The 288,358-nt window shown below is 42.4% G+C and overlaps 6 protein-coding genes and 1 non-coding gene across 21 annotated transcripts in view; 5 read left to right on the top strand and 2 right to left on the bottom strand.

The window, feature by feature from the left end:
• Positions 1–14,365: 14,365 nt before the first annotated feature.
• Positions 14,366–99,177, top strand: UBN2 (ubinuclein 2). 4 transcript variants are annotated; one of them, XR_011074727.1, is made up of 18 exons: positions 14,366–15,068; positions 20,718–20,813; positions 40,037–40,138; positions 45,065–45,202; positions 45,903–46,006; positions 48,041–48,530; positions 53,276–53,346; positions 56,941–57,070; positions 59,722–59,840; positions 60,348–60,461; positions 61,043–61,186; positions 61,917–61,967; positions 63,962–64,004; positions 67,889–69,439; positions 75,629–75,860; positions 76,293–76,382; positions 79,359–79,535; positions 99,135–99,177. XR_011074727.1 is itself a non-coding variant. In XM_068549544.1 (17 exons), the coding sequence occupies exons 1-17, from the start codon at positions 14,589–14,591 to the stop codon at positions 79,406–79,408; spliced, it is 4,005 nt and encodes a 1,334-aa protein (XP_068405645.1). In that variant the 5' UTR covers positions 14,366–14,588; the 3' UTR covers positions 79,409–84,096. The 4 variants fall into 4 exon arrangements, 3 of the variants coding, with proteins under 3 accessions (XP_068405645.1, XP_068405646.1, XP_068405647.1); XM_068549544.1 differs by lacking the exon at positions 99,135–99,177 and having other exon boundaries at positions 79,359–84,096; XM_068549545.1 differs by lacking the exon at positions 99,135–99,177 and having other exon boundaries at positions 20,721–20,813; positions 79,359–84,096.
• A 6,952-nt stretch (positions 99,178–106,129) lies between these two features.
• TRNAR-CCU (transfer RNA arginine (anticodon CCU)) lies at positions 106,130–106,202 on the top strand. Its single transcript has one exon. It is a non-coding gene; the product is annotated as a tRNA-Arg (tRNA).
• A 609-nt stretch (positions 106,203–106,811) lies between these two features.
• Positions 106,812–110,270, top strand: FMC1 (formation of mitochondrial complex V assembly factor 1 homolog). The gene is made up of 2 exons (XM_068549558.1): positions 106,812–106,979; positions 109,976–110,270. Exons 1-2 carry the CDS (start codon positions 106,842–106,844, stop codon positions 110,177–110,179), a joined length of 342 nt encoding a protein of 113 aa, XP_068405659.1. The 5' UTR covers positions 106,812–106,841; the 3' UTR covers positions 110,180–110,270.
• An 8,503-nt stretch (positions 110,271–118,773) lies between these two features.
• On the top strand, positions 118,774–175,427 carry LUC7L2 (LUC7 like 2, pre-mRNA splicing factor). Of its 10 annotated transcripts, none has more exons than XM_068549547.1 (13): positions 118,774–119,226; positions 121,109–121,200; positions 122,158–122,241; positions 132,088–132,158; positions 133,737–133,831; positions 151,091–151,189; positions 154,269–154,379; positions 158,176–158,319; positions 162,445–162,621; positions 164,037–164,128; positions 166,360–166,389; positions 170,221–170,412; positions 174,129–175,427. In XM_068549547.1, the coding sequence occupies exons 3-13, from the start codon at positions 122,204–122,206 to the stop codon at positions 174,304–174,306; spliced, it is 1,227 nt and encodes a 408-aa protein (XP_068405648.1). In that variant the 5' UTR covers positions 118,774–119,226; positions 121,109–121,200; positions 122,158–122,203; the 3' UTR covers positions 174,307–175,427. The 10 variants fall into 10 exon arrangements, with proteins under 10 accessions (XP_068405648.1, XP_068405649.1, XP_068405655.1 ...); XM_068549551.1 differs by lacking the exons at positions 118,774–119,226; positions 121,109–121,200 and adding exons at positions 122,348–122,434; positions 124,978–125,078 and having other exon boundaries at positions 122,182–122,241; XM_068549548.1 differs by lacking the exon at positions 121,109–121,200.
• Positions 175,428–191,924: 16,497 nt separating this feature from the next.
• KLRG2 (killer cell lectin like receptor G2) lies at positions 191,925–207,852 on the bottom strand. The gene is made up of 5 exons (XM_068550120.1): positions 207,019–207,852; positions 200,860–200,961; positions 199,977–200,122; positions 192,579–192,682; positions 191,925–192,105 (listed from the first exon to the last, which is right to left on the bottom strand). The coding sequence occupies exons 1-5, from the start codon at positions 207,797–207,799 to the stop codon at positions 191,985–191,987; spliced, it is 1,254 nt and encodes a 417-aa protein (XP_068406221.1). The 5' UTR covers positions 207,800–207,852; the 3' UTR covers positions 191,925–191,984.
• Positions 207,853–234,501: 26,649 nt separating this feature from the next.
• On the top strand, positions 234,502–252,592 carry CLEC2L (C-type lectin domain family 2 member L). 2 transcript variants are annotated; one of them, XM_068550121.1, is made up of 6 exons: positions 234,502–234,691; positions 243,984–244,058; positions 246,377–246,543; positions 247,415–247,515; positions 249,106–249,218; positions 252,138–252,592. In XM_068550121.1, the coding sequence occupies exons 1-5, from the start codon at positions 234,502–234,504 to the stop codon at positions 249,215–249,217; spliced, it is 645 nt and encodes a 214-aa protein (XP_068406222.1). In that variant the 3' UTR covers position 249,218; positions 252,138–252,592. The 2 variants fall into 2 exon arrangements, with proteins under 2 accessions (XP_068406222.1, XP_068406223.1); XM_068550122.1 differs by lacking the exon at positions 252,138–252,592 and adding an exon at positions 250,174–250,213.
• Positions 252,593–273,486: 20,894 nt separating this feature from the next.
• The window catches only part of HIPK2 (homeodomain interacting protein kinase 2), a 188,041-nt gene continuing 173,169 nt past the window's right edge, over positions 273,487–288,358 (bottom strand). For both annotated transcript variants that reach the window (XM_068549561.1, XM_068549559.1), the window contains exons 13-15: positions 280,305–280,549; positions 275,037–275,170; positions 273,487–273,948 (exon numbers count right to left, since the gene is read on the bottom strand). In XM_068549561.1, the coding sequence (XP_068405662.1) occupies positions 273,487–273,948; positions 275,037–275,170; positions 280,305–280,549 (841 nt within the window). The remainder of the gene's footprint in view (positions 273,949–275,036; positions 275,171–280,304; positions 280,550–288,358) is intronic.

The following is a 288,358-nucleotide window of genomic DNA, read 5'->3' on the forward strand; positions in this document are numbered from 1 at the left end:
GAAAAAAGATTAACAGATTGGATCACAAAGCAAAACATAACTCTGTGGTGTTTACACATAAATGCTGACAATAAAAAGATGGGCAATAGTACAATTAGGCAAATGCAAATAAAAAGAGAGCAGGTGGGACTTCCCTGGTGGCACAGTGGCTAAGAATCCGCCTGCCAGGACAGGAATAAAGACCCAGACGTAGAGAATGGACTTGAGGACACGGGGAGGGGGAAGGGTAAGCTGGGACGAAGTGAGAGAGTGGCATGGACTTATATATACTACCAAATGTAAAATAGATAGCTAGTGGGAAGCAGCCGCATAGCACAGGGAGATCAGCTCGGTGCTTTGTGTCCACCTAGAGGGGTGGGATGGGGAGGGTGGGAGGGAGACTCAGGAGGGAGACTCAAGAGGGAGGAGATACGGGGATGTATGTATATGTATAGCTGATTCTCTTTGTTAGAAAGCAGAAACTAACACACCATTGTAAAGCAATTATACTCCAATAAAGATGTTAAAAAAAAAAAAAAAGAAGAAACATCTGCCTGCCAATGCAGGGGACACGGGTTTGAGCCCTGGTCCGTGAAGATCCCACATGCCGCGGAGCAACTAAGCCCGTGCGCCACAACTACTGAGCCCACGTGCCACAGCGTGTGACAACTACTGAAGTCCGCGTGCCTAGAGCCCGTGCTCCGTGACAAAAGAAGCCACCACAGTGAGAACCCCATGCACCACAAGGAAGAGTAGCCCCCACCAGCTGCAACTAGAGAAAGCTGGCAGACAGCAACGAAGACCCAATGCAGCCAAAAATAAACAAACAAACAAACAAATGAATAAGTAGAGCAGGTGTCACAATCAAATAGGGTTGAATTCAGGTCAAAATCATTAAGCAAGTGAAAGAAACACACTTTGAACGATAAAGGGTCCATTTCTTAATGAAGATGTAACAGTTATGAAGAGACAACAAAGAAAATGGCATCAATAATCAAACAACAAAGTCACAGGATAGCAGTAAATCAGTGATTTCACCACAAAGCAACATCCATATTCCTTTTTTTTTTAATTAATTTATTTATTTTATTTATTTATTTATTTAAATTATATATTTATTTATTTATTTATTTATGGCCGCATTGGGTCTTCGTTGCTGCACGAGGGCTTTCTCTAGTTGCGGCGAGTGGGGGCTACTCTTCATTGTGGTGCGCGGGCTTCTCACTGCCGTGGCTTCTCTTGTTGTGGAGCATGGTCTCTAGGTGCGCGGGCTTCAGTAGTTGTGGCACGTGGGCTTCAGTAGTTGTGGCTTGCGGGCTCTAGAGTGCAGGCTCAGTAGATGTGGCGCACGGGCTTAGTTGCTCCGCGGCTTGTGGGATCTTCCCGGACCAGGGCTCGAACCCGCGTCCCCTGCGTTGGCAGGCGGATTCTTAACCACTGCGCCACCAGGGAAGTCCCAACATCCATATTTCTGCTCTGCCATCTCAGCTAGTGGACATCTGGTGGATTGCCTGGTGGACCCCTTACCCTTTCTTGCAGCAGCATCCTGCCCTCTGCACCCAACCCCATCCACCTCATCACAAGTTCCTGGTAGCCATACATTCATCACAATTGTTTGATCTGGGGGTGAGCACCTGACCCAGATAGGTCAATCAGAGAAACTTTTCTATGATTTTGGAATTGGGTGTAAAAGTTTCTTGTCTTAGTCTGAGCTGGTCTCTCCAACAAAAATGTTTAAAAATTTTTGGGAAAGGATAGCAAGGCCATATTTTTAATCATGTAACTTGGGGAGCAAAGAAAGCTAGTCCACAGAGAGAGGGGAGCAGAATGAAACAGATTTGAGGGAGAAGCAGAAATGAGACAGAGAGAATATTGCCGGGAGTCTGTGTAGCTTTTCTAGTCCCTAATTCTGGTTCTAACTTCTTGGGGCCCGATTGCATTCCTTTCCCTGGGATAGGAATGCAGGAAATACTCCTGCATCTGCTTTACAAACTTCTCTGAGTATCCAACTAGCTTATGTTGATTTCTTTTAAGATACTTGAAACCCAGAGTTCTAGTATTATTCAATTCTAATCCCACTGCCCTTCTCTCAGCCCTGCTGGGGCATGGCAGTTCATTCCATCCTGCCAGGCCGCCATACTCCATCTCTAACTCTATGGTCATGCCTTCCCTTGTTCTCTTTATCTGTATCCTCAGCATCCTTAAGAAGTAAGTCCCTCTTTCCTCCATAAAGTTTTCTTAACTATTCCAAACCTCTTTGATTTCACCCTCTTCTGTCCCAAATGTCCATGTAATATTTGTATATTAGGAGAAGAGTTGAAAAATGTTTGCCCAGCTATGCCAAATATCACTCAAAGCTTTTTCCATCTCAAACATCTGACTTTCACACAGAATCTTTTAGTCTTCTAGCTTCTGCTGTGTGAAATTCCCATAGCCTTGCCCCATGGTTACAATCTCATGGAACTGTTCAAGACTAAACGATTAGTATTTCATTACTTACAGGACAATTTGCAACAAAACAGTTTCTGCTCAAGGGAACTATTCAACATGAATTCCATGACATTTCCCTTGAAATTGGAAAACAGAAAATTATACTTATAAGAATAAAAGCTGAATAGTATATAGAATGTCCATTAATAACATCACTGTATGAACAAATTGTGGTATATTTGTAAGTGGAATACTACACAGCAAGGAAAAAGAATAAACTACTGATAATATGCAACCACATGGATGAATTTCAAAACCATTATGTTGATTAAATGTATAGAAATATTGAATCACTATGTTGAGTATCAGGAACTAACATAATGTTGTAGGTCAATTATACTTCAAAAACAAACAAACTCAAAAAAAGATCAGATTTTTGTACCAGAGGTGGGGGGGTGGGCAGGGGGAATTGGTTGAAGGCAGTCAAAATGTACGAATTTCCAGTTATAAGATAAATAAGTACTAGGAATGTAATGTACAACATGATAAATAATTTAATTAACACTGCTGTTTGTTATATATGAAAGTTAAGAGTGTAAATCCTAAGAATTCTCATCACAAGGAAAAATTTTTTTCTTTCTTTAATTTTGAATCTATATGAAATGACGGATGTTCACTAAACTTATATAATCATTTCACGATGTACATCAAATCATTATGCTGAACACAAACTTATACAGTGCTGTATGTCAATTACATCTCAATAAAACTGGAAGAAAAAAATAAGACTTCTGGAGATAGACGTTGGTGATGCTGATTGCAAAACAATGTGAATATACTTAATGCTGCTAATCTGTACACATTAAAATGGTTAAGATGGTAAATTTCATGCTATGTGTATTTCACCATGAATAAAAATGTTAACCTTTTTTTTTTTTTTTTTTGGCTGTGCCACATGGCTTACAGGATCTTAGTTCCCTGACCAGGGATTGAACCCTGGTCCTTGGCAGTGGAAGCCCAGAGTTCTAACCACTGGACCGCCAGAGAATTCCCACTAAAAATAATGTTTTAAAAAATAAACCCATTAGGGCTTCCCTGGTGGTGCAGTGGTTGAGAATCTGCCTGCCAATGCAGGGGACACGGGTTCGAGCCCTGGTCTGGGAAGATCCCACATGCCGCGGAGCGACTAAGCCCGTGAGCCACAATTGCTGAGCCTGCGCGTCTGGAGCCTGTGCTCCGCAACGGGAGAGGCCACGATAGTGAGAGGCCCGCGCACCGCGATGAAGAGTGGCCCCCACTTGCCGCAACTAGAGAAAGCCCTCACACAGAAACGAAGACCCAACACAGCCATAAATAAATAAATAAATAAATAAACACACACATGGGACTTCCCTGGCAGTCCAGTGGTTAAGACTCTGCACTTCAAATGCAAGGGGCGTAGGTTCAATCCCCCATGGGGGACTAAGATCCCACGTGCTGTGCGATGCAGCCAAAAAAGGAAACACACACACACACACAAAACAAACAAGAAAACCCCATTATGTTGATTGAAAGAAGCCAGACGTAATAGTACATAATGAGTACATACCATAACAGTCTGTGTATGTAAGTTTCAAGAACAGGCAAAACTAATCTATGGTGAAAGCAGTCAGAATGGGGGTAACTTCTGTGAGAGTTCTGAGTGGAAAGGGACATGAAAGAACTTTCTGGGGTTAAAGAAATCTTACGTATCTTGAAGTAGGTAGTGGTTAAAGGGTAGCATACAAGAAGAAAAATTCATTGTCGTATGCATTTTCCTTTATGTTAAGAATTCCTTAATTTGTATAAAAAATAAATAAAATAAAATTCAAAAATTCAAAAGAAAAAAATCATGCCCATAGAAAAAAAAAAAGAATTCCTTAATTTAAAAATTAAAAAAGAAGGCTTCCCTGGTGGTGCAGTGGTTGAGAATCCGCCTGCCAATGCAGGGGACACGGGTTCGAGCCCTGGTCTGGGAAGATCCCACATGCCGCGGGGCAACTGGGCCCGTGAGCCCCAACTACTGAGCCTGTGCGTCTGGAGCCTGTGCTCCGCAACAAGAGAGGCTGCGACAGTGAGAGGCCCGCGCACCACGATGAAGAGTGGCCCCCACTTGCCACAACTGGAGAAAGCCCTCGCACAGAAACGAAGACCCAACACAGCCAAAAATAAATAAATTAATTAATTTAAAAAAAATTTAAAAAGATGCCAATGTTCAGCTACCAGAGTTGGCTTCAGCTCAAAACAAGCACACCTCGACTGTCTCCAGCTGATAGTTAAACCTCTTCTGTTTCAAGCCACACCGTGTCCCTCCACAGATCACTTTTCAGTTGCATGTATCTACATCCAGATATTTTATGTATATATAAATAATAGTGGGGAGGGATTGTTAATCGGCCCTGGCGCTATTTTTCTCATTTCTTCAGACGGTGACTTTTTGCCAGAAGCCAAACGTATTTCAATATATCAGTCTTTCCTTTCTTACGTTCTTGGTAAGATTATACTAACAAAACGTATTTCCCTTTGTACAACTATGCTATATTTAAAAAAAAAATCTACCTATGGATTTTCATAAAACAAACATATGCTGTGCTTTTTTGTCACTTCAGAATAAAGTTTTCTAAAGGGAAAAAAATAATACATTATTTCCCCCCTTTAGCACAATGTTTTCTCTTTTTGCATAAATAGTAGTATACTAAATATTGTTCTGCATGTTGTCTTTTTCACTTAAGTATAGATCTTAGTGATGAAACTTTTTTTGAAGATTGCATAGAATTCCAATGAATACATCGACTTATCATAAGAGAAATGTACACTAAAATCATTTAAATAAATATATCCGTTTGGCAAAGATCAAAAAAGCTAATAGGGACTTCCCTGGTGGTCCAGTGGTTAAGACTACCTGCTCCCAATGCAAGGGGCCTGGGTTTGCTCCCTGGTCAGGGAACTAGATCCCGCACGCGGCAGCGAAGATTCCCACATGCTGCAACTAAGACCTGGCGCAGCCAAATAAATAAATAAATATTTTTAAAAGGCTGATAACGTAATATATTTTCAAGTATATTAGGAAATAGAAACCCTCATGCATTGGTGGTAGAATATAAATTGATACATTCTATGGAGGGTAATTTATCAAATTAGAAATGCACATATTTCTTCATTCAGCAATTGAGTCAGGTTAAGCATATTTCATTCACTTGAGAGCCCTTTGTATTTCCTTCCCTGTGAACTATCTGTTCATGTCGTTCCCCATTTTTCTATTAGGTTATTATTGTTGTTTCCCTTGATCTTTATAGATTAGGGAAATTCACCCTTTGTGAAAGGTGTTGCAATTTTATTCCAGTTTGTCATTTGCCTTTTGACAGTTGCTGTTTTTCTTTCATGAAATTTATCTTATTTTATTTTATTATTTTTTAAAATTGTATTTATTTATTTATTGGCTGTGTTGGGTCTTTGTTGCTGTGCGCGGGCTTTCTCTAGCTGCGGCAAGTGCGGCCTATTTTTCGTTGCGGTGCGCAGACTTCTCTTTGCAGTGGCTTTTCTTGTTGCAGAGCACGGGCTCTAGGCTCTCGGGCTTCAGTAGTTGTGGCACTTGGGCTCAGTAGTTGTGGCTCACTGGCTCTAGAGCACAGGCTCAGTAGTTGTGGTGCAGGGGCTTAGTTGCTCCGTGGCATGTGGGATCTTCCCGGACCAGGGCTCGAACCCGTGTCCCCTACATTTGCAGGTGGATTCTTAACCACTGCACCACCAGGGAAGCCCCATGAAATTTATTTTAAATAGATGCAATTATCAATCATACTTGGAAAGGCCTTTCGTAGTGTGAGTTTTTTAAAAAATCTCAGCTGATTTCTTCTAAAGTTTTTATGATTTCATTTTTTTTAAGTGAAGAAACTACAATTATTTTTATTGAAAAATCTGAAAGTGAAATATTATATTTATTTCATTATTTTTTAAACATCTTTATGGAGTATAATTGCTTTACAATGGTGTGTTAGTTTCTGCTGTATAACAAAGTGAATCAGCTATATGTAAACATATATCACCATATCCCTTCCCTCTTGCTTCTCCCTCCCACCCTCCCCATCCCACCCCTCTAGGTGGTCGCAAAGCACTGAGCTGATCTCCCTGTGCTATGCGGCTGCTTCCCACTAGCTATCTATTTTACATTTGGTAGTGTATATATGTCAGTGCTACTCTCTCACTTCGTCCCAGCTGACCCTTCCCCTTCCCCGTGTCCTCAAGTCCATTTTCTATGTCTGTATCTTTATTCCTGTCCTGCCCCTAGGTTCATCAGAACCTTTTTTTTTTTTTAGATTCCATATATATGTGTTAGCATACGGTATTTGGTTTTCTCTTTCTGACTTACTTCACTCTGTATGACAGACTCTAGGTCCATCCACCTCACTACAAATAGTTCAATTTCGTTTCTTATTATGGCTGAGTAATATTCCCTTGTATATATGTGCCACATCTTCTTTATCCATTCATCTGTCAATGAACACTGAGGTTGCGTCCATGTCCTGGCTATTGTAAATAGAGCTGCAATGAACATTGTGGTACATGTCTCTTCTTCAATTATGGTTTTCTCAGGGTATATGCCCAGTAGTAGGATTGCTGGGTCATATGGTAGTTCTATTTTTAGTTTTTTAAGGAACCTCCATACTGTTCTCCATAGTGGCTGTATCCATTTACATTCCCACCAACAGTGCAAGAGGGTTCCCTTTTCTCCACACCCTCTCCAGCATTTATTGTTTGTAGATTTCTTGTTGATGGCCATTCTGACTGGTGTGAGGTGATACCTCATTGTAGTTTTGATTTGCATTTCTCTAGTGATTAGTGATGTTGAGCATCCTTTCATGTGTTTGTTGGCAATCTGTATATCTTCTTTAGACAAATGTCTATTTAGGTCTTCTGCCCATTTTTGGATTGGGTTGTTTGTTTTTTTGATATTGAGCTTCATGAGCTGCTTGTAAATTTTGGAGATTAATCCTTTGTCATTTGCTTCATTTGCAAATATTTTCTTCCATTCTGAGGGTTGTCTTTTCATCTTGTTTATGGTTTCCTTTGTTGTGCAAAAGCTTTTAAGTTTCATTAGGTCCCATTTGTTTATTTTTGTTTTATTTCCATTCCTCTAGGAGGTGGGTCAAAAAGGATCTTGCTGTGATTTACGTCATAGAGTGTTCTGCCTATGTTTTCCTCTAAGAGTTTGATAGTGTCTGGCCTTACACTTAGGTCTTTAATCCATTTTGAGTTTTTTGTTGTATACAGTGTTAGGGAGTGTTCTAATTTCATTCTTTTACATGTAGCTGTCCAGTTTTCCCAGCACCACTTATTGAAGAGGTTGTCTTTTCTCCATTATATATTCTTGCCTCTTTTATCAAAGATAAGATGACCATATGTGTGTGGGTTTATCTCTGGGCTTTCTATCCTGTTCCACTGATTTTTATTTCTGTTTTTGTGCCAGTACCATACTGTCTTGATTAATGTAGCTTTGTAGTATAGTCTGAAGTTAGCGAGCCTGATTCCTCCAGCTCCGTTTTTCTTTCTCAAGATTCCTTTGGCTATTTGTGGTCTTTTGTGTTTCCATACAAATTATGAAATTTTTTGTTCTAGTTCTATGAAAAATGCCATTGGTAATTTCATAGGGATTGCATTGAATCTGTAGATTGTTTTGGGTAGTATAGTAATTTTCACAATGTTTATTCTTCAATCCAAGAACATGGTATATCTCTCGATCTGTTTGTGTCATCTTTAATTTCTTTCATCAGTGTCTTATAGTTTTCTGCATACAGGACTTTTGTCTCCTTAGGTAAGTTTATTCCTAGGTATTTTATTCTTTTTGTTGCAATGGTAAATGGGAGGGTTTCCTTAATTTCTCTTTCAGATTTTTCATCATTAGTGTATAGGAAAGCAAGAGATTTCTGTGCATTAATTTTGTATCCTGATACTTAACCGGATTCATTGATTAGCTCTAGTAGTTTTCTGGTAGCATCTTTAGGATTCTCTGTGTATAGGATCATGTCATCGGCAAACAGTGACAGTTTTACTTCTTCTTTTCCAATTTGGATTCCTTTTATTTCTTTTTCTTCTCTGATTGCTGTGGCTAAAACTTCCAAAACTATGTTGAATAATAGCGGTGAGAGTGGGCAACCTGTCTTGTACCTGATCTTAGAGGAAATGGTTTCAGTTTTTCACCATTGAGAACGATGTTGGCTGTGAGTTTGTCATATATGGCCTTTATTATTTTGAGGTAGGTTCCCTATATGCCTCCTTTCTGGAGAGTTTTTAAATCATAAATAGGTGTTGAATTTTGTCAAAAGCTTTTTCTGCATCTATTGAGATTATCATATGGTTTTTCTCCTTCAATTTGTTAATATGGTGTATCACATTGATTGACTTGCATAAATTGGAAAATCCTTGCATTCCCAGGATAAACCCCACTTGATCATGGTGTATGACCCTTTTAATGTGCTGTTGGATTCTGTTTGCTAGTATTTTGTTCAGGATTTTTGCATCTATGTTCTTCAGTGATGTTGGCCTGTAGTTTTCTTTCTTTGTGACATCTTTGTCTGGTTTTGGTATCAGGGTGACGGTGGCCTCATAGAATGAGTTTGGAAGTGTTCCTCCCTCTGCTATATTTTGGAAGAGTTTGAGAAGGATAGGTGTTAGCTCTTCTCTAAATGTTTGATAGAATTCTCCTGTGAAGCCATCTGGTCCTGGGCTTTTGTTTGTTGGAAGATTTTTAATCACAGTGTTTGTGATTGATCTGCTTATATTTTCTATTTCTTACTGGTTCATTCTCAGAACGTTGCGCTTTTCTAAGAATTTGTCCATTTCTTTCAGGTTATCCATTTTATTGGCATATAGTTGCTTGTAGTAATCTCTCATGATCCTTTGTATTTCTGCAGTGTCAGTTGTTACTTCTCCTTTTTCATTTCTAATTCTATTGATTTGAGGCTTCTCCCTTTTTTTCTTGATGAGTCTGGTTAATGGTTTATCAATTTTGTTTATGATCTCAAAGAACCAGCTTTTAGTTTTCTTGATCTTTGCTATTATTTCCTTCATTTCTTTTTCATTTATTTCTGATTTGATCTTTATGATTTCTTTCTCTCTGCTAACTTTGGTTTTTTTCTGTTCTTCTATCTCTGATTGCTTTAGGTGTAAGGTTGGGTTATTTGAGATTTTTCTTGTTTCTTGAGGTAGGATTGTATTGCTATAAACTTCCCTCTTAGAACTGCTTTTGCTGCATCCCATAGGTTTGGGGTCATTGTGTTTTCATTGTCATTTGTTCCTAGGTATTTTTGATTTCCTCTTTGATTTCTTCAGTAATCTCTTGGTTATTTAGTAGCATATTGTTTACCCTCCATGTGTTTGTATTTTTTACAGTTTTTTTTTCCTGTAATTGATATCTAGTCTCATAGTGCTGTGGTCAGAAAAGATACTTGATACAATTTCAATTTTCTTAAATTTACCAAGGCTTGATTTGTGACCCAAGATATGATCTATCCTGGAGAATGTTCCACGAGCACTTGAGAAGAAAATGTATTCTGTTGTTTTTGGATTAAATGTCTTATAAATATCAATTAAGTCCATCTTGTTTAATGTGTCATTTAAAGCTTGTGTTTCCTTATATATTTTCATTTTGGATGATCATTGGTGAAAGTGGGGTGTTAAAGTCCCCTACTATGATTGTGTTACTGTCGATTTCCCCTTTTATGGCTGTTAGCATTTGCCTTATGTATTGACGTGCTCCTAGGTTGGGTGCATAAATATTTACAATTGTTATATCTTCATCTTGGACTGATCCCTTGATTATTATGTAGTGTCCTTCTTTGTCTCTTGTAATAGTCTTTATTTTAAAGTCTATTTTGTCTGATATGAGAATTGCTACTCCTGCTTTCTTTTGATTTCCATTTGCATGGAATATCTTTTTCCATCCCCTCACTTTCAGTCTGTATGTGTCCCTAGGTCTGAAGTGGGTCTCTTGTAGACAGCATATATATGGGTCTTGTTTCTGTATCCATTCAGCCAGTCTATGTCTTTTGATTGGAGCATTTAATTCATTTACTTTTAAGGTAATTATCGACATGTATGTTCCTTTTTCTTCTATTGTGTTTGTTGTCTAGAGAAGTTCCTTTAGCATTTGTTGTAAAGCTGGTTTGGTGGTGCTGAATTGTCTTAACTTGTGCTTGTCTGTAAAGGTTTTAATTTCTCCATTGAATCTTGAGTGAGATCCTTGCTGGGTAGAGTAATCTTGGTTGTAGGTTTTTCCCTTTCATCACTTTAAATATGTCCTGCCACTCCCTTCTGGCTTGTAGAGTTTCTGCTGAAAGATCAGCTGTTAACCTTATGGAGATCCCCTTGTATGTTATTTGTTGCTTTTCCCTTGCTGCTTTTAATATTTTTTCTTTGTATTTAATTTTTGATAGTTTGATTAATATGTGTCTTGGCATGTTTCTCCTTGGATTTATCCTGTATGGGGCTCTCTGTGCTTCCTGGACTTGATTGACCATTTCCTTTCCCATGTTAGGGAAGGGAAGTTTTCAACTATAATCTCTTCAAATATTTTCTCAGTCCCTTTCTTTTTCTCTTCTTCTTCTGGGACCCCTAACTTCGAATGTTGGTGTGTTTAATGTTGTCCCAGAGGTCTCTGAGACTGTCCTCAATTCTTTTCATGCTTTTTTCTTTATTCTGCTCTGCAGTAGTTACTTCCACTATTTTATCTTCCAGGTCACTTATCCATGCTTCTGCCTCAGTTATTCTGCTATTGATCCCTTCTAGAGAATTTTTAATTTCAGTTATTGTGTTTTTCATCATTGTTTGTTTGCACTTTAATTCTTCTGTGTCCTCGTTAAACGTTTCTTGTATTTTCTCCATTCTATTTCCAAGATTTTGGATCATCTTTTCTATCATTACTCTGAATTCTTTTTCAGGTAGACTGCCTATTTCCTCTTCATTTATTTGGTCTGGTGGGTTTTTACTTTGCTCCTTCATCTGCTGCATATTTCTCTGTCTTCTCATTTTGTTTAACTTACTGTATTTGGGGTCTCTTTTTCGCAGGCTGCAGGTTCACAGTTCCCATTGTTTTTGGTGTCTGCCCCCAGTGCGTGAGGCTGGTTCATTGGCTTGTGTAGGCTTCCTGGTGGACGGGAGTGGTGCCTGTGTTCTGGTGGGTGGGGCTGGATCTTGTCTTTCTGGTGGGCAGGGCTGCGTCCGGTGGTGTGTTTTGGGGTGTCTGTGAACTTAGTATGATTTTAGGCATTCTCTCTGCTAATGGGTGGGGTTGTGTTCCTGTCTTGCTAGTTGATTGGCATGGGGCATCCAGCACTGGAGATTGCTGGCCGTTGGGTGGAGCTGGGTCTTTGCATTGAGATGGAGGTCTCTGGGAGAGCTCTCGCCGATTGACATTACGTGGGGCCGGGAGGTCTCTGGTGATCCAAAGTCCTGAACTTGGCTCTGCCACCTCAGAGGCTCAGGCCTGACACCCGGCCAGAGGACCAAGACCCTGTTAGCCACACAGCAGTGAATGTGGCAGTCTCCATTATGAAGTCAGATTATGAGGGTCTACAATAGCCATTCAGCGAGAACAGGCTGACTTGGTAGCAATTTGTCTACGAGGTTGTCTCCAGCAGCCGGTGGCTAAAAGAGTGGGTCTCCGCATGTGCTGCCAGAATGTTAAACGTTTGTATAGCAGTCTTCACTGGGTTCAGTCATGGATTCGGTACAGATCATCTCAAGAACACCTTACTCTCGCACGGCTGTGTGCTTGAAACAGCTCCTAAGCCTGAGGGTCTACAAGCTGCAGGAAGACGAGACCACCCGGGGCAGCCTGCAACCCATGATTCTTGCCACGAACCCTGCTGCTGCCGTCGTGGAATCCAGCTTCCCCCTCTGCTGCTGGAAGAAGGCAGGAAAGGCTGCCCCAAGACGGCGGACACGTTGGCGCCATGCCTGATTTCACTTATTACATTTAAAACTTTGATTCATTAGATATTTATCCTTCTGTAAGGTGTGAAATACAATTTTATTCTTGTCTCAGATTTGTCTCCTACATCTTTCCCCATCTTGCTCACTGTGCTCCAGCCACTCTGACCTTTTGGCCAATTCACCAAGTTCACTCCCTACACAGTCTTTTTGCAGTTGCTTTTCTTTCTTTGTGATATTCTGCCTTTGGATCTTCCCAAGACATTCTAGTCTTAAACGTGTCTTCCTCAGAGAGGAATAACATAAAAAGTACTACCATGACATTGAACTGTCTTGAAATCTACCTATTTATGTTAATTCTTTTTGTCTCTGCTATTGTCAGTTAAGTTTTTCCTATTGTTTAACTCCACAAGGCAGCCATTTTAAGCTTATTGCTAAATTCATTTTGGGGAAGATGGGAGACAGGGATTTGGGGACAATCCTGAGGCTCTGCCTCTAGGATAGAACATTAATGGAAAGGCATTAAAGGATCAGATTGATTTGCCCTTTTTCTATAAGTACACTTCTCCATAGGTGCAAGATTACCACACCCTGGATTGAACATTAATCTTCAACATGAGATTTGAGAGTTTGTAAAATTATCAAAATTGCTATGAAGATGTTTTAGATACTAACTATTCATAAAAAGGTATGAGTAGCTTGATCTCACAGGATATTTTATATATAACAGAAACAGAATGACTGATCTTACAGCATTACAGTTAGCACGAATATCTTACACATTTTAGGTAATCTAATATTTTAGACAAAGATATTCTGACTTTGCATTGAACAAGAATTGACTTTGACTTCTTCCCAGCCTCTTCGAAGGCCCTCACTACTCCAAAAAAGTATTTAGGATTTTCGTATGAGCAATTCAGAACTGGGAGGGAACATCATACCGTCGATTCCAACACCATCTTTATACAAATAGGGAAAGTAATAGGAGGGCAAAAAACCGGAACCTATTCAGAATTTATCTATGACATCACACTGACTCAAAGAGTCATCAGTAGGTGTTAACATTGTTAATCCGGTTAATGGAATTAACAGAAGGTGTGGAAGGCGAGCCCTTCGATTTGTTTTCCATTAAATGGATTAAAACGGATGGTAATCCTCATTCTTTTAAAGGTGAATTTCAATTAATTACAGGTGTGACTATTAGGCGTTCCATATTAAGGCTCCTCTCCTACCCGAAATGGGTCATTTAGCATTCTACTTTCAAGAGAGTACGTCCCATAAAATACCAACAAACTCTGTTGAGAAGGGTCTTTTTTAAAAAATTAATTTAAACAGTTTAGACTTTATGAACGAGCCCATGTTCATTTGCGTGTTCAATTTCCCAACTGCAAAACGTCACTGAGCATTTTAGACCGTGCCACACAATCCCCCCTGAAGCCGGGCGAGAAAAACAGGAGTCGGTTTAGGAAAGGGAGGCCTGTGGGATTCAACGTCGCGCTTTGCGCAGGGAAGCCGCAGGGCGAGTTCGGCTGGAGTTAGCCATTTCCTTTCTTCCCCCGATACTTCGGGCTGCGGGGGTGCTGGCCCGGCATACACGGAGGCTGGTCCCTGCGTCCCTCTACCCTTTCCCCGCATCCGCCTTGACTAAGCAGCTGACAACCCCAACTCTCTGAAAGCGAGAGCGGGAAGCGACCGGCGCCATAGCCAGATCCGTCCCAGGCACATCTCGACGCTCGCCTTTGGGCGAGCCCCAAACGCGCCTCTGGTTTCCAGGTGCGAATAGGAAGCTTCTCCGGAAACCCCAGACCCCTCCCCTTTAGGAAGGGAGCAGACGGCGTCTCTGTTTCCAAGGAACCCGGTCTTGCCATGACGTCACTTCCGCTGACCTGTCTGGACTCCAGGCTGTTGGGAGGAAAAGAGGAAAACTGAGCCACAGCCACGACGGTGGATGTGAGCGTCTCCTGTCTGCGCATGCGCCCGCTCAGCGGCCTGCTTCTATTTATGTGGGGGATCCAACATGGCGGCTGCGGCGACCCTGGCGATGGCGGTGGAGCCCATCAGAACATAGTGGCGGGGAAGGGGGCACAGTCCGCACTCACGGTGGCGTCGGCGGCGACGGCTGAGGGTGGTGGAGGGAAGAATAGCGACGGAGAGCAAAAAGAAGGGCAGGCAGGCAAACAACTCGGCGTAGAACCGAGCGCCGGCTCGAGCGAAGGCAGAGGGCCAGAACAGTGGGGATGGCGGAGCCACGCAGAGTAGCGTTTATTAGCCTGTCACCGGTGAGGCGGCGCGAGGCCGAGTTCCCGGGGGCCGAACGCGAGCCCGACTACCCTCGCGAGCCCCCCCGACTGGAGCCGCAGCCGTACCGCGAGCCGGCCCGGGCGGAGCAGTCGGCCCCGCGGGAGGTTGCCCCCCGGTCGGACGCGCAGCCCCCGCCGCGGGAGAAGCCGCTCCCCCAGCGCGAGGTCAGCCGCGCCGAGCCGCCCATGTCGCTGCAGCGCGAGCCCCCTAGGCCCGAGCCGCCGCCGCCGCCGCCGCCGCCGCTCCCGCAGTTGCACTTGCAGCCGCCTCCGCCGCGGGAGTCGGCTTCCCGGGCCGAGCCGCAGCAGAGGCCGCCGAAGGAGACAGTGCGCCTGGAGCTGGTGCTCAAGGATCCCACCGACGAGAGCTGCGTGGAGTTCAGCTACCCGGAGCTGTTGCTGTGCGGAGAACAACGGGTACAGAAGATCCCTCCCTCATCCCCCAGACCCCGGGAGCCTCAGGACCCGTCCGCCTGCCCCAGTGGTTTGCACCTTCCGAAGCCCACCTTGCGTATCTCGGGTCGCCCCTGAGGGTGGCTGGAGGGGGCAGGGGCCGAGCGGGTGGACGGGCGGTTGGTGCTGCTTTCCTCTGGTCCCCAGGGTTGGCCGAGGCTCCCACCCGGCTCCGCCAACCCGCCCCCCCCCCACCCCATCGTACGCCCGCTCCAAACGCTGTTCCAAGCTGGCTTCCCTTTGCACCTTTCGAAACCTCAGGTTTCCTCTCGGCTTCCCACAAAAAAATCTGGGGGCCCTGCACGTTGCGTTGTTGGGTTTTGCTTGCGGAGCTCCAGTTGGGGGACACGCCCCCCAGTCTGAAGCAGAGAGATTGTGTAACCCCTCCAGTATCATCCTTACCTTCAATCGCTGTTGTGCTGGGCGCTGAGATGTGCTTCTGAGCGTGGGGTATTTGTCTTAATTGAAAGGGGATTTAAAAGTAATCTAAACATTTTCAGAGTAAGGATTCCACTTTAGGAATGGAGGTTACGTGGGTTAGTTATGTGGTTCCTTATTTTTCTCTCTCTTGTTGATATTGGTAAACCTTTTTAGCTTTGTTTTCTCTAGTGTTCATACAATAATTGAATGGGAGGGTGTCTCGTTGTATTTGGTGCCTACCATCATATCCTTATTTGAGTACATATCATTAGTTTATTGGTCCTACTTGGAGGATATTGCACTTGGCCATTGTAATTTTTGGAGAGTGATGAAAAAAAACTTAGATTTGAATTTCTAAAAACTTTATTTAAAATATATAGGTATGCCTTTGGTGGAACTGGTGAACAATGGAGATAGGAGAGAGGTTCGTTGGTAACTAATGTTTATTGTTGTTGGTTGGTGATGTTCAGAAGTAAACTAGAAAGGGAAATGGTAGAGTAACGATAATAAGAGAACAGTTTCCTCTGTTGTTTAGAGACTGTGCTCTTTATTAGGTTTTGCTTTAGCGCAGGTCTAATGGACTCCAGAAGTCACTTGTTTTATTTTCATCCTCAGTTATCTTTATAGTTGAAATGAATAACTTAGTTTAAAAATATCATACTAAACAACGTCACTAGATTTTGTTTATTGTAAGGCCAACTAATGTTTTGATCATTATTTACAAATACTGCTGTGTGGTCAAACCAAAATGAATTGTTAAGGATAGAGATCATTTTGGTCATTTCCACATAACATTTTGTGCTTTAGATTCACTTTAGTGCCCCTGTCGTTTATAAAATGATGCCATTTTTTTCCCCCAAAGATTTTTGCGAATACTGGATTGGAGCATTTTTCAAAAAAATTGTACTATGTTTGCTCTTCTAATCTATGTAGACTTGCAGTTTTACTTCCTAATCTACTTCATAAGTTACAGGTGATTATATTTGGGAAAAATACATAATAATGGCTAACATTTACTGATTTCTTACAGTGTGCTAGACACAGTTCTAAGTGTGGTACATGGCTTGTGGAATTTAGTCCAGCAGAGCTCCATCAGACAGACACATTTATCCACATTTTGCAAATAAGGAGGCTGGTGTACAAAGTGCTCATATGTAATCTTATTAATACTTTTTTCCATGCTAGTACCAATTCTTAGTAAAACAGAATTCTTACAGTTAACTCATATAGTTTAAATTTAGAAAGTCCTGCCGGAATGAACTGAAATGAGAGTTATAGTAGATATACAAAGACCTCTGTTATGACCCTCTATGCTGTAATATTGATGCTATGATAAACTAATAATAGATATGTATCTTTTAATTATAAGTATAAAGTTAATTTTGATACCCTATCGTATTAACTTGATAACATCAGAATTAATAGTTTCATGTAATAAGAGAAAGTTGAATAATTCAGTTTAATTTTTCTGTTTACACTATCAGTTTGGGGTATTTTAGTCCAGATTTCTTGTACATTCAGCCATATATCATTTGTCATATTCCACTGAACCAAAAAATCCATTGCTTATACAGTGTACCTTTGCAACAAAGATTTGCCAGATTTTCCTATGATTACTCCCAGTGCACATATTTATTACATAAGAAAGTGTAGAAAACACCTTTCTAAATGAAGTTGTCACATTTCCATGAAAGGAAATCCTAGGAAGAGAAACCATCAAAAAGCAAAATGTAAGCAATAGAATTGATCTGCAAAGTGGTGATTCCCAAATTTGGTTTTTCTTCCCCTCAGGAGGAGTCCAGTTTATTTTTAGTGATGTTGTAATATTTTCAAAATAGTTTTAAGTTATTGTAATTGAACGACATACTACGTAGCAGGGTAAGAGTAGAAAAGGGAGGAAAAGAGATCTTGTAAAATTAAAAGAAGAAAAGTTTCTAAAATTTTGAAATAGCCATCTATCACCCAATAAGATTTTACTTGATAGGTGTAAGTATAAAAAAATCGGTTACATGTGACTACCATCTGTACTAGGGTGAATTTAAATCATCCCCCTTCGTAAATACGAAATGAACAGTAAAACCCCAATTAACCGAATGCAGTCAGAAATTTTTCTAAACTTACTTCTTATTAATACGGAAAAACACGATTAAATGAGCGTGTGTTGGCAAAATATGGAAAACAAAACCTCGTCTAGGTTGTCAGGACACAGGTTAGCTAAACCCTTAACCTTGTTATCTGTAGAGTATTGATCCTTGATTGAGGCTAAGACATTGCAGTCATCTCTATCCTGAAAGATTAATTTGTTCACCATTTCTGGCTAAGGGGAATTGATACACAAGAAATTCTTTTTTAACTCTTAGTAAACCAGAAAATCACTTAACCAGAAAACATCTTCCTATAAACATGATTAATTGAACATTTAGTATAAAAAGAAAAATAAATGATTATAGTGTTAATGTGATTATACTGTTACCAGAGAATTCTATGATATTCCATTGCTTGTCATACTGCATATTTCGGATAACGTATATGAAAGCTCTCCTGAAAATGATGTTAATGAGTTAACGTCAAGAGACAGAATCATTGGGTCAGTTTTGCCTGTGGGTGGTTGGTAATTTTGGTATTTACTAATTGTCAGATCTTTTCACCTGAAAAACGTAAAGCTTACTTGATTGTGGGTAGGCGTTATTTCTTAACTGTGAAAGAAAGGTGACTCAGTTTTCTTAAGTTTATTTTTATAGACTAGCAAGGGTAAATAGATTTATTTTTGCTGCCTATATAAAGTCTACATAAGATAGTTCAGAATGGTGTATAAGGTGATTCTTATTAAAAATATATATTCGTGTGTTTATATTTGCACATATAAAATGGGTCAGACCAGTAGTAAGACCTAGTATTTGGACTTCATAGTGACATGAAGGAAACTGTTTATAATGGCAAGCAAGTTATGGTGGTTGTTTACTCTCCTTAACTTTAGTCTCAAGTTAAGGCTATGCCCTGAATATGCCTAGTACTTCTTATTTCATCACCAGTCTATTTCTGCTAGTTTGTTTCCTTTCAGGTCATATTTATATTTTCCATTGGTAACTCCTATTGGGATAAAGGATTCTATAAATATATTACTTATTATAATAGATAATTTAAAAAATTGATTCAAAAATTCCTTTAAGCTTTAAGATGTATCCTTTAATTCTAATGTCCTAGGTATGATGAATTGTTTTGTATTCATTATGTCCATATTTTTCTGTCATATTTTTAGATTAATCATGTCTCAGCCTTAATAGCCAGGATCATGTATCTCAGTTTCAAACTGTGCAAATCTTCATCCCTTCTGCATTTTTTCTTGCCCTTCAGGGCAAATCTGTATCTAATATTTCAGCTGTAATATATTTTCATTTTAAATTACTGCTTGAATATGCTACATCAGTAATAGCATCTAGCCTTTTTTTTTAATGAACTTCTTAGTTGTTCATAATTAGATAAAAATAGCATTTTTATCCACATGTAGCTCCTTGTTTTGGGTTTTTTGTATATTGAAATATATATATGTGTGTGTGTATATATATATATATCTATGAAATGTGTCTGTGAAAATAGTAAAGGATGTGATGTATCTTTTTGTTTGTTTTGGTCAATAGATGGTAAATGTGGGATCCTAGCTCTGTGTGTGTGGGGGGGGGTATTTTTTTTTTTTTTTTTATAAATGTATTTATTTTATTTATTTATTTTTGACTGCGTTGGGTCTTCGTTGCAGTGCGCGGTCTTTCTCTAGTTGCGGCGAGCATGGGCTACTCCTCATTGCGGTGCGTGGGCTTCTCATTGCGGTGGCTTCTCTTGTGGAGCAGGGCTCTAGGTGCACGGGCTTCAGTAGTTGTGGCATGCAGGCTCAGTAGTTGTGGCTCGCGGGCTCTAGAGCACAGGCTCAGGAGTTGTGGCACATGGACTTAGTTGCTCCGCGGCATGTGGGATCTTCCCAGACCAGGGCTTGAACCCGTGTCCCCTGCATTGGCAGGTGGATTCTTAACCACTTTGCCACCAGGGGAGCCCTTGTGTGTGTGTTTTAAACCATGCATTATAGTAGATTTTCACTCTCCTTGCTAGAAAGAAGCTGTGATAATATAATCTGTTTGTAGCTATTGAACTTTTGTGCTTTGTTTACAAGTTGTATGTATTTTCTGAATGGATATTCATTGACAGGATGTAGGTGATACAGAGGTTGTCAATGCTAGGCCTCAGCAAAAAGCTGTAGCAGCTACAGATACTCCAGTGCTAACTCAGGGCAGATGATTAAATGTTGATTGTAATAACCTAGATTCCAATAACCTTTTAGAAGCATTGTCTGACCAAAGTGGTTAATCTTTGTTGAGAAGATCTCAAACTAGAGTTATAGGTGGGATTTTCATGTTTACCTAATTTTCTTGGGTTTCTTTGGCCTTTTTATTTTGGATGGGGTAACCATAGATCATTTTGTGGGTGAAGACAGTTTGAAATGTTGAGTTCTTAACCACCAAAAAACTTTAGAATGTGTAAGAGTTCATTAAAACTGCAAATATTTTTGCTATAAACCAACATTTCATTCTAGTTCCTTTGTTTTTACTTTTGAATTTTTTGTTTTCTAATTTTAAAAAATTTTAATTTTTTAAATGACGTGTAATTGATTTACAGTGTTATATTAGTTTCCTTTTTAGTGACTTTTTTATTTAAAAAATTTTTTTTAATTTATTTATTTATTTTTGGCTGTATTGGGTCTTTGTTGCTGCGCGCGGTCTTTCTCTACTTGCGGCGAGCGGGGACTGCTCTTTGTTGCGGTGCGCGGGCTTCTCATTGCAGTGGCTTCTCTTGTTGCAGAGCACGGGATCTAGGCACGGGGGCTTCAGTAGCTGTGGCACGCAGGCTCAGTAGTTGTGGTTCACGGGCTCTAGAGCACAGGTTCAGTAGTTGTGGCTCACGGGCTTAGTTGCTCCGCAGCACGTGGAATCTTCCCGGACCAGGGCTCGAACCCATGTCGCCTGCATTGGCAGGTGGATTCTTAACTACTCTGCCACCAGGGAAGTCCCTTTTTAGTTACTTTTTTATGCTTCTAACTTATTTGTTAATATTTGGAAAAATTGACTCATTTTTAAAATTTAGATATATTCAACTCTGGTTGAAGTAATATTAATACTTCTATTTCTTTTACCATTCACTTTGAAGCAGAAGAAGCCCGTTTACACGGAAGACCCATTCAATGATGACCATCAAGAGAGGCAAGAAGTGGAAATGTTGGCTAAGAAGTTTGAAATGAAATATGTGAGTATAATAAACTTTTCACGTAGGTAATTTTATCCTGTTGGCCTATTTTTTTTTTTCTGTGACGGGTTGGGAAGGCTGATAGCATCCATTGCTCACATTATCTTGTTCTAACAGATTGAACTGCAATAAATTGTTAGATGGTCCTATAAAGATTCTGATAGGTTTGTGATGGCTGTAATAGTAGCTGTCATTTATTGTACTCCTTCTAGAGTTCAGGCAGTTTGCTTAACATCATTATCTCCAATCCTTATAACAACACTCCAAGGTAAGTAATATGGACCACATTTTACAGATGAAGAAACAGGCTCTGAGCTTAAGGTTGAATAACTGATCCAAGGTCACACAATGGCAAGAATGAGGCTGCATATCCAGGTCTGTCTAGCTCTAATCCTTTGCTCTTTCCACTGCCATTGAGAACACTATTTTAATTCCTTTGGTGTAGTAGTTCTCAAGCCTTTCTGCCTCTTAAGAGTTTAAGAGAATGCATGTGTGTACTTCTAGGCCACTGGGTTTAGGATCAATCAGAAGCAGCATGAAATTTCTTTATAAGTATCTTGTCTACCTTAAAATTCATGTGCATTTTATATTCTTTGCCACAGTAGATTGGTATTTGTTTTAATATAAAAATAAATTTGAATTACCTGATTGTAAAGTTGCTTAATGTTATTCTCAATTTTTCTAGTATAATTGACTTTGTTGGAAGATCCCCCCATCCCCTCCCCATTTTTATCTTATGGCTTTAACTACCCTTTGTCTCTTTGCTAAAACATGACCCAGGAGAAGCAAGACCTTACCCTTTGTGGTTCCCTTGTGAGCATTGAAAAGTATCTCACAGAGATAAGATATCAGCTCACACTAGCTCTGTCATTCATGTTATCTTCAAAATGCAGCTACAGTCTTGGTGGACACTTGTTGGCTCTTTGCGGTAATGAAGAAACAGTTTGGGGATGGAGAAAATACATGAGAATATTTTGAAACGTGGGTCAGGTTCTAGGCCATACTTTGCCAGCTACTAGTTGTGTCCATTGGTGAGGTTATTTAACCTCTTTGGGCCGTAGTTTTCTTATCTGTAAATTGAGATGTTCAGGTTTTTCACAGCCCCTTCTGGCTCTGTATTCTGTGGCTGTATAATATCTTTAGGGGTGGACTAATAGGTGTTTCCATGGAAGGAATAGCCAAAGTTGTTACATTTGTAGTGTTAATTATCATACAGTGTTCTCAGATTATAAATCCTGAAATAACTGTCTATACTTTTTATACAGATTAATACATTGGTTAAATTTAATGTTTTAACCAGGTAGTACATTTACATGGTTCAAATTCAAAAATGAAAAAAAATATAGAGTGAAAAATCTTCCTTTTATTCTACTGTCCACCCACCTAATTTCACTTCCTAGTGGCAAGTAATATTCTTGGGTGTCCTTCCAGAGATATTTTATGTGTATCTCTCTATATACATTATTCCTCCCCCTACCCCACACCCCTTTTTACTCATGTTACAGAATGCATTACATGGTTCTGCTCTTTGCTTTTTTCATTTACTATATCTTGGAGATTTTTTTCATATCAGGGCAAAGAGAGCTTTCTCTCTCTCATTTTTAAGGCTACATGGTATTTCATGGTATGGACATATCACCGTTTATTTAACTAGTCCCCACATAATTTCAGTTGTTTCCAAAAATTTACCCTTCTAATAGTGCTGCAGTAAATTACTTAGTAGCATGCCATTTCACACATTTTCAAGTTTATCTTCAGAACAAATTCCTAGAAGGGGAATTTTTAGGTCAAAAGATTTATGCATTTATAGTTTTGGTATATACAGTATTATCAAATTACCAGTTTCGTCTCCCTCCAACACTATATTAGAGTGCCTTTTTTCCCCATGGGTTATAACACCAAGGATTAGATTGCCCTTTGCAAGTGGAAAATTCCTAGCATATCCTGTAAGTAATGTACCTCACAGTTAGCATTGAATCTTATTGGGAAGATTTTGGATAATTCTTGGCATAGAAAAACCAGTGTTCTGAAGAAGTTGGTTGATGTGTAAAATTGTTTAAAATAACTGGGATATATCCAAGCACTGTCATTGTGCAGGGATAAAATGTTACTCTTGTTATAATCCAAATTAATGGGCTGTATTTCTTCTCTAGATTTTTATTTTGGCTACTGACTCTCTTATTTCCATTCTAAGTAGAGATTTAAAATGTCCTACCTCATGAAGGCTTTATGTGCATAAACCTAAAAGCATGCCATGAATATTATATCTGTGAATGTTAAATATGCATATTATAACAAATTATTTGGAACGTTTTAAGAAAATCATCAGGCTAAAAGTGACCTGGGAGAAGATATCTTGCCAGCTCTAGGCTCTAGGCTTCACAAAAGATCACTCTTAAACAACAAAGATTTTTATTGGTGTTCAGGCATATCATATGCAGACGTCTATATGTATACTTATACATATATGTTGTATATTTATTTATACAAACACTATATATATATTTATATTTTAAGTGAAAGAAAATCTTTTAGATATTTGCAAAATATTAACCCACTAAAGTTAGATTTCTTTTTTTGCAGATGACAAAAAGATGACTTAGTTCATTGAGGTTTATAAAACACAGATAAAACTTGTATCCCTAGCTACCTTTTCTTCTTACTTTTTTTCCCTTCATAATATAACTTAGATGTCCTTGTCATTATTTCTGAAAATCACTTAAGGTTACTTCTAGCCCTTTGTTTCTTGGAACGAGAGATGGAATTATTTGTTAAATTTTGTATATAAATAATAAAATATTTGAGCATTTTTGTTGGACATACAAAGAGACATGGATTTGCTGCCCTCTGGAGAAACTTTCAAAATCATTGGGAAGACAAAACATACATATGACACACAAATTCAGGGCCAAGCAGTGGCCTATGGAAATGAATGACTCTCCTTTGGGGACCTGAAAGTGAGTAGGAGTCCCATTCTTGAAATTGGAAGGAATTTTGGAGACTTGAATGGATACTTTCAACCTCCTTTCTACCCTTTGTAGGCTAGCAATAGATGAGACGCGGCAGCAGCAATATATTGTAGTGGAAGGAGCCCGGGATTATGAGTTAATGCAGCTAGATTCTGATCCTCTGCCATAACTAGCTAGGTGACCTTAGTGAAGGCTCTTGGCTTTTTTATGCTTTAGTATGTGTGAGGGGAAAATAAGGTCTGCTTAGTCAACTTTATAGCACAAGGGTTTTGTCAAAATAAGATGAAAAATAGATTATTAGTGTTTGAAATATTTAAAGTGCTATCTAAATGTGAAATGCTGTTCAGTCACTTAAACATATCATTCTTTTTTTTCTTTTCTGAAAAATAATTTATTTAAGGAAGTAGCAAGTAACTGATTAATTTTGCAAAAGAATTGACATTAAAACACCTAATATTTTTCTCTCCCTTCCAGGCAGCCAGATATATGTGTGTGTGTGTGTGTGTGTGTGTGTGTGTGTGTGTATATATTTTTTTTTTTTTGGCTGCGTTGGATCTTCGTTGCTGCGCATGGGCTTTCTCTAGTTGTGGTGAGCGGGGGCCAGTCTTCATTGCGGTGCAGGGGCTTCTCGTTGCCGTGGTTTCTCTTGTTGCGGAGCGGGGGCTCTAGGCGTGTGGGCTTCAGTAGTTGTGGCTCATGGGCTCTAGAGCGCAGGCTCAGTAGTTGCGGCTCACGGGCTTTGTTGCTCTGCGGCACATGGGATCTTCCTGGACCAGGACTCGAACCCGTGTCCCCTGCATTGGCAGGCAGATTCTTAACCACTGCGCCACCAGCGAAGGCCAGGCAGATATATTAACCTGGCCTCTTGATTACCCCGAGGGCTAGACCAATGCAGTGAATTACTTCATTGCATAAAACAGAAATTAAAACATATCATTCTTGTGGAGAATTGCTCTTATTCTGTACCTGTCATAAATTCTTTTTACGTAAACATCTATGTGGTTTTAACCTCTTTTAATTGATGACCCCACTGATTTTGATCTTTTAGTTCAGGCATTCTATTCCAAGTGGCCTTTATTTTTCGTCCTCCAGTCACTTTTTACATATTCTTCTTAACTATTGTTGTCTTCTTAAAGACTACAACAGATTATTTGGAGCCCTTTAAGAAAATCATCAGCCGGGGCTTCCCTGGTGGCGCAGTGGTTAGGAATCCACCTGCCAATGCAGTGGACACGGGTTCGAGCCCTGGTCTGGGAAGATCCCACATGCTGTGGAGCAACTAAGCCCGCATGCCACAACTACTGAAGCCCACGCGCCTAGAGCCTGTGCTCCACAACAAGAGAAGCCACTGCAATGAGAAGCCTGTGCACCACAATGAAGAGTAGCCCCTGCTCGCTGCAACTAGAGGAAGCCTGTGCGCAGCAGTGAAGACCCAACGCAGCCAAAAAAAAAAAAAAAAATCATCAGCCAGAAGTCACCTGGGAGAAGATACCTTGTCCAATCCTAGGCTCTCACAAAAGATCACTGTTAAGCAACAAATGAAGATATTTCCTGACCTACTGTTTACCGTCCTTTAGTTACTTTAGTGCCTGAAATTCAGGAGTAGCAAATTCAGATGTCCCCAGTTTCCCCTGATTAATCAGTGAAGCAAGCCAGATGGACAATAAAGGTGGGGGATTGTTCCAAACAGGGGACAGCACGTGCTCTGTCTAAAGGGGACATTGCTACTCAGTTCCAGCCTTGTTACTTCGTAGGAATTTGGGCCTAGGGTTGCCAGATCTTTCCATTTCTCAAAAGAAGGCTGAAATCTGGATTTTACTCTGTTATCTCTTACTTTTTTTTTTTAAATAAATTTATTTATTTATTTTTGGCTGCATTGGGTCTTTGTTGCTGCGTGCAGGCTTTCTCTAGTTGCGGAGCATGGGCTGTAGGCGCACGGGCTTCAGTAGTTGTGGCACATGGGCTCTAGAGCACAGGCTCAGTAGTTGTGGCGCACGGACTTAGTTGCTCTGTGGCATGTGGGATCTTCCCAGACCAGGGCTCGAACCCGTGTCCCCTGCATTGGCAGGTGGATTCTTAACCACTGCACCACCAGGGAAATCTGATTATCTCTTACTTTTAAATGTGGGCTTCTAACTAAAACACCTACTGGGCCAAACAAAATATCCAACTATGGGTCAGATTCAGCTCTCAGGCTTTTGTTTGAGACCTTTGTGTACTTGCTTCACTATTTTTTTCCTAATATATTTAACTCATCAGTTCATCTACTTTTACATTCTGCCCTTTCTCTTCTGCGAGCAGAGTGGTTGGTGGTACATGTGGGAGCGTGTACCATTTCCATTGTGGAGGAGCACGCATTTGTACGAAGTTTCAGAGAATGGAGCAAGTTACACTCAATTGGGGGTTTCCAGATATGGAGAAAAATGGGATGCAACTTGATCTCAGAAAATTGACAAATGTAATAACAGGTCCAATGACCAAGGAGGTGGAAAGTATAAAATAAATCTTATATGTGTAGTTTTCAAAAAAAAAAAATAGGATGCACTGAGATGTGGCTGCGTCCAAGAGCGATGTTAGTGATAAATTCTGTGTTTTGCTGGAAGGCCTGAGAGGCAAGTTTACGGGCTTTTTGTGGTCTTTAGTATATCTAGCTGTTGCTTGTGCTGGAGAGGAGTTGAGTGAGGGGGAGCAAGCGGCCACCTGAGGGAGAAGGGAAGGCTACTTGTGGAGTATAGGATGTGCCTTATCCTGCAGCAGTTGCTTGTGGAAGAAAGATTGAGACAGCTTTGGTGATAGCAGAAATTATGGGGAGTATAGAACCCTGTATTGAATGGTTGGTTTGTGCTTTTTCCCCCATTCTGTCCTATTTTTATTGTCTATGTCATATTTCCTGTTATGTTACTCTTCAGGTAATGTGACACTGTGTATTCAGCATCAATTGCTAAATGTTCTTTTGGGAACAGAGCAGTGTAAGTATTCAGCACTTACTTTTACCTAGAGTATATTAAATTGGTTGTTGTACATAAATCTTAATAAATAGCTAAGTCCGAGTTTTGACATTTGACATTTGTCTTGTTGGTTACTGTAGGAAGGAAGCAGGATACAGTTTAAAGAGGCCCCCGTGACTTTCCTCATTCCCAGTTTTAAGGCTCCAAATGTGGAGACTAAATATCCTACTTTCCAGTTCAGTTTTTAGATGGTTTCTAGGTTGTGTATGTTTTTCCGAGGCCATGTATACTGTAGATCAGGAAATGAGGTTTGGTTTGATGGGTGTAGACTTGTTCTCTAAGCCTTCTAGGGCATAGGATAACCTATGGTGGTTGGCAGATTTCTTTTAGTGATTTTTCACACTGTTACCCCAGCCATCTTGAAAGATCATGCTATCCTAGAATTGGATATAAATTCAGTAATCTAAATGAAAGTGCTTAACACAATACCTGATACATCGCAGTTAATACTGTTTGAATCTGAATGACTCTCTAAACAGGAAGACATGTATTTCTGCCAGGCATTTATTAGCATTTTTAAAATCACATTATGACTTTAAAATCTGCTTACTATACCACATAGACTTTGAATACCACCTTTGATAGTACCACCTTTGATGCTTAATTCTTTGTGATTTTGGACTCTCAGAGCCCTAAATAGCTTCATATTTATTTTAAAAGGGAGGATAGGAACTTCCCTGGTGGCGCAGTGGTTAAGAATGCAGGCGACACGGGTTTCATCCCTGGTCCGGGAAGATCCCACATGCTGTGGAGCAGCTAAGCCCGTGCGCCACAACTACTGAACCTCTGCTCAAGAGCCTGTGAGCCACAACTACTGAGCCCGCATGCCGCAATTACTGAAGCCCGTGTGCCTAGAGCCCGTGCTCTGCAACAAGAGAAGCCACCGCAATGAGAAGTCCACACACCACAACGAAGAGTAGTCCCCGCTCGCCGCAACTAGAGAAAGCCCGCGTGCAGCATCGAAGACCCAACACAGCCAAAAAACTAATAGTAGTAAATAAATAAAAGGGAGGATAAGGGTAGATTTGATGGTTTAAAAGTCATTTTGAGCAGTTTTACAAATAAGGCATTTGATGAAATAGAGTTAACACTGTTTTTAATCAAAAACAGTGTATTTATAAAAAGTCTTGATTTTCTTTTGGTATGGCTTTTAAAACTGATTTTGTCCAGTTATGTTTTAAAGGATGGCAATATCTTGGAATAACTGTATAATTTCCAATGAAATTGGCTTCTTCACGATATATACTACTCAACTGAGTGGAAAGGAAAAATATTTTTATACTTAAAATAATTATGAATTGTTTGAAAAGTGTCCTCAAATATGAGACTGATATAAGTGGATGTTAGAAAGCATTTATGTACCCTATCTGGGAATTTTAAGAATTCTATCTGTTATTCATATTATTAGATGATCATCCACACTTGCTGAGGCAGTAGAGCTTCCTTGGGAACTTCCTGGGCTGGTTTTCCTCACTTTGTTTGAGCATTATGTTAGGTCTGGTCTCTAAGGATCAACTTGGTAGGGCTTTGGGTAAAGCAGTTTGGGCCAACTCGTTAATACCACCACAAAATAAATTCTACTTACAAAGCACAAATACCAGTGTATTTAGGTTCTGTTGACCAGTAATAGTGTAGTACAACAAATACAATAAAAATGTGAAATAGTAACCTTTCAAAGCAGTCTGAGGGGTGTGATTTTTTAAAGGGCAAGGGAGACTTCTCCACTCAAATAATTGTTTCTTTAGTGCAGTTATCAATTGTAATTGCTTGCCATGACATGCCCTTTTATAAGTCCTTGGCCTCTTTGAGCTAAATAAATTCTCTTCATCTTCCTTCAATCCCTTAGGAACAGTTGAGAATCAGCAGTTTTAGGGTATTTGGGAGGAAGGTTCTGTATCCATAAGTGGTGATTATAGAAATCTGTGTATAGTGTTTCTGTGCTGTTAAGTCAGCTCTTGACTGTCTTTCCACTGACTTAAATCTCTACCCTTTTCTATTGGTAGGTTAAGAAAATTAGTAAAGGTAGAAGATAAGGTTGGGACAGGGCTGGAACAAATAGGAAGCTTTGTGACCAGCAGATATTTTCTTCTCATTTATCAGACGAGAGTCTTAGCAGTATCGTGATTCTTCTGTCTTCCATAGGTGATCAGTGAAAGCTGGTTATTAGTTAGGTTTCTTATTACCTGAAGGCAATAGGGGGTCCTATACTAAGAACACTTGTTGTTTTCCATTTTAGTGTTACAGTATAATCGGACTTCATTGGCTTGAAACACTGATTATCAGGTTAAGCAGGTACTAATGACTCAGTAAGCTAGTTTTTTTCTGAGTCATAGTGTGTGAACTAGTGCCCTAGGGGAGTAGATTTAAAGGGGTTTCTTCATCTTAGATGTAGCAAAATTCAAGGGCTTTTTTGTTTTGTTTTGTTTTTTTAAGAAGGGAGTCATTATTTTTTAAAGTATTTGTTTATTTATTTATTTATGGCTGTGTTGGGTCTTCGTTTCTGTGCGAGGGCTTTCTCTAGTTGCGGCAAGCGGGGGCCACTCTTCATCGCGGTGCGCGGGCCTCTCACTATCGCAGCCTCTCTTGTTGCGGAGCACAGGCTCCAGATGCGCAGGCTCAGTAATTGTGGCTCACGGGCCCAGCTGCTCCGCGGCACGTGGGATCTTCCCAGACCAGGGCTTGAACCCGTGTCCCCTGCATTGGCAGGCAGATTCTCAACCACTGCGCCACCAGGGAAGCCCAAGGGTTTTTTAAATTTGGAAAATAAAATTTGTATTTTTATAAGATGCATTTATTGTGTAAACTGTAACATCAGCAACTGCAGGAGGCCAGAGAATTTATCAAGTCAGACTTCGATGATACTGCAGAGTGTATTTTTGCCACAGATGCTGAAAAAGACAGCAGCTCAACATAGGCCCAGTAGGGGAGACACGATAGTATAGTCCTTTGCCAATCTCTTGAGTTCCTTTAGGTGAATTTTAATATTTGTGGATTTAAAAAAAAAAAGGAGTTACCTGATTGCCTAGTGGTTAGGATTCCTGGCTTTCACTGCTGTGGTCCCGGGTTCAGTCCCTGCTTGGGGAACTGAGATCCTGCAAGCCGCATGGTGCGACCAAAAAAAAAAAAATTTTTTTTTTTTCGTGGATTAACTGGTTTGTGCCTTTTTGGCAACTGTCAAAAGTTTGGCTCCACTTTATATCATTTGCGTATCACTGGATTTCAGCATAATTGGGGGACTAGAGAATTGTAATCTGGAGAATAGAAAAAGGAAGGTAAGGCAGAAGGCAGGCCGGGGACTTGGAGTTTTTCCAGTAAGGCCAGAAGGTGAAGAAAAGTAAACCGAGGCCAGAAAAACTACTCTGTTGGCCTCTGTGATGCAGGAGGGAACTGGGATGTGCCAACAGTAATGCTTTGGCGGAAAGCCAGTATTTGGTAGAGCAAAGACAATGTAACCCTGGCTAGTGGAGAGGGATTTCAGAAAGAACCACCATGGGCATGGGTGTGTCGCATATAGTGTATCCAAAACTCTTTCCCTGCAGTGGGCCTGGGAAGCAGAACCGTGTAAGGAGTCAAACAGTAAATGATATTGAACATTTGATGGTCCAGACCTAAGAAAATAAAATTCCTTGAATGGGTAATACATGCGCTTAATAAAAATTTGAAAGATACAAAAGATAATATAATGAAAAGTAAATCTACCTCCTACCCCTGACTCCCAGCTAATCAGCTCCCTTCTCAGAAATAATCACTGAGTTTCTTGCCCAAGAGATCTATGTATATGTAAGCATTTACATATTTCAAAGATTTTTTTCACTATAAAAGAATATATAAATACAGATAAACAAAGAGAGGAAAATAAAAATCACCTAATCATCTCTAAGCCCACTTCCAGGCATAACCACTGTTAATAGTTTGATGTGTACCCTTTTAGGGCTTTTAAAAATGCATATGAGCTTATGTATGTCCTCTCTTGCACTTTTTTAATCACTTGAGTATTACATGAACACATTCCAGTTATTAAAAACAAATTCAAATATACATGTTAAGCCAAAGTCTTCCTTCACCACTGCCTCCAGTTTTATCCCTTCCACACTGGTAATGGTCATGGTTATCTACGTGTTACAATTCTTTGAGCATTATATATATAATATATAGCTATAGATGTATATTGTTGTGTTTTTCTTAAATGAGATCCTACTATTTGTATGATAGTTGAAAAAGCAGTATCTTGTTATTTTAATGTTGCCTCCATGATTACCAGTTAGGTTGAACACTTTCAGATGCTTAGTGAACATCAATATTACCTTTTCTGTGAATAGACTGAACTATACATAACATTTGGTAAACTGCTTTTGCTGCCTTCTATATTATTAAATATTCTTCTACCACACTGTTTTAAAATGGCTGTTAATATTGCATAGATTTGTCATAGTATATATAATTTATACCTTTATCATTGTTAGGATGCTTTAATTGCTATGATGCTTGGGAAAGCGCATACTTCTAAGATCCTATTTTGAGAGCCATTTTAGTCAGATTAATACTGTTATAGTTAAGTAAAAGCATTAGCCATTTTGGTTACTGTCATTGAGAAGAGTCACATTTACTTATTTAACCATTTTATTGCATATATTAGATATGGACTCAGAACTATTAATAACTGCTATCTTTTCCTGTGGTAACTACTGGTAGCCTTGACTAGACTTAAATGTTCCTAAATCTGTCTACTTACGCGTAAGTTATTTGGACTTCTGCATATGTCTTGGTTAGGCCCATTAAAACAGAACCTATTTGTTTTTCTAGTTTTCCCTAGGTAAATCTTTTTTAGGCAGCTAGTTGTGCCTAGACAAAAAATACGTTAGGAGAGCAGAAAAAGATCATTGTGATTTTGAGTAGAAAACATCTAGGAGAAAAGGTTTGAAACTTGGGCTGAGGGACTTTTTTGGTGGCGCAGTGGTTAAGAATCCGCCTGCCAATGCAGGGGACACGTGTTCGAGCCCTGGTCTGCGAAGATCCCATAAGCCATGGAGCAGCTAAGCCCGTGCGCCACAACTACTGAGCCTGCGCTCTAGAGCCCATGAGCCACAACTACTGAGCCCGTGTGCCACAACTACTGAAGCCTACCCACCTAGAACCCGTGCTCCCCAACAAGAGAAGCCACTGCAATGAGAAGCCCGCGCACCGCATCAAAGAGCAGCCCCTGCACGCCGCAACTAGAGAAAGCCCGTGCGCAGCAACGAAGACCCAACGCAGCCATAAATAAATAAATAAATAAATAAATAAATAAAATTTATTTATTTATTTCAAAAAAAAAAACCCCCAAAAACTTGGGCTGAGCAGTAAAGGGTGGGAGAATTCAGGGAGGAATAAGAGGTTATTCCCAATACGGGGGAAGCATGAGGAAAGATAAGCAAGTGTGTTTGGGAGGAGAGTGGATCTATAATCTAAATGGATTGAAGTGTTCAAGTCAGAAAATCCGAAGAAAAAAGTTGGAAAGGTGGTTTGAGCCAACATGTAGAAGGCATTTAACTACTGCCTTATTAAGGGTTTTGGATATATTTTGTAATAGGTAGGATGCTTCTGAAGCATTTTGAGCAAGGGAATCAGAGAAATATTAGATGATGTTAGGCAGGATGAATTGAGAATCAATATGAGGAAGGAGAAGCTAATTAAGGCATTCATTACATTTAAGTTGAAAACAATGGCCAGGATTATAAGCAACAGCAGTTAGAATAGAGAGGAAGCTGTCGATGTGAATAATCATATGAACAAAGGTTTGTGGGGAGAGAGAGTTGAAGTAGAATTAATAAGCGTTTTTAAAAAATCATCATTATTGAAGTATAAATAAATACAGTTCATTCAAGTATACAATTTGGTGTAGTTTGGTAAATATACATAGTCCTGTACCCACTACCACAATTATGATATAGAAAAATTTCATCACCCCAGAAAGTTCCCTTTTATCTCTCTACAGATAATCCTCTCCCCTCCAGCCCGGGCTCCTGGCAACCTCTGATCTACTTCCTGTTTCTGTAGATTTTTGGTTTTTGTTTTTTCTTTTTCTAGAGTTTCCTGTAAATGGAATCTTACAGTCTTTTGTACATGGCTTCTTTCAGTGATTACAATGCTTTTGAAGTGCATCCCTGTTTTGCATGTTATCAGTGGTTCCTTCCTTTTTATTGCTGCATAGCGTATGGATGTACCACAGTCTGTGTATCCACTTACTGGGTGATGGGCACTGGGTGGTTTCCAGTTTGTGGGTGGTAAGAGTAAAGCTGCTCTAACATTGGAACACAAGTGTGTGTGTGAACATATGTCTTCACTTCTCTTGAGGAAATATTAAGAGAGGGATTGTTAAGTCATATGATAAGTGCCAAATTGTTTTCCAAAGTGGGTGTATCATTTTGCACCAGCATGTAGGAGAGTTTGAATTGTTCCACATCCTTGTTAATACTTGCTGTCATCAACCTTTGTAATTTTAGTTAATACTGAAGTTTTAAGGCAGAAAAATAGAGTTAATAAAATGGAAATGTCAAGTGGGGGAAGCTAATTTGGAGATGATTGACAGCAGGAACACTGGTTTGAGTTTTGGTATTGAGTTTTATGTGTCTCCAAGGGGAAAAATGACCCCAGAAGTTCTATCACTTCTCCTACAGAACTTTTAATAGAATGATACTTTGGAGTCAGATGCTCATGAGTTTGAAAATTGGCTCTGTTACTTTCTCTCTGAGCTTAGACAAGTTATTTGTTTTTTCCAAGGTGTAGTTTTTCCCGTTTGTTAAATGGGAGATAATACATGGCTGTACTTCGAATAGGTGCTAATGCGAAGTTAGCGCTCAGGGGATGGTGGCTATCGTCATCATTATCATGACTGGTACTTAAATATGTGTTTTATGCCCCCAGTAACTTGTGACTTTCTTGCAAATCTGCATTTTTTTCTTTCCTAACTCATCTCCCCAACTGTGTTCATTCCCCACCACAATGGCCAGAGTGATTTTGTTAAAGCACTAATCTTACCAGGCTACTTCCCGGTTCCAATACTTTCTGTGGCTTCCACAAGTGATTACTTCCGCTCATCCTTGTCTGGGCATAAATATCTCAGGAAAGCATTGATTAGGTCTTCTGTTAAAAAATCCAGTACCACCTATAATTCCCTTTTTACCATTTATTACTACTATAATTATTTAATCTTTCTCTTCTCCACAATACTATCAATATAAAATCCATGAAGGCTGGCACTTGGTAGATGCTCAGTTAATTTGTTGAGCAGATTATCTTCTTTTAACTTCCTTTAGGGCAAAGACTTCATATTTAAATCTAAGTTCCTTCTGACATCTAACACAGCGTTCCCCAACCTTTCTGGCACCAGGGACTGCTGTTTTTCCACGGACACACGGGGGTGGGGTTGGTTCAGCTGTTAACATGAGCGATGGTGAGCAGCAGATGAAATTTCACTTGCTCACCCACTGCTCACCTCGTTCTGTGTGGCCCAGTTCCTAACAGGCCGCGGCCCGTTACTGGTCCGTGGCCTGGAGGTTGGGGACCCCTGATCTAACATATTGCTTTCTTTTTTTTTTAAATTAATTTTTATTGGAGTATAGTTGATTTACAGTGTTGTGTTAGTTTCTGCTGTACAGCAAAGCGAATCAGTTATACATATATTCACTCTTTTAATAAATTTATTTATTTATTTATTTTTGGCTGCGTTGGGTCTTTGTTGTCACTCTTTTAGATTCTGTTCCCATATAGGTCATTACAGACTATTGAGTAGAGTTCCCTGTATTATACAGTAGGTTCTTATTAGTTATCTATTTTATACATAATAGTTTGTATATGTCAATCCCAGTCTCCCAATTTATCCCTCCCCTCAACTTTTCCCCCTTGATAACCGTAAGTTTGTTTCTGCATCTGTGACTCTATTTCTGTTCTGTAAATAGGTTCATTTGTACCATTTTTTTAGATTCCAAATATAAGTGATATCATATGATATTTGTCTTTCTCTGTCTAACTTACTTCACTCAGCATGACACTCTCTAGGTACACCCATGTCACTGCAAATGGCATTATTTTGTTCTTTTTTATGGCTGAGTAATATTCCACTGTATATATGTACCACATCTTCTTTATCCATTCCTCTGTTAGTGGACATTTAGGTTGCTTCCATGTCCTGGCTATTGTAAATAGTGCTGCAGTGAACATTGGGGTGCATGTATCTTTTCAGATTATGGTTTTCTCCAGATATATGCCCAGGAGTGGGATTGCTGGATCATATTGTAGCTCTATTTTTAGTTTTTTAAGGAACCTCCATACTGTTCTCCATAGTGGCTCTACCAATTTACATTCCCACCAACAGTGTAGGAGGGTTCCCTTTTCTCCACACCCTCTCCAGCATTTATTGTTTGTAGATTTTTTGATGATGGCCATTCTGACTGGTGTGAAGTGATGCCTCATTGTAGTTTTGATTTGCATTTCTCTGATAATTAGTGATGTTGAGCATCTTTTCATGTGCCTCTTGGCCATCTGTATGTCTTCTTTGGAGAAATATTTAGATCTTCTGCCAATTTTTTGATTGGGTTGTTTGTTTTTTTTGATATTGAGCTGCATGAGCTGTTTGTATATTTTGGAGATTAATCCTTTGTCAGTTGCTTCATTTGCAAATATTTTCTCCCATTCTGAGGGTGTCGTTTCATCTTGTTTATGGTTTCCTTTGCTGTGCAAAAGCTTTTAAGTTTAGTTAGGTCCCATTTGTTTATTTTTGTTTTTATTTTCATTAGGAGGTGGATCAAAAAGTTTTTGCTGAGATTTATGTCAGAGAGTGTTCTGCCTGTGTTTTCCTCTGAGAGTTTTATAGTATCCAGTCTTACATTTGGGTCTTTAATCCATTTTGAGTTTATTTTTGTGTGTTGTGTTAGAAAATGTTCTAATTTCATTCTTTTGCATGTAGCTGTCCAGTTTTCCCAGTACCACTTATTGAAAAGACTGTCTTTTCTCCATTGTGTATTCTTGCCTCCTTTGTCATAGATTAGGTGACCATAGGTGCATGGGTTTATCTCTGGACTTCCTGTCCTGTTCCATTGATCTTTATTTATGTTTTTGTGTCAGTACCATCCTGTTTTTATGACTGCAGCTTTGTAGTACAGCCTGAAGTCAAGGAGCCTGATTCCTCCAGCTCCGTTTTTCTCAAGATTGCTTTGGCTATTTGGGGTCTTTTGTGCTTCCATACAAATTGTAAAATTTTTTGTTCTAATTTGATAAGGATTGTGTTGAATCTGTAGATTACACATATTGCTTTATACAGCATACATTTTTTTTTTTTAATTTATTTGGCTGGGTGTTAGTTGTGGCATGCAGGATCTTTTAGTTGCAGCATGTGGGCTCTTAGTTGTGGCATGCAGGATCTAGTTCCCTGACCAGGGATCAAACCCAGGCCCCCTGCATTGGGAGCATGGAGACTTAACCACCAGACCGCCATGGAAGTCCCTATAGCATACATTTTTAACAGTTACTTTTGAATCTAAGTAGTAGTTCAAAATAAGATATGTAACTTAGTAGGATTATTGAGTCAAATATGATGAAGAGTTTTAAAACTAATTTTAGTATATTTCCATTTTGGCATTAATACTTCATAGAAATTTTGGAAAACATAGTAGAGACAAAAGAAGAAAATGTAAGTGTATGGCAGAATTTCTTGGCAGATGCTTTCAGATCGCTTTCCAAGAGTTTTATTGGTATACTCTTATCAGCAGTGTTTGAGCAGTCCTGTTTCTTCTCCATCTTGCCAGAATTTTAAAAGTTTATAATTTGATAGATGAAATTGGTGTCTTACTTTAATTCCATTTATTTATTAATTGCTCTCCATTGAGCTGTAATGTTGCCTCTTTCATATTAAATTCATTCTTGTATTCCTGTCATATCTATTTTAACTCCTATAACTTTACATATATTTAATATGTGACAGGGTAGTCCTCCTCATTAGTTTTTGTCTGTGGATTTTTATATTATTAGAACTCTCTCTCTCCTTTTTGGGCGAAACATTCCCTCGTGTGTTTAACTGCTTGTGTGTTACTTTTTCTTGGTAGAATAACTTCTAACGTAGAAATATCTTTTTCCTTTCCTTACTTCTTACTCTCACTGTAATTCTGTAACCTAGTGTAAGAGTTCCAGCTTGCAGACCTAGCATATGGAAAAAATAAGGACACTTTATTTATGTGTTGCATTTAAGCATATACGTACGTTTTGTGTGTGTGTGCGTGCATGTGTGTATGTGTGTGTAGGTATGTTTAAGTTGCCAGTTGGTGTCTCTTGAGAAGAATTGTTCTTATTCTGAGATTATGCCTTCAGTGGTCTTGTTTAGCAAAATAAAAGGGTTGCCACCCTGCGTTGGTCTCCAAAATTGTTTTCGGAACTTGTAAAATCTAAAAACATGAGAGCCGTTACTTATCTCACACCGGAATGACCCTCTTGGTGGTGATGGTATAGTAAAAGTTTTTTCATTGAAAAACATACACTGGACTCATAGTTATGGGGATTAGGTTTTTTAACATCAGTATGCAATACAAATATAGCATTTAGTCAGAATTACCTTTACAAATTAGTTAGAAAGTAAATGGTACCATGTTGGAGACTTTTCTCAGTAAGTCCATCATATTTGTTTTTGTCACGTGAACACTGGAAAAGATCATTGGTTTTTGTTTTTTTTGGTTTTTTTTAATTAATTTTTATTTTATTTATTTATTTTTATTTTTTGCTTGTGTTGGGTCTTCGTTTCTGTGCGAGGGCCCTCTCCAGTTGCGGCGAGCGGGGTCCACTCTTCATCGTGGTGCGCGGGCCTCCCACCATTGCGGCCTCCCTTGTTGCGGAGCACGGGCTCCAGACGCGCAGGCTCAGTAGCTGTGGCTCACGGGCCCAGTTGCTCCGCGGCATGTGGGATCTTCCCAGACCAGGGCTCGAACCCGTGTCCCCTGCATTAGCAGGCAGACTCTCAACCACTGCGCCACCAGGGAAGCCCAAAGATCATTTCTTTACGTGGAAATAAGATGAAACAATTTGCTTTCATTTAAGAGCCATGTTGCACAAAACTCAGCCATCTTTCACCAATTAGAACCAGTGACACTTTGCATTGAGAGACATGCACTATGGGAATTGAAACCAAAGGAAAGTCATGTCTTGCAGATTTCACCAGTTTTTGCATGCGTTCATTTTTTATTTTCTTGTATGTCTATGTGTATAAATAAATCTAGGACATTAAAAAAATAATTTTAAGAATAGTTTGGATTTACAGAAAATTTGCAAAGAAAATACAAAGAGTTTCCGTATAGTTCTCATCCACTTTCCCCTGTAACATCTCATATTTGTAGAGTAGATTTGTTACAACTAACAAACCAACATTGGTACATTACTGTTAATTAACGCTGTGTTTTATTCAAATTTTACTATTTTTCCCCTAATGTCCTTTTTTAGTCCCCGGATCCCAACCAGGATACCAGATGACATTTAGTTATTATGTCTCCTTAGGCTTATCTAGACTATGCCAGTTTTTCAGATTTTTGTTTTTGATAATCTTGACAGCTTTGAGGAATACTGGTCAGTTATTTGTAGAATGTCCCTCAGTTTAGTTTGGTGTTTTTCTTGTGGTTTAGTTTGTCATGATGTTTATCTTGTGGTTAACCTCCAACTGAGGTTATAGGCTTTTGAGAGGAAGACCACAAAGGTAAAGTGCCATTTGTGTCTCATCATGTCAAGGGTAATGCTGTCAACATGACGTATCACTGTTGATGTCGACCTTGATCACCTGGCTGAGTAATGTTAGGTTTTTCACTGTAAAGTTACTTTGTCTCCTCCTTGTCATACTGTACTCTTTGGGAGTAAGTCCCTAGGTACAACTTACATTCAAGGTGTGAGGGAACTTAAATTCAACCTCCTGAGGGGAATTAATCTACAGAAATCATTTAGAAATTCTTCTAACAGGTTTTTTGTTGTTGTTCTTAGTTTTATTTATTTATTTATTTTTAACATCTTTATTGGAGTATAATTGCTTTACAACATTATGTTAGTTTATGCTGTATAACAAAGTGAATCAGCTATACGTATACATATATCCCCATATCACCACCTCCCTCTTGCGTCTCCCTCCCACCCTCCCTATCCCACCCCTCTAGGTGGAAAGCACCGAGCTGATCTCCCTGTGCTGTGCGGCTGCTTCCCACTAGCTATCTATTTTGCACTTGGTAGTGTATATATGCCCATGCCACTCTCTCACTTCATCCCAGCTTACCCTTCCCCCTCCCCGTGTCCTCAAGTCCGTTCTCTAGGTCTGTGTCTTTATTCCTGTCCTACCCCTAGGTTCTTCAGAACCATTTTTTTTTTTTTTTTAGATTCCATATATAAGTGTTAGCATATGGTGTTTGTTTTTCTCTTTCTGACTTACTTCACTCTGTATGACAGGCTCTAGGTCCATCCACCTCACTACAAATAGTTCAATTTCATTTCTTTTTATGGCTGAGTAATATTCCGTTGTATATATGTGCCACATCTTCTTTATCCATTCCTCTGTCGATGGACACTTAGGTTGCTTCCATGTCCTGGCTATTGTAAATAGAGCTGCAATGAACATTGTGGTACATGACTCTTGTTGAATTATGGTTTTCTCAGGGTATATGCCCAGTAGTGGGATTGCTGGGTCATATGGTAGTTCTATTTTTAGTTTTTTAAGGAACCTCCATACTGTTCTCCATAGTGGCTGTATCAGTTTACATTCCCACCAACAGTGCAAGAGGGTTCCCTTTTCTCCACACCCTCTCCAGCATTTATTGTTTGTAGATTTTTTGATGATGGCCATTCTGACTGGTGTGAGGTGATACCTCATTGTAGTTTTGATTTGCATTTCTCTAACGATTAGTGATGTTGAGCATCCTTTCATGTGTTTGTTGGCAATCTGTATATCTTCTTTGGAGAAATGTCTATTTAGGTCTTCTGCCCATTTTTGGATTGGGTTGTTTGTTTTTTTGATATTGAGCTGCATGAGCTGTTTGAATATTTTGGAGATTGATCCTTTGTCAGTTGCTTCATTTGCAAATATTTTCTCCCATTCTGAAGATTGTCTTTTCGTCTTGTTTACGGTTTCCTTTGCTGTGCCAAAGCTTTTAAGTTTCATTAGGTCCGATTTGTTTATTTTCTAACAGGTGTTTTTTAATTTTATGGAAACAGCATGAGTACTGAATCAGTCTAACATATCTGTTCTTCACAGGGTGGGAAGCCCCGTAAACACCGGAAGGATCGGCTACAAGATTTAATCGATATAGGCTTTGGCTATGATGAGACAGATCCATTTATTGATAATTCAGAGGCTGTGAGTAATGTATCTTTAATATAGCAGCAATTCTTTACTTGGATAGTAGAATTCAAGGAAAAAGTAAATGTTTCAGCAAGTGTTTTTACTAACTAATCCCCTTTCAATATACATCTAAATTGTTTCCAGTTTTATGCGCTTACAAATAGTTGAGCATCTGTATACATTTCTCTTTTTGTACTTGAGTATGTATGAAGATAATTATAGAGTACAAATATATGTGTAGGATAAATTTCTAGCAGTGGGATTTATTGATCAAAGGTTATTTACATCTTGAATTTTTATTGATATTCCCAAACTTGAGCAGGTATATTTTGAGATGACTTCCAGATAAGAACTACGTGATCTTGAAGACTGGAGCTATTGGGTTGAAGTTAATCTGGCAGATGTCTTTAAAATGTACTTAATATTTTTATTGCTGCCAAACCTTACTACAGTGGCGATAATTGAATGCCAGGCCTTACCACTGTCTGTTTTGATCAAGCCCTACAGCTTTTGCACTGGAATCTTCTTTCTCTTATAAAAGGAAGAGGAATTCAGGAGAGCATTTCAGGACTACAGCAGTCCATTGATCACACAGCAAATAAATAAAGGCATGTCTTGTTAGGTGGGTCGGTAAGGTACATGTTCTTACATTCTTCTCAGTGTATAATCCCTGGATTATATCCTCTGCAGTGTTCAGTGATTACTTAGGGTATACAGAAAGTGACACTAAGGTCGCTGTTATACTACCCACAAATTAGTGCCTCTTTTTCCTGTTACTGCAGTGCTTGGTTGTGTAGATGATGACAAGGCATACAGGGGTAGGAGAGTGACAGGCAGGACTTCCAGCGTGAGGCGTATGGGACACCCTGTCACACTCCTGTGTTATTTTGGTGTCCTGAGATAAACTGGTTTACAAGCCTAGTCTATAGAAATAAAACGTTGACAGTGCCTTTGGAGTAGAGAGGATTTCCTGTTACCAAAAATGTTGTCAGCCTTTTTGTAGGTTAGGGCATGGAATGTTTTCAACAGTCTTGACCTTGATTTGGCATTCAAGTCAAAAGTCCTAGATTCTAGACCTCACTTGGTTTCTAATTCACTGTGGACCAGGAGCAAGTCTTTTATTTTAGCGTCACCCAGTTTTCTCTGTTATGACTGGCTTGCCCAGCAGAATTTGTACTCTGAGACTCAAGATAATGACATGCTGAAAAGCATAATGCAAGTATAAAGCATTGGTACTGGTGTTAACATTATATGTAAAGTAGGTTTTTGAATTCTAAGTAACCCAAGAGGGAACTCAGCCATATATAAATGGACATTCCATGTACTCAGGCTTACATAAATAGAATTTTTAAAAAATTAATAAACTTGGGACTTCCTGGTGATCCAGTGGTTAAGACTCTGGGCTCCCAATGCAGGGTGCCTGTATTCAGTCCCTGGTCAGGGAACTAGGGATCCCGCATGCCAAACTAAAAAAAGAAAAGATCCCACATGCCGCAACTAAGACCCTGCGCAGCCAAATAAATAAATAAATAAATATTTTTAAAAAATTAGTAAACTTAATTTTTTTAGAGCAGTTTTAGGTTCACAGCGAAATTGAATGGAAGGTGCAGAAATTTCCCATATACTCCCTGCCCTCACAGCACAGCTTCCATTATCAGCGTTCCCCCACCAGAGTGGTATACTAGTTACAGTCGAAGAACCTACATTGACACATCATCACCCAAAGTCCGTAGTTTACCTTAGGATTTACTCTGGTGTTGTGCATTCTATGGGTTTTAACAAATGTGTAATGACATGTACCCACCATTATACTGTCACACAGGATAGTTTCACAGCCCTAAAAAATATGTGCTCTGCCTATTCATCCCTCCCTAACACCTGCAGCCACTAATCTTTTTATTGTTTCCATAGTTTTGCCTTTTCCAGAATGTCATATAGTTGGAATCATATAGTATGTAGCCTTTCATAAATAGCATTTTTAATATTTTCCTTTGTAGCATTCCAAATATTTGAATAAAGTGTTTTTCAAACAGATTTTTATAACCCATAATTGGACCTGTGTATCAGTTTAGAGACTGTGGCCAGCATTTTTAAAGAGAATAAAATAGAATAGAATAGGAGCTGTTAACAGTAAACCACTGGTACATTATGTGATTTTTATTACGTTTGTGTGTTTGTACCATGCACTGGCTTTTGATGTGTAGTATATTTTCCACTTGGGTTGTGGTGAAGAAAATTTGAAAGCCACTGCTCTAATAAATAAGGATAAATTTTATAGGTATAAGTTGTATAAGTTATACAATTACTGACATTTATAGGACAAGTTAGTTCCCTGTTTTATACGAGGAAATTGAACTAAAGCACAGGTTGTTTATTGACTTGCAAAATAATTTTGTATCATTGTCCTTAATAGATTATTTGGTTCTCATTATAATTCAATAATTCAGACATAAAACACTTACGAGCCAACCAAATGATTCTCTGTTTTTTTAAATGATTGTATTGCCAGTTGGCCTTTTTTTTTTTTTTTTTTTTTTTTTGCTGTGCCACGCGCCTTGTGGGATCTTAGTTCCCTGACCAGGGATTGAACCTGGGCCCTCAGCAGTGAAAGCGCGGAGTCCTAACCACTGGACCTCCAGGGAATTCCCACCAGTAGGCTTTCACTGTTCATATATTATTCGATAGAGAGTGATAATAATCTGGTTCTAATTAACTTTCAGAATTGTATACTACTCACTACTATAATATCTGAAAATAAATGCTTTTGAAGATTATTTTTAGTCTAACACTTACGCTGCCAAATTTTTAAAAGACCAAAAGAAAATGTTTTTGTTATTGAGAAATAATAATAATACCAGACATGAGTAATGCTTTTATTTAGGTTATCTCTTTTAAATTTCACTAGAACTTTGTGAAGTAAGTAATATTGTTCCTGTTTTACAACCCTGAAGTATTGATGTTAAGTGATTTACTCTGGGTCACAATAGCTAGTTGTTGGCAAAGGATCTAGTAAATCTGATTCTCAAGTTCAGTGATCCATTGCCTCTTAATACATTGTACTTAAAAGGCTAAGTGATACAGAGGTAGAAATATAATGTACATGTGAAATTTATGTAAGGTTATAAACCAATATTACCTCAATAAAAGCAAACAAACAAAAAAAAACAATATTTCCTGTACCTTACCAAAAAAATGCTTGGCACATTTATAATTCACAGTGCAGTGGAGGCTGTGTATTAATCCTTGCTCTGTCACTTACTGGTTGTGTCACTTTAGTGTGGTTGCCAGATTTAGCAAATAAAACTACAGTCCACCCAGTTAAATTTGAAAAAAAAAAAAAAAAAAAAAAGGCTAAATCAAATATGCATAAAGAGTTTGTTCTCCTGAAAAGTGTCCTGATAGGGAAAGCTCAGCAGAATACTGCAGAAGAAGACAGACATTGAACACATCCACATTGCCTGGGAACCTGGTGTTGAGTGTGTTTTCCACATGAGATGCTGCTTGGTACAGTGGATGGGCTGGGAAGCAGTCAGTGACTCTGCCATAAACTAATAAAAGTACTCTGGCAAGGTTCTTAACCTCTTGAATTTGGTTTTCACTTATAAAATGGGAATATTTACTTTCCTTGCCTCAAAAGGGTATCAGGAGGCCATCAAGTGAAATAATTTATATGAAGAAGCATTGAAAATTATAAAGCAGTATACAAGTATATGTAAGCAGAAAGTACAGGTGTATTTATCTTATCAAAATTACACATTTTCAAAATAATGACTACAGAGCCTTTTCACTTTTAATCCTTTACTCCTCACATCGCTCATTTACTCGCAGATAGTACGGGGCCCTTTCTGAAGGTCTTGCCTGTAGGTCTTTGTACAGTAGTAGCCCCTCAAGTGGAGCAACAAGAAAGCAGTTCATTCCTTTTTTCTTTTTCTTTTTCTAACTTCATTCCTTTTTGATTCAATATGATTAAATGTACATTCTTTCTTTTTCCATTTTCCACATATTTTAGAATGATACAGGTTAAAATCACAACTTTTGTACTTAGCCTTAATATTTTTAGAGTAACTAACATGTTCTGTATATTTTTTGCCTATGGCAAAGAATTTTCCTTACAAATATGACTTTCTTAAAGACTAATTATGTAATATGAAGAAAACCCTTAAGTAGAGTTCTGGGGAACCCAGGTAGCAGGTATCTTGCTTTTGTTAGATAAGTAGTTCCTTTTTTTCTCTTCTGCCATGAACATCTTCGTTTAGTTAAGACTGGCCTTCCATTTAATGATTGCTTTTCTTCATCAGGTGAGATAATGATAAACCTTAAAATCCAGGCTTAGAGGACATTCAGACTGATTTAGACAATTTGAGTCTCTTTTTCGAAGCAAAGTGCCTGGCTCATTATGGGCCCTCGGTGTATGCTTACCGAACAGGGCAGTTCTTTTTCTACTTCTCTTTAAAACATATATATATGCTATTTTTCTTTTATATGTTTAAAAAATATTCCCTACTTAAAAGCTTAGAGCTAAGGCCGAAGAAATAACCTTTTATTTTTTATAATCTCTTTATGAATAAAATTATATACCAATATGGTAAGAAATGAAGTTCATTTGTTGCCTGGACATTCAGTCATTTGTTTTAACTTGTTTCAGTTTCTCATCAGAATCATTTGTCATTAAGAATAGCAGTGATCCTTAAATTTTTCTCAGCAGATGATATATTTAGAATCTGCTTCAGTATTCCAGAAGTTCATTTCTTAAATATTGAATGATCAGAGCTCATTTCTGTTCCAGATAGTAACTTTCTCTTTATTTATTCACAAACATCCTCATTGCAGTTAGTTTTGCAGTTAAGGTTTAAGGAAGGTTCTGACATGGTGATTGAATTTCTTTGACATATTTATAGAATTAAAAATAAGATATATCTGAAGCCTTTTTTTTAAATCTAGTATGACGAATTAGTTCCTGCTTCTCTAACAACAAAATATGGAGGCTTTTATATCAACACTGGCACTCTCCAGTTTCGCCAAGCTTCAGATACTGAAGAAGAAGATATTACAGACAACCAAAAGCACAAGCCACCCAAAGTGAGTTTATCCAACATTGCAACAGTAATGAGAGCATTCAATTAAAAGGATATATTTTTTGATTTTTACTTGTACTTTACAGCTGTGAATATAAGGAAAAGTAAAATGCTAACCATTGTTTAATGAATTTATAGTTAATTACATGCTTAAAAGTAAAATTATATAGATATGGGGAAATTTATTTTTATATCATAAAATTCTATTATAATTCTAATATAATTCTAATATAATTCTAATACTTTCTTTTAAAACTTCTCTCTCCATATCTAGTCTGATAATCTGTTTCTGGATAAGGTTGAGGTTCTAGGATACGTTAAGACTTGATATGGAAATGACTGTTAATAGCTGTTACTCTTCCTAAGCTGTAAAGCAAATTTTATAGAATATATATATATTGTATTTGGGAAATGAATAGAATGTCCTTAGATAAGCGTTCCTTGAAGTGTGAGCCAAAGACATATTTGTACCAGAATCACCAAAATGTTTGTTAAAAATGCAGATTAAAAGGCTCTACCAAACCTTTAACTGAACCAAAACCAAGGGTGGAAGTTCTCATGGACCCAGGGAATCTGCATTTTTAACAAGCAATTCTAATGCACTGTGAAATTTGAGAAAAACCACTTGCCCTGGTGCTGGATTGATAACATCAGAGAGTAAAGCAGTAATACTTAGGTAAGTTATGCATTTAATCATTTTGTAGATTCCCAAAATGAAAGAAGATGATATTGAGATGAAGAAGCGGAAGCGGAAAGAGGAAGGGGAAAAGGAGAAGAAGCCAAGGAAAAAAGTACCGAAACAACTGGGGTATGTGAAATTAGACATAATGAGGGAACTAGTGTTGTAGCATGACAGACTCTCCTTTTAGAAAGATATATTTAGCATTAATTACTTCAGCTTAGCTGGGTCTAATTTAATACAGTATTTATAAATGTCAGTGACCTATTAACTTATATTTTAATAATATTGTATTTATTAATAAGTAGAAGTCATCTTAGAGATTAAGGTGTTTTAGATCACATTTACAAATTTGTTAAGTATTTTGCTCATTACAACATTTTATCAACAAGAACCAGTTTGAAAAGATGGTACAAACATTGAACACGTTATTTTAATTTTTTTGTACTAAAACTGAGCTTAGATGCCTGGGGATTGACAATTGGCGGTAGTCTTTGTATAAGCGATTTATGGTCGTTTTAATATTTTTTAAAAGTCATTGATTTTATTTAGCTATTCTTAACGCATGTGACTTCAGATAATGATATGGCCTCTAAAAAACCAAGTAGAATTTCTCAAAAGCCTTATTAAGTCATAAGAGGGAATTCCCTGGCGGTCCAGTGGTTAGGACTCAACACGTTCGCTGCCGGGGTCTGGGTGAAATTCCTGATCCCTGGTGGAGAACCAAGATCCCGCAAGCCGCGAGGCACAACCACGAAAAAAAAGAAAGAAAGAAAAGAAAAAAAAAGAGTTTTTTTTTTAAGAATAAATGTTTGTACCTTGCAGTCATAAAGCTACCATTTGTCTCTACTTCTCTATAGCTTTTTTTGTAGAGTCAAGGGACAAAAACTTGTGAGAGGCTGGATTTTCCTTCCCTCCTTAGCAGAGAAGGTACATCTGAATTTGGGGCTGTCAGTATCCCCAGAGTTGATGTAGGGAGGTATTTATCCCCTCCTAAACATGAGATTATAGTGATCCCTGAGTCATTAAGAAATTATTAAGAAAAAGAAATATTACTACTGGTTGTTTTAAATGTTCATTATTTACAAGTAAGCTTTTTATGAACAAAAACTGTAAGTAATGCCTTTTATTGAATTTATCATTTTCTCAAATTTGTAACTGATTTCATTCAGCAAATATTTACTAAGTGCTTACTGTGTACCAGACACTGTCTGGGTTTTGGATATATAACAGTAAATGAAACACTGGCCTACCTGTAAGGCACTAATAATCTTGTAGGTTCTGTAGTGCACGTGGAAGCATATAAGCCATAAAATTTAGAAAAGATTTTTTAGAGAAGGTGATAGCTAAACTGAGACCACCCTTTCCTCTTAGTCCCTACAGGGAGAAAGTTGTCATTGAAAATTACGCGGATCTATCCGAAAGCCTCAGAAGGCTGTTCCTAGAATGGAAAGTGAAAAATGATCAGAAGGTAGTAGCAGATAAAATAGGGTCTGGATAGAAGACATGGTGATGAATGAAGGCTCACAGATTGACACAGACATTTTGCATTTCTTTGGCAGTTTGTAGCACAAACCACCTGGGGTACCAGTTTGAAGGTGTACTATGTAGGTTTCTCTGGTTGTAATCAACTCTGTTTTCAGCAAAAGTGCATTTCTTTACTTCGTTAATTCTTTAGGTGCCTACTTTATAGATGTGCTAAAGAATGAACATTCCAAAAAGAGTAGTAAGTTTAACTTCGTATACTTTCATTTTCTTTTATTTTTTTTATTTTGGCCACGCCGAGGGGCTTGCTGGATCTTAGATGCACGACCAGGGATTGAACCTGCATCCTTGGCAGTGAAAGTAAGGAGTCCTAACCAATGGACCTCCAGGGAATTCCCTAACTTCGTATACTTAATAAACCAGAGCTCTATTCAGTTTTGTTTATTTCTGTTGACGTTATTGCCTTCATTTTCTTCACTCTAATGGCCATTCACCTATCTGCCTTTCATAAGTGACAATCCAGATGATGATGAAGATGCCATTGTAAAAGTGTAATTTAGTAACAAATTTGCTTCCTCACCTATCAAATGATTATTTTAATTCTGTGCCTGCTTATTTACTTGGGGTTTTAACCTTTAAAATCATACATAGCCTAACTGATCACTTTTTTCTTGACAGAGTTGTGGCTCTAAATTCACACAAATCTGAAAAAAAGAAGAAACGTTATAAAGATTCTCTTTCTCTAGCTGCCATGATAAGAAAATTTCAAAAAGAGAAGGATGCATTAAGGAAGGAGTCTAACCCTAAAGTCCCAGTGAACTTCTCAACCTCCTCTCTGAATAAAACCCCCTCTGCTGCTGTGGCATTGGGAAATGATGTCTCGGACTTAAATCTGAATAGTGCTGATCCGGACCTCCCCATTTTTGTTAGCACAAATGAACATGAACTATTTCAGGAAGCTGAAAATGCCCTAGAGATGCTAGATGATTTCGACTTTGACAGATTACTGGATGCTGCTTCTAATGGTAGCCCCCTCTCTGAGTCAGGAGGAGAGAATGGAAACACCACCCAGCCAACCTATGCCTCTCAAGTTATGCCCAAGGTGGTACCTACACTCCCAGAGGGTCTGCCTGTCCTTCTTGAAAAACGTATCGAAGACCTCCGCGTAGTAAGTGTGATCATTTTCTTGTGTTGTGTTTGCTGCACAAACATAACAATAATTACTTTCAGGCAAAAATAATAACCTATAATCCTAACTACTTATAAGTAACTTTATTTTCTATACTTCCTTTTAAGCATTGGCTCTATGCATAGCCTTTTTCTTTTAAATATAGTTATAACATGGATAACAGTTGGTTGTTGTATTATCTCACTTTATAAATATTTTTCTGCATAGGTTTCATAAATACATACATAGTCATGTAAAGAAAATAGAAGAAAGGTAGGAACAAATAGTAACAATGCAGAAGTGTACTTGAACTTGGTCCCAACTATGTTAACAACTAGTTATTCTACAATCGATTTTACCAGCTAGTCCTTACCAGCTAATCAGCAGCTTTAGTAAGCAAACATTGTGTTCTCACTAGACAAACTTTTAAGAGTTGAGCTTTTAGCATTTCACAGAAGATTCCTCTCCCGATTGACTTGGGTACGTAATCTTTATTTAACTAGCTGCAAATCCAGGTATGTCAGTACACTTCTCCCTTTAATCTCAGGGAAATATAATTTTGACTTAAAATGTTTCAAACCTTGCTTAAAATGCCGTTTTTTTATTACTTTAGCATGTTTGTTTGAACCCATGCCATGTTTTAGTCCTCTTTTTTTTTTTTTTTTTTTTTTTTTTCCCTGATAACAGAAGCCATACGCTCAATATAAATTTTTTTTTTTTGGCTGTACTGGGTCTTCATTGTGGCTCTCGGGCTTCTCTAGTTGCGGTGCGGGCTTAGTGGCCCCGAGGCATGTGGGATCTTGGTTCCCTGACCAGGGATCGAACCCTTATCCCCTGCATCCCCTGCCCTGCAAGAAGGCAGATTCTTAACCACTGGACCACCAGGGAACTCCCTAAATCGTATTTTATACTTAGGGAAAGATACCCCATAATCAGACATTCCCCACCCCCAGCAGGGATAACCACTATTAAACTACTTATTTTTCTGGATTTTAATCCATGCATTTGCAAATATGTTGTTATTAAAAATAATTGTTAGTCGAAGTATAATGTATGGACTATTCTACAACTTGTTTCTTTCTTCTAAGGTTATAGTAACCATTTAAATCACATTTTAAATTTATTCTCTATGTTGTATTTATTTCTCTTAACTCTTTCTGAATTTTAAATATCTGATTAGGGAAGCGAGAGATTTATCTAATTTTTCCAACAACTGACTCATGGATTCTGTTTATCAGTTCTATTCTTTTTTCTGTTTTTGTTCTTTAGCATTTCTTCTGAGGTTGTGGCTTATTAAATTCTCTTACATTTTTACTTATTTTAAGGTACTTTATTTATTAGTTCAGGACTTAGAGAGTTGTGCTCAAGTATCTCATTGCCAGTGTTTCGTAGGTTATAACTTGTATTTACCATAGTTTTTGCTTTGTTTCTTTTCTTTTTACTTTTTTTGGTAAGATTTTCACTGTCATTTACTTCTAACTATCTTTTATTTTACTCATGAGCTATTTTTATTTTATTTATTTAATTTTTTTTGGCTGCATTGGGTCTTCGTTGCTGCGCGTGGGCTTTCTCTAGTTGCGGCGAGCAGGGTCTACTCTTTATTGCAGTGTGTGGGCTTCTCGTTGCAATGGCTTCTCTTTGTTGCGGAGCGCGGGCTCTAGGCACACGGGCTTCAGTAGTTGTGGCACGCAGGTTTCAGTAGTTGTGGCGCACGGGCCTAGTTGCTCCGCGGCATGTGGGATCTTCCCGGACCAGGGCTTGAACCCGTGTCCCCTGCATTGGCAGGTGGATTCTTAACCACTGCGCCACCAGGGAAGTCCTCTGCTTTGTTTATTTCTATGCTTTATTGTTTGTTGGCCCATAAAATTCTTGATGGCTAGATCACTGTTGTGATATTTATCATTTGAAGGCGACCCTTTCTGTGCTATTAATGCTTTTCACCTCGAATTCAGTTTTGTCTGATTTTACTGTAGACTCCTTTTTCTTTATTTTTGCATGGTATAGCTTTTCCCATCATTTACCTTCATTTTAGCTCTTTTTTTTTTTTGAATTCTTTTATTTTTTGACTTATTTTAGCTCTTTCTCTTATAGACAGCATGTAAATGGAAATTTGTTTATCGACCTCATCTGAGAATTTTTTAAGATTTTCTCTTTAAAATTTTATCTTACCTACTGCTGTTATAATGATAATGATATAATTCATCTTTATTCTGTCATTTTCTTTTATATTCTGTTTTATTGTTCCCTCCCCCTCCTTTGTTTTTCATTCTTTTGTTATTTTCTGTGCTTATTTTTTGAAAAGTATACAATCATTTTATTAATCAAATAGGTTTTTTATTTACTGTTCTTAACCACTTTATGTATGAAGTGTAGGTATTATTTCCTTTTTATGGTTAACAAACTTAAGTGGAGGTAGGTTAAATAGCTTGGTCAGTCCACACAACTAGTAACTGGTGGAGCCCGAATTTAAACACAGGGGTTCACCTGACTTCAATAGTACATGCTTTTTGCTGTCCCATGTTGCCCCTAAAATCTTTAGTTTCTTTTATGTTTTAAATAAAAAGTGCTAGGGATGTAATCCAGGTTTTTCAATATATAATTAATAATAACAGCTATTATTTATTTAGCAAAAACCTATACCTTGTATTGAGTGCAGTGCTCCTGGGACCCGCAGCTTCACAAGACATCATTTATTGTTCAGGAGACAGTGCCCTGACTGGGCTTAGAATACTGTATATACTGTGTAGTCTAATCCTCCAACAATTCTGTGAGGTACGTAGTATTCTTCCATTTAATAGATGTGGAAACTAAGGTTCAGAAAGGTTAAAGGAATTTCCCAAGGCCACATAATTTTTAAATGGGTGAGGCTTGATGCAAAGTCAGGATTTAAAGGCAGGACCATCATGCTTTATAACTTGCCCTCCGTCCACTGTGTTGTATGCCATTCATTTTCACTTAATAAACAGAACTGATTAGTAATGAGTGTGTTTCAATCTTGTAAGGTGCTGTTATATCTCATATACTAAAAACTCTTTCTGTAGTAGCCATGCTAGGATTAGAACAGCTACTTCCTAACCTCTTAGTAGGAAATTATCAATAAGAAGATTCATTTCACTTATTAGTATCCGTGAATTCTCTGTATTTTTTTCTTTGAAATAGGAGATGGTATTTTTTTTCTTCAGGAGATGAGAATTCATTGTTGCGTAAAATGCTCGTATCTGTCTGATAAGGACTTTCTTCTTGTTGCTCTTTTCTCACTTTGTAACATATCTTCCACTATTCAGCCTCTTGACTTCTTTTGATTCTCTTTCTTGAAGTTTAGTTTCCATTCTGGCTTTCTTCCTATATTTCTTCTCCCTACACATACCCAGTCTTCATCCTTTCTAAGAAGCACTGAGGCACATCTCAGAAATTGTCCTCTTCTATTTACAGAATGTGATGTTGTCAAACAGTGTAAAATTATCAGTCTGCCGACTGACAGAGTCAGCATGTGGCTTGCTCAGATTATTGGATCAGGCCTCTCGATGTTTTACATCTTGGGCATCTCAAGATATACTATCTTTTGTGATTTCCCCAGTAAATTTTGCTTATGGTACAGTGTCTTGGTTTGCATACTCTTTGTTTCTGGTAAACTGGTTAAGGTGACGAACACAGTGATGAAAATATTCTTATCCTCATTGAATTAATTGTTGCTTATCCCTTGATAATGACTGTGGCTAATTTTTTCATTGTTAGTAATTAGGTAGAACCCAGACTGGCTGCAGTAAGCTGAGTATCTTTGTACAGGGTGACAGTGTTGTACAGTTGAAGTCAGAAAGCTTCTGGTCTGAGTCCTGGATTCACCACTTACTAACAGTGTGATTTGGGGGCATATCATGTAACTTCTGTAAGATTTAGGTTCCTTGTTTGTAAAATGGGAGCTATAATACCAATGTCACTGGCTGTTGTGAAGATTAAACGTGGTAATGAGTATAATATATAGAATATCAGACACATTGTTGGACAGTATTGTCTTGTAGAAAATGAGACATCTGCTTTCTGTTATCTTGGAGATCACAGCAAGAATTGATAAACCTTACAGATACTCAAAATACACAAGACACCCATAGCACTAAAAAGTCTTATATGTGTAACTTTTTTAAAAAAATAAATTTATTTAGTTTATTTATTTTTGGCTGCGTTGGGTCTTCGTTGCTGCATGCGGGATTTCTCCAGTGCTGCAAGCGGGGGCTACTCTTCGTTGCAGTGCGCAGGCTTCTTATTGTGGTGACTTCTCTTTTGCGGAGCATGGGCTCTAGGCGCGTGGGCTTCAGTAGTTGTGGCACATGGGCTCAGTAGTTGTGGCTCACGGGCTCTAGAGCGCAGGCTCGGTAGTTGTTGGCGCACGGGCTTAGTTGCTCCATGGACCAGGGATCTTCCCGGACCAGGGCTCAAACCCATGTCCCCTGCGTTGGCAGGCGGATTCTTAACCACTGCGCCATCAGGGAAGCCCCTGTGTCACTTTTTAAATTTAGGAAAATTCAGAAAAATGAAATACAGACATAACAGGAAAGAATGTTATGTATGCTAAATTTTGTTTCAGCACTGTTTAATTGCCTGCTCATGCCAGGTAATAAGCTGGGATACAAAGTGAAGTTAATCATAGCCCCACCCTCAAGGAGCTTATTCTAAGTAAATAGATATGGAAGCATATAATGTGTAATGTGTTTATTGAGAGTTATATTGACAATCTTGTGTTTCTCTAGGCTGCCAAACTTTTTGACGAAGAAGGAAGGAAAAAATTCTTTACACAGGATATGAATAATATTCTTCTGGAGTAAGTAATTTTCTTCTTTGATTAAGAAACCTTGAAAATTATTTAAACCTTAAGAAGTCATTAAAAAATATAGTAGGCCTTTGAGGTACAGATGCTGAGTGGTTGGCTAGTCTCATGCATTAGCTCTTCCCTTTTGGCCTCACAGCATGTGTGATTAACATTTCTTTCTTAGCAAAACGATGCTTCTACATACATTGGTTCTCCAGGACCCCTTATGATAATCAAATCTTCCAATGTTATAACTGCCAGAGCAAGTGACTGCTGTATGGGTTGAATATTATCCTAGATTTAAATGCATTCTTTGTCACGTTATGTGAAAATATCTTTCTGGGACAGTTCTGATTGTTTGTATTAAATTTGGTGTACTTTCCTTCTACTTTGATTCAGACGTGGGGAAAATAATTCCATTAGTATCCAGTGAGGTTTATTATAATTCATACAGACATTTACAGGCAAATGGAAAGTGTGGTTTAATGAAGAATCATTTTTGTGGGGTGGGACGGAGGCAGTGTGGAGAAGACAGATGTTAAATTGGAAAGGAAAGGGTGAAAGCTGGTTTATGATATCAATTGTATTTAAATTAGTGATAATTTTCACCCTTAGCTAGAGTTTAACATTAATGAAGTTGCACGTTCTAAGACTGTGGTCAAATAAGCTGTACTTATAAACCTGTTGGCTTATAAATTTTGACCATGGTTCCAGAAATTGAGTATATAATTGGCTACACGCAGAAATGGGCAAAAAGGAAGTGGTCCTGGGAAAAGCAGCAAATTCCTCTGTGATGAAAATAATGTAGGCCTACTTTTGGTGGTTCAGTAGCATCGTATACAAAGAAACAAGGCAGTGTTTCCAATACTACGATTCCTGTCTTTTAAATATATAATGGAGATAGTTTCTCATGAGATATAAAGGATGGATTAGCTTATTGGTTTTGATAATAACTATTTTAATTAATGCAATCTCTCATTCTCCTGAAGTACTTAAAAAATCATTTTGGTCCCCATGGACTCATAAAACACATAACCTAGTATGCTAGTAGCATGGAGACAGAGGAATTTCTTGTTCCTATTCTTTATTTTAGCCAGGGGTTTTCAGATTGATTCTGTCTGCCTGCAGGTGCTTCCTGTCTGTTCCACCTCCTTTTACCTAGCTCCCTTTTAAACCTTAGATTCAATAAACAGTGTAACCATTACTCATCAGAGCTGTCCCAGATTCCAAAATCTGGGATCTGACTAGCTCCTTTTTTTTTTCACCTAAGAGCCCTAAGTTTTCTAGATCAGGTCTTTTTCCTGTGACTGAGACAGTCCTTTTTTATTTTACTCTTCTGTAAGGGGACAACTCTTTCTCTCCTGAGAGAATCAAAAAATCATCCTTGGGATATAACATCTCAAAGAAGCATCTCTGTTAATTCCTGCCATGTCTGTCTTAAAATGAATCTTCTAGTTTTCTTGGAGCCCATCTGCTTTTTATTTCACTGAGAGTGTGCCTCTAATTCTACAAGCCCTAGTGTTCAGAGTTGAATTTTTTCCCTTTTAGTGACTTTCTTATGCCCCCTTGTCTTCTTTTTCCACTTTCCTGAATAGACATCCCTTATTTTTCTGGACTGAGTTGATTGTCTAAGGGCATATGAGACATGATTATTTGGGGTAGTAATTCCCATGAATTTATTCAGGTATATTTTATTGTCCCCATATACTACAACATTTGAATTCTTAGTGGGAAAAAAAATATTAAAGTATATGTGTGAGGGATGTGTACTTAAACTGCTCTCAGACATGAATTTGTATATATTTGGGATAGACCAATACAGTCAGTAACCTCTATGGTTAATACATTTCTCTAATTTTTACCTAATATTATGGGCTTAGGAGCAGGGAGTCAGCACTTCCTGTTTCTGAGTTAACCCCTGTTTGGAAACTACTAATTTTTATAAGTAGGTCATTGAGCCAGTCTCTTCTTACTTGGAATCTCTTACTACTTGGAGTTTCTATTTTATTTTCAGCTTTAACTAAGCTTTTATAATGGGGCAAGCCTAGAATGCCTCCTACCCAGAGTCTCGACTTTTAATAAAGATCTAACCACAATATTTAACCAAGTGTTTGTACACAGAACTCATGACCATAGTGATTGCCTTTCATATGAACCTCTGATTTGACCCTCTGGCTCTAATAGGGCTTAAACTTCTTTTTATTTATTCTTTTGTTGTATTTGGCTTCTCTAATACCAAGAATTTTCAACTGTCAATTCTAAGGAGTATAGTTTTCCACATTTCATTGTTTCTGAAATTGCAGTGTATATTTTAAGTGTTGGATACATTTGATCTGGCGGGTTTCTTTCCTTCCCCAAAAGCTGTTAATTGAATCTTTGGATGCACCTTATATTTGTGAAAATATTTACATCTGTTTGCACCTTCTTCTATAGTAAAACATGATGATTTGGCCATAGTTTGTTGCCAAGGGCCACAGTTTGGTCTTGACCTTCAAATTAACATCTGTTCTCATCTTTCTACAGTAGCAACTGCCAGATATACTGTCTTCCATCTGGAAGAAACCTCAATTGTTTATCAGTAGGCTTGTCCTGCTGAGAATATGGTGGCTATTACAAACTCTTCCTTTTTTTTTTTGAAGTAACTGTTTGGTTAAATACCCTTTTAGCAGGAACTGGAGAACTGGAATAAATTGAACAAACTATTAAATATCTAGTTCAGTGGAGGCACAATAAGGAAAACAAAAGAAGGATAAAACAGTCTGTGTGTGTAGCCAGGAGGGCTTTACCTCTTCTGAATCTGTAATTTTTTCCAACACCTTTAAGGAAAAAATACTCTAAGAATTCATTGAAACTGTGACTCTAGTATAGCAGTTGCAGGGTGGTGAGGGGAAGTATGATGTCTCTTTGAGGAAGTGAGCTTTTGGTTAATGATGGAGTTCCTGTGCTTTACCCAAAAATGTAGACTTTGCCCCTGTCATCAAAAAATTATTTGGGCGGGGTGGGGAATAAATTAGGAGTTTAGGTTTTTTGGGGTTTTTTTTTGGCTGCATCGTGCAGCTTGCGGGATCTTAGTTCCCCGACCAAGGATCGAACCCATGCCGCCTGCAGTGGAAGCGTGGAGTCCTAACCACTGGACCACCAGGGAATTCCCAGGAGTTTAGGATACACACTACTATATATAAAATAGATAAACAACAAGGACCTACTGTATAGCACAGGGGACTATATTAAATATCTCATAATAACCTATAATGGAAAAGAATCTGAAAAAGTATTTATATATATATAACTGAATCACTTTCCTGTATATGTGAAACTAACACAGTATTGTAAATTAAGTATACCTCAATAAAAAAAAAAAGAAGAAAGCAAAAAAAATTATTTGCCATCTTGTTTGGGGTTGTAAATTCTACTCTTAAACTAGATTCATTGAAATTTTTTATAGCATTACAATTTATGGGGTTTTTTTTTTTTTCCTTGAAAAATACTGTCTAGGAAATCATGGAAAGGTAAAAGGAGAAAAGAATCACTGCCTCTGCCTCCTTGCTTGTTTGTTACTACCTAAAAGAAATTCTGTACTACTTATTTGTTGTTGTTTTTGGTCAGCATTGAGTTACAGCTGCAGGAACTAGGCCCTGTCATTCGTAGCGGTGTCTACTCCCACCTTGAAGCTTTTGTGCCATGCAATAAAGAAACACTGGTAAAACGTCTAAAGAAGTTACATCTCAATGTCCAGGTAAGAGGAGGGACAATAATACCTGCATCTGGGGTTTTATAACCTGAAAGGAGACTGATTTCTGTTTGCTACTTTTGCATACTAATTGCTTTATAGTTGTATTGTACACATTTAGTAACCATAGGATGTTCTTTAGTAACCATAGCATGTTGGATCCCCCGGGAAAAAATTGCTTTTCATCAGTTGAGAGGTTTAGATGAGACATAATGTTTTCGAATGCTTCTTGGACTAGGTAAATTAACCTCAGTTCCACAACTGACACAACTTTGCCCTCAACAAATAATCTGACATACGTATAATTCAATTTTCTTATTCCTGAAATGGACCTATACAGATACGCTCACACTGACATGAAGACCAATGGAAAGAATCACAGGGTTGCACGTAAACTTAAGATTGCTTAAAGATTATCTAGTGTAAGCATCCATGTTTTGCTAGATTCTTCTCGACTACAATGCCTCTAAGTAATTGTGCAAGTTTGCATGCTTCCAGTGATCAGAAACTTATTTCATTACAGTATCAGGAAGTTCTTGCATATGTTGAGCCAAATCCAAGTGCTTTCCATCCCATTGGTCCTAATTCTCCTTTTGCGTTTATTCACAAATTATGTCCCCTTCTTTACTTCATATAAAATGGGCTTCAGTACCTTCACTGTCCTGATTACTCTTCGTTTAATGATTTGTTTGACTATGTATTTTTAAAATATTTACAACTTGCAAGTTATAGAAAAAAATAACTTGGATGCAGTTTAAGATAAAAAAAAGAACACTTCTTTTCTATGAATAAAGGTATTTCCTGGAATTAAGGGTAAGAATGCAACCAGGAAGGAATGGGAACTGATAATCTGAATTAACTCTGTTTCTCTTTACCTCTCTCACCTTATCTCACTTTTATCCTTTTATGTGCATCTGCAGATAAGTTTTCTTTATTTCCAAGGTTTTATATTACAGAAAAGCTACACACAGAGATTGACTGCAGATTTTTCATCCCAATCCATATTCTTGGGGTGAAAACTCTGGTTGTATTATTTTGAGTCAGTCTGAACTTTTCTGGTCGGGGGGTTGGAGTCACAAAGCACAGCATGGTGCAAATAGGGGACTGAGTGCGGTGCTCTGGATCTCCGCAGTGGCTGTGATCTGACAGGCATAGAATTCTTTGTTATAGGCGCTATACTTCTATTAATAAAATAGTCCTTTTGAATTGAGAAACTGTAGTTCTTTCTCAATTCAAAGCAGGTTAATGAACAAATGAAATTTATTTGAGGTCTCAGATTTTGTGCCTATGCCTGGACATTGACTATGGAATGTTGGCTATGGAAGAAAGACATTTATCTAACCCTTGCTTTTCTTTATATGGTATAATCATGTACCTTTGTATCCCTAAACATTATATTGTTTGGTTTGACATGTTTTTGAGCTTCATTTAAATGGAGTAATAGTGTCTGTTTTCTTATGCAGCTTGCTTTTTTACAGTCACCATTATGCATCTCAGATTTATCTGTCTTTACATGTAGGGGAACTCCATTTTTACTGCTGTGTGTACAGTGTTCCGTTGTATGAATATATCTCAGTTATTCATTTTACTGTTGATGTATATTTGGATTGTTCCCAGGCAGATAGTCTCAGCTATGTAATTCTTAAGATGAGATCACCCAGAAACCATGATACTGGATCTTCCATTTTTTAAAATGGGATTTTATAGCAGACACTGTCATATGTGCAATAATATTTATTAATTGGTATGCATGAAATAAGTAAAATGCTTGTTAGTAATATTTGTATTTTGTTTTTATTAATAAAATTAATGTTATTAATAAAATAAAATGTTTTAATTTGTAAAACATACCTGCCATAAAATGATAATTGCATTCCTAAAAATCTTCTCCTTACCAAAAATCACATTTTAAACACAGTTGTGTCAGTAAGAAAAGCGAAGTCTAATATTTCTGCACCTATGACAGTAATAAGAGTATGTTCTAAATAGCTACATATATATTTTGTTACTTGCAAGATGAAATTAATAAATTGATTGATTAAAGCTGTCAGATACAAACCTACTTTTCTTTTTGCCCTGAACCGACATGAATAAGAGTCTCCCATTTTCCTCTTTCACTTTGGCCTTGACCTTGCATTTTTGCTTACAACTTAAGTCACAATTACTAACAATAAACAAGAAAACAGGATGCCAACACTCTGTTGGTAGTCACCAAACCAAATTGTGCAGTCCAGTCCTCCAAAGCAGTATCTCTTCTTGTGGTACTAGTTCCCCATCATAATGGGGATTAACTGGTAGTAGTCTGCACGATGTAGATTTTGTTCTCTATTTAATCATTTTATTACAGTTAAAGTGTCCATATAATTTACTGGAGTATTTTTAAGAGTGTAATTGAGCACTATTAATAATTATGCTGAGGCAACAGGCAAAAACTGGGACTCTGCTTGGCCGTCTGGGAAGTAGGGTTATCCTAATTTTATTTACAGTGTGCATTATGAAAAGTCAGCATTTTAGAAGAAATGTCCGTATTTGAATATGCTAACATTTGAAATGTGTGATCAATATCTAAAACCCAAATTTCATCTTTTGAGGATCTGCTTGCAAAATAAGTTTTGTAAATATGTTTGAAAAAACTTTCAGTGTTTTTTTTCCCTCAGGATGATCGTTTAAGAGAACCTCTGCAAAAACTGAAACTGGCTGTTAGCAATGTCATGCCTGAACAGCTATTTAAATACCAGGAGGACTGCCAGGCTCGTAATCAAGCTAAGTGTGCCAAGTACGTACCTCTTCTATTTGGACTGGCTTTTGCATTTGAGAAATACTTGTAGCTGTTAGGGATTGGTCTCAAGTGGACTTCATCACCCAGTAGAAATCCACATAAACCACTGAAGTGGTATAATTGAATATATTTTCTAAATGGCAAGTGACTTACCACTCAGCTGCTTTGGTGTGGAAGGCAAAAGGTCTTTTGATTTAGTGTATGGATGTGATCAAAGCTAGAGCTGACACTGGTCAGACATTTCACATGTTGACCTACTGGACTGGTTGAAGTTGGATACAAAAGATAAGTGTTCATGCCTTTATATTAGAGTCTGAAGACCTTATTTACCAGAGCGCTTTATAATGCACTTCAAACTCAGAGTATTATGTGGAAAGGCAGACTCCTCATTTACCCTGGCTTTTGAGTTAACATTCAATTAAGCAATTCAACAAGTATCTAAGGAACATATTATAGGCAGTGTTGGGTTGAAACTTTGCTTCATAAAATGGTTTTCACTTTTAGGTTTCAAACAGATGAAGAACGAGAAAAAAATGGATCTGAGGAAGATGATGATGAGAAACCAGGGAAACGTGTCATAGGACCAAGGAAGAAATTCCACTGGGATGACACCATTAGGTAAGATTTAACCAAAACCTTCACTTTTAACCAAATAGATGATGCAGAAGTCAGGTTTCTCATAAAAAGAATCGATAGTAAATGGAAAACTAGATAGAAGCAACCAGAAGTTAGTGTGTAGGAAAAATTAATCAAGAGAAGATTAATTTGGTTCTAATATCCTTAGAGTTCTATCACTTCTATTTACATATAGTACTTTTTATAAGCTAATCTTATTATTGAGTAAGTCATACTGGTTTCAGAGGTGAAGTACTAAATATATTTATATAACCAGTCATCTTTCTTACCAGTATTTCTGTACTCCAAGTGGAGGGTTTAGTTGTAGGACTATCCCTTTTAATCTTTGGTGCCTGGATTAAAGGTATCAAAGGAAATTATCTCATATTGGGAATTTGGCTATAGTACACTGAATGATATATGTTAGAAATTATTTATCTTCATGTCATCTTCTGAATTCTTCAGATAATATTCTTTATTATTGCTGTCAGATTTGTGTGCTTTTAAAAAATCTGTTTCAAGCTTAATTTTCTACAATTTTGCAGTCAGATTTATATATAAATATATATTTTTAATCTGTTTAGAACTTTGTTATGTAACCTTGTTGAGATCAAATTGGGATGCTATGAGTTAGAGCCAAATAAAAGCCAGTCTGCTGAGGATTATCTTAAATCCTTTATGGAGACAGAGGTGAAACCATTGTGGCCTAAGGGCTGGATGCAGGCAAGGTAAGAAATATGACATCCTAGATTTTATTTTACTTTTTTATTGCTGTTATTAAAGACATATATACACACGTATGGCATTCATTTTCCTAAGAACCTAGTGTGTTTAACATTCTTTACAGTCATCTCAGATGATGTCTGCTTTGAAAGCTTCACTCACTTAAAAAACAAAACAATTAGTCACATGGACATAGAGATACACATAAAGGTGATTTTTTTTTTTTTTTACCGACCACTTTTTCTTTTTTGCACGTGAATTTCCTAATAAGAGAAAAGGGGAGGGGGGAAGAAGGTTTTGAACTTTGGAAGGGGAACTTTGTATGGGTATCATGAAGATCAGTAACTGAGTACAAGATTTAGAGTGTAGAAAAAGAGGCACAGCCTTAGTGCTATTGAAAATAGTCAATGTAGAGTGGTATCTCTAAAACTAAGTGTAGCCCAGTTTAAAGAGTTAAGTAAAGAATGTTAAAATTAATAGACTTGGCTGTCTCAACCTGTCATCCTAAAGTATTCATCTTAAATCAACAGAAATCTGTTAAAAGATTTAAATAAAGAGGTAATATAACATTTCCCATAAAATAGGTTATTGAATTTACTGTACCATTATAAGTCTTTACTTGGTAAAAAAAAAGCAAGTAGTAGCCTATTGAATATTAAACGATTAAAATAACAAAGTGATTATCATGTTATTATCTGCTGCAGAAAAATAATTGTGTCCTTTTAATTTTTCCAGAATGCTTTTTAAGGAAAGTCGGAGTGTACATAATCATCTTACTTCTGCTCCGTGAGTAAATGCAGACTCCAGATTTCTTCAATTATATTTATTCACATTATGATATTTAGTAAACAAAAATATCATTTATTAAATGCTAGGTAAAATAGAACTTAAACATACATTTATACAATCTCTGTCTTACCACTGCTTTTTTGTTTTTAAAAATCGTTTAAACTGTTGACTCTGTAGACCTCAGGACACATTTATCTATTAAAGAACTTCTCAGGCTAGTCTCTAAAAACTTGAATCCATAATGTAACATATTGGCCTGAGATCTGGTAGTGAGAAGCCATGTAAACAGGAAGGCTCTGGTGGTTTCCTTTGTTCCTGGACCATCTGCCCTCCAGTTGTTTTGTATACTTTTTCTTTCCCTCTTAATGACCATCTACAAAGGTAATCTGTTAGCCTCATGCTTTCCAAGACAGTTCTGTGTATATCCTACCTAGCCTTGCCTTGCAGTGTTTTATTCCACAAAATTAACATGCTCTTCATGTCCTTCCCTCTGTCTAAAACTGAATCTTTCATTAGTGATGTATTGATAATTACTAAAGAAGGGTCTCTAGTGAAAAGGCAAGTTTTTTCTGTGGTTACATTTTTCGGTGAATACTGGTTAATTTGACAAGAATTTTATTTTCACTTACAACTTAAGGCTACTTCTCTATTGCGTAGAAGTGTAGTATTAAGGGTTAATAAAATATAAAATTAGCAAGTCACTGAGAATTTACTGAGCACTGTAGTTCAGTATTCCACTAAGAGATCTGGTTAACATCTGGGTAATGTGACAAAATTCCCCCTCTCCTTGTATACAGTTATAGTAGGTGGAATTTTTTACAGCTTTTAGGAAGGACACTTTGTTAGTATACCATCAGAGATGTATTGAGTTGGTATGGTTTTCAGATCTTGCTAGTTTTATTGTTTTGGGTATAAATTTGGAGTAGTTTGGTTTCATACATTATAGGTTTACTTTGTTGCAGGTGGTTTAGATATCCCAGGGTGGGGGGTATGTATATTTTTTATGCCTTTATATGTATTTGTGTCAATAATATTTCAGGCCTTTAATTTCCCTATAGTTCTAAAATCACGTTACAATTCAAGTATAAATAAATAATTCATTCCTTTAATTCTAAAGCAAGTGTTTACATAGATCCTTTACCTCAGTTTTTATTTTTTTCTTTTTTAGTAGCCTCATTATTATGGCTAACTTTGTGTTTCGTTTTATATCAGAAAGTAGGAATCTGTGTGATAATACGGGCCTGAAAGTCATGAATATTACTGTTGCCTTAACGAAGTTGTAGATTGGCAGTAAAATTTTAATCAAGATACTTGTTAATTTAATTGATGGCATTTTAACTTAGTGAAGTCGAAATATTCAGACATGTGAGGTATTTTAGCTTTTCAACCCTTTTTTAATCTTCAAACATTTTCCACACTGGTTCCCAAAGTTTCCAAGGATCCATGGTATTTTTTATTGCCTTTTTTCTGTCATTTTGAAATTTTTTATCTAAATTATTATGTTAAAAATAATTTTCTTTAAAAACTTGAGGATTTTTTGTTTTGTTTTTTAAACAGTATCTCATTTACAACCTCTTAGCATGGTTTAATTTGAGCTTAAAGTTCCTTGAAGCTCTTATTCTATAAATAATTACAAATTCTTACCAATTCTTTGAAATAAGCCTCCTTAGGCAGCTTTGTTAGCCTGTTTTGAATTATTTTAATTTTTTTTTTTTGAGTATTTACATTTAATTTTTTAAAAAACTTTATCATCACATTTCACATTTTACTAATGGTTTGGCCTTTATTCTAGTGAATTGAAACTGGGGAACATGTTGCTGTATAGTCACATATAAACTGAGCACTTATATAGCTTATATACAGTTCCTTCAGAGAACTTCCCAAATGGGAGAAATTACTTACCCATATAATTACAAGATTATGTGTTACAATTTCCTAATGAATGACTTAACTGCTCCTGAAATGGCGTCCTTTTTAATCTTTTCTCTTAGGGCGAAGAAAAAGGTGATTCCTGCACCTAAACCCAAAGTGAAGGTAAGTGTTGAACCAAATCTTTAATTAGTGATAATTGGTGACTGTTGAAATACATTCTTAGGATGAAAAGGTTATATGGCATTTCACATATATTTTAGGTACCATACTCTTAAGATGGGTGTTTTCAAACATTGTAAAAATCCTAGAACCATTGTATTTGGGAGAAGAGATGACTTTGTGGCAGTGGGAAATTTATATACATTAGTTAAATTGTAAGGCTTATTACTACTTAGAAATGTTGGATAAAATATGACAAATATCTCTCAGAAGCATCGCTGAGATTGCAAATATAAATATATAAGAGAAATTCCTAAGGCTCAAAACAAAGAAGAAGCTGCCAGAGTGTTAATCTGTCACTGAAACTTTAGTTGCCCTTAGGTGCATTTGCTGATTTCCATCACCTTCTCAGAGCACAGCAGATAAGATTTGCTTAGACTTAAATAGGTTGGGAATTGGAATGAAACTCTCCATAAACCTGGGACTCTCAAAGGATAACATTTTTAGTAAAAGAAAGAACTAGAAAAGAAATCCATTCACCAGTGGAAAGACTAAGAAATTTGTGTATCTTGGCCTGGGTTCTGGATTAGGGGAAGAAAGTCCTCCCTGAAATTTTTCTCTGGATTAGGAGTTTAATTTACACAACCTGCAAGATCTGGGAAAACCTCAGGCTAAGAAAATAACTTAAGGTTGGTAGATTAGTATTAACCCAGGGCAATGGCAAATCACATTCACTCTTTAATAATGTACCTTCATCCCAGGCCTCAAAGGCTTATCACATATATACTGTGTCAAACATGAGTTTACAATCTGAAAATACAGAATACGTGAGGAAGTAAGTTACTATGAGTGAATCAGCAGAAACAGCCAACAGAATTAGATCCCTAAGAAGGGCAAGGAATGGATTTATTAGATTTAGAACATAAAGTAACTTAAGCTTTTTAATATTTAAAAAAGTAGAAGGGGGAACAAAAAATATCCAATCAAAGTAGACAAAGCAGAGTTGAACCAAGTATAACCTCTAGAAGTGAAAACTATAATCATTTGAAATTAAAATTGTAATGAAAGCCCATAACTTGTAGGTTTTAGACTTTTCCCATAGCCTTCATCTCTTTGAATAGAGTTTCTTTGCTTGTGAGGTTAGGGCCAGAAGGTCAATATTTGCTACTCCATGGTCTTCTTAATTTATTGTATTAGAGGCTCTTTGAATACAGATTAAATAGTCTTCTTTTTCTTAGTTAACCTGCTTTGTCTTCTAATCCAAATAATATGGAGCCAGTATTTCATTAAATCTATTGAGTTCATGCTTTGTTTTGACATTTGACTTTATTTTTAAACTCCTAATACCCACCATAAAGCGTTGGTTAAATTTTGATACATATATTTAAACATATGATTAATTTACCAGAATTCTAATAATGGGTGTGCTGGGATGGTACAGGGGAATTATCTGTTTTGTTCCTTTCTTTGTGATTAAATTACCCTTTCCTTTTCCCCAAATGGAAAAACTGTATTGCGGATATGGCTTTTTCCTGCCCTGCTGACCCTTAAATACCTATTTCAGTTATAAAGGTAATATAAGGAAATGCTTACAGGAGAAAATGCAAACAATACAGAAAAGTAAGAAGGAGGAAAGTAAAAGTATCCAGAAATTTCTGCTCACACAGAAGAAAAAGCTACTAACTTTCTGGTACACATCTGCCCTCCCTTCTTCTGGCTCTCTGTCCCTGCCTCCCCTCCTTCTTTCCTTCCACCCATTCATCCATTCATCCATCCATCTATCCATCTATCCATCTGTCCATCCAGTCATTCATTTATCCCGATTGAATTAACATTTTATATAAATGGAATAACCTGCTTTTTCGGCTCAAATATATATCCTGAACAATTTACCAATATAAATCTACACAGTACTCTCTTGGCTGGATTTAATGTTATTTTTGTAAAGAAAAAAATATTAATTAAAGAAAAATTAAAGAAAGTTACTTAAAATGGCAATCTTATACTGGTAACACTCCCAATATTACTTTGACACACTCCCCCACTCTCAGTTTCTGTACTTTTTATAGTAATGCAGTTTTCACTAATTATGTAATTGGATGGCATGTCAGTGCAATCATGTCTCATCTGCATTGCCTGTTCATCTTAGCAGACAATTTTGACCTTAATGTAGTTACGCTACAGACTTCTAAAAGGTATTGAGGTTTTCAATCACGGCTTTTTAGAATAGAAGTTTAGAGAAATTGCTAAGAAAGAGTATAGTGGCATTCTTAACAGAAATAAGAATTTATTATTCTTATTTACTGTAATACCTTAGAAAGTAGATGGTAAAGACCCTTTCTCTCCATGCTTTCTCCACTGTAGTTAGAATAAGTGCTGTCATGGCGTAAATTAATGTATAATATAAGGGTTTGGGTTTATTTGGATTTGTCTGTTTTTAAGAAACTAATTGAAGAAACTTTGAAAAGATTTTTATGTAGTTTTATTTCTTCTTAATCTTAAATATAAAATGAGTCATGTACTTTATATTTTTCTTAAGAGAAAGATACTTTTTAAATTCTTTTGCTCTTTGAGTATTTTAAACTGTGCCCTAATTCTCGTATCTCTTCCTTGAATTTTAAGAAAGTTAATTTTTTTTGAAAAAACAGAAAATATTCTCTCTTAGGTATTCCAAGTTTTAATTCCTAATACTCTTGCTTTCTTAGCATAGTGCCTTGCTCATAGTGAATATATGTGGAATAAATTACAAATGACTTCTACCATAATGAATAGAAAAGGTAATTTAAGTGTGCTTGAATTGAATCTTCTGCCAGTTTGATGTACCAGTTTCTCTATGTACTGCCTATGGGTAGCTGTAGGACAGGCATACAAAGAGGCCGAAATGCAAGGAAGCAGAGAGTGAGGGCCAGTATCGTAGTAAACCATACTATACGAGATGGGTAGAATCTTTTTTTTATATAATTAATTAATTTTTATTATTTATTTTTTTAATTTTTGGCTGCGTTGGGTCTTTTATGCTGTGCGCGGGCTTTCTCTAGTTGCGGCGAGCGGGGGCTACTCTTTGTTGCGGTGTGCGGGCTTCTCACTGCGGTGGCTTCTCTTGTTGCGGAGCATGGGCTCTAGGCGTGCGGGCTTCAGTAGCTGTGGCACACGGGCTCAGTAGTTGTGGCTCGTGGGCTCTAGAGCGCAGGCTCAGGAGTTGTGGCTCACGGACTTAGTTGCTCCCTGGCATGTGGGATCCTTCCAGACCAGGGCTCAAATGCATGTCCCGTGCATTGGCAGGCGGATTCCTAACCACTGCGTCACCAGGGAAGTCCCTGGGTAGAATCTTAAGATAAAGGCAGAGGGACTTCCCTGGCGGTCCAGCAGTTAAGACTCTGCACTTCCACTGCAGGGGGCTCGGGATCAATCCCTGGTTGGGGAACTAAGATCCTGCATGCTGCACGGTGCGGCCAAAAGGTTAAAAAAATACAAATAAAAAAGATAAAGGCAGAAGTTCTCCTAGGTATAAGGAGGATAAAAAGAGAATAGTCTCTGAACAAATGGATTCGGAATAGTATCTGAAGATCTGATAGAGGTGGGTGAGGGGAGAGGAGGTTTCATTAGTAATAGACCTAGTATATGAATGTTCCTTTGGCTTGGTTTTAAGCCTTCTTAGAATGGCTTACTAAGATGTGGCAGCTGTGTGCAATACATCAGATACTTTGGCTTTTGAGGACAGTTCAGTTAGGAGCTCTACCCTCTGGAAAATTATTTTGGTTTTTACAGTCTCTAAAGATTTCTAGTAGAATTTTAGTTATGAGAATTCCTTTGTCCTTTAAAATCTAATACTTTGTAAATTTTGACTAATCGTTTTTGTTTTTCCAACATAATGCTGTTTATGCTAGGAGTGTAGTCCAAAAAAGGACCAGAAAACTCCTGCATCCTTGGTGGCTTCAGTTGGTGGCCCTTCAACGAGCTCGAGCACGTCTGCTGTGGCCTCCACCAGTTCTAGCTCTACACCAGCCCAGGAGACGATCTGCCTTGATGACTCACTAGATGAAGAACTTTCTTTTCATCCACCTGCACTGGATCTTGTTTCTGAAGCTTTAGCTGTTATCAACAACGGGAACAAGGGCCTTCCAGCTGGCTCAAGGATAAGTATGCCAACTGCAAAACCTCGTCCAGGACTGAGAGAGGAAAAATTAGCAAGTATCATGAGTAAACTGCCACTGGCTACTCCCAAAAAACTAGATTCTACTCAGACCGCACATTCATCAAGTCTTATTGCTGGCCACACAGGGCCAGTACCAAAGAAACCCCAGGATTTAGCTCATACTGGCATCTCTTCAGGCCTTATTGCTGGTTCTTCAATTCAGAACCCTAAAGTTTCCTTAGAACCTTTGCCAGCCAGGCTACTTCAACAAGGACTACAGAGGTCAAGCCAGATTCATGCTGCTTCCTCTTCACAGACCCATGTCTCCTCTTCTTCCCAAGCCCAAGTTGCTGCCTCCTCTCACGCTCTGGGAACATCAGAGGCCCAAGATGCTTCTTCGTTAACACAAGTAACAAAGGTGCACCAGCATTCAGCTGTCCAACAGAACTATGTGTCTCCATTACAAGCAACTATTAGTAAATCACAGACCAATCCAGTGGTGAAATTAAGTAATAATCCCCAACTTTCCTGTTCATCCCCACTTATTAAGTCTTCAGATAAGCCACTTATGTACCGCCTTCCCTTATCTGCTCCCCCACCTGGAAATGGTTCTCAAGGGTCCCACTCCCTGGTTTCTAGGACAGTACCTAGCACCACTACCTCCAGTAACTATTTAGCCAAGGCGATGGTGTCACAAATCCCCACGCAGGGTTTCAAATCTCCCTTCTCAATGGCTGCATCCCCAAAACTTGCCGCATCTCCGAAACCTGCCACGTCTCCTAAACCCTTGCCCTCACCTAAGCCTTCTGCCTCACCCAAGCCCTCTCAGTCAGCTAAGCCTTCAGTATCAACTAAACTTATTTCTAAATCCAACCCAACTCCCAAACCTACTGTATCCCCAAGTCCTTCCAGTCCGAATGCACTAGTGGCCCAGAGTAGCCACTCTAGCGGTAACAACCCAGTCCATAAACAGCCCAGTGGAATAAACATCAGCAGACAGTCTCCCACCTTGAATTTATTGCCCTCTAATCGCACTTCAGGCCTTCCATCTACAAAAAATCTTCAGGCCCCTCCAAAGCTAACAAACTCATCATCCACTGGAACTGTCGGCAAGAATAGCTTGAGTGGAATTGCAATGAATGTACCGGCCAGCAGAGGTAGCAACCTTAACTCAAGCGGAGCTAGTAGGACTAGTCTATCTGGGGGAACAGGAAGTGGAACACAGGGTGCTACCAAACCGTTGTCTACTCCACATAGACCATCCTCTGCCTCAGGGTCGTCAGTGGTAACAGCCAGTGTGCAGGTATGTATGTTAGATACATTCACGTGATAAAGTGTAAGATGGTGTAATTTCTCTTGTGAGTCAATTTAATGACTTTATTATAATATCATCAGTTGTTTATGATGACTTGTAACTTATGGATGTTGACATCACAGTGATGGAGACACCTGGGAATGAAATTTTTGTTGGGATGTGGATTTTTTTTTATTACATGCTTACTTTCAGAATTTTTAAAAAACACAACTAAAATGCATATTTAAAACTGTACCTTATCAAAGTCCAGAACAAAATAGTCACTTATGATTTTAACATACCTTCACATGTCTCTTCTTTTCCCCATCCTAGTCCCCTTTCTCCTGCCAACTTTCATAATTTTTTATTTAATAAAATTTATACATTCATATTATTTTTTTCCTCTAACCATTTGTCTTTTCGAATAAAATTTTTATTTTGCACAAATTTTGCAGTTATTCATGTATAATTCTCTGTCAAGTTAGTGTCAGTAATCCGTTTATACCACACTTTCCCCATTTGTGAGATTTTAATTTAAATTTATCTCTCATTTAGCAGGAGTACCTAATTCAAGGAATCTTTTCAAGAAGGCTAATGTGAAAGCTGTTTTACTTTAGCTCTTGCATACCTGATAATTTCTGTGCTGCCACACTTGAGTTGATAAAGACTTCTTGGGTCACTAACTTGTCTCACTCCAAGTTTTGTAAATACTGCTCCACTGACCCTTACTTACTAATTAAGGTTATAAAAAAGTATGAGGCAATTCTGACTTTTTGTTCCCTTATAAGTAATGTGTTTTCTCTGCTTAAATGCTAATCACATTTTCTCTTGTTTCTTGAAAATCAAGTGTTCCCAGATAATGGCTATGTTTATCTAGTTTTCATTAATTGTGTACCTAGAAAAATGGTAACATCTTTCAATCTCAGACCTGCCCATTTTTTCAGCTCAAGAATATTTTATTCTGTTATGGGTCTGATTATGTTTTCTGATCCATTCACCTAGGTTTTTTGAGAACTCTTTATCACTCATATATTCCACCTCTCTGCCTTTCATATCATCTTCTCTGTTATTGTTTTCATCTATCTGCCACTTCTTTGTATTCTGAGGCTTTCTCAAATTTGTCCTTCACTTTACTGATTAGGTTTCTTTAACTTTTTTTTCCCTTCCCCTGAAACATAATCCATGTTCGCAGTAGGTAAAATTCAGAAAAGAAGAAAATAAAAGCCACCCATCGTCCCACCAGTGTTGATATTTTCCTGATAACTTTTTTAGACTCTTCAAGAAAGTGGATTTTACATAATATTCTGTTTCATAAGCTTTAAAAAAATATAACATTTTATGATGTTATTTCTTAGATTCTCAGTTATTCTTTGAAAATATGACTTTTATTGATTTCTGAAATTCTGTCGTCTAAGAAAGTGCTCTAACTTTATACTGCCTCTTATTTATGTGGAATAGGAACATCTAATGAAATACGTTTCCCCTTGGTGTTTGTAGAGGTTCTCTGCTATTCGGTACAAGCTAAGTGTTGGTATTCAATATACACTTAAAACCCAAATCATCACTCTGCCTTTACTAAAGTAGGCTCAGGAATGAATGAATTCTAGAATTCTAATATAGAACAAAATTCAATTAACTGATACTTCATTAACTGAAATCTGGGATAAATAGATGTTTTATCTGTATGATTTTGCTTTTATCAGAAATAAGAAAAAAAAAACCGATTAGGGATTGTATGTTAAAATTTCGGTTTTAACTAAGGTCTAGGAGTTAGTCCACATTCCTGTTTTATTATCTTTATTAAAATGTTGACTGTTTTTGAGATCAGTCTTTAATTTGATCACAGGAGTATGTGAGAGGAGTATAACTGAAATGGCAGTTCCGTGCCCCAGATCCTCCTCCTAGTGTCAGCTACTTTTAACTCTCTTAGCTGTTTCTCTTGTGTTTTTTAAAAATTGTTTTTTAAAAAATAAGAATGAATGGAAGACTATTTATTTTAGTATTATCTTTCAGCTTCTCATTGTGATAAATAAGGCTTTTAGCTCACTTACACCTTTCCCATTATCTTCAAAGACTAAAATTACAACTTTTGGTTAAATCTGTGACTATGTAAAATATTGTCTCTATTGAGCTAAGTGTCATTAACTGTGGTTTCAATTATAAATTTTGGACTTTTTTCCTGTAGTTAAAAATTGCTTTTTTTCCACTTGCTTTGTTTTCTTTGAATTTAAAGTTAAATCTCCCTCTATCTTTTGTCATCTCCAGAATCTATCAGTTCTTTTTTTTTTTTTTTTTCCTGGAAACCTTCCTATATTTGATCATTTTTCCCTGAAGAACAACTTGGTTTGTTGTTTACCAATTGGTTTGTTGGCAAGGAAACTACGTGGCAAAATTTGTGTTTCTAAAATATAACTACTTCCTCCCTGGTTTTCTTCCTCTCCGAAATGGCTTTATGATTTGGAGACCTTGGTGTTCCTGCCTTCATGTCGGATCCTTTTTGTCTTTCTTATGGGTTTGACTGAGGAAAAGATCAGTAATTGAATAAGGTTATTTCTAACTTTTGGTCAACCTAAGGTTCTTTTTTTTTAACATAGCATCTCACTGAAGTCTTATCAGCTACCTTGTGGCCTCTAGATCCTATCCTTCTAGCTGGCCAACACTAAAAACAGATTTCCTATCTATGCCTATAAACTATTCCACTCCTTTCTGAAAGACATCTTTAGCTGTTTGCAGATGTGAAAATGACAGGTCCTGAGGTTAACAAAAGTTAAAGTCTTTCTGGGTTCACATTATTTATTATCTCTACCTGCTTTTTATTAACTTTCCACTCAAGGCTTTCCTGTTCTTTCTTGCCCTTCAGCTTATTGATTTTCTGTGAATCCTGTCTTTGCCACTCTATAATTCCCAAAATAATTCACTAAGCAAATGTTTACTAAGTGTTTAATGTGTGCCAGGCACTCTTCTAGGTGCTGGGGAAATGGGGTGAATCAAGATTCCTCCTCTCATGGGGCGTATATTCTAGGTAGGAAGATAAGCAAAACACAAGTATTTAAAAGTACTTTAAGCGCTATAAAAATAAAATAAAACAGAGTAATATGATAAAGTGTGATTGCTACTAACATGGATAAGGGAGATGGAGAAGGCCTCTTTGACGAGGCAACATTAGAGCTGAGAATTGAATGAGCAGGAGCCAGCCGTTTGGAGAGAAGAGCGAACAGCCCAGGCAAGAGGGGGATGGTAGATGTGAAGATACTGAGATAGGAAAGAGCCTGACGACGTGCAGGCCTGCATGGCTAGACAGTAGGGAAGGATGGGGAGGTGAGGAGATCAAAGATCAACTCCGAACCATGTGATGGAGGACCCTGTGGGCTACAGTAAGGGCTTGGGCTTTTACTTCTGTTCAGCGGGAAGCTGTTGGAGGGGAGTGGTATGGTCTGATTTATGTTTCAAAAGATCACTTTGGGTGTTGTAGAGAATGGGGGGCAGATGTACTCACCAAAATGGAAAAACGTCGTTAAAAGAAGAATGTAATGCCCACCACAGGAAGAGCAAGGTGCCCGTTCATATTTTCCCCTAGGAATGAAATGTGGAGGTCATGGAAAATGTTGTTTATTATTGGGCATTATCCCGAACTATTTGCCTACTTCATGTTGACAGCTTCTCCGGTGTGCTTCCGAATGATATCAACAGTGGGATATCCCACTTTTGAAAGAGCTCCACCTTCTACGAGAGAAAAACTTATAAATGCCCATATAACATTTAGATAATCTGGTGTTTCACTTTAGCTTTATAAACAAAAGTGGTTATGGAAGGTTTTTAAAAGTACAGAATGTTAGATGGTTATGGCATGGTGCCATTTTTTATTGCTAATACATGTTACTTAATTGTGGAAGTTGCCCTAATTTGCATTTTCTGTCAGTTTTAATGCTTCCATTAGCCTCCTCCTCCAGAAAAGCATAGAAGAGTTCTCCTCATTAGCAGTGTTTCATGTTCCTCACTAAGGGGGCTCCACTTGGGGCACATGGCCTTGGAGTGTGTTCCCCATATTATCCTGAGACTAAAATAGAATTACGATTAAAAAGAAGAAAGAACCCTTGTTAATGCTTAAATTGATGCTGGATCCTTTTTTTGCTTCAGAAGCATTGTTGTTTCTAACTTAGTAATTCTTCCCTAAATCACCCATTTTGTATATCATGGTGGGCACAGTAGAGGGGAAAGACTGGCAAGTAAGAAAAGTAGTCAAGTCCAAGCGTAAAGTGATAAAGATTTGTACTTAAGTGTGGGAGGAAGTTGCGATTAAAAAAAAAAAAAAAAGATATCATGTTGACTGCGAGCTCATCTTGTTCTTCATTTCATGATGCTTAAAAACTAAGGTTTCAAGCCAGAGTGGTGGGAAAGAATGAAACTACTGATCCTAGCGTTTAACATATACGAGAAGGAAGTGATTGTAGCAGATGATGAGTTCAATTCTGGACATGCCAAGTTGGCGAGTGTTAGATATCCAAGCGGAATTCTTCACTAAACCGTTAGCCAAACAGGATTGAAACTGAGATGAGAGGTCAGAACTATAGGTATAAATCTGAGAGATAAATAAAGGAGATAAGGGAAGGCTATTGGAGAACTAGTGGAAAAACCAGAATAGAAAGCTTTTGGAGGATGTTCTTCATATTTTTTGTTCAGCAATGGTGTGGACCATTAAGTGTATAAATATATGATGTAATGTGGCATTCTTGCATGGGAAAATCACCTACCTTGTTCTCATACATTAACTAAGAAATAAAATGGTTAGCCCTTAATTAATAATATTTACTGGTAGAAATAATCAACATACAAAGTAAAACTGACCATAGCTAATGCTTATTATTGATTAACAAATATTCAGAGAATTCAGTTTTCTTGACCAAATTTAGAAATGTAAAGTTTTTTACCGCAGAAATTTTGAGTTGATAAAGTAGGCTACAAAATTGCAGAAACTATAGTAGATAACGTCTGATACTGAGAAATTTTGATTATCTTTTTTGATAAGTACACATAAAAAAAGTCAAAATGGGAAAAAATTATTTAATTGCTTTATAGAAAAGTGTTCAAAGAATTAAATTAGCTTAATAGAGTATATCTAAGTAATTTGTCAATGAAAGCTCATCAGTGCTAGCATATTTCTAAACATAAACATGGCATCAAAGCCCAGGTCGGGGAGTGTCAAAACACTCTCTAGTTTACCTTTTGCCTTAGGAGTCTAAGTTCAAAAAAGTAGTGGAATTGGAAACCTCTTTCAGGGGTTAAGGAGAGCCTAGATAATGTGGAAAAAGGAGGCTGTCATTCAGCAAGTTTGATAATAAAAGGAAGCTACATAAGTCAGGTTTTTGCTAGGGGTTGGGGGAGAGCCAGGAATAACAGCGTGGTTGTAAAACCATGTAAGAGGACTCTGTATTTGCGAAGGCAGAGGGAATACGGAAAAGGTGCAGTGCTTGACATTTGTCGCAGAAAGTTCTGCGTGGGTGGGATTCATGGCATAGGTCAGGTGTTCAGCTTCTGAGGAAGAGGCAGGTAAGGCTAATGATGAGGAGGACACAGGATGGCTGTTACGATGAAAGTACAGGGTATCAAGTTGGGGGATCTGAGAGGGTAACAGTCTAGAATAGCAGCTGCAGGGGTTGTGTCGGAAAAGATAGTAAGACAAACAGTAAAATTACAGAGCATTTTCAGAGACCAAATTGAAATTATATGGAATTAATTACCAGTGTCAGATCTAGGGGCTAAGAGCAAAAATGGAAATCTAAGGTTAGAAATCAGTTGATTAAGAGAGCGAATGTCGGAAATTACAGAGCATTTTCAGAGACCAAATTGAAATTATATGGAATTAATTACCAGTGTCAGATCTAGGGGCTAAGAGCAAAAATGGAAATCTAAGGTTAGAAATGAGTTGATTAAGAGAGCGAATGGGTGCTAATATAGGCATTGCGGTAACAGTTAAGAAATCTAAACTGGCGATGAAGAGCTGAGTAGAAGTATTTCCAGAGCCAACATTGGTCACTCTTTGAAATGTAATTTATGCTTCAGTCTTCATTTCCGTCTCCCAAAGTTTCTGTTAGAGCAGATGTAAGACATAGTCTCGTGTCCATGAGGATATTAAGTAAAATAAATCAATTCAGGTTAAAGACTTGACTTCTTATGTATTTTGACCCCTGGTTTCTGCAGTCCACAGCAGGAGCATCATTATTGGCTAATGCCTCACCTCTGACTCTCATGACATCACCTTTGTCTGTAACAAATCAAAATGTGACTCCTTTTGGGATGCTGGGTGGCCTTGTTCCAGTGACCATGCCCTTCCAGTTTCCCTTGGAGCTACTTGGCTTTGGAACGGACACAGCTGGAGTGACAACCACCTCGGGATCTACCTCAGCCGCTTTCCACCATAGCCTAACTCAGAGTAAGTGGGGCTCTTTTATTTACTTGGCTACCTAGTTTGATAGAACAGGAAACTTCACAAATTTATACTAACTGAGAGTAGTCCAGTTGGAGTCAGTGAAAATTATAGAATGTTTTAAAAAGAAATGCAGTTTATTTCATCTATATATATAAAATAAGTCAAATTGCTGGACTCTGAAATTTTTTTATAGTTTCTAAGTGAACTATCTATTCCACATTTCTATCTTAATGAAATTTATAAGAGGGAGTCCGATTTGCTGGGTTATTTGCATACACATTTATATTTATACATGTAAATATGTTTTAATGTATGCGCTCTAGTTTAAGAAGTCAAGGTCTGTGCTTGCATTAGATAAACTATTTTCATTTTTTATCTAAGAGGGCTCAAATCTTAGTTTTAAGAAGATTACTGACAAGTCTGTTTTCCTCTCAGATTTACTAAAGGGTTTACAGCCAGGAGCTCAGCATGCAGCAACACTTTCCCACTCACCTCTGCCTACACATTTACAGCAAACATTTAACGGTAAGAAAGCCACCTGTTTCTTCCTCTCTTTATTGTTTATACAAATTTACAAATACATATTTTAAGTCTTTTCTGAAAACCATGTGAGGGAATGACAAAGATTGGAAAAACTAATTTTCATGTGACTGAATCCTTATTGGCAACAAACACCTTACAGAAAGGAAATAGGTAAAGGAGATCTTTTATTACATGTGTAGAGAGCCTTTTTGAAGGTGTTTGTCATATGGAAATAATGACAAAGAATAGGATTCATACGACAGTGTACAAAAGTCATGTCCGGTAATTAATCATAGTTGACCTTTATTGAAAGCTTACTAAGTGACAGTCTTGTGACTACTTACATGTATTAGCTAATTTAATCCTTACAACAAACCTGTGAATGAGATAACAATCCCCATTTTACAGATCAGGAAACTGAATCAGAGGTAAGCAACTTGCCCAAGATGATAGGGTAGTAAGTGTTTAATCTGAGATACAAACCCAGGAAGTCTGACTCCATGGCCTGTATTCTTAACTATTAAACTTCTCTGCCTCTTAGCCGTGATTAAATTAACGTGATTTTAAACTGTACACGTTATATATTTGCAGCCCAACTAGATCGCTCTGAAATCTGAAATTGGATAGTGGACACTGGACACAACACTGGCCTCCAGATTCTTGCTCTCACCAGCAGTTGACCCCCATAGAACGCTGATACTGTTCTGAAGGCCATTTTCAGGATCTTTGGGCCGCTCGGCTGCTCTCTTAACTTTGGAAGTTGACTGGGGCCTCACTATTCTTTTTGGCCACTGCATTTAAAATTATTGTTGAACAAGTTTACAGTTGACCACAATGTGGAAATGGGAGCTTTAGAGCAATCTTGAGGCAATAGGTTGTAATTAATCCTCTAAAACACCTAAGTGGTAAGCTGCCCCAGACTCTCCCCTTGAGAGAATGAATACAAAACCACAGTCGTGCAAATGGGGGACCACAAAGTAGTTACAAGTGTCAACAGTCCTGATCTTCCTGGGCTTCTTGATTAGGTTTAAATGCTTATGGAAAATTGCCCTGTAACCCTTTAAGGTAGTTCCGCCCTGGGTATTGACCACTGCTTGGTAGGATGAGTCCGGCTTAGAGCTGTATGTTTGAGGGCAGACCGGTAGAAACCTGCAAGGAATTAGACACCCGGGATTCTTGTGGTTCAACATGACCCCAATATTCCAGGTGTACGTACATTATCTTGTTTTCTGGCCAGCACCACTGTTCCAGAGGGAGAAAGGAAATAAGACTGTCGGCATTTTCCAAGTAATTGAAATTAAAAAGTTTATAATTTTTCATTGTAAAAACATTTTAAAGTATGAGACACTAAATTTGAGAATCAGGCTGGGATTTTTGAATTCTAGGACTGCCGCTTTGAGCAAGTCTAACTTGTTTGACCTGCACTTCCCCTTGCTTGTAAACTGGGGACAACAAGGTGTTTTTAATAGGCTTCTTATGAGAATTTAACAAAAATATTTATTTAAAGCTTCTAGCATGGTACCTGGTACATAGTAAGAGCTCAGTTAATGTTAATTTTCTGACCTTATCTAGTCTAAAGACTGGGGTCAGTAAACTTTTCCTATGAAGCTGCAAATAGTAAATAATTTAGGCTTTGCAGGCCACATAGTCTATCACAACTACTCCACTCTGCCATTGCAGTAGGAAAGCAGTCATAGACGATATGTAGCATGAGTGTGGCTGGGTTCCAATAAAACTTTATTCATAAAAAGAGATGGCAGACCATATTTGGCCCACGGGCCATAGTTGCCAAACCCTGGTCTAAAGAATTGCACAGTCCAGTTAATATGAGTATTTTATTTTGGTAATTAACCAAAGCTTCTTTGAGCAAAATCCCACTCTGCCATTTTATGAATTTAATTATGCCTCAAGTCAAATCATTTCTGTCTACAAATGCAAGGGTATAATACCTCATTATAAAATAGAAAAGTCAATTCCTTAGATGTTGTCACCAAGTTCATTTTAATAATATTCTGTTTATACAGTTTTTGAAATAACTGTCTTGTTTCATTGATACATCTTTTCTTCAGTGGAGGCAGTTTTTTTGTTTTGCTTATGTTTCAGCCGAGTAATTTAGGTTTCACACGAGTGGACTTAGCATTGTGACTTTTGTGGTCTCCTCCAGCCTTAAGATTGTTATTGAATGCAATAATTTGTTCCTTTACACCTGTGAATTTCTGCCCTTTGTGCCTCCCTCTTTTTCTCTCAGGCCTGGTGGGGGCTTAATTTTCCTTGCTAAGGCAATGAATGATCTATTAGAGATTTTCTCTATATTCTATTGTCTCTCGAGGTCACTGGGCCCTATTCGTGTCCAGTTTAAGTAGAGTGATCAACATTTTCCCAGTAAAAGTTACATAGCCATATGTAAAACTAGAAACCATTGTTCCCAGTAGCAAGCTTTCCTGCCTTTTACAACTTTTGCCAGGTTAGGACTAAAACAAAGACTCAGCTGGAGTTTTCACTACCAGTGTGGTCCAATCATTTACATAAATAATTGAGAGTTATTAAATGCTGTGTCATGGCAGGAAATTTAATCTCGCTTGCAAGAAAATGAAATTGACCTTGTCTTCTAAAGGAATCAAAAAATGTGGTAGGTCCCTTGAAGGAGGCGGATTATGTCTTTTATGTTTCTTTATAATCCTCACAGCATTTGACACAATTTACAGTGAGGTAGATAATAAATACTTGTTGAAATAGTATTTTTAGGACACTGAAAACCAATTAAACCATAGTCATTTGAGGTAAGAGGATCATTCTTGTTGAGTTTTTATCTCCTTTATGTTCTCAACCTCTATGATGCTATAACATGTAAGGTACGAAAGGTTATCTTTTTAGCAATCTCATCATCCACGTGAAAATTAAAAGTTAATTGTTCTTGTTGCTTTGTTTTTATTTTTTATTACGTGCCGACCCATACCAATTAAACATCTCTTTTCTCAGATGGAGGCCAAAGTAAAGGGGACACTAAATTACCACGGAAATCTCAGTGACTTCCCAGCAAGCAAAGGAGATGACACACTCGGCTGGCTGATGGAATCTACCTGATGGAAAAGTACTCATGTGGTCATAGGGCTGCTGTTCTGTCGATGTTTACATTCTCTCGTCCCAAGCACTGTGGTGAGGAGGAAAAAGAAAACATTACTTGAGTAAAGCCAGGTGCAGAAGGAAGAAATGCTTTCGTGCAAAGTTAGTGACCTTTTGGTCTTTTCTAAAGAAAGACAAAGTTACCATATTAACTGACTTGAAAGAGACTCAGTTGTCAAACCCACAGAAATACAAATTGGATTTTTCCCGGGGGAGGAAGAAGGAAATTGAGGATTTGGGTAAACTCCATCCATCCTGGGGGTTGGATCTGAACGCTTGTAGACATAATTGCATAATAAAAGACAATATATCTGAAATTAGGCCAGTTTGTCAGGAGTAATGATCACGTCTGGGTGGACCGTGCAGCAAATTTGCCACAAAAAAAGTTAATGACCCTATGTCTGATACAGACAGTAGCTGAATATAAATCATGTACCCTCAAAAATCCTGAACAAACTTGAATCTTCTCCAGTGTGTAGCAACTCCTATGTAAATCAGTGGACTAAAGATGCTTCAGGAAAGTCATTTTAGCACAGTGATATATATTACATTTTTAAGTCAAAAAATTGAGCCCGTTGCTCTGAACAGACAAAACTTAGATGTTCCCTTTTTGTAAAAGGGTCAATTACATCTTCCGTTCAGAAGCAGGTACTTAACTCTCTTCTTCAGGTGATTTGTGCATCTGGTATTGACTGGTTGATTCTTATTTCCATTCTTGATGTTAAAACGTGACTGTGTTCACATTTTCCTCTTGAGAAATGGGGATCTTTGATATAGGGCTGTGGCTTTGGTCCACTTAGCCTTTGCAGGCCTGCCAGTATGAACTGTAAATTTCCCCCAACATCACCTCAGGTTCACAACGTCTCCTTCTGTTCTTTTAGCTAGTGGTATTTCAGGTGATTATTAACTATTGATATAAACAGGTATAAGTGTGCATTACAGTGCTTCTTCATTGGTCATTCAGATGGCATATATGTATTTTTTTTGGAATTTTGAAGATGGTATTTTAAAGGGAAGAATTAAATTAGGATCATTATGTGTACAGGGGATTATTTTTATAACAATCATAGTGTATTTTTACTCCCTATATCCAGTGTAGTGAAATTGATTTGGAGCATTTGGGATTTTAAAGCTTTACTAATATTTACTCAGAGTATCGATAGGTGAGTAAACCTGCAGATAATAAGACTCCGTTATTATAGCTTCCTCATGCAAATAGCATAGTCAACAAAGGACGTTAAGGGAGAAATTTATGGTTATGTTTGGATGCATTTTGTTTGGGTTTTTATTCACCTCATCATTGTTCTAGTCTCTCTTTTTTCTTCCTATTTAGGCTTCTGAATGTTTTCAAACTGTACTCAAGAATAGTGTAAGCTTGATCCATTAACAATGACAGACTAACCTAAAAAAACCAGCATCAGATTGGTAGTAGCAAGATTCCTTGCATATGTTTTCATTACAAATCATCCTGTTACGTTTGCTCAGATAAGGGTATTAACCAGGCCCTTTTTTTCCTTTCATGAGCAGAAGTTCCAAATAGCTTTAGGACTGTGAATAAATGAGCACAGATCTCTTAGATCTGTAAGCCTGTATTTTGACTTCAGAGTCACATTGGCTTGGTTATAGCAAAAAAAAAAAAAAAAGTTAATAACTGAAAACTTTAGTTCTAAGAACTTGTTACAGTAAGAGGAAAGGATTATTTCAAAGGAATCATTGATATAATTACTTGCCTCTAAGAATTTAGTTTACCGGTAAAGCAAATAAGAATGTTGTATCAACCCTGGTGGATATTTTGGAAGGATATTGGGATGGTGCCGATAGGTTTGACTTGAATTGAGTATGTTTGATTAAAGTTTGTTTGGTTTTTTAACTAGGGACGCTTACCCAGTTCTTGAGTTGTTCCAGTGTAGCATACCTCTTGCTTTTATTTAATTTAGAAAAAAGAAGTCTTTGCTAATCTCTAGGAATTTTCCTTTGGGAAGCTGCCTTTGTTTTACTTCCCATACCAGGAGAGAAGTCAGAATGCACATTAATCTCTCTTCCTGAGGATAGTTGTGCATGTATTCATCTGTATGTGTATATCTGTACACATATATTTATCTATATATAAGTTCATTAGGACTTTCAGTTGAGGAGTAACAACTTTAATTTCTTTAATCCATCAACTCTGAATCACGCCATGTGAAGATCCCTGATGACTCTGTCTTCATTAGAGAAGAACAGGATTATCAGTTCTTCCCCCAGTATCGTTTATAACTAACCGGTAAAAATAACTGAAGGCCCTTGGCTCTGAGGAGTTCTCATACGTGGAGATTCTGTTCTTTTCTCTTCGGTCTTGATTCTGCGTCACTGCACCACATTTTCACTACCTTAATCCACTCCAATCAAGACTACCCTTTTATGTTGTACAAGTGAAACCAACATCCTTATATTTCTTAAAAAGTATGATCAAAGAGTTACTACATGTAAATACCTCTTTCTTTTCTAGGCCATAACATTGAAAATGGTGTCCATACTGTACAGTCACCTATTTTTACAGTTTGTCTTACTAAAATCATACATACAAATCGGTTATTTTTTAGCACAGAGGCTTGTGACTCATATTCTATTTTTGCACTTGAAAGTCAAATTACGTTATTTTTTAAAATGGTGAGTAATTTGGAAAGGATATAGAGCAATGTGTATTTCTGAAGAGCATTAGCAACATCCCAGTGTAAAAGTAATCAGCACACAATGATGTCCCATTCAGCGGGATTCTTGATTCAGGAAAAGTAAGCTGTTTTCAACTGTCTCGTATTTTAAATTGCCTTCACTGATGTATAAGCTGTTACTGTACATACAAGTTAATCCTCAGTATTCACGAGCAATAACGAATGGTCAGCAGAGCTGTCTCCAGAGATAGCAGAGCTGAGCCTCAGTTGGAGACTGAGAGCAAAGTGTCAAGCTCCTTCAGAGCCTCCACAATAGATGTAAGCAATAATTTAATTATAAGTCGATTATAATTCTTTCTCATATGCTTCTGAGATCAGAGGGTAAAAGAAATCATGATTTTAAAGCAGCCTGAAGAAATTAAGTTTTGGGGAAAGAAGTGAGGTTAATCTGAAGTCACAAAATCTTGAGATTGAGGCAATCAGAGGATTGTGTTAGTACATTCTTTCATGCCTACCACCCCTTTGATGGATGCTGTTAGCCCAAATTACATTTTTTAATATCAGAGAAGCTGAATAGGGTTTATCATATCACCCAGGTAGGAGGAAGAACTGGGCACACACACGTTTGAATGCTGTGGGTTTGACACCTGTTTGAAAACAACTTATCTGAAAAGATTTTTAACCCAGGATTTTTTTTTTCCCAAAGCAGATCTAACTAAATTGTTTACTACCCAGGTTTGGAAAGGGCAGACACCTCTAATCTTTCTCCTCTCGTTGCCCTCTACCACACCCCTTTCCACCTCTACTTGGTTCAAGACATTTTCTGAAATGGAATTCTACTGTTATTCAAACTGCCATTGCTTATGAGAACGCTGTGTCCCTTGGGATCATCTCGTAGAACTCCAGTTATCTATCAGATTTGCTGCTACATTTGTAAAATGAACTTTGCCTGTAATGGTCAACTTTAATCTAATTTACAGTTCTTTACTTCTAGGAGGTTTTGTCATATAATTTGGCCCATGTATAGAATTAGGATACTTTATTTTAGGGGTGTACCATAAAAGCACACTGGTCCCTGTATTCTTTTTATCATCATTTAGGTTTTGAATTTTTGTTTGCTTTTTTTGTTCGTTGATGTTTGTTTTGCCTTGTTTTAAATTAGAAGAGTGAGAGAAATCTGTAATCTGTAAGGCCAAACTTGAGAACTTGCCCCGTGCTTCAGCACTGTAGTTTCTGCTGACCTTAATGTTCTCAAAAGGGCACTTTTACTTTCTCTTGTGCATGTATGATTGTTTTTTTGTTTGTTTGTTTTTGTTTTTGCTTTTAGGGGGCTTTTGTTTTTGTAATAGTGATGTGGAAGAAAAATGCAGTAGTAGGTAAATGACTGATTACAAACATGTTAATTTTATTTTATAAAATTTAAGGGGAAAGGTTTAACTCTGTAGATCGTTTCTTAGCTCTGGTAAAATGGCTTATATTACTCCTCTAAAACATACTCAGTTCAGGCCTTTGTCTTTGTTAAGTGCCTTTTTTTTCTTTCTTTTTTCCCTTCTTTTGAAACTGTTCTCAGATATCCTAAAGTACAGGCTAATACGTCAGGGGATTCAGGAGGAAGAATCTCAAAACTTGCCAAGATCATGTCATGCTATAATATTCTTCCTTTTCCTTATATGAATATGGATATATGTGTAAGATACATACATACATGCATACATATATATATCTGTATATATATGTATACATATGTAATATATATACAAAACTAGTAGCTGCTGTACCACTGCATCCTTTCTGAGCACTCCCCTATTAATGCTTGCAAAACTGCCTTGTTTATTCCATTGCTTTTAGTCAATTCAAATGGGTAGATTGGGAAATTGTCTTTTCACAAGATACTATTTTCCCCCTTTGAATATCTGTTTGTAGAAGTCAACAGCAACAACAACTATAACTATATATATATAGATAGATATATATATAGATATATAGATATAGATACAGATATAAATAAAATAAGTCAGTTATTACAAGTAAAATAAATTTAGTGGACTCATTGACTATTCCTGGATGTAATCCACTACTCTGTGCCCTTCAAACTTGGCGTGCATAATACTAGAGAAAGCATTGGAATAACAAGAATCTTAGAGTCTTTCTGGGTCAAGTTGATAAGGTACACAACGGCAGGCAAGACTAAAGACATGGGAGAGCTAGAGTTAGAACCATGGTATTGTTTCTGAGTTTTGAAGGAAGTTAGCAACTTTGTCAATATTAAAAATGCATCATGTTTTCTTCTGGGAAATAATTTTTGAAGAATTCATATAGCTGCATATCTGTCAAAAGGTTAATAAACTTAGAAGTAGAAAAGACTTCAGATTCTGAGGAAAAACACTCATATAACCCATAGCATTCTTGAGAGAGCTTCAGTTTTCTTATTTGCCAAATAATTACATTTGGCTTAATACGATTTAATGGTTATTTATGTTTCTCCCTTGAGCAAAATAACATAATATTCGATAGCTAATATTCATCTGTTTCTTGTTGAAAACAGATGTGACATGTTAAGGGAGACTAAATTGAACCAATCCTCAAAGCCCAGTACAGATATATCTAATAAATGCCCCCTTTTAACTACATTTTAACTGAGGAGACTGGTGGCCAAAAAGGAGAAAGCAGAGGCTCCTGGTAGTGTTACCTGATAGCAAGACTGTTATCAGGTGGCCTCAGTTCAGGCATGTTACTCTTGAATTACTGTGTTTAGGGGGAATATCATTTAACCTTTGTGCCTCAGATTACCCATTAGAAAATTGGGTATAATAATATTCACCTACCTCCCAGGGATATCAGAGACTTTTTCAAAAATATTTTGAGTTTTTCTAAAATGTCCTATATAATTAAAAAAGTATTATCATTTTCCTGCAGAGGCTAAAAAATGTTTCCCTATGATGGGTATAAAAAAGTACCGTATGATTTTTAAGTTTAAAAAAAAATCACTGGAATTCTAATTTAGATACATATTTGTTATTTAAACATATTATATTTGTGGTTGGATAAAATGCTTAGTTTCAGGTTAATAAGTGGGGAGGGGGTAAATAACACTAAGTTTCTCAATTATAAGTAGATTTTTTTTTAGCCATTTATGGTATTATTACACATGTGATTTTTGCCAAGGTTGTGGAGCTGAAGCTAGCTAAAGCTTGGACGATTGGTTATTGGAGTTGATTAATGATCCCAAACATTTTATCTGCCTCACTTTGCCATATTCTCAGTCTGATTTCCTTATATTACTTGTTTAGTGAGGGATAGCTAAACTTTTAACTTTCTAAGAATGAATGGGAGTCTCCTCCTTCTTGTAAATTGAGATTGTGTACTCTTGCTGTAACTATAGGTTTATCCAGCTTTGCACTGAAGGGGCAAGCACTACATACAGTCAGCTGGGTGTACTTTTAGCCAGTCTACCTTTGTAATTTATGCTTCTTCAACCGTGAAAGAGTTGGAGCCATCAACTGCTCAGGTGGTAGGAAAATGGGAGAGGGGGGAGGCAGGATTCTTTTCCTATAGCTGGGGAGGGGGTGGGGAGGGCGGGGGTAGAGGGAAACATGTTTTGCTCAACTCCAAAGAGGAAAGGAAGGTCATCTTATCCTACCCTCCACTGGGTATATTAAGCAGTAATACATAGAATTTTCCTTTTATCATTGGAAACAACAACAGGAAAAAATGGATGCCACCTCTCTGAGCCAAATGCTTAGCAACATTTGTTAGGGGGTGTATGTAGATTTAAATTGTAGCACATATTCAGGGTCAGGAAAGAGAATGTAGGGGGATGAGGAACAAATTATCCAGTGTAAGTGAGTCAGCAGAAAGCGCCAGGCCCAAGCAGACAAAGCCTCTGGGTTAATTCCCAGAACTGGCTGAGGCCCATTTAATCTCTAGCATAGGATGTTTTTCCTTAAAAGTCACTTTTTGGTTTTTTTGTTGCTTTTTCCAGATAAAGCCTTAGTTAGTAGCCTCTAAATATCAACTATGCAGATAAACACACAAATTTTCCACACTTTTTCTCTTTTTTCCATTCTTTAAATAACAGATGTTAATTAAGACTTCTACCCAAAGAAATAAGGCATAAGGGTTTTGTTGAATGTGTGTTTGTTCCTCTAGGGAAAATTAATGGAAACATAAAAATAGAGATATTTTGTGTGTTCATCTATCCTAAAATGTGAACTTTATATTAAAAAACTAAGTACAGATACTGGTGCAAACTGTAGTTAGAATCATGGCATGTCTTTGGGTTGTTAAGATAAAACCATCCCAGTGTTCAATTCTGAGAAAGTTTTAGATTCTGTGGCACAGTGTTCAGGTTTGTGGAGCTAAACAGATGGTCAGACTATAATTAAAAAGTAGCTTTGAATATTAATGTCAAATTCTTACTATTTCTTCATTTTCTTTAGTCTTCATTCTTCTTTCCTCTAGTCTGAGCTCTTCAGTTAACCATTCCATCAACCAATTGCTACACTAGAATATAAGTTGCTAAGAGTCAGGGGAGGAAAGGTTAAACTGTCTTTCACGTCCTTTTCTCACTCACGTTGGCCATCTATGCTGTGTTCCCACTGAATTCAAAAGTAAAGACTGTAGGCATTTCTAGGAGACTGTTTACATCCCAGCACAGACTCAGACAGGGACTGGTAAGATTTTAATCAGACTGCCTTTGAATAACTTAGTATTAAATTACATTTTTCTCAGATACTCCCAAAGTACCATTTGCTTGAAAGTAACTATTTGTGATCTTTATTTAATTTCCTCATACTGTAATACTTCTTTTTTCCAGCCTTTCTTACATATGTACATTTTAGATCGGGTTAGTACTTAAATTTTGGACACTTTTCCGAACTGTTACCCAAACAGGTCAAGAATACTTCTAAAAATCTCAGTAGTAAAATCAAAGGGGTCTATATGTCTAGAACTTAGAGTCATCACTGGTGACCTGAATTATTGTTCTCTTCTCTGTGTTAAAAATAGATTTCTCTACTATATAATGTAGTAGTAGCTACATTGCATGGCTTCCTCAATACTTTTCAAGATTATTCAGAAGAGACACAGACCTTTGTTAGGGCTCTTATTTCACATAATACTCTGCCTTGCTTATTTTCATTACTTCCCCTGGAATAAACCTACTTTGCAAAGGTCTGAGTCAGATAGGCCATGTGAATCCTTAGTACCAATTTTATGTTCCTCAGAAAACTCTCTATACATTATTTGCTCCCATTTGCCAATAATAATATAATTCTATTTTAATCTAGTTTTAAAATATTTTGTAATAAAGCACTAATGGAAACCTAGTTGAAATACAAACAAGATGATTATTACCTAAGATAACTTGGAGATACTTCTGTTTTTGAAGTTAACAGCTCCATCTACCCACTAAGCACATTTAGGAGTCAGCAGTAACCAAGACCAGCCAAGTGGCATGTTTTTCTGTGTGACCACCTGCCCTTTATTTGTCACATCTCAGCTATATTATATTTTCTGTCCTTGCGGCCATAAACTTCCCTCCTTTTTTTGCTTCTCTCTTCTGTTTGCAGGGGTAGTGTGCCCTGTGCCCACATATTGGGTTTTCTTTCCTGTACCTGTGAAATTACCAAGAATTACCCCAATTTTGGCCAGAGGCATTAAAAGAGAAGTTATTCTCAGTTGATAAATGTATTACTATTTTATATAGGTAGTCAGAAAGTTGACCAAGTTTGGCCAACTTTTAAAATCCTGGCTATGCTTACATAATTAATTACATATACCTTCTGAGACCTTCAGATAAGCAAGGGGCCCTTTCACCAGTAGAGGTAGGTTTCCAACCTATACGTAATTTCCTGGCCAGCCTCCAGAGAAAGGATTCAAGCTTTGTACTGTTCTTTTGTTGGCTGTCATTGAAAAACTATATTATAGAATGTATCAAAAATATCTAATTGTTCTTAAGAAGAGTATGTAAATCTGGAGCTTGCCCTTGTTTGTTGCTCGCTGAACATTGTAAAGCTTAAAAGAAAAGGAAAGGAAATCTCTGGCTGGTGAAAATTTTGTGCCCCAAATAACATGTTGATCAAAGTCTACCACGGTAACCAAGTGATGAGTGTTTTCTCTTTTATTACAAGCAAGAAAATTTATTTGCAGTTGTAAAAATTATTGTGGGACTGCAGGCCTATTTGCTATAAATGATTGGAAATAAGGATTCTGATCTTTAGTCTGGGTTAAGCACATATTTCCAACCCTTGCGGTATGAATTTTCATAAAGGAAAGACTTTTGTTTGGTAACAGAAGGAAAAACAGGACTTATTTATACAGTGAACGTTCACTCTGTAGAGGAGCTTCCCTCCAGTTACACATCATGTTCTCACTTTAGCCGCCTCCACACTTGATATAGATGCCAACATGTTTTACGAGTCTTGAAGGAAGGAGCCTACGTAATTGTTGCTCCTTCGGGTGAAAGGCCCTGGTTACTGTACTGCATTTGTTTATAGGGAGGTGTGTTTTTGCTAACTTGAAGGGATATACTGTATTTTAAATAAGTGTGTGACTTAATATTTTGGGATTTTTTTTTCCTCCTTTAAAACTGGACCTGAACACAGCTTTGAGTTGATATTTGTAATAATCTCAGGACCTGAAAGATTGTAGCATTTAGTGTGTCTTAAAAATTATGTACTGTACCAGCCATGGATTTTTGTAAATATACCTGTCTCCCTTTTTTGTATTATTTTAGTAAAAAAAATAATAATAAATTTAAATAAAAGGGGGTGGTGACGACATGTGGATGGGTGTGGGTATGTATGTGTGTGTGTTTGTATAAGGCTCTTTTGAGATGAACTGGTGCTTGTTTAATTTCCGGCTCTAATGAGAGCAGGAATATGGACAAACTGCTGCTACTGAACCCTGCACTGAGCCTAGCTGTTTCCATTTTATTTCCTAGTGATTGACCAGGAAATGACTAAGTTAAATTCTTCTTCCCACTGCCATCTTGCCTTTGAATTCTCAGTTCTACACACTTTTTGAACTTTAATGGTAAAGCTTTCCAAACTTTGGGTGGTTTGCTGGTCTGTAGTTTTTAAAGAGCTCTTGTCACTATTTTCTAAGAAGAAAGAAGGACAGGTAAATTTTTTTAACCAAAAAAAAAAAAAAAAAAAAAATCACATTTCATAAAATCCTGTTGAATTTTGGACATGTGAGAGGACTTGAACATTCCTAAATGTGGATCTGTGAATTTAGTAAATTGACCCCATTGATATACTCCTTCAGTGCAGGGATTTTTTTTCTTTTTTTTTCGTAACAGCCTTGCTCATATTCCAGGTGTAGCTAAGCAAACCCCTGTTTTAAAGCAGGAGCCTTATTTGATTAAGTGTAGATGTTTTCCTGTCTATCCTTTGTGACAGGGCCTTTTACATGAGTGTTTTTTCTTTTTGTATGTGTTATGTGTTTGTTGTATTAAATAAAGAGGAATGTACATATTATTCTCGTGTCTGTTGTATCATTGGACTACCTTGGATTTTAATATCTCATTCTTTCGGTGGTGGTTGAGTATCTCGTGCCTGTTTCACACTGTGCTAGGCGCTGTGGGATACAGAGGTTAGGGCGTAGTCCCCACCCTCCATATATTTACAAACAGTTTGCAATCACATGAGAAGTTAAAAGACAACAGTTCAAAATTTATCACAAAGGTGTGGTCCGTGGCCATCTGACATTTGAGTTCAGAGCAGGGGAGAGATTGGATTGGAAAGATCTGGGGAGAATTGTCAAGTTGATGGCATTTGAACTGGGCCTCCAAGAATGAGTGGGATTTGGCTGGGAAGGAGGAAAAGGGAGCATGCTGAGCGGAGTCAGAAAGAAACAGGAAGGAGGCCAGGCTGCTATGAGGTAGACATTGGGGTGAGTAGGAGAAGCCAGACTGGAGGAGTCTGGAATGCAGGCTTACCAGGTTCTTCCTTCAGGTTATAGGGTGTGTGTGTGTGTGTGTGCCTCCAGGGTCAAGGCTTGCAGTTGTAGATACAGGAATTAGTTGCATAGGTGAGCATCTTTTAGTCTTGTGGAGGACTTCTTTAGGAAAAATATTGTTAAGAGAAAAGTAAAAAAGAATTCAACCTTAGAAATCCAGGTAGAGTGTGGGAAAAGGATGAAAAGATAGAAAGCAAACTGTCAGAGAAATTGAACGGTTTCGTCATTTGTAAGTGTATATGTGCATAGAAGATACAGAAAAGAACATAAGCCCCCAAATATAAGAGTGGTGGTACTTAAGTGTATTTTCAGTGCATTGTCATCAGGATGAAGAATTTAAAAGGCATGGTCCTCATGCAGGGAGGAGGGTAGGCTGCAAGTGCTTTTATGAAAAACTAGTAACATTTAAGGAGAGTTTTGTAAGTGTGTTCTTGAGAGTAACAAGAAATCTGTAGTTAAATAATAAGACTACACTTAACTGTGTTGTCACCATCTTGTAAATGTGTGTTAACATATTAAAGGTGCCATTATTAAACCAGATTTTTTAAACCCATAATTTCCTCAAGCTTATTTGACCATGGAATACTTTTTTTCATGTAACTTCAATTAACATTAAATTATATAAGGCATGTGAAGCACTTAGCATAATGACACATAGTAAGTACTAGGTAAATGTTAGCTTTTATTATCATTCATACTAGTTCTGTTTTATTATTTATTATATAGTATATATATATTCTTAAAGTTTTTAAGAAGAAAAAACATGGCCCAAGGAGTTAAGGATTTCAGAATAACCAAGTCAGTTTAGAGAGCCGAGAAGTAAGCAGGTAGAGAAATGCAACCAGTTCTCTAGAGTTGAATGAGGGACAGGTGTCCAGAAGGGGGGCTGGTTCAAAGGAGTATAGAAAACTCCGAAGCAGGAAGTACGTTTTACACTTGTCCATGTAGTCAAGAAACCGTCTCAGACCTTAGCTTTGGCACAGAAAAGAGTGTGGCTAGTTAAGAAAATCGACAACTGTAGATGGAGCTCGAAGGCAGAAGTTAACAAATTGGTGATGGAGCTACTTTGCTTTTACAAATTTATTCTAAGGGGAAAATGGCCTTGTACAAAGGTTTCTGTAGGAGTGTGTTAATCTGTGTTGCTCATAACAGTAAAAGTTGGAACCAATCTAATGTGCTAGAGGGGATTGGTTAAGTAAATAAAAATAATACTACTAAACAAAATTGTTTTAACATAAGAAATGATCAAGATGTCCATGTATTAAAAGAGCAGTTATAAGTGTTAATGCACATATATAGGCACAGAAAAAAATATATGGGGGGACGTACACGCCAAAATATAAAGATTGGTGAAATGAATGCTTTTTTCTTTGTCCTTTTACTTAAATGTATTTTCAATGAACATGGATAACATGAGCAAGATTTTTGGTTTTGGGGTTTTTTTAAGAAACAGTAGGTGGACTTAGTTGAGGAAAAGGGGAAAGAAATGGGAAGGAGCCTCTTGCTGTCTCATCACTGGGAGAAGGGAAAAGAAAAGAATTTATTTCTTCCACTCAGACCCTGCTAGATCCCAAAATTGGATCTGGCTTAGAGGGAAGACACACCTGAACTGCTTGATTTAAAGTAAATATTTTTCTGGAAAAGATTATTCTTGCACTTAGTTAAAAAGAAAGTACCAAATACATGATTATACAGTGAACGCAAAGCGTCTTTCCTAACCATGGCCCCATTTTCCTCCCTCAGACCAACCACTGCTACCAATTTCTCCAGTTAAAAGTATACATATGCATCTGACCTTTTAACATAAATTTAGCGTACATATCTGCTCTACCAGACCTAGCATTTTTTTCTCAATTATCTTGGAAATTATTCCACACAGTACATAGAGGTCTGTCTTATACTTTTTGACAGCTCATAGTATTCCATAGTTATAGTACCATAATTTATTGTATCCATTCTTTATTAATGGGCAGTTAGATAACTGTCACAGGTCAAATTGTGATATCCTTTAGGTATTTGCAGTCTGTGTATGCATATCAAACCAACAGTCAAAAGTTTGTTTTGTAATGCATAATAATGACTAACATTCCAGATTTGAAAGTTGGTGTCTGGAATCTGTGGCATTGCTTCATATCTATGTAAAGCTTTGAGGAATACTTGAGAAAATAAATCTTTTCTAAAACAGAGTTTTGAAAATTGGAAGTAAAAGAACTGATTCGAGGTGCACGAAGGGTTGCGTTAGCTTGCAGGTGGGATCATGAGCTTTTCCAAGGACAGTGACAGCCCCCTCTGATGCAGGTATCATCTAGATGATTGCTCTTCCTCATCAATATGTGCCTTGACATGGCTTGTTTTCTCTGTCTCTGTGTATAGTTACCTCTTCTGTGTCCCTGTGTCTGACCTTTCACTATTTCCCACTATCTTTTTTCTAGTAGGGTGGCACAGCATGCAGAATAGGCTGACATTAAACAGACTTGGGTTCTCAGGTCCCCATTATGAAGCCGTGGCACTTTAGACAAGATGCGGATCTCCTTTCAGCCTGTTTCCTCATTTCTGCAGGGGTAATTCCCAGTGGTGGGGTTTGTTGTTGAATTAGAGACAAGATATGGCAAGCACCTAGCATAGTGCCTAGCACATAAGAAGAGCTAATGAATGGTGGCTACTATTATCCTGTCTCTTTTCTGCCTTTTTCTTCTTAAATTCGTGCTTCCTCTTGCTCTCCTAATTTCCCCAAATATAGAAGTGAAACCAGTGTTTTAAAAAATCTTAAAATACATATATATATATTTAAAAGTACAGGAGTGGATAAATATCAGTTAAAATTCTTTCATCACAGGTGTCAAACCCCTGGCATAAAAAGTAAAGGGAGACTGCTCTAAAAATGAAGTCTATCAAACAAAACAGTTAAGGGAATCTTTCGATTCATATAAGTGAGCCTTCTAGAGGTAAACCTAGTTTAGGTAAAGCTTTATAGGCTGGTTCAGTGTCACCAAGAGCCAGCCATCTGTCTCTGCCCTGGCATTCGAAGTGTCAGGTTTCACAGGTAGCAGCCCTCTGACAACTACTGCCTCTCCCTTCATAGCCAATTGGCTGCTGCATTTCCAAACTGTATGTTAGTATGTGTTGTATATAGTTTATTTCTGCTTTATTATACCTCAAATGCAAAGCAATGCATTAATCATGTGCCTCAATCCATAGCACATGGTTTTCATCACTTAATACAAGATCTCATTCCCTCATTTTATTATAAATTAGGTTTCTCCTTCCTTCCTTAGTCCCCACTCCCTCTGTCCCAAAGGTACCCACCCTTACTCTTTTGATATGTGCCCCTTGTTATGCATGCGTCCTTCTAAAACTTGTAGTGTTATTTTGTGTGTATGCAGTTTTAATTTATATAAATGGTCCTGTGCTATAAATTGTGCTGTTTTCTACTTTTCTCACTTATATTGGTCCACGTTGCTCTCTGTACATCCTACGTGTTGCATAGTATTTCATATGATGCATCCACCACTTTCTGCATATCCGTCCTCCTAGAGGTGGATATCTAGGGTGTCTCCAATGCCTTATTACCATGAGAAAAGCTACAGGTAGTCTGCGAATTGCCTGTTCATCTGTTCTCATTCTATTGCATTTTCATCTTTTTGTTGTGATAATAATCTCTTAACAGTTTCAGACATGTCAGATATTTTAGTCTATTACCTGTCTTTTTAACTTTGCCTATGCCATCCTTTATTGACCAGAAAACCTTTTTTAATAGTCAATTTTTGTCTAATTTATGTTTTGAGGGGTTTGTTATTAAATATTTCCCTTCCCCTAGATCACAAAGATATCCTCCTACATTCTTTTTGAATATTCGGTTTTTCATTTAGAATCCATCTGTTGTCCATTATACCTTGTATAATGTAGGGGTCCAGCTTTATTTTTCTTCATTTAGTGGGCCAGTTTCTTCCCAGCACCATTTAGTAAGTCAGTATTTCTCCCATTAATTTTTGGTGCCATTTTTATCATATGTCAAATACTCATATATGCAATGGTCTATTCTGAGCTCAATTCCATTCCATTGTTCTTTTTATTTCCATACCAGTATAGACTTATAGTCTCCCTTAATATTTAGTAGGCAGAGTCTCCCTCTTTGTTCCTCCATGTTCACTCAACTAATCGTGAATTGTTACTCTTCTATATAAATTTTAGAATAAAATCTTCAAGTTCCATACAAAAAATCTAGCTGAAATATTAGGATTGAATTTAATTTGTAGTTTACAAAGAATGGAATCTTTAATGTTAAATTACCTCATTCATGGTATATCTCTTCATTTATTTAAATCCTCTTTCATGCCTTCTAGTAAAGCTTTTAAATTTTCTCTGTAAAGGTATTGTTTGTGTATTGATTTCTAGGTACTTTATAGTTGTAGATTTTAAGTATGGTATGTTAATCTCTATTATGTTTTCTAGTGACTTTTGCTGGGATCAGGGAATGCTATTGATTTTCACAAGTTGCGTTTGTATCCAGCAACTTTGCTGTACTCTCTTATTCTAATAACTTGTCTGATTATTTTATTAACTTTTCAACTGAGTTAATCATACACTCTACAAATAATGGCAGTTTAATCTCCTCTCCCAGTTTTTTTCACTTTTTATGTCTTATTTTAGAGCATTAGACTCTTTAGTAATTACTATGTAGACAGTAGTTGGGAAAATGCCATCTTTGTTTCCTTCTTTCTTTTTTTTTTTTTGGCCACACTGCGTGGCTTGTGAGATCTTAGTTCCCCGACCAGGGATTGAACCTGGGCCCACAGCAGTGAAAGCATCAAGTCCTAACCACTGGACCACCAGGGAGTTCCCATCTTTGTTTCTTATTTTAATGGGAAAATATCTAAATTTTCTCCATTAACTATAGCATTTATTCTATATTTCTGGTTTATAGTTTTTATGAAGTTAAGTAAATTCTATTCCTAATTTTCTGGAAATCTTGATCATAAGTATGAGTTGAATTATGTCAAGTGCTTTTCCTATAACACCTATGTACAATCAACCCACTTGCAGAAAATTTCTTAGAAATGTATTCATAATATTTTTTATTCTTATAATAACCTCTGTTGTATCTGTATTTGTTTTCCTGTTCTCATTCTCTGTTTTGTTTATGTGCATCTTCTCCCTTTTTCTTATTCAGTCTTGGCAGAGGTTTGTTCTTATTAGCTTTTCAAGGAACCATGAGTTTTATTGAGTTCATTATGGTTATATCTTTTCTTCTTTTTTTTAATTGAAATATAGTTGATTTACAATGTTATGTTAGTTTTGGTTATATATATATATTTTAACATCTTTATTGGAGTATAATTGCTTTACAGTGGTGTGTTAGTTTCTGTTTTATAACAAAGTGAATCAGCTATACATACACATATATCCCCATATTCCCTCCCCCTTGCGTCTCCCTCCCACCCTCCCTATCCCACCCCTCTAGGTGGTCACAAAGCACCGAGCTGATCTCCCTGTGCTATGCGGCTGCTTCTGCTTCCCACTAGCTATCTATTTTACATTTGGTAGTGTATATATGTCCACGCCACTCCCTCACTTTGTCCCAGCTTACCCTTCCCCCTCCCCGTGTCCTCAAGTGCATTTTCTACATCTGCATCTTTATTCCTGTCCTGCCCCTAGGTTCTTCAGAATCACTTTTTTTTTTTTTTTTTAGATTCCATATATATGTGTTAGTATACAGTATTTGTTTTCCTCTTTCTGAATTACTTGACTCTGTATGACAGACTCTAGGTCCATCCATCTCACTACAAATAACTCAATTTCGTTTCTTTTTATGGCTGAGTAATATTCCATTGTATATATGTGCCACATCTTCTTTATCCATTCATCTGTCGATGGACACTTAGGTGGCTTCCATGTCCTGGCTATTGTAAGAGCTGCAATGAACATTGTGGTACATGACTCTTTTTGAATTATGGTTTTCTCAGGGTATATGCCCAGTAGTGGGATTGCTGGGTCGTATGGTAGTTCTATTTTTAGTTATATCTTTTTGATCTATTGTTCTTTTTACCAATATATAATGTCGCTCATTTTTCTTTATGATGTGTTTTTGCCCTAATATTAAATTTAATATCCCAGCTATCTATATCCTGAATAATATTCCATTGTATGAATATATTACATTTTTATTTATCCATTCATTAGTATGGACACTTGGCCTGTTTCCACTTTCGATTATTATGAATAATGCTGCTATGAACATTTGTGTACAAGTTTTTGTAGGATATATGTCTTCAGTTCTTTTGGGTGTATACCTAGGAGTGGAATTCCTGGGTCATATGGTAACTCTATGTTTAATTTTTTGAGGAACCACCAAGCTGTTTCCCACAGTAGCTGGATCATTTTACATTTCCACCAACAATGTATAAGAGTTTAAATTTCTCTACATCTTCACCAGCACTTGTTATCTTCCTTTTTTTGTTTTTTTGGTTATAGCTATCCTGGTTGGTATAAAGTGATATCTCATCCTTTTGATTTGCATTTCCCTAATGACTAATGGTGTTGGGCATCTTTTCATATGCTTATTAAGCATGTAGTGTATTAAGTATAATTTACTTATATTAGTATATTAAATATATAAAAGTACTTCTTCCAGGAGAGTTTTCTTTTTTTATATTTTATATTTTTTATTATTTTTCTTATTGATGTACAATATTATATAAGTTACAGTGTACAGTATAGTGATTCATAATTTTTAAAGGTTATACCCCATTTATTACTATTATAAAATATTGACTATATTCCCCATGTTGTACAATATATCCTTGTAGCTTATTTTATACCTAATAGTTTGTACCTCTTAATCCCCTACCCCTAATGTTACCTCTTCCCCATTCCCCCTCCCCATTTGTAACCACTAGTTTGTTCTCTATATCTGTGAGTCTGCTTCTTTTTTATTATATTCACTAGTTTGTTGTATTTTTTAGATTCCACATATAAGTGATATTATACAGTATATGTCTTTCTCTGTCTGACTTATTTCACTTAGCAGGAGAGTTTTCAAAGAGACCCTTTGTGCTGTAAACTTTCTAAGGCCTTGTATGTCTGAATGTATCATCTTTCCATCCTTACATTTAAGTAACAGTTTAGCTGGGTATAATATTCTAAGTTATTTTCCTTCATCACTTAGAATATATAACTTCATTGGTTTTTTTGTCTCCAGTGTCTTTTAGGAAGACTAATGTCAATCTAATTCTTATTCTTTTGTGAACTATCTGCTTCTTCTCTCCAGAAGGTTTTAGAGTTTTTTGTCTTTAATGTTCTTAAATTTCACTGTAATGTGTCGAAGTTTTGGTTTTTCCATATTTATTCCGTTCGGTGCTCCATGAGACCTTTGAAATGGAGTCCTTTTTATCTTTCATTTTTTTAAAGTTCTTACTTATGATTTCTTTAAATATCTCTTCCCTAAATCCATTTTCTCTCTTACTGGGATTCATATTGTACAGATATTGACATTATTATTATCTCTTAAATGTTTTTTCATATTTTCCATCTCTTTCCAGTACCTTCTAGGAAAATTCCTTGAGCTGATCTAGATTATTATTCACTTTTCAGCTAGCTAGCCATTGTTTTTATCCAGTCTGTTGGGTTTGTTCAGCTATTACATGTTTCATATATATTTCCATTTGGTTCTGTGTAACTGCTTGTTCCTTATTATTAGCCTCTTTGTGAGGATCTTTATTATGCTTATTTTAAGTTCTTGATCTGTGTTGTTCCATTCTGGTTTGTCTATTACAGTATGTTCCATTAACTGTCTCTTTGTTGTGATTATACTCCTCAAGTACCTCATTATTTTCAGGTGTGAGCCTGTTTTTTCTTGGGTTTAGCAGCTTTCTTAGCTGGTGATGTATACGAAGGGGAGAGGCCAAGGTTAGGGCCCTAGCATGTGTTTAGTGGGTTGGGAGCAACAGACCCACAAGGTCCCAGGCACCAGAGTCAGACCTTGAACCAAACTGTAGGTCCAATCCTACAGTTTATTGTTTTCTACTAACTTGCTTATACTGGCTTATTTCTGCATGTGTGTGGTGATTTTTTATTATGTATCCCTGCACTTTGGCTTTGGGCATTCTTTGAGGCCTGGTTTTAAAGTGTGTTCTTCTAAAAGAGTATTTGAGTTTGCTTCTTCCAGGCTTCTAGGAACATTACCAACCCAGGACCACTTCAAACTAAATGCTCATCTTAAGGATTTCAAGGACACAGAGATAGGAGGACTTTCAGCCACAAATGTATTTGAGTGGTTACTGCTGGTGGTTAAGGATTCTTGTGGAAGGTTCCCTACCCTGCCACCCAACCCTGAGCTGAGGTTGAGACAGATAAGTCTCCTCTTGGTGAGGTCGGGGATATTTTTTAAATTCCCAGCAATAAGGTCAATTGTTGGGGGCTCCATTATTTTGCAAGAGTTTATGATCTGACCTCTTACCATGCTACTCAGAGGCTTCCTTTCCTTTGGGCTGCCTAAGGCAAATTAAAATCTAGACTGTAGGCCACCAGGAATGAGCAGATATCTTCAGGGCAAATGCTGCTTTTATTGCTCACTTACCTCCTTCTTTCTGACCTCTGGTTGTTCTGGCTTCCTTTACTGTCAGCTCAGTCAAACTTAAAAAAGAATATTTTTATGTTTGTTAAAATTTCACCCAGGACTTTGTGTTTTACATGGAGAGAGATTTCTCTGCACATCTAATCTCCCATAATGTAAAAAACAAAAGTCTTGTATATAGGTTCTATAAAAATCGTTATATCTCTATATAAACACATAATATTAAAATTTAATATAATTAATATAAGATTATACTTAATAATGAATATGTAAATGTCAAAAAGTTCTATATTAACTGTACATTCCCACAGTCCAGTTCACAAGTCAGACTGTCCCATGCTGCCTGGGGTGAGTGCATCAGGTGTCCTGTTGAAAGAGCAGGAGTTCCATAAGGAGGGTCTGACAGTGGTAACTTCACTTACTAAAGTGGGAATCTTTCTGTGTCAGTTTCACCAGAAACCCCAAAGGCTGAGAACAAAACAGTAGGTGCCAAGTCCATCCACAGTCTAAAGGGAAAAGGAGCTAGATCACCTGTGCACCACATGCTAAGAGATTGTGAAGTAGACACTGGGAAGCACTGGCTCAGTGCTGGCAAGGAAGAGCTCGGCACCCACCTCCAGGCTCTGTGAGAGAATGTGGGAAGATTCCTTTGGAAGCAGCTGTCAGTGTGCTGGACATTTCCCTTCTGCTCCCCAAGCAGGAGAGGGTGGAGGTGCTTCCTGTTCACCTCATGCCAAATGAGGGGGGCACTTCTAGAGGACCACTGGGAGAGCGTGACACATCCTGTGGAGTTTGAGGGACTCAGAAACTGGTGTCTGACTCACTCCGAAAAGTCTAAAGACAAACGAGGAGTAGGTGGCTAGCTCCTGGAGAAGACAGAAGAGGAGAGAAGGCTGCAATGGGAATGGTTTACACTCCCAAAGTTCCCAAGTTCCTGTGGGCCTGACGTGGTTCTCAAGAAAGGGAGCCAGATTTGGTCGTTTTAAGAAGGAACCCAGCCAAAGGGAACACCTGGACGGATGGAATGACCTCCGTGGAGGGGAGGCTCCTGGAAACTAAGGGGCCGGGGCAGGAATTCTAAGTAACTAGAGAAGGCATGGCCTACAAGGGAACTACAGCTGAGGGATCCCCAGAGAAGGAGAAACTATTGAGAACCTATAAAAAAAGAAGCAACACTGGAATCTGCTGCTCCCAGAGGACACGGACACCAGCTTATCTCTACCAACAAAGTAAGACCGTACCTCTTTCTTCTTTCCCTTGCTGTAACCGGCCCACAGGCCCAGAACAGCAGCCAGCAAGGGGGCAGGAGGTAGTGAGAAACAGAAATGACACTGATCCTGACCCCCATTCTCCTTCACGTTTCCAGACTGGAGGAGGAGAGAAATGTTAAATTAACTGATATTTGAAGTTTTGATCTGATCCTGGATGAGACTTATTCATACCTAGAAAAAAGAGACTATTCTTAAAATGATCATGATAACTCTTTAACCTGTTTGTCACCTAAAAGAGTAAAACTGTAAATTTCAACGAGTAAAGCTGTAAATTTCATCCAACCATAAGCACAAATCATTACAGCAAGTGTGTAGGGGCACTCATGAGAAAACAAAGTTGCTTTCTGTCTATACAAGTCTAGCTTGTTCCAGGAAGAGGTTGCATTTGAAGAGCAGTAGGTAGGTGGGCCGTGTCCTACTGCCCTAACTGCCCATTTTTCAGCCTGTGGCAGCCTCAGCTGACAATGGGGAGAGGTCTTATGCAATGACGTTTGGAGTTTTAATGTTAAACAGACTGGACTTTTTTAAAACCAAAGGAAAAAAAAAAAAAAGCCAACTGTCCCGTTATTTCCTAGGAAAGCTGTGTGAGCCACCCACGATTTCATGCCGGAGAGGAAGAAGTCCACAAGCAGTAATGGAAGGAGGAATAAATTGCTCTCTGCTTGTATCTAGCAAGTCCAGCTTGCTGGTTAATAGTCACCTTTACTTCTGAGTATTATAATGTACTACAGTCTGTATGCTACAGGATGTTATCAGTAAGGTTAATTTGCTTAAGAGTAAGACATTTAAATGGCAGAAACTACTATGTAATGGGAAGTAAACGACATAAAAATCCGTAAACTACACAGATGGAATGATTATCTTGCTGAAAAGTATTTACAAGAGTTGTCAAACTTAAAAATTACCTATTTTTCTTTTACAAAAGAGGCAAGTGTTTCTCATTTGCCGTCCTTCTCTGTGATGACAAGAGGGTATGAAGAGTAAACTGCTGTGTGCTCTAACTCTGGTTTTTGGCAGCCAGCATTCATTCCCATATCCTTATGTATTACAGGGGCGAGATGTATGGAAACGTTCCCAAACTCCTTGCCTTCAAGGTTCTGGATGTGATTTCTTTCTGCTAGATGTATTCACGTGGTATTTTGTAGGTGGGAGGAAAAAGTGATATTTTTTCTTCTGGCAGCACCTAGCAAAACGGGCAGGCCATGGGAGACTGAAAGTTCTGCCGTAGCTCCCAAGTAATCTCCTGTCAGCCCCTATGTGAGTACTTGGGGGCCAGCTCTGGTCAGCAGTGGGGGGACCTGCATTTTTCTGACCTAGGTGATAGCAGCAACCTCCCAGCACTCTGAACTGCTGAACGTTAGTGGCAGCTTTCCTGAACTCCTGCAGCTCTTCTAATGGTGCCGTCAAGCGTCTACTGAATTGAATGCCCTGCACTCAGTTCCTTTCTGCTTGAAAAGCCTGCGGTGGTTTCTCTTTTTCTGACTGATCCCTGATGGATACAGGTGCCTAGCTGATCTTCTGAAAGAAATGAACATACTTAATGGGTCCTTTTAAGTTAAAAGTGATATTTTAAAGCTAAGTGAGGCACTGACTGCCTTTTTAAAAGAAACTCATGCAATGAAGAAATTTGAAAATGGATGTTTAGAAATGTTTATCACTATGTGATTTTGTTGCCCCAAATGATGTGTTAAACCAAGATTTTCAAAATAATAAAACATACTGTATTACATTGCATTTTCAATAAAATAAAGAATAATAATCTTTCTTTACTGAGAGAAATTAGTACTTTTTTACTGTTAATAAATAAAAATATTTTCAAAATATTGTTTTTCTTTTTTAAAATATACTTTTTATTTCTATTTTGTGCATGTTGTAAATGTATCTACTACGTTGAATCAATAGTACATGTATATAATTTAAAAATAAATACAAAGGAGGAGGCACAAGATTTTTACCACAGTGGTTACACAATCAAAGAAGTTTAGAAATCACTGCCCTGGGACACGCATCTCTAGAATCACGATTGATGGAAGCGAGTGCCTACAAACGTCTACTTTCAGATACACCCTCTTTCATTAGTCCTGGCTCTTCCCCACCAAAATTTCCCCCAGATTCCCAAGCTCATGGCCAGGTAGCTAGTCACTGCTATAGTTGCAGTGTTAAGACTGGACCTTCAGGGTCTGTTCCTACAGTTTCACTGGGCATAGAAAACTTGTCCCAGAACTCCTCCTGTACCCTCCCAGAGCTTGAAGGACAGAATAATGGTGGCCTCACAGTGGGTGGAGACTGGAGGTAGGGTCTCTCTCCTTAAAAGTGTCGGCACTTCCCCACGCCAACACACACACACAACCTGAAGATGCAGATTCTGCACGTCATTTGGGTCTCTGCTCATATGTCACCTTATCAGTAAGGACCTCCCAGAACACATTAGCAGGTCTCAATCCCCTGCCCCTGGCTTTCTTTTTCTTCATACCACTCATCACCATTTGATAAATTTTATGTTTTGCTTGTTTATTTGATTATTGTCTGTCTGCCCCTTTCTAGAATGGAAGCTTCATGAGTAGAGGAAAGGTTTACCTATTCTACTTGTGCTTTCCCTAGCATCTGGAAGTGCCTGCCTCACAGCAGATGCTTAATAAAAATTCATCGAATGACAAAATATTTGCTTTCCCAGCCTCCCCTGAACAACATGGGAACATAACCCAGGCCATGCTAATTAGAAGTACTCAGCCCAGAACTCTGACTCTTAGGTAACGACTTAATATATTCTGGCACAAGTGGAGGCAGAGGAGCCAGCTACTGCCAGTGTCCTGGAACAACAGCTTTGATGCCATTGTCCAGCCTCTGCCCAGTGTCACTGTGTTAGCACTGCAACTGCAGTGACTGTGCCTGCTGGTGTTTTCACTGGACCAGATCTGGGACAGACTTTTAGGTGAGGTTTCTTGCCTGTGTAGCTCCTAAGCCTAGTGTCTAGCCTTACCAGGAAGTTCTGACAATCACCCAGTATCTTTTTAATAAAAATCCCTTTTCTGCTATAAAACTTTTTTTAAAGTTTAAAAAATAGGCTTTGGAGTTAGATTGCCTGAGGTCAAATACCAGCCTTACCACTGAGCAGTTAGTAAAGTTGGCTAAACCAAGAAACTGCCCTGAGCTTGTTCCCACATTTCTAAGTAGGTAAAATCTGAGTACTACTTCATGGGATTGTGGCGAGGGTCCGGTGGGACATTGCCTGTGAAGTGCCCCAGGACATAGTTTGCACGCTGGCAACCCTAGGTTATATAAGGTGAACAGAAGTGTTTTGTTTGACAGACAGTATTGTTTTTAACTGATTGCTAACACTTAAAGGGGCATTGCATAAAAATTCTGGATTTACAACTTCTCTTGAAAAATCAGAAGCTCTGGCAACACTGGAACCACATTCCTACTTGCAACTAGATTGAGCTGAAAAGTCTAGCTCCTGTGCAGGAGGTAGGAACCCACCTGACTGACTCACTCTTGTTTACCTGCCTGCTTTCTGCTGTAGGGCTTTGGGTATGTAGCCCTGCACTAGGAATATAAAGATTTTCCAAAGTTGCAAAATTATGAAGTTCAGCTAAATTGTCTCTAAGAACTTTTTTAGGCTGATTTGGTTTTCTGTTGACACACAGTAATTCTAAAATTTAGTGGAATTTATTCCCAGACAGCCATTTTATTATCTTTAATGTTTCTTTGGGTTGACTGGGTTTAGCTGGGCAGCTCTCTGCTCCATATGACATTGGTTGAGACTGTAGTCATTTGGGGGTGCCACTGGATTGGGACACTCAAGATGGCTCACTGAACATGATAATTCGTGCTGTCAGCTGAGAGGTCAGCTTGGTGTACCTCAGGACTCTTCCTTGGGCCGTGGGGTTTTCACAGCATAGTAGCTAGATAAGAAGCAGATTGTGAAAGTTGCCAGTTTTAAGGCCTGGGGCTCCAGAGAAGTCCCAGAACCTTCTATTTATTAGTTAAATCTGGTCACAAAGCCAGCCTAAGCTGGCTTTCAAGTGTGGGAGGGGTGAGTAGGATGAGTAATAAGCTTCACCTCTTGATGTAAGAAGCATCATATGTATGAAAGGGGAAGATCTTGGGGGGCCATCTTTGGTGACTAGTGGCTACACAGAGCTAACATTTTATAATTATCTATTTACTCTGCTTTAGTGTAAAAATGGAAGAAAAGAGTCTCTCTGCAGTTCAGTAAAAAGGAACTCAGAATTATGTCTTATTGCCCCTTACCATATCAACAGTTATTGAAAACCTACTTCCAATTAATTCTCCCACTTCCTCAGAGCTGGCTTAAATTTGCTACATCTTAGAAAGTTGCATAAACAAATTTCTACTAAGGGGAAAATAGCTGACAGCATTCTTCTTAACCCCCTGCACATTTGCCTTTTAAAAATCAGACACTTGTGAATTACAGGGTGATAAAATGAATATTTTATGAGTATGACAGGGAGAGATCAATTCATTCACATTAAGTCATACTGGTTTACCCCTGAGTTGATTCTGGAAGTGTCAGGATTCCAGCCCACGTGAAAAACTGATCAAAGTTGGCACAGCTAGAGCTGGTGAACCCTGAGAGGGACCTATGAAGAGAGACCCATGAGAATGGGAAGTCCGGAGTCTGAGCAGTTGCATCTTGGCTCGTGAGGAAGATGATGAAGCTGAGACACAGTTGATATAGCTCGTAAAAGGTAAGATTACATAGAAAATCTAGGGGAGCCCACAGGAGGTGAAGTGAATCATTTTAACTTTGCCATACTGACCATAAGGGCCTGGAGAAGTGTCTGACCTAGACTTCCCGAGGAAACTTGAAGCCCAAAAGGTAAATAGGAATATTAATGCAAATGGTTAAGATTCAGGCAAAGGGAATAACACAAGATGTGGAGAGGGGGGCTTGCCTGGTCCTGGAAGATCCCACATGCCACGGAGCAACTAAGCCCGTGTGCCACAACTACTGAGCCTGTGCTCTAGAGCCCGTGAGCCACAACTACCGAGCCCGTGTGTCACAACTACTGAGCCTGCACTCTAGAGCTCATGAGCCACAACTACCAAGCCCGTGTGCCACAACTACTGAGCCTGCACTCTACAGCCCGTGAGCCACAACTACTGGGCCCGTATGCCATAACTACTGAGGATGCCCTCTAGGGCCCGCGAGCCACAACTACTGAAGCCCGCGCGCCTAGAGCCCGTGCTCCGCGACAAAGAGTAGCCCCTGCTCGCCGCACCTAGAGAAAGCCCGCATGCAGCAACAAAGACCCAATGCAGCCGAAAACAAATAAAATTAATTAAATAAATCTATTAAAAAAATGTGGAGAGGAAGACAGAAGTTCAGCTACACTGAGCAGAGGGTGAGAGGAGATGAAGGTTAAGACACAGGCAAGGGTCAATTTAGGTAGGGTCCAGTGGTCTGAAATTTATCTTACGGGCAACGGGGAGCCACTGCGAGATTTTAAGCAAGGCGTTAGTCCGCTGAGACTCAGAAGTGACTTGTCCAATTTATTCGAATAGGAAAAAAAACAGAAAATTAACTCCTAATTGTTTCTAATTAACTAATTCCTAATGAATTAACTAATTCTAATTCCCTGCTGTCCCATGTTTACCACTAACCCGCCAATTCAGAGGGCAAGGCAAACGTTTCTAACTGGCCACTTGCTCTGCGGAAATGGCCTCAGTGTTTCAACCGGAAACAAAATGACCGCCACGCACGCCCCCTAACGGCAGGATGCAGCCAAGCCAAGTCCGGAAAGCCGCAACACCGGAAGGGGCCGGCTGTTTCCGGTGAAAACCCAACGAAGCACAAGCTCAGCGGGCGAATCTGGGAGATTCGGCTAGCGTGCCCAGCGCGCTCGGCTCCGCGACGTCGTATGCGCGCTTTTGCGCAGGCGCGGAGCTACCGCGTAGGAAACGCATACGCAAAACCGTGCGCGTGTCCGATCTCCGTCCGGCGCGTCGGTGCTGCTTCGAGGGTAAAACCTTTGGAGCTGTGAGGCGGATATTTGGTCTCTGAACTACAACTCCCAGCATGCCTCGCGCCTCATTAATGGTACCAAGTGTGGTTTCCTAGGATAGGTTAAAAAGAAACTGAAATGACGATGACGTACCAAGGAGGAAAAAAATTGAATACGTTGTTTGAGGGAGTTGTTCACCGAAGCCCCAGTGGCCTAATGGATAAGGCATTGGCCTCCTAAGCCAGGGATTGTGGGTTCGAGTCCCATCTGGGGTGGTTGCACTTTTGCCTTTAAAATAAACTTTCCAATAAAACATTTTGCCTTTCCCCGTTCTTAAACAATTATAGCTAAAAATGCTAACTTAATTTTACTCTTTAACGATGGAAAGTGTATGCGTGGTTTTTCTAGGTGTGGGGCTACAGTTTGCAAGAATCAACATACTCCCATTTCCTTCTTCTGAACCGTAACCCCATTAAGATTTCTGCTAAGTCAGTACGTTGAATTTTGACATCCCCTCTAGAAATAAAATCTCAAAGTTTTCTATTTCAAATTGACACCCACTTCCGACATGCCCTCATTTTCTCCAGAGTCAGCAGTCCGTCAGCGAATGGCGTCTGAAATGACGCAGTCAGGAAAGGAACTAGGACCTTCTTTTCCCTCGCCCGGCCTTTCTCCAGGCTCTTCAGTTACACTCAGCTTTCGTTTGCTTTTCTCTTAACACCTTAGGACGCCGCTCGGCGTTCGATTAATAACGCTCCGCAAAGAAGGGAAGTGAGACATTCCACTGTCCTGCAGTCGATAGGGGGAGCCGGCAGTCTGGTTCCGACCGTACCATTAAGCGGCTGAGCAGGGGGTGGTGAGGGGGTAAGAGGGGCGTAGGGCGTCGTCCCGCACCAGGCTCGGACGACGGGAAAATGGCGGCCTTGGGGTCACCGCTGCGCACTTGGCGAGGCCTTCTCCGAGAGTTGCGCTACTTGAACGCGGCCACAGGCCGACCCTATCGCCACACCGCGGCCTATCGGTACCTCGTGAAGGCTTTCCGTGCACATCGGGTACGGAAGCCCGTGTCCGGGGGCTCCAGCCTCCCTTTCCCGGGAAGGGAGGAAGAGTCGCGTCTGGGCAGGGTGGAGCGCGCCTGGCCTTAGCCCTCATTTCTGAGGCTCTGGTTCCCTCCAAACAGATCCAGGCCCTAGTCTAAGGCCTGAGCCCGGGGACTAACCGAGGACCGGCGGGAAGGCAGAGTCGTCCTGGGGTGGAGCCGTCCCTGAGGATTTCATTGGCTGTCTTTGGCCCGTGTGGAGGGGAAAGTCAGAGGGAAGTGAAATGGCGGAAATAGAGAGGGACAAGAAAAAAGATGTCCTTGGTGGAGAGTGTAGGGTCACAGGCCACAGCATCTACCCGACACTCTCCTTTCCGGAGGAGAGCTATTCTGAGAACCAGTTTTTGATGCAGAGAGGAATATTGGGCGCTTCTTGAAGAGCAGGACTACGCCGCTTCAGGGAATGGTGCCTTGCAGGGCTGACTAGAAACCTCTAATGAGGTGGTACTGTGAGTTACAACATTAACGTGATATGTGACCAGACAACAGTTTTTCCGCCGGTAGTAGATAAATATGTACATATGGGAGGCCATCATCCTTGGAAAATCCCTTTGTGAAATCGGCACTCCTTCTACCCCTTAGGCAAGATCGGATGGAAGATAGTTTCTTTCTTCAAAAGGGGCAACTGAGGCTCGGGGACGGTTGACCTGTACAAGCACATGTATAGGAGCAACTAGGCTCTAGGTTACTTGGTTCCCAAATAAGAGTCTTCCATTTAATTACTGCCTTTAGAGTTACTGATTTGGCTTGGAAAGAAGTTGCAGCCTTTCTCAGAAATGATAAATTGGAGAGTCAGCTTGGGCTTTAGCAAAGGAAACAGCGTCCTTTGAGCAGTGTGGGAAAGGGGAGAACCATCATCCTAACTCTTGATTTTCTGAGCCATGGAAGTTAGAATGCAAAATGTTAGAACTAAACTTCTAACTAATTTTTAAAAGGTCACAATATTAGGGACTGTTAGGAACTTGGCTAAAAACGACGAATAAGAGCCACATGGGTGCTGTCTTTTAAGAAGCTTACGATCCACCTGAGGAGCCATATAACCAAGGACTTAGAATAAACAAGTGCTAAGGGAGTAAATAGACAACAGGGGTCCTGGCATACAGAAGGGGTAGGCTTTCAGGAGGAAGTGCATTAACCAGGGACTTGAAGAATAAATTAGAGTTAGCAAGTAAATGGGGGTTGGGGAAGATGAGGTCCAAGTAAAGAAGGTGTACAACTGAAAGCCCAGAGGTGAGAGGAGCTGACAGTGGAGAGCTGTTACGGCTTAGGGTGTGGTGGAGGAAGTGGAGGAAGATGAGGTAGGTGGTAGGCAGGAGTTTAAACGTCATTGGAAATGTAATGGGAAGTCACTCTTAAGATTTTCAAGGTGACATGATTATAGTTGTACCTAATGGAGGCAACATGATTGCCCTTGAGAGGGCCTTGGTAATGGCTCTGAAGTTCCTTGGAAATACACCTGAAATTCATGCTAAAAATTCCAGAAACACCACTCTGTGGAATGCATATGAGGATATGGGGAAGGGTTCTATTTCCTGCTGGCTCAGAGCTAACTCAATAATCATCTATGCCCATTTTCTCTCTCCTCTCCCTAGGCTGAAGGGATTCAGTTAGCTGACTCTCCCCTTTCTCCGTTGGGAAAATACAATTTTCTATTTCATTAGATCTCTCGGTCTCTTGTGGTTCATTTACTATGTTACATTGCTGATGCTTTCCTCCTGACTCCTCATGATTCAGGCTTAGCTGAATCAAGATCAGTTATGTTCTTCCCTATACTAACATAGAATTCCTGTTTCAAATTCTATCAATTTAGACTTATATAATAGAAGTGAATGTTACCCTTTGTTGATGCTTGACATTAGTGTTGGTCACTCATAAATTTTTAATTATAAAAAGTTAAATTGATTAAAGCAGATGAATTTTATTTTTGAGCAGTTTATAGGTGCCATTTTCATATATGTGATCTGCAAATCTTAAAGCACACATTCTAGTTTTCAGATTCCAAACCTAGATATTCAAGTAAAGAAAGGTCAAAGAGAGACATACGTAGGCAGTGGTGCCCAGAGATTAATCCAGACTTGAACAGGGCTCCTTAAGTCATTTGAGGCTATGCACACATCTTTGTCTTACCTTTCCTGCCCCTTTTTCACAGCCTCAGAACATAAAACTAGTCAAGTAAAGTCTGTGTACTAATTTAATCTGGAAGTTAATTATGATGAAGAAAAAACAAGGTTTATAGTCACTTTGGAATGGATATGGAATTTCCAGCTTCTAAAGGTCATCAGAATACAGCTTTTTTAGATGAATAAATTGTGAGAGCGAGTATAATTAAGTAGTATGAACATACGCATATTACTTTTATTTATAAAACCTTCATTTTGTTACTGGTGAGGACAAAGCTATTTTTCAGAAAAATAAGTTTTTAATTTTCATTGAAATGAAAGGCATATGCCATATTAACCAAAGTCCACAGTCACATAAAATAAAGCAGCCCTTCATTTGTTTGAAGAGGAGAAAGTTCTGTATTTTATTCCTTAGGTGACGTTAATGATCAGTGACCTGACTGTATTCCCCATCTCTGCCATTAACCAACCATAGAGCCTCTCTGGGCTTTAGTTCCGTCATTCGTTAAATGAGGGTGTTGAACCAAGAGAGAAACTTTTTTCCGGTATTAAAATTTGAGGACAGGATGAAATGCTTCAGTGAAACTCCTTGTAAAATTCCTCTTTGATTAACAGGTGCCAGCTTTCCTAATCATCAACAGTTACAGTGTGCCTCTATATATGTACAGAGTGCCTTTATATATGTTATTAAGTATGCACAAACACATGTTTGTAGGTCCTCTGCAATTTACTTTCATTCTAGAGAATGCTTGTTTAACAAATCTTTCTCTGTGGACCTGTGTCTGCAGCTGGGCTGTTAATAGAGTATCTGACCTTGCTACTCCTCCAGGTCACCAGTGAGAAGCTGTGCAGAGCCCGGCATGAGCTTCATTTCCAAGCTGCCACCTATCTCTGCCTTCTGCGCAGCATCCGAGAACATGTGGCCCTCCACCAGGAATTTCATGGCAAGGGTGAGCGCTCAGTGGAGGAGTCGGCTGGCTTAGTGGGTCTCAAGTTGCCCCAGCAGCCTGGAGGGAAGGGCTGGGAGCCATGAAAATGGAGAGCTTCCTTGGATGCTGCCTTCATACAGGAATTTAATCATTTCTATCAATATGTATTTATCATTAAATTTTTTTTAAAGTTTAGGGGTTTTCTCTGAAATTTTGTTGACTGAATTGCTCTGAAATTTTGTTGACTGAGGTTTTCTTAGGGAGGTTTCATCTTTACTCTCAGTGAATTTTCGGAAGTTCTTACACTAGGCTGATTGATGTTCTTGATTTACTTTTAAAACTCTTTATTTTTTTCTTTAATTTAAAAAGTAATACAGCCTATTAAGGAATTCAAATGGCATAGACATATAAAATAAAGCCCTCTTACCTTTTCCCTTGTCCCTCTCTCCGCTCTCCCAACCCCATTACCAGGTGGTAACGATTACTAACAGTTTGGTGTGCATCTTTTAGATGTTTCCTATACGTAAACAAACAATTATACATATATACCTTTTATCTAAAAGTACACAAATATGATGTTAAGGTCCTGGTAGGAAACAGATGGCACACTCATACAGGGTTACTGAGGAGAGTTAATGAAGGGATATTTATAAAGATGTGGGTTGAATTAAGGTCAACAAGACAGTGGGGAGCTGTCATCTCCCTAGGCCTGACAGAGTTGACCCTTAGGTATAAGAACATGGCCACCACTCATCTACCGGCTGCAGGAAGACCAGGGAGAGGGCAATGGAATGAGCACACTGACCGCTCCGCCTCTGCCTTCTACCCTCCATGTCAAATTGCTCTTCCTCCTGAATTCTGTCTCAGGGTGAAGGGCTGCGTAATGCACTTGGCTGACCAAGTCAAGAACTTGGGCTTCATTCTGTGTTTCTCTTTCTCCTCACTCTCCACATCCAGTCAGTAAGTTCTGCTTCTGCAAGAACTGTTAGCATCACCGTCTCTGTCCTAGTTCAGGCGCTGGAAATCTTTTGGCTGAACTATTAAACTAGACTCTTAAATGGTCCCCTTGCCTCTAAAGTCCTGAATTCCACAAGTAAAGATTGTCTGTGAACTACCAATAGTTCTTTATGTGTGCCCCCTTTGTGGTATATGTCAGTTTCTTCTGGTATTACAATTGTAGACATGTAATCTCTTTTTCCCTGGACTCTCAGCTCCTTTAGAGTAAGGATGATGTCTCATTCATTTCTGTAGCCTATAAAGCGTCTTCCACAGTGACTTACATAGACAATTATTCAGTGTTTTGAATGCAAGGCTCAGTTCTGCTCACTAGGAGAACAATCTGAACAGAATACTCCAAGCACTTCAAAACATTATCTCTTTCTTCTAAGAGATTAACGTTAAAATAATGGTATTAAGAGGTCAAAACAAGCATTTGTTCAATTGAACAGATCAAAAAAAATGTTTAACATACTATTTCCCCCTGTGTTATTTCATGGACATGGGTATATTATTATCTGAAGATGTTTTACTTTGCTAAGATGAAGAAAGCAAAAGGATTAGGATAGATTGATGTTTTGATTCCTTTAGTTAAAATATTGTGTGTATAACAAATAACTTTTTTTTTCTGGCCGAGCCGAGCAGCTTGCGGGATCTTAGTTCCCCGAATAGGGATTGAACCCGGGCCACAGCAGTGAAAGCGCCGAGTCCTAGCCGCTGCACCGCCGGGGAATTCCCATAACATTTTTAAAGAAAGAGATTTGAGGCAGAATTGCCTAAAAGGGTAGGAAATACTTATGGGCTTGAAGTCATATAGACCTAGGCTTTAATCCCATCTTCATAATTTACCAGCTGTGTGATCTTGGGTGGGTTAGTTGCCCTGAGCTTGTTCCCTCTTTTGTAGAATGAGAATGCCAACAAGGTGGTTGTAATAAGTGGGAATAATGTTTACATAAAACATTTGCACAGTACATAAGTGCCTGACAAAATAGAAAAACTTTTCATCTTAAACCACCGCACCCTTATTCTTTCATCATGAACCCTTCCTCTAAGCCCTATTGCCACCAGTCCTCTGAAATACAGACCACTTATTTCCCATGGTTTAAATGATTTGCTCCGGCCATTTCTGTCCTTATATAATCAACCTGGACCTCCTATCAATGGTCTTACCATCCAGAATTGGGTGAACTCAATGTTAGAAATAGATGGAATTGACTCTGGGATATGAACTGTATTAGTGATAAACTTTCTATACAGGGTATGTCCTAAAACTAGGGACTCCTGAGGTTTTGGCACTGTGTTAACTCACTGTAGTTTTTGATGTGGTACATGCTTTATCACATTCCTTTGCTGTCTCTTCTGACTGTCCTTTAACTTCAGCTGCTTCCTCTCACCGAATTCTATTAGTATTTAAATACGCTCAAGGCTCTTCCATCTAAAAACAACTATAGTTGACCCTTGAGCAATTTGGGGGATTAGGGGCACCAATCCTCCACAGAGTCAAAACTCTGAGTTTAACTTATAGTCTGCCCTCCACGGTTCTGCATCTGCAGATTCAACCAACTGCAGGTCGGGTAGTACTTTGGTATTTATTATTGAAAAAATCCACGTATAAGTGGACCAGCACAGTTCAAACACATGTTGTTCAAGGGTCAGTTGTACTCAGCTTTAACTCAAATATCTTTTCAGCTCCTATCTTCTAACTCATTCCTCTTCGCAAACAAATTGAATGTATTCAATGAATTGAATGAATTTATTCAGTGAATTGAGTGAATTTTCATTTTATACATTTTTTTTTTAAAGTCTTTATTGAATTTGTTACAATATTGCTTCTGTTTTATGTTTTGGTTTTTTGGCCGTGAGGCATGTGGGATCTTAACTCCCCGACCAGGGATAGAACCCGCACCCCCTGCATTGGAAGGCAAAGTCTTTTTTTTTTTTTTTTAAATGTTTATTTATTTATTTATTTATTTTCTTATTGGTCATCCTGGAAGGCAAAGTCTTAACCACTGGACCACCAGGGAAGTCCCCACATTTTTTAAACTTATAAAATAAGTTATATTGAGGTATAATGTACATATAATAAATATACAGGTCAATGAATAATGACGAATGCATCTGTGTAATAACCACACCAATAAAGCTATAGAACATTTTCATTGCCCCCCAAAAGTTCCCTTGTGCCCATTTGCAGACAACGCCCCTTCCCCACACCTGGTCCCAGGCAACCATTGACCTGCCTGCTGTAACCATAGATTAGTTTGGCCTGTTCAAGTATTTCATCCAAATGCAGTCATATAGTATTTACTCTTTCGAGTTGGCTTCTTTTGCTCAGCATACAGATTTTGAGGTTAATAATCCATGTTGTCTCATGTACCCATTTTCTGCATTTTTCATGACCATTCGTTCTTAATCCACTGCAGTCTGGTTTTTCACCCTCTACTAGAACTGCCTTGCAAATTTACAAATGACCTTCATGCCACTAAACCCAATGGATCATTCCTTATCTTGCTGACCCCTAGGGAGTATTTGCCACTGTTAACCTTTCCTTCCTTTTCTCTTGGCTTTCATGATACATTTTCTGCTTTCTTCTCTCACTCTAGCCATTTGTCTTCAGTTTCCTCTTCTGTGTATCGCTTATATGTTGGTGTTCCTCACGTTCAGACCTAGGTCCTTATCTCACACTCTACGTGCTTTCCCTGGGTGATCACCTCCATTCCAAGGCTTTAATTATCATCAACAGGCTAACTCCAGTCCAGGCTCCCCTGCCAAGCTATAGACCCGTGCGTCCAGCGGCCAGACAACACCGCTTAGGTGACTCAAAGGCATCTCAAATTCAGTGCATCTAAAATGGAAACTCCTCATTCCCCCATAAAATCCCTGGTGTTCCCTGTTAGTTCATTGACATTCTCAGCCACTTAAGTCGGAAATCTGAGTTATTCGAGACTGCTTCCTCTCCTTCACATCCTCAGCTAAATAATCGTTAAATTAGATTTTACCTCCTAAGAGTCTTGACTCCCTATTGCTAGTACCCTAGCGCAGACCTCTTATCTCCTGCATCGCTTCTCTGAACCACTGCCCTCCCTAATTGGTCTCGTTAAATCCAAATTGCGCTCTTCAATCAATCCATATTCCACTGTGTACAGATCTGATCTTGTCTCTCTCCAGCTTACAACTCTTCAAGTTAAACTTTAACAAGGGCCTGCAGGATCTGGCCCTTGCCAAATCTCTTGAGCCACATCTCTACTCCCCGTACGTTTGACAGTCTAGCCATACCGAAATTTGGTTCTAGGAGCCATGGCTTTCTTTCAACATTCTGCTGCGTGTGGCTTGCGGGATGTTAGTTCCCCGGCCAGGGCTCAAACCCACGCCCCCTGCAGTGGAAGTACGGAGTCCTAACCACTGGACCACAAGGGAAGTCCCCCAGAATTTGAATTTTTTAATCTACATTTAAATTAACAGGAACCATGTTTATAAAATTTGATGTTAGGTATGTACTCATGCCCCAAGGATAATTGCAGTATTAAATTTTACTATATAGCCTTTATTTATTTACTATATTAGTTTATAAATTACAGTAAAATGCAGAGTTGTCTGCTCTGGATGGCTAGCAAAATGTATGCTACTTGTACCTATTCTGTTTAATTACCTAGTTTCTAGCATGTATAGATTAAGAGTATATACTCTTCTTGTAAGTTCCTGTTTCCTTATGAGACCTTATTCCTGAAGGAATGGATATCATTGCTAGAATGTACACAAAGACATATTCACAGAGGTTTTTGTTTTTTTCAGATAAGAGTAAATTTTAAAAATTAAAAAAAGTTTACAAACAAAGAGAACGAACTTCTGTTAATGATAGTCTAGGTAATTTGGATTAACCCTTCTGTTGAAGACAGCTAAAAAACATGGATGAAATTTTTTTTTTAATTCTTAAAATCATTAAAGAGCTATTAAGATAAGTAGGGAAATACTAGGCCAAATCTTAGGAGACAAGAACCAAGAAAAGTAAGTGCAGCACACAAAGGCACATTTTTGGCTTCAGGGCATTTGCCAATTTAGTAGCAATAGCTTCAGTATTGAAACTGACCTGTATTTTTGGTGGGATTATAGGGCTAGGGAGGCAAAAGGCAAAGTCTAGGGCCCACCAAGGTGGGCACTCTAATAAACTCACACTCACTTTAAACTAGGACCCTGGAGTTCACCCTCAAGTGTGAACTGGAAATAAAAAAAGCCCTTGCCAGGCTTTCAGACCATATTTTTGCCATTTTGGTGTCAAGAGAAATTAAAGCATTGAATTTGTATCATGGTGATCCTTGACAAGTACTTCAAGTTACTATCAGAGAAAAATAAAAATCCCCTCTGGAGAAAGATAGCATTATATCCTACTTAGGGCTTATATTATTCCTACACATAGTTTTTCAAATACATGTTCAGCACACAAAGATAACCAGACACAGAAGAAAACAAGACCCCATAAGTGAAAACCAGGAAATATAACAGACAACAGAAACAGAAACAGAAAACATCAGATATTATAATTAGCAAACTCAGATTACAAAACAATTATGATCACTAGGGTCAAAGAACAGCCAACCTTGGGAATTTCATCAAGGAACCAGAAACTATAAAAAATGACTTAGATTTGAAAAACCAAATAAAAATTCTAGAACTGAAAAACTAAAGAATTTAATGGATGGGTTTAACAGCGGACTAGATACAGTGGAAGGGAGATTAGTGTGAACTATAAAATTTGTCAGAAAAAAAGCATCAAGAAGGTAGCTTGGCAAGACAAGGTGGAAAATGCGAAGAGAGTAAAGAGACATAGAGGAAACAGTGAAAACTTTATTTGGAGGTCCAGAAGTTGATGAATGACAGTATTTGAGAATAGCTAAAACTTTCCTGGAATTGATAGATGTCAGTTCACAGATTCTAAAAGCTCAATGAATCTCAAGCAGAATAAATAAAAATAAATCCACACCCAGATACATCATAGTAAGTTGCAGAAAACCACAGGCAAAAAGAACAAAATTTGAAAGCAGCCAGCTCTCTTCAGAGGAGTGACAGACTGAGAACTGACTTCCCAGGAGCAACGAAGGCTGCAGAACAACAGAATCTATGTGCTGAAAGAAAATAACTTCCAACCTAGAATACCCATCTAGAATTGAGAAAGGCAAAATAAAGGTCTTTTCAGATCAACAAAAATGGAAGAGTTCCTTACCAGCAGGCCAAACACTAAAGCAAACCCTGAGGCAGGGTAGGCAAACTTCCTTAAAGAGCTAGATAGTAAGTATTTTAGTCTTGCAGGCCATAGGGTATGGTATCTGTCACAACCACTCAACTTTGCTGTTGTAGCGCAAAAAAAACCATAGACAATAACAAATCAGTAAGCCTGGTGGTATTCCAATGAAACTATTCACAAAAACTGGCAATGGGCTGGATTTGATGGGTGAATTGTATATTGCTGACTCCTGTCCTAAAGTTTAAACGTCAGACAAAAGGGAAATGACCCCAGATGCAGAGATTCCAGAAGGAAAGCAAAGCAAAGTGGTAAATAAACAAACATCGATTATATGAAACTTGGTTTTAAAAAACATAAAGAACTGGGAATTCCCTGGCCGTCCAATGGTTAGGACTCTGCACTTTAACTGCCGTGGGCCTGGGTTCCATCCCTGGTTGGGGAACTAAGATCCCACAAGCTGCGGGGTGCAGCCAAAAAAAAAAAAACTGTAAAGAACTAAAACATATGCTTAACAAGAGCATGTATCTTGGGAATAGGTTAAATGGAGTTAGTTTTCTAGGTTCTCTCTGGGGGAAGTGTAAAGACTTTGATACATTAAAAACGCCCCTTATAGCTTCTAGGGTAACTGCTAAAAGAATAAAAACAGACTAAAATTTTCAGACTACTAGAAGGGGAAAAAATGGAATGATTAAAAGGCAGGCAAGAAAGGAGAGAAAATTAAACATAAAACAGGTGAGACAAATAGACAAAATAAGAGCTTTAAACTCAAGCACGTGTAATTACATGAATATGAATGATTAAATGCTTCAATTAAAAGACAGTGAATATCAGACTACTGAAAAAAACCATGTTTTTTAAAAATAAGAGATACATCTAAAATGTAAGCAACCAGAAAGGTAGAAAGTAAGAGAGGGATAAGAACTAAAATCTCTTCACTGACACATAACATTTCAACATTTTAGTGTATTTTCCTCCTAAGGGTACTGTATATATAATAGTGCATTCCTCTCAGACATATTAGTTTGTAAATTTTTCTTTTATTGTAAATAGTTTTCAAAGGATGATATTCCAAGTATTGGAGTTGTTTGAATTTTCAGTTCTCTGAATAACTGGTGGGAAACTATCTGGTCAGTTACTAAACACTAGGATGATTCTAAGATTTTTGTTGGCCCAGTATGCATTTAAAGGGATCTTGGGGGAATTCCCTGGTGGTCCAGCGGTTAGGACTCGGTGCTTTCACTGGCAGGGCACAGGTGCCATCCCTGGCCAGGGAACTAAGATCCCTCAAGCAGCGCAGTGCGGCCAAAAAGAAAAAAAGGATCTTGGGACTATGATTGTTACTTCATGTAAATTTTTTACTGATCTTGATATTAAATTATAAGTTCCAAGACAACGTATATAAAATCTTAATGAAACAAAAAATTTTACCATTATTTCCTTGCAAAGTACCTATGTCTCATCTTAAGGAATTAATATTTTACAAAAAAAAAGTTAAAACCTCAGGGCAAGGCTCTGGGCTAGGATTTTCTGCTAGCTCATTTAGTCCTCACAACAGTGCTATAAGGTATGTATCTTCATTAGACATGAGATTAAGAAATAAATCGCTGAAGGTCCCACAGTTAGTAATCGGTCGACCTACGTCTGCAATGCGGGGTGATGGCAAGCTAAGAACCCACAGGCTTGCTTTTCTGTTGTCAGGTCTGCTGATACACTGAAAAGGCCTTATCCTTCAAATTTAGCTCTCAAGCAGGAAAAAAATTCTCTACAAGATGACCTTTCCTTTGTTAGAATACTGCTTAACTTTTATAGTTTCTAATTTAGACTAACAGCTTCCTGCTATATATATAAGTAACGATGACAAATCCGAATGGGGTAGGTGGCCTGTTTCGTAGTGCAGTAATTTCAGGCGTTATTTCCTGAACCTGACTTATTCCAGTTGGGGGTGCTTAAAGCCTCCCTGCATAGATTAAGGAAGATGACCCAGCTGTCAGGTCTCCAGGGCTCCTTCTGTAGAGGGTCGGGCAGCAGTGAGAAAGGAGTCGAGTCTACACGATTTTCAGGTGGGCCCTTGAAGACGAGTTAATCGGTCAATGAATGTTCGTCAGGAATACGCCCGTATTAGCTCCTAAGGCTGCTAACCTCCGTCGAAACTACGGGTATGGTCTCTACTTACTTTCGACTCGGGCTAACCCTCTGGCACACTGGCTAACTTGGGGCTGGTTCGCCAGCACAGCGCGCAACGCTGCCCTAGCGGACCTGCAGCCTGGAGCGTGAGGTTTCGCGCCCGGGGCGGATCCGGCTCGAGGGTCCGTTGAGGCACCAGAGTCTCGCGAGATCTGGAGGGCTGGGGCGGGAGAGGCCCGCATGCACGCGCCCGAGAGCCGTTAGGGTGGAACCCCTCCCGCACGGGGCGGGCGGAGCAAATACAGTTGGACGCTAGTTGGTGGAGCCCCCGCGGGAAACGACTAAGCGCGAGGAGCGTGCGCGCTCACGTCGCGGCGACGGTGGCGGCGAGCGGCGTCAGAGCTTGAAGGGGGGGCTGACGTCTTCTGGCGGGTGGCGGTGTTGGAGACGAGAGCTTGGTTAGCCGGTATTGCTTCTGTCCCAGGAACCCGACGGAGAGTGAGGGAACGAGGGTCGCTTTCGGGGGCTGCTGCCTTCCACGTACGCGTCGTCGTGAGGAGCGCAGCCCGGACTCTCCTGCAACCCCTCCAGCTCCCTTTTCCGCACGCCTCGAGGCAGCGGCGGCAACCGAGACAGCGTCTCACCTTCCCCCACCCCTTCCCCTTGTCCCCCCGCCCGAGAGGGCCCGGTCTGCGCCCCACCCCCGTCCGTCCGCCCGCTACGCCGCCGCCATGTCGGCGCAGGCCCAGATGCGCGCGATGCTGGACCAGTTGATGGGCACCTCCCGGGACGGTAAGCCTCTGCCAGTGCCCTGGGGGTGGGGGAAGGGATGGGGAAGGCGAGGGAAGGGTCTCCGCGGGCGCACCTGGGCTTGTGTGTGTGGCTGAGTAAGGGGCTCCCAGATTGGTAACACGAGGTCCCGGCTCCCGTCCCGTCCAATCAGGGCTGGGCAGGCGGGCCTGGGGGGCGGCGACCGAGCGGATTGGCGGGAACTGCTGCCAATGGGGTCAGGCGGGGCCTGGAGGCCGAAAGGAGAGTTTGAGCCTTGAGTGTTGACTTGGCTGGGACGGGAGAGCCCACGTCTCTTTTGCGTAGGCGGGCGGCCTGTTTTGTCGCTGATTAGGTACCTGCGGACCGCTAAAGCCTCCGCCCCCTGAACTAATTCCTTAACCCAGAGCTTTGGGATCAGTCCTCGTCGCCGCCTTCCAGAGTATCCAGGGAGAACTGGCCCCCATCATCCACCCCCTTACCTGGGTCCGGAGAAAACCTTTACTAGGAATCCAGTCCCAGGGATGAAACAACCATTCGTATGGGAAAATCTGACCCAAACCATGGTTTCTTGAAGCGGGTGTGTTTGGCCCATTTTGTGAAAAGAAGGATGTTACGGCCTGTTTTTTTCCGAGAGACCTCCATTTTGTTAGACAATTTAATAGAGGCTTTGTTCAGTAAATATTGACAAACCTTGCTTGTGCCCCGAATAGAACCATTTTGAAAATGTGGTGCCCAGTGAAGTAGAATTGAGGGGAAAGAACGATCCTTTTAGGCGCTTAGGTTAGAGCTTGTATAGAAAACCACTGATGGCTGGATATCTTTTTGTCATAGAGAATTTCTAGATAAGATGAAATGCTGATGCTTTTTTGGTGGTGATAATTAGTAATGTACTCTTTGATATTCGACTCAAATCCATGCTAATATGGAGGAAGGGTCTAGTTCACTACTTTTTCTCTTAAAGACAAAGCCAATACTTGCTCATTTTTGTATGTTGCTTGTTCAGGCAAATAGTTTCTTAGCCATTAAAGAAATGCTTTTTTTTGACAAGTTATTTAAATTGCTTCACGTAAGAGAAAAGGCACTCTCAACTTTTTAGCAGTCGCTATTATAATTTCCTTGAATGCTTTGCAGCAAAATATGTGAGTAAAACATTTTATCGAATTAAAATGTTTTAGCAGTGTATACTTTGCATGGTTTTTCAGTGTTCATAGTTCAGTTGTAATAAATACCCACATTTGGAACTTACCTTCGTAGAACGTATAGAAAAATAGGTGTAGATCGCAGACCTACTTGTGGTTGTGTAGAGAGGAGGCAAGATTGGGAAGGAAATGAATTTCATTTGTGTAGTAAACCCTTGAAAGTTAACGTTAATTAAAAATGCCACTGGAGAAAGTTTTATCAGTTACCATTTGTCACTTTTAGATAAGAATGGTTTTTTATAACATATGGTATTGAGAAGAGACTTAATCCAGGGTCTTAGCTAACAGAATAATCTTTGTAGTAAAATTATAGAAATCATTTCATTTAAGACATACTTTACATGATCCTTTTAATTCTAGATGGGTACCGTTTTTGGTACCTTCTGCATGGATTGAATTTCCTAATTTTACTGGGAGGGTAGTTGGATCAAAGTAACTACTATCACCTGATAAATTTCCAAACTAGGCGGCCAATCTAATATTGCAAAGCTGAATTAGAATGTGTGTGTGTGTATATATATGTGTATACGTATATATATACACACACACATATACGTACATATACGTACACATACACGTTCTCCTATGTGTGTAATCACCAGAAACTTGGGTTTCTTAAAAATCCAGTCTGCTTTGTATACAAATAAATTTATATTTTTATGTGTCTGTTACTGGATTTTTTTTTTTTTTTTTTTTGCCTCCAGACTAAGAGGATTTACCAATGAACCCATGTTTACAAGTCCACGATATTATTTAGCTGAAATGACTGGATTTTCACTGCTGTGTTGGGCCAGAAGTAAGAAACATACTACTTTCAAGGAAAAGAATTGAATTTTTTTTAGCTACCCAAATTAGTTCTTTTATATATATAAGACAAGAATCAGTATTCTTTTCCTTCTTACCAGATAGTTAATGAGTTTACATATTTCATCTTATGATTCAGGACCTTTAAATAATTAGGATTTTTTTTTTAGCGTACAGTCAACTTGAAGTTATCCAGGGATAGGGGGATGTGGATACCTTCCTGAATAACTCATGTAATTTGAAACCATATAATGGGAAGCTTTGTATTGGACACAGGAACAGCTTACAGGGAATGCTGTTGGGTGTCTTTGGTACTAAGAGGTGGAAATGGGGATCCAAGAGGTGGGAAAGAGATGGAAAAGGTAGGTAGGAGGGTATTCAAAGCAGCTGTGTCCAATTTTTTTTTTTTTTTTAAATCCCAGAGACTGACTATAAAGCAACGACTGTCATTTTGTCAGGGTGGCAGTAACCACCCCCTCAACTCTTAGTGTCCTGTCTGTGAGGGAATCTGAAGTGGCACAGGAGGCCCAGAGTACTTTCTCTTTTACCTTCTTTGCCCCCCTAATGGAAGATTTATTTCCTCTTCCCCTCCCCCAAATCAGAATTTTTAATTAGTTCCTTTTTAAACTCATTGGAGATTTAAGTCTGTTAAATGTAACTTACTTTGAATTACTTAAATCGGTTAATCATGTAGATTACCTAAACTTTACTGAAATTCTCAGAAATAGGAATTTTAGTAGGGAAATGGAGAGGTAATTTTGGATCCCTGGGCACTCACAGAAAGGACAGTCCTGGCTGAGTGGTGGAAGTGGGAGGCTTTGGACAACCAGAGGGCAGCATGATGGTGCTGGGAGGCTGGGCAGGGGGATGACCAGGAGGTGGGAGAGGAATGCATAAGGGAGGTGGGAGGGCCAAAGACAAACTTTGCCTTCTTTGCAATTTTGCCTAGGGCCCTGGTGGTGGCAACCGCCTGTGTGCCACTGAAAATCGTGCCGATGCCTGGCATACTGCATAAATGGAAGCAGGGTACCGCGTGAGTTGAAACATTGGTCACACTATATAAAGTTTGTATATGTGAATCAGTGTAACTCATACCCATGTAACTGGGGGTCTGACTGTATTTGGATTTTTCTGATAAGGCATCATGGGCTAAGGAAAAGAGCACTGGGCTGAGACTCAGGAGACCTGGTTTCTAGCCCCAGCTGTACCTCTAATTGTAACCTTGGGTAAGTCACTTAACCTTTTTTGCCTCAAGTTAAATCTATAATTTGTTAAATGAGAAGCCAAGTAATTTCCTATGTTATCCTCAAAAATGTTGAAAAATAAGTATATTTTAAGTTTTTTAAAAGGGAGGAACCGTAAGTAGATATAAATTAGTATCTTATTTTGTCTGAAGTTTAAGATACATTAAATTTTATAATTACCTTTGTTTTAGTTGTTAGCATTAATGGAAGGGAGAGGGACCAGTTGTCTTCCCGGAACATAACTCCACTTGAAAGCAGGGAGGAGCAGCACAGGGGAAGTCAAGCAGCAGTTCAGCTGAATTGTCTGTGTGATGGTTGCAGGAACCTAGTGTCCTCACACAGACTGTAGTTATTTTTGTTGGGTTGGTTTAATTGGAAGGATGTCCCTTAGCTAGAGCCCTTCTGACAACAGGTACAGTTTAGTTATGAGAAGTCTCTGGCCCTGACCCCAGAAAGGCCTTGCAAGGTTCCAGGGATAGGAATTAAACAAAGTTGAGGGTGTGAATTTAGAGTATATCCTAAGTTTAGCAACTAAAGAAGTTACAGAAGGTAGTTTTGGGGATTCCATACCTCTTAATTGCTTATAACCCTTAAATGGGAACAGAGACCATCTCGTAAAGGTTACACCAGGCCAGAAATGGCATCTGCCCTCAAAAACAACCAGTAGACTAATGGAATTCAGATTAAAGATTAGAATTTTATAGCATCATTAGTTGCCCATTATGGTTAGGGAATGTTTAGGGGAAGTTGAAGCTTTCAGATAATTTTAGCTATTTTTGATGGTAATCCTTCTGACCATACGATGTTCTTGCTCAGTTAATAGAGTACATTAATCATAATTTAATATTTTTGCTGATCACTTATATATATGGTAGTTGTAGTTTATGGGATGTAAAATTAAAAGGAGATGTATGCTAGGAGATACCCAGGAAAATACAGTTCAGAAAATCATTTACTTGTACCTAGTACAAGTTTAGTGATATGTAACTGTTGAACCTATAGGACAGTATGACCTCACTGCCTTTCTGCAAAATAAATTATTGAATCAACGATTGAAGTAGCGTTTTCTTCAGTGGTTTTTTTCGTAAAATCATCTTTACTGTAATCTGTGTTCCTTGACTTGTCATCAACACTGAGAGCATTTTCTTTTCATTTTCTCTCATTAACATAATGAATCATATTTATTTCTTGGTCAGTTGTAAGTCATTCTTCTATTCCACTTGGATTGTTCATTTTAAGTGAAGGAGGCATAGCCTTTAATGTGCAAATATACATTTTTTGAAATAATAATGGGCTGTATCTAACTCCAGAGCTTGTAAATTCTTTAACATTATAAGAAATTTTAGCAAACATAAGGTTAAGTAGTTAAACATAAACTTAAACAGAGTTTTAGTAAATATTTGATTTTATCGGAGGTCCAAGCATATCAAAACACTGAAAACTCTGTTAACACCCACATAGTGAATCTGTTTAAAAAAACTTTAACTCACTTTGAACTCTGAAAGGTATTTGTCTACAGAACAGCCCAGGTGATAATAATATCACCTCTTAAAACTCTGCATTGTTCTTGGATTCTCTGCAGTTGTTTAGCTCTCCTCAAGTAAATCTATGCTTCTGAGACATTCTTTTGCTTCGGGTAAAAAATAAAAGCAAAGAAAAATCGTTTTGTCTGTCAGTCCATAAGCTTTATAAGCAGCAAGTAAATACTTTGCTTTGGTTTGGGTAAGATGTCATATAAGGATAAATGGTAGTGAGCTACATGTTAAAGATGGGTAGCAAGAAGTCAAGGGCAAGTAGGTGTCATGGATGGGGGTGAGGTTTAGTGAGGGTTTCAGTACCAGGTGGTTCATATCAACATTAAAGCTTGAAGTTCCTAAGGGTTCAGGCAAGTTTGGGGTTGCAAAGATAGGCAGAGAGCTTGAAACAGTAAGTGTGGCCAAGACTAGGTAAATGAAGCAGGTACTCCTCAAGAATGGAATTCCAGAAAGGTGCTTGAAATGTTAGTGTATTCATTGAGGACACATAATTGATTGTACTACCCAACTTAATAGTCAGTCTACTAAGAAGTTGTAGACTGTGAAGATGAGGAAAGTTAGAACATTTTGGGGAGAAAGAATGAGGGAGTGGGAGGGAGGGTAAGTTTATGACAGGAATCTTATGGATTCAGCACCTGCAAAAAAGTCATTCTGTTCCTTTTCAGTTTAAGATCTCGTACATTAGCAGCTGCTGGGATAGAAATTAGAAGGCAAGGCCAAAATAGATCAGTTAATCAGTTTTGTAAGATTATTGAGGATAGAGAGAAAAGTAGTTTGTAAAAACTCTGAAATTGGCTACAGCTTAGTGTTTTTGTTTTAACTGAGTAACTTATGACTGAAAAGTCAAAGCCATTAGAAAGTAACATGTAACTCAGTCAGCTAAATAAATGTTATATTTTTCTACTTAACATGGCCTAGAGAAAGGAGTCTTTAAAACTTTTTTCTTAAAATACTCTTATACTAGATACTGATCCTTATGTTCTAATTTAGTTGTGAACCATGTGCAATGATGTTGACCTCTGTGATTCAACATGAAAAGAATTTAACCAGCTGCCCTTGCTGAATCTTTTGTCATGTCTCCTGAATGCATGGTAAATTGTTTTTATTTTCTTGAAACCTCAGGTTTCTGCCTACATCAGTTTTCTCTTTCAGAGTTAAACTTTCCAAAGCTTTGCCTTTCAATAAAATAGGTTGGATATTTACTGGATAGTATCTACAGTATATATACGCCTTGCTGTTCAGCTGCTTCTATATTCTGTCCTACTACTATGATATGCAATATACCCTTTTCAGTTACTTGAGGGTGTGTTTTAGATCAGGTTTGGCACTATGGTCCACCTGCTTTTTGTAAATAAAGTTTTGTTGGAACACAATCATGCCCATTTGTGTATATATTGTCTGTAGCTGCTTTGCCTTACAACAGCAGAGTTGGGTAGTTGCAACAGAGTTAAATAGCTGGTAAGCGTGAAATATTTGCTATCTGGCCCTTTAAGAAAAAGCTTTTTGACCATTGTTCTAGATCAGTGTTTATCGAAAATGTGGTGCCCAGATCAGCAACCTTAGCATCACCTGGAAACTTGTTAGAAACACATATTCTTGGACTTAACACCCCAGGCCTACCAAATCAGAAGTTCTGGGGATGGGGGCCAGCAATTTGTGTTTTAAGAAGCCTTTCATGTGACTCTCATGCACATTAAAAGTTGGAGAAACTCTGTTCTGGTTAAATGTTTCCCAAATGTAAATCACATATATCACCTGTACTATTTTTTACCGTGTTTTCTTTTTGTTTAATTTTTTTTGTCAACTCACTTTCTGAAAATTTAAGCTAATTGTAAAATGAAAGTTTATGTCACCAGAAAAATAAATACAATGAAAACAACATGGTGTTATGAGATAACTAGAGTCTGTTGTCACTTACCCTATGCTAAAAATTAGAACTCATTAGATGTATTAAGTACGTACTAAGCACCAAGTGGAAACTTTTTTCTTAATCATGATAAATAATCACTAGTGATTGAGTGGTGTTTAAAATGTCATGTTGGTGAAATCATACAACATCTAAAATTATTTTTTGTCCAAATCCCATACTTTAAGAAATGCTGTATTAGTTGCTCATACAGAAGGAAAGCTGCTTCAACTGTATATGCCTAACCCACTGGGTGGAAATGACTTTTCCTTAGAAATAGACAGAAATACACACCCATGAGATAGATATCGAAGTCCCCAGAGAGGTCCATCTAGACTTCTAGGATGAAATTACGTATTTAGCTTCATCTTACCTTTCCATTAATGTTGTGGTCCATGGTGGTCAGCAATTCTGCAGGATTTCGCCAACCTCTTCCACAGTGGGATTGTGAAAGGTGCTAGCTGTGAGAAAAGCTGATGATCAAAGAAAACCCCTGGACTAGAAACTGGGGGAAGTGCTGTGATTCTGTATTATGGACCGGAACCAGCAAGGCATGCTTACTAGGAAAACAGTTGATTCACCTCAGATTTTAGAATTTTGAGAAATTCTGGTATGAAAATAAATCAGATGATTTAATGTGCCTTATAGTATTAGAGGGAATACTTCCCCAGACGTGGTGTTCTGATACTGGCCGATGTGTTTTAGGGTGTAGTAATTGTTGATGGGACTAGAACCTGAATATCCCTGGGTTGCTGAGTTGTTTCAGTTTTTTTCTTGCTTGCTTTTACTTAGAGATTATGGACGTACTTGCTTCTGTTGTCGTTTGACTCTGCAATAAAATAGTGACATAGGACTCTAATTCTCGAGGGGCTGAAAGTCTAGTAGGGAGTGAAGATTGCACATGAACAGTTACATTTATTTTTAAGTGATAAATTCTGTGATTCTGATTGCATATAGGTGTCTAATTTTGAAGAAAGTTTTTAAAAAAAATATAAAAGACCACCAAACACCTATAGGAGAACAAATGTTATTTGTTCATTAAGTAAAGTGTTACAAATGAAGTCCCTCATGTTCTCCTTCACAGTTTCAGTCCTTTCCCCCAAAGGCAATTCTTGTGAATATGTCACGGTTTTCCTGCTCTGTTGTTCAGTAGTTGTAAGGCTCAGTCTCCTTCATGGTAATCGCTGTTTTTCATTTTAACTTCCTTGATCATTGAGTTGTCTGTCGCCTCTGTCCTTGGATATTCTCATTTATTTTTCCTTTTTATTTCTTCATTAGTTTTCGATTTGGGGAGGCTCTGCTTAGCATTTATAGCTATCACCAACTATGGAGAACTTGTCTCTCTAATAGACAAATCAGCCAATTACTTTTTCTTTGGTTCTTTTCAGCTATTTCTTCATAGCCAGAGATAGCTTTCGTTACTTCTAATTTTGTGTATAAAAAGTTCTGGATGATAGAAGGCATCACATATCCAGAGTACGAGTGTTACTGTATCAGAATTGCAGCTCTGCAATTAAGTATCAAAATATGAAATTTAGCAGGCTGCAACTTTTTAATGACGGACTTCCCTTTATGACATATACCATAAAACAAATTGTATATAATCCACTTTTAGGACTAAATTTGTGGGTAACTGTTTATTCAGGCTTTTCTAAGGTGTGTCTTAAATCTAAGAGGAGGAATATGTTGATTTCCTAAAGCATATATCCCCCTGGCAGAAATGTGATGGCATTGAGCCCTGCCAGTGACCAAGATTCTGTGCTTTTATAATGAGGGAAGGTAGGGTTGTGGCAGGGGTGGAATAGAGCCCTTGGAATGTAGCTACTTCAGTATTTCTTTCTGCACATTTCCTTCACCATTCTGTTAGCTCGTAAAGGCCCTAAGTAAGCTTTTCGTCCTGCTACCAAGGCTGTTTCCCAGTCTCATTCCTTATAATTTTTTTATATGGATTTTCATAGACAAGTAGGCTGATATAAAAAATTATTTTAGCATTATTAATCTTTGGTCATATTCAGCAAGAATGAACTTGTTTTGGAAATTTCTTCTGCAGTGGGCATTGCATTTTTAAAATGTCGGGCTTGTCATGGCGATTATGGTGGGGGTGATATTGATACCTATTTGTAATGATAAACCTTTAGGACCGTATGAAAGAATTAAGAGGGATGGCCTTTCAGTACCCTTATTTTTTTGCATTTTCTGGGGGAAAGGAAAGCCTCTACTAATACTCAGTATGATTTTATAAGTTCTGTTAGAAAGAATGACTTGATATTACATTTGGAAGGGAGAATGCCTTAATTAGTTTTTCCCGCTGCCATCTTTGTCTGAGTATTTTTTCTTTCCTTATGTAGTAAACGTATTCCTGAAAAGTTTGACATGTATCGAGTCCTATTAAATGTTTTCAAAGCATGAGTAATCATATAATGTTAAGACATGGTAGTGAATCTTTTCATAAAATGAACCCTATACTTTGTACTATATAAATATACAATGAATTAAACTGAGTGTATTTATTAACAAGGTAACATGGAGTAGTAAGAGTTTTTTCTTTTAAGGTTATTATAAAAGGGTTCTTATAGGTGAGCTTTAGGCTAAATTCTAAAGGAACAACAAAGGTAGGTGGGAGATGTTAGTGGATTTGGTGAGCCTGTTGGAGGAGTGTGTAAAAATGATCAAATTTGCTCTTTACTGTAATAGTTACGGTGAAGCAGTAGCTTTTATCTTGGCTCCATGTGAAGACATAGGGGTTTACTTGTCCATATGAAGACATGTGTTTACTGTACAGGACAGGTCTCTTCCTGCTCTGTTACTAGAAATTGGTCTTTATATAGTTCCCACATTATTATGTGGAGTCGTAGCTTATGTTGAAGGAAATGGTAATAAGAAGGTGGAACATTTGAAGATTTGAGGGCACAGGGAAATGAGAAACTTTAAGCTTATACACCTCTCTTTCTAGCTCTGGCTTTCCTTTCACTGAAAGGGTATGGAATTTATTTCAGAGGGAATGTGCCTGCCCTGTCCCAAGCCAACAGTGACACGTGGCCCCTAACAAGTATGCCTGTGGGGAGGGCTTTGGTTGTCACATTGGAGAATGTGGGAGAGCTTTTCCTCTTCTGGCCCCATTTATAAACTAGGATGCTTCCATTTGCTTTGTGTGCTGTTGAGTTTTCTCTTCTCTGTTTTCTCTAAGCTAAGCTCTTAGCTGATTCTGTACAAAAGAAATACTAACTAGTTGTTTTTATAAATTGCTTGCCATTAATGCCTGATAAAATGCGGTAAAATAAGGATTCTGCATACCATTATATATGTCAAATATTACAAAGTTTAAGGTTCTTTTGAAATTACAATACTAAACTCAGTTCACTTTTGCTTAGCCTTCACAGTTGTTGATCACATAGCATGGTCATCCACTCACAGCTTAAAAAAATACAGGGAGCATCGGAGAGAATGGGTAAAGTAAAATTTTGATGTTTTTAAAATAGCACCTAAATCTATGAAACTTGATTTGATTTATTGTTTGTATGGGAGGGAGAGGGTGGTTGGCACTGGAAGGGAGGGGGTGGATATTGGGAAAATAGCATGCACCATGTAAAATGATGTCAGATACCATCTAGGCTAAGATTTTTAAGTGTCGCTACTACAGTTTAACTCTGTTTCAGAAAGGGCAGGACCATAAAATGGCAGTGTTGGGATTTACAGTGGGTTTAATCTTTCCCTCCCTACAGATTGAAGGGGGTTTTGAGAATAGCGCTATTTGAGTAGTTTGGACAGAAGCCTTCTTTTTAGAGTGGGCTGTCCACATTCCCTGAGTGAAACTGCCTCAGTAGCATCTCAGGCTCTCTTAACGGTACTGAGGCTCTGTTAACGTTACTGAAAGACCTTGAGAGGAATAATATTTATTCCAGTTTTTATTGTACACCTATGACTCAGGTGTTCTCAAATATAGGTTATGATTCATGAAACTCATGAAGGGGCTGAACAGCAGAGGTTAAGAGAGTTGTTACTCTGAAGGTAGTTGCTTGGTAGAAAAAACATTAATAGAAATTTTGATGCTTCCATTCAGATGAAGAACACTTTTCCTTTCAAAGTTCTAAATCAAGTTTTTAATCTCAAATCTCATCATTATAGTTATGTACAAAGCCTAATTAATTAGTATTACGGAGGTCATAGAGAAGAGAGCCTGCCATGTTTTTATGGATAGGGCATTTTGTTGTTGTGAACGCAAATAACTTGGTCTAATCTCTGCCCCATTATTTTTAAACTTTTTTCTTTGTTTACACATTTAAAATCTGGGTGCAGAAAAAATTAAATCAGATTTTACCCTAAAAATATTATTCATGCCCCAGCTTTGCTATTCCTCTACATGAAGCCATTTGCCAAAGCCAGATACGACTTAACTTATTGTTTCCCAAACCTTCCTGCCTCTGTAAGCTTTGTCAAAGGTATTACCGCCAGTTTGGAATGCTCTTCTTTCCCCTTTCCTTTGGTCTAAGTCCTGTCTTTTCCTTCAAATAATGGCTTCTACTATTGCATGAAGCCTTCTCTAACTCTTCAGTCCTTGGTGGTCATTCTAGTCTTAGAATTCCTGAAGTACTACTATTTGGTAGTATTTCATCCATTACATTCATCTGGCACTTGGATCATGCTTCCTTTTGTTATTACTTGTTACTGCATTTAAATATCCTGTTTCTCTAGGAAAATGAGGGGCTCCTTGAGGGTAGAGAGCTTGTCTTAAATGCCTCTTTGTAATCCCATTGCCTAGCACAGAGGATATGTTCAGTATTGAGCTTGATTCTATTATTTGGATCCAATATTAGTGTAACAGAGCAATTGTTCTTTTAACTTAGGTTATTTTTATAATGAATATATACCCAGAAAACCCAAAGATAAAGTACATTGAATTAATAAAGAAATTCCTTGTATTATAAGGAGATTTGGTTCATATTTGTTCCTTATTAATTATAGTTCCCCCCTCCCCCCTCCCCCCTCCTTTGCTTTTTAGTGGGTGCTGTTTTACCTAGTTTCTTTTGAAAAACATGGTTTGGGCCAGATATATTGACAGTTTATATTACTAGTATTTTTATTTTAAAATTCTTTGTTGGTTTAGCCAGATTATACTTTCATGGCTTAAGCCCAAATAAAATACATTTATTAAATACTGTATGGTAATATAGTCAAATTATTTTAAAATGTTAACCTTAAAGTCTCTCAAGTAAAATTTAAAAAATATCAATAAACAGATATTCAGTTGCTAGTCCCTCTCAGGGTATTTCTGTATCTCAAATTATTAGGAATTTTATTATTTCACTGTTATAAAGATTTCTGTACTGTACAGGCTGATATTTGATAGCTGTATTTATTGTGTTTACTGCAGTTATCAAATGTTTATAGAGCAACCATTCGTATGTAGTGAGGAGTTATTTAAAAATACTTTTTGGCATTTATAGAAACTGACACTTAAAGGTCCTCAGGGATAATTTTGCTTAATTCATATTTGGAATTGTTCTCATTTTATCTGATAGCAGTGTCTTCAGGGCACATATGTCTTAATATTAGATTTATGTCGTGATTTCAGAGGAAGTGTTTGACTAGTAAAACTTCTGAGAATCTTGATTTTAGTCTAAGGCCTGGCTTGTCATATTCTTGAGCCATTAGTTTGACAAAGCACTGAAACAATACTGCTGTTGCATTACTGAAAAACTTAGAAACTTGTAGCAGGCAGACTTCTAGATATGTAAGTTTTTTTTTCTTCTTCAAAAATTTATATTATCTTTAAATTTCTTAGCATAATTTGGGTACATGCGAGAAAGCAAAAAGCTTCTAATACAGCATTGACATTCTGGTGTGAGCTCATCAGAGTACCATTCTGACATGAGCTTAAGGCCCTCACCAAAGTCTTGGTGAAATATACTTTATAAAAAAACATTTTTCAAAACCCCAGTTTGCCCAAGGACCACTTTACAGAGCCCAAGCCTTGGACTTTTACCTGTGATCAGTCATATTCTTCTCTAGGGTTACACTTGTTAAGTCAATATTTTAAAACAAAGCAAAACAAAACACCCTGATTTTGTTCACTTTTGTTTTCATGTACAAGAATCTTTACAGTCAACATGTACTTCTAGATGCTATATTGAAATTGCTGGCAGAGTCTATTCTATACAGACTGAACAATCTGGCCCCTTGTTTTATTTGTAAAGGTTCAATGTATCTATGCCTGCCTACTTCAGTCTGCAAGGGAGTGTCAGAAAGGCCCCGCATTCGCCGAGCCGTGAGTTATCACTAACTTTTCAGATGTGTTAATGAATGTGGAACAAAAGCAGTTGTGTTTAAAAGGAAAAAAGGACCATCAAAATAACCTTTATTATAGTAGCAGGCGTGAACACTAAATTAATTATTCCAAATTGCGGTGTCAAAAATAACCTACTTTAACTAGAGACTAGCCTCTAGAAAACCTATTGTTGAACTGCTCTGAAGCTATCATTTTAGCTATAAATTACTATTCTTAAAATTTTATAAACCTGGTTGTAAATTAATATGTTCTTTAAGTCTTTTTAACCAAGTTAAAACAATTTGAACAAAATCTTACCCCGCCTAAAAATGATAGTATTTAGTTGACTTTGAGTTACGCTCTTCAAAATAAGACCATGTGAAAGGGGTAAAGTTTTAACCTTTTTTGTTATTCACATGTGGAAAACAAATTAATTTAGATAATTGAATCACTTCCTAGATGAAAGTTTTTAGTTCAGTGGTATTTAAAATCTATTTTGGTACCAACAGTTCTCGCTTCAGTAATTCACCAGTAGGTTTTCATTCATCAATGACGATATCAGTTTAAGGCTAAAAATAAAACACTTTCATTTCCTAGGGCTTATCATTCTACTTAGAGGAAATGTCCTTAAGAGTTTTTTCCCCCCCGCCAAAGAGATTCTAAGCAAAAAAATTGTAACTAACATCTATATTTTGTTAATATAGTTACCTTTCTTTTTCTTAGATTCTTTAAAGTTTTGAGTAGATAGGCATATTTGATTAGCAGGTTGGGTGCTTCTGTTGCTTAGGAGGTGTATTATGTTAAATGAAGACAGAATGAATTTAAATGTACCCAGTTTGGCCATATATAGCACAGACTACATAAAACTTGGAGGTGTGGGACCTTTGGAGGCATTAAAGTTAACATTTCATTTAGGCAGTATGCCTTTGTTTGACTGGTGTGTAAGTCCTTCTTCCAGGTTTGTACGCTCTTAAACACGTTATTCTACCCTCTCTAACTCCTCCCAGCAGCAAAAGGGAGACACTTCAGCTGGAACAAAATAGTGGAAGAAATGGCGTCTGGGGTTCAGTGGGGATTCGCAGTGTGTATGCAATGTTTGCAAGATTACTTTTTATGTTTTTCAATTAATGTAAATAATTACAATATAAATCAGTGCTTAGTGTCAAGTAGGGAACATTGTATACCAGTAGAAATTCTCCTAGTGGGTCTGCTGCAAGTCACTTAACCTCTTGGGGCCTCAGTTTCCTCATCTGCAGTATGAAGGAGTTGGACTCGATAATCTTTAAGGTCCATTCCTGCTCTACATCCTATGCTTTTCTGAAGTACTCTGTTTAACAGAATGCATTGCTTTCCCACTTTGACTATTTGAATTACATGTGCAGTACACATACTGCAACTGCATGTTGTCTAAAATAGTTTTTCTGTAGGATATTATATAAAAACTAACCCCTCTTGAGCTGATTTATAAATGTGTGTGTGTATAGCCACACATAAAAAGCTAGTGATGGTAGGGCTCTCAGAAAATAAATATTTTCCAGTTGTCTAACCTTGAATGTTATTAACTTTCCTCTATTACAGGAGATACTACTCGTCAACGAATCAAATTCAGTGATGACAGAGTATGCAAGAGTCACCTTCTGAATTGTTGCCCCCATGATGTCCTGTCTGGAACTGTACGTGTTTATTAAATCTGTTGTTTTGTTATTGGTATACTACGAAAACAAACTACTTGATAAAGTCTTAATTTCATGTCACATTATCATGCAGTGATATTTTTTTAAACACTTGTTAGCGCAACAATTTGCATCCCTTATATTCAGGTTGATAATTTAGATCTGCAATAATTGGATTCCTCACAAAAATGATTGCTGTGTTTTACTGTATAATTTTTTCCATTCTTCAGAGCAAGCTTTTAAAAAGCATTTCTTATTTGGAACATAGAGGCAGTTATTATACAGCAGTTGCACTTTTAGTTTAGAAATAATATAAATGATTTTTTAAATTGTTTACTTCACTGTTGAGCAGAGTAGACTTTCATCCAAAACAGTATAACTTTTTATTAAGATTTGTGCACGTTTGAATGTGGAAATCATTGTGGGGAAAATATACTGGTAAATACTTAAATTTACACAACTTAATTTGCGAGTAGTGTTGTCGGTTAAAATTCATTTATATTGCTTACTCCTAGTGATGTAAAGCTCACTTAATTTAAGTTCTATATCTAGTGATGTTGGTTAATCTTAGGGCATCATTTTAATTTGGTAGATAAATCACATGATGATGGACCTATTTAAATGGGACAGAGGATTTGATTCCCTGGCTTTTGGATTTGATTGAAATGATAACTCACAAGAGCTTCCATTCACAAGGATAGCAGAGGAGGGCTGGTAGGGCCTAAACATTTAGCTGACTTTGTCATTTGTCTGAAATGAAGAAAAGATTTCAAACTTCCATTTGCAGAAGCAATGAGTTCCCTTAATTAAAGATGTCTAAATTAGTGGTTTCTTCTTTTTTTTTTTTGGCCGTGCCATGTGGCATGCGGGATCTCAGTTCCCTGACCAGGCATGGAACCCATGCACCCTGCACTGGAAGCTCGGAGTCTTAAAGAGTGGTTTCTTCCTGATAGGAGGAGTTAAATACCCCAAATACATAAGTATCAAGGCATTTTTGATAGAAAACACCTCTTTTTCCAATAGGAAAGACCGTCGAAACTATATTATGTTAAAAGGAATAGAAGAGCTAACATTTAAAAAATATGTAATACCTAAATTTTTTTAAAGTATAATATTAAAAGGGAAGACATCCAGTTTCTGAGCACTTGAATTAGGACTGTGACAGATAATTAACCCTCATATCTGCTCTTTAGAATTTCCATAATTAAAGTATTTTCTACTCTGCTATAATACAGTTGAAATCTATAATATTAGTAATTATCTGTCGTATTATTTGATTCTTCACATTTACTATTAAATTTAACAATGATATTTAAGGCTAAATTATCACTTCAAATGAATTTTGAGGAAAAGATTAGTCGATAAAATGGCAGAATTTAAATTTTTAGTACTTTAAAACCAGCCATAGCAGGACTTTGACATATTATTATATTCTTCAGGTATGGCATTAATAATGATGAAAAAAATCTAACATCACAATTGTACTTTTACATTTTATAATGTATACAATGCAGTCACATTCATTTATTTCTCAAAATAATTCTGTTGGGTATATGTTCCATAGTTAGCCTTAATGACAGTAAAGTGATTTATTCAAAATCATTTAGTTCTATTGATTTAAGGTAAAACTGGAACCAAACCCAAATTTTCTGAGCTGTAGTTTTATTCAACATGTTTTCTACTCTGTAGGTAATACTTAATCCTTCATCATGTTAAATAAAAAGGATTAGTGTTGGTCTTGGACTTTCCTTCTTATAAAGTTCTTGCTGGTGGATTTGTAAGAAGCACATTTTTTCAAATTTTAATATCTCTGAAATATGCATCTTAAAATTGATGATAGAAAAACACTTTTAATTTGTAACATTTTTCTTATGGTACAGAATTTAATGATGAGGCTTAAAATTGATGGTGTCTTGGATCACATGAAAAACAGTTAAGGAAAGCCCTTGGAAAGGCACTTGCCAGGGAAACTCTGTATGAGAAATATCTCCTTTTTGTCAGCTTAATAGGCAAGAGATTGTCATATGTAAGGATGGGGTTAAGTGGTTGTGAACCTCTTAAGCAGAGTTTTAAGGGCTGGCTCTAGGACTTTGTAAGAGTCCAAGGTTGTCACAGAGTGATGTCCTTGAGAACTTGAAATCATCCACAGAGTGGCTTTCTCATGACCCTTATTACTGAAAAGGGCTATTTATAACACTTTATCCTATGTACAAATGGTTTGTAATTACAGAGATCAGACTTCTTTAGCATCCAATCTCTGTAGAACACATGCTGTTCTGGCACAGAATCTAATAGTTCACACTTCTGTGTGTTGAAGATGCTGATTTTTTTATTTTTTTTATTTTTTTGACATGTTAGATCAAGGATGAAAAGAACTAAATTGTAACTGTTTTTATAATGCTTTTTCTTTGTCGTGTAACTGAAGGTTACCCTTTAGTTTTCCAGACCCTGTTCCTCAGATCTGTCACTTCCAGCAGAATATGACTCATCAATATTCTAGATTATTTAGCAGAATAATACACAAATATATTTTTTGGCTTATTATTATTATAAAAAGGTTGAACTTTATACCGAGCACTTGGAGATGAAGAGTATGGTTTCTAAAAGTATACTCATAACTGACAGTATGGAATATTTTTGGAATTCAGCTTTTTTTTTTAATATATATTTATTTTTTATTTATTTATGTTTGGCTGTGTTGGGTCTTCATTGCTGCTTGCAGGCTTTCTCTAGTTGCGGTGAGTGGGGGCTACTCTTCATTGTGGTGTGCAGGCTTCTCATTGCGGTGGCTTGTCTTGTTGCAGAGCATGGGCTCTAGGCGTGCAGGCTTCAGTAGTTGTAGCTCACGGGCTCAGCAGTTGTGGCGCACGGGCTTAGTTGCTCCGCGGCATGTGGGATCTTCCTGGACCAGGGATAGAACCCTTGTCCCCTGCATTGGCAGGCGGATTCCCAACCACTGTGCCACTAGGGAAGTTCCTGGATTTCAGCTTGATGAAAATGCCCCTGTAACATATTACCATTCTTTAGTCTGGTACTCTGGTATAACTAACTTTTTTTTTTTTTTTTTTTATATTGGAGTATAGTTGATTTACAATGTTATGTTTCAGGTATACAGCAAAATGATTCAGTTATATGTATATCCATTCTTTTTCAGATTCTTTTCCCACGTAGGTTATTCTGGTATAACTGACTCTTAAGCTAACAAATTAATTAGAGGAGGTAAAATGTAGAACAGAGAATCAAAATAATTATGTGTATATGTATCTTTAGATTATGGTTTTTATAAGAAGCATGAATATTTCTATAATTAGGAAGTTTTTGTATTTCAAAGGCATGGATTATTTTCCTGTTCATCTAGAATTTTTTGTTCTAGTCTCACTCTTCTCCTCCTTTGGAACAATTAGTTTTCTCCCTCTTCTATTTACCATGCAGAAAGTAGATAGCATCCCCTTTCAGATTTAGGCAAAACAAAAAACCTAAGTAGAGTTGTCCTCCCCTCCCCCCCCCCCAAAAAAAAAATGAGCCACGTTATTTCTGGCACATATATTCCCTAAGGAAAGATAAGTATATTGAAGTGCTTAAAAAAAAATCTTTCCATCTAGTTCCTAGTGATCTAGGAAAAGGATATGTGATAGTAATAATTTACAGAAGGCATTAAATCTAAAGCAGAAACTTGAGATTAAGATCTGCAGAGATGGAAATGTATACTCTCATAATGCATCTATCCTAAATTCAGAAGTGGCCACTACTAATTCTTATAGCTTTCATCATAGTATAATTTTAGTGTTGACAGGCCATAATGTCTTCTAGTGTAAGGCCATCATTTTTTTTTTTAACATCTTTATTGGAGTATAATTGCTTTATAATGGTGTGTTAGTTTCTGCTTTATAACAAAGTGAATCAGCTATACATATACATACATCCCCGTATCTCCTCCCTCTTGTGTCTCCCTCCCACCCTCCCTGTCCCATCCCTCTAGGTGGTCACAAAGCACTGAGCTGATCTCCCTGTGCTATGCAGCTGCTTCCCACTAGCTATCTGTTTTACATTTGGTAGTATATTTAAGTCCATGCCACTCTCTCACTTCGTCCCAGCTTACCCTTCCCCCTCCCCATGTCCTCAAGTCCATTCTCTACGTCTGCGTCTTTATTCCTGTCCTGCCCCTACGTTCTTCAGAACCTTTTTTTTTTTTTTTTTAGATTTCATATATATGTGTTAGCATACGGTATTTATTTTTCTCTTTCTGACTTACTTCACTCTATGACAGTCTCTAGGTCCATCCATGTTACTATGGCCATCATTTTATATAGATAGAAAAATTAAGGTTCAGAGAAATTGTCTTTGTCAGATGTCTCACAAAGAATCACAGTATATTATACCACACAGGAATCTTAGAGTTATTTTAATCCGAATACTTTTCAAAATGTTTTTTGTTGTGTTGTTAGTTTTTTTAGGTAACACAGTTACCTAAGACAGTGACTTTCAGATGTTTCTGAAATGTCCTTAGAGGTACCTCATTCCCTGAGGACCTGGGGACAGGCCAGTCTTTCTTATTTTGATGGGAATTTTTACACATTTTAAATACAGGGATTTTTCCATGACATTCTGTTTTTTTTTTTTTAAAGTGTAGCTCTTTTTTTAAAAAAATTATTTATTTATTTATTTATTTATGGCTGTGTTGGGTCTTCATTTCTGTGCGAGGGCTTTCTCTAGTTGCGGTGAGTGGGGGCCACTCTTCATCGCGGTGCGCGGGCCTCTTCACTATCGCGGCCTCTCTTATTGCGGAGCACAGGCTCCAGATGCGCAGGCTCAGTAGTTGTGGCTCACGGGCTTAGTTGCTCCGCGGCATGTGGGATCTTCTCAGACCAGGGCTCAAACCCGTGTCCCCTGCATTGGCAGGCAGATTCTTAACCACTGCGCCACCGGGGAAGCCCGACATTTTGTTTTTATAAAGAGAGTCTGCAGCTCTGAAATAGAATTTAAGCTGATATTGAGAAATACTTAGGGACAGGAATATAGTAAAATTTTATCTGCCTTTTGAAGTGATTGGATGGGAGTATTTTTTGTTTGTCAAAAATCGTGAGTTGATTTTATGGTGTCCCCAGTAGGTTCTGGGTTTTATCCAAAATGAAGTTTTTATTAATTGAAACTCCTTTATTGCTACTCTAACGCTTTCTTTTAAGGCCTGGTTATAATCAATCCCTTGGATACCTACAAACCTGAACTTTAAAACTGCTGAAGTCTCTTTGATAGTACAAATTTAGAGGAGCCATGAAAGTTTAGAGAAGCAGAATAAGTGATAAGGACTAAACCTGCACAAAATTTTCTCAGCCACTCAGTAGCATGTAAGTTTCATAGTAAGGGCAAGGACATTTTGTTCACTGCTATATCCGCAGCATCTAAAACGGTTTCCCTCCATTGTGTTAAATGAATAATCAATCACCCAGAAGAAGAAAGTGAAATAAATGTTCCAAAAGCTAACTTTGAGTTTCAGAAATTAATGACTATGGAAAAAGTGTTACCTTCTAACAGTTAAGGAGCTGGAGAGTATCTTGATATTGAGTTGCTTATCAAAACATGACAACAGTGGTTTCACATGCAGATGTGAAAAAATTAGTCTATAGACAGTTTAAACTCATAACCTCTTCTCTGGAAAGGGTTTGTTTTGGGATATTTAGGCGTTTTTAAAAAAGTATTTTTAACATTAGCCCAAGTGGTCTAGTGGTTAGGGTTTGGCACTTTGACTGCTGTGGCCCAGGTTTAATTTAATCCCTGTTCAGGGAACTGAGATCCCACAAGCCGCTATGGCATGGCCAAAATAAAAAAAAAAAAAATAGAAAACAAAACATTGGCCCAGATGACTGGCTTGAATTTTTTTTTTTTTTTATCTCTATGACCGCCAATTTCTAGAGCTTCCAAATTTGCAAAACTGCCAGATAGCCCAGGTTTTTACCAGATTTGGATTTTGAAGTGTCCTTATATTAATCAGATTTGCTGCTTATATTTTATTCTCGGTTTCTTAAAAAATACGCATTCCTTTAACAAGCAGTAAACCAAAAATACATTTGGTGCTTAGGAAATCAGAGGCGTATTAAGAGCTTCCCAGTGAATAATTAGAGCTTTACCATTAAACTTTAAAAACCCAGTCCTGTGTATAATTTGGAGTATTGTTGGCAAATTGGCACATGAATACTCTGAGCTGTTCAACTTGGGGTACTTCTGTCCTTGGGAAATAACCTTTTTCTGTTATTGAGAGTAATCTTGCAGTCATTAATTTCATATTCTTAAAATAAGTTAATATACTTCAGGCTTATGGAAGTGATTTTTTTAAGGGGACCCAGAGACCACGTGTTCTAGAATCTTGTTCTAGTTTAGTCTGTCTCTAATTGAGGTTGGTCAGCATGTTTGTCCGTGACTTGGATTAATGGTTAAATACAAATATACATACATGTAAATAAGATGAACTATTGTGCTGATGTCCAGTCTTTGTAGATCAAATACAAATTAATTTTACTCTAATTTTTATTCTGTAATATTGAATCAGTTTGAGGAGTCTTTTTAAACTTCATTAATAGAAAATTTCAATTATAAATAAAAGTAGAGTTGTTGTATAATGAACTTCATGTACCTGTAGGCCAGCTTCAGTAAATATTTTACACACAGCTACTTTATTTCATTTATAATTACGTATGTCCTCTCCATCCTGCTGTTTGTTTTGGGGTTTTTTTTTGTTTTTGTTTTTTATTTGTTTCGTTTTGGCTGCATTGGGTCTTTGTTGCTGCACACGGGCTTTCTCTAGTTGTGGCAAGCGGGGGCTACTCTTTGTTGCGGTGTGCGGGCTTCTCCTTGCGGTGGCTTCTCTTGTTGCAGAGCACAGGCTCTAGGCACGCGGGCTTCAGTAGTTGTGGCTCGTGGGCTCTAGAGCACAGGCTCAGTAGTTGTGGCGCACAGGCTTAGTTGCCCCGCGGCATGTGGGATCTTCCCGGACCAGGGCTTGAACCCGTCTCCCCTGCATTGGCAGGTGGATTCTTAACCACTGCACCACCAGGGAAGCCCCCTGTTGTTTTTTGAAGTGGATCTTAAATCTTGGACCTGTCATTTAGGATGACTCTTGAAACATTATGAAGTAGCAAAGACCAATAATTTCCAAGCAAAGCAGAATGAGGTCTGGAAGTCATTGTTCAAGCAGGTTGTTTTTCATAGCCTGATACTTTGTCAACATGTTTCACTGTCACATTTGTTTCTCTCTCTCTTTTTTTTTTTTTTTTTTTTTGCCACGGCCATGGCAACTTGTGGGTTCCCCGACCAGGGATTGAACCCGGGCCCTCGGGAGTGAGAGTGCAGAATCCTAATCACTGGACCTGCAGGGAATTCCCACACATTTGTTTTTCTGTACAATGATTCTCAATAAATGTTATTATCTAAGAACCAGGAATCATCACTTAGTAGTCCCTGAACTCTCTAGATCTTTTTTGGAGATAGGCACAGTTTTATAAACTGCATTTTAACAAATCTGAAGAAACTAGTGTGTTCTCTGAGGCTATTCATTGAGAAAGGTGGGATAGAGTTATAAATGCATCATTTGGAAGATGTAGACAATGAACACAGAGCAAACATATGGTAAAAACCAAAAACTTGAAACAAATATTTTTATTATACAGGTGATTAACCACAAACATCAAGCAAAGTCATGGGTTGTCTTATCACTGGAAATATTTTTTTAAATGTGATGCTTTCTGTCTTGATGTGCAGGTGGCAAGATCAAATGACTTAGTATAATCCTTTCTGTTGGGTTGGCCAAAAAGTTTGTTTGGGTTTTTCTTTAAGATTGTTAGGGTTTTCCAGTAAGATCTTACGGAAAAACCTGAACGAACTTTTTGGCCAATCCAATAATTTGATGATAGTTACTCATGAAGGGAACTTTTTAAAGCATTTGGTGTTTTACTCTGACCTATATTGAATAAAACATCTTGACTATCTATTACTCCATAGACTTTTTTGGTCTACGGGGTCAAAAAATATAAGCATATATGTTGATGTATTGGATAATGTAATTTGTAAAATATCCAAATTCAGGTAGGTTTTTATGTGTCCCCCCTTTTTGGTGTTTATTATAACAGTGTTTGCAGTAATGAAATTTAGGTAATAATGGAATTAAGCAGAGCAAGAAATAGAAAAGGGCAAGCAAGAGGTATCAGATTAATGAGGGCTAAATGGAAAAAGTAAAGAGAATTCACAGTAAAAGTTAACAAAAAAAATTCCCCTTCAAGAAGTGATTTATTTTTTTATCTCTCTGAGAGTGTTGCTAATTGCTGAGATCAGCATTCATTCATTTATTCACTTAAATACTTATTGAGGACCTACTATGTGCCATGTGCAATGCTAGGGATACGGAAGTGGACAGGGGTTTCTGTTTTAGTGATGGGGGCTTACATTCTAATGTTCTTTCACAGCCAAGTGTGAAAAGAAATAATGTGATTTCAGGAGTGATATTAAGTGCTATGACAAAAATGCGTGGTTAAGTCTGAGACAGTGGGCAAGGGGCTACACTGACAGGGTGAGTGGAGAAAACTTTTGATGAAATGACATTTGAAGAGATCTAAATGTGAAGAAAAGCCAGTCATTCCTGAGTGGAAATGAATTTATCATATGTTGCCTCTACACAGAAACTTTTGGTGGTTCCCTATTATATATATGGTCAAAAGTCTAAAATCTTTAGTAGGTCTCTCTCTCCCTTGAATGAATAAATCAGTTTGGTCCTCTGTTTTGACCAGACTGATTTATTCAGTGTTGTCTCACTACTTTCCTTGCCCAGCATGCTGATTTTTGCCTATCTCCATTTCTCTGCCTGGAATAACCTTTCTGTACAAATTTAAATCCTGCCTGGCTTACTACACACAATTGCTCTGAACCCCAGTGTAGCACCTGCCCTCCATACTACCGAGTGTGCACTTGTTTTGTCTTATTTATATATGTTCTTTCTCTCCTCAATTAGAATAGTCTTTGTGGGGCAAGGCCATTTGTTTTAATTTTATGTAGCTATCTTTGCGTATCTAGGATTAGAAACGGGTAAGAAGGTATTTCCTACTATATTCTTCAAAAAAACATACATTAAGAAAAGGTAGAAGAAGAGCTTTATTTTTCTTTATCCACTCAGGAAAAAGTGAACTTGGAGGAAGAACATTCAAGTGAGAATGGGCAGTTAAGAAGTTGGGAAGTAGTAGAAAAGCAGGAACTACTTTGTGCATGCACAGTGTGCCCCATTCCTCTTCACCCACCACTCATGTTTGACTTGTTAGTTTTGAGTGACAGGATTGGAATTAGGAAAGAAAAACCTTAATTTTTGTTTTAAGACAATAGTGGCATAACTGAAACTCATATCCAGGTTTTGTTATTTCAAGGCTTCTTCCATAGTATACTAGGCTTTCTCTTGTTCTTGAGCTGGGTCTTTTTTTTTTATATAAATAAATATATTTATTTATGTTTGGCTGCGTTGGGTCTTCGTTGCTGCACGTGGGCTTTCTCTAGTTGCAGCGAGCGGGGGCTACTCTTCCTTGCGGTGCGTGGGCTTCTCATCGTGGTGGCTTCTCTTGTTGCGGAGCACGGGCTCTAGGCACGCGGGCTTCAGTAGTTGTGGCGTGCGGGCTTCAGTAGTTGTGGCTCGCGGGCTCTAGAGCGCAGGCTCAGTAGTTGTGGTGCACGGGCTTAGTTGCTCTGCGGTATGTGGGATCTTCCCGGACCAGGGCTCAAACCTGTGTCCGCTGCACTGGCAGGCGGATTCTTAACCACTGCACCACCAGGCAAGCTTCTTGAGCTGGGTCTTGAAGCAGGGACTGACCATGGATAGAAGAGAGATTTTATAAATGTGAGGAGGAAGAAAGTGAAGATGTAAGAAGTGAAAGTCAAAGTGTAGATGATTTGTTTTTTTTTGAAAATAGCTTTGGCATTGGAACAGTATATGGAATGGTTCAAATGCTAGGCTAGGGGTTTGTATTTCCTGTGCTCTCTGTCCTGCTGTCATGGTTTTGTTTCACTTTTTCTCCAGCTGGTATATGTATATATTCCTTTTAGTACTTTACCAATATTGTTGTCTATTCTTATATATTCCTTGCTGTCTGACAAGGATGTTAGTCCAACCAGTAGTGTGGTGTTAATGCTTCTAAAACAGATTTTATCATGTCATATTTCTTTCCAAGTAGTCGAGCATTCTTGCATTCTTCTCTTCGTCCAGAGTAAGTTCTGCACGTGTTGATTCACATTCAAAATCTTCCAAAATCTAGTCAGTCTGTAATTTGATCCATATAGCAGTCCTGAAGTACTTGAGAAAAGAGAAGTCCTGAGAGATTAAGTGAATTTCTCAGAGTTAAATGAATAATGAGAGGTAAAGGGATATTTTCTGAGTTGGTCAGTGCCTACTCTGTCTTACTTTGTTTATTATTTTGGCAATATAATCTTCGAGTATAAGAGAAGAAAGCATAAAACATGAATATTTCCCATTATTCATCATCCCCCACCTTCCCAGGACTAAACCCTGTTAACAATTCAATGTACATCTTCCACTGTCCTTTCTATACATTTACAAGTGTGTGTGCATTCATGTGTGTCTGTGTTTTAACAAATGGAATCTTTGAATTTTTCTCACCTGTCTTCGAGAAGCTTGCATATTAGTGGTCTACATTTTTTAAATGCCAATGTACTATTTCACAACATGGCCATTCCCTAAATTACTTACCCAGTGACTGTTAATATGTTAATTGGTTTTGGTTTGGTGTGCAGTATGGCAATGAAATCCTTGTATGTACATCTTTATTTACATTTGCTGCTGTTGCTTTAGTTTAATGTCTTGTTTTTTTCTTTTTTTCTTTTTTTTCAATGAGAATATAAATTCCTTGATAGCACGAATTTATATTCTCATACCTTTTTGTAATTCCCTTTAGGATCTAGCTCACGGAACTGAGCAAATGTACTAACATATAACAAAGCAAAAATATTTGCAGATACTTGGAGCTGTCACTGTGTCATGTTTCTATCACTGATATATTCATTAACATATTCACTGCCATTAGCTAAGTTAACCCTTTGATTGGCACTACCATAATACTTTGTTGATTTTGATGTTCAATTTCCACATGCTTGTGTTCCTTAAATTTTTTTCTCCAAAATTGAAGTGGCTTCATTGATTTTTCTGCTTATAAGAATAACATATGCTCATTACATTTAATTCAACCACTGTCAAAAAATTCAAACAAAATCTTCAACCTCATAGCAATGTCTGTATCGGAAGTTACAAAAATGGCATTTTATTATATGTCTTTCTTTGCCATCTTCTTTTTTCTCCACTTAGTATCAAGAACATTGTTTCTAATGGCTATATAATCTATTATATGGCTATTCCATAATTCATTTAATCACACCCCTTTCGCTAGGCTCTTAAAATGTTTCTAATTTTAAAAATCAAAAACACCATTTGTTAAACTTTATTGTTCGTTTATCTTTGTGTACTTACTTGTTTCCTCAAGTTCTTAGAAGTTGAATTCCGTAGTCAAATTGTCAAGTTTATTTAATGGTTAGGTCATGGGTTGTGCAAACCTGATCTTCTGTGTAGGAGGGAAAAATAAGAGAAATAAACCATTTTCCTCATGATGCTTAGGGTCCATTTGAGGAGATAACAGTCACCTTCGGAACTTCAAAAGAACAGTTAAAAAGTGCTTAACAGAGTCAACTTTATTAAGTAGTAAAACATAATATAAAATGTTGGGAGGTTATAAGAGAATTCTGTTATCAGAATTAGGTATAGTTATTTGGTCAAAGCTTCATGGAGGAAATGGATTTAGGATGGAAAGGACAAAATGCAGAACTGAATTTATCCAATTAAAAATAAGCATTTTCCCAATAATCTAAGAATTTAGATGTCCATTAATTGAAATACCAAGAATAAATTTGCAGAAAGAATTTGAAGTAAATTACTTGTTAAATTTAAAAATTTAAAACTCTTCCTGTGGCTTTCATCATAAATAGTTACTTTAAGTTAAAATAAATAACCAAACATTTTATTTTGTTCAGTTTGAAGCTCACCTATTTCAAAAGAGAAGCAGTAGCAGCAGGAAGTATCTGTGCACTTAGTGTTCAAAGCACTATTGCATTATCAGTGATGAAGTCAGGTTTGATTTGGCTTTTGAGAATTGGTCCATGCTTAGTCATGGTGTGCTTCTATCATGGTTCCGTCTGGTGGCTTTTTAATTAGATGACTAGGGTCATGGAGAGCGTTAACATCGGCATACTTTCTTTCCCTCCACTCACTTTCGCAGTGGCAGGTAATTGTTGAGTTTATTTTGGCTTGTTTTTTATTTTAAATACTCTTCACGTGCATGACATGATGCCAGAATAAGTGGTTAGTAATGATGTTATGGACAGAGGAAAATAGATGACTATTATCTAGAATTCTGAAAATTTGCCTTGCTACACCTACTGTTCTGCTGGGTCCCTGAAGAAATACGCACTGAGGCTATTGCGGGGGGCGGGGCGGGGGGAGTGTCTTCATTATAACTAGGCTCTTCGAGCTCCTACAGCTTTGGCCCCCAAATCTACTTTGGTGAGCTAGGTAAGACTAAAGCTGCAGAGGCTTATAGCCTAGCACAGTGAAAAGCCCAAGTAAGTTTTCCTCCTAGAGGAGAGGAGCACATAGGAAAAAACAGAGAAGAATAGCTCGAAACACTTTAGAAGGAAAGCAGTTCCAAGAAAGAAGATAATCCAAGGAGAGGCTAAGAAGACCTTCCCCTCCAGAGCTCAGACCAGTTTTGTCCTGGGGTGCATCTTGACCACCCTTGCTCGTTAAGTCCAGGGCCCCCTGTGCCAGTGTTCTTCTCTGCTCTCTTTTCCTAGTTTGGTTCATTCAACAAATATTAAATATTTATTTAAGCATTCTTGTGTACCTGTATACAGGCCCAGGTACGTAGTGGATAAAATAGAAAAAAATCCTTATCCTTTTGGAGCTCATATTTTCCCTTCTGTAAATCCTCCCCCAAGGCATATATTACCCCCAGCTCTACTCCTGTCATCAAAATTCCAACTCTGCTACAGGGATATAATTGGGTATTTTTTGGTGTTCATTTTGTTCTTGACCCATGTAGTTGCTTTTCTTCTTTTGGTTGGTTGTGTGATGTAAATTTAAAGATAGACTGGGGGAAAGCCTGGAGTTCCTGCCAAAGGATGGTATGGGTGGACAACAGAGATGTTTAGGTTAAACACAGTGAGGCAGTTTATAAGTTTTTGAAAACAGATTGGAAATATAGTTACGGAGAGGATAAAAATAAGGGAGATTACTGAAGGAAAGGCAGTAGACTGCTGCTTTGAATATCTGCTGTGTGCAGAGCTTTTTTAGATGTTACGGGGGATGAATGTCAACTAAAAATATTAAAAGATAAGTTAGTACTGAAATAATTGGAACTAGCATAATAAAGTGGAAGGGGTGTTAGACTAGAAATCTGCTAACCAGATTTCCTAATGAGTACCCTGAAGAAGTCAGTCTTTCTGGGCTTCAGTTCCTTTGTCTGTGGAATGGGAATAAAACTGGATCAGTGAGTGGTTCACAACACTGTATGTTAAAAACTTCTGGGAGGCTTTTACAATTCAGTTTTTGGAGGGTTGGGCTTGGGCCTGTTTTCAGAAGCTTCCACTGATATTATTTAAAAGCTCCCCGGGTCCAAGTTGAGAACTGCTGCACAGGATCAAAGACATTTCCAATTATGACGTCTTAACATTTTATGAAATAAGCATAGCATGAACAACTGTAGCTGTGGAAATATATGCAAATAGGATTGTTGGAATGATTAATGTTAAGATATTATTAAGAAATCAACAGGCTGGTGTAACAAAGGGGGTAACACCATTCTTTTTGCCATTAACTTCTTTCATTCGTGTCTTATTTTCCTGCATGTTTTTTTATAAAGAGTGTTAAATGTTTTTCTACAGTTTTTTCTTAATAAATGTTGCCTAATAAGCAGCTTTGAATTTCCACATATCTATAGAAAGTTTCAGTTGCTGTTTCTTATCACCGGAAAACTCGTTAGTTTGTTAATCCAGGGACTAATGAATGAGAGTGAGCAATGGGGCCTGGAAAATCTCAGCGTCCTCAGCTACACTGACACTTCAGACCATTAGTGGGTTGAGGACTTTTATAATGGTGGTGAATATTCCTTATTATTTCCCAAAGGATAACTTTGAGGACATTGTCTGTTTATATTTTCCCATTCATTCCTTTACATAATTAAGAACTGAGGTAATATAGTTTTATTGAGAAACTTTTTTTTAAAGATAGTCATAAGATCTCAGAGTTGGAGGAAAGAATAAAAGTAATCTGATGGTTGAATTCTTTATTCACAACCCTAGAGAAATGGTTGTCTAAACTGTATTCGAACCTCTCAGTTATCTGGCAACTCAACTAACTCCCAAGAAAGCTTATTCCATCTTTGGAAAGCTCTGATTATTAGAAAGTTATTTTCTTATGTTGAGAGGACTAAAGTCTAACTCTCTGGAGTCCCTTGGGACCATAATACAGTGTTTCTGCTTCATATTGAAAAGTTCTTCAGTTGACTTTTCACATCTTAATTCTTCTCCAGCTAATTACATCCGTTCTCTGGCTGTTTTGTATAGCTTTGTTTTGAGACACTTTATCTTGTTTATTCATATCACTTTTGACATGTGTTAGCACACAACAGTGTGTGTTTTGGAGGAGAGGGGTTTGCTTTTAAAACCAGCCTTCAATAAGAGATTTCTCACTTTGCTCATAGTGTAGTCTATAAGTTAGTTTTGTATCACGTAAATTGATCTCAGTCGTGCCACACTGTAACCCTTACTTTTGACTAGTAAGTTTTTCAATTTGTCAGATTTTTTTGCTCATAACCTAGTTATTTGTAAATTTGACTTCTTGGATGCAACTGTAGGACTTCATATTTATTTCTTCGTACTAAATTTTACCTGGTATATCAATATTTTTGAATCTTAATCCAGTGAATTCACCATCCTTTTTAGCTTGGGATATTGTACAGAATTGATAATCATACCCTTTGTTATACACATGTCCAGGTGGTTGGCAACCATGTCAGATAGGCAAAGTCATTTTTAGATAGTATATACAAAGCTAAGGCCCAGACCTGTGTGCTGTAGGCCTGTTCCCTGCTACTAGAAACTTCCCTCTGAGTAACGCTGGCATATATTTTCTTTTTTAAAATTTTATTTATTTATTTATTTTTGGCTGTGTTGGGTCTTCATTTTTGTGCGAGGACTTTCTCTAGGTGCGGCAAGTGGAGGCCACTCTTCATCGCGGTGCGCGGGCCTCTCACTTTCGTGGCCTCTCTTGTTGCGGAGCACAGGCTCCAGACGCGCAGGCTCAGTAGTTGTGGCTCACGGGCCCAGCCACTCCGCGGCATGTGGGATCTTCCCAGACCAGGGCTCGAACCCGTGTCCCCTGCATTGGCAGGCAGACTCTCAACCACTGTGCCACCAGGGAAGCCCTGGCATATATTTTCTTAAACATCTGCTTTCTAAATCTGTAAAACTGGAACACTCTTTTCTTGGCTTCTCCTAAGGTTAGTGTGCTTCATCTCACTTTTTAGATCCAGTTTAAATGTATCCTCTTCGGAAAGGGCTTCTCTGGCTACCTCATCCCAAGTAGCCTCTCACAGTAATGGGAGCATTACTATTTTATTAGATCACTTAACTTTGTTCAGTGATACAAGTATGGTTTATTATTTGCTTCTCCTCTTCTAGAATGTCAGCTCCATGAGGTTGGAGACTGTATCTTTTGTCACTTGGTGCTATGTCCCTAGCACCTGGCATAGTGCTTGGCACAAGTTAGGTACTCAGCTGTCGGTTGAAGGATGACTTTACTGCTGCAATGCTTTGTTGTAGTTTTACTTTGTGCATAATTTGTGTAACAAAAACAAAAGGAATATTTACTATACCTTTTTGAATTATTGTATTCACTTTCACCAACTTTCCAGAGATTCTGTGACATTCCAGTGATGGGATAGCATACCTCCAGTTGGAAAATCTCTGCTTTGCTCTGATCACCTTTAATCACATCTGTAATTATCTTTACATCTAGCCCATTTTTTCCTGTTCAGTATGCTTCCAAAAGGATTTCATGAAAGATCTTATCAGTTGCCCAGGTACATGTAAAAATGGACAGAATTTTAGAAATTTTTGTCTCAGATATGAGAAAAGCCTTTAATTGGGAAAATAATATCTAATTGGAATTTCAAGTAGAAGGATCCTAGTAGATTCCTTATTGAAATAAATATCTACTTGGTATTTATTTTATTTCCCTGACATATGCTTATCAAAGTGGGGCTAGATACTTATTCTTTGTGAAGTTATATTGGGTTTTAATAAATTATCTCTTTACTAGTTCACCTGGAGTCTTGTCTGGAATCCATATCAAGATTACCAGTCTATTGTTTGAGGACTCCATCTTTATTTGAAAATTAGAATGTTATTCAAAGAATATTGACTATAATTCAGCAGTTTGATTTACTCGTTCTTCTGATTTTATTTTATTTTATTTATTTATTTTTGGCTGTGTTGGGTCTTCGTTGCTGTGCGCAGGCTTTCTCTAGTTGCTGCGAGCGGGGGCTGCTCTTCGTTGTGGTGCGTGGGCTTCTCATTGCGGTGGCTTCTCTAGTTGTGGAGCATGGGCTCTAGGTGCGGAGGCTTCAGTAGTTGTGGCCCACGGGCTCAGTAGTTGTGGCTTGCGGGTTCTAGAGCACAAGGTCAGTAGTTGTAGCACATGGGCTTATTAGTTGCTCCGAGGCATGTGGGATCTTCACGGACCAGGGGTCGAACCCGTGGTCCCCTGCATTGGCAGGCAGATTCTTAACCACTGCACCACCAGGGAAGCCCTGGTTTGATTTTAAATTAACTTTGATGTCTTTTCTGTGTTAAAGGGCCAAGTGAAATATGTTTTGAGATAAAAGCTAGAAGCTCTTCTCAGATTCTGACAGGCTTTTTTCCTTGTCCATTTGTTCTTAAGTACACAAGCGATCACGGTTCCCATCTGTTGGTAGACAGAATTCATGCAGGTTTTTTCATGTAGGCACCAAGTTTTATACCTGTCTGTGAAATTTTGTAATTTGAAAGTCCATAAATAAACATCTGTATGACTTAATCATTATTCTGAAGAGAATTGTGGTTGTTAATGAATTTTTGAAAAAATACATTTTCTGTTTTAATAATATGTGTGTTTTTTCTCCCCCCACCCAGAGAATGGATCTTGGAGAATGTCTGAAAGTCCATGACCTGGCTTTAAGAGCAGATTATGAAATTGCATCCAAAGAACAAGATTTTTTCTTTGAACTCGATGTATGTCATTTTGCTTCAACAATTAGATTATCTTTTGTAGTAAAATATTTTGAATATGGATTCATATCTCTTAATGGGAAAAGGCTCTTAGCAAATTATCTTTTTTGTGATTATATGAAGGGTAGTACTAAATTAAGTAAGATTATGTCCTTTCTTGACTAACAATATTTTTTAAAAATAGGTGAAACTGGGTATTTTAAGAAAATGTGTGAAAGTTGTGCACGTCATATATTCTTTTGATAATTAAGCATATTCTTCCCAATTAAGGTAGTTGTGATTAAGGAAATACCATCTTAAGCAAATGTAAACAACTAATTTCTAGTGTATATAAAGCCCTTTAATTACTGAATTTTTACATTAGTATTTATTTTTGTATTTGTAAATATATATGTAGAGAGAGGGAGGATATTAAGGACAATGTTGTTTTTTATGTAAAACTAATAGAAGAAATATTAGAGGAAATAGAAGGTACAATTTAGGTATCTAAAGGGCTCAAACTCTTGACTTTATTTTTTTTTTTATACAAACAGAATAATTGGGACTTTTTTTTTTTTTATAGAAAACGTACCAATCAGCATTACATAAAACATACTGATGACCATAAACCTTATATGTTTTATCAGTGAGGTAGTAGATGTTTCATTTGGTTTGGGAGATAAAGTAGTAAATAGGCCCCCCAATCTACTTTTTTGAACTTCCAAGAATTTCTCCTAACGGAAATGAAGTCACCTATGTAAACATAATTTAATATGGGGCTGGAGCAGTCAGGGAAACACCATAAAGTGATTGTGTTATGATTTAATATACACTGGGCATAAAATACAGCAGAAATTCACCACCATGTAGATGTAGGGGTATGGTGTTTTCAATCTTTTTCTATTATGGTATGATAATACATTGTTTTTACATATCAAGTATCTACAGATTAAATTTCTAGAAATAGAATAACTGAGTCAAAGTCCAGTTTTGCCTGGTTGCCCTCCATGAGAATTATCAATTTATACTCCCACCAGTATGTATGAAATTGTCTATTTCCCATAGGCCACATAGTGTGCTGTCAAGATTTCTATGTAGCTTTGATACATGAAATGTGAAATATAGTGTAATTTTAATTTGCATTTCTCTTATGAGTGAGTTTGAAAAAATTTTATAGATTTAAGATCTGTTTTTATTTCCTTTTCATTGAACTGTCAGTGTACATTTTTCAGGGGGTGGGTGCTATTTGCTAATCTTGGATGTTAGTATTTTTCTAATTGATTTGCACTGACTCTTTACAGATAATAAAAATTAGTCCCTTTTCTCAGATAATACATTGTATTTTTTTCCTATTTCTTTTTTGGTAGTTGTGAGTCTTGCAAAATGTTTGTATAGTTGTCCAATTTATTAATCTTTCAAAAATCTATTAGATTAATTCAAAAGGCCTTCCCTATCCTGATATGATGAGAATTCTCTCTCATGATTTCTTCTGGAATTTTTATGGCTTTGTTTTATATATTTAAATCTGTGATCCAACTTAAATTTATTCTGTTATAAGGAATTGAGGTATAGATCTCTCTTTTTCCAGATAGCTACTTAGTTGACCCAGCACTATTTATGGATTAGTTCATCTTTTTTTAAAGATAAAATTTAAACTAAAAGAATTAAATAGCTGTTTCTTTCTCATCACAGATAAAAGGTTTTATTTTGCATATTCATGAAATTCATGGGTTAATCAGCCATTTTTAGAATTTGGTATGTGTTGAATAAATTTATATTTTTAAACATTTGTGTTTTGAATTAGCTGTATTTCTCTACAGTAAGATATGAAAGTCCAAATCGGTTGGTTTGGGAATCTTTAAAGTTTACTTTTAAATGAATTATTATTTAATTATAGATATATTAATATATGCCTGATAAGTGTCTTTTATATAAATATTGACCTGGATTTTTGCAATGCAGGCACCGCTAAAATTCTCAGTGGTTTATTCTTTGAGAAAAGGGCCGGTTTTCCTGATTGTAACATTTTCATTGTGAAAAATTTGAAAAGCACATGAAAACAGATTATTAAAAATTATCCATATATTCAGAAATAATTACTGTTAACATTTAATGTATGCTCTTCCATTTTTTCTATGCTACTTTATTTTACAAAAATGGGATCTTGCTGCATTTAACGTTTTGTAACTTTTTATTTACAAATAAGTCATGACCATTTTCTTATATCCTTAATGTGTTCTACTAACACCTTTTTTAAATGGCTGAGGATTAAATTTACCAAGTGTTACCTGGATAATATTTAGGGTATTTACAACTTTTCACCATTAAAAATAACACTGTGAAGAACATCTTTGAATATTAATTCCTCCGTATACCTCTGATTACTTTCTTTTTTTTTTTAGCCTTTCCCAGAAGCTCCCAGCAGACTTTTTTTCTTTTAAGAATTCTCTGCAAGGGACTTTTTATTTATTTATTTTTGGCTGTGTTGGGTCTTCGTTTCTGTGCGAGGGCTTTTTCTCTAGTTGCGGTGAGCGGGGGCCACTCTTCATCACGGTGCGCGGGCCTCTCACTGTTGCGGCCTCTCCCGTTGCGGGGCACAGGCTCCAGACGCGCAGGCTCAGCAGTTGTGGCTCACGGGCCTAGTTGCTCCGCGGCATGTGGGATCTTCCCAGACCAGGGCTCGAACCCGTGTCCCCTGCATTGGCAGGCAGATTCTCAACCACTGCGCCACCAGGGAAGCCCTGATTGCTTTCTTAAAATAGATTTCTAGAAGTAAAATTACTAAGTCAGGGGTCATTTTTAAAGCTTTTGATAACGATTACCATGGTGCCTTTTTATAAAGGCTGTGCTAGTTTGTACTTCCTTCAGCAGAGTATGAGAGTGGCAGTTTCCTTATAGCCTTACCTTTCCTGGGAATTATTTATGTCTATTCTTTGTTAATTTGATAGATGATGAGTAGTGTTGTCAGTTTGTAACTGAACCCAGTTTTGTTATTTTTTTATTCCCATGGTAGCGTCTTAAAAAAGTGTAATTTGTGAGTAAAGATATTTATGAATAAGGTTGATTTTTCTTGCAGTAATTGTCTTTTAATTAAACTTTGTAGGCTATGGATCATCTGCAGTCATTCATTGCAGATTGTGATCGAAGAACAGAAGTGGCTAAGAAAAGATTAGCAGAAACTCAGGAAGAGATTAGTGCTGAAGTTGCAGCAAAGGTAAGATTTTCAATCATTTCATTAATACAAAGTATAGTTTTACCTCACTACTTTTGTTTTAACTTTATTTTGAAATAATTACATTCATAGGAGATTGCAAAGACATGTATAGGGAATTTTACGTACTCTTCCTTTAGCCTCCCCTAGGTTAACATCTTGCACAGCTACAGTACAGTATCATAAGCCAATAAATTGGTATTGGGCCAATCCTTACATTTAATTCAGATTTCACCAGTTAGGCTTATGTGTGTATAGCTCTATGCAGTTTCATCACGTGTTACTTGGGTAACTACCACCATAATTAAGTTACTTAACTGTGTAGCATCACCACATACTCCCTTGTGTTACCCCTTTATAGCCACACCCATTCCCCACTAGCCCCTGGCCACCACTAATCTATTTTCCTTCTCTATAATTATGTAATATCATTGAATATTATGTAAGTGGAATCATGCAGTATGTATCCTTTTGAGATTGGCTTTTTTCACTCAACACAACTTCCTTCCTTTTCATACAAGTTGTTCATCAGTAGTTCATTCCTTTTTATTTTTGAATATTCCATAGTATGTATATACCACAGGTTAACCATTCACATATTAAAGGACATTTGGGAAGGACATTTTGGTTATTGGCTAATACCAATAAAGCTGCAATAAATCTTTACGTACAGATTTTTGTGTGGACATACGTTTTCATTTCTCTGGGATAAATGCCCAAGGATACAGTTATTGGATCATTTAGTAAATATATTTTTAGTTTTGAAAGCAAGTGCCAAACTTTTTTCTAGAGTGGCTGTACCATTTTACATTCCTGCCAGCAGTGTGTTAGTGATCCAGTTTCTCCACATCCATGCCAGCATTTGATGGTGTCACTATGTTTCTTTCTTTCTTTTTTTTTTTTTTTTGGCCGTGCGGTGTGGCATGTGGGATTTTAGTTCCCCGACCAGGGATCAAACCCGTGCCCCCTGCATTGGGAGTGTGGAGTCTTAACCACTGGACCGCCAGAAAAGTGCCACTGTGTTTCATTTTAATCATTCTGAAAGGTGTGTGGTGATATCTCACTGCAGTTTCAGTTTGCATTTCCCTAATGACTCACGATGCTGAACATTTTTTTCACGTGCTTATTTGCCAATTGTATAACCTCTTTTGTATAACCTCTTCAGTGAAATGTTTGTGTATGTCTTATGCCCATTTTCCAAATGGATTGCTCATTTTTTTAATGTTGAGTGTTGAGTATTCTTCAGATGTTTTACTCTACTCACTACCTTTTAAAAATGTTTTGTTGAATACTTATATGCAAAAAGTAAATAGAAAAGTACAGTGAACCCCAGTGGATTCAAAGCCATCAGTCTTGTGCTATTGTTTCATTATTTTAAAAGCAAATTCTAAAAAAAAAATAAATAAATAAAAGCAAATTCTAGACGTCATATCATTTCACCTCTTAAACATAACTACAAAATTACATCCATAAAGGGAACAATTTTTTAATATTATCCAATATCCAGAATGTGTTCATTTTTCCTGTGTAGAGTTGGTTTGTTGAATCAGAATTCAAAGTCCACATATTGACTTTTGTTGGTTTGACTTACTACTTTATAGTATTTTGTACCATTCAGTATAGTCTGGCACATTTTATGAAAACGCAGAATGGAGACAAAGTTACTCAATAGAGTTTAGGTGACATGATTAAATATAGTGCTCATATATGTGTGTACAAAGGGAAATGGCTTCCTTTGTTTGAGGAGAGGGTTACTTTTAACCAGCTTTTTCTGGAAAGTTCCCTTAAGATGGGGACTGTAAAGATGGGCATCCTAAAGTACAAGGAATCTCATTTCTCATGGTTGAAAGAGATCCACAGGTGTTGGCTAGACCCCAGCTGTATTGATTTATACAGTATTGTATTGGTTATCTGTCACCACAAAAATGCTGTTTAACAGACTACCTCAAAACTTAAAACATTAAATATTTATGTAGCCCATGAGTCTATAATCAGTGACTTAGGCTGAACTTGACTGGGCAGTCATTCCTGTTTCAGCTGGGCTCACTCACATGTCTTCCAGTCGGCTGGAGGCTGCTGAACTATGGCCTAGAAGGCTAGCCTGGCCATGTTCTCATGGTGGTAGCAGAGGTGCAGAAGTATCAAGCCCAGTCATACAAGCACTTTTTAAGCCTTCCCTTATGTCATATTTGCTACCGTCCTGTTAACCAAAGCCAGTTACATGGCCAGGTTCAGAGTCAGCGTATGATGGTACTCAGTTACGTAGCAAAGGGCACAGATGCCGGAAGGGTGAAGAGTTTTGGTCATTAATGCAATCATTCTGTGGCAGGTGTTTAAAGAAAATATCATTTTGTTAAAAGTGGTAGGATAATGATAACAGAGTTGGGGATTTCTTTGAGGGACAAATATATTGGATTGAGGTAAATTTAAGAAGTAAAGATTACTGGCACACTACTTTGTTGGGACTGGATGTCCATTTCAAATCAAAACGTTCTTTGCGGGACCTGCCTGGTGGTCCAGTGGTTAAGAATCCTTCTTCCAATGCAGGGGACACGGGTTTGATCCCTGGTGAGGGAACTAAGATCCCACATGCCACGGGGCAACTAAGCCCACGTGCTGCAGTGACTGAGCCCGCACGCCACAACTAAGACCCAGTGCAGCCAAAAGCGAAAACAAAAACTTCTTTACTAATATTATTGGCCACACAGGCTGAGTACTTATTTTGTAGCCAAAGTAAAGACTGTGTTTATGTTGTCATGTGCCGTTAAAACAATAAGAATGAACTAGCTTCCCACGATGATGGTGGTGGTGAGGAGGAGGCATATCAAAACCCAAGGCAAGAATTAATCCTAATGGAAAGACATGGACTAAGAGAGAAGGGTGCCATGCTTGTATACTGAATATCAGTAATGTGCTGCATGCATGTACAGGCACATTTTCTCGTTTCTCACAACTTTGTGAGATTATCCGTACTTCTCAGATGAGGAAGTAGATTCAGGTTGCGTAATATGGCCAAAATTGCATGGCTGGTAATTGGTTTGGCAATTGGACTCTAAAGCCATATCTTTGCTTTAAAGAATATCCTCCAGTTCGTTTCTTTTACTCATGTTTGAGTGTATGCTATTTCCTGGGCATTGGAAATACAAAAATGGTATACAGATATCTTTAAAGTGGTGTGATATATATAAAAGTAATGGTCATAGAAGATACAAAGATGGCACAAAGGAGGGTATGGCCCTCTCTGCTTAAGTGTCTTAAGTGAGGGCAAGGTGTGGTGATTGATTGTTCGTCAGTGCTTCACATAATAGACTCTTGAGTTGAATCTTACTGAATAGATAGACATACACTAGGCAGGTAAGGGAGGTAATGGATGACATCGCAGGAAGAGGGAGCAGTACGTGCCAAGTCACAGAGGAAGAAAACAACAGGGTAAGTTTGGGAAACTAAATATAAGTGTAGATTTGTTGTGAAGTTGGAAAACAGAAAGAGATAGTTTGGAAAGGTACAGAGAGCCAAATTGTGGACGAAAATGTATCTTATACTTGGAATGCACTGCCAAAGCGGAGGTTGAGAAGTAATAGTTACATTGAGATCAATTGTATCCCTGAATTCACTGAAGTAAAGGCAGGCAGGCTCAAAACATCTTGATGTCCCACTAGTTCATTTATGATATGCTCAGAAAGCATTAGTTATACTCATATTGCCTTAGATAACTTAGGTCTTTTCTGAGCATTTATGCAATATTTTGAACTTTGGTACATTCTGCTTTTTATTCATGATCTTTTCTGATTCTCTCCAGGCAGAACGTGTTCATGAGTTAAATGAAGAAATCGGTAAATTGTTGGCTAAGGTGGAACAGCTAGGAGCTGAAGGAAATGTGGAGGAATCCCAGAAAGTAATGGATGAAGTAGAGAAAGCACGGGCAAAGAAAAGAGAAGCAGAGGTAACTAAATTCTTTATGGTAGTTTATAGAGCCTTAGTATCTGTACTTCCTAAAGAACATATATTTGACTAGAAATTATTGAAAAATTATTACTATTAAAGGAAATTTAAACCAGTTTAAAAATATTTAACTAGTTTGTATCATACTAATGGGTTGTATATCAAAATTAGTGGTTGTTTTGGAATTTAGAGTCATTGATCTGTTGAAATTTATAACTAGTAAATGAAATTAACTAAACTAGCTAGTCATACACAACAGTCTCACACACAATCCACACACATGCTGTCTTCATATACATGGTCACTATGATACCCTACCTCCTACTCCATGGCGCATGCAACTATAGTATTCTCCCTTCTTACTTAGTACAGTCTGCTAACACATTGGGAGCCTCCTCTCATTCTTCCTCCACAGCACAGATCAAAATCTGATATCCTGCAGACAAAGTTCTATGTTGTTTGGCCCCCCTGATATTTTTTAGAAAATCGAATGCCTTTGAATGAAAGTGTACTCTCCCCTTTACCATAGTCTCCGTTGTTCCTAACTGTATCACACCTGGGTTTAATTTGTTCTTATTATCTAGCCTTTTAAGGCAGAAGCTTAGATAATTGGTTTATTTTTTATTTTTTAATTTTATTGAAGTATAGTTTATTTACAATGTTGTGTTAATTTCTGCTCTGTAGCAGAGTGACTCAGTTATACATATATATTCTTTTCCATTCTGTTTTATCACAGGATATTGAATATAGTTCCCTGTGCTATACAGTAGGACCTTGTTGTTTATGCATCCTATATATACTAGTTTGCACCTGCTAATCCCAAGCTCCCAATCCTCCCTCCCCACACCCCTTAGATCATTGATTTTAGACCATTTAATACTGTAAGTTTTCTTCTAAGCACGATGGTAGCTTAGAAGGTATGAAACAGATTTTCATATGTTGTGTTTTTATTTTCATTCATTTCTTAAGTATTTGCTAATATTGCTTTGTGATTTCTTTTTTGACTTGTGGGTTTTGAAGGCATGTGTTTAGTTTTTACATATTTGGGTTTGTCTTTTTTTTTCAGATTTTTTTCTGTTAATGATTTTAATTCAATTCTGTTGTGGTCAGAGAACATATGTGTGATTTCAGTTTTCTTAAATATGTCAACACTTGTTTTGTGGCCCTGCATATGGTCTGTACTTGAAAAGAATGATATTCTGCCTTGTTAAATGGAGTGTTCTATAAATGTCAATTGAGTCAAGATAGTTAATAGATTTTTTCAAGTCTTCTATATCCTATTGAGTTTTCTGCCTATGAGAGGAGTGTTGAAGTCTCTATAGTTGTGGATTTGTTTATTTATGCTTTTCATTTTGTCAGTTTTTGTTCTATTTTGAAGCTCTGTTATTAGGCTAATAGACATTTAGGAGTGTTGTATCTTTTGATTATTTTAACCCTTTATTATTTTGACATGTCATTCTCTGTCCCTGTTAATGTCCCTTGTTTTGAAATCTCCTTTATCTTACGTTAATAAAAGACTCTGCAGCTTTCTTCATAAGTTGAAGTTGTGTACTATAAACCCTAGAGAAACCACTGGAGGGGAAAAAAGAGTTATAACTAATAGTAGCAATAAAACGGAATCCTAAAAAAATAACTTAATCCAAAAGAAAGGCAGGAGAAAAGGAATAAACAACAGATTGGACATATAGAAAATAAATAGTGGGATGGTAGACTTAAACCCAGTGTACCAATAATTACATTAAATGGTAAATGGTCTCAACAATCCAATTAAAAAGCAGAGATTGTGAGACTAGCTTTAAAACAAAACAAAACAGCAACAAAAAAACCCCACAAGACTTAGCTATATACTAGCTACAAGAAACACACTCTAAATACAAAGACACAGATTAAAGGTTCTAGGCTGGGAAAAGATATACCAAGTAGCCATTCTAGATAGTTTTAATGTCTTAATATTAGGATTTCTTTAAATGTAGTTAATATCAATCCAGAAAATAAATACTATGAATTTTAAAATACACAAAGTATTTTATAGCTAGCTTATTTCCCCAGAAGGCTCTTGGGTAATGAAGCCAGCAATCATTATTACTTTCCTTCCATATGTTGCAGTATTCATAAAACTTCATATACGTACACTTGGTGACTTACTAGTATTGCCCAGTAGCTCAATATTGTTAGCCTGTTATGTACTATCAGTTGATTTTTACTTAGAACAGTGCATTAAAATGTTTACTTGCCTATTATAGATTGTGTTCAACTGTACGTAATAGGAAACTTAACTTACAATGACTGAACCAAAGAAGGGTTTTGTTTTTCTCATTTAATAAATACTTGAGGTTAGGAAGCCTGGGGCTGGTACAGTAGCTCCATGATGCCATCTAGCATACAGGCTACTTCTAGCTTTAAGTTCAGCCATCCTTACTATGTGGATTCATCTTTATGCTTATCAGTTTGTGGTAGCACTATGGCCACTAAGCCTAAAGCCTTTCCTCTATGCGTAAGTAGAAAGAGGAGGAATAACAAGGCACAAAAGTTGAGTTGACTCGTCTTGTGTGTTGTGCTTTCAGTTTTCCTTTTTAAAATTTTTTTATTTTGAAATATTTTAAGAAAAGTTAAAACATCGTGTGAAGAATTCCCCTACGTCCTTCACCCAGACTCTTCAACATTTTACCACATTTGCTTTATCATTTTCTTCCTACATGAGTGTGTGTGTGTGTGTGTTTGTGTGTGTATTTTAACTGTTTGACAATAAGTTATAAATATGCTGCCTCTTTATCCCTAGATACTTCAATGTGTATTTCTTAAAAACAAGGATATTTTATTATATAACCACAGTACAATTATCTGAATTAAGACGTAACATTGATACAGTACTATTAATTAATCTGAAGCGTTTGTTCAGTTTTTACCAGTTGTCCCAATAATGTTCGTTTTCAGAAAAGAAAAATTTTTTTGTTTAAGATCCAGTCCAGGATCACGTATTGCATTTAGTTGTTATGTTTCTCTAGTCTAATATAATCTGGTACCTCAGTCTTTGTCTTACATGATCTTGACAGTTTTGAAAAGTATAGGCTAGTTATTCTGTAAAATGTCCTTCACTTTGGATTTGTCCAATATTTCTTTCTCATTAGATTTTTGAGAGGAATACCACTGAAATAATGTTACAGCCTTATCAAAAGGCATGTGTTAGTGGTTTGTTCATTTCTGGTGATGTTACCTATTTTTCCACTGTGAAGTTACTGTGTTTCCCTTTTGTAATTAATAAGTGTCTTGGTATTGACATTGTAAGTATTCTGTTTTCCATTGCTTCTTGATCCACAGGTTATAGCAGCTGTTGATGATTTTCGTCTGACTCTGTTGACTCCTTTTTAAAGAATTTTCCTGTAGATTCTGTCCAGCAGTGTCCACTTACATCTCCTTAGCAAAAGCTACATGGAAGCTTGGAAATGTAATGTTTTTAGCTGGCCATGCTGCTGCTTCAAACAAAAATCAGAATTCTGTTAATAAGGAAAAAGAGTAGAGTGGATACGCAAATCCACTAATATTTATTACTTCATTAATGAACTTAATATAAATAAAATGATTTGAGTACAAGACATCTTAATCTCCGTAAGACACCTTTCATCTTTGTCTTTAGAGCTACTCTGTTTGATGGGAAGTCTTATCATTTGTACGCCCTGTCTGCATTTACATAGGGGGGAAAATGATATGTGGGCAAGAAGGCAGTGGAAGGAAGCTGTAATAGTACGGAAGACATGCATTCCTTTTCCCCAAGCATGGGCGACTGCTTCTTCCTTGATCCTTCACTGATGTATACTTTTGGGGTTGCTACATCTCACTTTTAACGAAAATTATAGAAAACAGAACATTGAGAAAACCTTTTAAGAAAGTTGTATCATGTTATTGTTATGGTATTTCTTGACAAAAGAGGCTCTGATCTTTCATTTCCAGTGGAGAAGTCCCGAGGACAGAGGATCGGGGTACTGGGGAGTCTATAATATTCGTGACAAAATAGTCATGCTTTTGTGTGTTCATTAGAAACATTTTTGGTATAAACATAGTGTATTTTGTGTAATTGTATGATTTTAATGTGGTTTATATGAACATTATTTCTGTCACTTTTGTTTAGGAAGTTTATCGGAATTCTATGCCAGCTTCCAGTTTCCAGCAGCAGAAACTTCGAGTCTGTGAAGTTTGCTCTGCCTATTTAGGTCTTCATGATAATGACAGGCGACTGGCTGATCATTTTGGGGGTAAACTGCACCTGGGATTTATTGAAATAAGAGAGAAGCTTGAAGAATTAAAGGTACATTGGTAAATTAAGACCCCTCACTTTATCCAATATAGCCACTCATTCTTTTGATCTGTGTAAGTTGTCTTTCTGTGTAATATTCTTGATTGTGATTCAGGACTATTCTTAACTGTGATTCTGTTAACAATTCATACCGAATAGTGTAGGATTGTAAATGGAAATACCAGCTTGTTTAATGGATGATATCTGAGAAACAGACTTTAAAAATCCTCTTATTCTGGGAGGAGGTACTATTTTGTCTTGGATACGATGTTGAATTAGGGAGGAACCTTGCAAACTGGGTTCTAAAATAATGCCTAAAATTTCCAGTGATACTTTATTTTTTTAATAAAACGAAGAGTAATTTAATATGATAATATTTTTACTTTAAAGGAAGATTGAAAAAATGATCCAATATTTATTTTAAATATTTTGCAGTTCACTAAATAGCAAACTGTAGGACCTCTAGTTTTATGCTTTTGCCCCCATTTCAGAAAGGACTTAGAAACCTATTTTTTTAAAAAGAACAATCACTGTTGCTTAAATATATAGGCTGTTGTGAGAAAGGCAACACAGCTCTTACTCATCTGCTGAGTTCTGAGAAGATAAGCAAACACAAAAAAAGGATATTTCTAAAGAGGTGAACATAAGCAGAGTCAATGGAAAGGATCAATTTACTTTTCAGCAATCTGATGTGGCTAGTTTTTAAAAAAATGGTGGCACTGTAGCATTTTGTCATGAATTGAGGACTGTCTCAAAGATGGTAAACACTGGGAGGTGACTTTTTGTGCAGTTATCACTGAAATTAACCCAGGATCCACAGTTTGACATTTAAAATAATGTGGAATCAGAATCACCTAGACACGTCTCCATATTTGTAGTTAACTGTGAGCTCATCTCAGTATTTGGAGTAGCTAGGATGACCGTGGGTAAATTTTTTGAAATTACAAAAAGAGTTTCACTATAGCAAATGATTGTCTGGCTTGAAGTTAAAACTCAAAAATGGTACCTAATTGGGAACCTTTGCAAATACAGACGTAGCAACAGAACTGTTTAGCATTTCACTGGTACTTTTTAAAAGCAGCAGCCTCAGGATTGTAACTAGAAGTCGACAGAAGACATCTCTATATTGGAAATCTTTGAAGAGTTTAGAATTTAGAAGACGTTAAGAGGAGAAAAATCTCGTGAAAGTGACTTTGAAATATTAAGAAGTCATGGAGAAACATGAAATTTTATATGGAGGGGGGGAAGGAGTTTGGAAACCAGACTTGTAAGCTTAATGATTATACCTGGCAAAACTTCAAAATGAATTTTTATTAAAAACTTTGTAATGTTAGATATGGTAAAGTTTAGGATAATGCTCACTAAGAATGGGCCCAGTAAATAATGCTTCTCATTTAGTATTATTTGAACTGTCATTGTTTTTTAAGAGAGTTGTAGCTGAGAAGCAGGAGAAAAGAAACCAGGAACGCCTGAAAAGAAGAGAAGAAAGGGAGAGAGAAGAAAGGGAGAAGCTGAGGAGGTATGGAGTAATTAATTGAGTAGTCCAAGTATCTGAAGCTGAACATCCCTGGTTCTAAAAAGAGATGTGATTATGCAAGGTTTTAGATGTTAATAAATCTGGACATGAGAAATTTCTGTTTACTCTTAAAAATATTACCATGTGAAACAATGTTTATTCACGTATGTTAACTTATGGCTGTTTAAGTTAAGGAGATTTCCTTCAAAATGTATGGAAGAGGGAATAAAGATTGCTTCACACATCTGTATGTTTAGTAAGATTTATAACAAAGCCCTTTTCTAGCCCTCTGATTTTCATAATGGGCTAGCTTTGTACCAGGCTGGCATGGAACTGTTTTATGATACATACTTGTTGATAGAAGGTTTGGGTATTTTTTTGTCCGCTTCCTTCATTGATTATTTTACATTGTACTTTGAGTCTGTATTTCTTCAATTTAGGAGCTATAAACTATTAAAATTTTTATTCATTTATTAATAGCTAAATGTGCACAATTCTTTTTATATTGACATATTAGTTGATAAAATCATATTCTTCATATTTAGAATGTTTACACGTTCTGGGTCACCTTTACCCATTGGCAGCAAGTTGTGTGGCATCATGTTTATAAATTCAGCAATTTTCAGATGGAGGGGTATGCCACAAAACATTTACCTGTATTTCTAACTTAATAGTGTTCCCTTAATTGTGTTACGTATCTCTGAAATTTAAATACCTTCTCTTCAGCAGATGTCCCTAAATTAATTAAAATCTTTGATAATACGGGACTAGGTTATGTCAACTTCTTCCAAGCTTTGATCATGTTACACTCAGTCTATTTCAAGACATTTAAACTGACTTCATTTGTGTTACATGGCTTGTAACAGGTAATCTTTTTGCACTGTAATGACAAAACAAAACAAAGCTACATATGGACATGTTCCTGTTTAGAGGAACTGCTGTCATTCTTCCGTTGATACATATGTTCTTTGTTTACTGGTAAATTTTACCTCAGAGCTTTATCTCTGTTCTCTTTTGTGTATACTAAGTTTCTGTGGGAATATTGCCCGGTATTGTAATATTTAAGACAATATGAATGGTATTTGAAATCTCAGTTTAAGTTAAAATTCAACAGAATATAGTGCCACTAGTATAAACTATTCAACTGAGGTGATAGTCAAATGAGAAAAAAAATTCTTTGCAGGACTACATTTTCACATATGTAAAGATAATGAGAAAGTACATCACATCTTTCTCCTTTAATGACAAATGGCAAATTGCCTTTAACATTGGTTATAAAATGTTAACACTGTTTCAGAAATGTTTAAAAAAAATTTTTTTAAAACTATCTGTGAACTTGAGGACCTAAGTATGGAAGATGAGGAAATTACTAGTAAGTACAAAATGGCACACAAAATGGGATTCCAACTATGGTATTGAAAAGGATAATGATAAAAATTACTGTCACTTGATGCTTATTATGTGTCAGCCACTGCACTAAGAATTTACCTATATTCATCTAATACTTGAAAGCCCCCTGTGAAATTTTTATTACTATCCCTCTTTTGCAAATGACGGACTAAGCTGAGGGAAGATACATAATCTGCCCAGGCCACACAGATAGTGAGTGATGGAAACAGTTAAGATTTACGTCAGGCTGAATCTGAAGTCATGCTGCAACCATGGTATATATTCTCCACCAAAAACCCCCTGTGACTTCCTGGTAACCGTAATATTAGCTATTACTATCTGTTGAGCTTTAATTGTGTGCTAGGAAATATGAAGAGTACTTTATGTAAGAGTATTGTGTGTCATATTAAGAAACATTGTAAGATTGAATTGAGTGTTCTAGGGATTATAGTATGAGGTGATAATTACAAAGTATTGTCTCATAGATTAGAAATTTTATTCTGTTCCCAGAGGGAAAGAAGAAGTGACAGAGATACAAATAACAAAGAATTTTTTCCAGGTTGGGAGGTGGTTTTTGGAGATTTAGTGAGTTGTGTTGTGTTTTAGTCCTCTAGGAGCATATTCTTTTTTTTAGAGCCAGGCAGCCTAGTTAAGGGGTATGCCAAAGTGGGGAAGTCTGTAAAGTTTGTGGTGCCTTTTGGAAAAATTTGTGTACATACATACAAGCCTTATATTTATAAAATTAATATAAAAATTAGAAATGAGGATGTAATTTTAACAGTACATTGTACCTTTTCTTCCTTTTTTATAGTTACTTTTCTAAAAATAGATATTTTTTTTTTTAGGTCTCGATCACATAGCAAGAATCCTAAAAGGTAGGTATTATACAAGATAAGTTGTGAAGCTGTGTTTTCCAAAGGTAGTTTTTATAGATTAAATATCTTTTTTAAAATGAATGAGAATTAATATAATTAGTGCTCTTAATTCTTTTGTAGCTCACATTTGAGCAGTGTCATTTGAGAAGCTGGTCAGAAGATACTCATGAGCTACTATTAGTTTTATCAGAGTAAAATCACAAAGTGCCCTGGAGTTATAGAGAAAGCTAAAAATATTTCAGAATATTTTATTAAAATCTTTAGAAGCTCAGAGTAAACATGTGACAGGATTTATTTTAAAAAATCAGTTTGTGTGGTACATCTAAGAAACACATTCTAAGAGGTTGTACCTGTTCAAAATATAAATAAATAGTTGGATACATTTTGAATGAGGATATCCATGGTGAGTTAATTAAGGGGGAAACTAAAATGTTTAGTTTGCACCCAATCTAGACTTTGAGTTTATTACTTCTCCCCTTGTACAGTGATCCCAAAAAGCTTTAAAGGGGCATTTTACAGCCTTAAAAGAGGAAGAGGACAAGATAACACTTTGTTTTGACCTTTGGCACTAATATTTGTGGGCTTTTTTTGGGTTTGTTTTTTGTGTTTTTTAAAATTAATTAATTATTTATTTTTGGCTGTGTTGGCTCTTTGTTTCTGTGCGAGGGCTTTAGTTGGGGCAAGCGGGGGCCACTCTTCATCGTGGTGCGCGGGCCTCTCACTATCGCGGCCTCTCTTATTGCGGACCACGGGCTCCAGATGCGCACGCTCAGTAGCTGTGGCTCATGGGCCTAGTTGCTCCGCGGCATGTGGGATCTTCCCAGGCTAGGGCTCGAACCCGTGTCCCCTGCATTGGCAGGCGGATTCTTAACCACTGCGTCCCCAGGGGAAGTCCCCTGAGCCTTTCTCGTGAGTCCATGCCTACGCAGAATGCCCTTTCTCATTTTTTTCAAATCCTACCATTCCTCTTATTCAAATCACATCTTGTTTTTTGAAACCTTCCGAGTATTCTTGACTCTGAAGAGTAACTGTTTCCCAAGAACTTTTTCCCTGTGAACTAGAGCATTTGTTGTTACGAAACAAAAACCTTATGTTTCTATTAGATGTCCCTTACTACTTTTTAGCATCTTTCAGCAGTATTTCTGCTTAAAACACTAAAACACTAAGGCATTAAACAGGACCAGTTGTGTCAGCTAATTTATATTGTTGTTGAGTTTTTCAGTCCAGGCTGAGAAGTAGAGATATTAAATGATGACACTGTCCTCTTTTACCAGTTGGTTAATGCAGCTTCTCCCTTGGTTGGAGAGAGATGTAAACTCTTTGTACATAGAACATCTTTAGATATTCAGGCCAGAAATTTAATTTCTACTACTCTAGTCCAAGCCACTTCTTACCTCACTATTTACAATAGCCTCTTAAGCAATTTCTTAATTTCTATTTCTGTTGTCCACTTTCCTTCACCTCAGTCTGTTTTTTACACATCGGCCAGAATGAGTTCTTTAAAAAGTGAGATAAGTCATATCAGCCCTGTCTTCAAACCCTCTAAAGGTATTCCATTTCATTCACAGGAGAAGTTGAAACCCTCACCACGGCTTTAAGTGGAGTGATCAGTGTGCCCCAGGGTAGTTACAGTTTATGTCTTGTCTCAGCATGTTCATTCATAGCGCCCCCTTTGCCTCTGTGTAATTTAATGTTGAGCGCATCCCGGTTTGAATGACAAAGTACTCGGTCACCCTGCTTGTTAGACTCCTGATGCTACTCTGCCTTGCTAATTTCATTGCAGCCAAAAGGGTTTCTTCTATTCTTTTGACATGTTGAACTTTCTGTCACCTCAGGGCCTTTGCACCCATGTTCCCTCTACCTGAAGCAGTCTTCTCTGAGCTGGCTGATTTCCTTACTTCATTTCATCTTTGCTTAAATGCGATTTTATAAGAAAAGCCTTTCCTGCCTATTCGATACAAAAGATGACCACCTCGTTTCGTTCTGCATTTTTACCCTTCTTAATATATCATTATTTCTTTTTTTTTTTTTTTTTTAAAGATGTTCTGTATAGCAATTTTTTTTTTTTTTTAAAGATTTATTGATTGATTGATTGCTATGTTGGGTCTTCGTTTCTGTGCTAGGGCTTTCTCTAGTTGTGGCAAGCGGGGGCCACTCTTCATCGCGGTGCGCGGGCCTCTCACCGTCGCGGCCTCTCTTGTTGCGGAGCACAGGCTCCAGACGCGCAGGCTCAGTAGTTGTGGCTCACGGGCCTAGTTGCTCCGCGGCATGTGGGATCTTCCCAGACCAGGGCACGAACCCGTGTCCCCTGCATTAGCAGGCAGACTCTCGACCACTGCGCCACCAGGGAAGCCCTATATCATTTCTTTATTCCCTGACCTATCTTTATTTACTGCCTGCATAGCTGTGTAGGCCTCTTTCCGGAGTATAAGCTCCCTGAGGTTAAGGACTTTGCTTTATTTGCTGCTCAGTCTCCCCAGTACCTAGAGCAGTGCAGTAGACACCCAGTAAATGGTTTTACTAGACAATTATTGTGTAATCTAGTAAAATGAAATCACACGTTGGGAGAAATAATTTGTTACAATAGCTCAAAGTGAGTGCTAAAAGAAAATATCATTTGATAAAAACTTGTATGGAATGAATTTTATCTTTTCCTTCTGTTTCTTTTCAGAAATATTTAATTGTGAAAGTACTCTATTCAGCTGTGGTTGATACTAGGTCCACAGTATGTCCTTTCTTTGAATATAATGTTGATATAAGCTGAATAGTTTTAAACGTTAACAAGATAATCATTTGAAAATAAACTCAGTTTGTAAATTACATCATCTGAATAATGTGCTTTTGAACTTACTCTTCTCATAATTTGATTAAGTACCTCATTCTTTAAAGTGACTTAAAATTTTTAAAAGAGCTTTACTGAGGTTTAATTTACACACCATACCATAAGTTTACCCATTTAAGTGTGCTGGTTAATGATTTTCAGTAAATTTAAAGTTGTACAGCTGTCACAATCCAGTTTAGAATGTTTCCATCACTTTTAAAGTTGCTATTAACAAAATTCATACCTTTCTTCCCTGTTGTTTTCCCTCGAATGTTTTACGTCCTCTATATATGCCATCCCCACCCTGGCCGCAGACACAATACACAAGTTAGTTTTGTGACCCAGTGGAGGCTACAGAAGTGTTTTTCCTTCTCTGTACACCTACATACTTGTAAATACTTTTTTTTTTTTTTTGCAGTTTAAGTTCTCTAAAATGATTTATGCATGTTAATTATTTTTTTCTCCCAAATAAATTATGTACTACTTGAATAGAGAGCTGTCTTAACTGTGTTTTGATTACACTGACAAGGCATTTAAACTTATTTCAATGGTCATATAACGTTTCCAATTCAGCCAGTTAGTAACTTTATCCTAAACAATATTCTTTCTCATGTGTCTCCTTTCTCTCCATGTTCATCAGGTACATACTTTGTTTCTAAAGTGTACTAAAAATCTTAGACGTTTAAATGAAATTAAGTCCATAAAGCACCTAGATAATACAATCCCTGGCATGTAGTAGTGTTACAGATTGTTTCCTTCATAAAGAATATTCCTGATGTAAATTTATACAACACTGATTGACCTCTGAGAACTAATGTTTAATTTTTATTTCAAAATTCTAGTATGTAGTTATTAATATACCAGCAATTCATTTTAGCGTAGATTTAGCTGATTTGAAATAGTATTGGCATTAAGTAAGGCTACTGAGGGATAGTTTCTCTTTAAAGAGGAGGCTTTAGTAAATGAGAAATGCAGTGCCAGCAAAGCTAAAATCTAAATATCTTTTGTAGATCCAGGTCCAGAGAGCATCGCAGACATAGGTCTCGCTCCATGTCACGGGAACGGAAAAGGAGAACTCGATCCAAATCCCGGGAGAAACGCCATCGCCACAGGTCCCGCTCCAGCAGCCGTAGTCGCAGCCGCAGCCACCAGAGAAGTGGGCACAGTTCTAGAGACAGGAGCAGAGAGCGATCCAGGAGGAGGTACTGAGGTCCATAGGAGGATATGGAACTACCTTTACAGTTTAGATTTGGAATACTAGGGGTTTGAACTTGGCATCTGCTAATTTGTACACATTTGTGTGTGAGTGTATAACATTTTTTTCCTGATTATATGGGTAGTTCAGAAAGAATATACTTACGAGCAAGAGTAAGAAATTGGAACCAGTGTGTGCAGAGGTTATTGCTTTTCTCTGCTTAGTGTGTCTTGGGAAGAAGTACTTTATGGGCAAATAATTTTAGGTACCAATACTGTTAGAGCTTTTCCAGTATGTATTGGTAAATTAGGGACTCTGAGAAGTCCTTTCATTAAGAGTTGTCTGACTTACTGTTTTCTAAACTTCTTTGAGCTGGTGTACTTTTTCAGAGCAGACACATTCAGTATATTCTTGTTTATTCTGCACTATAGATATGCGTTGTTATATACAGTTAGTTTGGCAGGGCAGGTTCAGAATTTTAAGGAAGTTAGACATCATTGGCATGAAAATTCAAAACGTGCAAGGAGAGCAGACCCAGGGTGAGGTATGTTTTAAGGACTTGAATATCTAATCAGGACAAAGGATTAGAATGTGGTGGAGCCTTGAGCACTCACGGTCTGTATAGACCAAGCTCCCCAAACTTCTCAGGTCCCATTATGGCCCTTAAGCCAGGCCATTTCTGTGGAACAGAAACATTTTTTGAGTGCCTAGTATCTACTAATCTTAAGTTTTCTATGGATTACTCCACATAAAGTCCGTGATAAATTTTTAACAGCTTTCTGCAGATTTTTTTTTTCTCCCCCCCCTCAGCTAGCCATTCCCCGAAACTGCTCACAAACTGCATTGGATATAATAGGCTCTTTTATTTATTCCTTATATTCTTGCCTTGTTCCAAGTAGGTTTCCTCCCCAACCCCCAGCTTTACTGAGGCATAATTGACAAAGTAAGTTGTAAGACGTGTAAAGTGTGCATTGTGGTAATTTGCTCTACATATACATTGTGAAAGGATTCCTTCCATCTAGTTAGTTAACAACACCTCCATCACCTCACATATATTTTTACTGTTTTTGGTGAGAACATTTAAGTTCCACTCTCTCTTAGAAAACCAAGTAGTTCTTCAGGTGACTTTAAATCAGTAATAATTGTATACTTTCTACTGTATTAGGCCTAGTAAAAAAAATAAGTATAATGTAGTTGAGCAGCTTTATTCAAGTGAGTTAGGACACAGGACTAATAACATCTTTGACAATAATGAGCACTAACAAAGTGCTAAACTCGATATCAGAGTAAATAATACAGGAGCTTAGATGAGGGAAGTAAGTACCAGAGTAGAGTAATAAAAAAAAATGGCTTCAGGGAATAGCCTAAAACCTAGAGTGGGTATAATCCGAATTGGTAAAACCAGGTAGGAAAAAGATATTACTGGGTATTATAGGCAAATGCAGAGAATGAGCAGGGAATTTATGAGGGCAGAGCTCTGCATAGTGTGATTCTAGGCCACTTATCTCATTCTTAAAACGAGGCACACAGTACAGTGTCCAGAAAAATACATTTAAAAAAATTCTTCACGAATCTTACCTGCACTGTAAATTTTAAGACTCATTTTGCTGGTTGATTGATAGGTCTAGATAATTTCTCTTGGCAGCTTGGCTACCTGTCATTTTTTCTGATGTCTCTGAACTCTTAAATGTCGTTTTTGGTGGTGGGGATGGAGAGATGGGCATGAAGTCTCCTCTTCTGGGACCTAGTCCCTAATGTTTCCTCCGTTAGTGAAGATATATAGGAAATTTTTCCACCATACCGCCTGACACCCCCTCATCTAGTATTTTCAGCATGTTGTTAATAAAGAGGATTATATTTTTGTAAAATTATTTCTGTTCTCAAGAGCATTTCTAATCTTGAAACTCAAATTACTTTTTCAAAGCAAAGCAATATTTTGTTTTTTTGCCAAAAATTAGCAGACAGTTGCTACTACAGTCTACATTTACTGTATAAAAGAGAATATCAAGTTATTGCTACATAGTAGTTAAGTTTAAATTTCAAGGTAAGCCCCAGTTAAAGGTCTTTTATTTTATAACTTGCCGTTCTCCTGCTCCAACTGTGAGATACTGGTCTCCAATATAAGTAGATTTCTGCTTGTGGCCTTTCCAGGTAACAGTTACCCTTGGTAAATGAGGACCGTTTGCATTTTTCTGCTGCCTGCTGTGTTCAGACACGTACAGTGCAGACTTCAGAGTCAGACTACTTGGATGAAAGTGGCCTTGGCCAAATTATCTAATTACCCCTCCTGTCCTTCCTTATCTACTTAGTAGAAGGGTGCCTGCTTCATCAGGATTATTGGTAGTTTGAGTGAAATACTGAGTGAAAACTGCTTCTGTAATAAGGACACTGTAATCTCTGGCAAAATACTAGTTGATACTTTAGAGTTTGTTATTATTTCTCTGGGACTTACCAGCAATGCATGTCCTTATTCTTAGGCATCATCTCAATCGTCTCTCTTCATATTCCATTCCTACAAAGACATGGATAGGAATGTGCACTGTATGATTTAACACGTTTTTTTAAAATTAAGCTTATTAAAACCTTAATTAAGTAGAATGCCAGAAGTTGACATTTAAATCTTTCAACCTTTTTGGTTTAATCCTTTTTAACTGTATTTCTAAAACTGGGTAGTAGGTTAGTACTTTTTCCCCTGCCTTAGAAGTTGAAAGTGTTACTTAATCAGACCTCAGATCGTAATTCTGAACGTGGGTTAAGTGAGAGAGTTATGTAAAAAGTACCATGTCACCTGTGAAGAACCAAATAAATGTAATATGTTACTGATTTATTCTAGATGTTGAAGGTATAGAAGATTCCATATTAATTCTGATCCCCTAATGTCCTTTGGGTTTCCTTTTGATTGAATCTCTGGTATGAGCTTATTACCTTTCTTCCTGACTTGGGTATGGGAATGGAAAGGTGGTATTAAACAGTTATGGTTAATCAAGATTTATTACAGTGTGATTGATCATCTTCCTGTCTTCTGAATTTTTTCTGTCGGTTGAATGAGCTAACTCAGCAGGAATAAAGCAGAGTTTTAAAATAATAAATGGTTGCTTAAAGCCATATCATTGAGTAGTTCTCTTACCTGAGTGTTGGCAAACTGTTGCCTGCAGGCCGAATGTGGCTCCACAGCCTGTTTTTATACAGCCAGGGAGCTATGGATGATGGTTTTTATATTGTTAAGGGATTGACAAAAAGAAAAGGAAGAGTATACCACACTCACATGACCTGCAACACCTAAAATATTTATCCCTCTGGGCAGACAGCAAAGAGAAAAGGGTTCCTGACCCCTGTCCTAAGCCACTGATTTCCATCTGATTGGGAATCTACATTCTATTATATATATTCTTAAAATATTGGATAACATCTTCAAGGTATTGTCTATATATTATTTTTATATTAAATATGTTTGTTTGTTTGCTATGAACTGGAGAAGCTTTAGGGTTGCCTCTAAGATAATGAGAATGTCCTGTAAATCATTTTGGCTTGTGGTTTTTGACCCTTAGCTATTTGTCTTCAGCCATCTCCTTGTTTTAGTACCCTTCTCAAATACAGTAGTGCTCTTTTCTTGGATGCATTCTGTATATCTTCAGCTAATCAGTACCTTAATATTTATCCGATTCTTTCATTTGGATTTTGGGTTTCCCAACACATTTTGCTCCTCAAATTAATATTTTTCAGATCCTCAAAAGAGAGATTCAGAGAACAAGACTTAGCATCACGTGACAGAGACAGGAATTCAAGAGACAGATCACCTCGTGACAGAGATCGAAAAGATAAGAAGCGGTCCTATGAGAGCGCTAATGGCAGATCAGAAGACAGGAGGAGCTCTGAAGAGCGCGAAGCAGGGGAGATATAATTAGCTGTGTACATATCCTCAATCCTTAAGCTTCCTCTGGAGTTACATACTATTGTTTAGTTTACAGCTGTTCAGGGTGACACAGTGAGCAGTTCCAGACACCGATCCAGCTAGGCTAGGTGTATAGCATCTAACTTGATCTGAACTTGTTTTCTTTGATGAAGCCTAAAACTACATCCATAGTTTCTGGTGAACTTGTAATACACTTCTGAAAGTACAGTTTTATATAATGAGATGCTGATGTCTTTATTCTTTCTAGTAGGAGTGATAGTGAATGAACTGTGTTACTTACTTGCCTTGGGATTTTTTGAACATTTGTAAAATGCTGTCTTCCTTTCTCGTCCAAAAAAACAGCAACTTTGGGAATTTCTTTTTAATCCTTCTTCCTTTGACTCTGTATCCCCTGATACCTCTACCCTCTAATTGTAAGAGAAAGGGGTGCAGGGAAGCAATATAACTTCTCTTCTAAGGTTCTATTCCCATTATTAATTACTAGCTGATTACAATTCAGAACATTTATACTGGAATGTGTGCCGGAGAAATTTAAAATACTGGGAGTTTTGTTTGTCTAACGGTGCCTATTTTAGAGTGGGATGTTGAACAGCTGTTGCATTACATGCTTTGCTTTTTTATTGAAATTTTGAAATCAAACATGTCTTGATTTTTCTGTTCTATTGAATAGCTACGTTCAGGATGTTTTGAGATGGGGGGTGGGGGCAGGGACTCTTTCATAAGCACTTCTTGTTTTATTTTGTGTGTGTGAAGTATAAAGATTACACCCTTATTGTAAAAAATAAAATGAAAATCACCACCACCATCATTAAACTGTAACTTGTCTAGTAAATTGTCACTAGAACTACTTGCTGTGGCCATTTCTATTCTGTTACTAATAGTGCCTTACTGTGCAAGGCACCAAAGGAAATAAACATATACTTACAGATTCAAGATGAATTGTTGCTCCACCTGGGCCCTTGCTGGCTATATTCCAGCTACTTCAGGACTGTCTGTAACAACCGCTGTCGAGAAGGACCAGACCTGCAGAAGAAATTGAGTTTGTTTGTTTGTTTTGTTTTTCTTCACATTGAGCAAATTGAAATAAAAACATGGTGTAACCAGTGTAATGAGACTGACGATTTCTACATTGAAAAGCTATATACCCACTCGTGTTTAAACAGTAGTTAAAACTTGCGATTCTTGAAAAACAAGAATATAATGAAATGAAATAAGGGTCTGTGAGTGAGTATAGTTAAGATGCTTTCAAGGACTATTTCTATCTTTAGTTCCGTAAGTTTAACAAATTTGATGTGACAGGAATGTAAGCCTCAGAAACTGAAACTAATCATTTTAAGTGACATCAGATTTACATCTAAAGGGGACAAACCTCAAGTTCCCAGTTTACCAAGTTGTGCCTCATTAAATGAGGTTTTCCTGCCATATTTGGTTCCACATATTCAGTTCATACAAAGTTTTATCTGAGACCCAGCTGCATCAGTACCCATTTATTTTTGGTTGCTCAGAAATTGTTTTGTTATCTACTTTGTTTCTAGTGGTCTGGGCTGTTCTCTTCAATCCTTAAAAGCACTTTAGACTTAGTACCTTAGGGTGTGGAGTGAGGTCCAAAAGGTTAAGCTGGTAGGTGCAAGGAAGGCTGTCTGGAACCTGACCCATCATAGTGATATATGTGGACTTAAATACCACATATCTAAGTGGCCACCAACAAACAGGTCAGCAGTAGCCAGTGAAGGACATCATCATCATCCAGGGGCTGGGCACCATGGTGGATCACCTCACCTGCATGTTCCTGAACTGAATAACCCCATTTTAAAAGATCCTTTTAGAACAATTCTGTGGCTTAGATACTGCTAGTATTTTTGTTTTTATTTTATTTATTTATTTGGCTGCATTGGGTCTTCGTTGCTGCGCACGGGCTTTCTCTAGTTGTGGCGAGCAGGGCCTACTCTTTGTTGCAGTGCACAGGCTTCTCATTGCAGTGGCTTCTCTTGTTGCAGAGCATGGGCTCTAGGCACGCAGGCCTCAGTAGTTGTGGCGCGTGGGCTTAGTTCGCAGCATGTGGGATCTTCCTGGACCAGGGCTCCAACTCGTGTCCCCTGCACTGGCAGGCAGATTCTTAACCACTGCACCACCAGGGAAGTCCCACTACTAGTATTTGGACTTCAGAGTAAATGTACATTTTTGATAGTCATCCTTGAGCCGGGGTAACCATTCTGAGTTAGAATAACCCTAAAGTTATCTCTCATACACAGTTTGGTATTTTTTTGTTATCTTTAGAGAAAGTTTGGTCACATTTACAAGAACATTTGATCCTCTGGGGATGTTATGCTAAGTATTTTCCTTCAATAAGACCCTCATTTTAGGGACTTATGGTGGCACAGTGGATAACAATTGGCCTGCCAATGCAGGGCACATGGGTTTGATTCCTGGTCCGGTAAGATCCCACGTGGCAAGGAGCAGCTAAGCCCATGTGCCACAACTACTGAGCCCGCCTGCCACAACTACTGAAGCCCACACGCTTAGAGCCTGTGCACCACAACAAGAGAAGCCACCACAGGGGAACCCTGTGCACTGCAACGAAGAATAGCCCCCGCTCGCCAAAACTAGAGGAAGGCTGCACGCAGCAACAAAGACCCAACGCAGCCAAAAATTTAAAAAAAAAAAAAAAAAATTTTATTTGAGACCCTCATTTCACTGTCAGCAAGCATTTTCCCCAAAGCTGCATTGCTGAGCTGTATCAACGGTATCAACTCAAAAGAAAAAAACCCTCCATTTGTAAGGAGACTTGTTTTTTCCCAGTAAGACTTTCTTACCTTTCTGATAAAAAGTTAAACCTTAGTTTTAGGATTGATTTATCAAGTTCCTGGTATTTTTACCCTCCAAGTTCCATTTTAAGAGCCTACTTTCATATACAATTTCATAACAGCTTTCAACATTAGCCCTTTGAGCCAGAGCCCAGCATGCATTACAGTTTTGTCATTCAAGGTAATAATTTGTCATTCATTGTGAGAAATGTAGTATGTCATTCAATATGGTATCTTTTCAAAAGGGTAGTGTTAGGTAACAGCCCATCATTGTAAGTTTTTATAAACAAATGTTGGTGATAGTTTAAAATCATAAGTACTTACAGGGTTTAACATTAAAGATCCAAATATTACATAACTTAATAAAAGTATGCACATTTAAGGTGGATACTCAACTGATAAGTACAGGTACACCTATGCAGGTTGTTAAGCCATTGAAACACACCCCTCAGTTGGTAATTAGCTGCTGCCCTGAGCTTCCTGAGTGCCTCCCCCACCCCCACACCATCCTCGCATCTCTTAGGTTTAGGTCTGGTGCAGCTGAGTATCTTCAGAACCTTGATCCAGCACAATATGCTATACTGATATTTTGGGGGGAAAATTCTTGTCTGTTTCTCCTATCTGGAAAAAAGCTATTTACATCCATTATTCATTATACCTTGACGACTGGTATTCAGATTTTCCCAGGGTATAAATAATGCAATAAATACTAAGTTCTTGCTTTTCATTGCCTGTTGCAATTTGAAAAGAAAAAAAAAAAAAAAATCTCACCTTCAGCAGAGTTGGGAAAGGTAGGAGAGGGCCGAGAACAGGGGTTTGATGGCAGAGGCAGACTAGGGGGGCTAGGCATGGGACTACCAGTAGAGTGGTGCTGGGGCCACAGGTGAGCAGGGCTCTGTGAGGTACTGAGGGCAGCAGATGTTTCAGAACTGTGAGGTGTACCTACATGTTCCCCAGGTACCAGCAGAAACCAGGATGTCAGAGGTTTTGGGTCTACAAGCACACCTAGGGTCAGACCAAACTACATGCCAGCATGCAGGGTTCCGGCTGAAAGCAAGGCATTCAGACACACAGAACTGGGCTCTCAGTCAAGGATCCAGCAAGGTGAGGCCATATAGGAAGTGCCAGCACCAGAATCTGCAGATAATGCTTTGGGAGAGGCTCCTAGGGTCCCAAACACAATGCACTCCTTTACCTGGATACTGTTGGCTGCTTGTAACAGAAGATCCAACTCAAACAGCCTTACACAAGGAAGGGTCTGTTGGCTCACATGATTGAGTTCCATGTAACAGCTTCATTCTCAGGTTAGCACAGAGCCAGATATCCAGATGAAGAGAAACTGTTACCGAACCAGGTTCATCTTGCCTGACATTCAGGGAACTGAAACACTGAGATTCCAAGGTTTGAGGCAAAGAGAGGATTTCTTCGCAAGTTAGCCGAGGTAAGAGATGGGAGAACCGATCTCAAGCCTGCCTTGCCGAAGGCAAGGGGCTCTTAGGGTAGCGATGATGAATAAAGAAGCAGGGTGGCATGCTCTTGGATTGGAAAAATTAATATTGTTAAAATGGCCATACTACCCAAAGCATTCTGCAGACTTAATGCTATCCCTATCAAATTACCCATAACATCTTTCACAGAACTAGGACAAATAATCCTAAAATTCATATGGAACCATTAAAAGACCAAGAATTGCCAAAGCAATCCTGAAGAAAAAAAAGCAGGAGGCATAACCCTCCCAGACTTCAGACACTACTACAAAGCTACAGTAATCAAAACAGTGTGGTATTGGCACAAAAGCAGACATGGATCAATGGAACAGAATAGAGAGCCCAGAAATAAACCCAAACACCTATGGTCAATTAATCTTCGACAAAGGAGGCAAGAACATACAATGGGAAAAAGACAGTCTCCTGAGCAAGTGGTGTTAGGAAAACTGGACAGCCACATGTAAACCAATGAGGTTAGAACACACCCTCTCACCATTACACAAAAATAAACTCAAAATGGCTTAATGACTTAAACAAGACATGATGCCATAAAACTCCTAGAAGAGAACACAGGCAAAATATCCTCTGACATAAACCCTACCAGTATTTTTTTAGGTCTCCCAAGGCAATAGCAATAAAACCAAACATAAACAAATGGGACCTAGTCAAACTTAGAAGCTTTTGCACAGCAAAGGAAACCATAAAACGAAAAGACAACCTACAGAATGGGAGAAAATACTTGCAAACAATGTGACCGACAAGGGTTTAATATCCAAAATATACAAACAAGTCATACAACTCAACAGCAAACAACCCAATCGAAAAATGGGCAGAAGACCTAAATAGACATTTATCCAAAGGAAACATACAGATGGCCAACGGGCACATGAAAAGATTCTCAACATTGCTAATTATTAGAGAAATGCAAATCAAAACAATGAGGTACCACCTCACACCAGTCAGAATGGCCGTCATTAAAAAGTCTATAACAAATGCTGGAGAAAGTGTGGAGAAAAGAAAACCCTCCTACACTGTTGGTGGGAATGTAAGCTGTTGCAGCCACTGTGCAAAACAGTACGGAGGTTCCTCAGAAAACTAAAAATAAAATTACCATATGATCCAGCAATCCCATTCCTGGGCATATATCCAGACAAAACTATAATTCAAAAACTACATGCACCCCTATGTTCATAGCAGCACTATTCACAATAGCCAAGACATGGAAACAACCTAAGTGTCCATGAATGGATAAAGAAGATGTACATACATACAATGGAATATTACTCAGCCATAAAAAAGAATGAAATAATGCCATTTGCAGCAACGTGGATGCAACTAGAGATTATCATACTAAGAGAAGTCAGAGAAAGACAAATACCATATATCACTTCTGTGTGGAATCTAAAATATGACACAAATGAACCTATTTATGAAACAGAATCACAGACATAGAACACACTTGTGGTTGCGGGGGGTGGGGGGGAGGAGGTTGGGGGAGGGATGGAGCGGGAGGTTGGGGTGAAGAGATGTGAGCTTTTTGTTTGGTTTTTTTTTTGGTTGCGCTGCATGGCTTTTGGGAGCTTAGTTCCCCGACGAGGGATCGAACCCAGGCCCCCTGCAGTGGAAGCACGGAGTCCCAACCACTGGACCTCCAGGGAATTCCCTGTAAGCTTTTACATAGAGAATGAATAAACAACAAGGTCCTACTCTATAGCACAGAGGACTATATTCAATATTGGATGATAAACCATAATGGAAAAGAATATAAAAAATGTATATGTGTATAACTTAATCACTTTGCTGTACCACAGTAATTAACACAACATTGTAAAATCAACTATACTTCAATAAAAAAAAAAAGCGGTGGTGTGAGGTGTGTGGCGTGTGGGGAAAGGTGATTGGGAGAAGGTGCGGGAATCATTCTGCGCAGGCGTAACTAAGCTATAAGCCTCTGTAGTTTGGGAAAGTCACCCAGCAGGCACCCACACATGCTCAGCTGGAGGGAGGGGGGGTGGTCCTAACCAGCCTTAACCGGCTCAGCTGCACTAGATGCAGTTGAGAGCTCAAGTTCCTGGGAAATAACTCGGGCACACATCTTATTGTTCAGGCTAAGGGCCTCTTAGAAGACATGCAAGTATTAAAACAACCTTGATCAGTGAAGGCAGGTGAAGTGGATTTGATTAATCCTCATGCACCGTTTCAGTCCCCTGAATCTTCTGATCATTCCTCAATCTTTTTTTTTTAACTTTTTAAAAAAAATAAAGCATTAAAAATTTTTAAATTTTTATTTTTATTGGTCGCACTGAGTGTGTGGGATCTTAGTTCCCCAAACAGGGCTCGAACCCTCGCCCCCTGCAGTGGAATCGCGTTTTCTTAACCACTGGACCACCCGGCAAGTCCCTCATTCCTCAATCTTGAGGGAAGAATGGCAATGCCCGCCCTGGATATTTCCTGCTGATAAGGCGTGTAGACCTAACAAGGACTTGAGTAATGAAACTGTTGAGTGCTCATTTGAAAATATTCTCTTGTTCCTGATCAAGTTAACATTTTCACCCCAGTAAGCAAATGGCACCTATGTGCCAGCTGTCACAGCATTCATAGGCCCGAGGTTGGTAATCAAAACCAAAAAGATGTACCTTCGCAGGGGTGGGGAGCACACAGAATGCCAGACCTATTGATAAACTTCCCACATCAAGCCAGGGATCTGTGACTTACCTTTACCTATTAGAGTGTCTCGATTGTTATCAGTTCGGCTGAAACACTTAGATATTAAATATGGAAGGGACATGGGCTGGGAAAAGTAAGTATGATTGCTACAATATCCTGACCAAGTGGACTCTTGAAGGGGGAAGACACCCAGGATTGTTTTATCTGAGGACACGAGGAGAGGACCAAATTTCAGCTAAGTCAAAAAACAGAGGACCGGAAATTCTGTTGGTTAGCCTAACCTGATGTTACATCTGAGGGCTTTTTATTCTAAGTATCAGTGAAGGTAGGGGTGGTTGAAAAATTGATGACAGGCATAACCAAGGGGGTCAGCATGATCAAATACAGAAAAAGGTTTTGGGTGACATATGCAACAGGTAGAGAGATTAGCTGCTTTTGCCAAAGTCTGAGAAGTCCTAATCATTGAATTGTCCTTCCAAGCCTGGGAGGTCAGAAATACAGAGAAGACAAAAGAAATCATTCATTCCGGTAACCTAACACGTTATTTATTTAAGTAACTTGCCTTCTGAAGAGTTTTATTTAACCAAAGCCAACACTGCAGCAGTCTTGTTCACCTTATTTTCTCTCTCACAACTTAAGATCTGCTAGAGGTTCACTTGCCCACTCGGAGAAGTCAGTGTCGGAAGTCTGGAACCAGCTGAGGCTTGGATGATGAGCTGGGGTACGGTTTCCCTTCTGCAGCACAGTCTCTATTTCCCGTCACGTTCCTCAGAAGGTCCACTCCATTGAGGATTGAGCTGGTCTTCTGGATGTTTATCCTTTCAAGATTTCAGTCTAGAGGTTCATCGTCTCCTTTCAGAGCTCCCTAAAGGGGTTTTGCTACAAGTCCAAAGTTGGGGATCCAAATGCAGCAGAACCCAGCCATTCCCAGGAGTCCTGTAATTGTCTCCTGGTAGTAGGAGCTGCAACCCCGGCTGCAGCTTCCCTTCCACCAGGGAGCAAGGCTCTCCGTCCATGTGAGAGTTCAAAACCCGAATGTTTAATAGAGGGCTGAGAAGTCTATGCCTTGTTCTTGGACACCTTATAGCCTCGATCGACCAACAAGTTCACAGCCAAAACTGTATTCTGGTCTGAGATGTCCTTTGTCTTACTAGCAATCAAAGGTCATCCACATACTGGAGCAGGGCTCCCTCGCTTAGTTGAAGTTCCCTCAAATTTTTTGCCAGGATTTCTCCAAATATTGTGGGCAAATTTTTAAATCACCTTCTGCAGTGTCCCTTTGGGAATGGCTGCAGGCTATTCTTTTGGGGGTTGGAGCAATAGAGCCTGCAATGCGCAAGCCTGCTCTGGCGGTACTTTCATGTTCATTTGTCCAGGTGCAAAGATAACCCTGGTATTTAGTAAGTCTCGTATAGAAAGCTGCTTCAGGAAATTCCCTGGTGGTCCAGAGGTTAGGTCCTTGATGCTTTCACTGCCAAGGGCCCGGATTCAGTCCCTGATTGGGGAACTAAGATCCCGCAAACCATGCGACCAAAACAACAACAACAACATAGAAAGCTGCTTCACATGAGGCTTCCCCATCTGACAGTCTAGCAGCTGGAGACCAGGCTTTTTCAAGTTTTCTCCAGACACCTCAGTTACAAACACAGTCTCAAAAGAAAGTTTAGAAAGCTGGATATTTAAAACAGAGTAAGTGGGGGACTTCCCTGGTGGCACAGTGGTTAAGAATCCACCTGCCAATACAGGGGACATGGGTTCGATCCCTGGTCCGGGAAGATCCCACGCATTGCAGAACCACTAAGTCCCTGCGCCACAACTACTGAGCCTGCACTCTAGGGCCCTCGTGCTGCAACTACTGAGCCCCTGTGCTGCAACTACCGAGGCCCACGCGCCTGGAGCCCGTGCTCCGCAACAAGAGAAGCCACCGCAATGAGAAGCCCACGCACCGCAACGAAGAGTAGCCCCGGCTCACCACATCTAGAGAAAGCCCAGGCACAGCAACGAAGACCCAATGCAGCCCCAAATAATAATAAAACAGTAAGTGGCCCCCGTATTGATCAGAAAGTCCAAAAGTTGATTTCTTACTGTCCTAGTCATGTGGGGTTCTGTATGCGCGATACTGATGGACTTGGCAGGATTTAGGGGAGCCCCTGGGTCCCTATCATTCTCAGTTAGCTCAGCCATCTGATGTGCCACTTGTTTACCTTCTTCCAGAGTCTTCCTTAGGATGGCACCGTCTCTTTTCCAGGGTCCCTCCCGTTTGCAATATGCACAGTGGTGGAAATCCCACTACTGATTGCCCAGTTCGAGTAAAAGCTCGGGGCCTCCTACCTTTTGCCAGGTCCCTCGTAGGGTCCTCAACTTGGTCCGGCTCTTCCCTGTGTAAGGCAGCCGCCAGCAGAGTGGCCTGTTGTTTCATTCTCTTGTTCCCTTTTCTCCTGAGCCTGGTCCCTGCCATTAGAAACTGAAGGCAATCTCAACAGATTGAGACTAGGCATTCCAAGAGCACCTTCTGTTTCTTCTGTATATTGGCGGGGCGGGGGGAACCTGACCAATAAAAGTCATATTAACCATATTTAAATTCTCTGGGGCCTCAGAGTCTGTATCTGTATAATGCCTCTAAGCTTTAGAGACCCATACTAGAAATTCTGAAAGAGCCTCATTTGGGTTCCCTTTTACCTCTTGTGCTTTATTAAAGCTTCTTTGGGCATCCCTCTTTGAAATCCCGCAAGAATACAATCTCAATAATACTCGAGTTTTGGCCTATCCCCAACATTCACATCCCAATTAGGAGCCCCTGTTGATACAGCCACGCTCACAGCACCCCCTACCGCCTGCCAGGGGTGTCTACATGAAGCACATCTGCCTCCTCCCGAGCTTTATCCAGCACCATTCTATGTTCTTCTGAAGTGAGAAGGGTATTTAATAAATTTTGAACATCTGCCCAGGTAGGGTTTGGAGTTTAAAAAAAAAAAAAATTGATGAGAAAAGGTATTTCCATTCTCTTTGGGTCATCTCTGTAAGTTGGCATAGTGTTCTTACAATTAAATAAATCTGAAGTTGAAAGTGGGAGTGGACCCAGATCAACCCCATCGGCTGCCCAGTCTCAGCATTCACACCCCCAGTGGGGACTTGCCTTGATGGATATTGCCCCACCTGAGTTTGGGTAGCTCCCTGGCCAAATCCAGCAGCAGGTATGAGAAGGGGGAGATCACTCCTATGTCTCGACCCTCAGAGACCAGAGGGGCCCAAGTCGGATGCTGTGGCTCAGACAGTGGAAACGAAAGAGCAACAGCCCCCATGATATAGGGGTCAACGGCAAATCATCCTCCTTTTAAATAGGATTAAGCAAAACAGGTTTCCTTGCCTTCCCTTCCTGTTGGACCATAACCTTACGTCTTCTTTGCATAGGTTTATTCTGATACAATCATTGTATCTAAAGGTACTTCATCCATGTTTTTTCTCATTTACAAAATGAATCTAGTTGCAGAATTATATTGTAAGTTCAGGATCCACTTACAGGCCATTTTGCTCAGGAGGCTAAAGGATATTATGGCCATGCAGTGTTACCAAAAAATACCATCACTTTCTTTTCCATGGATTCATAACTGAAAGTCTCCCAATTTTGGAAAATACAGCCTAGAGGGATGCAAGGGGGAACTGAATTAACCTTTCCCATTTTGAAGGGGCTTTGCTTCCAGGTGGTCACAATAATGCAGTCTTTCTAAGGGTCCTTGCTACCATCACCAAGCTCAATCCCCAGCAGTCAATGCTTAACAGTGGAAACAATCAGACACAGACGGACACAAACAAGACCGACAACAAAAACCCCAGGCCTCTAACCCAGGTAGAGTACCTCAGCACCTGTAACCTTTTATATTGTCTGCCAGAATCCCTCCAGGTAGGCAGGCCCCCAGCCCACGATCTGGTCAGGATTATCGGACAATTTAAGCACAGTTGGATTTCTTTAACGCAGTTACTCACCCACAAGACGTCTTCCAAACCAAAACCGTCTGCTGCATAATGAAACGTCGGTGGCACCTGGCAGGGGAAATCCGGGGACGGTCCCTGGACAAACGGACCAGGCAGCTGCTTGGAGCTGCCTACACGCTCTCTGTACCGGCACGGGCCAACAAGCCCCAAGCAAAAGGTCCACCTGGACTTCCCCTCCGGCCTGGCTCGCCAAACTTTACCCAACCAGGTTTGTCTTGCCCGTCGCCCAGCAAGCCAAACGCTGAGACGCCAAGGTTTGGGGCAAAGAGTGGGTTTATTCCAGCTGAGAGAGAGAGAGAGAGGGGAGAAAGGGGGGGGGAGGGGGGGGCGGAGAGAGGGGGGAGAGAGAGAGAGAGAGAGAGAGAGAGGAGAGAGAGAGAGAGAGGGGAGAGAGAGGGAGAGAGGGAGAGAGAGAGAGGGACGGGGGGAGGGGGGAGAGAGAGAGAGAGGGGAGAGAGAGGGGAGAGAGAGGGGAGAGAGAGAGGGGGAGAGAGAGGGGAGAGAGAGAGGGGAGAGAGAGAGGGGAGAGAGAGAGGGGAGAGAGAGAGGGGAGAGAGAGAGGGGAGAGAGAGAGGGGAGAGAGAGAGAGGGGAGAGAGAGAGGGGAGAGAGAGAGGGGAGAGAGAGAGGGGAGAGAGAGAGGGAGAGAGAGAGGGGAGAGAGAGAGGGGAGAGATAGGGGAGAGAGAGAGGGGAACAAACCTCATCTCAATTTACCTCTGGGAAAGTGAGTGGCTCAGGGTATTTATAGGATGGCAAATAAAGAAGCAGGGCACGTTAGGGGTGGGGCTTGTGGGGAAAGGTGATTGGAAAAAGGTGCAGGAATCATCCTTCTGCGCAGGCGTAACTAAGCTACAGGCTTCTGCACATGTGAAAGGTCACAGAGAGCGGGACATCCATGTGTGCCCCGCTGGAGGGTGGGTGATCCTATCCAGCCCTAAGCGGCTCAGCTGAGACTCCCAAGTTCCTGGACGGTAACTCGGGCAAAACCTCGTCTTGTTCAGGCTACGTGCTGTTTGGGGGACACGCAAGTGTTAAAACGACCTCCATTACCGGAGGCAGGTGGAATGGATTTGACTCCTCATCACGCACCGTTTCAAAACCATCGCATCCTGTGTCTGTAAAGAGCAAGGCAACCTCTTCTCACATCTGTGGCCCAGTTGCGTTGTGTTCCCATTTGGAACAGAGTTAGTGACATCCCTAACTGGCTTAGGCCTGGGCTCCAGAACCAAACACTGGCCAGGGGACTCGGACGGCACCATCAGCATGTTTGGCTTAGATGTGTCAGGTGCCTCCCCAGTTATCCCTGCTCACCTCCACCCCCAAACTGGGGTCACTGTCAGACCACACGGCTGCTCCACGGTGAGGGCAGGAGGTCGGAGCAGATAAGGGAGAACCCCCAATATCCCCAGTGATTCCTTTGCCTGAACACACACCCTCGTGCCGGCAGCCAGGCCAAGTGCTGGGAATGGACCTTGTTCTCTGCATCCTCCCACAAACCTGGCACAGAAACACAACTGATGTTCAACAAACGTGGAGCGAATTATTGACATACATTGACCCACCTGATCTCATTTGATTTGTGCATCGCTGTGGTACTGGTGGGGGCTGTATCCTACCACACCCATTTTATGGAGGGAACAGAGAGAAGCCAAGGGACTCATCAGGTCACGACAAAGTTGCCCAACATCTTTTTGCTCCTGAGCCTGAGGCTGTTCCTGGCATAACGCTGTGAATGATATGTCCCAGGAGGGAACAAGAAAGGCGCAAATGAACTGTATCATTTCTAAAACCTTTTTATATAGTCTTATTTTACTTTTATACTATCTCTAAAGCTGAGAATAACAGAGGAAACGCCCATATTTATCCAAATTTGGATATATGAGTTACATGTTTTAGCTCCCTGAATTTTTTTTTTGAGAAAGTTTGGTGCAAATTACTTGAAATCAATGTTAAACTCTATCAGGTGATGAAATGTGAATCACAAACTACTCCTGTCAAAAATGTTTATATTGTAAAAAAGAATGTGTGTATATACATATATAATTGAATCACTTTGCTGTACAGCAGAAATTAACACAACATTTTAAGTCAACTATACTTCAACAACAATGAAAAAAATTTTTTTTAATGTTTATATTGAGTCGAAGCCTAATTTCAGTTTACAGGAAATGAGACACATTCGGGATATTAGTCACTCTACAAGACAGCTGGCCTGGTCTCTTCAAAAAGTCAATGTTACAGGAAAGAAGTTCCAGGTTGAAAGAGACTCAAGTGATAACCCCTAACAGTGCTTAAACCCTGACTGGATCTTTGTTTAAATTAATGGAGCAACTAGAGAAGTTGGAGCACAGATTGAATATGAACTTAATTTTATTAAGTGTAATGGTAGAATTGCAACTATGTAGAAGAATATTCTTATTTTTAGGAGATGCATGCTTAAGTATTTGGGGGTGAGGTGTCTTGATGTCTGCAACTCATTTTCAAATGGTTTGACAGTTTTGTATATACAGACATAGAGTAAATGTGGCAAAATGTTAACAGTTGTTAGATCTAGGTAGAGAGCAGCTGGGTGTTTGTCATGTCATTTTTTTCAACTCTGTATTTTGAAAATTTTCACAAAGTTGGGGGGAGATCTTAGATTTTTCCATTTGTATCATCACTTTTAAAATGCTCTGTCCTGGGGCTTCCCTGGTGGCGCAGTGGTTGAGAATCCGCCTGCCAATGCAGGGGACACAGGTTCGTGCCTTGGTCTGGGAAGATCCCACGTGCCGCGGAGCAACTAAGCCCGTGAGCCACAACTACTGAGCCTGCACGTCTGGAGCCTGTGCTCCGCAACAAGAGAGGCCGCGACAGTGAGAGGCCCGCGCACCGCGATGAAGAGTGGCCCCCGCTCGCCGCAACTAGAGAAAGCCCTCGCGCGGAAACAAAGACCCAACACAGCCAAAAATAAATTAAAAAAAAAAAAAAAAAAGCTCTGTCCTGGTGGGCATATGCGTCTTTTAGGCAGGGTTCTCCAAATATGGTCTCTGGACCATCAGTATGAGAATCACCAAAGAAAATATACGAATGGCCACGAGCACATGAAAAGAAGTTAACATCGGTCGTCAAGAAAGTGCAAATGAAAACCACACTGAGATACCACTGCAAGTCCACTAGAATGTCTAAGCGTGAACAGGCTGGCAACACCAATGCTGATGGCGTGGAGCTACTGGAACTCTGGTATGTTACTGGCGGGACTGTAAAGTGGTACAGCTACTTTGGAAAACAGTTTGGCAGTTTCTTACAAATTAAACACATCCTTACCATACAACCCAGTAATCCTACTCCCAGGTACTCAAGAAAATTGACAGTCCACACACAGACTGATATTCGAATGTCCACAGCATCGTATTCATAAAAGCTCCAAACTGGAGACAACCGCAATATCACCGACTAGAGAGAAGATAAACAGATTGTGATCTGTCCCTACAAAGAAAGGAACTACTACCGATACCTGCGGCAACCTGAACGAGTCTTTATAACCTCGTGCTAAGCTAAAGAAGCAGACACAAAAGAGTATGTTTAATTACTATTCTATTATTTGAAATCCTAGAACAAGCTAATCTATAGACACAGAATGCAAATGTGCCTGGGGCTGGAGATCAGGGAGAAGAGAACAATGACCACAGAGGGACAGGAGGGAACTATCTGGAGTGTTGGAACTACTCCACATCTTGATTGGCAGTGGTTACATGGGTGCCAACAGTTGTCAAAAGGTACTCTTGGGCTTCCCTGGTGGCGTACTGGTTGAGAATCTGCCTGCCAATGCAGGGGACACGGGTTCGAGCCCTGGTCTGGGAAGATCCCACATGCCGCGGAGCGACTAGGCCCATGAGCCACAACTGCTGAGCCTGCGCGTCTGGAGCCTGTGCTCTGCAACAAGAGAGGCCGCGACAGTGAGAGGCCCGCGCACCGCGATGAAGAGCGGCCCCCGCTCGCCGCAACTAGAGAAAGCCCTCGCACAGAAACGAAGACCCAACACAGTCAAAAAATAAATAAATAAATAAATAAATTTTAAAAACCCAAGAATATGTTGAGTAGATGAACAGATTTGGAGTTATAAAAAAATAATAATAAATAAATAAAAAATTTAAAAAGAAAGTACTCTTGAGATGGGTGCATTTTCTTCTGTGCAAATTATATACCTCAATGAAGTTGACAAAATATCTACACACTGTTTTTTGCCTGGTGGCAATATGGGCTTTTTTAGACAGTGTTTCTCCAAATGTGGTTTGCAGACTATCTGCATCAGAATCAACAGAAGAGCTGGTAAAAACCTGACTTGGGGGTCGCTCCCTGCGCCCAATCTCAGGATGAGGTGTGCTCCACACAGGTGACTCTTCCACAAACGAGGTGTCCATAGCTGTAACCTCGGAGGCCTCTGTGAGCTGCTGGGCTAGCCTGTGTCAGAGGCAGGCAGCTCTCCAAAGCTCCATAAAACAATCCGGTGCTGGTGGCAACGTGATTCGTGTGGATTTCAAACAATAGCAGCTGGCAGTGCCTGGTGGAAAAAGAGACTAGAAAAATTACTCAGAGGAATTCCATGCAGACCAACCTGCTGTGTAACTTTTCCAGCTTCCATTTAGTAGAAAGGGAAAGACAGGCTCTGAAGGTGAGGTGAGGCTGAAACTTGTGAAAATGTACCTCAGTGAAGGAAATAATTACAGGTTATAAGAAAAGGCAGTCACAGGAATGCTTTCTGAAGCTCGTAGTTCTCAAACCAGGCTGCACATCAGAATCTTTTGGACCTTGTAAAAAATATAATTTCTCTTTTTATCGAAGTAGTGCATGAATATGGGTATTTAAAAAAAGTGAATATGGTTTTATGTTAATAGTACTAAAGGCGGTATATTAAAAAAAAAAAAAGAAAAACCTCACTACTCCTGTAACCTCACTCCTGTTCCTTGGAGATAGGCATTTAAGTTTTTTAACCTTAGGTATATAGCTTGATGAATTTTTACGTATGTACCCAGCCCCACCCAGATCAAGATCTAGAGCATGCCAGCACCCTTGAATATTCCCTCGTACCCCTGCCCAGTTAATACTCCTCCCCCGAGACCAAGATAACTACTGTCCTGACTTCTATCAGCATCAAATTAGCTTTAAGGCAACCACTTTAAATGATTTTTGCCATTCCTTCTAGGATTTGTCTCCATATTTCTAAGTAATAAGCGCACACTGCTATTCCTTGGTTGGCCAACTTTGGATAGTAACTAGAAGCTTCCTACTTTGGCAGATCAAAGGTCACTCTCTTACTCCCCTTCCTCACCACCTGAAGCTGAAAAACCCTCAGGTTTCCAGGCCCCAGCATCACACCACCCACACTGGGCACCTGGATCTTTTAAGCTCCGCAGGTGATTCTAAACAGCACCGAGCCCAAAGGGCCCCAAGCCGGTGGCCCTGAAGCTGACGTTAAACCGGCCTGACACCACCAGACACGGACATTCGCCGAGAAGGGCTTTGAAGCGAGTTCAGCCAGAACATGTCATCAAGCTCTGGGGTTAATCTGTAGCTGGAATAAGAAGAAAGCCATGAGAAACACCAGAGTGTGTCTAAGATTTTTATTGCTTGTCAAGTGTGTTCTTAGGACTCTCCATCCCTTTCTCCCAGGCAGCCATACACTCTGTACAAGCTCTTAGTTTAAATGGACCAGTAGAGGTTTCTCTGAGGAGCTCGGACACCTGGTCTGCCTTTAAAGAGGAAGGCTGGTTTGCACATGATTGGCACCACGACCAGAGGCAGGTACAGTCAGTCTCCTGGCCTTTGGAGAAGTCTCTCCAGGCTGGAGGCTAAACAAACCCTCCCCCCGACCTTGCTGCCACTCCCTCCAGCCCGGAGGCCCTTCACTGAACCTCAGTGGGAGACATCTTCAGACTCGTGTCCTCACAGTCGTGGCAGGAAGAGCCGCCTCACGCCTCCCCACATTTCTGATTTCCTTTCTCCCTCGGACCCCAAGCTTTGCGGTGGCTTCGCCGACCAAGAGGGGGTGTGTCCTCTCTGCGTCCTCCCAGCCTTGGGCATCAGCTGGCCGGACGCCCCGCCAGTCCCACACGCCAGTCACCGCAAAGAACCTTACTCTCTGCCAACCCCCGGGGTGGGGACAGGACCCTCCTTCCTCTCTCCTCCGGGGTGGCCACTTCTCACGCGCTGCCCTCGGGATGTTGTCGGCGTGCCCGGCCGCCTGGAAACGGCCTTTGTAGCAATGATGTCATCGCCGCCAAATCCCAATGCCACGACGAAATGGGAGACCCACTTCATGGGCTCGATGAGGAGCCAGGTTGGGATCACCTGTGACCGTTCATCCTTTTTGTCCCTCTAGGCCTGAAAGGGTGCACACCTGTGACTAGGCAGGTAAGTGGGAGAATGGGAAGTGGCCGTTTTAATGAGAGAGAAACTGAGGCTCAGAAGGAAAAACCCAAAACCAAAAAAACCCACAAGGTCACAGAACAAATCCGCTTCAGCAGCTGGACGCTCAAATGGGCACTCAGCCGCGGGGCCGCAGAAGGTCTCCTTCCCCGCAGATGCGATCTCCCTGCGCCAGGAGTCCGCTCCCTGCTTCGCCGAGGCAGGGCCACTGAGCAGAGCGGGCAGACCTGGAGGCCTGGGTCCGGGGGGAGGCCGCCCCAGCTCTCAGCCTGGCCTCCCCCAGCAGGCTCAGGGCGGGCAGAACCCAAGTCACTTGGCCCCCTTGGCGCAGACCCAGGGTCTGGGGGAGGCACAGTCCGAAGCCACGAACTTGCCTCCCTCCAGGCCCCCGCAGTCGAGATCCGGCCCTTGCTGGTCTTCCTCCGGGAGTCTGGGGAAGGGCGAGAGGAAGGGGAGGTACTCAGGCTGACGGGCCCTCCCAGCCTCTGTGCCCTCTGCCTGGGTACCGCTGGGATCGCTGCATGGAGCCCAGGGGTCTGGAAAGAGCTCTGAGGCAGGAGTTATGATGATGTGCCCTGCCTCTTGCCCCAGGGAGTCAGCTGTGTGGCCCTGGGCAAACCACCAAACCTCTCTGAGCGGCTCCCCTCATCCACAGAACATGGTGACAGTCCTTCTTGGGTGAATGCGTGGGACCCAAACAAGGGATGGGGTGATGAGGACTAAATGAAACCAAGGGGCATCCTAGGCTGGGGGTGGTGCAGGGGGGTGAACCTGGGGACACGTGGAGGGGAAGGCCTCCAGCCCCTTTGATGCCTGCTGTGGTATCAGGTGGGTCACACTGGGGGCCCAATGCTAGCGTGTTGGGGACAGAGGGGCCGCCCACCCAGGCCCACGGTCACTCACAGCTGGGGTGGCAGAGGGGTCCCATCGATCCAGTGCCAGCCCTGGGGGCCTCGTCGGGCCCCCACCCAGGAGTACTTGGTGACTGGGTATCTGCTCAGGAAGTCCTGAGAGAGAAAAGCAGCTGGTCATTCTTCTCGGGCCACTGATACGGCTCACCTGGGGCTTCCGTCCCCCTACCCCATCCCCCATCCCAGGTTTCTGCAAGTTCCCAGTTCCACAAGCTACAGAAGCGACTCATCTCTCCCAAAACACCAGGAATTGGGAAGCTGTATTAGATGCCTGCTGGTTGACAGGCACTGTGCTCAGGACTGGGGACCAGAAATGGGGGCGATCCCAGCTCAGCCCTCCCCAAGGGGAGACAGGATGTGATCGCCCATCCCCACGGGCAACGCACGATGGGTACTGAGCGGACAGAGAAACGAGGCAGCTCAGAGAAGAGGGGGTGAAGGGCATGAGCAAAGCTGGGAGCCTACAAAGCAATCCAGGTGACAAACAGCAAGTAGCCTCACTGGGCAGGAGAAGAGTGTTAGGGTTGATTAGGCTGCAGAGGTGGCCAGGGAGCAGACGGTCAACAATGCAATCGCCAGCAAGAGCATAAACTACACTGCATCCATTCCGAAAGTATTATGAAGACCATTCGAAATAAGGGTGAGTATGAAGCCCCTGGGGCAACACGGGGAAAAGTTATAGTACATGAAGGGTTATGGTAAGTGAAATAGCTGAATTAAAGTTGTGGCATGGACTTCCCTGGTGGCGCAGTGGTTAAGAATCCGCCTGCCAATGCAGGAGACACGGGTTCGATCCCTGTCCCGGGAAGATCCCACATGCCACGGAGCAACTAAGCCCGTGCGCCACAACTACTGAGCCCGCGTTCTAGAGCCTGTGAGCCACAATTACCGAGCCCGTGTGCCACAACTACTGAAGCCCGTGCGCCTAGAGCCTGTGCTCCGCAACAAGAGAAGCCACTGCAGTGAGAAGCCCATGCACCACAACGAAGAGTAGCCCCCGCTCACCACAACTAGAGAAAGCCCGCGCGCAGCGAAGACCCAACACAGCCAAAAATAAAATAAAAATAAAATAAATAAATTTATTTAAAAAAATAAATAAATAAAAATAAAGTTGTGGCATGATTATAAGAATGAAAAAATGTGTATGCACATGGGCGCAGACACACAAGGAACAACAAAAACAAAAACAAGTATGTTAGAGAGCTAGTGGAGATGCTTTTTTCTTTTAAATAATTGTCCTCAGCGTCATGTTATTTTTAGCAATGAATTAAAGCAAAAAATTGTATTTAAAAATTTTCAACTTGGAAAAAGACGTTTCAATGTTGTAAGTCCTGGTGCAGGGGACTGGTGGATAGAGGTGGGGACAGTGGTCCACACAAGCCCAGTCTTTCCAGAACATAATCTGTGCTACAAAAAAAGAGTGGCAACACAGTTCCTATTGCTCGGACGGGTAATTCCACTTTGGGGAAGAAATCCAAGAACATAAAGGGGAGAAAATGAACTTTCGCAAAATTATCACACTGCTATTTATAAAGAAAAAATGGAAAGCACCCAAATGCTCAGCAGTCAGGAAATAACTAGGCAGTTTATGGGATATCAACAAGATGGAAAATTACAGTGCTGTTAAAGGTGATGAGCACACAGAAGATGCAGTTATGCAAGAAAACGTAAATACAAAATCATGCCGAGTGGAAAAAAGCAGACCACGCCAGCAAGCCCACGCCGCGCGGCGCACATGCGCATTAGTGATGAGAAGTGACATAAATTTGATGTATGTTCAGTTCTTCCCTAGAAAAGTGTTTACGTTGACAGAAGCAAAACCTCTGTATTTAATCCTGGGGATTAGAAAGCAAGCACCAAGTGATGCCTATCCCCTTGGTGACACTCCTATTTGTCCTTGAGGTCTCAGTTTAAAGGTCACTTCCTGTAGGGACACCGCTCTGACCCCCTCCCCTGGGCTGCCACAACCTTCACAGTTTAGAGCATGGTGTGTGGCATTTGACTGACTTGCTTCCTTGTCAGTTTCCTGTATCAGACAGTGAACTTGGTGAGACCGGGCGCCTGCCCTATTCACCATTGACCATGACAGCTCAGCACATAGTAGACCAGCTCAACAAAACTGGCCCCCCTCCCCTGTGCCACTGCCAATAACCAGCAAGGGCCACAGGTAACAATCGGGCTGTCAGGCCAGCCCTGCTCCCAGAAGTGTTGGTGCAAACCATCTCCCCTTCAAGGGAACATCAGCCGGTCAACAGCTGGGAGAAGAGCCAGAAGGAACTTCCAGGCTGAAGGGTGCCAACCTTACCCCTTCTGAAATCCCAAAGACCAGACTGCATAAGGCACACGTACAGCCTCTCCTGGGCTGGTCATTTCCTCTCTGGCTGGACTCCACAGGCTGGGGCCCTTGGGCAGGGTTGGGTGGGAGCTTTGGAAGGGATGAGAAGGAACCTGGGCTGGCTTTGAGCTGTGAGTCAGAGGGCAGAGCAGCCCCAAGCATCTCACTGCCGTGGCTGCAGCAGACTCGGGGCTCCTGCTGGCCAGCCGTGACCTCCTGGCAGCAATCAGCTGCCTGATCAGAAAGACACACCAGAGCTTGGAGCTCCTCCCAGGGCCGGGAAGGGGGCTATCACTGCAGAGTAGAGCTTTGGGGCTAGGACACCCCATATTCAAATTCTGGTCCTGTGACTTGCAAGCTAAGTGATCCTAGTTAAGTTACCTGACCTTTCAGAGCTTCAGTATGATCCTCTGCAAAATGGGGGGATGTTTTGTGTACAAGCCAAGGGCATGTAGTACACACTCATTAAATGAGGCGCCTCCAATCCGTTGGATGGTGTACAAAGCTTTGTGTCTGCCTCCAACATATGTGACCTCATTTGATGCTTGGCATTGCCAAGGTGATCCTTCCCTTCTCTCTGTCCCTAGCCCCAGGCCATGCGGCTCTCCCTCTGGGCCTCCTGGTGACAGGAGCCATGGCCTGTCCCCACCCAGCTCCACCCACTCTATTCCGTCTTTTTCCTTGCAGCTCAGACACCATTAACCTGTTCCCATTGTTAGCAAAAATTATGGTGTGGGAAAAGCATTGCCTGGAGATATAAGTAAATTCTAGAAAGTTCTGTGTAATTTATGGCTCAAAGGACTGCTCCTAATGGCACAGACATCTGGGGCCTCCATCTACTCCAGCTGGTGCATCTCTAACTTTGCCACCAACGTGGGGGGAGGGGAATGTGATCCTGAGCAGAATTTACCTGAAATCTCATATTTTACGTATTAAAATTAAGATAAATTGTTTTCCATGCTTTCAGACATTTCTTTTTAAAAAACTGTCGTAAAATATACATATAAAATTTACCATTTCAACCATTTTTAAGTGTATAGTTCAGTGGCGCTAGGTTCATTCGCACTGTTGTGTGACCATCGCCCACCCCCATTTCCAAAACTTTTTCATCTTCCCCAACTTAAACTTTGCACCCACTAGACAGCTCCCATTTCCCCCTCCCCTTGGCAACCACCATTCTACTTTCTGCCTTCAAACATTTCTGCTTTAATATTTAAATGTTTTAAACTACTTAATTTTCTGAATCCTATGTTATTTATTCGTGTTTTCATCTTTCTGCACTCAAAATGTGGCTTACAGTCGACGTGTACATTTCAGGAAGCTTCTTCCTTCCCCCACCCTGCAAAACAAAGCTGATCTTAAACCAATGGCTAGTGAGTCTAGTGACTGATGGCACAGAGGCACTGAAACTTGGTCTCCTTTCCTCTAACCCCTTAGGGAGGACGAGACGTGTCTATCCTGGGGCTGCATGTACTACTGGCACCTTGGCGTGTCCCTGGGGTCTGCGCATCCCAGCTCGTGGAGCCTGGCCTTTGCCAGCGGGCCCAGCCCCTCTGCCAGCGGCCAGCCTGTCCTCGGCTGCTTTTCCCCATCCCTGCCTTGGTGCCTCCTGCAGCTTCTGGCCCTTGTCCAGAACTCAGGAGGACTCCAGAGCTCCACAGTCGTCATATTCTGGATTTTAACTGCCTCAGACCCAAATCTTCACTTTGGTCTTTTTGCAAGGGGCTTTTAGGAAGCTCCTTTTGGGACAAAGCTTATCCAAACTTTGTGATATATTTTCTGAATATATACTTGTGTTACAAATGATTGATCCTGTTTGCTTAGTTTTAAAAGAATTCAAGCTCCGTTTGCGATGTGGGTAGTTCAGCTCACCTCCCCTCTTTGAGGACCCCCAGCCACAGGGAGGCCATTTGTTTAGCCGATGTCCGAGGTCATGGTGGACTGAACCTGTCTGATGAGAGGCCCGAGGGCAGGGAACTTTTACTTCACCAGTTTTCTGATGACACTTGCTGTGCTCAGTGGGTCTGTCTCAGGAGATGGGCCACTAAGTCCCTGCCCAGCTCACCCCCTCGTTGGCTCCAGGCACTCTCTAGGGACCCACCAAGTTCCCACTGGCCTTCATTTTGTAGATGCAACCAGGCTGGGTTGGGCAGAAACCATTATATTCTGATCTCTTGCCTCCATGGGCTACCATTACTCTAGCATTTCCCCCTAATCATAGTGCATACTATTTGTAGGACATTTAGACAATTTAAAAAAGCTTTAAAGAAGAAGGAAAATAATCGCTCGTAATCTTGACTCCAGTGATAACCGCTATTAATATACTTCCTTTCAGTATGTTTTCTTTGCATATATATTTACCGTATTGGGATCACACATGATTTTTGTCAATCTACATTGTATCTTTTTCATTTCCCCATGTTTTTTGAAAAATGTGTTATTCCTGGTAATAAAATAATCCATGTTCACTGTAAAACATTTTCTCCAGCAGATTTTTATATCCACTTCATGAGAACTCTCCCAGAGAAAAGAAAAAGACAGAAACTGCCTTCCCTGCCGTGTGGGGTAGAATACCTTTCATTTTAGGACTGGGCAGGAAATGAAATTTCATACGTGAGAAAATCTTAAGTAAAATTATCAACTCAAATACAGAAGTATTTTGGGAAGAAAAAAATCTTGGCTAAATAAGCCTTATCACAAGAGGCCAAGAATTAAAAAAAAAAAAAATAATAACCACAAGATTAAAGGAGGAAACATAAAAGACATTACCATCTTAATGTATGCAAAAAAAATCCAATGAAATTAAGACTCATTCATGCTTAAAACTCTTAGTAAAACAGGAATAGAAGGGAACTTCCTTAAATAATAACATAAGGGGGAAAAACAGACATAAGAATGGGAGGAGATAACAGCAGATGAGAAATGTCAACAAAATTTTGGAAGCTGGACAACACTGATTGGCTTAGCAGACCCAAGAAAGCCTAGTGGTTTTTCAAGGAAAGGGTGGAGCAGGAGGAAGCTGAGAAACATGCTAATTTGTATTGAGAAGCCCCAAAGTGCTCAAATATTAGAGGCGAGGTATAGGAAAACGCCAAGGCACAGAATAAAAATCACTTGCATAAAAATAGAGATAATGCAGGGAGCAGAAGAAAACTTCCAAAACACTATAATTAGTATTTACAATGAGATACGGGAAGATGTTTCATCCTTGAAACAGGAACAGGACACCATACAAAAGGAACATTTGAAGAACCAAAAAGAGTTCTTAAAATTACAAATAAGGCAGCAGAAATAAAAATGAAGAAAAAGACCCACAAAGGAATATTATTGTTAAATTTCAGAACACTGAATAAGAACAAAGGTGAAGACCCTGAAATTTTCCAGAGTTTGGGGTAGGGGGGCTGGTAAGAGTCACACACAAAGGATTGGGAATCAGAGTGAATGAGACTTATTAATGGTCGGACTAAAAGTTGGAAGGCAATGGAGCAAAATCTGCACAATTCTGGAGGTAAACTATTTCCAACTTAGAAATCTGTACCCAGCCAAGCTATCAATCAAATGAGAGGTTAGAATAAAAGTATCTTTAGACATGAAAGATCTCAAATGTTTTCCAGCAAATTTATTGACGGTGTGCTTCACCAAGAAAAGACATGGAATCTAGGAAACGGGATCTCACATAGGAAAGAGGCAAAGGTATACTGAGGATGAAGGTAAAAAGAAATTCCAAGACCATAGCTGTGTAGCAGGCCTAGAGAGCAGCCAGTCCAGACTGAAGCAGGAGACAGAGCATTCCAGGAGGCTGTCTGTTCATCTCCTGAACTTTTTTTTAGTTTCCAGGTGTTTTTTTTTTTTTTTTTTTTTTTCTGGTACATGCTGCCTTGCCCACCTTGACCTTCAATCACATACTCCTGTCATATATAACCAGAGCGTTGTGCACCTTCCCTTCATAGCATAGATCAATATAGTAACTAAACATCTATTTCTATGGTTTCTTGATTGCTCTCTGCCTCACTCACTGCTCTTAGTCATGTGAAGGTGGAGGCTGTGCTCTTCTGGCTCTTCATTGAATCCCCAGTGCCAAACGCAGTGTAGGTGCTCAGTAAATGTTTATTAAGGCACTGACTGAAAGAATGGTGCTTTTTCATGCATATTAGAACAGCTAATATAAATTCTTGGCACCTGCCCTCAGTTAGATAAAATTAAGCCAAGGGCTGGATCCAGTTTATAGGTCCTTTTTTGTAGTCACTTTCAGACCCACTGACTGGATTATTATTCAGCAAATATTCACTCCTCCCCCTCCACCCCCAGGGTGGGAGTGGGGCATGGAGTATACTGCCCTGTCCCTTTGATGTTGGGCTTGGCCACGTTATTTGCTTTGCCCAACGGAATGTTAGCAGATATGACATGAGAAGTTCTCAGTTCTTGCCCTCCTGCCATTTTTCTTACGAAGAGTTTCTCTCAAGAAGGACGAGAGATTCATGGAGCAAACGCAAACCCAATCCGTAGGCTCAAGCCAAGCCCAGCCAATCTGCATCCCGAAGCTGAGCTGTCCTGCCAAACCCAGCCCGAATTAGCCCATCAACAGTCCTCCCACAGACCAACGATCAAGAAAGAAATGCTTATTGTCTTAAGTCACTGACTTCCGGGGTGATTTGTTACCCAGTATTATTATAGCAATACCTGACTGGAATACCCACTAAATGTAATTTATTTTCCAGACTACCTCTCAGAGGGTACATGTGTGTCTCCCCCACAGACCAGCCAGCACAGACTTGTTCCTGAGTTCGCTGTTAAGTGCTGGGTCACCAGGTTGGATGGGAGCATCTCCGCTCCAGCCTTCCCAGCTCCACTTCCACTTCTTAGAATGAAGAGCAAACTGAACATCTTGGAGACGTGACGTCTGGTCCTCCTGCATGTCACTTTATTTCTCCAGGTCTTGGTGACTTTTTCTATAACATAGAGTTGGACTAGATCTTTGAGGTTCCTTCTAGTACTGAGAATCTAATCTGTAATGATAACCACGCCCCTCTCCTGCCCACCTCCCCCTCTCCTCACCTGGGTGTGTCTCAGCAGGGGGAGGGTAGCATGGTGGGCTGAGCAGAAAGCCTGGCTGGCCTCCCAGGCCTCAGCTTCGGCAGAGAGGTAGTAGCAGTGCTCCATGGACCACACCCAGCCCTGGGGGCATGGCTGGCACCTGGCCCCTGCAGCACAGAGACCAGCAGTGAGTGCAGGGTAAACTGTACAGAGCTGAATGTGTGGATGTTCAAAAATCAGGGGGTGGGGGGATTTCCCTGGTGGCGCAGTGGTTAAGAATCCGCCTGCCAATGCAGGGGACACGGGCTCGAGCCCTGGTCCGGGAAGATCCCACATGCCGCGGAGCAACTAAGCCTGTGCGCCACAACTACTGAGCCTGTGCTCTAGAGTCCGCGAGCCACAACTACTGAGCCCACATGACACAACTACTGAAGTCTGCGCACCTAGAGCCTGTGTTCCGCAACAAGAGAAGCCACCGCGATGAGAAGCCCGCGCACTGCAACGAAGAGTAGCCCCTGCTCGCCGCAACTAGAGAAAGACCGCGCGCAGCAACAAAGACCCAACACAGCCAAAAATAAATTAAAAAAAAAAAAAAAATCGGGGCAAATCTGGAGGCATGGAACTGGCAAGACTTGGAGGGGCGAGCAAGGCGGGCGGGCCCTGGGAAGGCTGTACAGCTTGTGCACAAGGCCTCTCCAAGCACAGGCTGTGTCCACAGAAGGAAGGGTGTCTTCTCCCTTACCTCTGCTCACCGAGCCCTGCGTCTTCACGCTGCATCTGCATGGGGGGCATGTCTTTTTCTAATTCTCACAAAGGAGCTAGAAGGACTAGACACCCTGCTGGGGGAGCAGGGGAGGAGAGGGGACGGGGGGCGGGGGTGTCTGGGGTCGGGGAGGTGCCATACCTGCTTTCGAGGCCAGGGCCACAATGGCCACCGTAGACACCGCCAGGAGCACGGCCATGACTGCCAGGGCCCAGCGCAGGGACCTCATGTACATGGGCAGCCCTGCGGGAGGGGAGGGGACAACCAGGAGATACAGGTTAGGAGACAGTCCCAACTCAGGACCATGCTGACTCCTATACCATCATCATGCCCACCTCATCGCCCACCCTCAGACTCAAGACACCAGGATAAACCACTCAATTTAGGTCTGAACCTCATACCTGGGAGAAAACTGCTAGAAGATATTCCACTTCTTAAATAACTAGAAGACGTAAGATTCTCTTCAAGAAAGAAAGTGGCTAAGAACCATTTATTGAGCATCTGATGTGCATTAGACGTAGGGCACCAATAGCACCAAGGATGGGGCACGGGCCCTGCACTCAGGGAGCTAACGGGACAGGCAAAGGTACCAGGAGATCAAACTCCACACAAGAGAGGAACGAAGGCTAGATTCAGAGTTCGACAGACCCCCAAATTCAAGTTCGAGTCCTGACTCTATGGGCCCCTCAAGTGTTCTTGGTGTTTTTCATTTTAACATTGGAATCACATCTGCCTCTTCTATCTCTCCAGGTCACTGGAGGCCACTAATGAAGCTTCACACAGAGAGTGCCTTGTGGGCTGCACAGCACTAGACAGATGTGAGTTGTCAGCTTCCCAAGGACCTAGGGGACCAGATGGCTGGAACGAGGCTGTGGAGGGGAAAGGAAGACAGGAGGACACTCCAGGTGGGAGGAAGGGTGCAAAGGCTCAGAGATAGAACATGTTCAGGGACTTCCCTGGCAGTCCCGAGGTTAGGACTCGGTGCTTCCACTGCTGGGGGCCCAGGTTCGATCCTGGTCGGGGAACCAAGATCCTGCAAGCTGTGCTGCGTGGCCAGAAAAAAAAAAAAGAACATGTTCAGATGCCACAGCCTGCCCTGCAGATGGAGTAACCAGGGAAGTCAGAGGGGAAAACTTGGGGAGTAAAACATAGTGAATGCTTAATCACAGCCAGAATTATAAGCAGCTTCCCACCTGGAAAGACACACCCATCTGAAGTAACTGAGCACTCAGAATTTGACCTCTGCCACGACTCAGGCGTGAAATCAATCAGAGCAAACACCTTGCTGCAAGGGGCCCAGGACCCACCCAAATCTTGGGGATGAGGGTCAGGAATGCCACAGAATCAGTGTGAGGGTCCTAAGAACTCAATCATTATATTTCCCAAAGCCTGAAACAGCAGAGGTTAGTCTGTGGCAAATATTTCATTATTTTGAAAAGAGTAATTCCATTTAAAAAACCATGGACATTGTATATACCCACCACCCGATTTCCTTTTTGTATCAGGGATTGACATCTCCAGTGTCACACCCTCTGCTGCTTTTCTTCACTGCTCATCCCATCGTCACTGTCTACATTTCAACTACCTTTCCCACGCCACAACTGAAACACCTTCTGCTTCCTCCTAGTCAAATCCCATGGCTGGGGTGGAGCCAGGTTTTGGGGGACTTAGTTTATCCAATTGGGGAAGGGGGCACCTTAAAAAATAAAATACAGGGACTTCCCTGGTGGCGCAGTGGTTAAAAATCCGCCTGCCAACGCAGGGAACACGGGTTCGAGCCCTGGTCCGGGAAGATCCCACGTGCCGCGGAGCAACTAAGCCCGTGCGCCACAACCACTGAGCCTGCGCTCTAGAGCCCGCGAGCCACAACTACTGAGCCCGCGTGTCACAACTACTGAAGCCCACGCGCCTAGAACCCGTGCTCCACAAGAGAAGCCACTGCAGTGAGAAGCCCGCGCACAGCAACGATGATCCAATGCAGCCAAAAATAAATAAATAAAATTTATATAAAAAAAAATACAAAGTTCAGCACGGGGCTCAGAGGGTTCCTGCCAGCGAGAGGCCTGCTTGTGTCACTGCCTTCAGGTCCATCTACTTCAGCCGGTGGCCTCTGCTCCTCTGGCTGAGCCTGACCACGCTGGACATCACCTCTCCCAGCTCCACCTCCTCCAGGCACTGAGAGCATTCTTCCTCTGAATGTACCCCTCCCGGCACCATCCCAGACTGCCAGGCGCTTTTGTTTTCTCCTGCCCAGACTGAGGACCGCTGGAGGGCAGGGTCAGGACGGCCGTTTCCTCACATCTTCCACACCTGATGTGCTAAGCACAATGTGACAGGCGGCAGCAGGCTGGACGACCCCTGAGATCCAGCTGCTGCTCCCCTTCCCCCGACGGGGCTGGGGACTAAGCGCTTCTGACACGTGCTTACACTCTGAGGTTAGTGCTACTCATTGAGTAACGACTTACGGAGCACTTAAGTGCCAGGTGCTGGGGATTCAGTGAAAGCCTAGACTGTCACCTGCCATGCCCTGCGGGGCTCAGAATCCAGGGGAGCATACTTACAAGAGGGCTGCTGACGCTGGGCAGCACAAGGGCCCGTGGAGCATGGAACAGGGACACCTGATCTAGCCTTGGGGACCAGAAGAGGGGACTCTGAACCAACACCTAAAGGGGAATAGTCTCCATTTGAGGATCCAGCTCTCCCCTAGTTTTATTTTATTTCTTTTTTTTTTTAATTAATTATTATTTATTTATTTATTTGGTTGCACCGGGTCTTAGTTGCAGCAGGCAGGCTCCTTAGTTGTGGCATGGGAACTCTTAGTTGCGGCATGCATGTGGGATCTAGTTCCCTGACCAGGGATTGAACCCGGGCCCCCTGCATTGGGAGCGCAGTCTTAACCACCGCGCCACCAGGGAAGTCCCTTCCCCCAGTTTTAGGCTCTCTGCAAAAGCCAATTTCTCTTCTGGGCTGAGGGCTGCCATACAGAACATTCCCTGAGTCTTTGATTCTTCAGTTTACACCTGGACAGCGCCTCTGGGACATCTGCCCCAAAAAGCAAGGGAAGAGACAAAGCAGTGACGTCTCCAACCCTCTCCACAGTGGCCTCCTCCCTCTTGGGTTCACAAGGAGGGGACATGAAACAGCTGGGTGGCAGCATTACCGCACTGACCTGGGCAAGTCCCTGAGCCTGTGCCCTAGTGTGTCCTCTTGTTGAGGTAACCAGCTTGATCTAGGCGGTAAAGGCCACCACAGGCAGAAACCACAATGCAGAGCTCCTCATCCAAGCAGCCTTCCTCAGACCACACTTCAGCCAGGAACTTTAAAGTTCTTTAATCCCACACTTCCCAGAGAGCAAGCCCAAAGCACCAAGTGTCTGCATGCACCCTGCAGTATTTTCTGCCCGGCATCTCCCTCCCCTGACATCATTCCTCTCCACACCCCCGGGTTACCTGCCTCGTGTCCAGAGTATTGTTTCCACGTGGCAGCTCTCCCTAACCATCCAGCCCCGAAGTCCGCCTCTCCCCTGGACACTGGACACTGCTGACCACACCTTCCAGAAACTCTCTCCTTTTCCTGCTTCTTTGCATCCTGATTCTCTTCCTACCACCTACATGTTTCTTTCCCAGTCTGTGGCTGGCTCCTCTTCCTTTTTTTTTTTTTTTCCGGCTGTGCTACACGGCATGGGGGTGTGGAGGGGGTGCAGAGTCTTAACCACTGGACCGCCAGGGAAGTCTGGCTCCTCTCCCTTTAAATGACATCACTACCTGGAACTCCCAAATGTACCTGCTTATTTCTCCCACGCCTCATCTCCCATTCTCCATTCCACAAGGATAACCCAATCAATCCATCATTCAGCTACCCAGCTCAGCAACTTGGGAATTGCTCCTGTTAGCGCATCTTCATCAGCGCAGTGGCCCCACTCTCTAATTCAACCTTTGAACACTCCCTCCCACCTCTGCCATAGATCAAACCTTCATAGTCTCTTGCGGAACTACTGCTATCACCTCCTAAGGTCTCCCTTCCTTCAATCTCATGCCTGTCCTGACCTTCCTCCACAGTGCTGTCAGAGCTCACTTTCTAGAATAAACATCCAACCATGTTACCTCCCCACGACTCCTCACTTCCTTGAGTCCTCACTTCCTTATCATCCCACCCTTTTAGTCACAGACTCTCCTATTATTAATCTGATAAAAAAGCTACAGACTCGGGCTTCCCTGGTGGCGCAGTGGTTAAGAATCCACCTGCCAATGCAGGGGACACGGGTTCGAGCCCTGGTCCGGGAAGATCCCACATGCCGCGGAGCAACTAAGCCTGTGCGCCACAACTCCTGAGCCTGTGTTCTAGGGCCCGCGAGCCACAACTACTGAGACTGCAAGCCACAACTACTGAAGCCCACATGCCTAGAGCCCATGGTCTGCAACAAGAGAAGCCACCACAATGAAAACCCTGTACACCGCAACAAAGAGTAGCCCCCGCTCGCCGCAACTAGAGAAAGCCCGCACGCAGCAACGAAGACCCAACACAGCCAAAAATAAATAAATTAAAAAAAAAAAAAAAAAAAGCTACAGACTCATTGTGGTGGACAGAATAATGTCCTCCTAAAGAAGTCCACGTCTTAATCCTTGGAACCTGTGAATATGTTAGGTTACAAGGCACAGAGGAATTCAGGCTGATGGAATTGAGGTTGCTTATCTGCTGACCTTGAGTTGGGGAGACTATCCTGGATTTCTGGGTGGGTCCAATGTCATCACAAGGGTCCTCATAAATGGAAGAGGGAGGTAGAAGGACAGGAGAGTCACAGAGATGACAGTGGAAAGGTTCAGCCTGACACTGGCTGGTTTTTCTCTTTTTTATTGGCTGCGTTGGGTCTTTGTTGCTGCGCGCGGGCTTTCTAGTTGCGGCGAGCGGGGACTACTCTTTGTCGCGGTGCGCGGGCTTCTCATTGCGGTGGCTTCTCTTGTTGCAGAGCTCGGGCTCTAGGCGCGCAGCCTTCAGTAGTTGTGGAACGTGGGCTCAGTAGTCGCGGCTCGCGGGCTCTAGAGCACAGGTTCAGGAGTTGTGGCGCACAGGCTTAGGTGCTCCGTGGCATGTGGGATCTTCCCGGACCAGGGCCCGAACCCGTGTCCCCTGCATTGGCAGGCAGATTCTTAACCACTGCGCCATCAGGGAAGTCCCGGTTGGTTTTGAATATACAGAGGACCATGAGCTAAGGAACTCAATCGCCCTTAGAAGCTAGAAAAGGCAAGGAAACAATCATCTCCTAGGGCCCCCAGCAGGGATCACAGCCCTGCCAACTGGACTTCAGGCTCTTGAGCCCATATCAGACTTCAGACTTACAGAACTGTAAGATAATAAATTAGTGCCATTTTAAGCTTCCAAGTTTGTGCCAATTTGTTACAGCAGCACCAGAAAACGATACACCTCTCATGCAGAAAATGTGCTCACACCCAACTCTGCAAAAGTTCCTGCGTGATTAGAGTCCCTGAACTCTACCATGTCTAAGAACCCCTGGCATAGAGGCCCTCGGGATTCGGAGCCTGTCTAGCTGACCGGTCTCCTCTCAACTGGTCAAGCTTTCAGCAGGTTGTCTGCTGGGGAGGCCTCTAGCCCCTCCAGCCAGAAGGGGCGCTACCACCCCCAACTCCTACTCAGCCTTCAGGGCTTAGCTGCAGGAAGCTTTCCCATGCCCTCAAGTTCACCAACCACTCCCTTCTGGTTCCTTGTCCAGGATTTTTATATTTTTCAGGCTCTTTCTTCTTCCCTGCAAGTCGCCACCCACCACGCGGCAACAAAAAAACTCACACACACCCTAGCACAGTCTGGCGCGTAGTCCCCACGCAGTAGCAGCAGTAGCTGCTGAACGGATGAGTGTTAGGGGTCAAGTGGTCCTCGATATACGGGAGGGAAAGAGGGAGTCTGGGCCTGCGAGAGATCGGCCAGCTGCAGCCAGGAGTCGGGAGGCCGCGGTGCTGCCGGGCCGCCGCCGCCGTCACGTGATCCTGAAAGACCTCCCCCCCGCCTGGAATTCCTTCCACCTCCTCTTCTCAAACACGCTGCGCACACTAAGAGCGAACGCGAAAGTTCTTGGAGGGTCGGGGAGGGAGAATAGCGGTTTTATTCTTTTACTGCCAGCAAGTTGGATTATAATTACGTAGACCAAAAGTTACCGACTCTACGCCAGAGAGGCCGGGTGGGGTTCCCCCGCCGCAGTGGCCCAACGCTGGGTGGGTGGGAGGGGGGGGCCTCAGGTTCGTCGACCCCCACCCGGGAGCGCGGCTCCCGGCGCCGGCGCGCGCTTACCTATGAGCTTTATGACCCGGGACAGCTTCTTGTCGCCGTCCATCTCGGCGTGGAGCACGGCGTTCTCCTTGCAGCGGCAGCGGCACGTGGGGGAGCCCGGGGACTCCGCGCGCCCCTCGGCGGGACCGGCCCAACCCTCGGCGTCGAGGCCGCGCTCCGTCTGGGCTGCGGCCAGCGGCGTGCCACGGTCCCAGGTGCCTCCCGGAGACGGGGTCCGCCGCAGGAGCGGGTGCGCTGGGGAGGCGTGGCGGGAGAAGGCCGGCGATTCCGGCACCGGGACGGTGAGGAAGCGCGTGGAGGGCCCTGGCGAGGGCGCGCGGCTGCCGCCGGCCGCGCCCACGGACTTCACGCGCACGTCCACCTGCAGTTCCACGGGGGCCCAGGCGCCCCGAGCCGGCTCACCGGGCGCGGCCCTGAGCATCTGCTCCGCCCACGGCGTCTCGCCGTCCCGGGGCTGCTCGGCCGCGGCTGGGCCCGGCGACGGCGGCTGCGGGCTGGCCGACTCCTTACGGCGGAAGGCGCTGTAGCCCGGGCTGGGTGGCAGCAACCGCAGGGGCGCGGGTCGAGGCGAGGGCAGCTTCTTCCCGCCCGACAGGTCCTGGCCCGCGCCCGCCTCCTCCTTCACTGCGGGAGCCAAACTCGGGCTGCTCTCGGGACTCTCAGGACGTCTTTCCTCCGCGGGGACCTGGGGCTGCTCCAGCTCCGGGACCCGGCTTCCCAAGGGCTCCATTGGGAACCCGGCTCCGGCTTGGTCTTCCCCCGACGCCCGGGCTCCCTCCATTTTATTCGCGGAGCAGCCGAGAGATGCCGAGCGGGGTGCACCTGGGCCCAGGTAGGGAGTTAGCTTCGCCTCCCGGGTCGGGATTGGTTCCGACGGGTCGCTGGAAGTTGTCAAGCCACGCCCCTCTCCGTCGCCACACCCACTTCCTCCTCCCAACCAAGGACCCCGCTGGGATTGGCTGTGGCTCGGGTTCTGTTGGCCACGCCCCTTCAGGCCCCCAGCCTCCCCTTCACTTGGCGCAAGGAAAAGAGAGGGGCAGAAGGGTCTGGCCGAGGGGTTGGTTACCCAGAAAGAGCCGGGAGACGGGTAAGGGGGAGCCCAGAGCGCAGACTCTTCTCTCTTCCTTGTCCCTGGCCCTACCCATTTCCCCCTCCAGCCCTCTGCCATTGTGCTGATTTTTGAGAGTTAGGGAAGGAGCGGCACACCTAGAGGACTTCCCCAAGGCAGAAGTCCCAGGGACATTTACTCTGGAGGCCTGACTCCTACTGGGCTAACTCAATAAAGACTGAGAAATGAATAAGCTTGAAAATGTGTATTTTCACGGGGAGAGAAGCCTGGTCCCCTGCCAGCCTGGTGTGGAGTACAGGGTTCTCAGCCCTGACCAGTAATCTGAATACCATGAAAAAAATACAGATTTCTGGCAGACTCTACCCAGACCTACTGAATCTCATAAGGCGATACGGCCAATTTTTAACAAGTGCCCCAGGGTAAGATTGGCAGATAAAATACAGACCACTCAGTTAAATCTGAATTTCAGATAAATAAATAAAAAATAGGTTTTTGGTTTTTTGTATAAGAACGTCCCAAATGCTCCGTGGGATATACTTATATTTAAAAAGTATTCGTTATCTGAAATTAACATTTAACCTGCCTCCTATATTTTTATTTGCCAAATCAGGCACCTCTACCCCAGGGACTTCTGCTGGAGTGATCTTGGGAGCAGCATTTGGAAAGACCACAGACTTGCTACTCCTGAGAGGAGGGAAGGAAGAAGGATGTGGAGGGGAAGGATCTTAGGAGGGGAGTTAAACTACTGGAAAGGATGCTCCCTGAAGACAAGTAACTGAGAGAAAAAGTCCAGCAGAAAGAAAGCACTATATGAAAACACTTTATGTTTAATCTCTACCAAACCCAGGCTATATATTTAATGTGGGGATATATATATGCCTGAAAATGCATTTAAAAAGATGTGGAAAGATAGATACATACCAAAGTGATAATACTAGTGGATTTTGCTGTAGATTATCTGGGGGGGGGGGCCGGGGGGAATGTCTAGGAGACTTAACCTTATCTGCAATGTTTCCACCTTCTAGAAACAGAAGGTATTTATGTATATTCTTACATAAAAATTCAATTTTTAAAGAGATGGCATATAGTAAGTTATTTTTTTAGGGCTAATAAAGATTACTAAAAATACGAAAATCGTTCAAAAAGTATATAAAACATAAAGGAAAGGTCTCTCTGTCCCTCTATTTCACCTCTCCGAGGCAGCCGCTGGCCCTGTTGAGCATCCTGACTGGCTCTCCTGCTTAAATATCTTCGCCTGGGATGATGATCATCACATATGTAGTTTATAAAATCAAAGACTTCTTATCTTCCAAGTGTTCTGGCTCAGAGTCAGCGAGGAAAACATGATGTGCATCACTGTGTCACGGTCCCTAAGAGGGAGACGCCAAGGCCTGGCTCCCCTGGCCACAGCCCACCACCCTGGGCTGGGCTCAGGCTCAGAGGCACCCAGGGCCATCTAAATTCCATCTTGAATTTGAACCGTAGACCACAGTGCCTGTGGGAAGTTGGTGGCGGGCACTGGTGCTGAGGGGTCAGGAGTGGAGAGACCGAGGGCAGCAAGAGGAGTGGGCAGCAGAACGCGGCCCTGGCCCATCCCTCCTACCTGCTTTCTGCATTCCGTCCCCTCCTGTCTGCAGTCATACTTTCATTTCACCAGTATTTATGGAGCACCGACTGTGTGCCTGGCATGTGCGTAAAGAGCCAGGGTGCCCTCTTGGGAGCCTGCACCACAATGATCTCCTCTCTGTTTAGTCTCTCCCTCTTCAACTGGTTCTTTCCCATCAACATGATCAAGCTTTACACACCTTGGACCCTATATCCCCCTCCAGCCAATACCCTATCTATTTCTTCCTTAACACGACCAGCCTTCTTTAATGAGAGAATTATCCCCACGCTCTCTCCATTTCATCACATCCCAAGCAGTCCTAAACCACTACGGTCTGTTTCAGCCCCCGCTAGTCTGCCAAAATCTTCTTTGCCAATGCCACCAGATCCAGCAGACATTCTTCAGTGCTTCCTTTACCTCTCAAAGCTTTTGACATTGCCAACCATTGCCTCTTCCTCAAGCCCCTGTTGTTTTCCTAATCCCACACTCTGCTGGGTCTCCTTTACTTCCCAGCTGCTCCTCCTTGAGTCTGCTCCCAGAGCTTCCTACTCTCCAGCACTCTCTCCAGCCCGGATCTTTCTCCTGACCTTGACCATAACAGCTATGCTATGGGTTGGATTTTGTCCCCCGACCCTGCCTTGCCCCAGATTCATATGTTGAAGTCCTAACCCCTAGAGCCTCAGAATATGACCTTATCTGGAATTAGGTAATCAGTTAAGATGAAGCCACACTGTAGTAGGGTGGGCCCCTAATCCGATATGACTGGTGTCCTTATGAAAAGGGGAGATTTGAATACAGACACACACACTGGGAGAACACCTTGTGAACATGAAGGCAAAGATCGGGGTGATGTGTCTACAAGCCAAGGGATGCCAAAGATTGCCGGCAAACCGCCAGAGCTGGGGGAGAGGCCTGGAACAGGTCCTTCGTCACAGCCCTCAGAAGGATCCAACCCTGACTATGCCATGATCTTGGACTTCCAGCCTGCAGAACTGTGAGACAATAAATTTCTATTGTTTAAGCCACTTGGTTTGTGGTACTTTGTTACGGCAGCCCTAGTAAACAAGTGTCACCAGTCCAGATGGCTGCCTGCCCTGGGAACAGCTTACCCTGACCTTTCACCACCACTCATTCAGCTGGGCCAATCAGATTGTCCGTCACAGGAATTTGGCACTTGATCTGAGAGACCTGAAGCTGGGAGTTGTCACAGCTCCCAATAAGGCACCTCTCTAGAGAGAAGACCCACAGACCCCTCCTCAGGTCCCTGGAGTTTCTGTGGCTTCAGTCCTTCCTAAAGCATGCTTGTTCAAACTCTGTGGATTTCAGGGGGCCCTGGTATCATTCCGCTACCTCCCTTTTTTTGCCTTAAGTTAGCACATCATTTACCACTCTGACTGCAAGTGGCAGAAAACCCAAGTCCAACCACTGCTTGCCTCGGGCGCCCTGGGGCTCCCTGCGGGGTGGAGGGGAGTGGGTAAGGCCCAGAATTTGACACACTCTCCATCCTGCCTTCCATGGCAGGGCCACATGGCCCTGGGCTCGGAAGGCCACTTACAATGTCTATGGTGGGAGACCCTAAGGCAGGTGAATTACCCAAATGTTTCAAGGTGTGGGTTCAGATCCTGGCTGGCCAGAAAGAAGAACAAATATCTACTGCAGTTCTTCCTTCCGTCTACTTTAAAATCCTTCTTTTTCTGCTTACAACAGTAATACATGCTTGTGATACAAAATTTAAATATTACAGAAATACACACTGTAGAAAGTGAAAGTCCCCAGGATTTCATGTCCCAGAGACCTCTGTTATTAACATTTCAATATACAGTCTTCTGGATGTTTTTTCTATGCATACACTGACCTCGATTGCTATTATACGTACATATATTTTGTTTCCAAAACTCCACTTGTATTAAACGCATACCTATACATGATTTATTTAAGCAGTCTCCTCCTGGTGGACATTTGGGTTGTTTCCTTCTGCGTGACATAATTCCTGCAGTGCTGCAAATGCTACAGTTATAATTCAGTGACCATCCTTCTACATTGTTTTAAAAAATCACTTCTTTGATGATATCTTCAGAATAGATTAATTAAAATGGAACCAAAGGATGGTCACAATTTCAAATTTGATGGACAGGGCCCAAATGACCCAAATTACCCACAAGAGGCTGAGCAAATGATGGATGAGAGAGGGTCATCCACACAGCGTCACCAGGACTTGATATTTTCATTCTCCTTAGTCTTTACTAATCTGACGGGTGAAATTTCAACTTGAATTTCTTGAGTTATGAATGAGGTTGGACATACCTTTTTTTTTGGCTGCACTGGGTCTTCGTTGCAGTGCGCAGGCTTCTCATTGCGGTGGCTTCTCTTGCTGTGGAGCACGGGCTCTAGGTGCGCGGGCTTCACAAGTTGCAGCACGCAGGCTCAGTAGCTGTGGCTTGTGGGCCCTAGAGCACGCGGGCTTCAGTATTTGTGGTGCGCAGGCTCAGTAGTTGTGGCGCACGGGCTTAGTTGCTCCGCGGCATGAGGGATCTTCCCAGACCAGAGATCGAACCGGTGTCCCCTGCACTGGCAGGCAGATTCTCAACCACTGCGCCACCAGGGAAGCCCCCTGAACATACTTTGTTAATTGTGTTACTGAGAAGTCTTTGCCAGTCTCAGGGCCTGTGAAGAGGGCCACGGAGATTCCCTCTAAGGCCCGTTCCAGATCACGGGTTGGTTCCAGGAAGTGGCTCAGCAGGCACTCTTGTCACGCCCTCCTGGGGTTCACTGCTCCAAGAGGCTGATGGTATCAGGGCCACCTGAGCAGACTGAGGAGTTGTAAGGGCATAAAGTGAGCCATGGCTGGTTGCTCCTAGAGAGGAAGCAAACACGCCCAGCCCTGGCTCTTGGCTGATGTCACCCCCTGTGGCATCCTGAGCCCTTCTAGGGTCCCTGGCTGCACAGATGGGGGTGGGGGGAGGTCTCTGCACCGCCAGCTCCCTGGCACGGTCCACCCTCAGCTCACCTTCCACCTGCTCAGAGGCTCAGGGGCAACCAAGCCAGTGTGGCACTCCCACCCCCGGGTCCCTGGTCCCTCACTGTGACGGTCTTCATAGCACTCGGCACTGTCTTCGGCCAACGTGTTCACGTATTTGTTTCGTTGTTTACTATTTGTCTCCGGCCCTCTGGCAGCCACTGCTGTAACCCCAGGACAGTACCTGGCAGGCCCATCCCCGGCTCTTGGCCGATGTCACCCTGGTGACATATTATGAATATTTACGAAATAAACATTGCCGAATGGGGCGCTGTGCGGGGTGCTTGACATACCTTGTCTCATTTCGTCTTTTTCTCCCCCGATTTTTCTCTGACAAATTTTAAACATTAAGAAAAATAGAAAGCACACACAGCGAACACTTAAAGACCCTCCACCTAGATTCAACAGTTAGCATTTCATCACATTTGCTTTGTCTTTCTCTCCATGCTAATGTACTTTTTGTTGCCGAACCATTTGATGTACTTCAGACCTCGCGAAACTTGTGCCTTAAATACTTCAGCATGTATCGCTCACGAATACAGTATTCTGCAGAAGTCCATACCATCCTCACACCAAGAAATGGGCAAGTACTCCATACTAGATGATATTACAGAGACCGTATTTAAATTCCCCCAATTTTTTTCAAACTAGGATCCAATCAAGTTTCACACAGTGCATTCGGCTGTTATGAGTAAATACTCTTCACAATAACTCTGTGAGGAAGACACTAAAATTCCTCCTTTACAGGAAACTGAGAGTGAGAGAGGTTGAGGTACTTGCCAGGGTCACAGAACTCCTAAGTGGGAGACTCACGATGCCGTCACGCATCTGCGACTCCCAGACACGTCTTTTCTCCCTGTTTCCTACATCTTGTTCCCCTCGTCCCCTGGGCTCTCGGAGGTTTTTTTCCCAGTCTCTGGTCCATGCAGGTCATGGGCTGGGGCCAAGGTGCAGGAGTTGACCTAGTTACTCAGCAGCCGGGGCCTCGCTTTCAAGTTCCTCCAGCCACCTCCTTACCCCGATCTTATCCCTGTTGTTCTCTGAGACATTAGCTTTCGGCTGGGAGTGCCAAGGCATCCTGTTTCTGCCTCAGTTATTTGGTGAAGGATCCACTTGCAGCTAGAGGAGAGACAAAACGTGAATCCAGCGGAGGAGCAAACGGTGGCCTTCAGTCAGGTGAGCAGGTAAAGGTAAGGCTGCAACGGGGGTGAGCAAATATTCCACCTGGACGCGTGCTAGCTCATCCAAGGAGACTTAGAAGCCATAACAGGACAGGAAGACAGCTCCCTGAGTCATCGTCTGCTCGCTCCCGGCATGTCAAAACAAAGATCCTCCCTTGCTGGGAGCGCCACTCCCAGAATCTGCTACAATGCAGCGCACTGAATGCAGTGCACTAGGGCTTGTGAGTAACTGACCTGTGTGAATAGACAGCCCTGAAGAATAGACAGCAACTAACACGTGGGGCAAACCCAGCTGATCTCTCTGGGTCTGGGGCTCAACACCCGGAAAGACCTGGATGGCAGCAGTGCAGGGAACAGGAGACGGGGGCAGAAAGAGATGAAGGGGGAACAAAGGGACATGAGAGCAGGAGAAGCAGGACCCACCACCTCACCTTGCTGCTATCTACGTAAAAGACTCTTCATCAGGCCGCGTGGGACCCCCATAGCCACAGTCTGAGAGCAGCAAAAGGAGAAGACACCGGCGCCCAGGAGCACCTCGGTGAGAAGGATCCAAATGTGGAGGTAAAGTTACCCTCTTCCCCTCTGAGCCAGATCAGCCCACCGCAGAGGAGATTTCCTAGCGAGTCCTCAGGCACCGGGTATCTCCCAAGTCAAAGCAGCCCTCACAAACTCTAAACAAAGGCCTAGAGTATGTAACTAGGAAGGCTGACTAAATGTGGATGTTAAGTCTAAGCTAAGATGTTAACAGCTGGAGCATGTGTGTTTCAAGACAAAGGTGGTATAATCATCCCGCATGCCGCAACTAAAAATTCTGCATGCTGCAACGAAGATCCCGCACACAGCAACGAAGATTCCACGTGCCGCATCTAAGACCTGGCGCAGCCAAATAATAAATACATAAATACATAAATAAATAATATAAAAGGAAAGACCTTATTTAAAAAGAAAAAAGAAAAGAAAACCAGCTCACCCCCACTTAGATTGGCTCCTGCCTGGTCTAGAGTTTACTATTCTCTTGTGGTCTGAGTGGCCCCATAACTAGGGCTCCATCATCTATCTTGATGGCTCCAGCTCCTATTCTGCCTATTCTTCGCTTCCTCCCTTCAAGGAGCTCCCTGCAGCCAGGACGGGGGAGCCATGTCCACAGTACCTCCCCCACCATGTGTGAATAGTCTTGAATTCTGGTATATGTGTGATTTGGTGACCACCAGCCTGGTTTTTCAGACAAAGGCCCAGAGATCTCCAGGTTCAATCACTGTGTCTGGGGAAACACCATCTGTGATATTGCATTTTATAAGAAATATATATTTGGTCTGTGTCCCCATTTCTGGCACATAGTTCCTAAAACCCTTGGAATTTCTTAAGTGATGAGAGCAATAAAGGCGTCTTTTGTTATGTTTATAAGGAGACTTTTGGACCACACCAAAGGATGGGTCTGCTTGTCAGGAGAACCAACCATGTGATTAGAGGGCTGAAACTTTCTTTTCTTTGCTTCTTTTTTTTTTTTTTTTTTTAAGAATTTCAACTTAAAAAAAAAAAGTTTATTTATTTTGGCTGCGCCAGGTCTTAGTTGCAGCACGCAGGATCATCGTTGCGGCATGTGGGCTCTTTAGTTGCGGCATGTGGGATCTTTTAGTTGTGGAATGAGGGCTCTTAGTGCGGCAGGTGGGATTTAGTTCCCCTACCAGGGATCGAACCTGGGACCCCTGCATTGGGAGCGCCAAGTCTTACCCACTGGACCACCAGGGAAGTCCTGAGGGCTGAAATTTTCAGTACCACCCTTGATCTCCAGGGACAGGAAAAGAGCAGGAGGTTGAATCAGCCACCAATGGGCAATGGTTTAATCAATCATGCCTGTGTAATGAAGCCTCCATCAAAACCCAAAAGGATGGGGTCTGGAGAACTTCTGGGTTGGTGAACATGTGGAGATGCAGGGAGAGTGGTGCCCTTGGAGAGAGGGGCATGCAAGCTCTGCCACCCCTGCCCACATTCCTTGCCCCATGCATCTCTTCCACCTGGCTGTTCCTGAGTTATATCCTTTTATAATAAACTGGTAATCTAGTAAGTAAACTGGTATCTTGAGTCCTGTGAGCCGCTCTAGCAAATGAGTCCAACACAAGGAGGGGGTCATGGGAACCTCTGCTGTATAGCCAGTTGGTTATAAGTACAGGTGACAACCTGGACTTTCAATTGACACCTGAAGTGGTGGCAATCTGGTGGGACTCAGTCCTTAATCTGTGGGATCTGACTATCTCCAGGTAGACAGTGTCAGAATTGAGCTGAATTGTAGAATAGCCAGCTGGTGTCTGAGAATTGATTGGTTGTGTGGGAATACCCTCCCACATGGGAACTGATACCCAGAATCCTTACCATCCTTGACCTCTGTCTCACATTCTATAAAATTCAACCCCTCAGGACTTCCCTGGTGGTCCAGTGGGTAAGACTCCATGCTCCCAATGTAGGGGCCCGGGTTCGATCCCTGGTCAGGGAACTAGATCCCACATGCATGCCATAACTAAGAGTCCGCATCCCACAACTAATTAGTCCGCATGCCGCAACTAAAGATCCTTGTGCTGTAACGAAGACCCCGCATGCTGCAACTAAGACCTGGCGCAGCCAATAAATAAATAAATAAATAAATAAATAAATAAATAAATAAATAAATAATTAAAAAAGAAATTCAACCCCTCACCTTAGGTAATAGCTGCAGAGATTAACGACTTGTTAGTTGAATCCTATCAACTTCCTTTCTTATTTCTGCATCACTGTTGTGATGGACCAGGCTCCTAAAAATTCAGAATGGGTAGTAACGTGCTTTTCAACATTCAAGGGCAAGAAATGGCACCTTTCTTTATTTTCCTAAGTCATACTATATCCAATTCAAGCTGTCACTTATGAAGATGCATGAGAACTTCACTATGAGTCAATTTCCAGGGCCCCCTCTCGCAAGCAGATTAAACAAGGACCCCAGGATTTACTGGTGCCTTGAAAGAGGAGGCCCATTCTTGGGTTTTGGGTCCTGACTGTGCTGCTGCTTCTGCCTGAGACAGATGTAGCCTCCGGGTGCTGGTCTTTACCAGGCTTAACCCCACCCCTCACATGTGGGTGCAGGCAGCTGGGACCTGGGTCTTCTCCTGCCTCCAGACTGGAACTACACCATCCGCTCTAGTGAGTCTCCAGCCTGCCAACTGCAGATCATGAGATTGCTCAGCTTCTATAATGGGGTGAGTCAGCTCCTAATTATACAAATAGGAAATATATACATATGAAATATACATACACACATATCCTTGTTGGTTCTGTTTCTCTAAAGAACCCTGACAAATCCAGGCTTTGTGTTACAGACTCCCTCCTCCCTGGCCGGCCGGCCAGAGCTGCACCTCTCACAGCCAGCCTCCACATGCATCCACTCATGCCCTCCCCCGGCTGAGGTCCTGACCCCTCCCTGTCCCTCCAGGGCAGGTCTCTGGCACTGTGGGAACACCTGTCCCCACCCAGTCTCCTCCATCCTTGGGCTGTTTTTGGACTCAGTCCTTGGAGTCTTCCTCTATCCTTAACCTCCTGTGTTATGATTATTTTATGAGTCTAGGCTTTTAAAAATGAAAGCACTCAACTCTCTCCTGGGGCTAGGAACACCTCAATTTCCAGGACAAAAAGTCCAACCGCCCTCTGAAGAGGAGGAAGCAGAAAATACCTCTCTTTTTTGGTAATGAGTCTATAGGAAAGTGAGACGGCTAACTTCGAATCAGACTATTGCTACACGTCCGCTTTGTCTCTTTACTGCTGTCAGGAGCGGAGGTGATGAGATGCTCAACTCCAGCGGTGCTCAACCTGCGCTCACGTCAGAGTCCAGAGCGGGGGCACCCGGGGCGAAGCAGCTCACAGCCTGTGCTGCTGAATGCACACTCTGGTAAAGAGACCCTCTGCTAGACCCTGTGCCCAGGCCCCAGTGGGTGACAGACCACAGAGGAAGATGTGGGGTGTCCCTGTAAGACCCCAACTACCCTCTGTAGGCCTGGCAGTGCAGACCTCAGTGAGGACACAGAGCCTGGTCTTCCCAGGCAGGTGGGCTGCTCCAGCGCGCCGGATGCTAGGCTAGACGGTGGTACTGGAGCCAGCAGGCAGCCCAAGGTTGCTCAGGACAAAAGGTCAGACGAAAGGTCTCAGCAACCCCACAGCCCATTAGGGATCCCCTGACTGTCTTTCGGGCCCTGGACTTGGCTCTATCAGGATTGAACTGACCTGGCTACCTCTGCTTGTCAGAGGCGTGGGGTCACCTGTCTGACGCATGGAGTCACCTGCCCTCCTAGGCCCTGGTCCATCTCAATTCTGTCCTCTGTGATGGCTCCCTCTCACCTGCCTCCCCTGAGCCCCTTCAGCCACCTCAAGACAGGTGGGCCTGCTTCCTGAGACCCGTCTCAGATATTGGAAGGGTTCCAGACACTCAAGGACTTTCCATGTGAGAAAGAGCAGGGGTCTCACACAAACACTGAGGCTTCCCAGGGACTCCCACCCTCCTCAAGAGGGAGAATCCAGGGATTCTCCACATGCTGCCTCCAAGTCCTGGCCTTGCGTCTTCCCTGCCAGCCTGATGCTAGCACACCTCATGGTCACAGAAGTAGGATTTGTGAGGCTCTTGCTTGGCCCAGGTTAATAACACTGGTAAAGACCACAGCCTTTAAGGGAGACCAGGAGCACATGACTGTCACTAACGCCCGTGCATAAGGCTGGGCTGGGGAGGGGGAGCTCATTAGGCCTCACTCTTGGTGATGTCGTACAGATGCTTTCCAAACAGCGAGCATATTTGTGCAGACCCTACCCAGTCCTGCACGGTAATGAGTGTAACATGATTGCCAGCCTGTCAACTACAAGGAGAGGGATGGCCAGATAGAGGTGGTCACAGCACAGAGGGAGGTGGAGATATTCCCAGGTGCTGTCCATGTGCATCAAAACACCCCAGCTTGCTAGAAGACGTTAAAGCAAAAATGCAAGCAAGTAGAGAAAAAGAGGCTTCTTTCCCCAAAATAAAAGCCAAATTCATCAGTTGGTGAAGAACTGATGTCGGATGCGGAGGCTACTGAAGATCTCTGGCTGTGAAGGAAATTTATTTAAGAAAATAGTTTAAACAGTTTGCTAAAATTTCTTCTTTTATTTCTGTAAAAGTTGATATTGGGCTTCCCTGGTGGCACGGTGGTTAAGAATCCACCTGCCAGTGCAGGGGACACAGGTTCAAGCCCTGGTCCGGGAAGATCCCACATGCCGCAGAGCAACTAATCCCATGCGCCACAACTACTGAGCCCACGTGCCACAACTACTGAAGCCCTCGCGCCTAGAGCCTGTGCTCCGCAACAAGAGAAGCTCACCGCAACTAGAGAAAGCCCGTGTGCAGCAACAAAGACCCAACGAAGCCAAAACTAAATAAATAAAATAAATTAATTAAAAAAAAAGTTGATATCTGGCTGTCCCTGTTATAATAATTCAGACTGAGAACTTTCCCCACCGTGTACCATGGATGTACATGTATCTATCTAATGTCGATCTGTCATCTATTTATTTATCATAGGGTAGAGTGGTGGAGACGGATTGGACAAATAGAGAGAGAGAGACGGAAAGACGGAGCGAGAGAGAGGGCGCTGGACCAGCTTCTGTCTTAAATACAAACATCGTGAATCCTTTGGTCAAGTAGAAGTTGTCTGCCACTCAGCTCTGGTTGATGTGAACAAAAACCCTCTAGGGAGGCACACTTCTGGGGGAAGGGTCTCACATCCCTAACAATCTTGGGACCCAGTTCCTGGACTCCATCAAGGTTCACCCTTCTCCATAAAGGAACAGTCACTTCTATTACTGGGGACCCATCAGAGAGTCCAGGCCACAGGGAACCACATTATATGCCATTCTGTGACCACAGAACCTAGCCTGCACATTCCCAATTATAGATCCACACGCATAACCTTGACAGGAACTTCAGGGTCCAGACTGGGAGATAACCACTGTCAAGTTTAAAGGTCTTGCTCCCATCATTAACAATTCCAAATTTCATGATGAGCTTCTGTGCTTTAGAAGAAAATTGACTTTACTCATTTACCATAAAGATGTGGGAGGAATGGGAGTTTTTAGGGCAGTATTTCTTAACTGGTTTATCTATAGATTCCTTTGAATCTTCAATGAATGCAGGGGACCCTCTCCCTAATAAAATACATACATTTTACAGTTTTCAGTGTTAGGAGGTCACAGATTCCCTGAAGCCCACCCATGAAGAGCAATGTAAGGACCCCTGGTCTTCTGGCTGAAGCTCTCACCAGCCGGCTTATCGATTCCACTACATGTTTGTCCATGAAACTTTCACAGGCCATTGGAAGGCTGTTTTCCACCTGTCTCATCAGAGCCCCAAAGTGGGATTATGTGACTTTCATATGTGGCAGATTTAAATACCATGACTCAGACAGCAGGAGAGCCAGTCTGGCCACAGTGCTCGAGAATTAGACACTGTGATTTTGAGCCAGAACTGTGCCATTTCTGCAAGCAAAATACAACAACCAAAACAGGCAGTTGAGCTATTGTTAATTTTGAGGAGACCTTCACAGTGATGATTAAGACGACGTGTAATTTCAAAAGCCTAACGGGCAACCTCCTGCAAGGACGATGACGGCTCTGGCTGAGTAGGCCAGCCTTCCACAGACCTGTGTTTCTCTGGCCGCTGAGACAGCTCAGGGTCTGTTTGGGCTACCAAAACCTCCCTCTCCTTTGTGGTCTGGAGATGCATAAACATGAGACCGTCCGGCTTGTCTGTCTTGGAGATTTTTTCAGTTACCTGGAGGTCAGACAGGTTCCTGATCCCAACCTGACACAGAAAGAAAAGCTTTCTTGTAGCTTTTCTGAGCTGAACTCCCCTGTCCCTCCAGCCTCCCCTCCTCCTGTCACCATGGCAATGGGTAGAAGATGAGGGGTTTAGTGCTATCTTTTGGGGGAGATCTTAATGTTATCTATTGACTTGTGTCCTCCCAAATTCATATGTTGAATTCCTAATCCCTGGTACCTCAGAGTGTGACTATTTGGAGATAAGGTCCTTGCAGATGTAATTAGTTAAGGTAAGGTCATTAGGGTGAGCCCTAACCCACTATAAAAAGGGGAGATTTGGACACAGACATGCATGCAGGGAGAACACCACGTGAACATGAAGGCAGACTGGGGTGATGCGTCTACAAGCCAAGGAACACCAAAGATGGTCAGCAAACCACCAGAAGCCAGGAGAAAGGCAACATTCTCCCTGACAGCCCTCAGAAGGAATCCTGCCGATGCCTTGATCTCCGACTTCTAGACTCTAGAACTGTGAGACAGTACATTTCTGTTTAAGGTACTTTGTTACAGCAGCCCTAGGAAACAAACACAATGACCTGGGCCTTTGACAGGCCACAAGGAAATGCCTCACTGTCGCATTTCAAACATCAAAAAGTGCTAAACTACCCAGAGTTTATAGACCAGGTGGCAGAAACATAAACCCACCCTTGGGCCCACCTAAATCTCTGTCCACTGGAACTGTAATGACCTTTCTGTCTATAGAGGTGTGTCTGTGTATCTGAGATATTCTGGGAACAAGAGAAATGAAGGTGAGCCATTCACAGGCTGGCTTGAGGAACTAGGCTAGAGTCAGTAGAATGGTGCAAAGACATGTTTTCTGCCTGAAAACCTTATAATCAAATACCAAGCCTCTGCAAGAGTAGTATTGCCGTTCCTCCCCAGCAGCGCCCCTTGATGGAGACCACAAGCACTGGACTAGGTTTGCAGCTCCAGCTAATACACTGAGCACCTGGGGGGGAATTTCTACTTGTGGGAGAACAGAGGTGAGTTGGGGCCCACAGAAGCCAAGGAGTCCTGGGCTGGGGCTCCATGCAGGAGCCTCTTCTCCAAGGAGTGTCACCTAACTCCCCAAAAGCTGCAGTTGGACCCTATCTGTGAGAATTAGGAAAAGGGGGCCCCTGTGGGCAGGATCACCGAGAGCAGGTAAATTTGAAAAGTGTACCCCTTCCTCCAGGTGGCACGGCTTTGTGATCAGGTAAGAGCTGAATTCCAGGTCCTAGTGGCCCCCCAGGCCAGGCGCCCTTGTGCAGTGAGCAACTTGCACAAACGTACATGGCAACCTATCCACAGGGCTCAGTGAGCGGTGACTACTGAGAACTTTCCCTCTTTCCCCTCTCCCCATCCCCCTCAATATAGGACAAGGAGGGAAGGAGGTCAGCAGCCTTTGGGAGCACAGTGCTTGTGGAGAGAAGCTATTCTCTGAAAGAGTGGGGATGTGGGGTGCGGTGCTTTCCCTCCATGAAGCCAAGTTGACAGCTACAAGAAAATCCCTAGTAAAGATACGGGGGTCTCTAAAAAAGAGGAGACTGGAGTCTCTTTCCACCTGAATGTTTGCTGAGTTGCAGAATGCACTTGCCCCTTGGGTCTGTTCTGGAGCAAGTGGACATGGCGGGGGTGAGGTAGCTCAGGGCCAGACTGTTCCAGGAACCTGGGAGGTCAGCCCTCTCCCTTCCCCCATCATCAGAGTCTCTAACTGGAGGTGCGCTCAGGGAGGGCACGAGGCAGGCCCGTCTGGGCTCTCACTGGTGGTGCTCCAACTGGCACCCTTGTCTTCCCGAACACCTTTCCCAGTCCCGACAGAGAGTGGGGTATCCTAAGCCAGAATTCCTCCAGACAGGTCCTATGCCGAGTGTGGCTCTCAGAGCCGACCTCAGGGGGGCCACCAGCCTCCCCTTTTGAAGAACAAGGCACTGTCCACACGAGGCCGGACTTGACGTTTGCACCAGACCCACCGCCCCTGCGGAGATGGCCCCAGGCCTCGTGTTGCAGGGCAGGGAAGGGCTACCCCTCATCCGCCCCCAGCAAGGCCTGGAACTGGCTCCAGTGCCCACCACAGAGCTTTCCCGCACTCACCAGAACGTTCCACACTTGGAGCGTTAGCCAGCCGAAGTTAGAACGTGGTAGTACATCCTTGTTGTCACTAGATGGCGACCCTGTGTAAAGGGAAAGCAAAATGCCTCTGGAAGCCGCCCACCGCCGGGCTGCCTCTTTCTCTCGAGGCGGGGTCCCTGGAGGGAATCAAGACAGCAGAGGCTGGATACGGAAGGTGCTTCCTTTCGGGTCCGCCCGGGGGCTCGGGAGGCGTGGCTCCAGAGGGCGATTCCTCCCCCAGTCCCGGGGTCCTTCCCCAGCAGACGACCCGGGCCCTCCCCGCGAAGTGACTCCTACCGGGTTGAGACCTGTTTTGCCCCCCAAATGCTGTTTGCAGGTGAAGCAGTATCTCAGGGCAAGGACGTGAGCCCTGCGAGAGGGGGACAGAACACGCACCTGCTGGGCGGGGGCCTCCGAGGCACAGACTCCGGGCTCAAGGCCACCGCGAAGGTGGCGCCCGCTCGCGGAAGCAGCAAGACCAGACACAAAACCGGAGCGGCTCTGTGTGCTCGCAGCTGTACAATTTAAACAACCACCACCACCACCACAATAATAATAAAAGCTCTGCGGTGTGTTTGGAAGCTTGTGGAATTGCTCCACAGTCACGCGTATCACGGCACCAAAATCAAAGGGCTTGAGTTACCGGTGAGTCTGTTAAGGTAGAAGAAATGGCCCTTGGGACCGGATTTTCTGTGGCCCGATTAGACCTCACGCTTGGTGTGAATTCACTCAGCTCTTTGAAAATGCCGAAAATGCTGGGCTCAGGCATCCTAGAACATGCCTGTCCAGCACTTCAGGCTCGAGGCTCCGCGAGGCCGTCGGTGTCACCTGTGGGTAATAAACAAAACGAATGAGGGAGGGGGCGGAGCTTCAGAGAAACTTTCACCAGTCGTTTCCAAAGCCAAACCAGGGAACATAAAAATGTTTCACGGACTTCCCTGGTGGCGCAGTGGTTAAGAATCCGCCTGCCAGTGCAAGGGACATGCGTTCGAGCCCTGGTCCGGGAAGATCCCACATGCCACGCAGCAACTAAGCCCCTGCGCCACAACTACTGAGCCTGCGCTCTAGAGCCCGTGAGCCACAACTACTGAGCCCGTGTGCCACAACTACTGAAGCCCGCACGCCTAGAGCCGTGCTCCACAGCAAGAGAAGCCACCGCAATGAGAAGCCTGCACACCTCAACGAAGAGTAGCCCCCGCTCGCCTCAACTAGAGAAAGCCGGTGCGCAGCAATGAAGACTCAGCGCAGCCAAAAATAAATAAATATATTTTAAAAAAAAAGTTTCAAAGGCTGTATTCTTACCCTACTCAAAATGAAAACAGTTTTAGTATTATAGGAAACAGGGCATATTTTTTTTACCACTTTGAATCCCTACTTAATTGAATCATAAAATGTCTGTGAGAAAAAAAAACTCTAACCTGCTTTTTAGACCCCAAAATGTTCCTTAATGTCTGGGCATATTTGAAAAGTCACAAATGGAGGCCACTTTCTAATCTTCACCTTTTACATCAATTCACAATACTGTAGGCTATGTGTATGTTTCACTTCAGCCCTGAAACAACTCCAGCAGGGAGATGGGGAACTGAGGCTTACAGCAGGGAGGTGATTTGCCCACGCCCAGTAGTAAATTAACAGCCCAACTAGCGCTGACATTAGTCTGTGCCATACTGCAAGAAGCATTTGCCAAGACCGCTTGTGTGCCAGGCACTGTGTAAGATTCAGGGAACTCGGGGCTAAATATGATGCTTGGTCCCTCACTTCTCTCACGTAGAAAGTTATTCAATCAGAGAGATGTTGGAGACTTCCCTGGTGGTGCAGTGGTTAAGAATCCACCTGCCAATGCAGGGGACACAGGTTCGAGCCCTGGTCCAGGAAGATCCCACATGCTGTGGAACAACTAAGCCCGTGCGCCACAACTACTGAGCCTGTGCTCTAGAGCTCGTGAGCCACAACTACTGAGCCCGCGTGCCACGACTACTGAGCCTGCGCGCCTAGAGCCCGCGCTCCGCAACAAAGAGAAGCCACCGCAGTGAGAACCCCTTGCGCCGCAAGGAAGAGTAGCCCCCGCTCGCCGCAACTAGAGAAAGCCCCCGCGCAGCAACGAAGACCCAACTCAGCCAAAAGAAAAAAAAAGAGGTTTAGACAGCAAGTATATACAGTGTGAGTTTTGAGTAAGTGAGAAACTGACCTGGAGCTTATTATCTAAGCAGGAAGAGGATCAGCCCCGCTGTGTGAGGACAGGTACTGACACCCAAACGCCTCTTGGGTATGCTGTTCTCTCTTCAGAACAGCACTTAGGAGTCTGAGGGCTTCTCATGCTCCCGTGTGATACGTCCTCTTGTGTGATCAACTGATGCGTTCAGTCCGTGAATAATTCTGACGCTGCCATCAAAACCCTTCACACGTTCCTGTCAGTGGGATCAGGGAGACCCCGGCTCAGGAATCCTGCTCTGCTGACTTCCTGTCCTCACGAGGAAACTGGAACACTTCTGACAAGGCAGCCCAAAGGCACAAAGCATACCCTTGGGCACACTTTAAATATCACTCTGAATAATTCATCTTGTGCATTATTTAATAACTCTCTGCTCTGCAGAATGTTTACTTACACAGTATTTTCACCTCAAACTCAAGTTGAACCATTTCAGAGAACTTTTGACCCAGTAATTCCACTCTGGAAACTTCTTCCATAGAAACACTTGTACAGGGACTTCCCTGGTGGCACAGTGGTTAAGAATCTGCCTGCCAATGCAGGGGACATGGGTTCGAGCCCTGGTCCGGGAAGATCCCACATGCTGCGGAGCAACTAAGCCCGTGCGCCACAACTACTGAGCCTGTGCTCTAGAGCTCGCGAGCTGCAACTACTGAGCCTGCGTTCCACAACTACTGAAGCCCGCACGCCTAGAGCCCGTGCTCCGCAACAAGAGAAGCCACCGCAATGAGAAGTCCGCGCACCGCAACAAAGAGTAGCCCCTGCTCGCTGCAACTAGAGAAAGCCTGTGCACAGCAACAAAGACCCAACACAGCCAAAAATAAATAAATAAATAAAATTAAAAAAAAAAAAAGAAACACTTGTACAAGGGCACAAAAGTAAATATGCTAGAATATTCATTGCAGCATTGCCTGTGCTATTAAAAAATTAGAAACAATTTAAATGCCCATCCCTAGGAGAATAATGAAGTAATAATAATTATGGTATCTCCAAACTGTGGAATTCTATGTAAGTGTTAAAAAAGAATGCAAGAGAGCTATATGAAGTGACATAAGAAGTTGCAGAATGTATTAACTTTTGTAAAAAATAATCAGAAATATTTATTTTACATATATTAAAAAGTACTTAGAAGCACATGTAGTATACCAAACTCAAGCGAAAGTTTAAAATTTATATATTGTTTGCATAAAAACAGCTTATGTATTAACTTTATAATTTTAAAAATGTGTTTATTTTTGTCGTTTTAGAAGAAAGTACAAAGTCAGATTTGGTGAATACAGCAAAGACTTGGTGCAAGTTTTCTGGGTCACGTGCAGGCTCCTGTTACCCTCCAGGGAGAGGGCTAATGCCTGAGACATCGTTCTCACTGTGGAGTCAATCTTTTGGCCAGGCACAGTTTTTCTTGCCTGCAGAGGTTGCTGCCATCAGGAAATGCTGAGCGTAGCTGCCCTCTCACTCTCAGAGCTGGTGGCCAGTGTGCTCACCAAGCGGCCCAGCTTCCATCCGCTCGTTAGGCTCTCGTCACGAAGCGCCGAGGGCCGGGACTGGGTGTGTCCTTGGCCTCTGTATTCCCAGCACCTAGCAATGTGCCCAGTGTGTATCTGATGCTCGATAATTGTTAAAGAACTTGTTGAAGGAAGAGTTTTTGATCTCCCTCGGCTTGATTTTCAGGTTGGGGAAGTGGGGTGCCTGTGAAGGTGGCTGGCAGTTCCTGGGTCATGAGTCTGGGGGTGTCTCCTGGGCTCCTAATTTTGGAAGGTTGTAAGCAGATGGCCCAGCCACCTGAGCAGCACCTGACGAAGTCTTAACACACAGGAGCAGACGCTGTCCCTGGACTTAGAAATGATACCGCAGAGCTGATCTGACGTTTTAGCAATTTGCAGAATGTTTCTGCTACACAATATCTAGATGTAAACGGTAATCACCTTATATAAATAATGGTAAGTGTCCATCATCGGATGAATGGATAAAGAAGATGTGGCACATATATACAATGGAATATTACTCAACCATAAAAAGAAACGAAATGGAGGTATTTGTAGTGAGGTGGATGGAGTTAGAGTCTGTCATACAGAGTGAAGTAAGTCAGAAAGAGAAAAACAAATACAGTATGCTAACACATATATATGGAATCTAAGGGAAAAAAAAAAAAAGGTCATGAAGAACCTAGTGGCAAGACGGGAATAAAGACACAGACCTACTAGAGAATGGACTTGAGGATATGGGGAGGGGGAAGGGTAAGATGTGACAGGGTGAGAGAGTGGCATGGACATATATACACTACTAAATGTAAAATAGATAGCTAGTGGGAAGCAGTCGCATAGCACAGGGAGATCAGCTCGATGCTTTGTGACCACCTAGAGGGGTGGGATAGGGAGGGTGGGAGGGAGGGAGACGCAAGAGGGAAGAGATATGGGAACATATGTATATGTATAACTGATTCACTTTGTTATAAAGCAGAAACTAACACACCATTGTAAAGCAATTATACTCCAATAAAGATGTTAAAAATAAATAAATAAATAATGGTAAGTGGGTTCATGGCCAAGATAAAATCAAGCACTTCTGGGGCATCTTTGGGGCCAGGGTGCCCACTTGTAGCTGCTCTGAGATCCTTCCAAAGATGCTTTGGACCCCAAATCCAGGCCCACCCAGATGCTAGTTTTCTCTGTTTCTGAAAAAGGAAGACAGTGCCCAGCCGTGAGCTCTCAGAGCTAAGTCCCAAGCTCCCCTTTCCCTCTGAAGGGCTCCCCAGCCGCTACCCCTGACATAGAAAACATGGCAGGTGGCTCTGCTTTGCCCAGCTCCTGGCCCAGGGCCCTGGGGCCTCGCTATCCCAGACCCATTGCCCCTCAGTCAAAATCTCAGCCAGGCCACAGATTCCATGGACCCAGTGATCTTCCCCAGTTTCTGTGAGGTAACAATTCTGACACAGATGCTCTGAATACGACTTAAAGGTGGGGCCTGGTAAGTTGATATTTAATGAAAATGTACACGTATTCAGCTAAAAATTCAGAAGGACAGAAAACAAATAAAGTCCCATGCCCCCCAGTTCCGCTGTACAGAGATAAATACCCACTAACTGTTTCTTGTATATTCTCGCAAAAATCTTCATGCCTGTACAAGCACACACGCACACATGCATACATGAACACATACGCATCTTTTGGTGGCCACAGATGGACAAACACTCTGCTGCTTTTCTGCATCTTGCTTTCTTCTAACTTAGCTTGGAGATTGCTCCAAATCAACAAATACTGATTTACCTTATTCTTTTTAAAGGGCTTTACTATTCCACTGTCTATATGGCAAACATTTGCTGTTTTTTCCTGCCCAACAGCCTGTCCCCTTTCTTCCTGTGACAGTAGCATTTTCTTTGTCTCTTCCCCACTCTCAGTCCTGTGATTTGGGTGAGGATGACCCTGACCTCAGCTACAGGCTTGGACATACGACCCAGACCTTACCACAGAGATTGGTTCAGGGGTGGACACATGACCTGGGTGCGGGCAAGGTCAGTCAGGGCCAGGACTTTATCTGAATTATTAAGGGAAGAGAAGCTCTCTTTTTCCTGCTGACCTTGCGTCTGGGAAGATGTGGTCCGGGAGCACTTTCCATTGTGTGGAGTCTAGTATGCAGGCAGTAGGGAGAAGAATGGAACCAAAATACAGAGTTGCTGGCCTTGGTGACATAGTTTAAGAGTCTGGTTTAGGTTTACCTGGACCCCTCCCTCTCCACCCTGAACTTTTAGTTACATGTGCCAATGGATTCCTTTTTTGCCTAAGCCAATTGGGCAGGGCTTTCTGTAGCTCACCCTAGGAAGAGTCTTGCTATAGAAACTGGCATCAAGAAGAGGGGTTGGCAAGTGACCCTGGAATATGGAATTGGCTGAGTCAAGGAAGGTGGTGAGCCTTCTCTTCTTGGCAGCAAGTTGGCCATTCTCATTACCCAATAATAAGGCAACTAATTAAATTGTGGCCACTCAGACTATGTGCACTATTTTACTTATATGAGGTAACTAGACTAATCAAATTCATAGGGAGAGAGAGTAGAGCAGTGGTTGCCAGGGGCTGGGAGGAGATGGAAACAGAGAGTTGTTTGATGGGTAATGAGCTTCGGTTCTGCAGGATGAAAGGAGTTCAGGAGGTGGATGGTGGTGATGTTTGCACAAAATGAATGTACTGAATGCCAGTGAAAAATGGTTAAGATGGTAAATTTTATGTTGCGTGTTTTTTTTACTAGAGTTAAAATAAAACATACGCAGAAGGGAGAAGATACAGCTTTATCATGAGAGGCCCTTTCTGCCTGTGACCTGCAATCCAATACGGCTGAGAGTCTGGTCAAGCGCTACTGGAAAAGCTGAATTTTCTGCAACAAGCCGAGAGCACAGGGACCACAGGCTGAGAGGCAGAAAACAGCAAGAGAGAAAGTTGGGACTTAGGAGGCGAGTACCGCGAACTGACCTTTAGGTGTCTCTTGTACGTGTTCGCCTGTATGAACTCATTACTCTTAACAACCCGCCGGGGTAGATGCTGATTTTCAGATGAGGAAAACAGAGGCAGGAAGAAGTTAAACAAATAAACCTCGACGAAGTAAGGGACAGAGTCAGGACTGAGACCTGGGCAGTCAGTGGTTCTGTTCCTACTCCATGGCACTGGGACACAAACAGCCTGGAAGCCCCCTGAAATCCCAAGCGGATCGTGTTGTCAGAGAAACCCACACCAGCTCACAAAGCCTCAGTCCCAGGGTGACCTCCAGGCCCTGCTGCGCCAGCGCGGTGCCTCTCTCCCTGGATGCAGAAAAGCCCACGCTGCGGGGATTTCGCAGCTGCTGCCTTGCCTACCCTCCCCTTCACTTTCACGTGCTTTAACTTCTGCGGACTCTTCTCCTTCCCGAGAACAATCTGTGCAGCAGCTTCGGGAAACCGCTGGCCATACAAAATTATTCCGGTGCTTCGAAGATTTACTCACCACAATCCTCTTTTGGTGTGCCCACGTCCAGGAACTGACGCTCATTTCCTGAGCCACAGTATCATTGTTCAGTGTGTCTCACAGTTGGCTCTGGGATAGGAAAATCTCTTGGCCAAAGTCTTCTGACTACCCTCAGTATTTGTGCTTTAACCATCTGTTTGTGTGCGCTCCTTGGGGTCGCCAGCATAGACCGTGTATTAGGATTAGGTTGAGGATGAGAAAGATTCAGAGTCATCATCTGGCCTGATAGAAACCAGCCAGGACCTGGGAATCCCCTGGTGGTCCAGTGGTTAGGGTTCTGCGCTTTCACTGCCCAGGGGAACTAAGGTCCCGCAAGCTGCGCGGTGCAGCCAAAAACAAAACAAAATGCAACAAAACCAAACCAAAACCCAGCAGAGGACAACTCACATCATCACATCACTGGGGGCCCTGTGACAGAGAAGGACAGGACAGGGGAGTGGAGACTTATTTCAGCAAGATGAGCCATGCTCTAGAGAGAAATACACATCAACTTGACAGAGGGGAGGCTCTGCCCCGGTGGAGAGGAACTTCTTCACCAGAAGGATGTCTCCTCTGTGCCACAAAAAGGACAGTGTCTTCCTGAACCCAAGGAAGAAGGACCTTGAAGACCCCATGGCTCCAAGCAGCATAGTGAGTTATACAACAATACTCACATGGACTTGGCAATGAGAATTTGATTGTCGACAGCCAAGAACAGACTCTGAGAAGGAAACTATGCCAAACTACAGCCATATAATAAAATATATTCTACCAACAGTACTTAGTTTGTCTTCTCCTTGTGTTGGTTTCACAATTTTTTCACTTTATTAACTTACGGACGGTAAAGTGAATTATTTATGTTTGTTGTTATAAATGATCTGTTCCTACTCCTCTTACTGCCGAGATCTAAGACCTTCCTGGTGTCCCACAGTAATATGTAGTCTGGTTGCAGATCTCAGGTGATTTCATTGACTTATGCGGAGAAGGCAGTGTGATTTCTCAAGCCCACTCCAAAGGAATAAGCAGAAAAACCTATAACCAGTATATAGGTTCAGCCCTCATCCATACGGAAATACCTTTCCTAATATCCTCCCAGTTCAGCACCTACTCGTAACCATAAGGACCCACACCCTATCCTCACATACTAAGCAGTGAGGAAGCTTCCTTCCAGATGGGGGAGATAGGCCAGCAAATGAGGCCCTTGCCTAATTAGGAGGTACTTGCCTTTAGGGATCTCATCCAGTGACGATTTACCTAAGGGTTTGTGATGTCTTGTGCTATATGGGGTCCCTGACATCAAGTGTATCCTTAAATCAGAGACTGTCAGCTGGTAGCCCAGAGGCTGAATCAATCATGTAGATGTGTGTGTGTGTGTGTCTGTGTGTGTGTGTTGTGGCTGTTATTTTTTGGCTTATACAAGTTTTCTATTAATATATGATTTGCCAGAATTAAAAATTATGAAGTTTCATGTAACAACGCATATTTCCAACCCCTTTGGAAAACACCAAAATGCTGGGAAGCGCTGGTAACATTAGAGCAGCACTGCCACTTGGCAACAACCCACTGACCTGAGGGAGGGGGTCCTCCACAGCCCCCACTGGTAGGATTTACTCCTTCCTTCCTTCCTTCAAATGCCTACCCCTGCACATTTGGGTTCGCAACTCTGTGCCCTCCTGGTCTAGTAAACACCAACGTTCCAGAACTGCTCAGTGCATGTGGGGATGCAGGGCCAACCACGACACTCCGGCAGGTAGTAGGATAACCTAATGAAATTTTTGTTTGGCTCTCTACATATTTCCTAATTGTAAGCAATTTGCCAGGCTTTGTATGTCTTTGCCTTAATAATTGTGGTGGGGCAGAGAGCAAGGCAGCCTGAAAATGAAGCTGATCTGTACTAAAAACCTAAGGCCGCTGAAGAGATGATGGGGTGTCCTGGAGAGAGGGAGCCCTTGGAGAAGTGGTGAGGTGAGGAGGGCGGGCCTCTGCCCGGGAAGGGCAGAGAGGTCTGGGGACTCCTCCAGGGCAGCAGGGTCACTACCACTCCATGAGAGCCTTCTGGAGCCACATGGCTGGGTGGCCAGGAGAGGCAGCTCTGGCCCCAGAGTCCCAGTCCCAGCAAAGACTCCGTATCCCAGGAAAGCCAGGAAGCAGGGCCTGCCCGGCTCGGAGGACAGGTGCCAGCCAGGATTTCCCTCATGAGCCTCAGGGACTCTGATACAACCTTGGAAGGACAACAGCCTTCAAAACAGACTGAGATGAAAAGGAATGAAGGACTGACATATGCTATAACACAGATGCCCCTCGAAAACGTGCTAAGTGAAAGAAGCCAGGCACGAAAGGCCACATAGTGTAGGATTCCAGTGATATGAAATATCCAGAATAGGCAAATTCATAGAGACAGAAAGCAGATTAGTGGTTGACAGGGGCTGGAGGAGAGGGAGATGAGGAGTGACTGCTTGATGGGTACCAGGTTTCTTTTTAGGGTGGTGAAAATGTTCTGCAATTAGATAGTGATGATGGTTGCACTATGTTGTGAATATACTATGAATGTACTAAAAGACACTGAATTGTAGACTTCAGAATGGTTAAAATGGTGAATTTTATGTTATGTGAATTTTATCTCAATTTAAAAAATGAGCTGGAATTCGCTACCACCTTAGTGGATGGTGACCTGAAGTTACAATTAAGTTGATTTAAAGGAAAAGGAAAAATTTTCCCCCCAACCTCTGAGTTTGTGGGCAGGACTCATTCCTACTATCTAACCCTAAGAAAAGGAGCCTGTATCCTGAGACACAGGAGGACCCAGGTTTACCTGGGATGGAGCTCTAGAGACAGGAACACGGAGTGTGTTAGAAGGTGGTAAAAACACGGCCCAGGGGAACAAGACTGGGTCCTGATGACCTCGGAGCTCAGCCCAGTCCTGGGCTGACCAGCTCCAGACTTCTTTTATTGGACTTTCTAGTTAAGCCTTTGTTCTTGGGGTCTTTTCTTACAGTCTGCCGAATCGAATCCAAACGAATGCAGCATCCTAGAGGATGCGTGATCTGAAGCATTAGCAGACGTTACGTGGGCAAACTGGTGTGTGAGGGGGCTACAGGCTGGGATGAGAAGGACCAAGAGGAAACGTATTCCAGGCAGAGGGGAGAGAATGTTCCCTGGCCTGGAGGAAAGACAGAACACAGTTGGGTGTGTCTGGGGCCAGCAGAGAAGGGGTAGAAGGAGATGAAGCCTGAACTGGCAGGGCTAAGACATGAGGGAGCTTGTAGCCTTGTAAGAAGTTGGACCAAGCCCACAGGTGGAGGGGGCCCTGAAGGACTGGTGAGGTTCACGTTTTAGGAAGATGCCTCTGGTGCTGAAACAGGAGGAAGCAAGAGTCGAGGGAGAGCGTAAGGAGACTGAGGCTGCGGTCAGACAAGAGATGAAACGGACTTGCACTCGGCGAGTGGCTGTGACAAGGGAGCCTCTGAAAGGGAGAATTCACAGGACTCGGTACCTGATTGGATCTGGTGGTGGCGGAGAGAGCAGGAAGGTTGGGGATGAGGAATCATGGGCTGAGAGAGGAAGCAGACGTGGGATTGGGACTGGAGAAGGAAATGCAGGCCTGGGCGTGGAGCCTGAGGTGGCTCGGGGTCAGCCACGGAAAGAGTGCCCGAGTGAAGACCATCGAGGGAGCCCTGGCCTGGGAGTCAGAAAACCAGCCAACCGTGCGCTTGTGTGGTGCCGCCCTCAGCAATGCCCTTGACCTAATTCCAGCCCTCATCCTAAACTGGGGGTGCTGTCAGTTCATGTGTGTAAATCCCCCTGGCACTTACTAGATGCTCCACCAATGTTAACTGAATCTGAAATGTTGCTCCTTGCGTCCCATCGGCACTTTGCTCTCTCGTGCCCGCCGATTCTGTCGTTTCTTTCATAGGCCAAGAGTAGGCGCCGAAGACACAGCCCTCACCCTTCTGCTCTGGCTCCAGGGTAGCCCGGAGGAAAGCCCCTCATCTTCCTTGAGCCGCGTGAACTTGATTCCCGTTTTAACAGAGGACAAGCAGGAGGCTGGCAGGTGGACCTGGATTGGAAGCCAGGGCTCCCGGCTCCAGGATCCGCGCTCCCGGCTCCGCAGCATCTGGACTCCTGCCGAGGGGGCGGGAGGCCGGGGGGCGGGGCTGTGGGTCCCCGCGCGCCCGGAGCCTCCTCCCTCCCTGCCCCCGCCCCGCCGCACCTCCCCGCGCTCCTCCTCCCGCGCCCCGGCTCTGCGCGGAGGCTGCGGCTCGGCGGGGCAGGCGCGGCGCGCGGGGACCCAGGCGGTGGCGGCCGCCGGGCGCAGCGGGTCCGGCGCGGGGAGCCGGGCTCAGCCTCGGCCTGCGCCAGCCCCGACCCTCGCCCACCCGAGGCCGGCCTGGGGGGCCCGCAGGGCGCGCGGAGCGCCGAGTGCGCGTCGGGCCGGGCCCCGCACCTCGGCACAGGAGCGCGGGCGCGGCGCGGCGGAGCGCCAGGCATGGAGCCGGCCCGGGAGCCCCCCGCGCGGGCCCGGCCGCCGCCGCCCCCCGCCGTCCGTCCCGCGGCCGCCCCCGCCGCGCCCAGGCTGCGCTCGCCCGCCGAAGCGGAGGGCCGCGGTCCCGAGGGGCTGCTGCGGCGATCGGGGTCGGGCTACGAGGGCAGCACCAGCTGGAAAGCGGCCTTAGAGGGTAAGCGCCTAGCGGCCCTCCATCCCCCGGCCCCGGGACCCGGGAGGCGGGACAGAGTCACCTTGGCCGGTCTGCCGGTGGGGAGAGCGGGGAGCGCGACTCTGGAAGCCGGAGGATTGCCAGGGCATCAGATGCCACATTGTGGGGCGGTGGGGAACAGGTAACTGGGGACCACCTATAGTACAGCCTTGACCCTGTGTCTGCAGCTAACTCCCTCTTTGACCTTGGGAGCAGGTTTCATTCTCTGAGCCTGTTTCCTTATGAGTGAAGGGGGACAGTTACCGTCCGGCACTCACCCGATTGGCATATTGAGAGAGTGGCTTGACTCTCTAGCAGTGAAAGTACTTTGGGCAAAGTGACAAAAGCTGGGGACCCCGACACAGTGCTAATGCCCCGTGAGAAGGGGGTTGGGGGATGGGGCGCTGGTGGTGCCAGGAGGGAGAATCGGCCAGAGGGCCTTCCTTGCAAGTCGGGGGTCCCACCTACCTCTTCCAGTCAGAGGGGCTCACGGCCTGACCCCTGACTGGCCAAGGGGGCGGTCAACAAAGTGGAAGACAGATTTTAATCAAGTTCATGAGTTCTTTCAGTGAACTTGTGTGGCCACTTGTGTGGTGTGGGAGGTGCTGGAGCTGGCCAGAGGGCTGGTTCTCTGGATGTTTCTCAGTATTCTGGACACCCGGAGTCCAAAGGCTGAGGACCTGCCTCGACAGCATCAACTAGAGAAGCCCAGGACCTGGATCACCCAACCATTAGGGAAGGAGTGTCAGAAAAGGAGGGCTTCCTGGAGTAGGTGACCTCTTAGGAGGTGTGGAAAGAGAAAGATGGGTGCACCAGGCTCGAGGAGTGACATGTTCAGGGATCAAGTGGCGAGAACTCGCCTGTCCTTTGTGGGGAACTGACCTCCAGAATACCAGGATCGGGGTGGGGCGCGGTGAGAAGAGAGGAGTCTGGAGGGCCCAGACCGTGAATGGCCAGCCAGGCCTTGCCAAAGTGTTTGGACTTTGTCTGAAGCGGCTGTTGAGAGATTTGAAGCATAGAATGAGACAGTGGGTGGCCCTTGGAAAAGTGGTGGTGGCCCAGAGGGGTCAGACCAAGGCCAGGTCAGTGAGGAAGGCGGGGCCGTGGTCAGGGGAGGGACATAACCAGCGCCAGCCAGGGCAGGTGCCTGGCCAAGGAGGGAGACGTGGGGACAGTTCTGTCGGCATTTGACCCAAAGGCTGGTAGGCCAGGGGACACGGATGGCCTGAGGAGGGGCTGTGCAGACTCTGAGGGGAAAGCTGGACACCTGGATGGTGATTTGGGACAAAGGAGGCAAAGATGTTGGAACTCAGTGTAGGAGAGCCATTGCAGAGGACCTTCGGGCTGAGGAGAGCTGAGCTGAATAAAGGTGGACAAACCCTCTCTTTGTCATGCATCTTCGGGCTCACTGTTAGATTTGCCTGTGACCCCCTGCTTCCCTCCTGCCCAAGTTATTCTTGAAGTTGCTCACTCCTCTTGCCTGTATTTCTCCACTCATTCATTCATAAGCATTTCTCCAGGGGCTGCCCTAACCTCATTCTAACCCCCAGTGCTTAGGAGCCGTTTCAGGGGTGGTGCGGCCTCTTTCAGTGCCCCCGGCTGGCTAGCTCCCATCCTACCCCCCTCCTGACCTTGGCCCCTTCTGCTTCCTACTCCCAACCACGGCTAGGCCGACCACCTGCAAGTTAGGCTGAAAAAGAAGCCGCACACCCGGCAGGAAATGGCCCAGGGGGTCTCTCAGGACACTGGCTCTTCCAGGCCCTGTGGAGTCTAGCCCACTCTGTGCTCAGTGCCCACCTGTGGCCCAGCCTCGTCTCGCCTGTCTGGGCATGGCTCCCTGCCTGGCCTGGCTCTGTGTCTCGTGGCACCTCTGGCCCCTGCCCTCGTTCCCACGGTCCACCAGGAGCAGCCCCACCCTGGTGCCTGTGGACCTTGGGGACTCAGCATCTGGAGCCTGTGGGCCTTTTCCCACAGGAGTTTTAGGCTGTGGAGTCTGTGTCCCTGCCAGGGGCCTCCCCTCCACTGGTCCCCTGAGCATCTCCTGGGTGTTCCCTGGGCTCCACGTCTCCTGCGGGGAGAGGGGAGCTCTCGGACCACGACGGTGCTCTCCAAGGTCCTGCCGTGTGCTGATCCCCCCCACATTCACTCACTCTTCCTCACCTCCCACAAACACTCCTGGAGGCCCCACTGTTCCAGCGCAGCTCTAGGCACTGGGAACATCCCTGCCCTTGCAGAAATCACAGGACAGGGGCTGAGGCAGCCTGCTGCAGCGCAAAGAGCACGGATTCTGGAGTTGGGTAAGCCTGAGCCAGATCCTTCCACTGCCAGCGGGCTGGCAGGTTTTCAAACTTGTCTGAGCCTCAGTTTCTTCATCTGCTAAGCAAGATGAGGATTCTGCCTCTCGGGGCTACACGGACCAAGGTGCTGGGGTGTAGGCTGTGTGCAGGTGATCCCTTTCCCCAGTCCCTAGAGCCCGGCATCCCTGATGAGGGAACCCAGGGAAAGTGTGTGACCAACTGCTCAGCTGAAATCCTTTGACTGCTCGTCTGCCTACTTTGAGTCCACTCCCCACCCCAAACGGAAGTCCTCATAATGGGCCCAGTCTGCAGACCCTGAGAAACACCTGTGATGGGATGAGGGCTCTGCCAGGCCTGGTGGCCAAGGGGTTTTGCAGCCCTTGCTTAGCCAAGCATCTGTCTTGAGACTTCTTGATTTGACCAAGCTGAACCCTCAGGGGGCCTGTGCTCCTTTATTACCACGTACCGAATATTTATCAAGCACCTACAAAGTGCCAGCCCCGTGCTGGGGCTTTCTCAATAGCTGTCTTGTTTAACCCTCACATCTGCCCTTGCAGGGGCTTGGTGGGTGTTGTACCTATTTTATATATGAGCAAACTGAGACTCGGAGAGGCTAAGTATCTTGCCCAAGGATGCACGTTGCTCTCTCACATGTGAAATCCCATCGGGTTTGCCACGAGGCCCTCTGATGTGAAACCTCTTACTCTGTCCTGAGCTGACCAACATGCGGCTTGGTGAGGCTAATTGGAGAGAATCAAATTGTGCTTCTGACGCATGTAGCTCTCGTCCCTGAGCTCCTCAGACAACCCTGCCACCTCCAGCAGATGCTTTTTCCTCTTCACAGGTTAAGTGACGTGGAAAACATCTTAAATCGGAAGCTGGGATTAGAGCCCAGGTCTTTAAGACTTTCCTTCGATGAACAGTTAGCTTTATAAATAGGAAGCCAAACAGAAATTCTCCTGATTGAGTCCTCTCCCTGTGGATATTAACCTTTCCTTCCATCCTCAGCCTTGGGGGACAGGCTGGAAAAGTGATCCAGAGCTCCCGCCTGGGTTCTGGAAAGACTGGAGGTGACTGGAGATGGGAATGTTTCTGGCATTGGGGTAGGGAGGGTGAGGAAAAGCAGCCTGGGGGTACAGGAGTGGGGACAGAGTGATTCTGCAAATCTCAGGCTATAGATTTTCCAGTGCTCACCAATTCTGAATTTTTAATGTTGAAAGTTTCTTGATAAGACATAAACCCACAACTTCCTGCTCAAAACCACACACATGCATTTAGCAAAGCCTCTTAAAAATTTAAAAATTACCAAACTCTACATTTGATAGTTTGTGACAGTCAAGAGTATGCTTTCCAGGCTGTGGCCCTGGCAACTTAGAAACGTCAGCTATGATTCTCTTTTGCGCTGTGGATATGCGGGTGTTGGGAGATTTGTCTGGGCTTGGGAGCCAGTTTTTTTTCAGTTGTTCCTTCTAACATTAGGCTAAGTCATATACATTTATAACATAAATAAACTGCACCCTCAAACTCCATCTAATAGGGCCATTGCATAGAAGGAAGGATTGCTGAGTTAGACATTTGTTATGGCTTGAATTGTATCCCCCCCAAAGAGATATGTTGAAGTCCTAACTCCCCAGTACCTCAGAATCTGCCCTTATTTGGAAGTATGGTCATTGCAGTTGTAATTAGTTCAGATGGGGGCATACTGGAGCAAGGTGGGCTCCTCACCCAGTATGACTGGTGTCCTTATAAGAGGTGGTCACGTGAAGACAAAGAGACACACAGGGAGAAGGATGTGACGAAGAAGGCAGAGGCTGCAGTGACGCAGCTGCAACCAGCCAACCAGCATAAACGAGGACAAAGCAAGGAAGGACTTCCCTACAGGTCTCAGAGGGAGCACGGCCCTGCTGACAACTTGCTTGTGGACTTCTAGCCTCCGGAACTGTGAGACAACACACTTCTGGTGTTCTAAGCCACCTGCTTTGTGGTGCTTTGTTACGTCAACCTAGGAAACGAATGCAACATTGTTTTGGCTTGTGCAGCCCCACAGCTGTCCTCAAGAGTGAACAAGGAGTCAGACTCTGTAGCGCACCCTCTCTGTCCACAGTGCCGCATCCAGAGCAGTTATCCCCATGAAAGGATGAAGAGAGTCCTCAGTTCTGGTGATGCTGGAGACACAGGCACAGACTCTCCTTTCCCTGAGAGCAGGTGTATATCCGCATGGCCAAGGGCATTGTCATTCAGGGCAGCTAGATTCCCTTTGTGTTTTTTAGTATCAGTGGGTGCTCTGTAACATGCAAGGCAATGACCGAGCCCTGTTATAGGGAACCCAAACGTGAGTAAAGCACAGCCCTTACCCTAAAGGAGCCCATGGGCCGACAATCATCATGATGGTAATTGCTAACACTGAAGGACAGCTTACCATGCCAGGCACTGCTCTAAGCCCTATATGTTGAATTCTCAGAAAATTCTAAGAGGGAGACACTATTATGACTTCATTTGAAAGACGAGGAAAATGAAATAAAATAGAAGCTAAGTAGCTTTGCCACTAAAAAGTGGGACAGCTGGGATCTGAACCCACGTGAAGTGGCTTATGATGCTAGGCTCTCATTGCAGTGCCAGGGTTATAGAAGAGGATTGAGAGGCATTTAAAGAAGGGAAAGGAGGGACTTCTCTGGTGGTCCAGTGGTTAAGACTCTGCACTCCCAATGCAGGGGGCCTGGGTTCGGTCCCTGGTCGGGGAACTAAGATCCCACATACCGCAACTAAGCCCGCGTGAGCTGCAACAAAGACCCAGTGCAGCCAAAAAAATAAATAAATAAAAAATAAAAAAAAATAAAGAAGGGAAAGGCAGGATTCATACGCAGCTCAAGAGGATTAGTCTTACAACAAGCTGCCCCTGAGGACAGCAGAGCAGATACAGAAGGAGCCCAGCCCTTGAGGGCACGCGTGAGCCTCTGTTCTTACCATGCCAGAAGCCGCCCACCTCTGGACTCCTGGTCATTTGCCAGTATAGACTGTGCTCATAGGAAGGACTCCCGGATGTTGGACTTGCAAGTAAAGATGGCAGACTGAATATATGCGTTAATTTTCTTTCCCTTCCAAAGCTCATTAATACAACAGTAAAGGGATTTTTAAAAGGTCACAAGGATAACAAGAACAGGAGACAAAACAATAGCAACGAGGGGCTTCCCTGGTGGCGCAGTGGTTAAGAATCCACCTGCCAATGCAGGGGACACAGGTTCGAGCCCTGATCCGGGAAGATCCCACATGCCGCGGAGCAACTAAGCCTGTGCGCCACAACTACTGAGCCTGTGCTCTAGAGCCCGCGAACCACAACTACTGAAGCCCGCGTGCCACAACTGCTGAAGCCCACGCGCCTAGAGCCCGTGCTCCGCAACAAGAGAAGCCACCTCAATGAGAAGCCCGTGCACCGCAATGAAGAGTAGCCCCCGCTCGCTGCAACTAGAGAAAGCCCGCGCGCAGCAACGAAGACCCAACGCAGCCAAAAATTAATTAATTAATTAAACAAACAAACACACACATAGGGATCAATGATGGTGTAACTGACACTGAATCCACTGGCCTGTGAAAGTTCAGGAAGCAGAGGAGCAACCTGAGTCACAAACAGGAACCCCACAGCGCAGAGACCGGGGCACCAGTCAGCACGGCCGTGAGTGAAGAGGGAGCTGAAATCAGGAGGGCTGGGTGAACACTTGTTAGGAAGACTTCAGATCCCCAAGTCCTCTCCCCACTCTGTGAGCCCATCCCCAGCCCTCTGCCTTGGGGAGAGAGGGCCTCCGGACACCAACACATTTGAGAGCAAGCAGTTAAGGCGACATTTATGTATTGAGGGCTCAGGATGGCCTCCTAGCCTCTTTTCCCAGCCAAGCCTACACCCTCCAGGAGGCAAAACAGAAGAGCAGTCTCCAGGGACACTGACCCAAGAGGAAAAACCCAAGGAGGTCATCAAACAGCCTTGAGGACCAGCCTGTCACTCTGCCACGACCCTCGCAGTTAATAAGCCCCTCTTCCTGTCTCAGAGGTGCCAGTGAAGTCTTATTCCTCCTGCCTTAATCATGAACAAATAACCAAGGATCTCCAGACATCTGAGGAAAGTCTCTGACATGGAAGCTAGAGATCAAAACAAATGAACAGGAAAAAAAAAAGCAGTTTGGAGAAAACAGAGATTATACAGATTAAACTTTCTGCCCACCTCTCCCCCCCCCCCCAAAAAAAACCTAAAAAACTATCAGTAATATCCTCAGAGAGATAAGAGAAAATTTTGCATCATTAAAATAAGAACAGGACGCTTTAAGAGGGAGTATTCAGGGAACAGCAGCAACAAACCCAAAAAAACCTTAGCAGTTAAAAATAATTGTAGAAATAAAAGATTCAGTAGCGAGCGGGAAGATAAAGTTGAAAAAAATCTTCAGGAAATAGCAAAGGCAAAGAGACAGTGGATAGGAGAGCTTCCTCTCTCCTCTCTGGTGGCTCTTCCTTTTCTAATAAGGGCACTAATCCCATCCTGAGGGCCCTCACCAAGAATGGAATCCGCTGGTACCTTGATCTTGGACTTCCTTGCCCCCAGAATTGTGAGAGAGAAGTGTCTGTTGTTTCAGCACCCAGTCTATGGTTTTTGTTAGAGCAGCCTGTGCAGACTAAGTCAAAGGTGAAGTAGAATTTCTGATTTTGCCTCATCAGCTTAAAGGAGTTTTGAAGTTGAAATAATGATGAGCACACAGAAGTGTAAGCAAAGGAAAATGATTAATTACAGGGAAACAAGAAGTTGTGTAGAAATAAAGATCATAATACACTGCATAGCTTTCCTGGGAGTAGCATTTACATTGCCATACAAAAAGAACACCTAATTATCAGTCTAACCCAAACTATGATGTTGAGAGAGCAGGTAGTGTGTGAGTGGTCAGGGTGGGGATAGTAATGCAGAGAATTAAATCTTCCTCATTATTGTGGGAAGTCAATAAGTAGTGTCTTAAATAGAAAAGTCAAAAAGTATTGACATACGCAAAGCTTTTAGAGATTTGGAGGTAAATACCAAAAGAAGTAGCTAAAAGGGTTGGAAATAGTTGCCTCTGTGGAAGGGGCAATGTTCTGTTTGGTTGTTAGTTTGTGTAGTGAAGCCTGGTAGAATTTCTTGACTTCAGATCTGTTGCTTTTCAGATCCTTGATAAAGGACCAGGTTTCTTTTCCCAATTTGTTGTGAAGTACAATACAGACAAATTACTAGAAACAGTATCAGGCACTTGGATGTCACAGCAATGCTGAATTGCTGTAAAAGTTTCTAGATACTTCCTCTCGATTTTGGTACCTAGCTCATCATGGGTGAGTAATGGTGGACAGCCCAGCACTGGGCTGTGGAGACACTTCTTTCATCTATGCACATATATAACTTTTAAAAGGTTTTAAAAATGGTTAAAAATAAAAAGGGAGTACTCACCTACTAGGATGGCTATAACAAACAAAAATGGAAACTAACAAGTGTTGGTGAAGAGATGGAGAAATTAGAACACTTGTGCGTTGGCATTGCTGGTAGGATGCAAAATGGTGCAGTAGCAGTGGAAAACAGTTTGGTGGTTCCTCAAGCAGTTAAATGTAGAATTACTATATGATCCAGCAATTCCACTCCTAGGCATATACCCAAAAGAATTGAAAACAGGGACTCAAACAGATATTTGCCAATGTTCATAGCAGCATTATTCATAATAACCAAAAGATGGAAACAGCCCAAGTATCCATCAATGGATGGATGGATAAACAAAATGTATATAATTATACAATGGAATATTATTCAGCCATAAAAAGGAATGAAATTCTGGTATGTGCTACAACATGGATGAACCTTGAAAACATTATGTTAAGTGAAAGAAGTCAGACCCAAAAGGACAGATATTGCATGATTCCACTTACATGAGGTTCCTAGAATAGGTGAATTTATAGAACAGAGAGTAGATTAGAGGTTATCAGGGGCTGGAGGGAGGTGGGAATGAGGCGTTAATGCTTAATTGGTACAGAGTTTCTGTTTGGGGTAATGAAAACATTTTGCAAATAGACAGTGGAATTTTGCAAATTCACAGCGCACAACATTGTGAATATAATTAATGCCACAAATTGCACACTTAAAAATGGTTAAGATGGTAACTTTTATGTTATGTATATTTTATCACAAAAAAACTTTCAAAGACCCTGTGTCTGAAGTCTAAAAGGGTTCTTTCCTTAAACATCAAATTAAAATTTTAGGTGAGAACAATAAATATAAATTTAAAAGGGAGAAGGCAGAGGATCAGGAAAGCTTTCGTGGAGAGATTGGAGGGTGTGGGGCAGGATTTCAAGAGACTGCAGTGGAGGAGGAGAAATTTGAGAGCAAAGACCCAGCTGAAGGGCTGTGAGGACGGACTCGGGTATTTCTTTTTTTTTTTTTTCACACACACACACTGTATTTTATTTTTACAAGAGATAAATAGACTGACACCAAGCATTGTACATGGATGACCACAACAAAAGCAACAATGATTGCAATTACCAAACATGAAACACACTCATACTATGTCATAATATTGACATTCAGTCCAGCAATCCTCCACTGTAACAGCTCCTTTACTTTGCAGTGAAAATTGATTTGTATATTCTTTGCCTCTGACGGACTCGGGTATTTCAAGGAGTCCGTCTGGCTGAAACCAGGGATGAGGTAGAGAAGCAGCAGGAGATGAAAGATTGGAAAGCTCCGACAGCCACAGAAGGAGTTCAAGTGCGTAGCCCCGGAGGCAGGGTTTTTAAGCAGGGGGATCGCAGAATCAGACAGACCCGTGCTTTCGAACGGCACCTCAGACTTCAGCATCAGAATCTCCTGGAGGGCTTGTTCAAACACAGCCCCAGAGTTTCTCACTATCAGGACTTGGGGCTGGAGGTGGGGGTGGGTGGCGGGGACGTGCCAGGTAATCAACCCCTTTCTCTCTCCTCAGACACCACCACGCGTCTCCTGCTGGGGGCCATCGCAGTGCTTCTGTTCGCCATCCTGGTGGTGATGAGCATATTGGGTGAGCATGGATGTCAGAGCATTTATGCGGTTCAGTTCCTACACACCTTGTCAAAAGCATGTCTGATTAGGTAAAGAAAGGTTCCAGACATACCGCCAATTCTGTGGGGTCAAAGTAAATAGGAAATAGAGAGTTGGTTCTAGATGAGATTTTAGCCTAAAATAGTACATTCACACATCGACCGTACGCGTCCTCTTTGCTAAGCCATGCAGCGGAAGTGGAGATGTTAACTTAGGTACGATCACAAAAATGCTTCGGGAACGCGGAACAAACTTGGTGTGTGGTAGTCACATAATGCTTCTTGAAGGAGATGGTTTGGGGTTAAGGGCCTTAAAGATCTCATTCACTCACTCAACAAACATTTATTGAGCCCGGCTGTGTGTTAGGCCCTGGGCTAAGTGCTGGAGATCTTTTGAAATGTATGACATCAACTTCCCTGTCCAGTGATAGAGGTGTTACTGCCTGGGGGCTTCCCGGAGGTGGGGGACACATGTGCTAATCCCTGAAGAATGAACAGTTTCCTAGAGAGCAGGAGGTAGAGGGACCAGAGCATTCCAAGGGGGAGAGGCCTGAAAAACACGGAGTGGCAGGTAGGACTGAAAGGGTTGAAGGAGGACTGCAAAAGAGGAAACTGCTACTAAGTAAGGGAGGTGAGGCTATATGACCCTGGGATTTGCTGCTTTTAATGGATTCAAGTCAAAGTACGTCATGGCTTCTGAAGGGTTTGCAAAGTGACTTCAGGACCTCTGTCTTTAATCTTTGAGAAGCGCCCTGAGACCTCAAAATGGGAGGAAAATCCACTGATAACATCAATTCCTACCAAACCCTCACTTGTAGGGCATGCAGGCTAAGCAAGGAGTTGTGAGTGCTTAGCAAAGAATGTGGTGACCACTGGGGTCAGCTTGGATTCACCTAGACTGATTGTTACAAATTGTTCTATTGCTAGGTTGGGAGGACAGGGCAATGTGTAAACATAGCATATTGAGATTGCAGTAAAACACAACAGAGTCCCTGGAGATCCTCGTGGGAAAGCATGGCCAGTAAGTCTAAGTGGGCCTGTAGCTCATTGAGCAGGAATGCCAGGGTGCCCATTAATTAATTGGTGTTGGTGTGGTGGTAGCTCCCTTGGGGGCTTGAGTACCATGGACTTGTTCTTGGCTCTGTCCTGGTCTACAGTCTCTTGTATGAGAATAAACAAAAAAATATGCTTATGGAATTTGCAGGTGAAACAATTCAAAGAGGGATGCTCAATATGACAGATGAAAAAGAAACCAAGATTAAAATTTATCTTCAGAAACTCAAATGAGCCAATGTGAATGAGATGACTGTGGAAGAAATAAACACAAGATCCTGCATTTGGATTTAAATGTGATTTACACATGTTCTGGACAGGGGAGACCTGGCTTAGAAAGAGATCATAGGAAAATAGTTGAAGAGTATGGCTGAATTCCTTTTGGCGAGGAGTCTTAGAGAATCTCATGGAAGTTCTGGGCCTCCTTCCCAGAAAAGTGCACATAGGCACATACCCACAGATTCTTCTCATTGGAGTTATCTGAAGACTGGAAAGCCCACAGCAGCTGGAAGGGGTACGGTGATCGCTGCTGGGTGGTGGACCACAGCTGACGTGTCCCAGCCTGTTCTGGTGGCAGCATTTTACTGGTGATGTGGGCACACCGTACTGAGCCAGGCAGGATGGAGAAGGGTCTGGAGGGCACCCCCTGCAAGGGATTGTGGAAGGGACGGTGTCTGTTCAATCCTGGAAGAGGGGAGGCAGTAGGAGGTGGAAGACAGACCAGGTCTGTCCGGGTCACTCCAGAGGCAGATCCTGGACCCACAGGTTCCAGGTCATGGGAAGGCAGGTTGGGACTCAGAATTGCAAAGGATCTTTCCAGCAGTTCAGCAGTGTTAGCTGATGAGGGTGTGGCCAATGAGAGCAGGCCCATCGAGCCCGCCGATGGTTCCCACCCAGGCTGGAGAGAGAGGACGCGTGGTCCCCAGGTCCTTTCCAAGTCCGAGTTTCTCGGTTTCCACGCCTCGGGGAGTTCGGGGAGACAGAGGAGAGCTTAACCCAGGGGCCTAACCTGCTGTCACTTCCCCTCGGGGCGGTGTCCCTGCCGGTCTCCCCAATTCCTTACTCATTTAGTCACCAGCCTTTTACCTGCCAGGCCCTGTGACAGGCGCTCCCCCGAGGCATGTGGCTGATGGGCACCAAAGTGGAGGCAGGTGGAGGGAGTGGCAGGGAGCAGAGTGGGATCCTCGGGGGGCCGGACAGAGGCCCGCTGTGCTGGTGGATACCGAGCCGCTCCTCTTCCCTGCAGCTTCCAAGGGCTGCATCAAGTGCGAGGCGCCCTGCCCGGAGGACTGGCTGCTCTACGGAAGGAAATGCTACTTCTTTTCTGAGGAACCGAGAGACTGGAACACGGGCAGGCAGTACTGTCACGGCCACGGGGCCGCGCTGGCTGTGGTCCAGAGCCAGAAGGAGCTGGTGCGTGTATGTGGGGCGGGGACCTTCGGGGAGAGCCATGCCCCAAGGACCTGGTGTCCCCCGTAACCCGCTTCCAGAGAACAGCCTGGGGTGGGGGGTGCAGGTGGGCTCCATGGGGTCTGAGCAGGCCCACGAGGGGCTCTTGTTTCCACTGCTATTGTCAAGGCCAACTATGTCCACCCAAGGCTGGTTTGCTGAGCTCGACTCAGTATTGAAGCGTGAGCATTACAAATTATACCCACACTTGTGAAATGAAAAATCGCGCTGGCTTCTTCTACTAGTCCAAATCAGGGCCTGATCTCTCATTTAACACCCCAAACAGTTATATCAATAGAAATGTGAAAGAAACAACATTAGTGGGTCTCTTGGCCATTTTGGGTTTTGAGGGCAACAGTTCACGCAATCCAAAATAGCAGAAAATCTAAAAGTCACTTCTGTTTGTCTCTGATACACAGTCTGATAGCTCCTTTAGGCAGAGAAAGGCCCAGGAATATGCGGGTAGAAGGACATCCAGCCTGAGCTTTGAGACGTGTCCCAGATAATCCATCAAGTAGGCAATTCCAGGCTTCCTGAAAATGAGGAACGCAGGCATGCTGGCCCACTGAGCTAGGAGACAAACCCTGTTCCAGGCTTCCTGGCCCAGTGGTGCACTCCCAGAGCCCGGGTCCCTTGGAGGCCATTGCAGGCAGCTCCATGTGAGTGCAGGGTGTCTGTAACCCCAGCTCCTCACTCTCGGGATGCAGTGAGGTGTCACCCTCTCCGTGTCTACACATCTTGGGAGCCAGTCTTCCAAGCTGAGGTTAGTCTGGGGATGTGTGAGCAGTCAGGAGACCGCACCTGACTCTGAGGTTTCCCTCTTTCCTTGGTACAGGAATTCATGTTCAAGTTCACAAGGAGGGAGCCCTGGATTGGTCTGCGCAGAGTGGGGGACGAATTCCACTGGGTCAACGGGGACCCGTTTGACCCGGACACGTGAGCTGAGGCTTCATCTTCTGGCCAACGAGCTTAGACCGGGGAAGCCATAGCCTCCCAGCCGCACCTCCTGAAGAACCTGGTTTTGTGCTAGCTGGAGCCACTCACCTCTAGGGTCAGGGGTGTGAGACAGAGACCCAGTCATGATAATGGCTTTACTACTCTCTGCCTGGTAAAGTCCAGCCTGGTTTGGTGGCCCTGCTCCACGTAGGCAACAGATCTTCCTGCTGCTGGAAAGGGCCCGGGCTCTTTCCATCTTGTGGCTCCCCAGTCCATCTGCACGGCTCAGTGTGGCTCAGGGGAAGGGAGGACGTGCCCTGGACATCCCTGTGCGTTGGCCAGAACTTAGCTTCACGGCCACACCTGACTGCAAGGGAGGGTGGGAGGTGGGGCCTCTGTTCTGGGCAGCCACGTGCCACCTAAACATTGTCACTGTGGGAGAAAGGGGATCTGAACCCTGGGCACCAGGAGGGTTCCCTTAGAGAAAACACCTCTGGAGGGTGTCGGTGGTGTGTGCAGTGGTGGTATTATTTGTGTGGCCCAAGTGGTGTGGTGGGCAGTGTGTGATGGGTTGGTGGGTGTGCAAAGCCAGGGACTGTTTGTGGGGCGACGGTGGCAGCAGTCATGGGTGTAGGGGCAGTTTAGGCTTAGGGAGGTGCAGAGCAGCACACACAGGGGTGTAAGAGCCTCAGCTTCTGATGTAGACTCTAAGGCTGGAGGACTAGGCCCGAGGAGCCGGGCGGGGGCACAGCTGCTGACCTGACGTGAACTGCGGCCCGTGACAACTCCTTCCCTGTGCCGGCTTCTCCCCGTCTCCTGCACCTGTCTTTGTCCTCACTCACTGCCTCTTCTTTGTTTTCTTTTTTTTTTTTTTTTTTCCTTCTCTTTCCTTGTCCTGCCCTCATCCCAGACCTGTTCTTAGAGCTGCTGAGAAAGTCTTGCCCTTGCTGCTCCCACCTCTCCCCTTCTGGAAGCTTCCTGCTCCCGGAACCCAGGGAGCCCTGGAGGCTGGGGTCCCCAGAGCGCTGATTACCTGGCAACCAGCAGGTCTTGGGGCCACGCTTCTCTGACATCGAGGTGGTCCTGGCCCCCCTACTCCCTCTTGGGGTCCTTCTGATGCCCTCTGAGACCCCAGCTCCAGCCTTGGCAGGGGGCTCAGGTCAGGGTGACCAAATGAGGTGAAGAAGAAGTGCTGAGATTCAAAAGGGATGATTTTAGGCAGGGAGAACTCCCCCGGTGCTAGATACAGGAGGTGCAGGCAGGGCGCTGTGGGGAAGGTGGGTGGGTGGAGGGTGGTCCTAGACAGGGCCCCGGGTTCCTGGGATGAGTGAGCTGAGCCCGACGGGATGGCAAAGCCGGATGGAGGAGTGCAGGGTGCGTCCAGGAAACATCCGTGGGCATCACCGGGGGCTGGAGCCGTGAGGCACTCTCTGGAGGCGACGGGAGCCACGCAAGCGGGGTCTGTGGGGGCCGACTGTCCCGGAAGGCCGCTCCCGAGGGAAGGACGAGTTACAGGGCCTCCGGGGCTGCCCAGTGACGGGCCGCGTCTGCCAGGTCGTGAGTGCCTGGTCTCTTCTCTCGCCGCCACAGATTCCCCATCTCGGGCCCGGGGGAGTGCGTCTTCGTGGAGCCCACCAGGCTGGTGTCGACGGAGTGTTTGATGACCCGGCCCTGGGTGTGCAGCAAGATGGCCTACACATGAGGTGGGTGAGGCCAGAGGCGGCCCTGCAGCCAGCCTCCGAGACCTGCCAGCCCCGGGCTCGTCTCCAAGCGAAGCGGTGAGGAGGGTGCCTTCCGCCCCTGGGCGCTCTCCCAGGCCCCAGAGTCTCGGTCCCTGGTCTCCTTGGCCCCAGGCAGGTCCTGTGGCTCAGCAGTCAAATTCCATGAGTCAGCAGTACGGCAGGCACCTGTCCCCAGCCACACATGCACACTGACACGCTCACGCATGCCCACGAGGGCACACGGCCCCCACTTAAATTCAGGTCCACCCTTAGTCACCCATCAAGTCCCTCCCTGGCCCTACCCTGGAACACTCCCTCCTCTGGAGGCTGACGGGCTGCGGCACTGTCCACACAGACGGGCCCCCTCCCCACGCATCTCTCTCCTGGCTGCTGGGGAGGCCGGAAGGGAAGCCCCCCTCACCTGGGCCCAGCATCCACCGTCCTTGCCTCGCCCGGGGTCTCAGGCAGGCCCCTGCTGTGTCCGTGGTGCTGCCGTGTTGGTCACTGATGGACTAAAGAGATGACTGGCGTCCAGAGAAGTCGGCTGCCATTTGTTCCAGGATCATGGCTTGGGGGAGGGGCATGTCTCTGAGTGCCCGTCCTTGGAGGGACACCACCAAGAGGCACCGGCGTGGCAGGCGGCATGTGTAGGAACCCAGGCCAGAAACACACTGTGTGGCCTCAGGGCACCATTTAATGTTGCCAGGCCACTGAGTTATTCTTAGATGTCCGAGGGGTGCGCTCCATCTGGTTCCTCCATTACTATTAAACTCAGCGTGAGAAACATTGATTCACACCTACCTCGTGCCAGACACCACACTAGGCATGGGGAGCGACAGCTTTATCCCCCAAGGAGCACACAGGGAGCAGAGGAAACAGCTTGGAAAGCACCAGAACATTCTGGAACACAGTTGAGGGATGGCTTATTCTGCCTTAGGGGAAGATGGGGTGAAGAAGGCAGGAGAATGAGCCACGGAGAAGAGATGATATTCACGTTGGGCCGGTTAAGAGTCTGTGCAGGTGCTGGGGCCCCTTCCTGTTCCCCCCTGGTCTGCCTGGAGAGGAGGCGGGGACGGGGCGGGGGTGGGGGGAGGCTGGTGGTTCCCCTGGGCCTATGGGGGCTGCCAGTGCCACCCTCTCCAACGCACACACGTGGAGCCCAGAGCAAGCTGTGGCCGGGTGACATACAGCCAGCCTGCCTGGGAGCCGCGTGTGTGACTCCGGGTCCCGGCCCATCTTCAGAAAGTGGCTCACAGGGAAACAGGTCCTGCTCTGCTCCGCTCAGTCCTTTTACTGTCAGTTTTCAGACAAAACTGTCAGCTTGGTTTCGTTGACCTTCTTGAAAGCTTTCCAGGTACTTAGTAAAATATGGGTATTTTGTGGTTTCCTATTTTATCTTTATGGGGAAGCCAGCGTGGAACCTGAGCATGCAGTAAAGAAGCTAAGGGAATTCGGTGTGGCCTGTGGAGGGAGGGCAGGAGCCCACCGCCTTCCCAGCCCCTGTGGGGAAGTGTGTTGAGGGGCTGGGGATTGAGAAAGTGGTCAGCTGCCGCTACTGCTGCTTGGGTTGGTCAGGGGTCGGGGTGGTAAGTGGGAGGGCGTCTCTCCCTCACACCAGTTCTCACCAGTATCTTCCCCTCAAAGATGGTCTCGTTGCTTTCCACGTGGCGCCTCATTTAATTCTCTCAGAAAGACCCTGAGGCAGGTAATGCTGCCACGGGTGACAAAACTGGTCCTGGACGGGGAGAAGTAGGGCTGTGCTCTCATCCTGTCCTGCGGGTGCCGGTGGGAAGAAGGGCGCCACGAGGTGGGTGGGGAGGAAGCAGTGTGGGAGGGCAGGGAACGAGGAACCCGGGCCACTGGGATCTTAGTTCTCATTCAATATCCACAGCCTGCTGCCTCAAGGCACACTGGCAGATGAGCTCTCTAGCCTTGGGCTTGCCCTGGGACCGCACAACAATTCTACATCCGGTAAAGCTAAGAGGAACTCTGACCCAAGGTCATGGGTGCTTTAAGAGCTCTCTTATCGGCTCCTACGAGAATGGAAACAGAAGACCAAAACAAAACACAGGCACGCCAAACTTCAGAAATGTTGAGAATTCTTCCAAAGGTTATAAACCAACGAGGCAGGCGCACCTCCCACGTGGGCGGAGCCAGGCTGGGTGGGCGGGGCCGCGGAGTCGGGTGCAGTTGGGGCCGGCGGCCACAGGTGGCAGCACGGAGGCCGGACGCTCTGCTGGTTTCGGAGCTCGGAGCTTGGAGCTTGGAGCTCGAGCTGGCTCCCCCACGGTGGGGGGTGGGAGGATGTGTTGGGGGCAGGCACAAGGGACCACCCTTCCTCCAGCCCCACTCCTCAGCCCCTTTGGAAGATTTTCGCTTCTGAGGCCACTGCCCTGGAGTTGAGAAGATGCTTGGCTGGGAGCCTGGGCGGCTGTGCCCTGGGTGAATTTGAACCCGCACGGCAGCCCTGTCCTTGGCGCAGCCCCTGGAGCCGGCAGGACGTGGGTAGGAGGCTGGAGCACGCACACCAGGTCACCCTCAGTCGTCCTTTGTGAAGATGGAGGGACGGGGGTTTTTTTCAGGAGGACTCACTGGGAGGTAGCGTTTGTTGCCATGCTGGTGGGTTTCACTAGTGTTTGCTTAGTAGATCCTCCTACAACCTTACAGATCAGGAAGCAGGCTCAGGGCAGTTAAGGGACTTGCTCTACTGCTGTACATCACAGGCCTAGGAGGTGGCGGAAGGGGAGGAGGGGTGGAAGGGGCCACCTTGGGAGAGGACGTGGGGCGCCCACAGGCGATTTTTTCCCTGTGCACTTTTATCGTCGTCGTATGGTTTTCAGGTGAATTTCCCATAGGGAGGGGGTAATGCAAATACTGACTTCCGTCCTCTCTCCCTTCAAGGCCCAGCTCGAGCTCCCTGGGACTCCTTCTAGGACAGCAGCAGCCCTCAGTGACCACTCCCTCACCCCAACACCTCCAGCACTTAAGACTGAGCCTTTCACACCACCGGAGTCTGTCGGAAGTTTTCATCTGTGACTCATCTCTAAAGTCATCTGAGCGCTCTTGGCATCTGATTATAAGCCCCTGGAGAGCAGGGATTATGTGTCACTGGCCTCTTTGTAGCACACATAGCATGTGCTCAAAAAAAATTGTTGTATATGACAATAAGATTGCCCCCAAATGTCATCTCTGAAACTCTTTGCCATGGTGGGAGACAGCAGTGGCCGGCCATCATAAGAGGCTCGTCTTTTTGGGTTTGGTGGGCGTGGCATGATTTTAGAGGCCCGGCAAGATGCACTCTTTAGTTTGTTTTGCTTCAGCTAAGTTAGCTCGCTCACATTCCCTAAGCGTGTAGATACTGGGCGGGCTGAGTGGAGGTGACAGGGAGCACCCGGGCCGTGAGGGAGAGCTGCCTTCGCCTCCAGAACATATTCTGCACCTACACAGAGCCCAGCTGGCGAGGGCGAGGAGCTGGCTGAGTGGAAACCAGGCCCGGGGAGGGTTTCCCTCAGTGACTGGGGCTGGCGGCTGAAGATTCCTGTGGTCACCAGGATAATTATGCTAGTATCACTGTGCTGTTTGTGAAAGACGACCTGGTTTTCAGAAATGCCCACAGTCTGCTGTGTACTTACACCAGGAGGGGGTGGGGGTAGAGGAGGGAACTGCTCTTTCCTTAGTCCGTAAAGAACTCCAAACCGGGAGCAAGTATGAGATTCAAACAGGGGTCATCCAGAAAACCTCCTGCCGTGCCCATCAGAGATCCCACGTCTCAGCCTGGAGTGGATACACACTTGGCCTGACTCAGAAGATCTGCCCGAGTCTAGTCTGGCGCCAGCTCTACCAGCAAGCAGATGTGTAGCTCAGGCTGCTGTGCTCAACCTCCCCGACCCCAGGCTTCACCTCTAACATAAAGTAGAAATCGTGCCTGCCCTGCCTACCTCACAGGGTTTTGAGAACTGTAGATGTTAGAATTTCAGGGATTAGAAATTATCGACCCCATTCTCACTATCCATGAGACCCCGAGAGGTTAAATAACACGTCCAAGGTCACGCATCTAGTGGCAGAGCTAGATCTCAGGTCTTGTGGCTCCTCTGTTCGTTGTTGATACTATTATTGCACGTATCATGCTTTATTTGTTTACCTGTCCACCATCCACGCAGAAGTGTAAGCCCCTAGAGGGCAGGGATCCACTCTCACGCTTTTTTCTCTAGCGCCTGGTACATACTAAAGGTGCTCAATAAACATGTGTTGACCTAAACTGATCTTGACTCCTAGTTCAAGTGCTCCTTCTACACCATGCTGTCTCTGATCTCAGAAATCTGTACTGCCAGCCCAGCTGCCCACAAAAAGTATGAAAACTTGCAGGTGTTTTAGGGAAAAAGACAAGATGCTCAACTGCTTTGCAATGTGCTTTAGGGTCCTGCAGTCTAGAGCACAGAATCCATTTGAATAAAGACATACACATCTAAGACAAAATTGTAATAACAATGAACACTAGTTAAGAGCCTATTAGGGCCAGCCATTCACACAAAGGGCCTGGCCCATAGTAAGTGCTTAAAAATTATCATCTTGGGCTTCCCTGGTGGCGCAGTGGTTAAGAATCCGCCTGCCAATGCAGGGGACACGCGTTCAAGCCCTGGTCCGGGAAGATCCCACATGCCGCGGAGCAGCTAAGCCTGTGCGCCGCAACTACTGAGCCTGTGCTCTAGGGCCCATGAGCCACAACTACTGAGCCCACGTGCCACAACTACTGAAGCCCTCGCGCGTAGAGCCCGTGCTCCACAACAAGAGAAGCCACTGCAATGAGAAGCCTGCGCACCGCAACAAAGAGTAGCCCCCGCTCGCCGCAACTAGAAAAAAGCTCGCATACAGCAATGAAGACCCAACACAGCCAAAAATAAAATAAATAAATTTATTATAAAAAAAATTATCATCTGTTTCACTATGTTGTAAATTGAGTAGGGTCTTAGAGCATGCTAGCTTTTGTAATACCCGCATTTCAGAGGCCTACCCAAGAAAAGATCCCTTTCTGGCTTGCACCGCAGACTAATGCAGGTCAGTGACAGGAAAAAGCATTGCTCCATCCAGGGTCTTTGAACATAGAGGCTCACACAGGATGTGTTTTAGGAAATGTGGTAGATGTGGCTGCCATGCACCGAGAATTTTTCCTTTCCTCTCATTCTAGGTACATGGAAGGACTGTATTTCCTGGTCTGTTTGAAGGTAGGTGTCAGGTGACATCAGAGCTTTAACCATGGAAAAGTGACAGATGTCATTTCCAGGTGGAAACATTTACGAACCAGTGCATACTCCTCCATATTCTCCCTCTCCCCAGTCGTGATTTTTTGATTTGGAGGCTCCATAAGACTGAAGCATCCTGGGATACTAAGTCAGTGTGTGGGGGAGAAATTTCCTGGAAAGTCTCTGAGGTTTTGGGTTTGTTGTGATCATAGCATATCTTACCCTAGACTAGACAGGGGCCAGGCCTGGAGGTGGCACACATTCCATCCAGTCCATTGGCCAGGACAGTCATGGAAGGCTGAGAAATAACTTCCAGCTGTATGCTTGGATACATGAGATTCTTGATTCTTAAAGTTGAGGGTTTTCATCAATTTTGGAAGATTCATCACCTTTGTCTCTAAATATTTCACCTGCCAAACTCTTTTCTCTCCTTCCAGGACTCCAATTAAGGCTGTTTGAGATTGTCACACAGGTCTAATGCTCAAGTTTTTTGTCTTTTGATCAATTTTACAAATCAATTTGATGAACTATGACTTTTTAGCAATTTGACTCTTCCAGTCAATGACTGAAGTAGCTCCCTGCATTTAAGTTTTTAAAAATTTCAGCAACATTTTACAAGTTTTAAGGGTAGAGTTTTTGCGTATATTTTGTTAAATTATTTAAATATTTTTATTTTTTATGCTACTGTAGATAAATTTTTAAAAAAATTTTATAGTTTGTTTGTTGCTAGTATAAAGAATGAATATTGTTAAAATCACCATACTACCCAAGGCAATCTACAGATTTGATGCAGTCGCTAACAAAATACCAATGGTATTTTTCACAGAACTAGAACAAATAACTTCAAAATTTATATGGAAACACAAAAGACCCCAATTAGCCAAAACAACTTTGAGAAGGAAGAACAGAGCTAGAGGGATCATGCGCCCCGACTTCAGACTATACTACAAAGCTACAGTAATCAAAACAGTATGGTACTGGCACAAAAACAGACACATAGATCAATGGAACAGGATAGAGAGCCCAGAAATAAACCTATGCCCTTATGGTCATATGGTCAATTAATCTACGACAAAAGAGGCAAGAATACACAATGGAGAAAAGATAGTCTCTTCAATAAGTGGTGCTGGGAAAACTGGACAGCTGCATGTAAAAGTATGAAATTAGAACATTCTCTAACACCATGTACAAAAACAAACTCCAAATGGATTAAAGATCTAAATGTAAGATGGGATACTATAAAACTCCTAGAGGAAAAACATAGGCAGAACACTCTTTGACATAAATAGCAGCAATATTTTTTTGGATCTGTCTCCTAAAGTAAAGGAAATAAAAAATAAGCAAGTGAAGTCTAATTAAACTTAAAAGCTTTTGCACAGCAAAGGAAACTGTCAACCAAACAAAAAGATGAGCCACCGAATGGGAGAAAATATGAAAATGATATGACCAATAAGAAATTAATATCCAACATATATAAATAGCTCATAAATATCCAAAATATATGAACAGCTCATACAAAACAGCAACATCAAAAAAACCAAACAACCTGATTAAAAAAATGGGCAGAATAACTGAATAGACATTTCTCCAAAGAGTAAATGCAGATGGTCAAGAGGCATAGGAAAAGGTGCTTAACATCACTAATCATCAGGGAAATGCAAATCAAAACCACAACGAGCTATCACCTCACACTGATCAGAATGGCTATCCTCAAAAAGAACACAAATAACAAATGTCGGCAAGTATGTGGTGAAAAGAGAACCCTCATACACTGTTGGTGAGAATGTAAATTGGTGCAGCTACTTTGGAAAACAGTATGGAGGTTCCTTAAACTAAAAATAGAGCTACTATATGATCCAGCAATCCCACTGCTGGGTATATATCCAACAAAAACAAAAACACTAATTCGAAAAGATAAATGCACCCCAATGTTCATAGCAGCACTATTTACGATAGCCAAGACATGGACGCAACCTAAATGTCCATCAACAGATGAATGGGTAAAGAAGATGTGGTATATATATGCAATGGAATATTACACGGCCACAAAAAAGAATAAATTTTGCCATTTGCAGCAACTTGGATGGACTTGGAGTGCATTATGCTAAGTGAAATAAGTCAGACAGAGAAATAAATACTGTGTGATATCACTTATATGTGGAATCTAAATACAACAAACTAGTGAATATAACAAAAAAGAAGCAGACTCACAGATATAGAGGACAAACACTGGTAATGGCTACCAGTGGGGAGAGGAGGGGGAGGGGCACCCTAGGGGTAGGGGAGTGGGAGGTACAAACTATTGGGTGTGAGATAGGCTACAAGGATGTATTTTATGACACGGGGAATATAGCCAATATTTTGTAATGACTGTAAATGGAATGTAACCTTTATATATATATATTTTATTTTTAATTAAAAAATTATTTATTTATTTATTTATTTTTGGCTGCGTTGGGTCTTCGTTGCTGCGTGCGGGCTTTCTTTTTTTTTGTTGCAGCGAGCGGGGGCTACTCTTCGTTGTGCTGCACAGGCCTCTCATTAAGGTGGCTTCTCTTGTTGCAGAGCATGGGCTCTGGGTGTGCAGGCTTCAGTAGTTGTGGCACATGGGCTCAGTAGTTGTGGCTTGTGGGGTCTAGAGCGCAGGCTCAGTAGTTGTGGCACATGGGCTTAGTTGCTCCGCAGCATGTGGGATCTTCCCGGACCAGGGCTCGAACCCGTGTCCCCTGCATTGGCAGGCGGATTCTTAACCACTGCGCCACCAGGGAAGCCCCAGAATGCAACCTTTAAAAATTCTATCAAAAGAAACGGAATCGGGGCTTCCCTGGTGGCGCAGTGGTTAAGAATCCGCCTGCCAATGCAGGGGACACGGGTTCGAGCCCTGGTCCGGGAAGATCCCACATGCTGCGGAGCAACTAAGCCCATGTGCCACAACTACTGAGTCCGTGCACCACAACTACTGAGCCTGTGCTCTAGAGCCTGAGAGCCACAACTACTGAAGCCCACGTGCCTAGAGCCCATGCTCCACAAGAAGAGAAACCACCGCAATGAGAAGCCCGTGCACTGCAATGAAGAGTAGCCCCCGCTCACTACAACTAGAGAAAGCCCGTGCGCAGCAATGAAGACCCAATGCAGCCATAAATAAATAAATATTAAAAAAAAAAAAAAAAGAAACGGAATCAATTTTTGTACACTGATCTTTTATCCTGTAATCTTACAGACTGGCTTGTTAGTTCTAGATTTTTTGGCAGACTGAACAGGGTTTTTAATTGCATGTGTATCCAATGTTTTTATTAAAGCATAACATGGGCCACCATGATTCCAGCTCCTGAAATCAATTTCCTTATTTCTCTGCCCAGCTGCTAAGCCAATGCCATGTATTTTATTTTAGCTGTTTGCTACAGCCGTACCTCACTTTCAGGAACTAATGTCTACATTAGTCAGGGTAGGCTAATTGCTGTATAACAAATCCTAAAATTTCAGTGGCTTAAATATAATAAAAAGATTTCTTTCTTACTTTTTGTGGTTTTGTCCAATGTGGTTTTATTAGGAGGCCATGAAATCATTCACTGATCTGGGCTTCTTCATCAGAGTCCTTCATCAGCTCTTCCACATATGGGCAGAAATTGAGGGGAAAGAGTGTGGATCAAAGTATGTGAGTTTTGTTTTAGGGGTCAGGTCTGGCTATATTTAACTGCAAAGAAAGCTAGGAAATATAATCTAGCTCTGTACTCAGCAAGAACAGGAAATGGCTATGGGGAATATCCACCCAGTCCTTGCCACATGTGGCATTATCCCCATTTTACAGATAAGAAAACTGAGGCTTAAGAGGTTAAGTGATCTCCCAGCTTTTACGGTCATAAACAACACAGCCTCAAATTGAACCCCAATATAGCTGACTCCAAAGCCATGCTCTGAATCGCTCTGCTATGGATAATGCTTTCTCTCCTACTGCCTCACTGGCCTGTGCAATCTTAAGACCTGTGGCAATCTTTTCCCCCTTAGAAGGGTTTCCTCCAAGCATCCACTTTTTCCTTCTGGTTCTGGCTTTTATTAATGGGTAATTTGTTCGCTTATAAGCAGCCTGGTCCACGGGCTTAGTCTGCAGCAGATAAAGAGTCTGAGAGCCATGGCAATGACATAAGAAGGCATCGAAACAGAACACAAAAAGACATAGAAGCAGATATCAAGTGATTTACTGACAGGGTATCTGCACTCCAGTGTTGTTTTACAAGTGCTGTCAAATGCAAAGTGTCTCAGTAGAAGAGACCACATCTATAGATCAGCGCGTGTAAAGAAAGCACTTAAGAATGGGAATTAGGGCTTCCCTGGTGGCGCAGTGGTTGAGAATCTGTCTGCTAATGCAGGGGACACGGGTTCGAGCCCTGGTCTGGGAGGATCTCACATGCCGCGGAGCAGCTGGGCCCGTGAGCCACAACTGCTGAGTCTGCGCGTCTGGAGCCTGTGCCCCGCAACGGGAGGGGCCGCGATAGTGAGAGGCCCACGCACTGCGATGAAGAGTGGCCCCCGCACCACGATGAAGAGTGGCCCCCGCTTGCCGCAACTAGAGAAAGCCCTCGCACGAAACGAAGACCCAACACAGCCATAAATAAATAAATAAATAAAGTAGCTATTAATAAAAAAAAAAAAAAAAAGAATGGGAATTAGGACTTCCCTGGTGGCGCAGTGGATAAGAATCCGCCTACCAATGCAGGGGACACCGGTTTGATCCCTGGTCCGGGAAGATCTCACGTGCTGTGGAGCAACTAAGCCCGTGCGCCACAACTACCGAGCCTGTGCTCTAGAGCCCACGAAACACAACTACTAAGCCCACGTGCCACGACTACTGAGCCCACACGCCACAGCTACTGAAGCCCGCACGCCTAGAGGCCGTGCTCCGCAATAAGAGAAGCCACCGCAGGGAGAAGCCCACGCACCGCAACAAAGAGTAGCCCCCCCGCTCGCCACAACTAGAGAAAGCCCACGCGCAGCAACGAAGACCAACGCAGCCAAAAAAATAAAAAATAAAGTGTACCCAAGCTGCTTTAAAAAATAATAATAATAATGGGAATTAGATGGCCTCCTTACCAAACCAACCTTGTCTTGCTGTCGCACAGCCAGCCAAAACGCTGAGACGCCGAAGTTCACAGCAAAGAGGGTTCTTCGCAAGGCAGCCGAGCAGAGAATATGGGACAATAATTTCAGATCTCAAACCTGCCTCCCCAAAGCCGAGGGGCTTGGGGTATTCACGGGATGACGAATAAAGAAGCAGGGTGGTCCTAAGCGTGGGCGCACGGGGAAGAGTGACTGGAGAAAGGTGCGGGAATCATGGTTCTGCACAGGCGCAGGCGCAGGCGCAGGCGTAACTGAGCTACGGGTCTCTGCAGGTGCCCAGCTGGAGGGTCGCTGGTCCTATCCAGTTTTAACTGGCTAAGCTGAACTAGACGCAGCTGCAACCCCAAGTTCCTAGAAAACAACTCGGGCAAAGATCTTACTGTTCAGGCTACACGCGGCTTGGAGGACATGCAAGCGTTAAAGCGACCTTGATTAGTGAAGGCAGGTGGAGTGGATTTGACTCATCACGCACCGTTTCAGCCTCACAGAACTGGAGGACTATCTCGCTCCTGGCTGTTTCTTCCCTATGGAGTGAGGATTAGGGTTGTTGCTGAACAGTGGGTTTTTTCTCATCCTCAAGCAGTGCCAGGCAGTGTAAGGAAAATAGATCTTCTAAGGAAGATCTATTGGAGGCCGTTTGCATGGACCAAGTTGGACCTAAAGCGTGCCAGGTTGGGGAGAGAGGGTCCGAGGCGCCTTCGTTAAAGCTGAGTACTGGCAGAAGGGAGGGACTGAACACAGTGAAGAGGTCACGAGGACACCCACCCCACCAGTGTTACATTTACCCTTTGCTCTTAGTGTATTCTCTGCTTTTATACTTACTGATATTTGCTTAAGCTTAGCTATTCCAGGGAGGAGTTAGAAAACATGTAAGTCAGACTCTCACAAAAAAAATGTAGTACACCTGGCTGTTTGGAACACGACATCCACTACACAACAACGTGCCCCCAAAGCAAGGGGAGCTTGGTGACGTGGGAGCACCTCCCCCCAAAGCCAAAGCCCCAGTGTGCAGAGTCCCGAGCTGGCTGCTGCGTGAAAGCACCATCTGTCTGTGGCTTGGCCCTCCTCTAGGGGCTCCTTGGCTCCTTGGCACTTGTTATGGGCGTCTAGAACTCTGCTTCCTGTTCATTATCAGTTCAAGGAAAGAATCTGTTTTTTTTTATCTCCCCAGTACTGAATATGCTTGGAGGAACATATTGACAGCAATAAGTTTGTCTTTTCACTTTAGATTTATATAACTTTCTGGAGACGCTGGTGGTGAGATCCTTAAACACAGCTGCACTGCATTCCCCTGATGACACGCTCTTATCTCACTTGGAATTTAGGGTCTGCTTCTCTCTCCGTTTCCACGGACTGTGATCCCTGGCAGTGCACTTCTAACTTAAAAAAAAAAAAAAAAAAAGTATGTTGGAAGCGTTCCGAATTCTGTCAAAATCTTTTGCATGGATTTTTATGGAACTTGAATTTTGGTTGAGTTGCATTTAACCTTGGCTGCATTTAGGGTTTATTAGTATTACCTGAATTCTGGGAGACACGGAATTTGGAGGGCGGGAAGGTGGGTTGATTGGACAATAACACGGGCTGAATAGTTTGTTCATTTATCCAAATATTTCTTGACTTCCTACTCTGCCCAGCAGGGTAACAGATGCCCTAGAAATAGAGATGAAAGACAAATCCTTACCTGCAAGGATTTTGTGGTTCCATGGGGGAGGAAAATCAGGAAAGAAAGGTTGACAGTATGCCATAATGAGAATTATGCACAAGGGGTTGGGAACCTGGGCAAGGGACACCCACCTCATTATTTGGCCACACCCCATGGCATGCGTGATCTTAGTTCCCTGACCAGGGATGGAACCCGTGTCCCCTGCATTGGGAGCTTGGAGTCTTAACCACTGGAATGCCAGGGAAGTCCCTCTAACAGTACACTTTAAAGTGGGTAAAATGGTAAATTTTATGTTATGTACTGATTTTACCACAATAACAATAATGTTTAAAAAACATGATGCTCCCCGCCCTCCCCGCCCTCGGCCCAGCTGCCCCGGAACAGGTAGTGAAACGACCTCAAAGCTCGCCCTCTACCACCACACACAGTGGCAAACTTTAAATGCAGTGGTGCGTTGTGAACACGTTCAGAGGTATTAAATACTTTCCGGAGGGCTAAATAACTTACAAAAGACGTGGCTCGTAACGATAACCCCTGTAGCCTCAGAACCGGTCTGTTTCTAGAATAAACAAGCATGCCAGGCTGAGTGTACAGTGATTCCAAACAGTTTAATGTAATTCCAAGACAAAGTGTGATTACATTGCTACACATATACAATATGCATATGTGAGTTTACAAATTTTAATTAATAACTCGTTTCACCTCAGAGACCGAAAAAATGATCAAAAAGAAACTGTGAGTAACAAGCTATAACATAGTTCACCACAACGGGACCCCCCTTTCTCACCCTACAGTTAGTAATATTACAATTAAAATAACTATATTCTTCTATAATTTTTTTTCTGTTAAAATCATCTCATAAATTTACAATGCTATTATTAGTTTCCAAGACTAATATAAATTCACTCCATTTTTCTACAACGAAAATGATCATTAATTTAGAAGCACACGACGTCATGATGAAAAACACAAGCATTTTAGTAGCAAGGACTTGATCAGTTAAGAATTATTTTTCTTGTAAAACATTCTAAAGCCAAGTAAAATATCCATTCTTATAACATACCTATAATATGAGACTAAGGGATAGGTTACATATAGGCCTACAACACATTGGTTTGTCTTTTTAAAAAAGTAGACATTTATAAATAAAAAAAGAAAAGAGGGACAATTCACATAGGAAAAAGAGGTACACGAGAAAATACTGTTGCACGCAATAATTTTCACAAAGATTAACATGGATTAACACTTTTTATTACAGAAACCGTACAGTGAAGGAACACAGCAGACCAGGGCTTCCATAGGGTAACTGAGCTGAGATGACCTGGTAGAGAAAGATTTGGGCGAGATGGCCCTGGGGAGGAGCCGCGTTCCTTGGACCAGTGACCGAGCCTCACCGGGCCTCCTCTTCCCTGCTCTCGTTCTGGGGAGTGAGGCTTTCTATCCAGAGTGTCCTGAATTTGTGGGCAGTTGAAAGGTAAACATTTCTACAGATCCGTTCTCTTTCCATCCTAATGGATACCATTTTTGGAAACGTGATATAATATCAGAGGCTGCGGCTCAATACATGTGGTCAAAGCAAAACAGGATGGAAAATTCCGGTCATTCTGATGTGCTGCCCCCCTCACTCATCTATGCCCTTGTCGCTGGGGACCCAGAGAGAGCAGCGGCTCCCTTTGGGGCCACCTGCCTCCACTGTGGCCGGGGCCCGGCGCCCTGCCTCAGGCCACGTGCGAAGGTGCAGCCTGGGCCGCCCCGGGCTCCTCCCATCCACCAACCAACGCTGACTCCGTCTTCTAAAAGCTCCTCTCCCCCCCCCCCACCCCATCCGTAAAGCTATACTTTTCCTATCAGAAATTTGGTTTGATATATATATACACAAACATATATATCAGCATCTATATCTATACAGTGATTCTACTAGACTGGAAACTCTGCTGCCCCAAAGTATGACTTCCTGGTCTACTTCATTTGGTTAAAAAAAACGCACAGAAAGAGGATGAGGAGATGCTTTGGGGGCCAGAAATGATTGTGCCCTGGGAAAGCCACAGAAGAAAGCTTTAAAGGAGCCGTAACACAACAGTGAAAGGGTGAAAAGTGACAGGAGGAGTGAGACGGTGGGGAGAAACCATGCGCCGCGGCGATGGCGAACAAGAATATCTGCAGGGGGGGAGGAGGGGGAGTGGGGTGGGGGACACTTTAGGTTCCATCCAGAAGTCACAGAAAGCTACGAAGGATGGGCATGGTCAAGTCACTTTCCATCTCCCAAGTTCTTCCTGAGCCAAACTATTAAAATAATAATAATAATAATAACAATAATAATAATAATAACAATAATAGTAAATCCATTGCCCCTTCAACCAAGCAGGCGAGTATCTAACAGGGAGGCAAGACCACCACTCACAAGGCTAAGTGGGTCCTTCTTCCTGGCTCTTGAGAGCTTCCTGGGAGTCCTGGGTGCCTGGGCACGGGGCTGTGGTGACAGCAGGGCAGGGGTCAAGGTGGCCACGGGGACAGTGACCCAACACAGAAGGGGGAGGGGGTGCCAGGAGGTTCGCGTGGAGGCTGGCTGAAAGGCAACTAGCGAGCGAAGGCAGAGTCCTTTTTCAGATACAGCATATTTACTTAAAAAAAAAAAAAAAAGCCGATTTCTATACCTTTATTTTTAAAAAATATGATTAAGCCCCAAAGACAAGGACATAAAATTCATTTGGTTAATTAAATCAAAGGGAAAAAACCCAACAGAGGAAAGCAGAGGATAATTAGGAGGCGCAAGATGAAAAATAGTTTACAATGACATTTCTAACCAAAAACTGTGATAAGAACGTACTATCAACAGAGTTCACAGCGAAAAAGCAAATGCATTAAAAACCACCACCAGTTAGTTCCCTGGTCCCAGGTGTTTTGCAGTTTTCAAGGTGTTATCTGCTACAGGAATGCCCTTCAGATCACAGCAGGTCCTCTGCACTAAGGTTGTGGCACAAGAGAAAAGAAGAAATGAACCAAAACTCTTAGGGAAACTGGCTCCTGCATCATGATGATGGGCCCTCTCAATTATGACCTCTACTTGGATGGATCTCTCTGCTCCTCCCCCCACCCCCATTGCCCCTCAGTCCCCAGTCCCCTCCTCCCACTCAGCAGCACTTATAATCTCTAGCAAAAAATCTAGATCCCACCTCCTAATGACCTAGGCTTCAAAACGAAGTTTGACAAAGAGTAAAAAGGAAACACAACCTTTTACACTTATTTTGTTTTAAAGGAGAAAAGGAATAAATGACAGCAGATAGATGGAAAACCCAACCAATAAATATGGGCACAGGGGTGTATGACTCTCCCCTGCAAAACGCCAATCGGAATATTGCTGGGGGCCCAGAAATAGCAGCTGTACCTTCGGGGCCACCTGAATCCCAGTGTCTTCTACTGCCCGGTGACTGGAAGTCAGTGGACTGATGAATAAATTAAACATTCAAATCAAGACAGAATCAACAAACCAGGTATCTGTTCTCTCGGCCTCTTCCAAGATGTCAAAGAGAAGGCCTTGACGACCAGTGTGGATACGACCAGTGTGGATACAACGTGGCACGAGATCTTCGCATCTGGCCCAGGCTGTGGACTCACCCCTTCCCTGCTCGACCTGGAAATCCTTTCACATTCTCTCGCGTTCCCATGGAAACCAGTAATATGGAAGGCTACACAACAGTACGGGTAGAACACACCTGCCTTGGGGTGCCTTGGGGGAACATGGCTTCCAACTAAAGAGGTGAAATTGCTGGGGTTTGAAGATGTCAGTTATAAACAGAAATTTTCTTTAAAAAGTACCAGTTTACATGTAAACTATAAAACACTTTAACTATAAAACGTAGCCAGAAATATGCTTAAGTATCCACAGTCAATTATTTAGTTTACGCATTTTAAAATGTGACTCTCTTGATATCTTAGAAGCCTAACAGCATTTTACAGTAGCTAAAAACATATATACTTAACATGTGCATTTGAAAATCACATTTGATTACAAAACACAAGGAATAATCTCTTCCTTGGTTCCACTTTTGTTGTAAAGATTACCTATTTTCAGAGTTCACTTAAGCAACAATGACCAGGGTGTGCATTAATCGTTACTTTCAGCCCACACAGAGTTCATAGTCTTTTAAATCCCAAGATCAAGCTGGCTACATGATTTCAAAAAAGGCTAAAACCAGGATGAATGCCCACATTTGAGGTAATTATTGCCATCAGGTCACAGTTTGCGTAAGATAATGTATCTAAAACCTTCTTTAAAAAAATCTTTAGGTGTTCTGTCAGAATTCCAGAATACCTATTGAATGAAACCAACCAGGATCTCAAATTCTGATCAGCTGGGTTTGCTTCCAATGGAATTTAAGTTCTAGAAGATTCTAGAACTTGTGTAAACTACCTAAGAATTTAGGCAAACATGCCTGGAGCCAGTCAATAAAGTAGTTTTTAAAGTAAAAAAGAAACGAAAACCCCACCCCAAACAACTGAGGAGATGTTTCATAACAAATGGTGATAATTTTCTAAAAAATTAAAAATCTAGTCCTAAAGCATTTCTAAATTCTCGCCACCTTTCAAGCAAAGTAAAAATCTTCTGTGTTACTATTAATCTCATACCTCGGCAAGAGACTCTCCTTCCTTATCTCCTGAAAGTTGGCTAGTTTTTCTCAGTTTACACAACTGTTGCTTTCCATTTCTTTGAGAAGACTATCTCGAAAGAAAACTTTGTTCCTCTTTCTGAAAGTCATCTTGTCTTTCTCCTTCTTCTTTTTCTTCTTCTTCTTTTTTTTTTTTTTTAAGCACAAAGAAAACAGTTCCTGGACACCAGACCCACATACGGTATTTACAAATTTGGTGTGAATCCCGCATCTGGTTCTACCCAGAGCTGAAGAGTGGATCGATTACAGAGACCAGAGTTGTCATATTTATCAGTGCAGTAAAAAATAGCATTTTGAAAAAAATATATACCTTTAGTATTGCCTTTCTAGAATTAACTATAAGCAAGAAAAAAAATTATTTTTTTTTCAAAGAAAAGAACACTTTTTTTTTCTTCACTCTTATAAGAGTTTGTTGTAGCAGCACTACTAAAGCTAATTGGTACACTGGAAAGGAACAGAAAATGAACTCTACTATGAATCAAGAAACTCCCCTAAGATTTTCTCTAAAAGTCAAACTAATTCTGTCCCTGCTGTTTGGATCCAATTCAGGACTCTCTCTACACACAGACCTTCTGCTGAGTTCCACGCATGGGGCAGGGGTGGCGTGGGGCGATGTTCCTTCGAGACCTTTCTTCGCTCACACACCCAGAAGACAGCCGAGGCTGGTGTCTGCGAGCTCGGTTCTGGAGCTGGGCAGGCCCAGGTTCAAGGCTAGGCTCCCCTACTAGCTGCGTGATCCTAGGCTGGTTACCAGCTCACCAAGCCAGCTACCTCATCTGTAAAGGGACTAGTACTGCCGATTTCATAGGGTCGTTATGAAGACGGAAGGAAATGGGATAAACATGAGCGACTGTCAGAACAGTGTTTGGCACACAACCAATGGGAACATCATTAGATGGTTCATCTGAAACACGAGGCCACTTACTGATGCTAATTTAAGAAGTGAAACAAATTCATATTTTAGTAAAGGTCTGATTAACAAAAAATTTCACTAGAAACTTGGGGATTTGGGGCCACCGTGGTATTTTCCTTAACACATGCTGCTTTCTTAGAGGGTCAGCTGTCTCATCAACTCCTTCCTCTGTAAATGGGGGAGGGGGTGTCATAGATGGCATGGATCTGAGGGCGCCACGAGCTCACACAGGGCTTGGCATGAGCCTGGCACACTGAAAGCATTCAGCAAATGGCGGCTCTTATTCAGTGGAGGGATGTGACAAGTTTTACCAAGAAGAGACAGTCAACGTAGCATTCTAATGCAAGGGCCTGTGATTAGGGGCTCTCGAAGGCTTGCAGGAGTCAAGCTGGGGCATCAGGAAGCTCCCTGCTGGGAGAGGTACCCTGAGCAAGCGTGCCCCACAGGAGGGTCGCTTCTCTGTAAATTCTCACTGGGTCTCAAGGGAAGAACTGGCTTGGAGCTGGCTCTCCTGGGCTTCTGGAAGCTGCAGGAAGGATGTGAGCAGCCTTTCCTAGGTTGGGTCGCTCTAGTGAGCAAGGGCGCCGAAAGCCTTCAAAAGGTTTCTACTGCGTTTAAATGTCATTTCACCGTCTCCACTTCTCCACTGAGTCCAGTCTGTGGAGATCAGAAGTGAGAGTCCTAAGGCAGCAAAGCAGAAAAGTACTGACACCCCGAGTCCGGCCCCAGCGTGCACCTGACCCCGATGCGGCCGCACCTCCTGGCAGAAGGTCTGCTCTGGCCGATACCCGAGGTAACGTGAGGTTAGTTAAGCCCACAGATCCGTGCGGCGCCTCCAGGTTCCCAACAGCAGCAGCATTTAGGGTTACGAACCTCCACTCCTCTTACAAGATGAGCACAGTTTTAAAGTAAATGCAAAAAAAAAAAAAAAAAAAAAATCCAAGTCAGGATAGAGAGGAAAGAGAAAGACAAATGGGATCGCATCTCTGACAAAGTCATTATTGCCGGGAGAGGAAGGAGAGGAACGCCACTCTGTCCATATCTGGGGTGTCTTTGAGAAGGGTTCTTTGGCTAAAGAAAGGAAGACTTTCACTTTCCTTTCCAATTTGGTTAGGACAGCTCGGGCCTGCTCAACTCTGAGGCTTCCCCATCTGAAATCTGCAAGACACACCAGAAGGAAAAGACAGAGAAGAAAAGGGAGGGAAGCATGCACGGCCCTGGCGCTGGCATATTTCTTGGCAGAATCGCTTGGGCTGGCGTTGAGCGGCACCTGGCGAGACCCACGACCTGCGGAAGGAGCCCCCGCCTCTCTGCTGCGCCCTCCCTGCTGTTTGGGGGCACCTTGCTTTCCTCTCCTCTCTGTTTTCTGTCCCAGCAGCTACTGAACAGGCCAGTGAGAGCCCCACATCTTACCCCGCCCCCAGCGCCAGAGAACCCGGGATGAAAGCTGGGGCGAGCCCATCAACGCACCGCGTTTCATCAACCACAGCCCATCAGCAATAGTTCCTTAAGCCTCCTCATCTCCTTCCTCCAGTTTCCAAGAAAGTCTGCTCCACTCACTCACACGCACTCACACAACCCAAATCCTCCACCGCAAGCTTGTTCAAAAATGAGTGTTTGCAACTCCAAAGATCTGGTCAAGGGAAATCCGCCTGTTAGCAGCTGGGCTGATCTCACCTTCCCTTCCTTCCATCCCACAATCTGGTGTTTGGGCGGGTTGAGTGTTCCAGGGTGAAGAGGACAAGGCCAGCTGGCTCCCACAGCCCGCCAGCCACTCACCGCCAGTAAGGCCAGAATGCAAATACAGTCCAGGAGACAACCGCTGGTTTACCCCAACCCTTCTCTTCCCTCTGAACTCGATCAACCACATGTTCCACTTCACAGTATTAACTGGCACCAAGCCTCAGACTCTCCCACCCATCGGCCTGCTCACCCCTTTCCTTGGAAACAGCCAAAACATCATGAAAGAGGCACTAAGCGCAGAGATACGGGTGCAAATACCCAGAGGGGTCTGCAAGACCCCACCGAGCAGAAGCAAATCGACCTGCGGTTCCTAAGGCTCCAGTTATGAGGTTCTCCTTGATGGTCCTTTTCAACCTTCCCTTTTAGCCTTTACCACGTTTCCTCAGTAAAGAGGGATGGAGCCAATTCCAGAGCAGATGATATTCTAAGTTATTTGTGATCTAAATAAGGACTAGGTCGGCATCCCTCTACTTGAGAGCTGGGTCTTAGGGACGGGCAGCCTTTTATTCATCCTATTTGCCAGGGCGGCTCGGAGTTGGAGGGCAGGATGGGAGTTGGGGCAGATGCCCCTGCGTGGGCAGGGGCTGGCCTCTCCCACTGGGGTCTTCTCCTGGGGCTTCGGAACCACAGCTCTGTGCTTGGCTGGAAGAGGAAGGCAGATAGCGACTCGGGGAGGGCGCTAATGTTTGCTGAGCGGCTCTGGGCTGGGCATGGCCTGGCGTCTCCCTTCATTAGCTTCAGTGAAGCCCGCCATTCCAGACCTTCCTTTACCCGCCCGGGGCCCGGTAGTTTCTGGGTTTGGTGGGCAGCGTGTGGGCACCTCAAGCTGATTAAAAAAGCCCATGGCACACAGCACCGTGCCCTAAGGGGCACAGTTGGAGCCCCGTGGACCTGGCTGCGAGGCCCCACTGTGCCCCTCCGTCGGCCAACAATTTCAGGGGGGCAGCAGCCTGCAATGTCCAAGGAGCTGCTGGACTTTTGTCAGTGTTCCTCTGGCCTCCTATTAACCCTCCACCTTTTTTTTTTTTTTTTTTTTTGGCTCCATAGTTTGTCCCTACAATTGTGTGCTGAGAACATGTACCGGGGTTTGGGGGGCACTGAAGAAGTGGGCAGCGTGGTTAGTGAGAGGAAGGGAGGCTGACATTTCCCAGGGGAAGGTATCACCTGCCTAGCACCTTCCATCAGCGTGTTACCTCCAGTGGCTTCTAGGAGGGGACAGTTATCTCTGCACTGAAGGATGTAAGCCACACTCCTGGTGTGCTGATGGGAAAAGGGGGGACATTTGGGAAAGGGGCTGAGTCAGCTCTGGGCAGAGGGGATTTTTTTTTTTTTTTTTTTGCTTGACAGGTCAGTATCAGATGCGAGGCATGCCCAGGATCTATTTAGCAGGTTTCAGAAGCGCAGGGAACGTGGGAGAGGACCACGGCTAAGGGTTCAGCCCAGGAGATGCCTCCTCAGATCTCCTCTCAGGCCACTGAGAATCTAGAAAAATACAGTATTGACGGTGACCGTGGACCATGTTGTCCAGAGCCCAATTTGACCTGTATAGAGATAAAGGCTTTGATTCTTCAAACTTTTGTTCTGTGGTGGATCTTTCTTGACAGCTTTTTTCCCAATTCCTGGATCTTTCCTTTCCTTTTTTTTGTTTTTTGGTCTGACAAAACTAGACATCTGCATGTCCCTCCTGTTTACTCAGATACTCACAGATATAATAAAATAAATTTAAATATTAAAGAGAAAACACAAAGATACTTGGAATAAATGTGCATTTTAAAACCCCAACTAAAATATCAAAATGATGATTATGATAATAATTACAATGGTAATAACCAAAATAATTAGTACAATAATATTATCTTTATGAGCAGCATGAAACTTTCATTCCTGATCTGGAAGAAAAGGAAAGAAAACGTCAGGTGAAAGAGCAACTTCCAACTTAAGTAGACAAAATAATTTTCTTTAAAATGGAAGGCTATGTTGTCTTTTCCTGTAAAAGATCAGATCTAGAAAGGGCTGGAAGTGAACTGTACAAGGGGGTCCAGGATGCTACCCAATAAGGCATAAATGCTGGCTCGTTTGCAGCCAAGACTTCTGTAACTGGGCGCAGGAAGATCGGACGGGGCACTGCTGCCCTCCGGATGCCAAGAGTCCAGAACAGAGATGGTTCCCCAGGCTGGCGTGGCTCTGGGAGCACTCTGGCTCACATGTCCTCCAAAGACTTTCCTCCCCTCACTCTCTCTGGATGGGCCATATTTCTGTTGTCTCAGAACGACGGCACTTCCCCATGTTCGGATAAAGACGTATTGATCGTGGCACCACGAGGACAGAATCTTATCCTGCTGCAAATGGCTCCCTGGCAGGCCCGCTGGGTACCTGGGGCTCTGCCCGAGCCTGCCCTGCCTCGAGTGGGACGTGGTGTCCTTCCTTCCTTCCGGCCTAAGGCCGGGACTAGGCTGGTTCCAACCTGGGGACCGATTTCTTTGTAGGATAAGTAGAATTTATGGTTGGAGAGGGGAAATTTCCAGAGTTATTTCACATTTCACAGCTAAGAGCTAAGGTAAGGGCTTGGCTTCGTTACTGAATTAGGTCGGATATCACGATAAAAACATCTTTCACAGTAGATCGATCGTTAAGGGAGACCATAGAACGAGAAGAGAAAGTGAGGGAGGACGAGGACGGACTGCTGTCCGAAACTGGGAGCCATCTCTCTGCACCTCGGAAACTTGGCTTTGGGGTCAGTTATGGACTCGGCATCAAGAATCAAACAATTAGGACCGCCCTTTCAAGTTCCACCGATGACCAGATAGCGTTTCCCAACATTCACGTATTTTAAGAATAATTTGCTATGGATAGAGTGACCCCTCTGCCCTCACCCCCACCAGTGTTCAAAGCCTGAGAAAATTTCCAGAATGTATCAAAGGTGCAAAGAGGGCAAAGGGCAAATTTCCTTGGAAACTGAACTGCCCATGGGAGTGTTTTCCAAAGTGCAGTACAGGACCACATGGTTACCCTCATAAATGTCCCTCCAGCCTCTGCCCACCAGACTCCTCAAAAACCAAAAACGAAGGCGTGCCTTGGGTAGGCCTGGGTAACTCGAGGAACGATTCAGCAGCAAACGACGGCTGATGGTTGTCTACAGAGGGAAGGACCCGGCAAAACGGTGAGAGCAAAACACAGCTGGTGGAACCAGAGGAGAGGGGGCAGGGCTGCGAGAGTGAAGCGCGCGGTGAGTCTGAGAACACGGGGCTGGGCCGGGTACCAGGCCTCCTCTCCATCCCGCAGACAGCGACAGGAAGCCTGTGCCAGGGCTGGAGGCTGAAGGCGGCTACTCTCCTTTGATGCTTCTACATCGGGAAGGAGGCGGCTGCCCGGCAAGGCCAACATTCCTAAAAGAGATGGGACCTCCGGTCCCAACGAATGGCAGAGCCACGCCCCCCCCAACCCTGGGGGCAGAACTGGGTGAGGGTACAGGGTGGGGAGTCTCTCTTGCTCTTTCTCCAAAGTAAAAGTCATCCAAAGCCATCACCATCGTCAGATTCACCCACCACCATCCATCTCGCACATCTCTTTCCAGATCCATGGGCTCTCCTAGCTCCTGCCAGCTGCCTGACACCCCTCTGCTAGCAAACAGTCCAGGAAAGACAACAGGTATTAAAATAAAATAGAAATTAAACAAAGAAAAAAAAAAAAAAAAGAGGAAAGACCAGAGTAAAATGTTGCAACAGCACAGAAGAAGGGCTGAGATGATGTGACTCGCCTCAGCCGGCTTCTTGGAGTACCGTGGAAGTAAACCCTCAACCGCGTCCCCGGTCGCTAAGGCACTAGGAGGGAAGGATGTAAAACCAAGTCTGCGAGAGCCGGCGGCGGTGCCGGGGACAGGAGCGTGGCACCGCGGACACCCGCGCGTGCACCTGGACCACGGCGCGGGTCACGTGCCTAGGTGAGATCGCTCTTCTTGTGCAATTACACTGAGGAATAGTCTCTTGGTATCGTTGGGGGTGAACACAAAGTAGCACAGACAGGTGCAGACTGCGACATCTACCAGGGTGTCGGCGACGCCGCAGGCCCTACGCTACGTGACGAGGGATGGACTCAAAGAGAAAAGAAATCTTCAGGAAAGAAAAAAAATCATTAATGACATTTGAGGAATATCATTGCTTAGGGATTTACCCAGAGTGCTCAGAAAGAGAAAACGCGCCCTCCTCTCCCAGGGGCCCTCCTTCAGCCTGGCTGCCCCCATCGCTCCCGGCAAGTGGGCCAGATCGGGGCTTCCCCAACCCCGAACCCGCCCCCAGATACCAGCCTCCTTCCGGCCACGGCCTGACCTTTCTAGACGGTAGCTGACCCTTTAGAGTTCTGGAAAAATCCCTAATTCTTATGTTCAATCATTAAAAATCTATTGGATTTTTAATCCAATAGATTAAAAATCATATCAGGTGTCCCTGACAGCAAATTCTTAAACGCCACTTGCTGCCATATGAAAATAATCTTTGAAAAATTCATAAAGTTCTTCAAACACTGAGCAGCCCCCCCCCCCCAATTTCTGGAATCTTCCGTGGCTCTCTTCTTCTTCTCCTTTCCAGTCTGTGCAGAATGGGTTCGTGAGCTGTGGTTTTTTGTTACTGACGTTTTCTTTTTTTTTCTTTTTCTTTTTTAAAATAAAAAGCATAGATTTCCCCCCCCCTCCTTAAATCCCTTCCTTTTTAAAATGTTCTCTTCTCCGCTCTCAGTCCTCCTACTTCCTAGTTCAAGTTTCATTTGTGTCCCGTCCCTGCCCCCCTCCCCTGCCCCGTTTGCATTGTTTCTGTGCGGCACCTTCAGTATAAAAAGCCCAGCTCCCCCCTCGTCCCTCCTCCTCTCCCTCCTCCCCTCTGGCCATCCTCCCTCCCCTCCCCTCCCCTTCCAGTGTTTATATGTAAGGGTACTGGTTGACCTTGGCGGGGCTCAGTGGGTATCCAGTGTAGACGGTGGAGGCTGGAGAGGCGCTGATGTAGGTCTGGTGGGCGAACTGGGCTGGATACTGACTCGGGTGGATGGTGGGCGAGGGCAGGACCCGGGGGCCCATGCTCACGGGCACCTGGTGGACGATGCTGGCTGGGTAGGCAGTGTGCTGCACGGTGTGACGCGCCGAGCCTTGGGAGGCCACCAGGTGGGCCACGGTGCCAGTGGAGCCCAGGGCGGCGGGCGCCGTGTAGGTGTAGAGGTGGGGCTGGGCGGGGAGGTGAGCGGCGGCGGCCAGGTGCGGATGCACGGTGCCGTGGCTGGGGCTGTTGTGTGGGAAGGAGTATGGTGCCTGGGCCATCGTGGGGGTGATGTAGGCCTGCTGCCGTCGGTGGCTCCCCGTGCGATCTGCGGCGATGTGCTGCTGAGCCTGGAGGGGGAGAAGCACCAGGAGAGGGCTGCGTCGTCAGGGCTGGACACGCGCACGCACGGGAGAGGCCGTGGGGGGTGGGGGCGGGGGAGAGGAGGGAGAAGCGGGGAGTGGGGAGGAGAGCAAGGAGGGGAGGAGGGGTCGGGGGGAAGGCGGAGGGAGAGGAGCGGCAGGCGTAACAGAAGACACCTCCCTCGCGCGCCCGCAAAGTATCAATTAGCCTGGGCTGAGAAGGAAGGCCGTGCCCAGCCATGCTCCGGGCTGGGTGACACTCAGAGCCAGCTGCAAAGGGAACGGGAGCCAGTAGGTCCCCCAAGGGCATCCTGCAGCTGTGGAGTGTCAAAAGGAGCCCCTCTTTGAGTGCAGACTGCTTTCTCTCTCACCGCCCTGCTCCCTAAACTGCAGGCTCTCAGAAACTTCGCTGTCTGAAGTCACAGGTACACATGAAGCAGCCCTCTCTCACCTGGAGAACCTAAGTCATGACACAGACGCGGCCTCGGTTTACAGCCCGGGGCACCGCTTCCGATGAAGGGCTTCTGAACACAAACTCCCCCTTATCTTACCTCTGAGCTTCTAAGGAAACAGGGCCCGGAGTCCACTTTGCAACTCAGACCCGAGTGACCCTCTACACACAGACTGAGCGCTGCCCGTGGAGACTCTGTCTTGTTTACATTCCCCCTGAACGTCACCCACCTTCTCCGAATCCTCCGGCTCTTTTCCTGGGTTTGAGGTCCCTGTGGGAGGCCTCCTTCACTGTAATGACTCACTAGGCCCAGCATGGTTGGACTATGGGGCCCAAGCGCAGTGTTTTACCCTTTGCTGGGCTGAAAGAGCAAGACGTGGGCCAGCCTATTTTTAAGCTCTGGCACCACATCACTAAGTGCTTCGGAACATCAGACGAGTCATTTTGCTTTGCGCCGGCTCTCTGTGAATCGGGGATCCGCCTTCCCCAAGGTGACCCACAGCAGAACGAGAACACCAGAGGGCACTCGGGGCGCCTCCTGCCGCCACGGGAGGGGCTGAGGCTCCGGGAGGTGGGCAAGGGTCCACCCTGGAGCCCCTGGCAAGCGGCTGTCGGGCGGGCTTACCTGGCTGAGATTGAGAGGCCGCTGCTGCCGGTAGGCAGTGGCTCCAGATGAGCTCCCTGAAGAGTGACCGCTGGTGGAGGTCACGTTGCTGGAGGACTTGGACTTGTAGGAGGACGAGTGGTGACTGGTGGTGACTGTGTTGGGAGGAGGAAAAGGTCACAGGTCCGTCACGGGCCCTCAGCTGCCCGGAAGACCCTACTCCTTGGGGGACAACAGTGGTCTTCCAAGAACCCTTTCCCGAGACTGGGTGATCACCATTCAGCCGCATCGCCCCCAGACCCGGTGACGACGCTGACTCTGGGCTGGCACCCGGGCTGCGGCTTGTTCCACTGGTTGGGAGCAAACCCTGCTGGACTTTAGAATTACTATCTGGTGACACCGAAAAGCATAAGGAGAGTCTAAGGGACAGAAGGAGAGCTCTCTGCAGCTCCTCGTGTCCCAGCCAGGGGTGCAGCAGGGGGCCATCTGCCGAGATGCAGAGACACGCTGACAGATGCAGCAGGGTACAGAGAACCGAGTCTCAAAAGAGGGACTACATGTCCCAGGGGGGAAAACCACCGGAATAAAATGAATAGGGCGAGGAGGTTTATATTAAAGAAACCATTCTAGTCAATTTCGGTGCTGAGTGGTCTGTGAACACCAGCTCCTGGCAGAGTGGGACTCGTGTCTCCAGGGGACAAAGTCAGAGGACTGTACGCCCGGGTACAGGATGTGCGGAATCAAGTGCGACTCTTCGCCTGCCTCTCAAGTGTCTCTCTTGACATCAGACGTTTCTGTGCTGAAGCTCTGTCTAGATCAAGAGGGAGTGATCCACAGTGACTGCCAAGAAGCCTTTGGCACAGGGAATCCAGACATCCGCCAAAACCTGTGCTGTCCTCCGCAGACTCCCCGACTCTAAAACCATACACGTTTGAGGGAGCTGCCCAGAGTGGGGAGTTCAAGAGGAGACCCTGGTAGCTAAGGGAGAACCGGCAGGACGTACACAGGACCTCAGAGGCACGTCTACTTCTTGTGCTGTTCAGCAGAGAATTCAGAAGATTTACTGGGGCTGAGCATCGTTGGGAAACACAAAAGCCTAATATGATATCAATCAGGTACCCTGGGGTCGCGAGTGTAAAATGGGCAAATCTGGCAGTTCTCGGGGGTGAAGGATGCTAAGAATGAATGAAGCACACGTAATAAGGGTCAGGCCCTTGACGTAACTGGGATGGATCGATTCTATTACGAATCCCAGGGTGATGAGGTCAAAGTCAAAGAGGAGATGCCTGAGGCTGGGGCCGGCAAGAGAGAATGCTGATAATTGTTGATGTAGAGAAAGCTGAAAAGTGAGGGCAAACCAGAAACCGGGGGACAGGAGACTGGGGAGCACAGTGAAGTCAAGGGGAGCCTTCTCCTCCCCGAGGCAACAGTCCCCCTCAAGTAAAGGGAGAGCTGCCTCACTGGGAAGGGGGCAGCGCGTCCTAATAGAGGCCCCAAATCCAACCGTGGGTTGGGGCCCAGCGGCCCTCCCATCCTACCCACTGAAGCGCACCCCTGTCGGGGGGTGGCCAGGAATTCATATTCTTCACAAGCTTCCCAGGACAGCAGGAGCCAGCCAGGCCTTGGTGGACACAGCTGACCTGCGTTGTGGAATCGGGGTCTTGTGCTCAGGCCAAGCTTGGTTAGACTCTCAAAGGCCCTCCAAAGCCTGGGGGATGGAGGGAGGGGTTCGGGGGACCCATTGTAGGATGAAGGGTGCGAAGCTGCAAATGCTGGCTATCAGGAGAACTCTGTCTCCGTCGATCAGCCATGGTGCCACTGTGCAGGCATCCAACTCTTTCCTGCCCTGCAGCAGATCACCAGCTGTGTCTGCTGCCTGGGCCCAGCTGTGGATGGCACCTCTCTGCTCCTATTTCAACTCTCTGGGCATTTTGTGGTAATTATATTTGAGGGAGAAACTCTGAGTGCAAGGGATCCATAGCGTGAGGCTGCAAGTGAAGAGATTAGAGGGCTTCAGATGAAATGGGTGTGACAGAGCCAGGCTACCGTCATCGCGGGGACAGGAAATGGGGGTCAGAGCTTGTCAAGTTGCCAGAGCAGGGGACCCCAGAATCAGGGAGGGGGTCCTGAAAGGGACCAAGAGATTAAAATAGTAATTTCCTCCTGCAGAGAGGAATGAAGTGACCATGGAGTGGAGAAGGCAAGTGCTGAAGGTCAAGTTCCGGAGGCGTATTTCGGAGCTGGGAGGACAGTACAGAGCTCTCTGCTCGAGCCTTGTCTAGCTGCTCTCATAGATCTGCTGCCCGGGAACAGCCCTGGGTTCACAGATGGCCCCTGGTGGCCCTGTCTGTACAAGGCGGGTGGGAGAGTGCTTCAATCCCGGGTGAGCCCTGGAGGGCCTGCCGCATGGCCGTGGTGGAGTTAGTTAACCTCTCTGTGCTTCCATTTTCTTATCTGGAAAACTGGGAAAGTAATGGTGACTACACGTAGGGTCGCTGTGGGGATTACATGAGTTAATGCACGTAGAACGCTTAGTACCTGGCACGTGTTAAGTGCTTAAAGGTGTTAGCTGTGTTAACTACGGTTGATGTCTTTATTATTGAGCCCTGTCCCCTGGCCAAAGCGGATGCTCAAGGAACAGGTGTCTGCCCCAAGCTGGGACCAGCAAGTTCTGTTTCCTGGGACTGGGAAACTGGGAGCCTAGGGGTCGCTGGGTCAGGGTGAAGCAGTGTCCAGAGAGCAGGCGTCGGGCCCCCAGTGGCTCAGATCAAGGAGTTCTGGTTCCCGTCCCGCCTGGGATTTAGTTGTTGAACCTCCTCTCGGCCCTGCACCCTTCCAATAAATTCCTTATTTGTCTTAAGGCAGTGCACAGTTCATTCTGTTGCCTTCCAGAAGAACCTTAACTGACCCAAGAGACCCGAGGAGGCTACGTGAGAAATAGGGATCCTTCCTGAGCCGAGACCCACAGAGGGGATTAGCACTGAGAGAAAACGGACCGTCACCTGCACAGCCTCCGTCCTGACCTGACGGGGCTCAGGGAACCCTGGCAGCCCAGCGGAGGTGGCTGAAACGGTTCTCACCTTGGCCGTAAATGGGCCAACGGGGCCCCAGGAGGCTGAGGAAGGCTGCTTTCCTTGATTCCTCCAAGCCTAGGACGATTGAGCTAACAGAGGATATCAGCATTGAGAAAGACCACGTTCTGGGGGCAGACAGGCACCAGAATGAAGTTCCTTCCTGCCCTTGCCTGTCGCTAGAAAGACCTGCAGCGTGTCCTCACAGGGGAACATAAATCTCTCTTTACACTGGGAAATTATACCATGGGCTTCCCCAGAGACAGTGGCACTAGGTGCCTTAGAACCAGCAGCCTTACTGAGAATAACCTTCCTTTTTTTTTTTGGTTGAAAACATCCCTGAGAGATTCTCAGCCCTTCAGCTGTAGCAGTCCTTGTGGAAATGCAGTGGGGTGAGTGCTCAAAACCGCCACGGGTGGCCCACAGCCCGACGGCTGATGGTGGAAACGGGCAACGGAGCGTGAAAGGTGTGACCTGTGGGCTCCACAGAGCTGCCTCCCCCCCTCTCGCCGTCGTGGTTCCCCACAGAAAACTGTTGCGTTATGTGGGGCAAAGTTGGCCCTCAGTCCCCTGACCTGTCTTAACTAGGGGGTTGGACTAGTCGTAAAATTTCAGTAGCTCTCAATTTTGTCACCTTCCACATTGTGGCGCCGGCACCCAGGCCGACAAAGTTCCGAGCTGGAAGACATCTAGCCTGCGATGATCTGGCCGCTGCCTTGCGCATTCTCCACCGTATTTAAAAGGCCAAGGGAAGTTCAGCACCAGCTACCTTTCCCCCCGCTTTATCAATTCCTAGAGGACCTGCGTAAGGTCTACCCGGAGCCGACTCTTATAGACCAGCGTCCTGAAGTGTAAAGGGACGGTTACTACCACAGAGTTCCCCTGAGATGTCCTGGAACGTGGGCATCCTCGACTTACAGCACGCATCGTCTCCTCCTGTAGGTCTACAGTCTCTCATCTGAAATCCCTGGTGTCACTTTTTTTTTTTTTTTCGTGCCGCACTGCGTGGCTTGTGGGATTTGGGTTTCCCGACCAGAGGTCGAACCCGGGCCCTCAGCAGTGAGAGCGCAGAGTCCGAAGCACTGGACCGCCAGGGAATTCCCTGAAATCCCTGGGGTCAGACACTTTTGAAATCAAGAATTTCTGATTTTAGAAGGTCATTTGGTATGTATTCAATATATTAGGTTACCCCCAGTGGAGCCCTGTGCAGTACCACGTAATTAAAAAAAAGTGATTATTTCTGCTACAGAATACTGGGACATTTCACCAAGTGGCACAAGTATGACTCTGACACAAACAGGAATATGACAAAGGGACTATAAAGAGCCTCTGGTTAGTTCAGGTCAGGTTTCACCAACTGACTCTGCTGTAAACTTAAAAATCTGGTTTTTGGAGCTTTTTGGATTTTACATTACAGATGAAAAGGAATATTTCCTTCTCTTCCTGTTCGGTAAAAGGGCTGGTCTTGAGGTTTTCAACAACATAGTCTTGAGACCTTCACTGTTAATTAAGCAGGAGAGCCCTTCACACCAAGCTGTGTGCACTTAAGGCTGCGATCTTTATAACTGGGGTACATGCGGGGCGACCTGAGGACTTGAGGGTGCACGGCAAGCAGAGGTTTGAGGGGTCAATGCCCAGAGTCTCACCTTTCAGATGTATCTTTTCTTAAACAGATGCACCGGCCCTGGGACACACCGGTTCCCTTACTCGCCTTCTCTCTCACATTCACCCTTCTCCCACATTACAAAAGAAAGGCTTCCTTCTCGCTCTCCTTAATGTTAAAATGGTACATTGCCTCCAGGTGTGAGAACCCTAAGGGGCGCCCAAATGGGATAATTCCAGAACAAATGGCTCCTGAGGGACAGTCCCGTGAGAGCAAAGACAAGCCACTCTCAGTAGGAAACACTGAGGGCTGACCAGGCTTGCTTTCGCTCAGGCGACCAACTCTTTGCAAACTCCCTACCCCATCCATCCATCCATTCATGAGATACAGTTTAGAAGTGAGGTGGCCATCACAGGGAGGACCTTTTCTGACAGATGTGAGGTCAGCTCTGGCCTCCTGGGCTGACAACAAGGAGTCTTCTTGAACAGGATCCTTGGGTGAGGATCTACTACCACCCGGGGCTTAGTAGCTCTCCCGTAACAAGATGGCGAGCAGCAGGGAACCAGAAAACCAGCGTCCGGAGAGATGCTGCTGGCCGCCCCGGCCCCAAATTACCTGGCCCCAGGCTATCACACTCCACCAGCGCCTCGCTGGCCTGGGTTTTCAGGGGCGGCACGATGATGGTCCGGGGGTTCCCGGTGCAGTGCGACTCCAGGCTCCCCTTGGTGTCGAAGGTGGTGGCGCCGTGCCCGGAGCGGTGCTGCACGGCGTAGGGGCTGGTGATGCTGGAGGAGTCGGAGTAGGGAGAGTCGTGGACCGTGACACAGCTGATGACGTTTTTTCTCTGCTTGGATACAGGGCTGGAGACGGAAAGGGAGAAACCAGGACTGTGAGAGGCTGGGGAGGGAGACACCAAACTGACGGCGAAGAGCCTCTCTGTGCTCTGGGGCAGGGGCAGGGGCAGGCAGAGCCGGAGACGGGGTAGGAATGTGACTTCTGCTCTCCAGAACCCTAACGGGGAGGCACAAGTGTCACCAGTCTGACCAGTGGGGGTGGGGGTATATGTGAGGATGGGAGAAGGGGCTGGAGCGGGGCCCACAGAAGCTTCTGGAAATGGGGGCGAGAGAAACTTCCGGGCAGGCCTGGGCTGTCCCCTGTGCAGCCGGGCTCAGCTGACCTACCGGGGAGGTGCGTGCAGCACAGAGCTGTGTGGCAGTGCCCTCTGAGCCACTGGAAGGGCACACGAAAGCAAACAGAGAACCCAGCCAGACCCAGGCAACCTGAGGCCCAGGTGTAGGAGAAACACACCGCCGGGAAGGGAACAACATAAGCTTGTGAGGCTCGGGACCTGGAAGACCCAGCCAATTTAGGCAGGAGGGAACAGGACATCCAAGAGGAACCGGGACGCTGTGAGAGGGACGGGAGAGAGTGAGGCTCTGAGCACGCTAATCCCACACACAGCAGCGACCCAAGACCTCTGAGTCCCCTTCTCAGGAGAGGCCCGGCCCTCCTGCAGCTTCCCCTCTGCCTGGGCGAAGATGGGGTGGGGGACCGGCACCGCGTCTGGGTGAGGGCAGAGATGCTGAGTCGGTGAGGGCGTGGCTCTGAATCCCTGGTCTTCATCCTATAACTGAGACTTAATACGCTGATAGGGAGGAACTGGCTTTGGATGGCTCTGGGCCAGCACATTTTTTCCGGAGATATTTACGTTTGGTTCCTTTGGGAACCAATTCTGTCTGCCTCCAAGCTAGTGAGAGGCTGGTGGGATGACGGATATGGAATTTGTTGCTTATTGGGAAGGTTTTAAAAATGGATTTTCATCTATTTTTGTATATCGATCGTCTATTTTTAAGAAATATCGATTGCCTAAATAAGACGGTCAGTTTGCAACTACTTTGCTAAGAGAAGAAGCTGGTATTTATAGAGCACCTAATGCAGCCACAACGCCCCCTCCAGGTGTCTTGCCCAAGGTCACACAGCCAGCCACAGGCCACATTCCAAGATCAATCCTACCACCACTAAGGGCGGCAGAGAAATGAGGAACTCGAGCCCCAGGAAGTGGGAGGACAGCAGGGCTGCTAGCCTACAAAAGGCTGAGGGGCTGGGAGTGAGCCTGCAGGAGGCCTGACGCCCTGCTCCCTGAACCCTGCCCTGCTGACATCTGGGCCAGATAATTCTTCTGGGGCTGCATATTCTGTCCTCCCCAGTTCAGGGTAGAAGGGTCCCCTCCCTAACTGTGTCTGTGGATAAGCACACACGCCCGGCAGACAGATGTCTAACTTCAGCATGTGCTGGTGGTGTGTGTAGCTGTTCAACCTCTGAGCGATTCAGTCTCCTTATCAGTAAGATGTATATTAATAGTACCTATGTCACAGGCTTGTTTTGAGAAGCAAGTGAGAAAATACATGGAAAGTGCTTTGGATGGTGCACGACACACAGTAAGTATACTATAAAAACTAGCTTCTAGATGAATGGATAAAGAAGATGTGGTACATATATATAATGGAATATTACTCAGCCATAAAAAGAAATGAAATTGGGTCATCTGTAGAGATGTGGATGGACCTAGAATCTGTCATACAGAGTAAAGTAAGTAAGTCAGAAAGAGAAAAACAAGTATCGTATATTAATGCATATATGTGGAATCTAGAAAAACGGTATAGATGAACCTATTTGCAGGGCAGGAATAGAAAGGCAGACGTAGGGAACAGACGTGTGGACACGGCGGGGAGGGGAGGGTGGGATGAATTGGGAGATTAGGTTTGACATAAATACACTACCATGTGTAAAACAGATAGCTAGTGGGAACCTGCCGTATAGCACAGGGAGATCAGTCTGGTGCTCTGTGATGGCCTAGTTGGGTGGGATTGGGGGGGGGGGGTAGGGGCAGGAGGGAGGTCCAAGAGGGAGGGGATGTATGTATGCATATGGCTGATTCACTTCGCTGTGTGGCAGAAACTAACACAACATTGTAAAGCAACTATACTCCAATTAAAAAAAAAAGCTAGCTTCTATCATTATTATTACTATTAGTGTTACTTCATTTAAAAACAGGTGAAAACAGGTTTGCAAAAAACATCTCTAGGCAAAATGAATTCTATGAAGGTACATACTTGCTGGAAAAGTTTCTAGTCTAGGAATAAACCAGAGATTGATATGAAAGAAGTTAAAACTCATCAGTTAGGTATCTTAGAGATCTATGCTAGGTGCTACAGGGAATTTCTGTATAAAGAAATATAATACATGTCTCCGCTCTTGGAGGAGATTAACATCTCAGTGGGGGACTGTATAAAAACATGACAAGTTAAACAGTAAAAGCTTTAAAATAATCAGTTAAAGAGAAGGGATGTCATAAAGACTTTCACGATGAACTGTCAAATGAGCTGTGCAGATGATAATTAAGAACTCAAAAGAAGGTGAGGAATGAACTGACTGCATATATTTATAGTTCTTCATGCTAACTTTGATAAAATGGATATATCTTAATTAATAAAGAACTACACTTCCTACTTATAACAGTTTAAATGCAAAAAGCCCACATGCTTGTTGCTCAAAGATACTTTGAGGTAAATGGTTACCATATGACCCAGCAATTCTGCTCTAGGTTAAGTACGAAAAGGAACTGAAAGCAGAAACTAACAGATACTTGTATGCTAACGTTCACTGCAGCATTATTCACAATAGCCAAAAGGTGGAAATAACCTCAGTGCCCATCAACTGGTCAATGGATAAACAAAATGTGATATATCCACACAATGGAATATTATTCAGCTATAAAAACGAATAAAGTTCTGATACATGCTACAATACGGATGAGCCTTGAAAACATTACGCTAAGTGAAATAAGCCAGACACAAAAGGACAGATACTGTGTGATTCCACTTATATGAGGTTCCTAGAATAGGCAAACTCATAGAGACAGACGTAGATTAGAGGTTACCAGGGGCTGAGGGAAGAGGAGTTTGGGGAGTTACTGCTTAATGGGTACAGAGTTTCTGTTTGAGGTGAATGAAAAGTTTTGGAAATAGTGGTGATGGCTGCACACACTGTGAATGTATTTAATGTCGCTGAATTGTACACTTAAAAATGGTTAAAATGGCAAATTTTATTATATATGTAGTACCACAACTTAAAAAATTAATGTAATAGGCCAAAAACCATTTAATTGTACACTTTAAATGGGTGAACTGTATGGCAAGCAAATTCTATCTCAAGTTTTAAAAAGTCCATATGCTTATTCAGAAACAAGAAAGCAGGCTTCCCTGGTGGCGCAGTGGTTGAGAATCCGCCTGCCAACGCAGGGGACATGGGTTCGAGCCCTGGTCCGGGAAGATCCCACATGCCGCAGAGCAGCTAAACCCGTGCGCCACAACTACTGAGCCTGTGCCCTAGAGCCCGCGAGCCGCAACTACTGAGACTGTGTGCTGCAACTACTGAAGCCCGTGGCTCTAGGGCCCGCGAGCCACAATTACTAAGCCTGCGAGCCACAACTACTGAGCCCACGTGCCACAACTACTGAAGCCCGTGTGCCTAGAGCCCACGCTCTGCAACAAGAAAAGCCACCACAATGAGGAGCCCGTGCACCACAATGAAGAGTAGCCCCCGCTCACCACAGTTAGAGGAAGACCATGCGCAGCAACGAAGACCCAACACAGCCATAAATAAATAAATAAATAAATAAATAAATAAATAAATAAAAGGAAGCAAATAGGATCAGCGGGGAGGGGAAGACTGAGATCTGGCAAAAGAACTAGAAAGTGGGGCGCCAGGGAAAGGTCCCCATGCCTGGAAAGTAGGGACAAGGGACCCAAGGGCAGCAAGAGCTGTGGAAAGCTGTGGAACTGGGAGGAGCCCTGGGAGGAAGAAGAGCCGCCTTAAAAAAACACAGACAGGCGAAACCTGCAGCTGCTTTCTGTGGGGGGGGCGGGGCTGGTCTGCAAGCAGTCTGTCGTGTAATAAGATGCTGTTAAAGGAACGCCCAGCCCTCCACCTCCACCCCCGGCACCATCACAAAACGCTCCCAGGACCAGGGTCAGCGCTGGGGGCCATGAGCACGCAGCTCTGAGTGTCCTGCCCTTCACGCTCAGCTTCGGTTGCAGCCAGTTCTGCCTGATTAAACGACACACACACACACACACTGACTCATCTGGTCATCTCGCAAAACGCAGAAATGTTCTGCTGCAGACGCGTGGTCTGTGGGTGGCGGACCCCACGCGAAGAACAGAGGCTGGCTGCTCCCAAATGTGTCCTGGGAGCTCGTGCTCTAGTCCTGGCGCGGCTGTCCATTTATTGGTGTGACCTCGGGCGGTGGCCTGGATATTGGGGTGACCCTGGATGTCCCTCCAGCTCTAACCTGCTATGACATCCGTTAGGGAGAGTGGCCTTAAAGGAGCCACTGTGATGGTCCCTTAAAGATTATTAAAGACACTTAAAATAGGATTCACTTTACTCCTAATTTGGAGAGAAAATAAATCCTTTTAGTAAGTGTACCTTATATGTAGACCCAGACCCAGACAATTCCTGCTGACGATATATCCTCCTTAGGTTCTGAATAGTTTAGAAAATGAGCAAATTAAACACACACATACACCCACACACACACCACTAAGTCTGGCCAAGCTGCAATAAAATTCAAGTTGGACATATTTGGAATTCTTCACTCAATTTTAGAAATTGTGGAGAAGCTTCAGCTCGATAACGAGTACAAATTCTCTGACAACTGGAATTATCTGAACATACAATGGGCCGCTTAATGAATCGGTGAGCTTCTTGTCACTGAAGGAAGGCTTTCTGGCAAAAATCTTGTAACAACTGACATCTTGCTCTAGATGACCCCTCAGAATTGAGGGCCATCTCCCGACGGAAATGTTGAGGAATTCTGCATGTCAGTATCTTGTCATCTATACCAAGGAGTGTGGGAGAAAACCTCTCCGAACTCTTCATGGGTCCCATCCCTTTTTTCTGATCTGGCAGTCCCCATGCCCAAGGAGCAGATAGGTACAACACAGTCTAATGCTGATTTATCTACCTCTTTGGATTTACATGTGACAGGTTTGGAAAAGGTGAATTAATTTGACAGCTCTGTTTTTAATCTCTTCTATTGTTAGAAATCTCTGTGCTCTACCTGATGTACTATGCAGATTAGAGAACAAATGAGAAACTGTTAAATGAGTCCGTTTAAAACATGAGCACACGGGCTTCCCTGGTGGCACAGTGGTTAAGAATCCACCTGCCAATGCAGGGGATAGGGGTTCGATTCCTGGTTCAGGAAGATCCCACATGCCGCGGACCAACTAAGCCTGTGCACCACAACTACTGCGCCTGCGCTCTAGAGCCCACGAGCCACAACTACTGAAGCCCCTGCGCCTAGAGCCCGTGCTCCGCAATAAGAGAAGCCACCACAATGAGAAGCCTGCGCACCACAAGGAAGAGTAGCCCCCGCTCGCCACAAATAGAGAAAGCCCGCGTGCAGCAACGAAGACCCAACGCAGCTAAAAATAAATTAAAAAAAAAAAAAAAAAAGCTAATCACTTAAAAATTATATTAAAAAAAATGAGCACACATTTGACATTACTACTATGGGTTCTTTTGGCTCCTACGTGTCTATTCTACTGGGCTTCATCCCACTGTAGTGTCTAATTATCATTGATAGCTTATCAATCCCATTATGAACTGGTAATGGAAGTGAGAGACAGTGATAGCAGAAGAATGAGAGATGCTTGCTTAAGTGGTCTCAACAGAACATCACTTCCAAATAAGAAACAAAGCTGCCAGAGTTCATGACTGCCTTGTGCTGTCATGGCAATAGATGATTTTCATCATTTTAAAATGATGAAAAGAAATAAGGAGCTAAGTAAAGAAGTCAGCCCCAATGGAGAAAACACTGCTGGAGGATCATACACAAATCTGTGACCCCTTCTCTGCAGGACCCTAACCGGAATGTGCTTCTGATTTCCATTTGTCAATCACCGTCAATTCCGTCCTCCAAGACCTGAGTCAAAACTCATCTCCACCAATGAACTTTCCATGACTGATTTCATGCCTCTGATGCCATAATCAATGCTATATGTAAAAAATACTGCTCTTCTGTTACTATGGCATTGATTACTAAATACAGGAAACGTTTACTGAATGCACAACTACTGTTCAAAGTCCTCTGCATGTTTTATCCCCTCTAATCCTCACAGCAAAACTACGAGGTGAAGAATATTACAACTTTCATTTTAAGAACAACAAACTTCAGATGTGGAGAGCTTAGGTCACTTGGTTGTTCAAGGTCACACAGCTGGTTAGGGGCAAAGTCAGGCTGGAACCAAGAGCTAGCATTCTTCTTCTTTTTCTATTTGTGACTAAGTGTGGTCTTAGTTTATTTATTTTAAAAAATTTTATTTTATTGTGGTAAGAATATGCAACATGAGATCTACCTTCTTAAAATTCTAAGTATACAATACAGTAGCGATGACTATGGCTGTGACGCTGTACAGATCTGTAGAGCTTATTCATCTCAACTGAAGTGTATGCCTGTTGATCAGTGACTCCCCATTTCCCCCTACCCACAGTCCCTGGCAACCGAGATTCCACTCTTTGATTCTGTGAATTTGACTCTTTTAGATAGCTCACGTAAGAGGTTTTTTGCATATTGCACAATTTCCTTCTTTTTAAGGCTGAACAGAATTCCACTGTATGCACACGCCACATTTTCTTTACCCATTCATCTGATGGACACTTAGGTTGTTTCCACGTCTCGGCTATTGTGACTAATGCTGCAATCAACATGGGAGTGGCTATCTCTTTGAGGTCCTGATTTCCATTCTTTTGGATAAATACTCAGAAGTGGGACTGCTAGATCATATGGCAGCTCTATTTTTAATTTTTTTGAGGCACTTCCATACTGTTTTCCATAGCGGCTGCACCAATTCATATTCCCACCAACAGTGCACAAGAGTTCCAGTGTCTCCACATCCTCCTCGTCAACACTCGTTATCTTTTCTTTTTGATAATAGCCATCCCGACAGGTGTGAGGTGATATCTCATCATGGTTTTGGTTTGCATTTCCCTTATCACGAGTAACGTTGAGCAGTTTTCATATGGCTGTTGGCCCCGTACGTGTCTTCTTTTAAGAAACGTCAGTCCAAGTCCTTAGCTCACTTTTAAATTAGGCTGTTATTTTTTTCACTGTTGGGTTGTCCAGAGCCTGCACTCCCTTTTAATCACTAGCTACGCAGCCCCCTGCTACCCACGAGACTGAGAACATAAGGCAACTGAGACTGCTCCTGCTGGTTCCACCAGGGGCACAGTTGGTGACGGTGGTCTCCTCCAAGCATGGGTCACGGCGTGGTTCGCATGGACAGCTGTCCCAGCTGATGGAGGTGACAGCTGCCGACCCGGCCACCTGCACAGGCGTGCGCACGGCTCGCTATGCTGTGCCCACTCCCTCTCCACCCAGCTAGAAATAAATACAAGGCCGACTGCTTTTAACCAGCCCTTCATGTGAAAAGAGGGGCCGGGCGACGATGCCACCAGGCCAGTGTGCTCCTTCCGATGTATCATGTGGCTTCCAATTTAAAGTCCTTAGTGAGAACCAAAAAAATCTACATTTTAAATTTGGTGCATACATTACATTCGCGTTACATTATCCACATGTTTATATCTATGTGTATGTCTCTCAA

Source organism: Eschrichtius robustus, chromosome 8 (genome assembly GCF_028021215.1).
Source record: "Eschrichtius robustus isolate mEscRob2 chromosome 8, mEscRob2.pri, whole genome shotgun sequence".
In the NCBI taxonomy this organism is placed as follows: Eukaryota; Metazoa; Chordata; class Mammalia; order Artiodactyla; family Eschrichtiidae; genus Eschrichtius; species Eschrichtius robustus.

What these genes read in the sequence shown, in the direction of transcription:
- LUC7L2 (XM_068549547.1), top strand. Translation starts at nt 122,204, where the DNA reads ATGCCTGGCATACTGCATAAATGGAAGCAGGGTACCGC. An exon ending in ATTTTTTCTTTGAACTCGAT is followed by an intron (nt 151,190 to 154,268) that starts GTATGTCATTTT and finishes TAAACTTTGTAG; the next exon opens with GCTATGGATCATCTGCAGTC. An exon ending in CATAGCAAGAATCCTAAAAG is followed by an intron (nt 166,390 to 170,220) that starts GTAGGTATTATA and finishes TATCTTTTGTAG; the next exon opens with ATCCAGGTCCAGAGAGCATC.
- KLRG2 (XM_068550120.1), bottom strand. Translation starts at nt 207,799, where the DNA reads ATGGAGGGAGCCCGGGCGTCGGGGGAAGACCAAGCCGGAGCCGGGTTC. An exon ending in CCGGGTCATAAAGCTCATAG is followed by an intron (nt 200,962 to 207,018) that starts GTAAGCGCGCGC and finishes CCCCTCCCGCAG; the next exon opens with GGCTGCCCATGTACATGAGG. An exon ending in CCCTGCTGAGACACACCCAG is followed by an intron (nt 192,683 to 199,976) that starts GTGAGGAGAGGG and finishes TTTCTCTCTCAG; the next exon opens with GACTTCCTGAGCAGATACCC.
- UBN2 (XM_068549544.1), top strand. Translation starts at nt 14,589, where the DNA reads ATGGCGGAGCCACGCAGAGTAGCGTTTATTAGCCTGTCACCGGTGAGG. An exon ending in AATCAAGCTAAGTGTGCCAA is followed by an intron (nt 59,841 to 60,347) that starts GTACGTACCTCT and finishes TTTCACTTTTAG; the next exon opens with GTTTCAAACAGATGAAGAAC. An exon ending in CACTGGGATGACACCATTAG is followed by an intron (nt 60,462 to 61,042) that starts GTAAGATTTAAC and finishes TAATCTGTTTAG; the next exon opens with AACTTTGTTATGTAACCTTG.
- CLEC2L (XM_068550121.1), top strand. Translation starts at nt 234,502, where the DNA reads ATGGAGCCGGCCCGGGAGCCCCCCGCGCGGGCCCGGCCGCCGCCGCCC. An exon ending in TCCAGAGCCAGAAGGAGCTG is followed by an intron (nt 246,544 to 247,414) that starts GTGCGTGTATGT and finishes TCCTTGGTACAG; the next exon opens with GAATTCATGTTCAAGTTCAC. An exon ending in GACCCGTTTGACCCGGACAC is followed by an intron (nt 247,516 to 249,105) that starts GTGAGCTGAGGC and finishes TCGCCGCCACAG; the next exon opens with ATTCCCCATCTCGGGCCCGG.
- FMC1 (XM_068549558.1), top strand. Translation starts at nt 106,842, where the DNA reads ATGGCGGCCTTGGGGTCACCGCTGCGCACTTGGCGAGGCCTTCTCCGA. An exon ending in AGGCTTTCCGTGCACATCGG is followed by an intron (nt 106,980 to 109,975) that starts GTACGGAAGCCC and finishes CTACTCCTCCAG; the next exon opens with GTCACCAGTGAGAAGCTGTG.